The 288358-nt window shown below is 38.8% G+C and overlaps 1 protein-coding gene and 3 pseudogenes across 1 annotated transcript; 1 reads left to right on the top strand and 3 right to left on the bottom strand.

The window, feature by feature from the left end:
- Positions 1-58464: 58464 nt before the first annotated feature.
- Tacr1 (tachykinin receptor 1) lies at positions 58465-226373 on the top strand. The gene is made up of 5 exons (XM_074050070.1): positions 58465-59942; positions 143264-143458; positions 219800-219950; positions 221878-222074; positions 223357-226373. The coding sequence occupies exons 1-5, from the start codon at positions 59554-59556 to the stop codon at positions 223646-223648; spliced, it is 1224 nt and encodes a 407-aa protein (XP_073906171.1). The 5' UTR covers positions 58465-59553; the 3' UTR covers positions 223649-226373.
- LOC109674718 (large ribosomal subunit protein uL6 pseudogene) lies at positions 89177-100781 on the bottom strand (annotated as a pseudogene).
- Positions 226374-233797: 7424 nt separating the features above from the next.
- Positions 233798-241548, bottom strand: LOC141414727 (heat shock cognate 71 kDa protein pseudogene; annotated as a pseudogene).
- A 42679-nt stretch (positions 241549-284227) lies between these two features.
- LOC109697829 (HIG1 domain family member 1A, mitochondrial pseudogene) lies at positions 284228-284504 on the bottom strand (annotated as a pseudogene).
- Between the last annotated feature and the right edge of the window lie 3854 nt (positions 284505-288358).

Genomic DNA, 288358 nt, shown 5'->3' with positions numbered 1-288358 from the left:
ATGTTAATACAGTACCTGATACATAGTCAGTGCTCATTTGTTTAGTTAACACATGTTTATTGAACCTACTATGTATCAGGTACCGTTCTAGGTATTCAAGAAAACAGATTTTTAAAAAAATGTCATGGATTTCATTCTAGGAAGGGGGACAGATAGGTACCTGTGAATAACCTAAGTATATAAATGTTAGAGTGTTCCACAATGATGGGTGACAGAAACCAAAGGGGAAGTGATACAGGATGATAATGGGAGTGCTGAGCAGAGCGGGGGGAATGTTTCAGTATTGAAAAGGATTATTCAATTCCTGTGGTGGAATTTGGAGTAAAACTCTAGGGAGATGAGGGAGTTAGCTGAATGAATAGCCAAGGGAAGTCATTCCAAGTTCAAGCCATAGGCTGAAGGCAAGGGGCCAGGGGCATAGAGGAGCCGGGAGAGTGGGAGAAGATGAGGGCAAAGCAGCAACAGTCTGGTCACTTGGGACTTGGAGGCTACTCTTAGAGCTTCTTTTAGCTCTGAGTGATATGGAGGAACCCATCCCTACTCCTGAAGCCTGGAATTTCTAGCACAGGAATGACCTGATCTGACTTATATCTGAAAGGAGTCACTCCCGATCTCTGTTGAAAAGAGATAGTAGGGGAGAAAGTAAAGCCTGGGAACTTGCTGCAGAGACAAACTCAACTCTTTAGGGCACTAGGTCAGGGGTTAAACACTGTTGAGCATTATTAAATGGTGTTAAGCCCTGTAAAATACTGTGGAGAGTGTTGGTATTGTGTTTTCTTTAAGTCTTTATTGAGAGCACCCTGTAATGCTTTGTTTTCTTCCTTTAAATGAGTGAAACAACCAGAAGTGGGCCACTCCTGTCTTCGAATGACAGCAGATAGACCATTCTTATGCCTGATAGCCTGGAACTGTCATGTCAGTCAAGCAGCCCCTTCTCCTGCAACGGGCCACATTGATCTCATGGCAGCCCAGCTGTTTCAGACACTTCATGATCACTCAGAATACTCCAGCTTCAACAGCCACTGCAACTGAAATCATGATTCCTGTTCCAAGAGGCCTTGTCCTGGTCACAACCATTCTCAACAATCTGCAGTAGCCTTGGAAGGCAGCATCTCAGGCAAGACATGCTTCTGTGAAATTTGGATGCACCTGAAATGATTCTCACTCAGGACCAAGATGGGAGGAGGAGCACTTCCTCAGTAACTCAGCAAAAAGCCAGTAGCTGGTGGAAGTAGGAGCTGTGCTGCATTTGGTGTAAATGCAATCCTTCACTTACTTACCACACCCCATGCCACATCTTCCTTCCTGGCTATATAAGCAGGCTGTTCAGCTCACTTTTCCAATCAGTTGGGAGACACCCTCCTGTGGTGCCCTCTGTTGTTGCAACATTAGGCCCAGTAAGAGGCTTCTCCTAAATGGTCTTTTCTTTGCCTATTTATGATTTTTATGGTAAGTACGGTAGGCTGAGCTGATAACACGAAGAGGAGTGGCAGCAGAGGTCCAGCAATTGCAGAGGCAGTAGCAGCCATCACTTCAGCAGCAGTAGCAACAATAGCAATGTCAGCATAGAGTGACTAAAGAGTTTCAGTAATTTCTTTCCTTTTTTTTTTTTTTGGTTTGGCAGTACTAGGCTTTGAACTCAGGGCCTCACATTTGCTAGGCAGGTGCTCTACCACTTGAGCCACTCCATCAGCACTAAAGAGTTTCAGAAAGCAGCCAGAAACATAGGCAACAGGGAGCAAGGGGAGCAGAGATGACAAAAGACAGTAGAAGTTTAGAGAAAGCAAAGAGCCAAGACAGCAGAAGGCAGTGGATGAGAGATTACAGGCCCTGGTTACTGGAAGAGTCCCAACAAGCAAGGCTTAGAGTTGTAACAGTAGCTGTCTCTGACTGAAACTGACCGCTGCTGTCACTAGCTGCTGCTTTGAGTCAAGAATTTTGTTAGCTACAGGGTACTGGGCTGCTGGTAATCAGAACACAGAGCAGTAAGCCTATAACCTGGCTTCTAAGGCCTGGAGCCATAGTTGGTAGTTCTCAGGACTTGGAGCTATAAGCCTCTGAGCCTGTTTTCCCAGCCCATCATCTTTTGACACCTAAGGACTCAAGACTACCAAGACCAGAAGTGCTACTCCTCACCTACTTGAAATTTCCATCTGAGTAGAGCAAAAGAACCCCAGCCAGCTGTTGCTGTGCTTCTGGAGGGGAGGGGTGAGGTCAAAAGAAAAAGGATAGCCTTAGCGATGGTAAGAAGTGATTGAATTTTGGATGACTCTTAAAGAAACTAGATATGGAGTGTGAGAAAAAGAGCCAAGGCATCCAGCCTGAGTAACTGGCAATATGGACTTGCCATCTACTGGAAGAGGGAAGGTTGTGAACAGGAAAGAGCAACAGTTCAATCTTGTTACTGAAAAAAACCTTATCTACTTTTGTTATTATCTCCTGCTGCCTTGTTCTGTTATAAATGCATGTTTGTGTCATACCTTTATCCCCAGAAGGCAAACTACTTGAGATCAGGTACTATATCATGTTCTTCTTTTAAATTGACCACAGTACTACTGAAGTTCAGCTAAGATGGCTGTACTCCAAATTCACCACCCATACCACCTACATGCCTGGTACTTGCCAACTTAACAACTACTGTCTACCTTCAAAGTCATATGTGAAAATACAAAAAAACAAAAAAAAGAAAAATTTGAGGAGGATGCCCTGAATGGTAGAGATGACATTCTTCCTCAGATATACAAATATCACTCATAGGTTAAAACAGGGCATCTAGAGGTCAGGGCATCTAATTGCAACATATAAGACCCCTTAAAATACTTATATTAACTTTATTTTGAAGTGATATCCTTGAAGAAATGTTATAAGGAACAGCTTTGTGCTGTTCAACACTCAGCCTTATTCTTTCTGTATGGTGTAAGTGAAGATTCAGCTCCATACATAATAGTCTTTCGCTACAAGATAAATTTCTCTCCTAACTCCACTTTCTTTCCCTAACGCAGTCTAATTTCTGCTGCTTCTAAACATAAAACTAAAGATAATTGCTAAGGGTCAGCAAACATTTTTTATAGAGGGCCATAGAGTAAATATTTTGGAAATTATAGTTATGGGCTCAGTTGCAGTTTCTTGACTCTAATAAAAAGCAGTCATTTACAACATGCAAGCAAACAATTATGTTCTAATAAGACTTTATTCATAAAAACAGATTTGGCAAGTAGGTCATAGTTTGCTAAACCCTAATCAAAATTCAAAATCATTTCCTCTGATTCATCTTTCATTCTGCCTTAAAACTGTTCACCTCTCCATTCCCCTGAAACTGTTCTTTTCACCATTACCAATGGCCTCCACACTACTATATCCAATGACCAATTCTCGGTCCTATTTTAACTTGACCAATAGCAACATTTGACTTAGTTGCTCTCTTCCTTCTCCTTGAAATTCTTTCTCCCCTTGATCTTCACCATGTTCAACATGATGTCCTCCCACATCAGTGGTCCTCCAAAAGGTCTTTTTTGTCTTTCCTGGTTCCTCATCTTCTCCCTTATTCTCACAAGAGGGCCTTGGGGCTTGGGTACACATCTCTTTTGTACTTATGCTCATTCTTTGGTGATCTTATTGAGTTTCATGGCTTTAGAAATAATTTATAAGCTGGTGTTTCTCAAATTTATATTGACAATCCAAATCTCTCTCTCATCATGCTTCCAACGGTTTATCAAGCACCTCTAGCTGGAACCTAACAACCATCTGAAGCTCAGATTATCCAGAATCAAATGCCTGTCCTTTATCCACAAACCTGATCCCCCTGAAGTTGTATTCATCTTGGTTAATGGTTATTTTATCACTTCAATTTCTCCAAACCATGAAGTCTTTCTTGTCCCCTCTCTTTCTCTCACATCTTATGTGCATTCCACCAACAAATCCTGTTCAAGTCACCTCCAAAACTATATTGAAAAAATAGATTCTCATCAGCTCCATTGCTACATCCTGGGTTTAGGCCCACTCATCTCTCACTTAGATGATTGATGCAGCCTCCTATCTAATTTCCCTGATTCCATTTCACTCCTGCAGTCAGTTTTCAACACAGAAACTAGAAAGATCATTTTAAAAAACAGTCAGGTCTTACTACTCCTTTGTCAAAACCTCCACTTCACTCAGGGTAAGTGCCAAAGCCTATACAATGCCTGACATTTTCTCATGTTCTGCATCTCAAGACCTGACACTATTTTAGGTCCTTTCTGATATTCTCTCCTACTATTTGTCTCTGTACCAACTTTGTTCAGTGTGCTTGGATTTATCAAGCATCTCTCAATGCAGAACTTTTGCTTTTTCTGTTCCTTCCACCTAAAACTCTTCCCTTTGATAGCCACAGACTCTTTCTCACTTTAGCACTTTCCTCAAATACCATTTTCTCATTGAACTCTACTCTTATCACTCTATTTAAAGTTGTAGGACCTTCCCACTCCCTAGAAATTCCATCATCTTTATCCTGCTTCCTTCTTTCTATAACACCTATGTCCTTCTAGTGCATAACTCCCCTGACATCAGGTCCACCAGGACACACGGTCCATCTGCTTTGTTCACTACCGTATCCCCAGCACCTAGAACACTGCCTGTACAGAGCAAGCAGTTAGAAAATATTTGAATGGTTTTAAGGAAATCTGATCTTCTGAGAAAATGGTTTATTTTATGGACAAGGAAAATTTTGTAATTAATTGTTTTTCTCTTTAATTTGGCTACTAGGAATCATAGAATCAAATTAATAACACCTGTATAGGATCTCACATGCATTTAACAGCCTGTGGCAAAGAACCTCAGTTCTAGAGCTGGAGAGTCTTTTGAGTCCCAGCTCACCAATTTACTTGCTATATGACTTTGGGCAGGTTACTTAAACTCTTTGGGCTTCAGTCTTGTTTTATAAAATGATTAAAATAATAGTAACTTACCTGAAAGTGTTGTTGTGAGGACAACATGAGGTAGTGGACACCAGCTGCTTACCCTGGGGCTCTGTACACTGTAAGAGCCCAATAATGGCTTGCTGCTATTATTAAGAAGTTTACCCAGGACTGAGGAATTTCTCTGTATGTAAGACTTTGAGTGTTAAACCCAGGACAGTCACAGATATACCATTTTATTTTTCTATACTAATATTTCCCTTTGTCTCTTTTAATTTCTTATTTTTATTTATTTTATCTTCCTGAACAAATTTTTGAAAAAAACCTTTACATTCTTTTTGAAACAAAGTGCAGTATAAATAAAACATACATTCATATATTGTGTTGTGTACTTTATATGACCTTAACAAATATTAACAAGCCATATGCTTTATAAAGGAAAAATAAATGGCTGAGTGAAAGCATAAACATTTCTTCTCTAACAGAGTTTAAATTCACTTTCCTTAATCCTGTATGCAAAACAGAGGCAGAAAAAGATGAGGCAGCAATGACAAATTCTGAACAACTCCATCATGAATAAGTTCAGTATCATACAGCCACCATAAGATTATGTAAATGAAAAAACTAACACTGTTAAGTGTCACACAAATGTTGGTTGATGTTGTTATTACAACAATCTGCTCTTATGATGCCCTGAGGCCTCTTGAGTAACAGAGAAGTGCTAATGAAATGAGACCACATATTTTTAGAAATACAATATAAAGTTTGTGTCTACAGTTCTCCACAAATTCCCCATATAATTAGCTTTCCCTGTCTTTGTGGGCATTTTTCCCTATTCTATAACCTTTGTGGATATCTGAAAAATGAAACAGATATAAACATCTTTCTTAACAAAAAGATCCCATATTGCAATGTAAGGGAACTTTTCAGACTCCTCCTCAGCAAAGTGACCATAACTGTTGAAATCTATTTAAAAACTTCTAAGTCTCTGGAAATTGTCTTAGGTGCATATGGAAAATGGAGACATATTTATTCAAGAAAATCTAATATCTTGGTAAAGAAAGTGAAAGTCTGTGGCATTTCAGTCATGACCTGCTCCTTCCTTCAGTTCAGCATGATAGAAGCTCCACTATGGATAGGTAAAGATAAGAACATAGGCTGCCTTTTCCCCAGCTACAAATCTAGGACCAAGCAATAATCCCAGGAAGAGGAGGTTACCAACATTTTACCATCTCCATCCACACCCCAGGCGTCCTGTTGCAGTAGCTGGATTCCAGACAAGATCAGCTGAGAGATATAGGATTCCCTTCTTCCACATGGCCTCCATTCATAGGATAGAAGCTCTATCATACAGCAAGAAGAGAATACTAGACTTCCACTGCAACTTACAGTCCAAAGGACAAATTCAAAGGCATACAAAAACACTGAACCAAACTCAAGAAGAAATAAAATTATGAATAGATGGATAGCAAGCAAGGAGATTAAATTACTAATTCAAAACTTCACCCTAAGAAATGTCCCAATGGTGAATTCTATCAAATATTTTAAAAGAATTAATGCAAATTCTTCACAAGTCTTAACTACAATAGAAGAGAAAGGAAGGCATTCCAATTTATTTCATGAGACTAGTAATACTCTGACACTAAAATTAAACAAAGATTAAAAGAAAATATAAACATATTTCTCTTATGAATATATATGCAAAACTCATTATTAGCACCAAGTTCATCAACATATAAAAGTAATTATTAATTAAGTAGAATTTATCCCAGGAATGCAAGCTTGGCTTAATATACAAAAATCAAGTAGTGCAAAATACTGTAATCAACAGAATAAAGGACAAAACCCATCAGATTATACCAATAGACTCAGAAAAAGAATTTGATTAAAACCCACTACTATTTTATGATAAAACAAATAACAAATTAGGAATGAAGAGAATGTAATCAACCAGACAGAAAGCATCTATGAAAAACACATAGTTATTATCATTCTGAAAGTTAAAAAGCTGAATTCTTCTCTGCAAATACCAGGAACAAGACAAGGAAGCCTGCTCTCACCAATTTTATTTATTTTTGTACTATAGGTTCCAGACAGGGCAATTAGCCAAAAAAAATCTTAAATTCATTCATATTAGAAAGAAGGGAGTAAAATAATCTTTATTTGTAGATGACATGTTTCTCATATATGGAAAAATCATAATATAATGTAATACAATTAGAACTAGTTCACCAAGTTTTAGTATACAAGATATGTATATAAAAGTCAATTGTAATTCCATATATTACCAGTATAATAATCCAAAGATAAAAATAGAAACAAATTCCATTTATAATAGAATCAAAAAGAATAAAATTCTTAGGAATTTTTTAACAAAAGTAGTATAATACTTGTTCTCTGAAAGCTATAAAACGTTGTCAAAAGAAATTAAACACTAATAAGCAAAAAGACATTTATATGATCATGTATCAGAAGACTTAATTTTGTTTAGACAGAAATATTTTACAAACTGATTTACAGATTAGATGCAATCCCATCAAAATCCCAGCTTCCCTTTTTCTTTTCTCTTTTTTTTTTGAGAGATTGACAAACTGATCCTAAAATCCATATAAAAATGCAAGGATCCAACAAGCCAAAGCCATCTTGATAAAGAAGAATAAGGAGGATAATTTACATTTCCAATGCAAAGCAACAGTAATTAAAACAGTGTCAGGTGCAAGGACAGATATATAGATCAATAGAATAAAATTGAGACTGCAGAAAGAAGTAAACAAATTGATCTTTAAAAGTTCCAATGGAGTTATTTTCTTCTCAACAGGTAGTGCTAGGACAGCTGATATCCACATGTAAAAGAGTAAAGTTAGACCCTCTACCTCTCATCACATAAAACATGAATTAAAAATGGACCAAATATCTAAATACAAGCACTAAAACTAGAAAATCATCATGAACTAAGATCAATTATTTCTTAAATGTAGCACCTAAAGCCCACACACACACAAAAAAAGAAAAAGCAATTGGACTTCATCAAAATTAAAAATTTTGTACCCCCTTGAGCTCTCTTCAGGATACTCACAAGAAAATGAAAAAAATGACCTACAGAAAGGAGAAAACATTTGCAAACCATGTAGCTAATAAGAATCTATCCAGAATATATAAAGAACCTTTACAAGGTAACAATAAAAAGACAAGTAACAGTTTTAAAGGGGGAATGTGTTTATACACATTTCTTCAAAGAAAATATAAACATTGCCAATAGACACATTAAAATATGCTTAGTATTCTAAGTGATTAGGAAACTGCAAATCAAAACCATAATGAGATACGACTTTACACTCTGTGTGATGACTGTAATTGAAAAGACAGAAAGTAACAAGTATTCATGAGGATATAGAAATTTTGAAACCCTCCAGCCCACTGGCAGGATTGTAAAGTGGTGAAACTCTACTAGAAAATACTCTTTTTTAAAGAGTTAAACATGGAATTGCTATATGACCCATCATTTCTACTAGGTACAAACCCAAGAGAGTTGTAAGAATATAGCCAACAAAAACCTGTACATAAATATTCATAGTAGCATTAATTTTAATAGCCAAAAAAGGAAACAACATGTGATACTTCTATACATTGAGTTATTATTCAGCTATAATGGCAATGAAATAGTGACACATACTTCAGCATGGATTAATGGATGAGCCTTGAAAACATGACAGTAAATTAAAGAAGCCAGTAGCAAAATGCCACATATTATGTAATTTTATTTATATGAAATGTCGGAATAGGCAAATCCATAGTAAAAGAAGACAAATTAGAGAGTTACAAGGACTGGAAAAAAGAAAGAATGGGAGATTATTTGGGGAAGAGATGAAAATATCTAAAATTATGCAGAAGATTGAAATTTGACCCCCTATCCTCACCCTATGGAAAAACCAAATAAAAAATTAATCAAAGGCCTAAATATAAGACATGAAACTACCAAATAAAACGTAGGGGAAGAACTTCAAGACATTGTTATAGGCAAATTTTTGGTTTGGATAAGACAACAAAAGTGCAAGCAACAAAAGCAAAAACAGACAAATGGAATTATGCCAAAATAATAAGTATCTGCATAGCAAAGGAAATAACCAAGTGTGAAGAGATGACCTCCATAATATGGAGAAAAGTTCTCAAACTATTCATCTGACAAAGGATTAATATCCAGAGTATATAAGGAACTTGGAAAACTTAATACCCAAACTAGTCCAGTCTAAAAAGGAAAATTTGTATGAACAAACACATCTCAAAATAAGACATTCAAATGACCAACAAACTTATGAAAACATGCTCACTGAGAAATTATCTCACCCCAGTTGGAATGGTTATTATTAAAAATATTTAAAAAACCAATGCTGGCAACAATATGGAAAAAGGAAATTCTTATACACTGTTAAGGAATATAAATTAGTAATCCAATATGGAGAATGGTATGGAATTTTCTTCAGAAAACTAAAAATATATCTACCATATGATCCAGCTGTTCTACTTATGGGTATATATCCAGAGGAAATAACATCAGCATATCAAAGAGACACCTGCAAGCCAGTGTTTGTTGCTGCACCACAGCTAAGATACCTACAAACAGGTAAGTCAATAAAAACTACAACATTTATGCAAAACAAAATATTATTCAGAAAGGGTAATATCCTATCATTTGTAGCAAAATAGATGAAACCAGAGGACATTATGTTGTATAAAATAGGTCAGACTCAGAAAGACAAGTACTGCATGCTCTTTCATATACAGATATTTTAAAAAGTTGATCTGAATACTGAATAATGGTTATTAGAGGTGGAGAAGGATGGAAGAAAGGGAGGATGGAGGGAAGTTGTATGACAGGTACCAAAGCACAGTGAGGTAGAAGAAATTCCAGTGTTCTACAGCACGGTGGGGTGACCATAGACTTAGAGCTCGGCCCTCCTAGAGCAGACATCCCAGAGGAGTCAAATGCTATGCATACAGAAAAATATTTATTTTTATTGTGACCAAAGATTTGAGAGTGAATAAATCCCTACCTTTTTGAAGTTTGACATAATATATTTTTATCTTTGTATCTCTAGTGCCTAGAAGTCATTTTAAAAATGAGCTTTAATGAAAAAGCACATAGAACTTACACATATTGTTAATCCCTAAACTACTCAAACCATCCAATTTTAGAAGGTCTGAAGTATTCATCTCACATACATGGTGACGGAAAAGACAGATTATCTGTGTAGCAGCAGGCTCTCTTATATCTCTCTCACCTATTTTTGGTCTCAGAACTCAGACTCAGAATTTTCAACATAGGAATCCTTAACCTTGGACTTCTCTGAAATATCCTGTACATTTATCTTTCTGGGTTAAAGGGATAATATGCTAATCCTTTCCCTCTGAATTCCCATAATTTATCTAATACTAAAGTCTTGGCACAAGTCTGTAACTTCAGGTATAACCAACTTCCTATTGTATACATTTAATTCTCCTGATTTGGGCCAATTTTAAGTATTGAGAGGACCTCTCAGCAGAATAGATGCATTTTTGTCTTTGCATATCAATGGGAAGTCCTTTCATGGTGGATTTCCCAAAATTGAAGAATGATTCATCCAAAATTAAGTTTCAATCAATCCTAGGGCAAGTCAGAGAATTACTGTAAGTTTTGAAAACACATAAAAAATGAGTTACAGTCTCCTGGGTCACACATAGTCCTGACAGAAAACAGGATAAACTCAAACTAGATAAATTGTAGAATATTTAAGAATATTTTACTAAGAGTGTAAGGAAAACTTCTAACAATGAGGAGTTATTATTTGCCTTCTTCCTGAAGGGGAAAGGAGAAGAATTATTATCAGATTTTATTTACTCAGAGACACTTATTAAACACATACTGTGTGTCATGGGAGTCTATGTACTAAAAGTGAGATATGTAAATAAGCAGCAATTTCATGGTTATTTCCACCATTTATTTGATCAGTGCAGTGCTAAAGACACACATTATCTCCTTTAGTACTCCAAACCGCATGTGAGGAAAGTAGTACTAATACTTTTTGCATAATACAGATACAGAAATCAAGGTGATTCATAACTTGTCAGAGTTATAACGCATGTATTTGGCAAAGCTAAAATGTAAGCTCAAATATGCCTGACTGCAAAGATTTTAACCTCTATGTGTATTTCTTCTTCCATACGAACCACTGCTAAGAAAGCAAGAGTGTGGTGATCCCTACCTTTGAGGAATAAATGTAGCTCTGGAAAGGAAAGGTCTGCTTCAAATCTTTCTAGTGAAATCAGATTAGCTGTACCTTTACTTATCAGGTGTGAAATTGTTTTTTAATCCTCTTTTGGTAACACAAACACATTCCTAGTTGCAGCTGAATTTTCTTGATCTTCTCAACTTTCTGTATTAACTTCAAGAGGATTGACCCAAAACCAGCAAATGCAGCCGTCTCTGTACTTGTTTTTACCTTTTGCAAATGTGAAGATAGAATGGCCCCCGTGGTGGTTAATTTTATGTGCCAACTTGACTGGGTCATGGGATGCCCAGATATCTAATTAAACATTATTTCTCATTATGTCTGTGAGAATTTTATGGAAGAGATTAGCATTGGAATTGAATGATTGAGTAAAAGAGATATCCCCTGGCCAGGTACCAGCGGCTCATGCCTGTAATCCTAGCTATTCAGGAGGCAGAGATCAGGAGGATCCCAGTTTGAAGCCAGCCTGGGTTCAAATAGTTTGTGAGACCCTGGCTGGAAAAAACCCATCACAAGAAAGGGCCAGTGGAATGATTCAAGGTGTAGGCCCTGAGTTCAAACCCCAATACCACAAAAGAGAAAGAGAGAAAGAGATGGCCTTTTCCAGTGTGGGTGTACAAATTCCACTGAGGGCCTGAGTGGAACAAAAAGGCAAAGGAAGATTGATTCTGATCTCCCTAGAATATTATATTGTATATGGATGTGTGTGTGTGTATGTATTTGCTTTCACTAGAAAATATACACATGTACATGTATAAATACACAATAGAATATTATAGAGAAAGCTAATATATATGTTGAGTATATGTATTTTTTAACTTGTTCTGTTTCTCAATCCTAGTGAGATTCTGCTACTTATCAAATTTCAACATCCCTGAAACTAAGCCCAGCCATTAAATGGCATTTTCAGAGGTATCAGGGGTTACAAAACAAAAATCACGTAACTCCACAATTATAAATGCTAAAGAAGAGGAAATAAACTGGACCTGATGCCCTTAGTAGCCCTCAGTTTTGGCCTTAATCTCAAATAGAAAATCGTCCCTAGACAGTGATTCTCCTCAGATATCAACAAATTTTAAATAACTGCTACTGCAAACATTTACATAATTTCTTCACAAGTCAGCTAGGAATATTTATGTGATGTGATGGTATCTGAATAAACAAGGAAGTTGTTAATTTGCATTTTAGAAGGTTTTATGATTTTAAAACTACCATCTAATTTAATTTGCAATTTACAGCACCCTGTTATGATAGTTTTGACTGCACTTAGCAAAAGGAAAAAAGTAAGACTAGAAGATAAACAAATTACCCAGTCATATAGCTTAATATTAAAAGAACTGCTATAGAGCCTGTTGTCTCTGATGCTGAGATGTCATCCATTCTATACAAACCTAAATTGCAACTCAAACCCATTCTGTGTCTTATTCAATAAATCTGTTAGCAGAAAACCTTTGATGCCATATGAACTAATTAGGTGCTGATGTGGCTCCCTCCTGATATACTGTAGATATAATGACAGATATAGCAAGAAGACTGAGCAGTGGGTCAATGAATCTGCACATGGAAAATTTTAAAGGTTAAAGAATTATAGTGTGCAATCCATGTTGTTAGTAACTGGCTTTCTGGAATGATACTCTTGTAGACAGAATTTTTAAATGTTCAAACATCTCTTCATCTTAAATGCCTACATGAAGTTCTCCATCATAGAAACCTGAACTGTTTATTCTCCTGAAACAACTCATACTCAAAAACTGTCCAGCACTTCTTTGCATCTGATGTGCAGTGTTCTTTCACTGCTGTTGCTCTCTGTTAGGGATCACTGCTTCCTGGATACCATGTCTTCTTTTTTTTCTCATTTCATCCCTTGTTCTGATGAAGTACATCTTTTATTTGCTTATTAGGGGAGGAAAAGTAGGAAGTATTTTTTTAATCATTTGAATATCCAAAATTGGTTTAATTATACATACTTCATTGATAATGTGGTAGGTATAGAATTTTACCCTGAAAGTAATTTTACTGTATAATTGGAAAAACATTTGATCCATTGTATTTGAATATTTGAAATTCCTACTAAGAAGACATTTATATTAGGATCTTTGAAATAGTACAGGATGTCTTTTCTCTGAGGGTTTTTCTTTTCTCCAAGGAAAATTTTCTAATCTCCTGTTGGTGGACTGGAGTTTGTATATCCCTAGCTACTGTCGTTCTGGAACTAGGACTAGGACTTAAGAATCCCCAGTATAGGAGGCAAATTTTTATCTAATTCTCTCTTTTCAGCACTGTATCTTATTTCAGTGTACCAACAGCCATCAAAACACCTCTACTAAGTTTCCCCTAAAAATAAACTTTTTAGTGTCCCTGAAAGAGGTGATGATGGTTGAGTGTTAGTGATAGATATAACAGAAAGACAAGAGCTTCCTATACATGCACAGGAATGGAAGGAATCTATCATTCAACTGTTAAGAGACATTTAACTATTTTCATTGCTCTCTGAACAATGAAACCCTTTCTCTGAGCCCTGGATTCCATAGGTTCTTAGAAGCAAGTAGCAAATCTTTCAGGGTATTTCAGTGAGTTTTAGTGGTCTACTCCATAATAATGTACATACAGTTAACACTTTTGCATTGTACACTTTAAAAGGTTGAAATGGTAACTTTTAGGTTATACATTTCTGACCAAAATAAAAAGAGATATACTCTTCTTCACACACGCGCACACACACACACACACACACACACACTGCAAGTAACATAAAGCAACAAAGAAAAATTGAACTCTCAGAAGAAAATGAGTAAGTGACACAAACTAGCAATTGAATCCCTAAAATGATCAAAAATATGAAAAATATTTTACTCACAAATAAATGAAAAATAAAAACTATAAAAATCAGAAACCCTGGTGTATTCTTAGACTATATATTCTCATTATATATGTATATATACACACATATATGTGCAATTTTATCATATATATGGCATGTGTCTATATACTCATTATATATGCATTCATACATATTATATGTATACACATGTATCTATATCTATATCTATATAGATAGATATAGATAGATATAGAAATTGGAAATATTTTCTTCTAGAATTTTGCTGCATGTTTGATTTCCTTTACTATTGATATTAAAAATAATATCCACCTCTTCCTTAAATTTGTCAAATACAATCTGAGTATTTGTGAAATAATAGCAAAGAAGATAAATCCAACTATAAAGTAACAGTGTTGATGTCCAAATGTCCGTGGTGGCTTAGGTAAAGCAGTCTTACTGCCTTGTGCTGTGTGTGTGTGGCAGATGTTTACCTAAGCCTTTAATGCACTGTGTTTACACTCATATACATTTATAAATGTGTATATATTTTTATTTGTGACATATGCATAGCACAAAGTAATAAGACTACTGCATATCAAATAAATAATAAAAATTATATGAAAATGTCAAATATTTAGTAGAAACTGTTTATTTTCTATAAAATAATTAAGACTATCTTATATCAATAAATATGACTGCTAGAAAATCAAGTCAATTTTCCCAACAGGAAATGAGATCAATTTCAGACAACCTTTTTGTATATGAGTATGATATTAATTTTCCATCTGTCTTAGGTAAATAAGATATGCCTAAATTTAAACAAAATTTGACCCATCTGAATATGTTATTATAGGCTTCCATTTTAATGAGACCCCCTCATAGTATTTTTTATCTCAAGCTCATTAAAAAGTAATTCTACTGACATTCAAGTATTAGCAACAGATCAACAAAGCTCTCACTCAAGACCCAGTATCTGGGATTCAGACTCTAGTAATAGTGGACTGAGAATCACCAGACTCAACTCTGGGACTGTCTGCACTATTGATCTATTTGATTCAGGTCTGCTTTCCCCACCAAGTGTGAGGGGTTTTTTCTAACAACAAAACAAAGATCATATACCACAAATTCTTCCAGCAACAAAAAGGCAAAAGTTCCAAGACTAAGGGAACATCATTTCCACTTTATTTTATTTCAGTTTGATGAAATGACAAATGATGTGTTGTAGTCATTTGCCACAGAGCTTCGATCCAACGAAAAATTAGTTCAGAGGTCTGTCATGTCCCACCCCCCCAATCCTTTCCCTTTTCAACCACAACATTCAGTGAACCTATTTAAGAATCCTCATGCTTATTCCCTGGAGGAAATATTTTGTCAGTTATACCCAGTCTTTTTGCTTTCGTTCTGCCTACTAATTCAGCCTAGCATCATTTTAGAGTGAAAATCCTGATGTTTCTGAAACATTTAGCTTGATGAGCCTCATTATTTGCATGGCCAGGGCAGAAGAAACTTCCACAGGGAAAATCACACTGAAAGCTAATTCAGAAATATTCTCAGGGAGCAATTACAGCGAGAACGCTGTGTGATTTGAGCATTAATCAGGTCATGAGCACTTGTGTGTGTCTAAGTCAGTGCCCCCTGTGCTCTCTTGTACCATTCCAGAGTTTTCCTTCAAAGAAGTCATGATGATTCCTAATTACAAATCTACTTATGGAATCATATGCTTAATGTCTGTCTTTCTCATTAGCTTCCTTAAAGTCAGAATCATGATCATTTCGCTCACCATCATGTTTCTATTCCAGATGGGTGCCTGCAGCATAGTAGGTGTTTGGCAAATATCGGTTGAATAAATAAATAATATTCTGAAATCTGACAGTAATTTCTTTTCCTATTTCAAATTCTAAACCATTTGCTTCTCTTGGGTCAAAGGCCTGCTCAGACCTACACTTGCTTAATATAAGAATTTGGACTCTTTTAGGGGTCTCAGCAAAGAAAACTACAGTGCATCTTTCTTCCCAGATGAAGAACATGTATTAGAGGAAGAGCATCATAATTTATGGATAAGAATCAGAAAGCAGAGGCTCTTGGAAAGAACTTGGGACTCGGAGATGTGGAGTAGGGAGAGAGATTTGATGTTGTTCCCACCTGAGCATATTGGTTACTGGATTCATAAAAGACAAAGGGGATTTGAGTGGATTCAATCTTCTTGTCTCAGAGGCTTTAAGAATACACCAGTTCCAGGAAGTGGAGTAGCTACCTCAGGTTCTTCAGCATTGGGCTGAGCATCTGCCTCTATAGAATAGGTCTCCTACCAACTTCAGGCTTGATGTAGGTTATCTAATAATCAGCCCTGAGCCCTGGTTAGCCAATAAGTGACAAGCTACCTCATAAAACAAAGGAGCCCAAAAGAGGGAAAATGGGGGAGAAAAACAACAATAAATAAAAGAATATACCAAGTAGAATTTTCACATTCAGCCATGACAAAACCATGACAAGGTTCACCATCCTCCATTAAGGAGTATGAGAATAGTGTTTTACATCTTGAGAATCATACAGTTCCCACTTCTCAATTTTGCATTTTCAGTGTGAAAGCAACCATATCAAGCATAAAATAGGGCTTGTTCTAATAAATTTTCTTTATACAATATGTAATAAGTAGATTTTGGAATAGATCTTAGTTTGCTGACCAGCCCTAAGCCTTTCCTAAATACTCATAAAATCCACAGGGAAAATCAAAAGGAAAAACAAAGTTTGAAGGTTGAGTCTTACCTAGTAACATCAGATTGGAAAACAACTTAGATATTCCATAGATTTGCCCTAACAAAGCAAAGACCAAGTCTTTATACTCAGTAAACTGAAAACAAGAACACAAATACTCTTCATAAGAAAACACCAGCGCTCAGAGTCTCTACAATGTATTATCCATAATACTTGTATATAACAAAAAGTTACTGGACATGTTAAGAAACAAGAAAATATTACCCAGAGCCAAGAGTAAAAAGCCAATATAAATACCTCAAGTGCTACAATGTGGATTTAGCAAATACGTTCAAGTTTGTATTTGATACATCTTAGAGGACTTAGAGGAGCTATAGCATCAATGAGAGAACAGATGGAATCTCAGCAGAGAAACATGATCTATTAAAAAGAGCCAAATCAAATTTTGGAACTAATAGGTAAAATGAAAAATTCATTAGCTGAGCTTAACAGCATCAGATTAAGAGATCATAAGAAAGAATTAATGAACTTGAAGACCAACAGAAATGATCACATCAGAGAAAAAAAGACAAGCTGTTGTCTTGTCTTATCATCAAGACAACATAAAATTGTATAACTCAATTAAAATTGTAATCCCAGAAAGAGATAAACTGAGACTAGGGCATAAAAATACTTGAAGACATAATAGGCAAACATTTCCCAAACTTATTGTAAACCATTCACTTCAATACTGAAAGCTGAAAACACCAAGCAACATAAATGCAAGGAAAGCAACATGTAAGTATATTATAGTCAAATTGCTTACAGTCAATCAATCAATCAATCAGAGTAAACTTTGAATGGAATCAGTGATCATATACAAGGGATTATAACCAAAAATTATTGCAGAGAGATCAAATGACTAAGAAATACCTTTTTTAGAGTTCTTAAATAATTTATCTAATATTTGCATCCAGCGAACATATCTTTCAAAAGCTGGGGTAAAAATAAAAATAATTTTTCAAATAAGTAAAAGTGGAGAGAATTTGCCATCAGCTGATCCATACTACAAGAAATGCTAAAAAATATTTCTCAAACTAAAGGGAAATAATACCAGATAAAGCCCAGATCTTAAGAAAGGAATGAGGAACACCAGAAATGTTAAGTAAAATATAAATTAGACACAAGCAAATATGAATTATTTTCTTCTCATAACTTTCTTAAAGGATAGCTAGCTATTTAAAGCCAAAAATATAAATAAATAAATAAATAACAGCATTGTAAGGCAGGGTTTTAAGTTGATGTTGAAGAAATATACAACAATAGCACAAAGGAAGGGGGAATACAGATAAGTAAAATGATACTGTTGTTGCTTTGGAAAGTGAGCAGCACAGTTTGAAGTGTGATGTCACGTTCTACAAGGTTGACTTTATGTGGACCTTAATACATTAGGGATGCATGTCAGTAGTCCTAAAGCAACCACTAAAATAATAAAAAGCGTTATACCAAGAGGAAATAAGGTAGTATATTAAAAGTTTTTTCAATTAACCTAAAATAATGCAGAAAGGAGAAATTGAAGATGAAAGAAGCTATGCAAGTAAAATAAGAATAGCTGGAAGATACAGATAGAAACTTGAATTTAAAAATAGTAGTAAGAGTACTTAAGGAAACAAAGCACAAAAAAGGAATTTCTTGAGGTAGGAAATTTCAAACTAAATAATTCAGTGGATGAATTAAGGAGGAGCAGGTCTATTGAGACCTAAATCAATGGTGTGCAATAGCAGATGCAGAAAACAGCTTCAAATCAAATATGAAGACCAACAATATAAAGAAAAAATAATCATGAGAAAAATAGCTAATAGGTCTAAGAGCTTTAGCATACCAATAATAATAATCTCAAAAAATGAAAAGGAAACAAGTGGAAGAGAGAAATAATTAAAAAGTTGCCTGCAGAAAGTTCCCTTGTGATTAAGAACACCAGAGTCTGCAGACTGACGGCCCACTAAGTGCCAGGCACAAAGAGAGAAGAAGACTTGTGTCAGGCATATCCTGGTACAATTTCCAAACATTAAGGATTAGAAGAAAAGTTTATAAGCTTTCAGGCACAGAGCACAAGTGACTCTTTTAGGGAAAAAATGCTGTTGACTTTGAACTTACCTGCAATAGTAGCAGCTAGTGTGTTAATACTGTGGAGAAAAAAAAAAAAAACAAGTTTAATCTGATACTCTTTAATCAGCCATGCTATCATCAGTTTGAGTGGGGGACAAGGAAGCTCTTTAAGGGACATGTCATAGGAAATGAGAATATACAAGAATTTAAATAATAATATAGCTAAGTACTCATGTACCCCTAAGAAAAGGCTCCAACCAAATAGAAAATGAGCAATTACAAAGCCCTAAAGGTAGAGTAACTGGGGAAAAAACAATAAGGCCCTCTCTTTCCCTCCCTCTTTTCATGTCTCTGTAATATTTTAAACTACTTTAATCTATTAATGTGCTTCCAGAGCAAACACAATTTAAATTTTCTCATTGTGAAATAAAATACCTTAATTGATTAATAAATATGTATTCACTATAATTTTTTTTCAGTGGTCAGAAAATTATCTCAAAAAAAAAAGCTGCTGGACTAAGATACTTTTAAAGGTTAGTTCAAAAGTCTGAAGATCAGAAAATTGCTTTGTTACAAAAGCCACTGCAAGAAATAGAAAACTGGAGATAGTTTCCCAATTATTCTTATATAATATTGACCAAAATGTATCATTAAAATAGAACTTTAAAAATCTGTTCCAAATATAGATCACCAGGTACAAAATGAATAGTAGTAAATCAAATATAGAAAAAAAATTAAAGAGTATTTATTTCAGTAACACAAGGATAGCTTCAAAGTTTAAAATGTATTAATATTGTTTTATGAATAGCCCAAAAGAAGCTTATATTCAACACAAAATACTGGTAACAAGGGTTTGGTGAGCCAGGAATAATTTCCTTAGCATATGAAAAAAAGGCTGGCAGCGTGCCTTAAGGAGTAAGAACACCTGTCTAGCAAGCATGAGACACTGAGTTCAAACCCTAGTGCAGCAAAAACATAAATTAATAAAAGGCTTTCTGGCAGAGCAGCTCAAATGGTAGAATACCAGTCTAGTAAGCATGAGGTCCTGAGTTCAAGCCCCAGTACTGCCAAAAACAAAAAACAAAACAAAAAAACCTTAGCATGTGAAAAAAATTCATATAATCTCTGCTATGATGGAAGAAAAACATACCCCACTGAAAATGAGAATAGTCTCTAAAGTTATTTAACAGAATTGTGGATGTTCTGAAGGGTGCACTAAGACTTGACTGAACTAAGTACAATAATTAAGAATGTTATCATTAAATACTATTTAAACAGATACCCACAAAACACAAGAGCATCAAGTGAAAACCCCATGGAATTCATGATTATTCAGGAAGTCTATTATATACTCTACAGCAGAGGTCAGCACACCTGTTCCATAAAGGGCCACATGGCAAATATTTTAGGTTTACCAGCCTGACTATCTGTGCTGCAACTTCTCAAATTTGCCTTTGTAGTGCAAACCTGATCACAGACAACATGTAAACAAATAAACTTAGGCTGCACTCTATTACAACTTTATTTGTAAAAAAGAATTGTATTTATTCCAAGGCATTATTTGCTGATCTCTGGACTACAATGCACATATTTATTACTTTTTATTCAAAAGATTTCCTCAATATCTATTACTAGTTTTAAAATATGAGAAAATAATCCCAACTGAAACAATAAATATCACCTAAAATTACTTTATGTAGTGAGATCCACAAAGAAAATTACAAAAAGACTGAGATTATATAAAGAATAACTTAAACGGAGAATAGGACAATTACTTTTTAAAGGAAGAGGCAGTATTATAAAGATGCTAATTCTTCCTCAGTGAGTATTGTACTGAACAAAACTCTTAACTGAATCTCCCTGGGGTCTAGAATTTGACATAGTTATGCTAAATTTACCCACAGAGAATACTAGAGAATTTTTTAAATATAGGAGTAATAAAAGGAAAAGACCTTGCTCAGCAGCATGTTAAGACAGATTTTCAAAGTTTTGACACTAAAGATAGTGTACTTCTGGCAATAATAAAATAAAATCAGCTACCTGAATTCCTGAACTAAGTAGAATAGAAGTGAAAATGACTGCAACTAAACCTTGTAAATCAATTTTAATAGTCAATGGAAAATTGCAGTTATTCCATGAATTTTGAAAATTTTTTGTCAAAACACTAAAAACTCTGTTAGCTAGAAGTGTATAGGGAAATGAAAAAAATCTTCAAACTAATATTTATTTAGTACACTGACAAATTTAGCACCACTAGAAACATTGGGAACTAACGTGTTTTATTGCTCTATTAAAGACTTATCAAGAGTCATTTTAACATCTCCCTCTCATGGATAATAATATCATAATATCATAATATCATAAGATATTATGATACAGAGCAAGCATCTCTTCTAAGTTTGATCAGCTTTCATTATTTTATCTTGTGCACGTCAGTGCTGTGAAATACCTCTGAGAATTCATTTAATGTAGAGTTTTCGTTACCATCACTTCCTCCAGGACATCTAGATCTTTTGTCATCATGATCACTTTCCTGTCAATCTTAATAAATGGATTTTGCTAAGTTCTTCTGGCTACTATTCCAATGGCAGCAAGTTCAACATCCCCATGGTCATCTATTTCTTTTATAACTCTATTTATGCTCAGTTCAAATACCCCTTCCAGGGTCATCACTTTAGATTTCTTTGCTACACTTTTATCTTTGTTGACCAATTCCCTCTTTCAATTGTTCACTTTTGTAAAATGTCATGTGCATTAATCATTGTGAGACAAAGAGACAGTATAATATAATTTTCTGCCTGAGCATGAATGAATAACAAATGCAGTGACCAGTCCTCAACAGACTTTGAAAGAATGTGGCTGGTTATTGATCACTACACACACCTGTTTTTTATGTAGTACTATATGAACTGAAGAACTAGCTTCTACCTTATCTAATCACCCACATTAGAAACCACAATAACTGAAATTTAAATCATGTCAATTTACTAGTGCTATTTAACCAAACCATGGCAACTAAAATCCATGTATAACAGAACCAGATCAAGTGACAAGTTCCAGTGTGTGTAGTTGTATGAGTGTGTGTGCATGTGTGTGTGAGAGAGACAAAGAAAGAGAGACAGAGAGACAGAGATGGAGAAAGTAATAAAGAGACAGAGAGTAACATACACAGACAGTGTGAAAGAGAAAGACTATTATATTTCAGGATCAAAGAAAGGGAAGAAAATTATGTAAGATATGCTGGGACAATTGATGTTATGTTTATACCTGTCATACTACACTCCAAACTCAATTTCAAGTTGCTCAAGCATAAAAAAAATCAATCTATTGTAAAAGTAAGCTTTAAACATAGTTTAGAACTGACGTAAACTGGAGTCTATAAAGCCCAGAATAAAGTGGATTATAAAGGTCGAGCTCCTAACCAGTTAATTTTATTAAAAGTGGTTTTCAAGTATTATTTAATTTTATTCTTTCAACAATTCTGAAAACTAGCTAGTAGGCATAAGCATATGTGTGAGCACTATTCTTATAAGAAACAGGTTGAAGCATTTAGGCATGAAGTGTCTTAGTGTCTGCACCCAACTTTCAGTTTATTATAAACATTTAGATGATAGATAGATAGATAGATAGATAGATAGATAGATAGATAGATAGATAGATAGATAAATGCTGAAAGAGCCAGGCATGGTGGTTCTTGCCTATAATCCCAACATTCAGGAGACTAATGCAAGAGGGTCACAAGCTTGGGACAGCCTGAGTTAAACAGGAAAACCACGTTAAGAGAGAAAAGAAAACAAATGGCAAAATAGTAACAGCTGATAAATCACTGCAAAGTATATGGGTGTTTATTATACTATTTTCTATAGGTTTAAAACTTTTTAAAATGTAGAATACTGGAAAATAGTCTACAGTATATTTTAAAACAATACTTAGAAGTTGCTTTGCAAATTCTAGATTTTATTCATTGTTATTGTTAATGAGATTCAGAGGAAAAATGCATCAATTTGAACATTTGTTTATTTTGTGCTTTTAGCATTAAATATTTACTATAATCCAGTTGTCTACAATCCAAGGACAAATGCTTTTAAGGGTTTTAGTTGACAGCTCTTTCTCTTAGTTAAAGCTAATGAAAATAGCTCTGGTCCCAAGAAAGAGAAAGCTGAGTAAAGCAGTTTTAGTGGCTGGGTGGAAGATAAAGAATTATTTTTCAGTTAATAGTCTATTACAAACCAGAAAGTCAAATCTTGTTCTTATTGCTTCACATAAATTTTCCCAACTAGCTCACAGTTGACCACCACTGGCAACTGGTCTCCTTGACCATGTAGAACACAAGATGAGACTGACAGTTGTCTCTGCAGATCTCCCACAAGTATGGAGTGTGGTACCATGGGCAGAACACTGGTTCCAAATAGAAGTAAGAATGGGATTGCTTGAGAGTCAACTACACTGTAGCAACTCCTCCTATAGAGTCCCCATTCCTTCTATCCAACAAGGGATGTTCTCTACATGTTTTTTTTTTTTGAAGCATGACCAATTCTATAGGCCATTGCTTCCCCCTCACGAAAGACGTGATTTCCTCCCATCTCTCTGGTGATCATTGCTACTTTTACTGCAAGTTGAGGGCCCTATTCTCTTTTTTGCCAGTTCATTCTCTTCTTTTCCTTGCTTTATGCACAGGACAGTTGAACACTCTGGATTGTATCAGTTGGTCTACTTTTATCAACTGGTTTCCAGTTGGATTTGGTCATTGAAGATACTGGAAAGAGAATTAGAAAGAAGGAGGGGAAGAAAGCAAAGTGTTTCTTTCCCACTAGCTCCGTTTTGGAGCTGCATTTCCGGCAACTGAAGCATCCTTTTATAACTACAGTCCCTATTAGGCACCCCTCCCCCACCTCTATGATGTGACCTCTCATACTCTCCTCATAACCCTTCCAGCCTGAGGTGTAATGGCATATTTTAGCCTGTGTTCTAGGTGCCTTGACATTCTTTTTGGTCCCTATAGCCCTGCCCAGATCTTACTGTGTAGCCCTTCACTTAAGTCTCTTCAATTCATTGATCAAAATGAATCAGCTTGGGTTGTCTTCCAGCACCCTGATGGATACATGGTTATCTTCCTTTGCCTTATCATCAAGCTCTACCATGCTCAACTTCCTATACCTTGCATTTACCCCATTTATCTCATTCTTGACACTTTCCACTATCAACTCTAGAGAACCATTCAGTGACTAACAAACTTTCTCCATCTTCACTCTCACCACAGAGTGTAGCCCCCATCCCAACTTTAACTAAAAATTACATCTCCCCTGAGGGCACTTTTTTCCTTACAATCTTTCTAGAAACTATCTCATTACCTCACAGCCAAAATACTGAGTATGAAGGCAGGATTGCAAATTATTTCTGCTTCTCACAGTTGTTTGTAAACCAATATCCCACCATTCTCTTATAAAAACCATTTTTTACTTTGAGATCCACAGCACAGAACTGTGTAACTGTTCTTTTCTTGCTATTGTTTACCTACCCCTTCCATGTTGGAGGATATTGCCATTTAGATCAAAATCATCCTCTCCTGTCACTATCCTAGGTGACCTCAAACTAACTTGGTCCAATCAATGGCATTCAAGTTCATTTCCATTTCATGACAGCCAAATATACCTATGATGATTAAGAAATAGATTCAATTGCATAAACAGACTTATAGTAGTGGCTTAAACAAGATACACATGTCCTTCTCTGACTTGGACAGATGCAAGCTGTCGTATTGGCTATGTTCCATGAAATCTTTATGCTTCTCCTCCTTGTTTCTCTGTGCCATCTGTAGGTCACTGCTCTTACCTGCATAACCTCAGTAGCTCACTACTATGTGTGACTGTCAGGTAGCATTAAGGGCAAAAATGTCAAGAGAGAGCATGCCTCATCTTGTTAGGCATGACCAGGATTGCCTATATCACTTCTCATTTACTGTTGACTAGAACTTTGTTGTATAATCACACAAAGCTCTAAAGAAGGCTGGAAGCATATTCTTTATTTGGGCCATCCCTAAATATAGCTAAAAAGTTTATTGCTAAGGAAGAAAGGAGAGATTTTGTCTTGGGTTGCTACTAGCAATTTCTGCCACTTACCGTATTCTACACATTGCCATCACCCACAACTGTCCACTAGGAAAAATTTAGCCTTTTAACAACAACCCATTCACACATCCTTCTCACTCACTAAGTACAACTAAATTGATCTGTAGACAAAATCAGGCCTTTTATTCACTGATCCCTTTCATATGATTTCAAGTTTTCAGATAAATCCTATAGCTAACAGAAACTTCACAATGTATTTGTCCCTTGCATGTTAATTCCTGTACCACAACTTACCTGAAGAAAAATCCAATTCTGGATGAGCCCAATTTTCTGTCTTCCCTTTTTCTGCACCCCATAATCACACTGGTTGGTCCCACCTCACACTCAAGTTTGCCAGTATCTGTCCGGCTCTCAGAGTCACCTGGAAATCCTGCTTAGGCTCTTCACTAGCTCCTCCACAGTGAGTGTCTTACTTCCTTCCCTCAGGCATCTGACCCACTAGCTGTCCTCATGTTTAGGAACCAGTTGTTTTCATGTCCTTTTTCTGTTAGAACAAAGTACCACCAATTTAATGGCTTAAAGCAACACAGATTTATGCTTTTATAGTTCTGGGGTCTATAAGTCTAAAATCAAAGTGTCAGTCGGCCTTCATTCCTCTGGAAGCTTCAAGAAAGAATCTTTTCCCTTGCCTTTTATGGCTTGTGGAAGCCACCTGCATCCCTTGGTCCAACACCTTTCTCCCATCTGTACAACTTCTATTTTTCACTGTTACATCTCCTCTCTGACTTCACTCTTCCTGCCTTCCTCTTCTAGAAGGACCCTGTGATCATATTGGGCCCACCCAGATAATGCAGGATAATCTCCCCATCTGAAGATTCTTAGCTTTATCACATCTGCAAAGTCCTTTTGGCCACATAAGATAACATGTCCACAGGTGTCAGAGACTTGCATCTGGACACACTTGAAGGAAGGCATTCTTTAGTCCATCACTCTGAACTTTCCTCCTACTTCACATGTGGAAGACAGGCATCAGGCAGAGGCTCCATTAATCTCTATTCCCAGGAGTTCAGGGATTCATTTATTTATATTCAGAGTCATCCTGACTTCTCTCTTCAGGTTCAGTGGAGAAGGTCTTCTTCCCATCAAAGAATGAACTCTTGATCTTTTTTCTGTAACACAGACTTCTTTAATCAGTTAATTCTTTTCATCTTACATTCTTCCTTGTCTGCAATTACAGAAATGGACTGACACTGCTTGGCTCGTTTATTGAGATGATTCTCACTAACTTTTTGCCCATGCTGGCTTCAAACTACAATCCTCCTAATCTCTACTTCCTGAGTAGCTAGGATTAAAGGTGTGAGTCACCATACCAGGGCCTCCGTTTCTTTAATATTAATGTTTTCATGTCATTATACTGTAGTGGTTAATCCTATAAATATGTTTGATTAAAAATATAGTAAGTTCTGTTATAATATGAAATCATGCAGAGTTGGACACTTAAAACCACAGGGCTTATGAAAAATGCACTTAGAGGCATAAGATTCAAAACCTTCATCAGGTTTCACTCATTAAACATTAAAAGGAAAACAATGTTAACAGTTTTATACATTTTAGGCAGTTAAGAAATATGGGAAGTATTGCAATAGATATGACATTTTCATTGAAAATGACCTGAAATTTGTACATGGACATCAGAAGGGATGCAGCTTGCAAGTATTGTGAAGTGGTGGAAAGAGGGTTATCTGAAAACAGAAGGAAAGCTATAACACGAGATGCGATGAGTAAGGTTCAGTACCCATGGGGATTCCAGGAGCTGGCAGGCATCTGAGGTATGTGTGTTCTGTGGATTCCTATGCAGCTTGGCCCAGTTGTGTGAAGTTTCCAGTGTTCATCTAGTGTTGCTCATAGACAAAAATCTCACAAGAGCAAATTCAAAATTTGTATTATGGGTTAAGTGTCCCTAATAGTATCAATTGTGTTGAAATTAATTCCCATTTCTAAAGTAAGCATTATAGAAAAATTGGCTGCACATTCTGAATATCCCCATATTTTAAAGGGCAAATTTAAATTTACATTTATCATGATTATTCACACACTTAGGCTTATTTCCATGCTTTTGCTTTGTGTTTTCTGTTTTGTGCTTGTCTTACTTTTTATTTTACCTCCTTGTTATCTCTTTCTTTTTCATTCTTTCTAGTTTTTCCTTTTTTTTAAAATTATTTTGTTTTTATTCTTTGTGCTGCTACCCTAAATTTTAACATGCATAGCCAATCTACACCAAAGTTAGGCAAAATGCTTGTCATTCCACACAAGTACCTGAGAATACTTTAGCAACCACTAAAAAAAAAAATAATAACTCCAGCCTTCCATGTAATTGTTGAAAACACAATTTCACTTTCCTTCAAACACCTTGTTTTAAACATTTTAATTTCCTGGCCAACTGCTATCGGAGTTACCACCACGTTTTTACAAATGTCTTTGTTCAACTATTTTTGCCTTTTACTCCTTTTATCTGAGTTCAGTTTACTTCTTCCTGAAACACATCCTTCAGTAATTATTTCAGAATGGGCCTGAGGGCAATAAACTTTATTATAAAAATATTTCTATGTAACCCTTCCTCTTGAGTGATCATTTAACTTGACATAAGAGTTTTGAGTGTTCTTTTTCTCCTGAGCAATTTGGAGATGTTATTTTTTTGTCCCTGACATCTGTTCTTGATGAGGTATCTGCTGTCAGTCTGTCAATCCTTTATAAATTCTCTTTGGCTGTTTTAAAGTCTTCTCAATATCTATGATGTCTGAAATTTTATTTCAAAATGTCCATGCATTTCTTTTTACTAATCTTGCTGAGGATTTGGCATATCATTTCTCTCTGAAGACTCACATCCAATTTTTAATATTGCAGAAATGTTCAGCATTATTGCTTTCAGTGTTGTCTCTCCTGTATCCTCTTTATTTCCTCCTTGAACTCCTTTTAAATGTACACTGAATTTCCTCTTTAGATACTTCATATCCCTTAGTTTCTCTTTCAAACTTTCCCTCTTTTTTTCTCTGTGCTGTGTTCTGGGTAATTTATTCAGATTTTTCAATTTACTAATTCTTTTTTATCTTCCTAGGGTTGTTTAATCTATTTATTTAATTTGTTAAAAATGTCAGAGTTTTAAAGTTTTAAAATTCCTAATGTTTGTTTATTTACTTATTTATTTACTCACTCATAATATTCTACACTAGACTTAGATATTTCATTTCATCCCTTATTTCTTTAAATTTCTGAACAAGTTTATCTTAAAGTTTCCAACATAATACTTAATTATCTGCAAATTCTTTAATTTCTTGTACCTTATGACTCTCTCCCATAAGAAGGGTTGCCTATCTTTACTTGGTCTCATACTTTGCTTATTTGGCAACCTCTTCTCTGCAGGCATGTTTTCCACAGGGCATTCATCATAAGGAAACCCATGTCGCATTAGCTCCAGGTTCTGATGTCTCAAAACCTACTCTTCTTCCAGCTGTGATTCGGAGCAGGTAGTCTGCTTCATGCTTTTCAGAGATGTGGCAACCCCTTCCTGATGCCTCAACTTAATACAAGAAATTCTGTTCCTAGAACCTTGATTCTTCGATCTTGTAGTCAAAATTATCCTTGAGTGGTTTCTTGTTTCCTTCTTGTCCCTTTGACTCCAATACTAACTTAGCCCTGGGTTTTGAGGTTTCCTCTCCATTTCTAATCCACAAAGCTTTCCCTTTCTTGTTTTAAAGCTTGAGTATATGCTTACAATAAGATGATTCTAAATAACCTATGCCATGTGTATACACACAGAAGTTATCTTGTGTCTGCTTTGTTTGTTACATTGAAAAGAAGTCTTTCCAAATGATACTATCTGGGGATGACTCCCAAGTCTTATTTCTAACCTATATCTCAAAACTGAGCTATACAGACATGTCCAACTACCTTTGAATCTCCAAATGGAAATGCTCAAAACATTCACCTAAATCCAGCATGTCCAAAATTACTTTTTTATATTTCTCAGATTCTAAGTCTACAACTCTTCACTTCATGTCCCTGTTTTTAGAGCTGACACTTCTGTTGGCCAAGGTGCCCAATTCAAAACCCTAGAAATCAAGACACTCCCTTTCTTGAAGATATCAAGCCACTTATCACATTGTGCTGGAATTATTTATCTCTCTAGTACACTATAAAATTATTAAAGAGAGATGGTCTGATTTCTTCATTGTAACTCTCATGCTTAGGATATTCCTAGGATGTGTTGTTACATGAAACAAGGAATTGAGAAACAGTCCTTCCTCTCCTCTTATTAAGCCAGTACTTCTTTGGCTTGGATACTCTTCCTTGTTCTTTAGCCCACATGTCATTGGCTCTGAAGAACCTTACCTGATCACCCAAAGTCAAAATTAGGGTCCACTCTGATGGAATCCCATAAACACTCTACACTATCCTTGTCTACTTATCTATAATTCTCATCAGTGGATGAGTCAATTCTTTCTTATTCGCCTCTGTAACCCCAGCATCTCACATACTGCCTAGCACACAATGGAAAGTCAATAAGTAATGGTTGGATAAATAAACTATAAACTACAGGGCATCAAAATGAAGAAGATGACCTCTAAGAAACCTTCAGGCTCTAACCTTGTGTTAGGCAGATAATGCCCTTTATTTCTGCAGTGACCAAGGGCATTAAATCATAGGTGCTACCTTTGGAAAGTGCTCTAAATGTGATGGTATCAGTCCTTGTTGGGGCAAACACTCATTCAGTCAGGTGGTGGCCAAAATTAGGGACATCATCATACAGAAACTTGGATAAAAAGAAACGGTTGCCTAGTAGTGTACTAGAGGTAAAGGAAGCACTAACAGCAACTTTGTGTCCTTCATGAATACAATATACAATGCACCCTCACTGGAGAACCTACTGCCAACTCACAACAGGTCATCAGAGCATTCTAGCATCTCAGTCAGGGAGAGATTAAATTTCCCCTCATCTACTCTAGCTACCCCTGCCACAAGTGGCAGGACAAGCCCTCAAGTGAGTCCCAACAGATACAGCAAGGCCCGCTGTATGCTCTTGCCTGAACAGGAGCAAGGAATCTCTACCACCAACCTCAGCTAAGTCTCTCTGACCATCTAGACTTCAATTTTTTCACTTCTCACTTTTCAGAAGTCCCTTTTGCTTGTGCCTGTTTTTCCTCTAACAGCACACTCTGCAATGACAAGTACAGAGAGTATAGTTATAACCACTGTCAGTGCCATCTTGTTTCCCTGTTCCTATATTAATTTTCTCTTCCCTAGACAGTCATTTTCTGTGTCCACCAAATGCCATGAGGGCTTCCTGCCCCATTATCACCCAGAATACAATTCAGTATTATAGTAATTCTATATCTAAAGAAGATGTTTATTGAGTGGTTTCCTTAAATTATTCATCAAGAATCATTCTCAAGGTAGAACTCAAGCCTTTCAAATGGCCAGACAAGATTAATACATTTCTTTGGGGAGGATTACTTGGATCCTAGAGATTTCTGTATTTCTTTTTATTGTTGTCATAAGCTTTTAATTTCCTCTGCTTGTGAAGAATCATCTTATTGTTTGTAGAAAAAGTGAAGTAAAATATAAGTCTCGGGTCAAAAGACCTGACATTAGTACTTGGGGGAGCGGGTGGTGAATGATGGAAAAGAAGGCTTAAAGAAGAATTAAAACTGCTTCTGTGAAGGCTCATGTGAGCCCTAAGGAAACAACAGCACAGACAGAATGGAAAGAGATATTTTCACTGAAACACTGAGACACTGGGGTGCAGAGAAGGTTACATGAAGGAACCTTCTGCTTACTGCTGTGGTCAGTGTGGCATGTTGGAACTAGAGACTCTTGAGGATAGCTGTTCATTTATGGGCAGCCAGGACAGAGGACTGTGGCAGACCTCACTGAAGAAGGTTGGGGCAGGAATAAAGAAAATGGCAAGCAGTAGGGTTTGTCAATAAGAAGAACCCATGAGAGAGTCTCTATAGATTTCTAGAAATCAGTGGGATAGAGTTTCCAGTGTCTAGAGGCCTTTTTAATAATGGGTGAAGTCCAAAACCAGAGCAATGAAATTTATTAGAGTTAATATGACCCTGTAATCAAATGTGGCCTCTGTGAACAGAGGTTATAGTCAGGGGATCTAGTTCAAGATTATTTATAATTGCAACATGGTGTTAATACACGTAACAAAATAATTACTGTTCATGGAATAGAGCCAGCAGGGTACTTGCATCATGACTGCCCAGTCACTATTAGTCAAGCCTCAAAAAAAGCAAGTTTACAAGGTTGGACTGATCCCACTAAAAGAAGAAAAAAGTTGTTGAAGCTCATTGTTTAACTCTTTGGGGACCAGACACTGACAGAACTTTATATGGTAAACACGGAATGGGATCTTCCCAAATTTATGTGAATAGCACAGGATGGGAAAATTGTCAAATGAAGAGAAGTCCTAGAAGCCAGTATTGACAGAAACCAAATTTTGTAAATTATTATTTTTTGACCTTGAGTCTTTCCTGAAGCTGGATAAAGACATATCATATCAAATAAGTTTGAATCAATGCAAATCACCTTCCCTCTTCTATCTCTCTGGGATGTAAAATCCCTTCGTGACAGGTAAGAAGGAAAGCAGAAGATCCAGAGGGAGAATTGAATGGACACCAAACAGGCCTGTTTGGGGACTCTGACTCCTAGTTCATGCAGAGGAAGAATTGAAAATTGGGTAGAATGCACTAATGAGATAATGCCTGCTATGGTCTGAACGTTTGTGTTCCCTCAAAATTCATGTGTTAAAACACAGTCACCACTGTTAATAGGAGGTGGAACTTTGGGAGGAGATTAAGTCATGAAGGTTGAGTCTTCATGGGTCATAGAAATAGTGACTTTATAAAAGAAGACCCAGAGAGTTGCTTTGTTCATTCCACCATGTGAGGACACAGTAAGAGGATTCCATCTATGAACCAGGGAAAAAATGCTCTGCCAAAAACTTGACCTTGTACATTGCAGCCTCCAAAAGTAGGAAAGATAAATATCTGTTGTTTGAGGGCTATTCAGCCTATAGAATTCTATTGCAGCAGCTTGAATAGACTAAGACAGTGCCCTAGTGCCAGGGCCCTCAGATAAAAAGAGAACAAAAATCACAGAAAGTCAGTGTTTCCTGCATTAGAAGTCATACATAACCTCAAGGTTACTGCAGCCTTTATTGTAACTGACTACTAAAAAAGCACGGTCCAAAAGGCAGGCAAAACTACCACCAAATTAGATCTATATTAAAAGTACCAACCCCAAATCACAGTGAAGGAGGGCTAACAGATTTGGAGAACAGCGTTAAGTGACCCTGAATGTTTGTGTTCCCTCAAAATCCATGTGTTGAGTATGTGTTGACATAGTTTCTGTGACAACAGAAACTATAAACAATGGCATGTTACTGTGGACACTCAAACTGTATTAACGTCCCAAGGCTTTTTAAATCCTGACTGTCACTGTTAATCACAAGGAGCAAATGAACAAGACACAAAAACCTTGCTTCAGAATGTAGTGGTAAAAGTTAAAGTAAATATGGTCTAACAATTTGAGATTAGTTGGGGTCATTAATCTTCTTAGGAAGAAGGAGAGACAAGGCCCTGTTCCTGGTAGCAGAAAACCCTCTTCCTCCCACCACACACACACACACAAACACACACACACACATACACACACACACACACACACACACACACACACACAATGTCCTTCAGGAGAGAGAATTAGCACAATTTACCAGCTCCAATGATAAGGGGGAAATACCCTTTGATGGAAAAAAATAGTGGAGAAAATTTCAGAATAGAAACAAAGGTATGTTTCTTTTAATTTTTTTCTATATTGTGAAAGAAAACATGGAAATTCCTTAAAAACAAATGAATAGTATACTAAATAAAAATACGTGAAGGCTCAGCAAAACCAGCACCCACAAGAGGAACTAGATGTTGCAGCTCCCAGAAATCTCCTGTATGTTCCTTTTTATTTTTTATATCCCCTAAAATGAACTACTGTCCAATTCTTTTGGTAATTGCTGCATTTTTTCTTTATATTCTTACATCTTAAGTGTTCATCCTTAAAATTATGAATTTTTTTTTGAATTTATAAAGTGGAAATTTGTTATATATCAATCTTATGTTCATCAGATTCATTTGTGAGTTTGTATGTAACTGTAGTTCCCATTGCTGAATACCATTCTATTGTATGAGTACAGCAAAATTTGTCTGGATCTTCTACTGTTTGTGGATATTTGTATAGTTAAAGTTTGGGACAACCATAGACAATGCTGCAATTAGGATTCTTGTATGTATATTTGGTACTTGCTCACCTTTCACTGTGGTATGTAAGCAGGAGTAGAATTATTAGGTTGCACAGCTAATATGTATTAGTGAGGATTACCAAGAAAAACAGAACCAAAAGGATTTGTGGGGGGGTGGTGTATAATTAGAAAGAGATTAATTTTAAGAAATTGGCACACACGATAATGGAAGTTGGCAAGTTCAAAATCTGCAGGGTGTGCCATCAGACTGAAGACCCAGGAAACAGCCAGTGTTACAGTTCAAGTCTAAAGATGATCAGCTGCAAAGCCCTTGATTTAAATGTTAATCTCACTTATAAACACCGCAAAGAAACATCCAAAATAATATTTGACCACATATTTGAACACCATGATCCAGCTGAGGTGAGAATAAAGTTAACCATCACAGTATAGGTTCAGCTTTTACAAGTAATACTAGACTGTTTTCCAAAGTGAATGCATTATGAGTGGAGTGGAGGTCTTCAGCTACTCATTAGAATATCATTTATACTGATAAGCAGTTTACTTTTTTCTCTAGAGTACATAGCTTTCCAGTACCCCCAGAGACATGGAAACTAGAAAGAAGAAGGCCTTGCCTCCTGATAGCCACTGGCTAATGTAACTGTCAAATCTTTCTGAGGTCAAACATCAGGTCAGCTTTCTACTATAAACCCTGGCAGGAAGGGGTATCTGTGGGTGAGTTCTGGGCATTCCACCTCTGTTTTCCATCAGTTAATGAGGCCATAGTTCACACAGTTGTCCAGTCAGAAACTTGGGTTTTATCCTTGACTCTATCACCTATTCATAGATAATTAGCTATCAATTCCTATTGATTCTGCCTTCTACTCTCAACTTATCCATGCCACTCTGTCTTTTCTGAAACTACTTGAGTTCAGGCAATTTTTTGCCCAGACTCCTGCAAGAACCTCCTCACTGGATCCTTGCATCCAGTTTTGCCCACTCCAATCCATTCTGGACTTTGAGTAGCCACAATGATTTTTCATGTATATATGAATACACACACACATATATATATAAAATTATCACTCCCCTGCTTAAAACCCACACTTTGACGTGTAATAAAGTCCTTACTTCTTAATATGACTTCCAAAGCTTGGCAAAAGAGCTTCTAACTGACTTTTCTTTACTCCCTTTTCCTACTTCCTTCTTCCCATCCTACCCTCACAACTTTCCAACCACAGAACACTTCTGCCTCTTCCTCCAATGAACCATAGGCTTTCACAACTGTAATTCCTCCTTCTTGGAACACTACTGCCTTCCCATCCCCTTCATATCACTAATTAATTGTAATTCAGGTTCTCAGCTAAGCAAAGACAATACTTTGTGTCCATCAAATCTAGTTTCAGATTCCTCTTTCCTAAGTATTTGGGAAAGTGCATTTCTCAGCTGTTGGATGTCACGTGGAGCTACATCACTAGCTTTTACCACTGAAATAGTGTCAGAAGTGATGTGTGTCATTTCCAGCCTGAGGAAATGACAGTTTCTACCCAATTCTCATGTGTCTTGTTTCTCCTGCTATTGCAAACTCAGAGGAGAACCCTAAGATGGGAGCAAGATCTCTGAGGGACTGCAGAAAAGAGTCAACCAAAGCCCACAGCAGGCTTTGTGTGAGCAAAAACTAAAAGGTACTTTGTTAACTCACTTAGTTTTGGAAACATATACATAGCATGGCCTGTGTCTTCTAAAAGAAAAATTGTGTCAGGAGTTACTACCACAGTAAAAACTTAATGTATGCAGCATTGGCTTAGCACTGATGGTCAAGATGTAAGAAACTTGATACTCAAACCTGGAAAAATATTAATCCACATTATAAAGTGGTAAAATATTTAGTAAAAAAAAATCTGTAATTACTTGGAAACAACTTCCCTAATGAAGTTGTTCAGCTCAAATGGAAAGCATGAGAAAGAATAAACTTAGTAATATGCATTGCTTGTTATTCAGATGAATTGGCAAGGAATTACTAGAGGAGATGAATCAGGAAGTAATTAATCAGAAAGAGAAAAGGCAGATCAAAAATTTATGGTCTTGGATGACTGGAAAAGCAAATTTCTTTTATACCCTAAATATGAATAGATTATGTTAAGAATGTCTTTGAGTGGCAAAAGCCCATTAAAATTCAGTCCTGTGTCAGGGATCAGACAAGGTGTGAAGCTTCTTCACAGATGATCAACAACCTTTCCTAGACACTCATGATCTTCTCCATTAAGAGAGTTTAAGGGATGATAAAGCAGAGATAATGAATGAATATGAGAACCAGGTCCTGTAAAGAACTGTGGCCGTGGGAACAAACATTCTTATGTCTGTACTATTTACTTAATTAGACTGTCCATATCTACTTAATTAGAAATAAGTAGATATGTTTTAGAAAGAGCTGCACTGTCAAGAACCAACCCTTGACTATTAAAGACTAAATGACCCTTAGGTTCGTCTTTCTCACAGGAATAATATCGGTTCAGTACTCAGAGAGGACACACTCCTGAATCTCACTCAAGTCAGATGTAGCTTCAAAGGGAAACAGAAAAGGGTAGAAGCTCCAAGAAGGTAGGAACTAGGAGTTACAGGCCACCCTGAATAAGAGAGCAGGATCAGGGCTATATCAAAAAGTTCTTACTATCTATAGGTCAGGGTTTCTCAGCCTCATTACTCTTAACCTTCTGGGTCTGGTAATTTTTGTCATGGGATAGAAGATGCCTTGGATGCTATGGTTTGGATAAGAGTCCCCCAAAGGCCCATGTGTTAAAGGCTTGGTCAGCCTGTATTGCGAATTGGAGGTGGTACTACCCTTGGGAGGTGGGGTACAGTGGAAGGAAGTTAGGTTAGCAGGAATGTGTCCTTGCAGGAGATATTGGGGCCCCAGCCTCTGCTTTCTCTCTCTTTCACTTCTCAGCTGTCATGAGGTGAGCAGCTTTGCTCTTCCACATGCTCCCTGCCATGATATGCTGCCTCATCACAGGCCCAAAAGCAATTGTATCAACTGACTGCAGACTGAAACTTCTGGAATCATGAGCTAAAATAAACCTTTCCTTGTTTTAAGTTGATTTATCTCAAGTGTTTGTTGCAGTGACCGACAGCTGATTGACACACTGTGCACCATTAGATCTTCAGTAGCATCCCTGACCTCCACTCTCTAGATGCTAATAGCATCTTTTCCCCACTTGTGACAACCAAAACTGTCTCCTGACATCATTAAATGTCCCCTAAGGGGAAAAATTGCCCTTCATTGAGAAACACTTCCCTGGGTTGAGGGAAACTCAGAAGATTTGCCCAGCAGGATTTCAGAATGGCTATAGACTAGCAACTATTGCTTATTCTCTATTTTTCTTGTTTCCAAATGAGAAACTTCTCTCCCATCCTACTTTACAACCACATATGGATAGTGTAGATACTTCTCTATTTAGCTCAAATGTCTCCAGATCAAGGGAATTCACATTCATATCTGATTTACCCAGAGATCTTGGGCTTTGAGTTTAATGCTTTAACCAACTGGGATACTGAACTGACTCACATGAAGGATTCTTCTATGTGTAGAAGAAAGAAGGAAATGGACATCTGGTGACCAGAAGGATGGATTGTGGCAGAGACAATACTATGCATTCAAAAATTCTCATTCACATCCCTCCTTCCTGGGCACATGGTAATTACTCTTCCCAGCTTCCTGAAAGCTCCATTGGACCATGAGACTAGTTTTTGCCAAGGAAATGTGATTCAAATGTTTCCTACAGAAACAAGAAGGAAAACTTACTGATAAGCCAGTTGGATGTGGAAGTTATTTGCTACCATAGCATGGCCTGGCCAGCTCAGATGTCACTCCCATTGTGAATCCTATCCTGACTCTCTACCTCAAGGTCAGGTCTCCATTTTATGTGCTCCACACTTCCCCTAACTTCCCATACTATATTGTATTTGCCTTTTTTTATGTCTCTCTTATAGGGTATAGGGACCATACTTATATGCCATATACATAGCAGAGTCTAGTACTCAAATATTTGTTGAGTGAACAAATGTTGATTGTTAATTTTAAGTTGCTGAGGCTGAAACTCATTGGAAAGTAATACAGATGTAGATCCAGCTATTGTGAGTATTCATATCCCATGGAAATAGCAGGATGGAAATAGCAGCAGTGGTTGCCTTGATGAAGGCAACCACTAACCTCATTGAAGTTTGTAGCTGATGACAGATATTTAATTACATTCTACATTTATCATTTCAGCCTTTCTACTAGAACATGAATAAAAGCAAGAAATAAAATAACTTCCAAATCACTTTCATCCCAAGTATTGTTCTAGAAAATCCTATGAGCTAAGTTCAGATGGGTTTAACTTTAATGACCTTTCTGTTTCTGAGATGTGAGGGAGAGATTAAAAGAAAGTGCTTGGGGCTGGAGCAAGACAATTTTCTCCACAGGAATGTAATACGGGATATGTTCATGACAACCTGTACACCAGAAAGCTAAGTGACTCAATGTCTTCCTAGGAAAGATCTATTGATAATTAATGATCTGAGGAATCATATTAAAGAACTTATGTTTAACTGAATCATTACCAAAACCCACAGACCATATGCTTTCCCAATTGTGGTTGTGTGAAAAAAAGTATACGAGCATTTGAATGTGTGGTGTACCATATTCCTAATTATCTGATTAATAATGATGATTACATAGCACCCCATGGACAAGATGTATTGAATTATTTGATAGGAAGCCAGAAATTCACTGTGTTGCTATTTCAAAATAGACACACCAGATGCATAAGGCCTTAAAAATTAAGAAAAAATTGCCTTTATTTGCCTGGAAATTTTTATCCATTTTGAAAGATGCCTCAAAACATTTTCAGAGCCCTTTTTCATTTTAATGCTTAATGGCGGGAAAGGTAGCTGGGGAAAACACTACTCAAAGATGCTCACACATATAGAAAGACATTAGAGGAGCAAAAGTTCCAAATCACTTGATTGGAACTTCTTGGAAATAATCCTTAGCCAATGCTAGGCTTATCTAGACTTTATGAAATACATCGTGTATATAATATTCTGAGTGAAAGTGAACAACACTCCAGGAAAGATTTCTGCTATTACTCTCTGGCCACTAAGCAGTGACTATGAATTAAAGACCTGTGGGAATTTCTTTGGGAGAATTAAAGAACTTTGTGGAATTTTAATTATATCTGAATTTGTGAAGCAATACTTCCATATCACAATGTTCTTTAAAACCTGGCATGGGAGTATTAGGCCCAACCTGGGGAAATAGTTAGAAAATGAAGTCAGAATTTTTTTTCCTTTTGGAGGTTGGTAACAAAAGAGATCTGAGAGATTTTTCAATGCTTTGCTGGTGTGGTTGGCTCCAAACCAGTGAAGGCCTTGACTGATCCTCTCAAGTCTGTGTATATGAGCATGTGTGTCATGCATGTGCATGTATGCGTGTTACTACTGCAAGTAAAACTCTATTAGGTAAGTTAAAAGAGTAAAAAGCCCTTGGTTTTCCCTACAGTTGTCTGTCAGATAGCATGATTTGACACTTTGTCTGTAAGGATAGAGTTTTGGCTCTAATGCTGGTACTCAATTCCCTTCATAATAGTTGCTGACAAAGTATCCATCCTTTCTGTGCTTACTAGTGCCAGTTTGTCACTTCAGAAAGCCAGGCAGCAGCTAAAGTCATCAGGAAGGAAGCAGATCAAAACCATAAGACTTTATGCCTCTCTGGGCTCATCTTCCATGAGATGTGGAGACTGGCAGGGAATCAGAGCAGGTATACAGTTGGAATATACTGTGAAGTTTAATCTTTACTGAGGAAGGGGGGTGTTTAGGAATTTTCTGTATTGTCTGCTCATTTTCTTCTATAAACATAAGATTACTCTAAAAAAATTAAGCCAGCGGGTTTGGTGGAGTGGCTCAAGTAGTAGAGCCCCTGCCTAGCAAGTGTGAAGCCCTGAGTTCAAACACCACCACCACCAAAAAAGAAAAATAAATAAATAAAGCCAGATCCAGGCATGGTGATACATGCCTGTAATCCCAGAACTCAGGAGGTAAAGGCAGGAGGTTTGTAATTTCGAGGACAGCTAGTACTACATAGCAAATTCCAAAGCTATCTAGTGAGACCCTGTCTCACAAAAACAAAAAATTAAACTAAAATTAATGCATATTAATTTAAAAATATTAAAACGCTTCCATATTTATTAGTAAATAGAAAGGTCCTACTACGCATAGCTGCCTCCCTCTCGAGCCAATCACATTGTTCTCTCTCCTTTAAGACTTTTGCCTTTTCTTAAGCAGTGACTGGGGAGCTAAGAAGAGGATTCAGTAGTTTCATAGGGCTGAAGATACCAAAATACGGGATTCAGTGTCACGAAAGAAGGAATGTTCCTTACCAATGTCCAAGGAGTTGCTTGAGACTCCCTAAGAATATTACCCCAGGAGTGTTGTGAACTGAAAATAGACCAGGCCTCACACACACTAAACTGTCACTTCTAATCAGCTCAAATCCTGATTGGATTAAAGTCATTCTAACCACATGCTAGGAGCAGAAATAACTCCCCTCTGGGAGAACATAACATCATCCAGTGCCTCAAATTATTGAGTACATTTTTAGACATCTTTCTATCATACAATGACATACAAAAAGGTAAGAACTGAACAAAAATCAAAGAAAAATAGATAGCAGAAATAAACCTGCAAGATATTTATATATTAGAATTATTAAACAGGAACATTAAAGAAAATATGATTACTGTGTTTAAGAAATTAAATAATAAAATTAAAATTTGCAGCAGAGAATGAAAACTATATAAAAACAAGTGAAGATTCTGAAACAAGTGAAGATTTCAGAATGTACATGTATACACCATAAATTCTAACCAAGACGAAAGTAGAATAGTGATACCAATATTAGATGAAGTAAACTCGAAGGCAGGAAATCCAACTAGCGACAAAGAGGTACATTCTTTTTTTATTTTTGTAAAAATTTTTATTAGGATATATTCATTATACAGGGGGGGATTCATAGTGACAATTCTAATTAGGCTTATATTGTACACAGTTTAGATTACCCCCATCCTCTCTCCCCCTCAATCCCCTTCCCACACCACTTAAATCAATTGCAAGAGGTTTCTTTGTCTTATTTCATATAAGTATATTAAGCTCATAAACCCTCACCTTAATCTTAATCTCTATTTACCCTCTCCACTCCCTCCCACTAGTATCCCCCCAGACTCACACTGTACCTAATTTACAGTCCTGGCTTTCATTATTAATATTTAAGTTGACGTTCAAAGGGCTTTCTCTATGTATCCCTGCTGTGGGTATACTTTATTTTGATCCATTCAACCCTTTCCATTACTCTCCCTTACCCTCTTCCTCCCACCCATCCCCCTTTGTCAACACCTTTCAATACACATCCTTAAATCCTCTACCTTCACAGATGTTATGTTTTACAATATTACTATGCTCCATCATTCTCTTTTCCTTTCCATCTTTCCCTGAGTCCCATGGAGTAGTTCCACTATTACTGGCATGTTCTACATATGAGTTCATATATGCTTGTTTTTGTGTGTATATGTATATAGGATCTATCTTCCTCATATGGAGAAAACACGTGGACTTTGTGTTTCTGAGCCTGGCTTACTTCACTTAACATGATGTCCTCCAATTGTATGCCAGTCTGATGGTAGGTACTTTTTGGTAAAAATTGATCAGCTAGCACTAAAACTTATGTAAAAATGCAAAATACTAAGAATAGCTGAGGCTACATCAGAAGAAAAAATTGAAGGATTCATACTGCTAGATTATAATATAGGTTATTACAGAGCTATAATGAAATTGGGCAAAATACACAAATACTCTAATACAGCTCCAAATGCAGAGATACTCCATTAATGACAGATACGGCAATGAAAACAGAAAACAAGAGCAGTTTTCAAGTACTTTGTTCCAGGACAGTTGAATATCCATATGGTTGAGGATGAATCTTAAACCCTTATGTTATGGTTAATCCTTTTGTTGGTGGTAGTGGTGGATTTTTTGTTTTGTTTTGTTTTGTTTATTGTTGTGCTGGGTGTGGGTCTTGATTGTCAACTTGATTGTTGTCCTGAAAGATGCCTAGGAGATTAGTAAAGCACTCCTCTGGGTGTGTTCATAAGGGCATTTCCAGAGAAGATTAATCATGAAGGATCTGATACGATCAATGGATTAATCCACTGATGGATTCAGTGTTTGAATAGACTGTTGAGATGTGGTGGAACTGTGGAAGCTGAGGCCCATTGGGGGAGATAGGTCACTGTGGGTATGCCTTTGAAGAGAGTACCTTGCTTCTGGCCCCTTTCTATTGATATCTGGCTGCTATGAACTGAACAGCTTTCCTCTGCCATGCCCTTATTCCATCATGTTTCTGCCTTGCTTCAGGCCCGAAAGCAATGAAGTTTAACAACCATGTATTCAATCTTCAAAAAGTATAAGCCAAAATAAAATTTTCCTCCTTTAAATTGTTTCCCCAGGTATTTTGCCTCAGCAATGAAGTTTTACTAACAGAGAACTTGGCACCAAGAACTGAGCACATTGCTATGACTACCTGACCATACGTTTCAGAAACATTTGAACTTGGGAACTGGTTCATGGGGAGAATTTGGAGATGTTTGGAGAGGCAGAGTAGAAATAACCTAGGATGCTATGAACAGAGATTAATGGGTGATTATGATGAGAGCTCAGAATACCAAAATGCCATTCAAGTTACATTGTTGAAAAAAAAAACCACCTTGTCTTCATTTTTTCCATGCCCTAGGACTTTGTGGGGGGCTGAATTTGAAGGTGACACACAACATTAATCTGACAGAGGAAATATCAAGGTTTCTCAACATTCAGGCTGTGGCATTGCTACTGCTAGCTACTTTTATCCAGATTCATAGAAATGAGAGTCAAAAGAAGAATTAAAGACTTGGAAAATATGAGTTTGACCAGAAAACAAACATGTTGAAAGTGGTGGGCAAGGAGGATGTGGTTGTTAAAAATATTAATGCTATTTTTTAAAAATCAGGTACTTTCCATTGGGAATATACGAAAAATGCCTGGAGGCATTTTTGGACAGATCCTAAATTACAGGCTCCTGGAAATGAAAGTGCCAACTCATTTGAAAGCTCACCCCTTGAGAAGAGAGCACTGCTGAGGGCCCAATGCTCACACAGGACTATCTAGGAAGTCATTTCCCCAGAATTTATTTTGCCATACTCAACTGCCCAAACACTAAAAGGCAACTGTAGTCATAGTCCAAGGGGGCCTGGTTACTGCTTGAGGTGAGTGCAGACTTTGGTGTCATCCACACGATGCTGGTTTTACAGGCTTGCAGAATGTAAGACTTGCAGGTCATGGAGGCTTCCACCCAGATTTCAAAGGAAACCCTGGAGGAACAGGCAGTGTGTGATGGGGTTGGACTCCCTAAAGACATCCCTCCAAAAGGGAAATATGTGAAGCCATGAAAGTGAAACTGAAGATGACCTGGAGACTCCAGATTGTTGGAGATTCCAGGAATATAGAATGTCTGCCAAGGAAAGCCACAGGCAGCAAGCAAAGCCAGTCCAGGAGAGAGGCCATGTGGGCTGCACTGGCATGGATATAGGGGGAGGGCTGCCTGAGCCTTTGTAGCTCAATCACACCACCATGTGCTAGAATGCTAAATAAGAAGTTACAGGATTTAATGTTTACCCTGCTGGATTTTGGTCTTGCTTTGGTCTGATTTCTCCTTTCTATACTTCTATCTCTTTTAGAATGGGAATGTTTATTCTGTGATATTGTGTATTGAAAGCATGTAACTTGTTTTTTGATTTTTTAATGTAGTTTGCCTTGTGTCTCAGAGGAGAATTGAGACTTGAATTCTTGAGCAATACTGGAACTGTTGAGAGTTTGTCAAGGGAATTAGCACATTTTTGGTTGTATGTAGGATAGGATCTATTGTTATGCCAAATTATGATTGCCTTTATCCATATATTAAGGATATTAAAGAGATGTTTATATGTATTGTTGACAAGGAATGGATTTAGGATGGGTAATCTTGATCATCAACTTAATTGGATTGGGTTGAGAGATGCCTAGATTAGTAAACACACCTCTGACTGTGTTTTTGAGGGAATTTTCAGAGATGATTAAATCATGAGGGCTCTGAGCTAGTCAATGGATAGATTCAAATTTGAATAGGATATTGGGAGGTGGTAGAATTTTGGAATGTGCCACCCAGTTGGAGGAGGTGGCTCACTGGAACATGCTGTTGAAGATATGCCTTGGCCCTGTCTCTTTCCTGTTAATCCTCTTTTCTTCCTGGCTGCCACGGATTAAGCAGCTTTCCTCCACCATGCCCCACCTCCACGATGTTTCTGCCTTGTCAGAGGCCTGAAACCAAACAACCATGTTCTGAAACCTCTGGAACTGAGAGCCAAAATAAAATTTTCCTCTTTTCACTTATTTCTTTCAGATATTTGTCATAGCAATGAAGAGTCTGACTAACAAGAAAACCCTACTTTACACCATTTACATTAAGTTGTAAGGAGACTGTAGACAAATATAAAAGTAAGTGGAAGATAACATGAATGTATCCTCATGACCTTGGAGCAGACAAAGATTTCTCAAACAAAACACAAAAAGTGTTGGTCAAAGAGGGAAAAACGATAAATTAGAATATATTAAAATCAGGAATTTTAGACCATCAATAGATAAGGTCAAAGACAGGGTACAAAATTATTTACAATACATATATCTGACAAAAGGCCCATTTCTATAACCTATAGAATAAATTAACCAGCAAAAAAATTAGGCTAACAACTGAAACAGACACTATAAAATTTATATGAAAATATGTTCAACCACATTCTCTCATTCATCATGGAAATGAAAACTAAAACTAAACTAGGATCTCTCATTGATATCTTAAGCATTACAATGGCAGAAATTAAAGAGACTGACAATAGTATTCAGTGGCAAAAATGTGTGGCAGCCCTAAAGCTGTGTTTTTATTGTGGGGTATAATTAGCATCAGCAATTACATATTTACAGATAAGTGCTAAATTTGAGCATATGAAACCATATGACAAGCAATTGTATTCCCAGGATATATCCAGCCAAAATGCATGAATATGTAGTAAAAAGACACAGTAGCTTTATTCTTATTGCCAAGAACTAAAACATGTCAAGCATCTATCAATAGTATATGAATAAACTAGTATTTTCAAACAATGGAATGCTGCATAGAAATGAAAATGAACTCCTGTTACAAGAAACATAATCTATCTGGTTATCTGTCCATTTCTGAAAATTGACTGTTAAACTCTTTTTTGTTTATTTCTTTGTTTGTCTGAATATGACTGTAAAATTACTCTTACTAGCAGGTTTTATGTCTCCCAATGTTTTCTTATTCATTAATCTCTTTCTCTCTTTCAGTTTGAAGAATTTTTTAAGAATTTCTTATAAAACAGGTTCAGTGGAAATGTAGTCTCTCGGTTTTTATGTGGGAATGTCTTTTTCCTTCTTTTCTAAAGGGCAGCTTTTTTGACACAATATTCTTGATTGGCAGGGTTTTAATTCAGTACTGTGAAAATCTCATGTCACTCTCTTCTGGCCTGTAGGGTTTCTGCTGAGAAGTCTGTCAGGGAGGTTCTTTTGCTGCATTGAGAATCGTTACCTATAACCTTTGAGAATGTGATTATCAGGAATAGAAATGATTGTACAACTATGACTGGTGACCTTTTACCTTTCTGTCCATGGATATTTGTTTCCTTCTCTAAATTTGGGAAGTTTTCTATTATTATCTGTTTGAGTAAACTTTCTGCTTCTTTGGCATTCTCAAGTCCTTCCTGAACTCCAACAACCGGGATATTTGTTCTTTTAATGCTATCCTGTAAGCTTCCTTCATTCCTCTTCATTCTATTTCCTCCTCTGGCTGTGCACTTTCAAACAGCCTATCTTTGAACTCACTAATTCTTTGTCCTCCACTTAAGATAGAGGAGCTTAGAAACCCCCAGCCAGAAACTAACTAGAGAGTTATTAAAGGACAGAGTTGTTGGAAGAGTGGTTATTTTTCCTTTCATTTTCCTTTTCCTTATTAATAACTTTAAAATCACAAATTCCTTTGACAATGAAAGAAACGGATAAAACTTAAAAATTATATGTCCTTCTGGGTCATGTTATGGAGTCATATCTGAATTAAGTGGACATATATACCATTCTTCCTCCCAGAGTGAGTATGCGTATAAGCAGAGCCTTTCACAGTTGTGAAGCAAGAACTGATGCTATCAGATAGGTTTCAGTGTCTTCCCAAGTTCTAGCATGGTACCTCTTGTGCCAAGAAATGAATTTCATAACAACGTTCTATAAATAGGTGTGTTTGCAGAATTTGAGAAAGCAAATCCCACAAATGTCTAGCCATCCTGAGGAGTCTCTGTAAATGTGCAGGATCTGAGGCAGCACCTGTCTGGCAAAGGCAGAGGGGTCAGCTCCAAGTGAGGAGGTTTTAGTCACTTTCCTGAGCCAAGCAGCCAGAGTTGCCTAGCACTCAATGAACCCCAAAGAACTCAAAAAGCAGGAAGTCATGATGCTCAGATCTGCTAGCATGCCATATATGGAAGTCAAAACAAACAATTCAATAAGCAAACAATTATCAATAATAAAGCTAGTTATTATACAAAGGGATTTTGCAACATAATTTTGTCATCTTCTAGGAGAAACTAGTTTGCACAGGATATCATCAGCCCCAACATCCATTGCATAGTACATATTCCTGATTTTTCCAACTTTAGAAAGTCTTGATTTTACTTTTTTATTTCTATTAAAGGAAATATATTAATCATAAGAAATTTGGAAAATGCTGAGAAGTGGAGAAAAGGAAATCTTAAACAACTATAAAACTGTAACCCCTACTCATTTGGTGGGTGTCTTTCCATTCTTTTATTTAATGTGCATTATACAAACTAATTTTTATAGAGCTAGGATCAAATTATAGATATTGGTTAGTATCCTGCCACTTTAAAATATCTACTATAAGCACTTTCCCACATCAGAAATGGTGAAAGTATGATTTTTAATGACTGGATCATTTAATGACTGGATTATCCATTATTTAGACATGCCACAAATTATCTAACATCACGTTTATATTATTGAACATTTAATTTCTTTTCATTATTGGCATAGAAAGCTCCTACAAAAATCCCTATGCACATCTCTGAATTTTCTTTAGAATAAAAATCTATAGAAAAGTCACTGGATCAAAGAGATAAGTACTGTTTTAAGGTAAAGACCCAAAAAACCCTACCCAAAAACTCCTAGACACCATTAACAGCTACAGCAATGTGGAAGGATACAAAATCAACTTACAAAAAATCATTAGCTTTTCTATACACCAATAACGAACAAACTGAGAAAGAATATATGGAAACAATTCCATTTACAATAGCCTCAAAAGAAAAAAGAAGGTTTTTAATATTTAATGTCAAATTGTTCTCCAGAGAGTTTATATCAGTTTCCACCTCTGCTAGCAAGGATTTAATGCCAAAGTCTTAGAAATGAAGAATGTTCATTTGCCGTGGGACTATAATGTCAGCCTGTCACTCAGCAACATGGGAGGCAATAGATGACAGGTTCAACATTGAGGTTTTTGATCTCTAGCCACCTATCTCTTTGCATCAGAGGAGCAGACACAAAGAGACGAGAGCAACAATTCAGTGTTTAAAGTCAAGCATTTCTCTCATATTTTAAATCTCTGTGTTTGTTACTATATGTTATTTTAATTTTTAGCTACTCCATAAAGTTTTAATCAGAAGGTACATTTCTTACATATCCACTTATATTTTAAAACAGAACTATCTTTGGGATAATTTTTATTATCATATTATTGTTGTACTGGGGGCACATTGTGACCCAGTTCTTACAATTTATCATAGTTGAATGTACTCCCTTTATCATTCTACTTTATCATCCCTGCCCCCATTCCTAGAATAGTTTGAATAGGTCTCATTTTTCCTCTTTCATACATGAGAGCATAATATATCTACTACATTCATCCTTCTTCTACCCTTTCCTTATATCTTTCCCCTTTCCACTGGTACTAGTCCCCAGACAGGACTTGTTTTACCTTCCTGTTCCCTGTTTTTGAAAAAGGCATTTTTGTCTATTTAAGATAATTATACAGGGAGTTTTCTTGTGACATTTCTATGTTTTATAACTTGATTTGATTCATGCCCTCTATTTCTCTCTACCTTAGCTCCCTTCTTATGGTGATTTCAACAGGTTTAAAAATTCTATATTCATCCTTGTACAGAAAATATATCACCCATAATCAGCTTCTTATTGTTTTCAGGAAAGAATAACAATTATTGAGTTAATAAATTTTTATTTTAAAAGACCTCTTTCTAATTGAACCAATTTATTTACACCCTCTATTTCAGAAAAAGATGACATTGATTAAGCACGATTTTTTCTGTTAAATGTAGTATGTGAGAAACACACGTGTGTGTATGTACATGCACATACATACATATACATGTACATATACACATCTCTGATCTGGGAGGACATCATACTAGAGCTATAAATCCTGGGAAATAGTGAAAGTAAAACCATAATTGGCATATTTGTTAATTTTTCATTTCCCTGTACACATTGACTAGAATTTTAGTCCTTAAAGAGGAACATCTAGTTTATATTTTATTCTTCCTTTTTTCAAAGAAATATTCACTTTAATATTTGACATTTTTCTCAGCTCTTTTTTACACTTTCCTTTAAAAAAAATCTCCCATATTAGGCCTGAGGTATAACTGCCTGCTTAACAAGTGTGAGACCCCAAGTTCAAATTCTACTACCACAAAAAAAGAAAGAAAACAGAAAAAATTCCCACATAAATACAAAATCTGCCCAGCTCCACCCTGCTAAAATGAATTTCAACCACAGGAACTCACAGCACCCACAACCCAGTACTCCACATTCTAGTCCCATAAATGTCACTCAACTTACAATTCCCTCTCTCCTTCTCTCCTTCTTTCCCTCAATCTCTCTCTCTCTTTCTCTCACTCTCTCTCTCTCACCTATCTCTCTCACCAATCTCTCTCTTTTTCTCTCTTTCTCTCTCTCTCTTTCTCTCTCTCTCCCACTTCCAGTAACTTATTTTCTTGCGACTGTCATCCATATGGCAACTCTCAATCAGTTCAGTTAAAACAAAATAATTTGTTCACAGATTTTTGTGGCCAACTTCTTCCTCTAAAACTATTTCAGACAATCCCTACATCTACTCCCTAAAGGCACACTGATGTCCATTCTCCCTTGATAGGGGGAAAAAGGTGAGGAAGAGTGGGGCTAGACAGACTTAAACACAATATCTTTACAGGTAAAATACCAAGGCAAATCTCCCACTGAACAATGAACAGACACATAAACAATGAAGTACAGAAACATAAAACAGATCATGTTAAAGGAAGGGTAAATGAAGAAAGTAAAGAGGGTGAATATGGTTGATGTACTTTCTATACAAGTATGAATATGGAACATTGAAACTACTGAAGTCACCATAAGAAGGGAAATAGGGTAGAAGGGAGAATAGTGGAGGGGACAAACCAAATTGGGATATAATACATGTTTATATGGAAATGTCACAACGAAACCCACTGTATAGCTCTCATAAGCTAACAAAAATGTTCTTTTGTAATAAATGAAGGACAGAAAGGTAAAACAAGTCCTGTCTGGGGATGGGTACCAGTGGGAGAGGGAAGGGCATACGGAAAGGGTAAAGCAGACCAAATATGGTGGAAGTATTTTGTACTCATATATTAAAATACAACAATGAAGGGGTTGGAGGATGAAGGAAAAAGATGGAGAGGGTGAATCTAATTAAGATATATTGTAAGCCCTTATGTAAATGTTACCTGTGTGCCCCCTGTACAACTATAATATGCTAATAAAAAGGTCTTTGTGTAGGAGCTCTTCAGACAAATCACAGCCTCTGTCCCTCCTCTGGCTCTGCAAAACACACTGCCAACAGTTCACAGGGGTCTCATAGCTCAGTACATGAACACCATGTGAAACAAGAGCCTGCATGGAAAATGGTTGGAGTGAGATTCATATTGATTACTCCCAGAAAAGTGAGAGAGGAATAATGTCTACATAGCTATAATCACAGTACTCATGGGTTAGAAGTGCTGAAGAAAAGTCAAATAGAGTGACTGCACATAAAGCAGGTGCCTGGCACATAGTAAACACTATTTAAGTGCCTGCCACCCTCCCCTTCCTCTCCCTGCTTCTGCTTCTTGTTATTAATTTTTATTGTTGTTGGGGCAGAAAGACATACAGTTGACTTCTGTTTTGTTCCTGCCTCCTCCTCTCATGCCACCTTCACTAAAACTAACTGGTTTCATGAAACTCAGCCCAGATTAATTCATTTGTATTGATCATCCACTCTGAGTAATGTGCTGCATGGATGGTGGTGTAGGACAAGAATGAGTAAATAGCAGAGGTTCCTGCCCTCTGGGAACTACAACTTAATTTGAAAGAGACAGAATGCACACCAGACAGTTTTCCTTCAGGAAGTATGGCTAAGGAATGAAGCCAGTGACTAAAGATAACTCATCAACACTGCAAGGGGAGAAAGAGGATGCTTCTACACCAGTGGTTTAAGGGGACTTGAGTTTATGGGGACCTAAGCCCAGTTGCCTCCCCTTTGCCTGTCAACTCTAATAGGTTGTCCCTCTTCATCCAAGTGGCTTCACAATTGGAGGGTAATCATACATAAGTGAGCTGTGAGCTCTGTTGGAGGGTTGGACAACAGAACTATAGAATTGGGCAGGGATTCCTCTGGCAGGCTAGGCATTGCTGGAAGATCATTGTGGGGACCCAGATGGAGGCCTGAAGCAGAGGAGGTAGATGGAACATGGATTCAGTGATCTTAGAATAGAAGTGGCTACCTGACCCATGATGGAGAAACAGAACTAGAGAGAGCAGAAAGGATGAGCAAGGTCTCCCCATCCCTAGCACAGGGAAATGAAAGGCAGGGAGGTTTCCTGGAAGTATCGCAGCAGAACTCTGACCACCTGCCAGCCTCTGTGATATAGGTGTGCAGAGAGAAGGAGAAAGGACGAACCCTAACCTCCCCACTTCTTTTACAACCTGGAGAATCTCTAAATGCTCATTGCCTAAGATATTTTCTGTGGTTTGAATATGGTTTGTTCCCTCTGGAACTCACGCCTAGGGATTCTGTCAGTAGAATGTCACTAGCTATGACCCCTCAAACCTGGACAAGAACTAAAAGCCAAAATAAATCTCTTTTTAAAAATAACTTACCCAGTCTATGATATTGTGTTACCAGCAATAAAAAAAAAAGACAAAAACCATTATTCATCTACCAGATCTGTGCCCCTGTGACCTGAAAAAAGAACACAAAGACCTTCTCTAAGTAATCGTGAATAATCCCAGCTACTTGAGAGGTAAAAATCAGGAGGATCATGGTTCAAAGCCAGCCTAAGCCAAAAGTTAATGAAACCCTATCTCAACAAATATCCCTGGTGTGGTGCTCTCACCTGTGCCCCAACTGGGTGGGAAGCATAAGTAAGAGGATCATAAGTAGAAGGATTGCAGTCCAAAGTCAGTCCATACAAAAACACAAGACCCTATCTGAAAAATAACTAAAAACCCATAAAGGGCTAGGAGTGGCTCAAGTGATAGAGCTCTTGCTAGCAAGCATGAGGCCCTGAGTTCAAATCCTAGCCCAGCCAAAAAAATAAAAATAAAAAAATGTACAATGAACATAAAAGGCAGATAGATATCTCTTTAACATACTGATTTAATTTCCTTTGGATATATACCCAGTAGTGGAATTTCTGGGTCATGCAATAGTTCCCTCTTTTTTTAAAGAAAACTCCATACTATTTTCTATAATAGCCACTAATTTGGATTCTCAAAAACAATGCATAAGAATTCTCTCTCATTCATATTTGCCAAGATATGAAATTAATCTATGTGTCCATCAATGGATGAATGGAAAAAGGAAAGAGAATACTATTTTACCATGAAAAAGGACATTCTGTTATTTGCAACAGCAACCTGGTGGACACTGTATTAAGTGAAATAAACAAGGCACAGAAAGACAAATATTACATGATCTCACTTAGATACAAATTTGAAAGAGTCAAACTCATAGAAGTTGAGGATAGAATGGTGTTACCAGGGACTGCGGGGGGAGGTAGCAATGCTAGTCTAAGGGTACAAAGTTTCAGTTAGATGGGAATGATAAATTATGGAGATCTGTTGTACAATATGATATAGTCAACAATATATTCTACATATTAGAAAATTGCTAAAGGGAGACCTTAAATGTTCTTACCAGGGAAAAGTGATAAATATGTGAGGTGACCAATATATTAATTAGCTTTATTTAATCATTTCACAATGTATAAAAATATACTGTAGTCCATAAATATACATAGTGAGGAAGGAAGGAAGGAAAGAAGGAAGAGAGGGAGGAAGGAAGGTAGGGGAAGGAGGGAAGAGAGAGAAAAAGAAGAAAGAAAGGAAGGAAGAAAGAAAGAGAGAAAGAAAGAAAGAAAGAAAGAAAGAAAGAAAGAAAGAAAGAAAGAAAGAAAGAAAGAAAGAAAGAAAGAAAGAAAGGAAAAAGAAAATGGCAGCCTAGGCAAGAGTACCTAGTAACTGAGGAAGACAAAACTGGACAACCAGAAAACATGCTCACATAAGAGAATTGCTGAAAGAGCTAGATGGATGGATGGATGGATGCCTAAATAAAACATAACAATAATAATTAGTGTCCTTAAGGAGGCTCAAGTGCAGAAAAACATTATCTTCAGAAGCCAAACTAAAAACCAAACAAAAATATTGTGGCTAAAGTATTCAGTACTTGTATTAAAAGACCCAAAGGAAATGGCTTAGAAGATCAAGAACAAGAAATATTTCTCAGTAAAAAGTAGAAATATAAAAAAGATAGAAACCAAGGAAATTTTAAAGAAACTTATAGAACTACTTTCAAAACAATTTTTTAAACTGCAACTAATAGTTAAAAAGATTTTGCAATGACTCTTTGTCCATAGAGGGTTGTAGTGGAACTAAAATTTTCACAACTAACAAAACTTACCCTTACTTTGTTATGCACACTGACATTTTCTATTCTGTGCTATCATTTTATAAAAGCAAGCTATCAGCCAAGGGTCAGGAATAGTTTTCTTTTTAAATTTTCAGAGAAAGGATAAATCCAGAAGACCTTACTTGCTGACAATAAGAGTTCTAAGGGAAGTGGAAAAGACAGAGAAGAAAGAGGTAATAATTTCAAAAAATACTAGAGAAAAAATCCTTGAGATGAAGAAAGGACTCATCTAGTTTGCACTGGATTTAAAATAAAACATTCACATATTTCCAAAACTTGCTTAAAGTTAAGTCTTCTTAGAAATACAGATTACTGTACCCCAGACCAAACCTAATAAATCAGAACTTTCTAAGGGAATATGATAGTATGTTTATTTAACATGTACCCCAAGAGGTTTTAATCACTTGAGAAATATGGAAAAAATTGGACCGGTTTTATACTCTTCAAAATTTAACGTGCATATAAATCATTTAGTCTTCTTAAAATGCAGATTGAGTAGTTGTAAGTCTGGGAGTCTGTTCAAGAATTTACATTGGTGATGTCAATGCTGCTGGTTCTGGAATCAGGACTAAAATGATCTCTGGCTATGGTTAAAGACAAAATTGCTTCTCAGTTCATTTTTTATGTGTAACACAAATAAGAAAACCTGATCAGAAAGAAAAATAAAGGAAGGAAACACACACAACACACACACACACACACACACACACACACACACACACACATCCCAATCCCTCTTAGGAAAACAGATGAAAAGCTAACTCCTTGCAACTTAAATGTGTCAAGGAAATGACAGTCTCTAACCAAGCAGAATGTATGCCAAGAATACAAGGGTGGCCTGTATTTGGGTCAAGGTTGGAAAGTCTATCCAGTTAAAACATTATGTCAATAAATTAGAAAAATTACACAATCAATCCACAGATCCTGAAAAAGATATTTAAAAGTAAATGACAAAGAGGGAAAGGAAAAGAAAATGACAGAGCATCAGTAATATTGCATACCATAAGATGTAAAGGTAGAGGATATAAGGATGTGTACTGAAAACTTGAAAAACGGAGTGGTGGAAGGTAAAGGGGTAAGGGAGAGTATTTAAAGGGATTGAACAGCACACCACAGAGGGCATACACTGAGACGCCCCTTTGAATGTCAACTTAAATATTAATAACGAAAATCAGGACTGGAAAATAAGCACAGTGGGGGGGAGTACTAGTGGGCGGGTGAAGGAAGGAGATTAAGGTGACAGAATATGGTTGATGGACTTCAAATACCTATATGAAACAAAACTAATAACCTCTTGCAATTGCTTTAAGTGGGGTGGGGAGGGGGCTGAAGAGGAGAGATGATGTGGGCAATATAAATAATGTACAATATAAGTCTGATTGGAATTGTCACTATGGATCCCCCCCATATAATGAATATATCCTAATAAAAATTTGTAATAATAAAAAGTAAATCACAAGACATTCCTATTAACACTTCAAAGTAAATTAGAAAAAAAACCCTACTTAAACATAAAATATCATTTAGTAAATTTAGTAAGTGTTATCCTAAATGGTAATGAACTAAAACCATCTTAATTTAAAATTGGAAACCATACAGAAATGCCTGCTGTCACCACTTTAATTTAACTTGTCTTAGAGGGTAAAGGATATTCACTGAGACAAAAAAGGTTAATAATATGATTGAAAACTAAGGAAATTCAGATTAAAAAACACAAAAATGAATAAAAATTTAGTAGCATAGCTAGGATATATATATATGCATACATGTACAGACATACACAAAGAAGTCAATAGCTTTTCTTTGATCTGTCATTAAAAAGAAAAAAGATCTCATTTGCCTTCCAAACAAAAACTATAAAATACATTAAATAAATTTAAGCAAAAGACTAGACCTAATTTAACCAAAATTATAAAATCTTTTTGAAAGACAATAAACAAGACCTGAAGAAAAATAAAAGCACACTAAGTACTTGAACAAAAATCTTAACATCAAAAATGTCAAAATTAACAAATAAATTCCAAGCAGTTCTAGTTAGATTAGTAATTAGAATACTAATGCAACTTGTTTTGAGTTTTAAAAATTGAATAAAATATTTAAGTTTAAACATGAAATCCCTAAAGAAATCAGAAAAGCATGAAGTGAGCACTCACTTGCCTTATCATGTATCAGAATCCTTACTCTGTATTAGTCGGAATGAGCTACCACATCCGAGTAACAAGTTAATCCTGAATCCTGGTGCCTCAGCACAACAAAAGTTCATTTCTTTCTCATGCTACATGGCCTGACGATTTGGCAGGGGTCTGCTACAGTCACCTGAGAACTCATAGTGATAGAGATTTGTCTGTCCTTTTGTAGCTACACCATTGGAACATGGGGGATTGACAGGGAGGAAGAGAACACATGGAGAGATGTAATTCTTTCTCCCCCACCCCTTTCTATGCTTCAAGTTATAAGTGACATGCATCGTGTTTACTCACAATCTTTTGGCCTTTATTAGTCACATAGCTCTGCCTAAATACAAAGAGAGGGGTAGTTAGGAATATAGGGGATTAAATTAAATATATATAGGTATATATACATTTACATGTATATATGTCATTTGTTATCAGAATAGACAAATGGATCAGTAGGAAGAGCGAAGTATATGAATATTAACTCACATATTTAAAAATGTAATCTGTGACAAGGAAAAGGATCTAATTCACTCTCAAAAACTAGCTAACTATATGACAGAAAATAAAAGTAAACATCTTTCATTTGCTTTTAATAACATAAATTAATGAACTTCAGGTGAATCAAAAATAAAATTTAAAAGCTGGTAAAAGAATCTAGGAGACTGGGGAACTACATAGGATTTGGGGAGACTATTTTAAAATCAAAACTGCAAAACCTAAATGTTACTAAAACAAATATGATTGCATAAATTTTGTTCAAGTTTTTGTGGCACATGCATAAATTCAGAAGATAAATAATAACTTTAAAAAACTATTCGAAATATTCCTGACAGGCAATGTGTTTGTGTTTATAATACAATGAACATTTTTTTAAAAAAATGACTAGAAAGCAAACAAACAGAAGAAAAAGTAAAGGATATGAGTAGAGAATTTATAGAAAGGAAAATCCAAATAGAAAAAAAACTTAAAAAGAAGTCAAATTCTCTAATAGCTGAGAAAATGTACACTCCATGACAGCAATGTCTAATATTTTACAGCTGCTTGACCAGGTTGAAAAAACTAGAAAGACTTTTAATTCCTATTGCTGGAGTAGATGTGGAGAAAAGGATAATCTAATTATTAGTGAAATATGATAGTATTATATTCTTTTTGGAAGGCAATCTGGCAACATTAAACAGTAAATAGAAACATACAACACATCTTCATATGAATATAAAAATTATAATATCATAATATAATAATATATTGGTATTTATAATATAAATGTCATGGGTATTACAAATTGCCTAGAAATTCCACTTGAAATATACCCCATAGAAAGAAAGCATCAGAGAAGGGGGATACAGTTCAACAGTAGAGCACTTGCCTAACATGTGCAAGGCCCAGTGTTTGATTCCCAACATTATAAAAAGGGAAAGAAGGGAGGAAGGGAGAAAGAGAGGGAAGGAAGGAGGAGGAAAGAAGGAAGGAAGGAAGGAAGGAAGGGATAGAAGGAGGAGAAAGAGAGAGAGAGAAAGAAAGGCAAGCAACACCAGACCACCAGACTTTGAGACCTAGTTAAAGAATGTTTATTGTGGCATTGTCTGTAGTGGCAAGTGAAAACAAAGTCAATTTTCATGGATTAAAAAAATATATATAAATTATGGTGCATCGATACCATAATAATAAAATTTAGCTACTGAAAAGAATGAGTTAAATCTATATCTGTTGACTCAGAAATATTTAGACAAAGTTTTATGTGAGAAAAATAAGACAGGATAACAATGAAAGTTCTATATTTGCACTTACAGTATGGGTTTTGTGTGTGTTTGTATTTCTGTCTAGCTGGAGAGAGCCAGGACAAATAAGCAAGGATTTATACTACTTTGTCAACAGGATTTACTTTGAGATGGTGACAGTGTTGTGTGTCAAGAGGAAGTACAGTGGAAAGGGGAACCAAGGAACAAAGGGATACAGAAAAAATATATCAGCTCTTGGAAAGCAATGGCATGTGTAGGATCTTACCTACACATTTGTGCATCACTACTTCAGAGTAGGGCCCTAATCATAGTGTGTGTGTGTGTGTGTGTGTGTGTGTGTGTGTGTGTGTGTGTGTAGCAAAGATACTTTTAGCTACTATATGATTACCCACTTTAGGTTTCTTTTTGAGACAGAGTCTCAAAAGTTGCAGTCCAACCTGCAACCAACTCTTGCTATGTAGACCAGGCTGGCCTTCACTTAGAGATCCTCCTGCCTCCTTCTCCCGAATACTGGGAGTTTGGGAACTGGTAATGTTTATGCTTTGTTTTTCATGGGAAAGAAATTAACTATATCAAATCGTAAGTACCCCTGGTAAATGGCCACCAGCTATGAAGAACCTGGAGCAGGAAGGAGAGCAACCCAAGCCATCATCAACTCATCAGGCTGGAGAACGCAGAGCCCTAAAGGCCAGAGTGAGGACAATAGGTGTTATTGTAAGTGAGCCAGACAGTCTTTGTGGGACTTTAGACATGATTTGACTTAAAACACTTCTGCTTGGAATATTCTCCTCCCACTCACCTCAGCCTCTTTGCATCCTAATTCTCCTTTCAGGCTTCCCCATGGGCAACATTTTCTACCCTCTACTCTAACTCTCCTATGAGAGGAGGCCTCCCTCTTTGCTCACTGGGGACCTAGTATCTCTCTCATCATAATACTGCGCATTTTGTATAATTATTCGATTCTTTCTCCTTCACTAGACTGACAGTACTTGCTTCCTACATCCCCAGCCCCTCTTCCTTCATGCTTCTCTTGACTCCCCAGCTTTGCCATCTGGAAGTAACAATGAGAGATCCAAGGTGGAGAAGATGCGCCCTTGCACAAAAAAGGATATATCACTGCTCTAAATCAGGGGCGCTGTGCTATTCTCTGTAAGGCATCCTTGGAGTTTTCCCTGCAGGGCTTAGGGATGTTAGGGAGGCCTGGGAGGCACTAGCAAAGCGAGATGTGGTTCCTATAAACGCTGAAATCTCGGTGTCCAACATACTAGCAGATCCCCTGGCGAGGAGATCCTGTTTTAGCTTGGTGTGAATCAGTACAATAAATTTCCCAGCCTTGAAGCGCTTTGCGTGAGATACAGTGTGCGCTTGCCACACTAGTGCGTAAACGCCACACTCCAGAAAGTGCGGTCGAAAGCCAAAGGGAGTCAGTGCGCTGGCGGCTGTTACCCATCACGACTTGCGTCTGCAAATTCCGAGTCCCTGCAGTGAGACAAGGGAGCGGAGCAGAGGGGTAGGTGCGCCCCTAAAAGACTCCAAAGGTTCGTTCTTCCCAGGCCAAGGCAGTCCGCCATGTAACACACTCCTGAGCTCTGTCCATCTCAGTTTCTCCAAAACGGTGACACTGGCTAATGAGCCTTTTCCCTACGTCCCAGTGCCCCACCACAGCTTTGAGTTGGGGGCGAGGTCTCAAAGTCCGCCAGAGCCAAGGCGGGGTGGGAGTGGTGAGAGAAGGCAGGACGCCCTTGCCAGTCCCTGTGCAAACCTGAAAGTGAAACGGGGTGAAGAACCCCCTCTGTCATTCCCGCCCTGTCTGGCCAGCAGGCCCTACGGGTGCGGATGAGGCTGCCTGGTCCCCGAGGAATGAACAAGAGTCCGCAATGGGTGTTGGCCGAGAGCGGGAGCCATACATGTGGGAAGCACACTGGTTTACTGGTGGCTCTTGAACTCACCAAGCTTCGCAGCCCAGCTCAGTTCCCAGTGCCTGCGGGAAACCTGTTCCTAAGGGATCAGATGGAGGGCCCAAGTTTAAGCTTCTAGAGCTAGGCGCCAAAGTCACCAGGATGCCTGGAGAAGGTATCCAAACGCTTATAGCCTATCACTGCTTCCCAAGGGAATCAGTCCACCAAAAAAAGGAGCTAGGTATTTGGGGAGAACAGGGAGTTCCTGAACACGACGTCAGGAAAGTTGTTTTCCGGACACCTGAAGCCGGGGATTGTCAACTGTAGCACCGGGAAAGAGCCTGAGGTGCACTAAAGCTGGAGCACGGCCGGGAGCGCAGCGCTGGCACCTTGCCCCCCATTTCACCCTCCTCCGGCTGCCACAAGCAAGCACCTCTGCAGAGCTGTCGCAGGACTCGGGGATGCCTCTGTGGAAGTTTATTGTCCATTCCAGCTGTTTCCAAATCCTTCCTTTCCCCCAGAATCACAGGTGCAACTGTGGTTCCAGCTGTGGATCCCATCTGGCTCAGTTACTCCCAGGCCACTTACCGCCGCCTCGCGGAGTGCTGGGGCGTCTGGCTTGCAAACGCCCAAAGCAGGTAACAAGCAGCAAAAGGCGTGGTGGCTGCGGCGGTGGAATGAGACAGTTGCCAACAGCTGGCGCAGCTGCTGCGCTGCGCACGGGGACTGGTAAGTACGCATCCAGGTACTGCCCCCTTCCAAGTGACGTGTGTGCAGCGGCTTATAAAAGCCTCGTGCGCAGCCTGGCGAGGTACTGCTAACTCTGGAGCTGAGCAGGACTCAAGCCAAGAGGCGCCAGCAAAGCTGCAGGCAGAGGCGCCGGCGGCGGCGGCTTCAGCGCAGGCAAAGGAAAAACCTCCAGCTGGACACAAGGCTCCAGGATCCCGGCCATAGAATCAGAACTTTTACAGGTAGAGCTGTAGCGGGCCCTCCTACCTGTCTCCCCTTTCCCCCCCCCCCGTCCCCAATAGTCCTCACACAGCACAGGGCTCTGCCTTTCCCGCCGCAGAGAGGGAGAACAGGAGTTGCAAGCAGGTGCAGAAAGGCGGGGTTCTCTTGCTTGGTAGAACAGTGGCAGATGAATAGCTTTTCCCCTCTTTTCAGTTTAACGAAGAAAAGACTCTGTCTCCAGATTCTGAACTCAAATGCTTCTGAAGCTTGAAAGTGGAGGAATTCAGACCACGAGGGGCAGGCATGCAGCTCATCTAGAAGCATTTCTCCTCTGAGCACCAAGTCTCCTGCCTACAAAGACAGAAAACTTCCTCCCTCCTGTCTGGCTTAAGCAGGACTCTGAACCTCAAGCACCTGCCACAGGACCCTACTGCAAAGAGGGTGTTGTGTACAGAAGCGGGACCTTCCCGCCTAGCTGCAAAAATGGATAACGTCCTCCCGGTGGACTCAGACCTCTTCCCAAACATCTCCACCAACACCTCAGAACCCAACCAGTTCGTGCAGCCGGCCTGGCAAATTGTCCTTTGGGCAGCTGCCTACACGGTCATCGTGGTGACCTCTGTGGTGGGCAACGTGGTGGTGATGTGGATCATCTTGGCCCACAAGAGAATGAGGACAGTGACCAACTATTTCCTGGTGAACCTGGCCTTTGCGGAGGCCTCCATGGCTGCGTTCAATACAGTGGTGAACTTCACCTATGCTGTCCACAACGAGTGGTACTATGGCCTGTTCTACTGCAAGTTCCACAACTTCTTCCCCATTGCTGCTGTCTTTGCCAGTATCTACTCCATGACTGCTGTGGCCTTCGACAGGTGAGCTTGCCCTCTGTGGGAGTAAGAAAGCGTCCCAAGAGGCATCGCTATGGAGGTTTGGGGCTGAATCCTGTGTGGTCAGAGGGCAACACTGACCACCCGTGCCCTGGAGCTTTTACTGCCTGCCCACTGAGTTACTTTCCTATCTATTTCATCTCTCTTTTTCTCCATTTTTCCCACCCATCACCATTCTTCCCTTCTTCCAACACACTCTCCCATTTTCTTCATTTAATGTTCCTTTCTTCACACATCCACCCATCTCCCCAACACTTTCAACTTCTGCTTTGTTCTTTTCCATAATCCTTCTTTCCTTTACCCCAAAGCCTGAAGGTAAATGCCTAGAGCTTAGCCAAGGGGCTAGCCCCTGACTGGAGCTTTGTAAATTCCTCCAGGCCTGCTGTTCTGTTAGGCACCTTTTGTTGCTTGGTGTTTTAAGTATACCTAGTCAAAATTCCATTTTTTTTTCACTTTTTTCCTGAAAATTTGGGAGCTTTTAGTTCTCATTTCAACTCTCCAGTACTATTTGAATGAGACCATTTCCTCAGAATCATAAAATACTCCAGATTCTAATTCAGCTTTCTCTGTGCTGCCAGGAGCTTTCATTCAGGAAAGACAACCAGGATGTTCTTAAGGAACTCTACAGAGGGGAGATCCAGGAAGCTTACCCAGGGGCTAAATTTCTCTTGCTAGGGAAGGTCACTGTTTTTACCCTGTCTGTGTCCACAGGGAACTGTGCTTAGCAAAAACAATTGAGAGCTCTTCCTTTCCTACAATCAAAGGTTTAGGGTTTCGGAAGCTGATTGAAGGTGAAAAGGTTGGCATTTTCAAGCAGAAGGCTGGCATTCTGGACGGAATGGCTCTTCAGGTGGCATGAGGGAAGACTGATCATCAGAATATAGCTTTATTGGCATTGATTTGTGTGTGTGAGAGAGAGAGAAAGAGAGAGAGAGAGTGTGTGTGTGTGTGTACTTGGTCTCTAATGCCTAGTCTGCAGGAATTTGAGTGTTAGATGTTTATCTGGGATGTGAAGTCATGTTTAAAGCACCTGCCACTGTGATTTTAAATGTGGACATCTTTTGGTGTCCTTGTTGAAATAAGTGGGTGTGAGAAACCCAAAGAAGGAGCTAGGAGAAAACTTCAAAAAAAGAAGATTCTTTATCTTCAAAAACAGCAAGATTGTTTATGATTTACAGGTAATCTGAAGTCTTTTTTGGCTTCTGTGGCTGAGCAGTTTTAAAATCATGAAAATTTCTATTTCCATCCTTTGCAGTGGTGTCCCATGCTGATATGTGAGTTTCATGTGTACCTGCCTCTATGCAACTCTTATGTGCTTAGTATATTGTGCGCAAAACAAGTCCTGTGAATCCATTTATATTTCAGATGTAGAAGGTAAACCGATTACTCAAAGCAGTTGCAAAAGGAATTATTTCATTACCTTATCTTTTATGCTACTTTTGTTTTCAGATATTCATTTTGCTGAAAGTGAGTACACTTGTAAATCTTTCTGTGTTGACTTGCTCCTTTAACCTCATAGCAGCTTCCTTAAACTTAAAAAATAAAAAATCATACATTCTATTTAACCAAAAAGCAGGGCAAGAAAATGTGATGGCATTTCAGCTCTGCCCACACATTTTTATGTTCCCTAAATTAAAGCGTAAATTGGTGATTTTTAACTGCATTGGGGCATTGCCTGAGCTCTAGGGAGACCTATCAGTCAGCATGAGCTGGAGCACTGGCAGCTTGACAGAGCATCAGCAGACAGCTCTCTCCCTCTGTCCCACAACCCTGCTCTTTTCTCTAGAATTTAGAAGATGAAGGGTGGGACTCAGGGTCAGGATCTTCACAGTTGAATTGGTCAGAGGGCCAGTCTCAGCTCTACCATTGTTTTTCTCTTCAACTATGGCTGAGTCCTGACCCTCTGTGACACCGGCCCCAAAACATCAGAGGGTCTTAGATGCCATAGCTACAGGAAATGACAGCAACAAGAAATGTCCCCATGTCTCTAATGTGCAGATATGGCCCAGGGAGGTGAGGGATGGCAAGCCCAAGGGTGGACTTCAAGTGGGAGTTAGGATTGAGGCTTCAGTCTCTGTCACTATATCCCTCAAGTGCACTTTCTCATTTTCCTTGCTTACTCTGATAAGCACCCCATGAATTCATCCCCTCAGGCCCCTGATACATGTGTCTCTCTGCATGCTTGGCCATCTATTCTTTTCCCAAGAACCTTGTAGGAAGGGTTTAACCTCTTTCCATATGAATTATCTCTCTCCAAACTGGAAATGCCGAGTTGCAAAAAATGTTAAATTGTCTTTCTGTATATACTTTAATTTTTAATGACAACCTAGCTTTCTGGATTGTAAAATTCAACCTTATTTATCACAAAAGGCTTGGGAACTATGAAGAGCATAGACACAAAATTCAAATCAACTACGACTTCACCATCCAAAATCGCACCTGTTAACATTTCATTTTCTTTTATGAGTATTACAGTACATAATTTTAAAGTCAGAGTCTATATAATTTTATAACTTACATTTTTCCATGGAAAACATTAATAGCTTTTCCCTTGTTATTAAAAATCTTCAGAAACATAATCATAATGTTTCATAGCATTCCATTAATGAGTGTGCTATGACTGCTTCTCAACCCTCCCCCACTGTTGGGTGTGTAGGTGATTTCTAGATTTTTGCTATTATAATTAACGCTCTAATGGAGTTTCTATATGGTAACTTTGTTTTGCTTTTTTTGACTATTTCCTGAGGATAGATTCCCAGAAATGAAATTACTGAATCAAATGAAATAATTTTTTATTAAAACTATTTACCTTAATTTTAAAGGAGTATAAACTCTGAGCACAGCAAGAAATACAACTGTTCAGTCTTGTTTATTTTCATCTTCTCAGCACAAAGCAATATGTTTGACATCTAACAGTCACCTATACGTGTTTACCGAATATGTCAATGAATGAAAAATAGAACTTGTTCCTAGAAGAATATTTGGAAAATACATAAAATTATAAAGAAAATGTAACTATTACTTTAAAATTCTATTATCGATATTTGAGCAGTAAAAATTCTGAAATGCTGGCTTATACTTACTTTTATAATGGTGCTGTTTATGCCACATACAGTCATTCACAGTTTTAAGAGTAAATTTTAGATCAAAATTAAAAATGGTTTCAATAGTTGATTTTTTTACTTTGTTGGGTTGTTTGATTGATTGTTTTTTGGAAGTACTGGGGTTTGTACTCAGGGACTCACACCAGATGCTCTCCACTTAAGCCATACCTTCAGCCATTTTATGCTTTAGTTATTTTTCAGACAGGCTCTCCTATTTTTGTCTGGGCCAACCTTGGTCTGATATCTACCTACTTACACCTTTGGGATCACAGGTGCCTGCTACAATGGAAGCTGTGGTTGAGATGGGGGTCTCTCTAACTTTTTACCTGAACTGGCCTCAGACCTCCATCCTCTGGATCACTGATTGATGAGTAGCTGGAATTATAGGTATGAGCAACTGCACTCAGCTGCTATTGTTTTGGGTTTTGGGTTTTTTTTTTATATTATATCATGGGTATTTTCCATATCATAAAATGATTTTTAAAATAGGGTGTTTGTTGGATGTGTTATATTATGTGGCTATAACCATTTAATTACTTATCCCTCTATTTGTAAATGTAGATTTTTCTTACTGTTATTACAAGAAACTTTGAAATGAATATTCTGCACATAAATCTTTGAGAATATCTCTGTTTCTTTCCTTAGAATAAACTCCTTACAGTGTAATTTTGAGTCAAATAAGCTTGCTAAAATTATCCAAATTTCCTTCTAGAATCAAAATGTATGAAGAGATAAAAACAAATCCTCAGTTGTGGATTGTAGTACTGATTGAATGTTGTCTGTAATCTCTCTGTAAATGGAGGTGGGGTGGAAAGAAGACACCTCCCTCAGAAGTAATACCTAGTTTTGGAAGGCAGTGGTTACCTACAATTAAATAGTCAAAGACAAATCAGATCAGATCTACCTCCAGCTTAACTCCAGCAAACACCAAGAATTTTACTTGTGAAATGTAATTTTTCACAGTTGAAAGTTGAAAATTGTTTTCTACTGTAAAAACTAAAAGGTATGTGTGATGTTTTATGAAATTTGAATGTGGAGAACATAGAAAGGTGAATAAAACATGCATTTATCCAGTTGAGATGCCCATCAGATTCTTTGGTGAACAAGTCTTGTATTTTGTTGATGATAGAATTACTGTAATAAAAACAATAACCAAAAAAAAAGAAAGATGACACCTCAAGTTATAGGGACTGGTGGTGATAACAGTCTGTCCTTGGAGCAAAATCTAGGAGGGTGTTGGGGGTCCCATCCCTAAGCCCCACTGTGGGGGTTGACAGGTCAACAAACAGGCAACCTGACCTGCAACAGGAGGCTCCAGGAAGCAATGGCTTGCTGTCCTTGCTCCTCTACCTGGAAGGGTAATCTCAAAGTAATCTCAGGGAGATGAAAGGAAAAGGTTGCTCACTACTCAGACTGTTATATTTGAGTGAAAGGAAACAGCTAAACTAGATGGTCTCTGGACAATATAAGATATGCTCTGGATTAAAAATATAGCTGTCTTGGGCCTAGCATAGTAACATATGCCTATAATCCCAGCTACTTAGGAGGCAGAGATAGGAGGATATAGAATTCAAGGCCAGTCTGGGCAAAAAATTAGTGAAACCCTATCAAAAAACAAAAGTGTATGGTGGCATGTGCCTTTGGCTCCTAGCTGCTTGGGAGACAGGTATGGGGGACTGTGGTCCAAGTCCAAGGCCAGGATGTGAGGGCGATCTGGCTGTGACATCTGTCACCCCATTGATCGCCAGGGTTGTTTGGCTGATCTGGCTGGCTAGGCGGGTGTCCCCTTCCTCCCTCACAACTCCATGTGTGTCCCTCCCGAAGTTGCTCGCTGGGTGGAAGAGGACGACCATCCCCAATAGAGGAGGACTGTTCTTGGGTCAAGGGTATATGAGTAGCTGCGCTCCCCTGCTAGAACCTCCAAATAAGCTCTCAAGTCCAAGGCCAGCCCAGGCGGAAGTACAAGACCCTCTATGAAAAATAAGCTAAAAAAATAAAGCAAAAGGACTGGGGGATGTGGCTAAGTGCAAGAATTAGGGTTCATTTTCCAGGTAAATATCCAGATAGGGATAACAGTCGAAGGGATAAGACAAAATGCACTGTCTGAGAAAGCAGAAAAGGAACCTAGAACAAAGACATGCACAAATAACAAAAACTCTACCCCTGGTCTCTAGTGTTCATTCCACTCTGTCCCAGCCACATCAGCTTGCCAGGTCTCTACTAGACCTACAGTCTGTCCTTGAACCATACCCTTTTTGCTGGATAATGATCTCAGAGAAGTCCTTCCCTACCCTACCCACAGGCTGGACTTAGATTCCAGGATCCTTTGCATCAATTGAGATGGACCTGGAAACCCATGACCAAGCATTCTTGTGATGTTCTCTGAGAATGGCCATTCACTAGAAGCTCAACCAGGTCTTCAAATTAGGAACCTCAAATGCCAGTGTTGATGTAGATCACACTTGTTTGTTGCATTTCAAGTGGGCATTTAGTTTTCAGGACTGTCTCTTAAGAGGTTCAATGCCCACTTCCTTTCTGGAGCTGTCCCACTACACTTGCCTGGGAGTCCCTAGTGTCCTTAATGTTCAAGGCTGGGTTTTGTTTGTTTGTTTTTATTTTTTAAACTAGAAGGAATATGGGTTGCATTGGGAAAGATAGCAATTCTCAATGTAAAATCACATAGTAGGAGCATAAGACTTTGTTACTATTATTGTTGTTGAATTAGAAAATAGTAGGATGATGACCATGAGGGAGAAACACTCACTCAAACCTAAAAAAGATATTCAGTCCACTGAGGGATGCTGCCACCAAGGTAAGGCGATGCTTCCTAAATTGGTACATTGTGTTTTCCCTAAAGGACTTAGGCTACATATTGGGACAAATAAGATTGATTTAGAGGTAACTACAATGTAAGATGTTAAGTGATGATCTTCATATGTGTTGTACAGATAAATTCTGTAGAAGAAAAGATGAGGGAGGTCATGTTCAACATGTTCAAGGAAAACCATAAAAGGTGTCAACTGAATTGGGCTTTAAAGATTAGATAAGATTTTTAGAGAGAATTTTCTGATTTTTTATTTTTTTTATTTTTTTTTCATTTTACTTTTATTATTCATATGTGCATACAAGGCTTGGTTCATTTCTCCCCCCTGCCCCCACCCTCTCCTTTACCACCCACTCCGCCCCTTCCCTCTCCCCCCCCCTCAATACCCAGCAGAAACTATTTTGCCCTTATTTCTAATTTTGTTGTAGAGAGAGTATAAGCAATAATAGGAAGGAACAAGGGTTTTTGCTGGTTGAGATAAGGATAGCTATACAGGGCATTGACTCACATTGATTTCCTGTGCGTGGGTGTTACCTTCTAGGTTAATTCTTTTTGATCTAACCTTTTCTCTAGTACCTGTTCCCCTTTTCCTATTGGCCTCAGTTGCTTTAAGGTATCTGCTTTAGTTTCTCTGCGTTAAGGGCAACAAATGCTAGCTAGTTTTTTAGGTGTCTTTTTAAAAGGTAGCATTCTAGATAGAAAAAAACTGTATGACAAAAGCATGTAACCCAAAAGTCTCAAAGTGTTTGTAGAGAATGACAGATTGATTCAACTGAATGAATTCACATTTGAATTGGGGAGTTAATGGAGGAGTTAGTGGGGAGAAAATGAACAGTGTTTATGTTGGATTTGATGTGAAAATAGAATTAATTAGAAATGCCCAAGAAGCAACTTGAGAGGTGGAGTTAGAGAATGGGAAGCCATGGATCAAAATGCAGACTTAGGAGTTTTCCAAGCACAGGGGTTATTGCCATCCAATGGAATAGAAGTAGAGAACATCTCCTCTACATGTGTGTGCATTTCTATGATACAGCCTCAAGATTCACTGGGATGTCCTACCAGGCACTAGCATGGAAAAAAGGAAGCAGATAGACAGGTGGCAAGTTAGGATATGTGGAGAGACAAAGGTTAAGAAAGTAGACTTGAGGTTGGCTGTGTTCATTAGCATCATTGAATCCAAGGATGATGAGAACATTGGATTTGGCAATTAGAGAACATTGGTGACCTATAAAGAGACAGTGTTTGCAGAGTATACTGGGGTGGGGGGTGTAAAATTGGATGGCAATGAGAGGAACAGCCTCTTTCTCATCCATCCATCAAACCACTATTGAGCCTCTACTTACTCTGTGCCAGATGTTGAGGCAGTAAGATACAGTTTACCCTTGTGCTCTCAGTCTTTGAAGACTGACAGAGACATAAACACCATAAAACTCGAACAATCAAGGTTGTACTTAGGGAACTTGGAAACATAGCCTAACACTACCTTGAGAATATGGGAAAGACTTAATTGGTTAAAGGAAAAGGAAGAGAAGGAGGGGAAAGACAGCAGAAGGAAAAGAAGGGGCGTGAAGAAGAAGGAGGAAGAGGAGGAACAGTATGGTACAGAGAAAAATATGGAGTTTTGTTTTTTAATTAACTTTAAGAACACTAGATTGGAAATGCTCATAGTGATTTATTAATGTTTGTCAGTTGTGAGCTAGAAAGGAGATTTCATGCTAATTTAAAGGAAATGGCCAGAACAGAGCATCACCCTACTAGAATTGCCTTGTCCAGCACCATCTACTGTAGGACCAGCATCCTACAGTGGCCTTGCTGTCATCTTAAGCTTAGCTCAGGAACTGCTTCCACTTAGAAGCTAACTTGCACCTGAAAATCTAAATGAGGCATCCTTATTATGTATTCTCATAGCCTTTATCCAGTGGGGTTGTAACTGCTTTTGATTTGTTAGTCTCTACCCCATCTCCCTGCCCACTATACTGAAAGCTCCATGCCAACAAGGATGCTTTATCTGATTCTTGTTTCCAGCACCTACACAAGTGCCTGGCATGAAGTGGAAATTCATCAAAATATGTATATCATGGGCAAACTGACTGTGCCTCCCTCCTATACTCAACACAATCTGAAAACCAGGCCCAATGAAGTTTATGTGCGATACTACATGGTGATGCAAAAGGAAAAATATGACCAAAGTTCTAGTCACCACAGTCTGTGCTGCAACATAGAACACCTTTGATTAAAATACACTGCTCTAGAATAACTACACGTTCTAATTCACCCTGGCCTCTTTCCCACTCCACCAGACTGAACCCCTACAGCATTCCTGGTCCATACCCTGTTGTCTCCAACACCCACTGTGTCCCAGGAGAAAACCTCTAGTAGACAATACGTTGATCATATTCACCATACCTCCAGTCTCTCACAATCATACTGGGAATGCCTAGATATGTTATGAACACTTCTCTAGTCTAACTGTTGTCAACCCCTATTTTCCCCTAACTCTTTCCACTGACAACAAGAAGTGCTCCCTCTGATTTCTTTGACCTTAAGGCAATTCCAGTACAAATCCACCCTCCACCAGCCCTCTAAGACCTGTAACTATATTCGTTGTCTAAATGTGTGGTCCAGAGCTGGGACTGTGGTTCTATGGTAGAGTGTTTGCCTGAATGCCTAGTCTACGACACTAGTTTCTTAAATACTGCAAAATTCCAGCATACAGTGGCCATGGACTGGGGAACAAACTGAAGGACTAGCCTACATTGCCCCAAACTCTCTCATGCCACCTGGAAAGGCTGCAATGCCACTGGAGTGGGAGGGGAAACGGGAAGCTCTGTGGAGGAGGAGGAACCTTAGGGATGAAAAAGTGCTTTAACCATGACCCCATCGTGTGTTTCAATGCAGCATATGAACTGTTCTAGGAAATGTGTCTACACAGCCTTAGGCCTGATGCCTTGCCCTACTTCTCATTTTTTTAAACAATTCTTTTCTTGATCTGCTTTCCAATTCAACTGTATCATCACTATGTCTAATATGTGAGACTCCCCCAAGAGTGACTTTTCTGAGCATGCCTTTTAATAATCTTATCTCTAGCACTTGACAGTAGAGTGACCTGAAGGAAAGGGCACAGACGGTGGGTTCCAACACTGGTTCTCCCACATGCCAGCTGTGCAGAAATAGGCAAGATGCTTAACCTCCCGGACTTCACGACAAAATCACTTCATCGAGTATTGTGGCAAGAGGAGAGGGAAAGGTGTGCAAACCCCCAAGAAAGACCTCACTGAAAAGTAATTGACATGATTTCTAATTAATCCCGGCACCATTGTGTCTATTAGACATATTCCCGTTCCTGTCGCAGTCTCTTCCAAGATTCCTTCTACGTTAGATAAGATAGCAACAGAGTGAAACATTAATATCCCTCCCCACTAAAATTCTAACTTAAAATCTCTCAATTGCCCAGAAAATGTCTTGCTAAATGTTTTTCAGCATCCTTACCATTGTGGGGATGGACACCCACACTCCACCATAAGTCTTTTATAACACCCCCTAAACCATACACTCACCTCTTAATTCTTTTTCTTTCTCTCTTAAAAAAATAAAAACAGGGTCTCTCTATGCAGCCCAGGCTGGCCTCAAACTCTCAATCCTCCTTCCTCAGCCTCCTGAGTGCTGGGATTACAGGCATGGGCCACCACACCCAACTTTCACTTCCAATTCTTTATGTCCCAAAGTCACCTTCTTCAAATGAAGAGTGTCACTGGCATGTTTGACATCTGAGTAAGAACTTGTCCATTGCACAAAACTCTTTTAGCTGTGCAATTTTTAATTGATAATCTTATTAAGTTTGCAGTGTTTACTCAGACTTTAAACATATGTTGTAAATCCTGTAATCTTTTTTCTAAATCATGTTTGTGTGTCTTAAAGTGTTAACTATCCACTTTCTCTTGACCTTTGACTAAAGCTCAATTAGCCCTTAAGTGTGAGATGGGGTCCTTTCTTCTAAGTGTTTCAACATCATTTTCAAACTACTCAAGCAATCTTACATACTTTACTTAGTCACAAATTTTTATAAACTTAAATCAAATATTCTCAAAAGTGTAAGTAGCACTTTTAAACTTGATTAGCTAAATTCCCCTAAACACTTCAAACTATAAACAGAAATTTAATACATCTGGTTTTTTTAAAAACTTCAAATCCCCAACAGAACAACCTATAAATAAGAGAAACAAAATCCTTCTCAGAACTAACACAGCTCTTATAAATCTAATAAGTCAAAACTTCTAAATTTAGCATATCAAATTCTCTTAAAGCATTTCAGCTTCCTAAGGATTAAACTTATAAATACAGCAAATGAGGTTCTCCTGAGCATGTAAATATCAACTACAAAATGAATTCATTAAATCCTCCTAAGCATAACAATTAAAATTACATATCTGGTAAGCCAAATTCTCTGATATATTAGATTCTCATTTTCAACATACTAAAAGCAAGTCACACACAAAACAGCATAAACTGATCACAAGACTTACCAGTGCACACATACTACTTTCCTCATTGTCTAATTAGTTTTTTTAAATGCCTTCCTGGAATTACAAAGTTATACAAGCAGAGATGGCAAAATCACCTGTATAAAGGAAAGCTAAGGTTCTAAAACCAGGGGTTACTCAGTCATCTAAATCTGGGGGTGCCTCACAGGGGTCCTGCCCATACAGTCCTGGGCACCTTCTCACAGTGGAGCTTCACCAGCCCAGTGCCATTCGGGTTCATCCATACCTTTCCACTGGGACCAAGTTTTGAAGTCTCTGTAGAGTGTACACTTGGCTTCCTTCAAGTTTAGACTCTCCCAATTTTTATCTTAGCATTTTATGATCTGATTCACAAAGATGCAATCATGCAGAGCCTCACCCTACCCACATCTACTTTGCATTTATCTTCTTCCCACCTGATTAGAGTTAGCTACATTCTGTACCCGCTCACATTTTACCTTACTAACTTCCAATTCAGAATTGGTCATTGACAAGTGTATTAGCCTATTCTCTGTTGCTAATGACTTGCTAATGGCTACAGACTGGAAGTTATTCTGGCTCACAGTTCTGGAAGTCCAAGTTGAGCAGATGCATCTGGTGATTGACTTCTTGCTGGCAGAGTCCTGAGGTAATGAAGGGCACTCTTGCCACATAGCAAGGGACAGGAAACACACATTTATATCTGTCTGTCTTTTCTTGTCTCCTTCCCTCTTTATAAAAGCCACTCGTAACACCACAGTTTGATGAAGTTTCTACCTTCTTAATACGTCCAAATAGAGATTAAATTGCCATACATTGCATTGCCATATTCAACTTATATCCAGGCCATAGCAACATGGAAAATTGACCCCCTCAAGAAAAGTCACCACCTATCTTGTTTACTCTAGGTTCTTTTCTGAGACTTTCAGGTCATGAAAACTACGTGCCAGAGTTTGTCTGGTGTATCCTGTTTCTCTACATGAATAATCTAAAGCAGGGTGGTGTGTGTTGGTTTTATACAAACCTAGACTCTTGTATGTCTCAAGTCTGTGCTCCAGAGATGTCTCAGTTGTGTGCCTCAGATGTAGGAGGTTGGCACAGCAATCCTTTTTCCACTTGGCACCAAGTTGTCAGCAGCAGAGACCCCCTTCCTGGACCCTAAAAACCACCTTGCATCCTTGAATCCTCTAACTGGATCTTAAGATATTTTCTCTTCAGATCAACTGGGTTAGGGATTTTTCATAGCTCTGAGTATGCTGAGTTCCTTCCCATTCCCTCTGTCTTCATCACCATCAATTTCAAATAACAACAACAACAACAAAAAACCCTCTCAATTATTCTCTGTGCTCAACCCAGTGCCATAAGCCACAAATGGACTGGTAAGCAGTCTCCTTCACCATTTCATAGGTGCCTGAGTTCATGCCAAGCCACTGAGCAGTCAGGCCAGGCACCTCTCCATGTTCTCTTTTAAAGAACATAATTGAGATATTAATTTTTAAAGGTCTCATGTACAAATTAGTGGCATGTGAGGAGATTAACATAAGCTTAAATAAACACCTTGTGTGATTTATTAGTTTTTCTTTACTGTGGAGGAATGTCTTCTGGAATAATTAATATGTTTCCAAAAGAGGATTTGTCTGATGGGTGTGATTGTACACTCCTGTAATCCCAGCACTTGGGAGGATGAAGTAGGAGGAAGATCATGAGTTCCAGACCAGTCTGGGCTACTAGTGAGATCCTGTCTCAAAAAACAAAGCAACAATGAATAGAGGATTTTAGATAGAGGAAATTAGATAAACACAAGAAAAGCCTACAAAGAACTTTAAAAATCATTCCAAGAAGCCAGACAGGGCTTAAAATGCCCTAGAATTCATACTGGGATCCAAAATACAAACAGCCCTGAGTGGGAAACTTTATACGTAGTTAATTGGACAACTTAACTGGGCTCTTCAAATAGCAACTGGAAGACAGTAAACAAAACTGAATCTTTGCTGGAGCCATCGTTTAAATTTGTACCAAAGCTCTTTTCTGTTCCCAGCAGAAATGGTAAGGGGTCTGAAAGTTAGCGTGTCCAAAATTCAGGTGGAATATCAGTAAAACCAAAACCATCATGGGTTTTCAGTGACCCAGAGGAAGCACTGGTAGCCTAAAATGCTAGACAGAATGCAAAGAAGACAGAGATAGAATCCTTTCCCTTTCAGGAGGCTTCCCACCAATAATGCTATAACCAGCTTGAGTCTGCTTTAGGTGCTCCCCAGTCCTGCCTCATAAATACACAATCCCAAATTACTGCTCCAAGCTCCTCACAACTCAATCCAATTTCGTGAATTGAATTGAACTAAGAGAAGCATAGCTGATTAAAGTCACACCAAAGTGGGGGTGATAGAGACTTCTTTCTACCTCCAAGGTCTCGCTTGTATTTTAAAATGGGAATGTGTTCATTCTAGTTGCCTACTCTTTGAGTAGGAAAGATTGCAGAGAATCAAGACAAATTTAGTTCCAGAGACTGGGCTAGTATGAGACATAAGTGTCCAAAGTTGCTTTTATACAAAACAACATCATACACCTACCAAGGAGACTGATGAAGAGCACGTGGGGATCTGTCATCATGAGCTGAGATGGCTGATAGAAGACCTTCCCCTGTCCCTGTCACAATGGTCTTTCTGAGGAGCTCTGCATTTGTGGTTGAGTAGTGTAACGAGGTTGGCTTTGCTTCTGTTCTTCTTAATACTTCCATGTAAATCAGTAATTGTCTAACTTGGAATGATGTTATCAGGAAAGGCCTTTGGATCACAGTCCCAGCCAGTTTTAAGGACTGGGGATTAAGGACATAGTGCAGTGCTGCTCAGGGTGTGGGGGTAGAGAGTTGACAGTGCAGCTTTCCAGCATCTTCATCAGTGCAACTGTGCTGTTCACCAGTCCCAGGGAAAAGGCAAGTTTTCCAAGCCTGGGCTTTCTGCCAGGCTCTGTCTGGACCCACATGTCATCTGGAAACTTTCATCCTTTCTTCGTTGTCTGTCTTTCCTTTCTCCCTTTCCTTGTATACCTGGCTAGACATTTCCTTGCTCTATTTCCTCCTAGCCCATCCTCAGAATTTTGAAAACAGCACAAATTCAATAAATTTCAGTGTCTGAAAAAACAGACATGGAGCAGATGAAATAACAAAAGCTGTTTTGTATAAAACATTTACACAGCAATATAAAAAAATCAAATTACTAGTGTTCTGATTAAGCAAATGAGTCCAGAAGGATCCTAAAAAGATTCTTGGAGGCTGTTCATTATTTAGGTATGAATTTAAGCTATTTTTTCTAAGAAGAAAAATCCTTGGTTATTATCTGCAACAACTCCAAATTCCCTTCTGATCACATTTTATGTGCCTACTTTTTAAACCATAAAATATTATGTTTATTAAAGAGAATTAGCAACTCACAAAAAATATGTGAAGAAAAATGAAAGCCAAATCAACCCTTGTCTAACTGCTTAAATACCACTATCACCAATTCTTAGGAATGATATCATTCCAGGACATTTTCTCTATGCATAGAATCTTTTTCATAACTATAATCCTTGTCTTAGACAACTTTCCAATACTGTGACAAAATGTTTGAGACAATCTACTTAATAAGAGAAGAAGTTTATTTTGGCTCAGGTTTCAGAGGCTTCAGTCCATGGTCAGTTAGCACTCTTGTCTTGGGCCTGTGGTGACACAGTACATCACAACAGGAACACATGCAAAGGAGGCCTAGTCACTTCATGGCAGCTGGAAGCCACGAGAGAGGAATAGTACCCTCCATGGGCACACCCCCAGTGACCTGACCTCCTCCCACTATGCCCCTCTTCCTAAAGGCTCCTCCACGTCCCCAGCACACTCAGGCTGCTGACCACCACCTTCAATTCCTGGGCCTTTGGTGGACATGCAAGTTTCAAACTACAGCAGTCCTTTAGCATATGTAATTTTATTTTTTATTTAACACAGTAAAGTAAGAAACAGTTCATGTAATAAACTTCCTTCTATAAAACCATGCTGAATGTTATAAAGTATCATAATTTAAATAATCCCTCATCCTTAGATTGAATAGGTATTTCTAGTTTTTGCTACAATATGTAATTTTTGCCCAGTATGTTTTAACTAAACTTGCAAACATGTGTGACTATTAGGATAAATTCTTAGGAGAAAAGTTGTCTTTCAGAGTGTTAGACACTTTTAGGCTTTTGCTTCATTCTACCAAATTGGTCTTCAGAGACGTAAGCAATATAGCATCATGAGTCAGAGTGTATAGACCAGCTTATAGGAGTGTTGCTTTGCCTATATTCCTAACGATTTCAGAATCTTTTTGCCCAATTTGAAAGATTTAAAATGTTCTTTTTGTTTGCATTTCTTACTAGTAAGTATATTTTGTAAATTTATCATCCCTTTAATTTTTATTTTTGTAATTCAGCACACTTTTAAATCTTAATTGTTAAGGTACACATTTAATTGCATAAACTCAATATTGAGGTAAAGATTTACTCTATTAGCTGTCATATAATACAGTTATTTTTAGTGTCTCCAGTTAGTTACAATTTACTCTTCAGTGATTACCTTAAATTATTTTATATCTACCTTTCTAAAAATTCTCTCTTTGGTAGTATTTTAGAAAGGCCTTTGTCAATCCATAAGTAAATAAATATGAGCAATTTTAATTTTTACGGTTTAGAATTAAATTTTCCATCCTTCAATAATTTAGATTTAGATTATATCCTTTTTAAATGACATATATGTCTCTGGTTGTCCAAACACCATTTTTTGAATGCCTGTTTACCTACCAATTTAAGATATTACCTTTGTCCTACATTGAATTTTCTTAATTGTCTCTTTTTATTATGCAAATTATTATGTTTATGAACACATGTTAATTATACATATTAATGGGATACTGAGTGACATTTCCATGCATGTATATTACATGCATTGATCATACCCAGCCTCCCTTTCTTCCACTCTCCTTCCCTTTCCCCCAGCACCCTTCCAGTCCCTAGTGATTATTATTATACTTGCAAGTTCACTACTTTTTAAAAATTTCCTTCTATAAGAAAGAACACATGATATGGCTATTTATCTTAAGTGCATGTGGTATGCATTTATCCTTCCTGATAAACGCTGAATTCATTATTTAAAATACAACTACTGAAGTCCTTTTGGCATATTCACTGGAAATGCATTAGAGGAGTTACATTTAGAAATTACCACTGGAGAAAACTGTTAGCTTAACAAGTTTTTTTCAACGTATGAATGTGGTATGTCATAGACAGGCTTCACTCTGCTGTCCTCTGTGACTTTTTCATAGTTTTCTTCATTTAGAACTTGCACATTTCTTTAGAAGTTTTATATATGTTATATTACTATGCATGTCACATGTATAAATTATAAATATTATACATATAAATTTAACAGCTTGAGTTGCTAATGCAAATGCAATCATTTTTCCATTTTCTATTTATTTATTCATTTATTTTGTTGTTTGTTTTGTTTTGGGTTTTTGTTTTTCTTTTTTGGCAGGGGGAATTAAATTTAGGGCCTTGGGTTCACCAGGCAGGGACTTTACTACTTAAGATACTCCTCCAGGCCTTGGTTTTGTTTGTTTGGTGATGGTGGTGGTGGTTTTGTTTGGTTTTGCCCTTTGGTTTTTTGTTTTTGTTTTTGTTTTTGTTTTGAGGTGAGTCTCATTATGTATCCCAGGCTGGGCTTGAACTTGCCATCTAGTTCAGGTTGACATTGAATTGGAGATCCTCCTGCCTCAGCCTCCCAAGTGCTGGGATTACAGCCATGTTCCACCATGCTGGATTTCCCATTTGTTTTCCAATGGATTATTGTTGATGGATTAGAAAGATACTTGTTTTTTTACTAGTTATTTTGAAATTAGCTAAGCTAATGGCCCATATCTTAGCTCATTAGAAGTTCTAATGTTTTGGGTTCTATTTTTCTCAGATTTTCCTGAGATTATCATATTGTCTATAAATAATTATTTTTATCTTATATCTGTTATCTGTATCCTTTACTTCTTTTCTTACTAGATACCTCAGAAAAATGTCTCTGGTAATTATAAGCATCTTTTTCTTATCCATAACTGTAATTAGAATGTTTCTCCCCAAATACCTGCTAAATATATTGCATACGTGTTTTAAGACAGACATTTTAAATTTACACCATTCAATCCCCAGTTTGCTAAAGATTTAGTTTGCTAAAGATCTAGATATTTAATTTACCAATTTTTTTGGCATCTATTAAAACATTTTTGTTACCCAATTTCCTAAGTTTCAAGCATTTTAGAGCTATAACAAATACTATGTTGTCTTGTGTTTTATTCTTGTAGCATACTGCTAAATTTGCTTGCTAATTTTTTTTACATTTTTGCATCTTTACTATAAAATACAAATGATACAAACATTTTAATGCTATGTTCAAATTTAAGTTTCAGGGCTATGAATAAGCTAAATAAGTACTTTCTAAAGTTTATTCTGTTGGGTGAATTAAATGAATGTTGGTAAGAAACTTTTCAATTTCCTAAATAATATCATTTATTTTTTTACCCTTTATTCATCACACAGTAACACAGGGATTTTCCAGGTTCCTTCAGGTGAAGGAGAGGAAAAAATAAACCACACAATGAGTTATTGATTCAGAAAACCAGTGGGAGGGGGTTCTGTTCTGCACAGTAGTTTGAAGATTTTAGCCTCTCAGCTTAGGAGCCCCACCAGATAATGACATAAACACAAGGAAAGTACTCTAGCTGCACACTCACTGTCCAGCTGAATTCCTGCAAGAGATGACCCCACGTTGGGAAGAGCAGGAAGGGAGTCTGGTGTGGTTCTCAGAGAATTGAAGCTGCTCTGCTACAGAGGCAGGCTGAACTCTACACTTCATTTTTTCTTCCTGCCACTCTACCCAGAATCCCAGGAGAGACAGCCTCATGAGCAGACATAGACACTGACAAAACCCAGGGAAATGTAACAGATAAGCAAAGTACAGTAGTACAGGCTTTTGCAGCTTGAGTGTGCATTTTGCAAGAGCTTTAACAAGCCTGTGATTAATATAACTGCTTATTTCAAATCTTAATAACATTTAGAGAGGGAAAATAAACATTGCAATTTTTTTAAATTAAACTTTACCTTTAGCACATTGAGTTTCATTTTTTTCCAGACTCTCCTTTCTCATAAACAATATGAATATGGCAAGCAAGTAGATACTGTTGAAGAGGAAATATAAATAAACCTTATTTGTGGCTTAAAAATCATTGTTGCATGCAGGTTATTGGATTCTAATGTGTTAGTAATACAAATCAAGTCTGGCTTGTTTTATTTTCATCATCGCTTTGCTTTTGAAGTGGTAATTATGTTCTACTAACACCCAAACACCTGCATGCTGTGTAAATGCAAAGTTAAACAGTCATAGATAGCCTAATATCCTGGCTCCAAGAAAACAATATACAGCAAGAACCAAGCATTATTTCTGCCCTCAAGGAACTTATTCTCAAGTGGGAGATAGAGATTGATAAGATATTAATTCAATGATTATTCAAATCAATGTATAATTACTACTGTATTAAGAGCTAGTAAAGAATATTAATGTTATGAGAGTACACAAAAAATGCACATTGTCTAAATGGTTTGGGGTAAGATCTAAGGGAGAAGTAAGAATTATGGTGGGGTGGAAGATGTGGCCATTGTGGCAGACACTATAGACCGACTATGCAAAAGCCATTGACAGTCCTCTTCTCCTTTACCATCCCCTACTAATGATGCTGTCAAGGTCCCAGCCTTCCTTGCAGGGAGTAGAGACCACATGAGAATTTAGGGTAGTGGCATGCAAAAGAAAGACTCTAGGTCAAGCTTCTTTTCCTGAATAAAAACGCAGCAACTACAAGGAAAATTGGGTTTTTTACCTTTTGATTTTTCCCCTTCTTCTTTGAAACACAAGCGAGAGACCTAGAAGTCAGCAGCACCTTTTTAGTCTATGAGAACAACCTCTACCCACCAAATATTGTGGATGAGTGAGTTAGGAAAAGCCTAGGATTCCCTAGAGCACATCACTGATCCACATACAGCCCTACAGTGCCTAGCTTAGGGCTTCTCATTATGAAAAGAGGTGCAACTTCTATTTCTTTAAGCCCACGATTAACAGAATTGTAATCAAATACATTTGAACTAAACACAATCCTAAGTAATGAAGAGAAGTAAAGCCAGGCAGCAAGGAACAGGTTGTAGACAAATTAAGTGCATTTGTGAAAACCCTGGGCAGGAGGAAGCATGATGCACTGAAGAAACAAATACTTTTCATTTAGAATTTCCATCTCTTGCATTAAAAACTTATCCATGGATAAAATTAGAATAGGAAAAAACATAAAATCACAATTCATAAGCACTGTGGTAATTCATTACCCTCCCAACTGTTAATGGAGTCTCGGTAATGGAAACTCACTTCAGGCTGCTGGTAGACGTGATGGCTGAGTTATTGTGGTTGTCACATGAGTCCAATCATTAATTCATACTTAGAAGAGCAAGAGAATGATGGTGACATGACCATAGGGATGATGTTAGATCCATTTTAATTTCTTTTTAATAATCCTATCATTTTATATGCAGAACAATAAATTAATTTTAATATTAGACAGTTAAGAACCAATGGTCTGGAATATGTTTTCTTTTGTTGGTGTTTGTTTTTCTCCATTATTGAACTTACTCAAGTTCTAGTTCTCTCATTTTTTAAAAGATTATTTCCTAGGTGTTTTTCAAGGGAATTTGTGAAAGCAGTTTTTCAAAATGACTCTTGAATCTTTGATCTAACTATAAATTCATATTTGTTTTGAAACTAATAAAATTAATACAAGTGGAGAGAATGTTGGGAAGAAATCATTGGTAGAAATTTCAAAAAGGAAATAATTACATTAAGGAAAAGTATTATTAGATATATGGGTTGAAAAAAACAGATTCCATAGATTAGAAGTTGAATAATTTAATAAACTACTAGAGTAAGCTTAAACATGAGGAAAAGGAAAGAGTTAAGGCTTCTCCTAGGGGACGGGGGCTAAGGGAGGGGGTGTGGGAAGGAGGGAGAAACGACCCAAACATTGTATGCAAATATGAATAAAATTTTTTAAAAGGTTTCTCCTGGTTTACTAAGCTGGGGACTTAATGTACAGGTGGTCAAATCAGTAAGACAGGAAGCAGAGCAGGTTATGAAAGAACATCTCCATATCCACACTCATTAGGTATTTACTGAGCTCCAGTTGTATCAGTTATTTATTGCTGCAATAATGCCATGTAACAAGCAACCATAAGATCTCAGTGGTGTATAAGATAAATAATTGTTTATTTCATTAGACTATAGTACCCAGCTGATTTGGGCTTGTTTGATTCTTGACTGAACTCAGTCACATGTCCAGAGTCAACTAGCTGTCAAATAATCTAATTTGGCCTCAGCAGAGATGACTGGACTGCTCAGCTCTGGTCACATGTCTTTCATCCTTCCACAATTATCCAAGGTGTGTTCTAAGGGCAATAGCAAGGTACAAAAGGTAAACAGACACATACTAGCACTTTTTCAAGTCTATTCTTATGCCAAAGCAAGCCATGAAACGAGCACGTTCAAAGTTGGAAGACCACATTGTACCTCTTTGATAACAAGTCACTCATAGGAAAGAGCAAGAATATAGAGAATGATTAAATAATTAGGATCATTAGTGCAATTAACATACACATGAACTATGTACCAGGCATTTTCTAGATCCTAATACTACAACAGAGAACAACAACAAAAAGCCCTAGTCTCCATTTAGAGAGGTAGACAACAAGTAAAGTAAAAGTATATAATTTTGAATACCAGAAAGTGCTACAGTAAAAAGGGTAGGAGGATAGAGAGTGGAAGTGGAAAACAGAAGGGAGATATTTCGAATAAGGAGATCAGAGAAGGCATTGCTGCGGAGGTGGTGTTTGAACAAAGACTGAATAATATGATGAAGACTTCCATCACAGGAAAAGCCATTCCTGATAGAAGGCACAGCTAAAAGCAAAGACCCTGAAGCAGGAACAGGCTTGGCACTAAAGCTTGGGTGGTTGGACTGGGGTGAGTCATAGGAAGGGAGTTCAGTTAGGTCCCAGAAGAAGGCCATGTAGTCCACCTGTGTTAGTCAGGGTAGGTTACGACCTGCTGGGTAACAGGCACACCCCCATATCTCAGTGACTTAAAAACACAGTTCATTCATCATGTACACTAATTCTACTTCCTGTCCAATTTCTCTCCTGAGCAGCTTCCTGAAAACATTACTTGGCTGTTGGCTGTTTCTGTCTTGTGACAAAGCTGTCTCTACCTGAGCTGCTTGGTTGCCACATTAGAGAGAGAAAGAATTGAGGCTCAGATAAGAACCTTTAACTGGTCCACCAGTGATAGGTGGTGATACAAGTCCTTTGGGAAAACTCATGATCTTGGGAATAGAGGGCTTACCAGAACTATGGAGCATGTCATGGGGGGACTGCTTGATGACCATAGCAAAGGTATGTTCAGGCAAGTTTTGAAGGAAGTTGAAGGCTTGAAATCCAATGCATGGAAGATAGATTCTTTTCAACTAAGTCAAGTAGCAGGAATCTGAGACGCACACAGCCCACTCAATGCCCCACTTTTGTATAACAAATATCTTATAATTTCCCTTTATTATACTAAGACAAAATTTATAGATTTTATAATCTATAAGTCTGGCTATACATGCATTTTCAAGGGCAAAAATCAGTATAATGTCCTAACTATTTTATGACAAAGAAATAAGAGAAAAGCAATTATAATCAATTGTCTGTATCACTATGGAAATGCTTAGGCACACAGCATTCGGACAGAGGATGCATGTGCTAGGCTTACAACTTTATTCAGAATAAAGAGAATGTGAAAGCAACAGATGCAGGAGAAAGGTTTCATTTTCATTTTTTCCTTCCTTTTTTTCAATACTGGGAATCAAACCAGGGCCTTGCTCATGTCAGGCAAATGTTCTACCGTTTGAGCTATACCTCAGCCTTTTTGTTCATATTTTATTTTTGAGACAGGGTCTCCCTAACTTTGGCAGGGTTGGCCTTCAACTTGTGATCCTTCTCCTGTCTCCACCTCCTGAGAAGCTGAGATTACAGGCATGCACGTCAATGCCTGACTTAAAATCTTTCCTCATTCTATAGTTGTTAGGTTCCTAGAAAATCCAGGGCATATTAAAAACCATCCAAAATACTGTTTATGTGATAGGCACAATAATGGACTCCTAAAGATGTCTCCATCTTAATCCTGGGAATTTATGAACACAGCAGCTTGTCCTCATCCTCAATATCACTTTCCAGTTTTAGTGTTCCAAGAATTTTTGAAGAAAAATTCCAGAAATAAGCAATTTATGTTTGAAATTGTGCACCATTCTGAGTAGCATGAAGAAAGTTCATGCTCCCTTCTGCCTAGAATATGAATTATTCCTTCATGCAGAAGTATCCATACTATATACATTACCTTCCCATTAGTCACTTAATAGCTGTGTTGGTTATCAGATCCATTGTTATGATATTGCAATGTGTGTGATAAAGTAATCCTTATTTTACTTAATAATACCCCCAAGCACAAGAGTAGCAATGCTGGCAATTTTTTACAGTATATTGTAATTACTGTTCTATTTTATTACTAACTATTATTGTTAAATTCTTGCTGTGCTTAATTTATAAACAAAACTATATCATATCCACATGTAGGGAAAAAAAACAGTATACACAGGGCTCAGTATTATGCAAAGTTTCAGGCATCCCCAGGGGGTCTTGTATTAGCCACAGGAAGGGGCACTACTCAGTGTTACTTTACAGAGCACAAGGGACTTTGCAGATGTGACCACATTAACGATCTTGAGATAAGGAGATGATCCTGGACCATCTGTGTGAACTGAACAAAATCACAAAGATCCTTGTCAGTGAAAGTGGGGTCAAATTGAGGGACAGGTTTGAAGATGCTACACTGCCAGCCTTGAAAATGGAAGAAAGGGCCATGAACAAGGAATATAAGCAGACTCTGGAATCTGAAAAATCAAGGGAATGGCTATGTCCCTATAATGTCCAGAAGGATTTTAGGCCCGCAAACTCCATTTTGGACTGCTGGACTCTAGATCTGTAAAAATAGTAAGTCTGTGTCATTATAAGCAGAATAGGAAATAATTTGCTGTATTTATATAAAAATCAGAACTAGGTTCTAGGTTAGGGTAATTATAAGCATGTTTTTCACCTGTATGAATAGCTGGAGGGACATTCACAAAATTGTTTGGGATATGAGACATTTCCTTGTGTAGGACTGTACCACTCATTGCAGGGCATCCAGCATCCTTGGCTCCCACACATAAATGCCAGCAGCTCCCCTGAGTCATTTGTAGCAACCAAATGCACCCCTACAAGTATCTAACTTACCCTCCACCTAGAATTAAGAAAATTAGCAGACATTCATACCTGAGCACTGCCCTGAACTAGAAACCTGGTTTCAGATACTTTCATGGACCTTTAGTTATTTGGCACTCAATAGCTTCAAAGCAAACACGATTTTAGAGTCAAGATCAATAACCTATGGGAATTCTGATTAATCAATAAAGACTCCAGAACTGATTTCTTAAAATCCTGTGTTTAGCTCCTCCTCATCCCCTGCCCTGATAATGAGACTAAGAACAGACTCTGCATTTGATAATTGAAGCCATAGCAATCCATAGCCATCTAGTTTCCCAGGGAGACATCTTATGAAATCCCTAGCCATGAAAAAATTCACAAGTGGGAAGAATTAATGCAATTAGAATAGAAAAAGGAGTAATTCTCCATTGCTCTGCATTATGAGGGAGGGGTCTTTTATATAACACTGCCTCCTTCTGCAACCATTCCTTATCTGCAATGGTGGAGCATACTTAACTATTTTCCTAAAAGAAATGTTAGAAAACAACGCACAACAGTGCCATGCATTACAGTGGTTGCCTTAACATGGATGCAACCCAGGCGTCCAGCAAGGGATTCTGGGTATAAAACCCAGAAAAAGGACCCCAGAATGCACTGGGAGCCAAGACAAGAAAGTCCTTTGGTTTGAGAGCAAAGCACAGGAGTGGGTGAAGACTGAAGGCAAGAGAATGAATGTTTCCTTCCTGAGCCGCAGTGTTGTAATTAACCCTCACCAGGGAGACTAGGCACCAACGCATTGTTTAGCACATCAGGCTGACTGTCCGCAGGGAAGGCTGCGTGGCTCAGAAAAAAATGGAGCAGGATAAGACAGCTCATTACAGAACTCCTCTTTGCATAGGAACGGAAGCTCTAATTTCTGCCTTTCTCTATACTTAAGAATGTAGTTTGATCATTACCAAGTCAAAGGATGTTCTTTTCTGGTGGGGGGAAAGTATGATGAATAGTCTTTCAAGTTAAAAGAGTAGATAATTGTTGTATAATTAGACAACACTTCACCCTAGAGTTTGCTCCAGGCACAGGAGTCTGTGTGAAGGTTAGGAAATGAGTTGACTTCCTCCAGTTTGCTTGCTTCATTATGAAGAAGTCAGCTGCTAATTTCCTCCAGTCATTTCTATCCCTCCTTCATGTTTCATATTCCTTTAGTTTAACCACATTTATTTGTCAAGAAGCTCAAAAGCCAACTTCCTAGATGGAAAATGATCCCCAGTTATTATGCATGATTCAGTAAGTAACCCAAAAAGGGCATTAATCCAACTGGCCATGATAAGGTGCTGTAGAGGTAGAGTGACAAGGATTCTGAAGTCATTCATTTGTCAACAGATATTTCATGACTGGAACTGCAAGGTTAATCTAGCATCAGTTAGTAATACCTGACAAGGCCTCTCCAGGCTGTATACCTACAGGACAAAATGAAACATTTTTTAAACAATTTTCAATATTTTTTGTGGTTTGATACCACATTCATTTATTCACATGTGCATACATTGTTTGGGTCATTTCTCCACCTTGCCCTCCTCCCCTCCTTCCCCTCCCTCCCCCCCTCAGTTCCAGGCAGGTCCTGTTCTGCCCTTATCACTAATTTTGTTGAAGAAGAGACATAAGCATAATAAGGAAGACAAAGCATTTTGCTAGTTGAGTTAAGGGTAGCTATACAGAGAGATTCTTACTATTGCTTTCGTGTACACATGTGTTACAACCCATGTTGATTCAACTCTAACTGATCTTTACATTGATTCCTGATACCCTTCTCATATTAACCTCTGTCATTTTAAGGTTTCTGTATTAGTTTCTCTGGAGTGGGGACATCAAACGCTTTCATGTTTTGGGTTTCCTACCTATTCCTATATCTCCCATATGTGCTCTCCCCTTTTCTTGTAATCCAAGCCCAACAACATTGCTGCATTTGCCCTAGATCTAAAGTCCAATTTTTGGTCTTCTGAGCCTGGCTGACCTCACTCAGAATGATGTTCTCCAGTTCCATCCATTTACCTGCAAATGATAAGATTTCATTCTTCTTCATGGCTGAGTAAAATTCCATTGTGTATAAATACCACATTTTCTTAATCCATTCATCACTAGTGGGGCATCTTGGTTGTCTCCACAACTTGGCTATTGTGAATAGCACCTCAATAAACATGGGTGTGCAGGTGCCTCTGGAGTAACCTGTGTTGCATTCCTTTGGGTATATCCCCAAGAGTGGGATAAAATGCAACAGCATTGAATAAGAAGGCTAACAGCTAAATTTATGTCACTATTTGGGGCAATTTTCACTGGATTTCATACACTTTCTCTGCTCCCTTAGCCACAGTGGTAGCATGTCTAGGATAGCAGATGGAGAATTAACCCACCAACACTGTTGTGAGTTGAATTTTGTGTGCGCACACACACACAGACACACACACACATATTCATTCCTATGTGAAATCCCAAAGTCAGGTGTGGTGGTGTATAGCTGCAGTCCCAGCTACTCAGAAGACTAAGGCAGGAGATAACTTTAGCCCCGGAGTTCAGGGCCTATCTGGGCAACATAAGGAAACCCTGTCTCTCAAAATTACACACACACACACACACACACACACACACACACACCCCTAACCCCAGTGGCTTTGTTTATAAAGTCAGGTCTTTACAGACAAAACCTAGTTAAGGGACATCATTAGGATGGATACTCATTTAGTATGGTTGGTATCCTTAAGAGAAGTCTGGACACATAAAGGGGAGACAGTTTGAAGAGACACAGGTAGAAGATGACCAGATGACCACCTACAAGTCAAGGAAAGAAGTCTGTAGCAGACTCTTCTTCCTTTAACGCCTTCTGAAGGACAAATCTTGCCCATTCCTGGATCTTGGGCTTCTAGACTCCAGAACGATAAATAAATGTCTGGTATTTAAACCACCCAGTTTGGGATACTTGTTATGGCAGCTCTGGCAAACTAATCCAAGTATCTGCTGCAAACAAGAGAAAGCAGGACTGCAGCCTCTAAGTAAGTCGCTTCCAGCTGCCAGCTGCTTGTCCTGGGAGGTCTCAACTTTCAGTTGTAGCAAGACAGGGAGGAAACAGGAAAGGTACAGGTGTCAGCACCTGAGATGTGTGTTCAGGTCACTTAGAGAATACTTGGAAGGAAGCTGCTAAGACAGGAGAGAGCTCCAAAAGAAGTGCCCAAAGAGCTGTTGTTACTCGTACTCCTTCTTCAGATCAAAGGATTATGTGACGATTTCTTCTTATAGACAAATAGGCATTTGGGAAAAAAAGAAATCTCTACCTCAGTTCAGAAAAATCACACAAAATTACTTTCTAGATCCAAACACTTTGGCTCAGGCTATTCAATCTGCCTTCCAGCTATAGATACTAGAAGGAATTCTACCAGTTCTCAAATCCTCAATGGCCCCTGTTTGTGTCAAATCATGATTCAGTTACCTCTCCATTCAACAAACAAATTGGTAGCATATAAAAAAATTCTATCACGCAGGATGAGGAAAATATTCTTCTGAAGTAAAAGCATCCTTTTAATAATTTAGTACAATAAAGAAAACAATGAGAAAATATTCACACTGCATGTACAAAAATATTTCCTCTGTAAAATGGATATTTCAGATAAGGAGAAAATCAAAAAGGTCTAATCAAGAGAAGAGAAAAACCACAAGAAAACTAAAAATGCAACTTCAAAATTAAAATTGCAGTAAAGGTAATAATGGACACAGGAAAGCCAAAGTTTTCATGTAGAATAAAACTTCAAGTTGTTCTAGATTTGTTCTTTGTGAAGAAGAAAAATGAAAATTTGAGAGAAAAGTTATTAGTTATGAAAACTACAGGCCAGAAATTCACTTTCACATTCCTGGTATTCTTTAAATTGGACAGTAATCACAAAATTATAATAGTTTAAAACTTTTCTGTATAGAATCTACATAGAATGGGCTCACATATCCAAAGTAAAATTAAGAGGAAAAAGTCTGCATCCATTGATTTTTTAAATCTAAAATTAAATTTTTAAATTCCTTCAGATATCCAAGAAGGAAAAAATTAAAGGTACCTAACAGAAAACAAAAATTACTCTGAATTCACTCTTCTGATAGATGGCAATAAATGTCAGCGAGTAATTGAGCAAAATGTATACTCTAAAAAGTATTTTTAGAGAAAAGATTATAACCTTATATACTTAGCTTCATTGTTATTCATGTATGAAAAAGTTTCTCAGATATGAAAGGACTTTGAAAACAAAACAATCATATCTTTTTCCCGAGTAAAAACTAAATCAATGCAAAAACATGTAACCAATGAAGAAATAAATCAAAATTGATAACTATGACTAGATTCCATGGCTCCATGCCTGTAATCCCAGCTACTCGAGGTTGGGGAGGGTGGAGATTGGGAGGATGATGGCTTGAGCCCAGCCTGGACAAAGAGTTTGCAAGACCCCATCTTAGCCAATAAGAGCTATGTATGGTGGGTGGCACACGCCCATCATCCCAGTTATGCAGAGACATAAATAAGAGGATGGAGATCCAAGCCAGCTAAGACCTTATCTCAAAAATAATCAAAGCAAAAAAGGGTTAGGGGAATGGCTCAAATGGTAGAGCTCCTGCCTAGAAAGACTCTGAATTCAAACACCAGTACTGCCAATAAAACAAACCTTAAGCAAAAAAAAAAAGAAAAATTGAGGACTCAAAGGAAGAAGAACCAATGCAAAGTAAATGGTATCATTATCATTGCCTTTATAATCAATCAAGCATGATTTCTACCCAGTTTCTATATAGTAATTAAATTGGAAGCAAAATGTAAAAAAATTAAAAATAAATCTTGAAACAGTTTATATTGTATTTAGAACAGTAATACAATAATAATTTTCAGTGAACATTAGATGAAGATTTAGGTAGGGCTGGGGAGGTAAAAATAGGTGTTTGCTGCAAGTAGTAAAGTTATTGTAACTTAGGTTATTATTGATTGATTTAATAATTACAGATATGTAGATTTAAGTATATTTTGCTTAATATTTGTCTTTTTTCTGATTACAAAGAAGAGCTATGTTAATTTTGAAGCACAGAAAATCAAATAAGAAAAATATCTCTTGTAATTATAGCATTCAGAAACAATTGTTGGTAATGTATTTACACTTCATCCTTAGAACTAGGCTACCAAAGCAGTTTTGTAATCTGCTTTTTTAAAAAGTATTTTTATTGGTATATGATAGTTGCACAGGGAATTTCATTGTGACATTTCTATATATACATATATTGTATCCTGACTTGGTTTATCCCCTCCACTATTCTCCCTTCTACCACATTTCCCTTCTTAAAATAACGTCAATAGGTTTCAATGTTGTAATCTGCTTTTTACATGTAAAATTATTTTAAATGATTTTAATGACCAATAGCATGTCTCATTCATCTTAGTTTTCTATTGCTGCAGCAACAAATTAACCCAAGTTTAATGGCTTGAAACAACATTAATTTGTTACTTCACATTTCTGGAGAAGTCTGACCGGGGTCTTACCTCTCAGGGTTTGTTCTTCTCTGATGCTTTCTGAGATGGATACTTTCTTGCTTTTTGGAGCTTCTTCAGGCCACCTGCATTCCTCTGCTCACATCCCCTTCCTCCATCATCAAAGCCAGTACACCACATCTCTCTGACCATTTTTCTGCTGCCTTCCTGGGCCTCTAGGGAGCACAGCTGAGAAAGACTCTGCTTTAAGGACCTGTGTTAATTAGACCTGATACACTGGGATAATCTCCCTACCTCAAGGTCCTTAATTACATCTGCAAAGTCCCTTGTTAGGTAACACTGATCACAGACTCCTAGGATTATGACTTGCACCTTTAAGTGGAGGGGACATTATTCTGCTGACCAAAGTATTATATGATTGTAACTTATGGCATCTGTTTCAATATTTTTAAAATAATGACAAATACTCTATAGAAGCCTGTACAAACTGAGTATTTCCATAGGACAAATTTCTAAAATTGGAACTGTAAATCAGGATTATTTTTTTAAATGCCAAAGCTCTTGAGATATTGTTGAATTTATCTTCTGAAAGGTTTCAACTCATCTTTCTCCAATAGCACATGATAATGCCCGATTTTGTACATTGGCAACTGGGTATCATGTGTCTACTTTTTAAGTATCTGACAATTTGATGAGTAAGAAAATGGTGTCATATTATTATACTGACTACACAGCTTTGATAATTTAATGAACCCAAACATATTTTTCATATTTTTAAATCTTTTATTGTGTCATTAAAATGTCGCAAATTGCTCATGTAATCTAGGATGTTGTTTCTGAAGCTAAGAAACTCTTAGATCTTATTCATGAATCTGCTAAACTATTCCTCCTTCAGAAACATACATAACATCCAGACATAGATAAACAGTTTTTAACTGCTGTGGTTTGCTGGGTCAGAGCAGCCAAGTTTGAAACAAGTTCAATGTCATTTCCTTTAAGGATTAACTCATCTTTTTGGGCCCAAGACACAGAAAAGGCAACACATAGCCTCATTTGAAGCCTGAGCATGTATTTTTTATCCAAGAAATTTCAGAGTTCAACAAGAGACCCATTCTCCTGAATGATGACAGTGATGGGAAAATGAGTATATACAGCCCTTGTCTTGTAAAGGAAGTACAGTATGACATCCTATGTCAATGTTACCTGCATGACTGTAGATGGTATGAATAATAGCCAGATCCTTTCTATTTTAACACCATGTGTCAACTGGAGCCTCTTATCCTTTCCAAGGAGCCTGAGTTCTACTTTGATTTGACTGAAAACCCTCTACAGGAGCCCCCAGGACCCCTTCATAATACTTGTGCATCTCTTTAGAGTGATGGCAGTGTTTTCAGAAATGTCCAGTCTGGTTGCTGAGAATGGTCTACGTTCTCACAGTAGGTGTGACTTTTCACCGTATCTTTTTACTTGCCATACAGCTTTCTTATGTTTTGAAGTTGGTCTAACTCCTTTGCCCATTTTTATTTGGGATTTACTTGCCTATTTTTTAAATTGGTTTGCAAGGACATACATTATGTTAAGTGAAATAATTCTAGCACACAAAGACAAATACTACATGTTTTCACTTGCATATGGATGATAAACGTTGATCTCATTGAAGAAGAAAGTAAATAGCATTTCCTAGTGCCTAGGAAGGATGTGGGGGAGAAGTTAATGGGTACAATGGTAGAGATAGATAGTTCTATAGCACAGTGGAATAACTATGATTGACAGTAATTAATTGGACATTTTGAAACAGCTAGTAGAGAGAATTTTGAATGCTCCCGAAACAAAGAAGTGATAAATGTCTGAGGTGATGGATATTACCTTGATCTGATCATTACACATTGTATACATGTACTGAAATGTCACACTATACCCAGAAATATGTACAATTACAATGCATCAATTTATTAAGTGTAGTTTTAATTTTTTTATTTTATTTTATCGTTTTTATATTTACTTACATGTGTATATATTATTTAGCCCCCCCACCCTGCCCTGCTTCCAGACAGAACCTGTTCTACCCTCTTGTTCTCCGATGTTGTTGAAGAGAAAACATGAGAGATAATAAGGAAGACAAAGCGTTTTTGCTAGTTTGAGATAAGGATAGCTATAGAGAAAGATTCCTAGAGTTGCTTCCATGCACATGTGTGTTACAACCCACATTAATTCATCTCTACCAGACCTCTTTGCTACTTTCTGGTCCCCTTCCCATAGTGGCCTCTGCCAGTTTAAGATTATCATATTCTCCTCTATACAGTGAGCACATCAACCACATTCAAGTTTTAGGTTTCCTTCCTTTTCCCTGTTCCTCCCATGCATGGTCTCCCCTTAGTGTGTGACCCATGTCTAATAATATTAGTGCACTTGTATCAGGTCTATAGTCCACATATGAGGGAGAACATGAGATTTTTCGCCTTCTGAGCCTGGCTAACTTTGTTTAAGATGATGTTCTCCAGTTCCATCCATTTACTTGCAAATGATAAAATTTCATTCTTCTTTGTGGCTGAATAAAATTCCATTGTATATAAATACCTCATTTTTCTCAACCCATTCATTGGTAGTGGGGCATCTTGGCTGTTTTCATAGCTTGGCTATTGTGAATAATGCTGCAGGTGTCTTTGTAATAACCTGAGTCACATTCCTTCAAGTATATCCCTAGGAGTGGTATTGCTGGATTATATGGCAGATCTAGGTTTAGTTTTTTAAGAAGCCTCCATATTGTTTTCCATAGTGGTTCTACTAGCTTGCATTCCCACCAGCAGTGTACAAGGGTTCCTTTTTCCCTGCATCCTTGCCAACAGTTGTTGTTGGTGGTGTTCTTGATGATAGCTATTTTAACAGGGGTGAGGTGGAATCTTAGTGTGGTTTTTAATGTGCATTTCCTTTATGGCCAGAGATGGTGAGCATTTTTTCATGTGCTTTTTTGGCCATTTGGACTTCTTCCTTTGAAAAAGTTCTGTTTAGTTCACTTGCCCACTTCTTTATTAGTTCATTAATTTTGGGGAAGTTTAGTTTTTTGAGCTCCCTGTATATTCTGGTTATCAGTCCCTTGTCTGATGTATAGTTAGCAACGATTTTTCTCTCATTCTGTGGGTGTTCTCCTCGATTTAAAGACCATTTCTTTTGTTGTGCAGAAGCTTTTTAATTTCATGTAGTCCCATTTGTCAATCTTTTCTCTTAGTTGCTGAGCCACTTGAGTTCTACTGAGGAAGTCCTTGCCTATACCTATTGTTTCCAGGGTATTCCCTGCTTTTCCTGTACTAACCTCAAGGTTTTGTGTCTGATATTAAGGTCCTTTATCCTCTTTGAGTTGATACTAGTGCAGGAGGACAGGCATGGATCTAGTTTGTTTTTGGCTGGCATATAACCACTTTTCCCAGGAACGTTTGTTGAAGAAGCTGTCTTTTCTCCATTGTATGTTTTTGGCACCTTTGTCAAAAATAAGGTGGGCATAGCTGCATGGATTCACATCCAAGTCCTCTATTCTGTTCCACTGGTCTTCATATCTGTTTTTGTGCCAGTACCATATGCATCAATTTTTTAAATGCCATAAAATACTAACTTTTAAGGCAAAATATATTTCAAGTTTATTTGCTTCTTAAATTTTTCTGATCTATTTCTTAATTCAGAGTTTTATATAATCTATTAAGCACTTATTTTTGTCACTGCAAGATATTTACCACTATGTCCTTGTGGGTTTTTTATGGGATGAGATAATGAATTTTTCCAAATATTTCACTAATTGTACCAGAAGTATTTCTTGACAAATCTTTCCTCTTTCTATAAATTTATAATGTCATGGATAGTCTATACTGAATTGTTGGATGTAGTAGGGTCTATTTGGAGGCATTTGATTATAGTTCTTTGATCCGTCTTTCAATCCTTGCATTGATACCACAAGGTTTGCATTATTAGGACTTTATTTTAATGTTTGACTACGCAGGCAGATGCCTTCTCCCACCATCCTATACATACCACATGTTTTAATCTTTGGGAGTCTTTCATCAGTTCATTTTCCTATATGAACTTTGTAATCACTAAGTCATGGTCAAGAAAAATCTCACTGTATTTTAACTAGAATTTCATTAAAGTGTAAAAAGATTGAGAGATTATTCTCCTTACCATTATGAACCTATCACTTTAAGTTTTCCACTTTACCTCTGACAAACACTAAATGTATTTATCATACATTCCTTCACATTTTAGTTTGATTGTTCTTGTAGTTTATCTTTTTGTTGCTGTTATGGAAGAGACATGCAGTCTTATTTATTATTATTGTGAGGATATAAATGTCTACTGTTTGAAACATATTTTTAAGTTAGCTACAACAAGCAAATGCACATTTTATTAGAACACTGTGGCATCTATAACCTAAAAGCAGGAGCACAGCTATATATAGGAATGAACTAGAACAGGCTTTCCTCACTCTTAGCTCTGCATCTCTCTGTAGGTCTGCTACATACTTCTGTCTCTTTCCCAGCCAAGAGCTTTCCTCAGATAATTTGAACCAAATAAAAAAGCAAATAACTTCTCATAGCATCCAAATTTTATATTTTGCAACTCCAGCCACCCACAACCTCTAGCCTACACATTCACTGCATTGTCATTCTCTCACTCTTATTCTCTCTCTTCTAAAATGTCTTGAGAAGAGATTATTGGCCAGCCTGACTGCAGGTTCTGCCTCTGGAAAAGCCAGTGACAGCACTGAGGCCAAATGCCTATGGGAGGCGATAGGGGGAGAGTAAGAGGGTGGAGGTGCTGATTGCTTGGCCAACAGTCAGGCCAGTGTCCATCACAATCCTGAATTTGCATTTAGATGAGCATGTTAATGCATAGAACTTCTTAAAGCAACTATAATATTAAAACACAGTATAAGCAATAGTGGACATCCTACATAGAATGAGAATGCTTTTAAAATTTCATCATTCCATATGTTGCTTGCTATTTGTGATGCTTTTTATCAGGGAAAGAAAGGATTTGCCCTAGTTTCTAACATTTTATCAAGAATGGATGTTGACTCCAGATGGCCACTTGTTTTTCTCCTATAACCTAATGATGTGATGTTTGATTATTAATGAATGTTCTAATATTAAGTCAGTCTTGTTTTAATAAAAGCAATATGCCTGTATGATTGCATGCTTTATATTGTCCTGGAATCTCATTCCTCTCCGGTCACAGTGAAGGGAAAAAAAATTTTAAGGAATCATTATTTGTATGAGTTTTTAATTAAAGGGTAAGGACTTAAAGAGTATTTGTGTGCTTTTTAATGAATATTAATTATTTGAGTTCATTAATTAAAGCATGGAGTTTTCTTCTTGCTAAAAATTCATTTCCAAAGTTGAAATCATGATGGGGAGTTGCTGCATAATGGAAGGAGGGAGAAACATGAGCTGGGAGCAGACCCTGATGGAATGTGAGCTCTCTTCCTGTCTCTGCCACTAGTCATTTGTGATATCAGAAGTGGAGGACAAAAGGACAGGGACCAGAAGTTAAAGGATTTGCCTTGGTGAACAGCAGAGTTAGCCTGGGCACATCATGTTTTATGAGAATTCACTCCTAGGGGCAGACCAGCCCAAGTCACTCCAGTGCCCAGTGTCTTGACCTGCAGAGTGGAAGGTAGGCACCAGCCTCAATGGGCATCATCCTATAAGGAGTCTGTACTGAACAGATAGATTCTCTTCCTCTCACTACTTCAAGATCTTGCACTTAAAAGAGGCTTAAGGCCATAAGGTGAATTGTAGCCAAATTATGCTAAAACAATTTTATAAAGTGTTGATGGAGATTAGGAATAGCATTGTAAGGGCCTCTGCAGGAGTCAAGTCAAGGTTTGAGATAGACCAATAGAAAGGGACACAGTGCACCAGAGTCACAACAAATAGGGGCTTCTTGCAAACATAAGAGACAGATTAACTATGGTCCAAGACAATTCTGCCATGTGATCTCTGCTATGCTACTCATGAATTTGTATTGCAAATCTTTTACTTATTGTTTTGGGGTTGAGGGAAAATTTGTGAGGATAGACTGAAACTGAATCATCAAGATTGTCATTCACAAAATCAATTTGGAGACTTTAGGGGTGTGTGTGTGTGTGTGTGTGTGTGTGTGTGTGTGTGTGTGTGTGTGTTATGTCATAGGAATCATATATCTCTCTTTATTTTTTTATGTTTACCTTTTAAACTGCCCAAAGTCATTCAACAGATGATCTTTTCATTTTTTCAGATTGTCAGTTTATGGTTCAGTTGATCTGGGTAATCTGTATTTTTCTAGAAAATTACCTATATATTTACTGCATTCAGTTTCATGATCGTTGTTATTTTTTAGATAATGTCCTTAGTCTTACAAAATAATTCCTTTTCAAAATCATTTTTCCATTGTTTTTAATATTGTACAATGTAAATGCTTTTTCTCCTGCATGCTTTAGTTTGTATTTATTTGCCTGATTGTCCTGGTATATCCATTGTTTATTTTTTAGGATATATGTTTTTATTTTAAGACTATGGTGACAGTGATTACACCACTTCATGAAACACTGAAAAGTATTTTTAAAAAGCAACCATTTTATACAAAATATAAGCTAGTTAACCTAAGTGGAGAAACTTAAGTAACTTATTTTCAGTTTCAATGAATAAAACTAAAGCCATAAAGAATATAATGTAATATTTGGATAAGTATTGATCTCAATACCTCCCCCTCTTTCCTCTCTCTTCCCTTCCTCTACTATAAATGCATTTACATTTTTATATTGACTAGACCATCTTCCTCAAAATAAATCATAAAACACTTCTAAAGGAAACAAAATTGAATGTCGCATTTTTAGCGCACCTGCACAACAATTTTCTAGAATAAGTCATTAGAAAGGCAGTCCAGAGTTCACCTTTCCTATCCCAAGTTCTGTTCCATTTATTTGCTAAGAACTTAACTTAAAAATAATCATAAGCCTGGCAACATTTGCCTTTGTCTTACTACAATCAATATAGCATTACATTCAACCATGAAACACTAAATTGGTTATGAGAGTTCATATAAATGCTCTTATTTTAAGGGCTATAAACTGATGCACATTTTCATTAAAAGCAAATAATATTCATGCCTTAAAGAATTTTAGCCCAAAAGGAAAGTGTGAAAAGAAATCATGATAGGGTAAGTGATTAACAACAGTTGCAACAGACAAACCCTGACTTCTCAGGAGATCAGCTCAACAGCTTGGTGCTTCTTCTCCCAAAGCCTGATGGGAATCAGTGGGTGCTCTCCTGTATCCATGATGACTCAGGGATCAAACTGCTCTATCTTGTGACACTGCCATTTAAGCCCATAACTTCCAAGGTTGTCATGACTGGGTAAGAGGGAGGTACAGGTGGCATATAAGTTTTTAACTGTATTAGCGTAAAACTGAGACACATTGCTTCCACTCACATTTTGCTGTCTAGACTTATTCACACATCCTTGCCTAGTTGCAAAGACACTAGGAACTGTCATCTCTCACAGGACCAAGACAGAGGAAATAACCATGTATGTGAAAGCACTAGTAATCTCTTCCACAAGTGATCTATGCATAATGCTATACTTAGTATAGTAGATCGTAAATGGAATTCTAGCATGGCATTTAACAACCTTGAAACATCAACAAAATTTCTCTGAGTCATCTATCTTTAAATGAAATGCCAATATATAATTAATGTGCAAAGGATTTTAAAGGAAAAAACAACATGTATCTTAATTGTCCCCTAGACATAAATAGTGCACAAAAATGCTAAAAATATAGTCATACTGACTTTCAATGACAGGGAAATGTATCCACAACCAAGAAAGTGGTGAAAGATAATTACATATGTCTAAGATAAAACAGAGTCCAAATAAACTTACTCCCTTTGATATATTTTTCACTAATAGCTTAAACTTCTCAGTTTCCACTGGCATATCTTATTGTTCTAGTCTCAAAGTTTTAGCTCCTAAAATAAAATAATAATATTTTAGACTTTCATATGAAGACACTGGGTCTCTTCTGGTATTATTTGGAGTTCCAGAACCATTTGTCATTGAATTGGTTAGGGTATGCTACAGTATATACCGCTACCACCTGTTTTTAGGATTCCATCATCTTTCTTAAGGATATATCTAGATGGAATCATGAAGCATGCATTAGTTTAGGATGACGTTGACCTTCATAAATCTTATTCTATAAACTTTGTATTGTGCGGCTGTCTTCTTTTGAATTCATAGATGTCACAAAGAAATAACATTTCATTCTAAAATGCAATGGCATTTTCAGAACATTCTTTGACTTAACATTTTGCAAATAGATTTCCACTATCCCCTAAGTGATATTAGTGGGAAGGTTTCTAGCATTTCTCTTTTGTTGTTGTTTGTTTGCTTTATCATCTGTGTTTGTTAGAATCTTGATTGGGCCCCCTCCCCAGTTTTGACAAATCCATCCAACATTCACTCTGGATAAGCAACATTTTGATTCACCTACTTGCTCCAGACCCAACTCTGTCCATGTTTTCCTCTACTGTTGATGAGGAGATATGGCTCAATTCTTTAAGCCATATTTGCACATAGGTCATCCATCATTTCATTTGTGACTTTTCCTGAGTAGTAGGATTCTTCTGGTATTTTTTTAAGGAAGTCTATATTGGTTTTTACATGCTCCTAATCTTTTAAAGTCACTTTCTTTTAATAAAAGTATTTTAGTTATTAATGTTTCTTGTGATAATAAATATACCTAGTCTATGATCTATGAGCCTTTCTCTTATGGGTGATTTGCTATTGTCGTTTTACCTCCTTTACCACATGGTTCTCATTTTTTTTGTTTGTTTGTTTCCTCTGGTATAGTTATATATGCTGTCATTATTTTTCTAATGGTTAGTTTTACATTTAAAAGACACTTGCTTGAAACTATTTTATATTCCTATAATGATAAAAATAAAACTATTTATTGGCTATCTCTGTGATATTAATATTTTAGCATATGTTTTTAATTCCCCTTTCCTTTCTTTCACTCTCCCAGTATTTTAGTGGTATGTATAATTTTAGCTCATAGTTTTCCCATTAAATTTTATGCTGTATATTCTCTTTTTCAAAAGCTGTTCTTAACATTAATATGAAGCCTTATAACAGTATTCAACTTTCATTGTCTTAATTTTCTGTTTGAATGTTTGCAGTGTTTGGTATAATCCTTTTAGTCAACAGCTCTACTTCTCTGGTACTATTCTGATCTGTTTCTCTCCAACTGAATAAATGTCTTTGAGTAGTTTTTGTTTGGATTTTTCTTCAGAAATCCAAATTTCTTATTTTTTATTTTCTCATTCTTTCCTTTTCATTGTAGAACAACTTCTAAAGCTGATTCTTCCATTACTAATTTGCTTTTCTGAAAGTTTCTTATTCTAATGATGAATATAATTCTGCAACTACATCTTTAATTCCATCAGAATTCTCATGTCAATCATTTTTCATCTCTGTCTTATTTTTGCTAGCTAGTCCTTTTATTTTAACTTTTATTCCTTTGATTGTTAATTAGACTGTTTTGAGAGTTTGTTATTCTGGTTCTATTTTAAAATCCAAAACTTTCTAATTAATTTAATTTAATCTTCAATTTAAATGCTAATGCAATCAAATTTTAATTTAAATTTACTTTTATATAATTTATTTCAGAAAACTGCTATAAATCTTCCTTCAAAAAAGTTGTTCTTTCTCTGCATTTTGAGCATTATGTCTTTCTTTTATAATACATACTCCTTGTCACCAAGTTCAGTTTTCTCTGTATATTCATCCTTTCATGTGATGAGGTCTGGTTAAGCTGTGTTTTACTGTAAATACCCAAAGCTTTTCTTTTTTAAAACTTGGTTCAGCTCACTATCCACAAAATTTCTGATAGACTTCTCTTCTCAGATCTTAAGATTAATTGCTGTTTGATATTCATTCCTTCCAACTTAGTTTTCAATGTTTTGAAGTCTTTTATGTAGTGTGAAAGTACTGCCAGAAGCAGACATCTCACCCTACTTCTGTTTATCTTTCATGAACGGTGTCGATTCCTGTATCGTCAAACATTCTTTCCAGTTCTTATGTGCCTGGCCCAGTGAATGTGCTCATAAATGGTTTCTCCAGGATTCAATATTACTCCCATAATTCACCACAATTTTGTTGGGCTCAGCCCCTTCTAGCTACCAACCAGACCCTCCAGATATAAGCTTTCTTATTTACATAGCTTTATGGGTAGTTGTAGTCCCAGAACCAATGTAAGAAAATGGTAATTAACATGAGGGAAGAAATGATGAAAATGTCTGATTATTTTATTTATTTATTTACTTATTTACTTATTTATTTATTGGTGATACTGGGGTTTGAATTCAGGCCCTCATGCTTGCTAGGCAAGCACTGTATCACTTGAACCTCTCCGCCAGCCCTGTTTTTGTGCTGTGTTTTTGCAAGATTGGATTTCATGAACTTTTAGCCCAGGCTGGCTTCAAACTATGATCCTCCTGATCTCTGCTTCCCCAGCAGTTAGTATTATACACATGAGCCATCAGTGTCTGGTGGAAATGTCTGAGATTATTTTAGATGCTAGATATATGCTAGTTTGCCTTTTTTTTTTCTTGGAAAAGCATCTGTAGCATGTAGAGTGATCAAATGAAAGATTATGATCTTTTTTTTCTCCTGTCTATAAGCTTCCTGAGAACTTTAACCAAGGGAAATTCTTTCTGTTTCTTGGCATGTCATTGAGGAATACTTAAAGACATGGGGAAGTGTGTTTATCACATGCTTTCTGAAATCTTACAGCTCTAGAATAAATTCACAGCAAACCTAGACTAAAAATAAGCTCTCCCATTCCTTGGTTTTTCCTACAAAATTAACTGATTGACCCTCCCCCCCAAAAAAAATACCCAAAAAGAAGTTGTTTTATCAGTTAATGACTATTATAAGAATTAAATGAGATAACACATGTCAACCACGTAACACATCAACCGTCTGAATTTGGTGCAGTTACCAGTTCTGTCCACAGATAAGGGATCAGATTCTCAGAAACAGTAATTTGCTAGTCAGTGGCAAAGCCTGGGCTGGAACAGAGAACCACCTGAGGTCAGAGCAGAGACTCAGTTCTATCTGAATTGCCTCACAGCAAACATCAGATCTGGCCACAGGTTCCACCCTTTTCTACTCTCCTGTCCTGGGAATGTTGATTTGGGGAATACTCAGCTCTTAGGGCCCAGCTGCCAAATTAGATTATGTTGAAAATATTCAGCTGTCTCTCTGCGCGACACCACATACTCAGCAAGCATTTCAACAAAAATTAATTGATGAAAATATATGGCAATCACCCAAAACTGATAAAAGCAACTTTTAACACTGTAGCTAAAAGCTAACAGATTCTAAGGTTAGAACTTCATCTGAGGCCTGAGATAGAGACCCTTCTCTTAGGACCATTTTCAGTTTTGCTATTTATCTAATTAAATGCATATTTTTTATCTTGGAAAACAGCAGTCCTGTTGCTGCCTTTTATTGTAATTCCTTTTATTAAGTCAGGCCCTGGGAATACATGATATGCATATTGTGCCCAGGAAAAAGACAGTCTGCTAATAAGGAGAGCTAATAAGCCTTGGGACTCACTCCATGTCCAGTGGTCTAACAGAAATTACACTGATTAGGGAGCTACCTAGATTAATGATTTCCCAGACCTTCACCAATCTGAAGCTCTTAGAGACATTTACCTGAAGTAAATTAGGTCTGAACATACTATCCTTAGTATGTTCAAGTTGGAAGACCAACTTGGGTCACAGCTAGTTTCATATTCTCTCTGCCCTCAACTATCTCTATGGTATTAGCTAAACTCTTTACATAGCTAAGCTTTCATTTTTTCAATGGTAAAATAAGATTTAGATCTAACCCATGAGGTTATAATAAAAATCACACAAACTCATGTGTGCATATGCAAATTTTGGAGAAACAAGCTCCAAACTAAAGCTCATTCCCACAGGAACTTGGGCTCAGATGCTCTTCCCTCCCTGTCTCTAGGTAGAAACACTATAAATTGCTTTGCCATTTTAGATTCCCTCTCCATAATCAGAAGATTTTCTTTCAGATTTCGTTCCAAATTTTCCTGAAAATGGGTTGTACCCAGACCTGAAAGAACAGAATGAAATATTAAAATTGCTTAATACCCACCTCTTCCTAAGTAAGATAAATACATGTATCAGTTTTCCTTTTCTTATTTTTTAAGGGACTGCCCTACCTAGGTGTGAGGATAGGGCATTCCTGAGTCTGGCCTTGGCTCTGGGTTCCTCATTTGTCGTAGCCCCTGCCCTAAGGCATTACAGGACCTGCCTCTTCCTTGGCACATTGTACACAAGTAGCTGAGGGAAGTAGACGGGTGCCATCCTCCTTTTCAGCTTTTAACCATCTCTGATGCCATTTAGTCAAAACTTTGTAGGTCTTCACCATGCCTACGAAGGGCTTATTTGTCAGAACCTGAGTTATCTCTTTGGGGAGAGTAAGAAAGGAGAGTGTGAGTAACTCCAAAGTTCCCAGGTAGCTCCTGTTTCCATGGCTGGGTAGGGGAGAACTATATCAGGAACATGATAGAAAAAGAAATGGAAAAAAGGTGATTTATTCAGACATGGTGCAGTGAAGTCTGGTTTTCTGCCAAGTCTCAGTTACCAGTTTGATCCAAGGTGATACCTTTTCTTCCTTTACTCTCTTCCTTATTGATCCCCCAACACCTGCTCCACCATTACCACATACCTGAATAAAAGTTGAGGACACAATCCATTCCAGGCTCTGTTTCTAAACGTTGGTCCCATCAGAAGCTGGAATGCACTGGAGACATCAGTACTTTGTAGAAATGGATGGAGCACCCAGCCCCTGCTCCTACCCTATCACATGAGGGAGAGGTGTTCGATTCACAGTGAGGTCAGGGTTTCACATTTCCTTATTCATCTTAATAGAAATGTAACAGATCCTTATGTTTCACTACCAGTCTATCTCCTTTAGGCCAAAACTGATTTTTTTTTATTCATATGTGCATACAATGTTTGGGTCATTTCTCCCCCCTTCCCCAGCCCCCTCCCTTACCTCTCTGGCTCCCTCCCTTACCTCCCCACCCCCTCGGGCGTGGGGAGAAACTATTCTGCCCTTATCTCTAATTTTGTTGAAGAGAGAGTATAAGCAATAATAGGAAGGAACAAGGGTTTTTGCTGGTTGAGATAAGGATAGCTATACAGGGCATTGACTCACATTGATTTCCTGTGCGTGTGTGTTACCTTCTAAGTTAATTCTTCTCGAACTAACCTTTTCTCTAGTTCCTGGTCACCTTCTCCTATTGGCCTCTGTCGCTTTAAAGTATCTGCATTAGTTTCTCTGCATTGAGGGCAACAAATGCTATCTAGTTTTTTGGGCGTCTTACCTATCCTTATACTCCCTTGTGTGCTCTTGTTTTATCATGTGATCAAAGTCCAATCACCTTGTTGTGTTTACCCTTGATCTAATGTCCACATATGAGGGAGAACATACGATTTTTGGTCTTTTGGGCCAGGCTAACCTCACTCAGAGTGATGTTCTCCAATTCCATCCATTTACTTGCGAATGATAAGATTTCGTTCTTCTTCATGGCAGCGTAAAATTCCATTGTGTATAAACACCACATTTTCTTAATCCATTCGTCAGTAGTGGGGCATCTTGGCTGTTTCCATAACTTGGCTATTGTGAATAGTGCTGCAATAAACATGGGTGTTTAAGTACCTCTGGAGTAACCTGCGTCACATTCTTTTGGGTATAGCCCCAAGAGTGGTATTATTGGATCATATGGTAGATCTATGTTTAGATTTTTAAGAAGCCTCCAAATTTTTTTCCAGAGTGGTTGTACTACTTTGCATTCCCACCAGCAGTGTAAGAGGGTTCCTTTTTCCCCGCATCCTCACCAACACCTGTTGTTGATGGTGTTGCTAACGATGGCTATTCTAACAGGGGTGAGGTGGAATCTTAGTGTGGTTTTAATTTGCATTTCCTTTATGACTAGAGATGGTGAGCATTTTTTCATGTGTTTTTTTGGCCATTTGAATTTCTTCTTTTGAGAAAGTTCAGTTTAGTTCACTTGCCAATTTCTTTATTGGTTCATTAATTTTGGGAGAATTTAGTTTTTTGAGTTCCCTATATATTCTGGTTATCAGTCCTTTGTCTGATGTGTATCTGGCAAATATTTTCTCCCACTCTGTGAGTGGTCTCTTCAGTTTAGAGACCATTTCTTTTGTTGAGCAGAAGCTTTTTAGTTTTATGAAGTCCCATTTATCTATGCTATCTCTTAGTTGCTGAGCTGCTGGGATTCCATTGAGAAAGTCCTTGCCTATACCTATTAGTTCCAAAGTATTTCCTATGCTTTCCTGTACCAACTTTAGAGATTGGGGTCTGATATTAAGATCCTTGATCCATTTTGAGTTAATATTGGTTTGGGGTGATAAACATGGATCTAGTTTCAATTTTTTGCAGACTGCTAACCAGTTTTGCCAGCAGTTTTTGTTGAAGAGGCTGTCTTTTCTCCATTGTATATTTTTAGCACCTTTGTCAAAGACAAGTTGGTTATTTGTGTGGCTTCACATCTGGGTGCTCTATTCTTTCCGCTGGTCTTCATACCTGTTTTTGTGCCAGTACCATGCTGTTTTTATTGCTATTGATTTGTAATATGTTTGAAGTCGGGTATTGTGATACCTCCAGCATTGTTCTTTTGACTGAGTATTGCCTTGGCTATTCATGGCCTCTTGTGTTTCCAAATAAATTTAACAGTAGATTTATCAATCTCTTCAATGAATGTCATTGGAATTTTGATGGGAACTGCATTAAACATGTAGATTACTTTTGGGAGTATAGATATTTTTACTATGTTGATTCTACCAATCCATGAGCGTGGGAGATCTCTCTACTTTCTATAGTCTTCCTCAATCTCTTTCTTCAGAAGTTTATAGTTTTCCTTGTAAATGTCATTTACATCCTTTTTTTAAGTTTATACCTAGATATTTGATTTTTTTTGAGGCTATTGTAAATGGAATTATTTTCATATATTCTTTCTCAGTTTGTTCATTATTAGTGTATAGAAATGCTAATGATTTTTCTATGTTGATTTTATATCCTGCTACCTTGCTATAGCTGTTGATGGTGTCTAGGAGCTTTTGAGTAGAGGTTTTTGGGTCTTTAAGGTATAGGATCATGTCATCTGCAAATAGGGATATTTTGACAGTTACTTTACCTATTTGTACTCCTTTTATTCCTTCTTCTTGCCTAATTGCTCTGGCTAGGAATTCCAGTACTATGTTGAATATGAGTGGAGATAGTGGGCATCCTTGTCTTGTTCCTGGTTTTAGAGGGAATGGTTTCAGTTTTTCACCATTAAGTATGATGCTGGCTATAGGTTTGTCATATACAGCTTTTATAATGTTGAGGTACTTCCTTCTATTCCTAAATTTCTTAGAGTTTTTAATCATGAAGTGGTGTTGGATCTTATCAAAGGCTTTTTCTGCATCTATTGAGATGATCAAGTGGTTTTTGTCTTTGCTGTTAATGTGGTGTATTACATTTGTTGATTTGTTTATGTTGAACCACCCCAGCATTCCTGGGATGAAGACTACTTGGTCATGGTGAATGATCTTTTTGATATGTTGTTAAATTTGGTTTGCCATTATTTTATTGAGGATTTTTGCAGCAATGTTCATTAAGGAGATTGACCTATAGTTCTCCAGTTCTCCTTTTTTGGAGGTGTCTTTGCCTAGTTTTGGGATAAGTGTAATACCGGCTTCATACAATGTGTTAGGCAGTTTTCCTTCCCTTTTTATTTCATGCAACAGTTTAAGGAGGGTTGGTATCAGTTCTTCTTTAAAGGTCTGATAGAATTCAGCACAGAATCCATCAGGTCCTGGACTTTTCTTTTTTGGGAGACTCTTGATTGGTGTTTATACAGTACTTCTATAGTTTCTTTTATTTGTTCTTATGCTTCCTTAAATTCTCTATTTTTGTTGTCTTGGAATTTCTTGAGTGTCTCCTGTACATTTTGGTTGACCATATCCAGTGTCATCTCTATAAAATTCTCATTGACTACTTGCAGGATTTCTTCTTTCAGGTTGTTCTTGTGGGCTTCATTGGGTTCCTTGGCATAGTTTATCTTTGTTTTGTTGGGGTCTAGATCTGAGTGTCTGTTTTTTTCATTTCCCTCTGGTTCCCATACTAATTTATTATTGGGGAGAAAATGGTTTCCCTCTTTTTTCCATCTTCCTTCATTGCCCTTGCTATTGTTACTGTCCCTGTACTGTGTGTAATTCAGTATTGTCTAGCTTGTAATAATAACAGTGGTGATATCTAGAGTGGAAGGGTGAGAGGAAAGGGAAAGCAAAGAAGGTAAAGAAAAAGGGGAAAAAACAAAACAAACAAACACACACACACACAAAAAAAACAGAGCCAAAGAAATAAACAGGGAGAGATAGTGTACTAATCAATGGTGACCTAAACAGGCATTAGAGAGACAGAGAGAGGATTATAAAAAAAAAATCCCCAACTTCAAATGCAATAAAGTTTCAGTCTTAATAATTTTTGTGTTAGTCCTTCAGCCTCCAGTCCTGGTGTTGGTATCTGAGAAGTAGTTCTGTCGTTGTCTCATCAAAGGGGAAAAAACAAACAAAGAAAAAAACAAAACAAAGCAAAACAAAAAAACCCAAGTTCAAATGCAATACAGTTTCTGTTAGTCCTTCAGCATCCACACCTAGTTCTGTCTTTGTCTCATCAAAGGAAGAGAAAAAAAAAGGGGGGAGTCTGGAGACAGCTTTGTGAATGTCTATCTGAGGCTGCAGCTCACCTGCCTCCTACTCTCAGCCATCTGCTGCTGCAGGCTGTGTTTATTTAGAGTTCTTCTGGACGCACGCTCCCTTTGTTTTCTCCAGTATACAGCCCTACCTGTCTTTTGCAATTGCAGTCTTTTTTTATTATTTAGAGTTCACTTGGGGAGGTTCCCCTACCCCACTCTCCTGTGGAGCATCCCACACTTGAAGCCTTCCCCTCTCCAAGTACACTGGGGGAGGTGGCACCACTCCTGCCTTCTCCGGCCAACTTGTTAATTTATAGTTCATGTGGGGAGTGCCCCTTCCCACTCTCCAGTGGAGGGTGCCACACTTTAGCCACTGTTACAAGCTTTCCCTTCTCCAAGCACACTGGGGGAGGTGGCCCCACACCCACCTTCTCCGGCCAGCTTGTTTATTTACCCTTCACCTGAAGGAGTGCCCTTCACCCACTCTCCAGGGGAGCATGCCACACTTTTGCTGCTGTTACACGCTTTCCCCTCTCCAAGATTGCTGGGCGAGTGCTGCCACTCCTGCCTTCTCCCACCGGCTTGTTTATTTACAGTTTGAGTGGGGAGTGCCGCTCCCTCACTCTTCAGGTCTCAGGGTACCTCGCCCTCTTTGCCTCATGTCTTTTTTTTTTCAGCTTCTTGTTTATTTTTTTCTCTTTTTTCCCTGAGTGGGGGTCAGTCTGTCCAGAGGCCTATGCTGATGTGGCCCTGGATTGTATGTGGGAGTACCGCATGCCACTTAGCTCACCTGGTGGTCTGCTTCTCCCAAGCAGGTTAGGTGCTGGCATCTGGCAGCACAGGAGCCCTCCTGGTTTCTGTGTTTAACGTGGAGTGGAGATGCTATGTGCAGACTGGGGTGTGGAGTTGTTGGAGTTTTGCCTCTTCTTGGTGGTTTTTCCTGCAAGGCATATCTCCAGTGTCTCTCCAAGATTTTACTTTAGGAAGCACACTTTCTGCTTCCTCCTTCTAGTCGCCATCTTGGAATCACTCCATACAAAAATGATTTTTAATGAGCCTACTAAAATGCAATGCAGAAAGACAGATTGGAACAGAGGCTGGCAAACCTTATATAAAAGGTCAGTATTTTCATTTTCCAGAGCTTCTGTAACAAATTACTACAAATTGGTGGCTTAAGACAACAGAAAAGTATTTTTCATAGTTACGGAGGCCAAAAATGCAAAAATCTAAGTGTTGACACCGCTGTGCTCCCTTGGAAGGCTCACAGGGAAAATCTTACTTGTCTTTTTAGCTTTGGGTGGTTCTAGGCACCCCTTGCTTGTGGCTTCAAAATTCTAGTCTCTGCCTCTGCTGTCATATGATGTTCTCCCATGTTTGTCTTTTCCTCCTCTGTATCTTACAAGAACAGTTGCCTTTGTATTTAGATAATCCAAGATTATCTCTCAAGATCCTTAATTACATCTGCAAACACCCTTTTTCCAAATAAGGAAACATCACAGGAGCCAGGTGTTAGGGCATGGACAGATCTTTTGGGGGTCCATCATTCAACACACTACAGTCAGATGGTAAACATTTTAGGCTTTATAGGCCTTATGGTCTCTATCACAACTGCTCAGCTCTGTTGCTGCAGAGCTGCCATAGACAGTAAGTAAACAAGTGAGCATGGCTGTGTTCCAGGAAAGCCTCATTAATGGACACTGAAATCTGAATTTCATAGGATTTTCACACATTATGAAATGTCCTTTTTATTATTTTCAACCATTAAAAGATGTAAAGATTATTCTTCACCTATAGACCATGTGAAAAAAACAGGTAAAGGCCAGATTTGACAATCCTGGGTTAGAATAATAAAATATATATTTAAATCATCTTGATTTTTTAAAAATCTTTAATAATCTTCTAATAAATCCAGCTATCTATTTCCTGTCTTTGTTATCCAAAATGTTTCCTTGGTTTTTTGACACATAGTGTGACCACTCTCCTTTTTAAAATCTCCCTCCAGCAATGCAAATATGACAAAATGTAAATGTGGCTTCACAAAAATAGATAGGGAAAAGTAATTAGTGATTTCCCAAAAGTGATTGTCTTGACCTCATTTGCATGTATATGAGTTATGTGACCCTAAGAACAAGATATGGCAGCATCTCTAGAAGGAATAGAACCTTTCATAGGTGAGTTGGACCAGATGAGCTGGTGGTGCGGGAATGGGAAATAGCAGTTTTGATGAGCTAGTGGACATTTGAACAAGAGATAGAGACAGTAAGAGGGAAAAAAAGGAGGATGGGAAGGGAAGCAAAGAGAAAGGGAAACAGAAAAAGGGAGAGACAGGGATTTGTCATGACAAGAGAAGAAATTAAGCCCAGAGGATGCTATGTGAGCTTGATGCTTGATAGGTATCAGTACCAGGAAAGGTGGTAGCTAGAGATGTCTTAGAGAAGAAGAAAATCAAGGCAGGTTAAAAGCCATAATCCCAAGAATCAAGAGAAGATTCCTGAAGGCCAGAGGGAAGATTGACAAAGATGCTGGGCCTGGGAACAGTTCCTGAATGGTTTTAAGTTTTTTATCTGTTTGTTTTGAAATGGAGGTCAAGGTGTAACAACCTTGAAAAGTAAAGGAAGTTGTGGTTTCTAAGCCCTTTCCTTTGGCATGGAAAGGCAAGGTCACAGATGTCCCTGCTGTTTGAATTTGGACAAGTAAAGGAGTGAGGAGAACACAGAAATGCAGAAAAAAGAGCAGCTTCCTAAGCCTGCTGCCATGACTGAGGGAAGGATGGAGGGCATAGGGCATAGCCAGATATTATATGGGAGCCAGCAGCAGAGACTACAGAAAGGACAGAAGGGGTGTAGGAAGAGCAGAGGCCCAGCAGCACTGTGAGCAGGAGGGCCTATCAGGGACTCCACACAGTTGCAGGGATGCTGGTGGACAGGAGATGCCTGGGGCAAAAAGACCAGAGGAAACCACAGGACAGTTAGCCACAATCCAAACAACTTGCACCTGGGGGCCTCGCTTACAAAGAGGATAAAGGAAAGCTAAGACACCCTCCTCAGAAAGCCCCCTTGGCTGACAGGCTCACATTTGCCACTTGGCTGTGCTGGGTTTCGTGTTGAACTCTCAGTATTTTCTTTTTAAGGGTTTTCCCCTTTCTTTTGCTATCCAACTTTTCTTCCTTTCTTCCTTCCTTCCTTTCTTCCTACCTTCCTTCCTTTACTCCCTCCTTCCTTTCTTTTCCTGGCCAATTATCTCCCTGGGCCCAACTTCTACCTACAAATCTTACAGGGTGAGCAACCTCAGCAATGTGATCCTCCCTTAGTACATGCTCAGTCTGGAAGGTCTAACTCCTACCTGCCCTGTGAGTTCCTCGGTGGTGTTGTTTGGGATCTTCAGGAACAGGATGCCATGCTTCAGAAGCAATAACAGGACTCCAGTCTTTCAGTTCAAGGGAAACTGGAGCCTGGAGGAAGTGACACCAGATCAGTCTTCCTGTGGGCCATGCACAGCTTTGGGCTTTGAGCAGTGTATCACAAGCAGGAGCTTTTGTTCAACACAGCAAGCCCCCTACCTGCACTCTCCATTTAACCAGTTAGGCAGCAGGCTCAGCCGTTACTGAAATTCTACAGCAAGGGCAGCCTCCTCACCAAGGCGATGTACTTGAAGAGCAGAGGCCACCTCAGTCCCTTTATTTGCACAGCACCCTGAATAAAGCTGAATCAGGCTGTTCACAATAGGTGACCCCAGTAAAACATTTAATGAATCTGATTTAGAATATTGAGTATATGCTTATGGCCTGGAATTAGCTTCACTAAGAAGAGAGGACATCTTGGGGAGGAAAATTCCTGCAACCGGGATTTGAAATGTCTCTTCCCTTTTGTTCCCCTCATGGGACTCTCTGCATCCTGTACCTACAAACAAGTTCAAAGGCTAGCAGTCATGTGGAAGGAACTAGGAAATATGCCAGATGAATTTCAAGAATCCTTACCGTTGCTTCTCCCCAAGTCTGGAGAGACCCCAGAGCACAGCCAATCAATTTTGGCAGTTCACAAATGAGGCCAGTGACCCTCAAAGCGACAATTTGCTTGTCCTGACTCAGTTACCCCATTTTGGTGTCAATACTATCTCCTGAGCAGCAATCTTTCATAAAGGTATAGGTGACTTCAGAAAAGATTTCTAACAAGTTCATGGCATGGATGTGTTGCTAGAGACAATAGAGTGATTGTGACCATGGTCCCATTCCTGGACCACCTTCTTTTTAGCTTTTGCCTAAAACAACTCTCATAAGAGTTCTTGGCTACATCTTTCTTCAGTTTAATAGTCTCTGATTCACCTACTGATGGTGATAGAAGGCAGAGTTTATCTTCCCAAGGAGATTGTCTTAGAAGTGAATGGGAGGAGGTACAATTGGCGTGATTAGGAAAGCTATGATCTATATGCCTTTTTATTGATATTCATCAATTGTTTGTTAAGCAATAGTTGAACTTCATCTACCTACAACTTCTAAGTTTGCTACTTTCAGAATTAAAAGGAATATGATCTCTGATATTTCAACTCTCAGCCTTTTGGCTGAACTGATATTCTAGATGTCCCTTTTTCCAGATTCCTGTAGAACTAAAAGTTTTTACCTAGTCATGTTATAATTATTTGCTAGCATGCTTCTCTCTTTTCACTAAACTCTGAGCTCTTTAATAGCAACTCAATATCCCTCATCTTTGCAAACCTTATCTCTTGCCTAGTGCCAGGCACTTCATAGATGCTTAACAAATACACTCTGTAAGGATGAATAAAGGAAAGGAGTAATGTACAGTTAAGACCATTATTACATTATGATCATTTGATACCTGTCACTGGAATGTTCCCATTGAGGGTCTAGAGAAATATCAGCCCTGAGGACATCTGAAATCTTTACAATAAAAGTAAAGGACAATGGAAATGTCAACTTGTTTTGGCCATGAGCCAAGCATCTAAGGGTTATTTTTGGAGAGGCTGCTTTCCAGCTAAGTTCTGGGAAGGAACATGATTGTATTAAGTGCTGGCACCTGGTTAAACAAACAGGAAAACATTCTGCCACCTCACTTGACTGGAACTGGAATTCTGCTCCCCATCAGATGGCTGAAACAATACACTGCATTGCAACACACTTCAGATCTGTTGGCTTCCCCAACAGATTAGTTTGCGTCAGTGCTAAAGTATATTGTGTTTCTGTGTTAACAAGTTTCCAGAATGCATCTTGAGATGTAGAACTGGCACTGTGGAGGAGGTGATGAGGAAATTTTTCAGGACAATTTTCTGGGTGCCATCATCTGTAGCATATTTTATGTTACAATGTCTCCTGGAAGATCACCAGAACCCAAATTAACTCCTTCTGTTTGTGTAGGGGTTTATGGTTTAAAAAAATATTTCATAGTCATTATCACACTTTTTTCTGCAACTACAACTCTACTTTATAGATAAGGAAATCAAGACTTATTAAAATTTAGTCACTTCACATAGTAAGTAGTAGATTCCATGTATATAGGCTCCTCCCTGGTTATTACCATCGTAAGAAATTCAATAACCTGAGCTCAACTCTGGAACCCCTAGGACTGTACTAAAGTGCTTCTTCCTGATGTGGCCAATAATTTTGTTGGAGCCAGATATAATGGACTGTCCTGAATCAATCTTGCCTGACACGTCTTCCACATGGACTACTCCATACTTCCTGAAGCTGTCTTCTTTGATTTCTAGGAACTACTCTCAGTGAGTTTTCCTCCTGTCTTAGACTACTCAATTTTGTCTCATTTACCCTCTTTATACTCTATGAGTGTTGGATTTCACCAAGATCTGGTCTTGGGCCCTTTTCTCTTTGCATTCTATACACTCTTATACAGCTTTCATCCCAGTTCATGGCCTTGTCATTCACACTACAGCAGTAAGACCCAAATCTCTATAAACAACCTGTATTTTATTTATGTTATTATTTTATTATTTATTATTTGTCTACTGAATTTTATGACATAAAGTATATATTTTTTTTCAGATATAGAATGCATACCTAAGAGTGAATTTCACACATCTAAGACTGAAATTATTATATTCTAGCATTGCAGTAGTAGGTCTGCCTATTCTGCAGCATATAATGTTGTTTTATTCCAGGTTTCCATGATTTCACTCAGCAAGAGAATATTTGGCAGTTTTCTTCGTGTAGGTCCTACATATTTCAACGTGTGTTTATGTATGTCTGGGCACTGTCTACTCTCATGACCATTGGGATATGATCCTATTTATATTATATTTTATAAATGGCTATGCTAAAGCCTATTCATTTTCAGAACATTTGTTTTGAAATCAGCTATCTTCTTAAAATCTAATTTGTTTACTTCATTTTAATTAGTTTTTAATTAGCTTTTCAGTTGCTTACCTTTACTTTTATAGATAGGCTATCATCTATACACAATGACACTTTTCTCCTACTTTACACTATTTATATCTCTTCTTTTTCTTGTCCTAATTACATTGACTAGCATGCCTAGAACGATATTAATACATTCCTGTGGTCCTTGACTTTAATAAGAATAGACCACTTCTATTTTAATCATTATGTTCAAAATACTTTAATCATTAAGTTAGATATATACATACTTTATTTTATTAATGATATATTGTTCCATTTTTATCTTGCATTAGTAAATGATGTTAAATTTTTACTAAATGTCTTTTGGTCATCCAGAGAAATTATTACAAATAGCTTCCCCTTTGATCTGGGCATATGATGAATGATATTAAAGGAGTTCTTTTTTTTTTTTTCTTATAGTCAAATTTATTTTTATTCATCTTTTTTTTTCTTTTATTATTCATATGTGCATACAAGGCTTGGTTCATTTCTCCCCCCTGCCCCCACCCCCTCCCTTACCACCCACTCCACCCCTCCCTCTCCCCCCACCCCCTCAATACCCAGCAGAAACTATTTTGCCCTTATTTCTAATTTTGTTGTAGAGAGAGTATAAGCAATAACAGGAAGGGACAAGGGTTTTTGCTGGTTGAGATAAGGATAGCTATACAGCATATTGACTCACATTGATTTCCTGTGCGTGGGTGTTACCTTCTAGGTTAATTCTTTTTGATCTAACCTTTTCTCTAGTACCTGTTCCCCTTTTCCTATTGGCCTCAGTTGCATTTAAGGTATCTGCTTTAGTTTCTCTGCATTAAGGGCAACAAATGCTAGCTAATTTTTTAGGTGTCTTACCTATCCTCACCCCTCCCTTGTGTGCTCTTGCTTTTATCATGTGCTCATAGTCTAATCCCATTGTTGTGTTTGCCCTTGATCTAATGTCCACTTATGAGGGAGAACATACGATTTTTGGTCTTTTGGGCCAGGATAACCTCACCCAGAATGATGTTCTCCAATTCCATACATTTACCAGTGAATGATAACATTTTGTTCTTCTTCATGGCTGCATAAAATTCCATTGTGTATAGATACCACATTTTCTTAATCCATTCGTCAGTGGTGGGGCATCTTGGCTGTTTCCATAACTTGGCTATTGTGAATAGTGCTGCAATAAACATGGGTGTGCAGGTGCCTCTGAATTAACCTGTGTCACAGTCTTTTGGGTATATCCCCAAGAGTGGTATTGCTGGTTCAAATGGTAGATCAATGTCTAGCTTTTTAAGTAGCCTCCAAATTTTTTTCCAGAGTGGTTGTACTAGTCTACATTCCCACCAACAGTGTAAAAGGGTTCCTTTTTGCCTGAATCCTCGCCAACACCTGTTGTTGGTGGTGTTGCTGATGATGACTATTCTAACAGGGGTGAGGTGGAATCTTAGCGTGGTTTTAATTTGCATTTCCTTTATTGCTAGAGATGGTGAGCATTTTTTCATGTGTTTTTGGCCATTTGAATTTCTTCTTTTGAGAAAGTTCTGTTTAGTTCACTTGCCCATTTCTTTATTGGTTCATTAGTTTTGGGAGAATTTAGTTTTTTAAGTTCCCTATATGTTCTGGTTATCAGTCCTTTGTCTGATGTATAGTTGGCAAATATTTTCTCCCACTCTGTGGGTGTTCTCTTCAGTTTAGAGACCATTTCTTTTGATGAACAGAAGCTTTTTAGCTTTATGAGGTCCCATTTATCTATGCTATCTCTTAGTTGCTGTGCTGCTGGGGTTTCATTGAGAAAGTTCTTGCCTATACCTACTAACTCCAGAGTATTTCCTACTCTTTCCTGTATCAACTTTAGAGTTTGGGATCTGATATTAAGGTCCTTGATCCATTTTGAGTTAATCTTGGTATAGGGTGATATACATGGATCTAGTTTCAGTTTTTTGCAGACTGCTAACCAGTTTTGCCAGCAGTTTTTGTTGAAGAGGCTGCTATTTCTCCATCGTATATTTTTAGCTCTTTTGTCAAAGACAAGTTGGTTATAGTTGTGTGGCTTCATATCTGGGTCCTCTATTCTGTTCCACTGGTCTTCATGTCTGTTTTTGTGCCAGTACCATGCTGTTTTTATTGTTATTGCTTTGTAATATAGTTTGAAGTCAGGTATTGTGATACCTCCTGCATTGTTCTTTTGACTGAGTAGTGCCTTGGCTATTCGTGGCCTCTTGTGTTTCCATATAAATTTAACAGTAGATTTTTCAATCTCTTTAATGAATGTCATTGGAATTTTGATGGAAATTGCATTAAACATGTAGATTACTTGACCCTATCCAGTATCATCTCTATAAGATTCTCATTGAGTACTTGTAGTATGTCTTCTTTTAAATTATTCTTGTGGTCTTCATTGGGTCCTTTGGCATAGTTTATCTTCATTTTGTTGGAGTCTAGATCTGAGTTTCTGTTCTCTTCATTCCCCTCTGGTTCCTGTACTAATTTTTTGCTGTGGGGAAACTGGTTTCCCTGTTTTTTCTGTCTTCCCATCATTGTCTTTGGTGTTGTTACTGTCCCTGTACTGTGTGCAATTAAGTATTTTCTAGCTTGTAATAATAACAATGGCAATATTTAGAATGAAAGGGTGAGCTGAGATGGAAAGCAAGAAGTTAAAGAAAAGGGGAAAACAAATATACAGACAAGAGGGAGAAAACAGAACAAGGTTTCAGACAAGAAAGTTTCAAAGGTATAAACAGGGAGCGTTAGTGTACTAATCGACAGTAAGCTGAACAGACATTAGAGAGACAGAGAGAGGATTGAAAATCAAAGATAAAAAAATAAAAAATAAGTAAATGAAAGAAATATCTATATATAAAAATGAATTAAAATAAAATGGAAAATAGAAAATTAAAAAAAAAACCCAAAAAACTTCCAAGTTTATATGCAATGCAGTTTCAGTCTTAATAATTTGGGTGTCTGTCTCAGTCTCCAGTCCGGTGATGGTGCCTCAGATGTTGTTCTGTCGTTGTCTCATCAAAGGGAATGCATAAGGTAGAACAAAACTGCACACACACACACACAACCAAAAAAAAAAAAAAGCCCCACCAAGTGTCCCAAGTTCAAATGCAATACAGTTTCAGTAAGTTTTTCGGCTTGCAGGTGTAATTCGGTTGTTCTCTCATCAAAGGTAGGGAGAAAAAGAAAAAAAAGCGTCTGGAGACAGTTCTGAGAGAGGTATCTGCAACTGTGGCTTGCCTGCCTGCTGCTCTCAGCCTGTAGCTGGCGGCGTTATTTATGCAGATCTCTGGGGTGAGCTTAACACTCACCTGGTCCCACAGGCTTTGTTTGTTCAGAGTTCTCCTGTGCGGGAGCCTCTGCTACAGGCTTTCCCCTTTCCAAGCACTGGGAAAAGTGACACTGCCCCCACGTTGTCAGGCCTGCGTGTTTATTTACAGGTCATGTGGGAGGTGGGTCTTCCCCCCTCTCCTGTGCAGTTTCCCTCCCACTGCCACTTTCACAAGCTTTCCTGCTCCTGATTACTGGGCGGTGCTGCTGCTCCTGCCGGCCACCATGTTTGTTTACAGTTCACGTGGGAAGTGGGTCTTCCCTCCTCTCCTGTGGAGTTTTCCTCCCTCCGCCACTCTCACAAGCTTTCCCGCTCCTGGTTGCTGGGTGCACGCCCTGCTCCTGCCAGAGGCTCTTCAGCCCACCTGGCTTGTTTATTTACAGTCCGGGGAAGAATTCCCTTCCCCCAATCTTCAGCGCTCAGGGCGCCCCACCCTCTTTCCAGGGTGTCTTAATTGTTCTTATTGCTTATTACTCAGTTTCTCTTTTTTCCCCAGGCGGAGGTCAGTCTGTCCAGGGGACTATGCTGCTCTGGCCCAGGCTTGTCTGTGGAAGTGCTGTGGTACCGCAAAGCTCACCTGGTCTGCGTCTTCCCAAGCCGTATGGGCGCCGGCCACTGGCGGCCCCAGGGGCCCTCTTCGTTTCTCTGTTTAACGTGAGGTGGAGATTCTCTGCACCGGCAGGAGGTGTGGAGGGGTCAAAGTTATGCTTTTTCTCAGTGATTATGCCTGCAAAGTGTGTCTCCAGCGTCTCTCCAAGATTTCACTATAGGAGGCTCGCTTTCTGCTTCCTACCTCTAGCCGCCATCTTGGAAAATCTGGAGTTCTTAATATTAAATCATCATAGTAGTAATGTTTTTTTCCAGAAATGTCCCATTTAGTTTAAGAACTTAAAATCTTACTCAGCTCAGGGGATTACATTCCAAATGTATTTGTTATTATATTTCTTTCTATATTTCCTGTTTTATCTCCTGAACTTACCCTTCCTATCTCATATCTTTACATATTATATTCATGTCTGTCTTTTGTTTCTGGATTTTAGGGAAAACTTCTCAAACTAGACTTTTAAGTCATTGATGTGATTTTATACATCATCGTATCTGTTATTCATAGCTCTCAAAAACAAGATTTTGAAATTTAAATTTTGAATTTATAAATTTATAAAATAAATTTACATTTAAAAGTTTTTAAATGTCTAGAAGTAATATCTTCTAATGTCAGATTGCTGCTTTTGCATGGGGTGGGTACTCAAATCTTAAGCTTCATTGAGATGTGAATCCAGTTTGCAGGTTTTCTCATTTGTTATGTCTCACTTTTTGGAGGGAGCTTCCATCAGAGGAGAGCATTTGCTCTGCTTCTTCAGATAAGGTTTTTCAAATTGCAGAATCATTTCATAAAGCTGACCATTTTTCTGGGTTAATCCATCTTTCCTGAGAAAGTATTGTTTGTTTCAGGGTTTTAAGTTATGCTGGCCTCTGTGGGAGGGTATAAGAGTGCTTGCTCAAATCTTATATCCAAGAAAATAAGAAAGAGCTGCATCTTCAGTCTATCAGGCTACAGTTGACTGTGAGGAGCAGAAAGAGGCTGAAGCCAGAAGCCATCAGCACCAAAGAGACCCTGGTATTGTGCTAAAGGATTGCCTCCAGTCTGTAGCGAAGTCAGTGGTTCCTAGAACCCCATAGTCTATGCCTGCACTCGATTATCATACCTCTCTGGGTTGGAGGGGTAATTCACATGGTAATTGTGAATAGTGTCCCATGAGGTCCTGGTTCTGCTGCTCAAAGTTAGGGACATTTGTGCCAAGTTAGAATTCTTCTTGATTGCGGAAACCGGGAAACTACTGCTAAGGCATGGCTGTGGCTAAGAGCTTCACTGCCAAGCAAATAGAGACTTGCGTCTCCTGGTACTGACATTACAGCTCTGCCTCTACACTCTGCCACTGTGCTTCTCTGTTTGAAGAAACCCCAAGCTTGGAAGTTAAGGAAATTGAACTATGTAGTCCATCTGCCCACTGTCTGGATCAACTTTTCCTTCATCTTATAATGCAAAATACATACAATCCATCTCCAAGCGTCCCCTAGCCTTCACAACTCCAACATTGTTCAAAAGTTTAAGCTCAAAGTCTCCTCTAAGACTTGAAAATTCTTAGCTGTGAGCCTCTGTAAAATCAAAAAGAAAGTTATATACTTCCAATATACAATGGCACAGTATAAAATTTGCATCCCAAAAAGGGAGGAATAGGAAAATAATAAAGAAGGGTGAGACCAAAGCAAGACCAAAACCTAAGAGGGAAAGCATTAAACCCTGCAGCTCCATGTCTGACATCTGAGGCACAGGGTAGTATGGATGGGAGCTTCCAAGGACTTGGGCAGCCCACTTGACATCTCTCCAGGGCTGGCTGTGCTCACTGTTACATGTTCCTGGCATTTCCAACTAACTTCCTGGGTTCTCTATTGTGCCATCAGTTTCAAACAGTTTTGCAGCTTCAAACATTGCCCTCTCAGGGACTGTCTTCAGGGAACCTGCCACACATTGCCTGACCTCCCAGGCTTTCCTTTGAAATCTGGGTGGAAGCCTCCCACAACTCTTACATTCTGCAAGCCTGCAAAACCAGCATCATATGGATGACTAGAAGGTCTCTCACCTCAAGCAGTAGCCGGGCCTCCTTGGACCATGACTGCAGTGGTCTCTGAGTGCATGGATGACTGAACACAGGGAAACATCTCCTAGGTTGGCCCTGTGTGATCAGGGCACCCCAGCATCAATCTTATCAAGAGAAAGTCTATTAAATGCATTTATATCTTTATACCCTTGAGGCTGTGATGGGTAGGGTCTGGAAAATTCCTGAGATATTCTTAGGGTATCTTTCATATTTTCCTGATGCAAAGTACTTGACTTTTTAATGGTCCTCATTTCTTCAGGAGCCTCATTTTCTGTGGCCCCAGCTTTGTGTCTCTTTTCTATGTACACTATAAGTTTTTCAAGCCTTTTCACTTTGGTTTCTGTTCACAGTTCTCCCTGTAAATTTACTATTCAGTAATAACCATATCACAGCCTGAATGCTGGACTGCCTTGAAATTTCTTCCATCAGATTAATTTGCCTGACTTCTTTACACTCTGCCTCCCAGGAAGTCTTATAGCATGGACCAAATGTAGATAAACTCTTTGCCACAATGTAACATGAATGGCCTCTAGTCAAAGTCCTTATAAAATCCTCATTTCCATTTGAAATCGCATAGTCTTTCCTGTCCATATTCCTGTTGGCATTCTGTTCTTGTGAGCTCACACCACAGTCACTAAGTTATGCTTACAGCATTCTAGGGCTTCTGTAGCCCACACTTCCAAACACTTCCAAATTCCTCTCTCAAACCAGTTTCAAAGGCTTCTGAACTACAGCATCAGTTAAGCACAGTAATGATCCCACTTCCAATTTTCTGTGTTAGATTTTCATCACTGTGACCAAATACCTGCGAGAAACAATTTAAATGAGGAAGAATCAATTTTGCTCATGGTTCAGGGGTTTTAGTCTATCGTGGTAGGGAGGGAATGGCAGAGCAGAGAAGTTCACATCATGGTGGCCAGGAAGCAGAGGGAGAATGTTTGCACTAGCTGACTTTCTCCTTTTTTCTCTTTAATTCTCACTGGGCCCTCAGCCTATGGGATGTTATCAGCCACATTCAGGGAATATCTTCTTCCCTTGGTTGTTCCTCTCTGTAAATGATCTTGCAGACATACCCAGAGTGTGCTTTTGCTTGGACTTCTCAATCTAATCAAGTTGACAATCAAGATTCACCACCACAGGCAGTAAAATGCCATGAATAAGTGCATGGTCTCGGGAGCCAGATTCCTTGGATTCAAATACTAACTCTACCTTTGGATTTAGTGATTTCTGCATCTCTACCAGGGTGTAAATAGCCCATTGATGAGGATAATGACAGTTCCTCTCACAGAGAACCAAGAAAACTCAATGAGCTAACAGATGCTACACATCAGGCAGGTAATGCCTACCACAGTAATTCCCAATCAGGGTTCACTACAGAAAAAAAATGTGTCCATACTTTTACTTCAAGAAAGGTGTCCTTCCCTGATTTTACTCCTTTTTAGACTCTTTGGATATTTTAATGGAATTTTAGAAAGAAAGGAGTCATGTATAGGTTCATATTTCTTTGTTGTTTCCGAAGTTTTTTTTTTTGTCTTTGTTTTTGGTTTTTTGGAGGGGGGGGCTAAATGGGGAAGGATGAGGGGACCCTGTTCCAGAAGTTTTAAAGTAATTTTTCTGAAATGTGAGCTGATCATTTAACTCTACTGATTTAAACCTATGAATGGCCATCCATGTCAATACAGGGAAAATTCAAACTTGTGGAATTAACAATGACTGTGGACCACTTCTAGCCTTTCTCTAACCTGGTCCTCTCTCACACTTGAGGCTATAGCCCAGCCAAACCTCCCAGGCTCATCGTGGTATTTCACACCAGAAGGCCTGCTAAGATGGGACTTTCCACCTAGAAAGTAGCCCATGTACCTAACTTGCCTGTACCTAACTAACCAAAGGCACCCAGTGCAAGGTTCTCTATGGTGTGCCTATGGGGCCTTATTTGCCAGCTGCTGTGATTGTCAAAATCAGCTAGGGAGTTTATTAAAAGTACAAGTGGGGAAAATTTCAGCTCATTAGGTCAGAGGTGGGTCAGACATTTATAAATTAAGTGAGGTATTCTGAAAATCAGCTGGGTTTAAGCTAATAATTCATCTTCTCTGGTTAACATGCCTTCCCCTCTAGTTAACTTGCCCTCCACTCTGGTTAGTGTGCTCTCCCTCTGGAAACCTGGCCTCCCTCTGATAACCTCCCTCCCCTCTAGGAACCTTCCTTTCCCTCTCCTTAGCATGGGCTTCTCTAACAGGCAATTAATTCCTACGGGGCAGGTACTAAATTCTATCTGTCTTATGTTCCAAGCACCTTGCATAATCCCTGGCATTCAAAAATGTGTTGCATAAACAAATGAACAACTGAGGCCCCTCTCTCCACCAATCTAGCAGGCATTTCTCTTCTTTGTTGTTCATTGAATTTGCTCATCCCCATTTGATTTTCAGACTTAATTGAGGAGCTTATCAGAGAGGCAGGGACCGTTGTTTCTAGTTTGGCGACATACACTAGACTTGTTTGCCAAACTTACCATGAAGCTTCTAACTCCTTTCCCCCCTTGTATTCTTAAGAAAAGAGCCTAGAGGATCAGAGGGGATACTTTGAAACAACCTTCACCTAAGACCTAAATATTTGGCAACTTCAAGCTTGGCATGAGGATTGGCATAAGGAATTAGAAAGCTGAATGCTCAGAAGGCGTGATCCAGCACCTTAAATGGACTTAGTGGTGAAGCAGACAGCTTGTGGAAGCAACAGCTAGAGGTGCTGGGATACAGACCTATCTCCTCTCCACTGACCTCCACTGCTGGCCCACTTCAGGCAAGTCATTACCCACTCTGACCCCTGAAAACAGGTTATCACAGAGTTGTTAGGAGAATCAGATGAAATAGTCTATGTGAACGCACCACGTATAGTGTAAGAAATGTTTCTTCTTTCCTTGCTGGTGTATCTCAGGCTGTGACAAACTGCAGTAGAAAAAGGTGCAGCTGGAGGCCTGGGCTTGGACTCCCAAGGTAGACTGGGCAGATATGGACTCTGCAGCTTTAGGAAACCAGAGCATATCCTCTCCAGCAAGCAGACTGCAGGTCCAGGAGTATGAAAGACACAGAATTAAGAGAGACCAAGTAAGACATCTGCTCGGAATATCCAAGGGTCCTCCTGCTATTGCTATAAGGGGAAATGGTGCAGTTCATTTCCAGCAGATGTACTATTTGGAGAAAAAAAATACATGCCTCTATGTATTCCTAGTGCCCAATCAAGGGCCTGATAGAGTACCAGTGACTATTTGTAAATTGGATTATGTGTGGACCAAGACACAGATTGGTGCTGTTTCTCCCTAGTTTCCCTGCTCTTTCCTAGTTCCCTCCTCCAAATTGTTGGCTCTCGTATTGTGTGTCTCCTCTACGTGTGATGGGAGTAAGTTGGTGCTTACTGAGCATAATACTTTTGGTGCATCCCCAAACTTCAGGCTGGTCCACTGTCCCAGGTGAGCTTGGTCTCCTCTGCTGTTCCCCAAGGCTCCCAGAGTCCACACTGCTCCTCCCACCTCACAACTTTGAGCTCATGTGCTCAGACAAAGTCCTGAGTGTCAAAGCACCTTTATGAGGATGGGCTTCATGTTGGAGGCAATGCTGACTCTATTTATGTTGCAGGGGTAAGTTACCAGGTAAAGTTTTTGCTGTTTCTAAGGATGGTGTGTCCTGTGATGAGGGGACTTTGTTCTGCTGAGATTATATACATAGGAATCTGCAAAGTAGGAAAGCTGGAAGATCACAGTAACTAAAGAAATAATGATTTCTGGCTTCTGGGGCAATCCTAAAGGAAATGAGAGAGGAAGAGAGAGCCAACCAGATGATGTGGGTTGCCCAATGAGACCCTCCTGAGACATCTAAATTGCCAGTTCTTGCTTGACTCAGTAACTTATGAAAATCAGTAAAAAAGTAAGTCATGCATCTATATTAATGACAGAAGAAAAAACACACAGTACATGCGTTTAGAAAGTAGTCACAATGGTAACCATAAAAAGAAAGATCGCAAGAATCCTGCCATATGTGGATCAGGATTTGGACTTTTTCAAGACTATAAAAAGTCAGAGTTTAAGACAAGTTAATCTGGACCACTGGAGCAGTCAGGAAGGTACATCTCTGATACCTGAGTATCAAGTGTGATTTTTCTATTCTCAAAACAAGTCATGATGGTTACAAGGTGCCTGTATTAGGGATGGACTCTTGGAGAGGCAGCAAGTTCTGTTTCAGGTCTCTGTACTTGGCATCATTCTAGACACCCCAAGGAACTTGTAATTAACGTACAACCTGGTCTTTGTCCTCAAGAAGCTTTCGGCTCATTGTGCAGACAGGATGCAAAGCCACTAGATAGCATGCTTTGGGCTGCATTTTTCATTTCAGTAGAGAGCAGTAGAAGCCTTTAGAGAAAGGCCTGGAGGAAAAATTTTTGAGGGGCAGCCCTGAATTGAGTCTTAAAAGGAAAGTGACAGGGGCTAGTAAGTGGTAAAGCCCCTGCCTAGCAAGCACAGGGCCCAAAAAAAGAAAAGAAAAGTGACAGGATTTGGCCTGGTAGAATTTAGGGAACAGCCTTTCTAAGAACTCCCTGTCAGAACTTCCTGATAGATCAGCCAGGAAATGCCCAAGACCAAAGCAACTTCAGTCACCATTCACTTTAAACCCAATCCTCACCTGTGACCTTTGTAGGCACACTTGACTTCCTTATTCCTTATAATGACTTTTAAAGTCACTTCTCCAGAGATGTGGACATTTATCTGCCTTTGCTCTTCTTCCAAAAATGCAAGGGAACAAACAAATGAATAAGACATCCTTTTCTGCCACTTCCAGCATCTCACCTTCATTTCCATTTGCCCTTTGCTTTTCAAATTACTTTGAGAAAGATGAAGGTAAGCAATTACCACCACACCTCTCTAAAAATAGAGTATCTGCATACAGCACTAAGGATAGTGGGCTACTTTGAAAAGTTCTGAGTTGAAACTTCCAAAAGCTAATGAGTGAATTTGAGTACTTGAATTTTCATTGTGATCAGAAAAGATAGAGAAAATCATGCAGTGCCCAGAAAATGACTGCTCCATAGGATGGGACTTCGATTTCCATTTTAATGGAAATATTTTGATTTAAGAGAACAAATGCTGATTTCTGAATATGATGTTTTCACTCTCCATTAATAGCCTTGATGTACATCTGAAGTTAACATACTACACTTCCACTCCCATTTTACTGATGGGGGTTGACCAGGGCTCTTGCATTGCCTTTTGTCTAATCCTTCTAGTGCTTTCCTCTCTGTCACACTCTGTTTTCCCCATTCTCAAGGAGATGTGAGTATTTTGGCTGTGTCTCAAATAAACTTACAATTCAGGCTTTTATGTCTTCCCCAGTGTAGCCTCTTGCATCCCTTATCTTCAGCTCGACAGGAAGGAGATTGCTTTGTTACCAGAATATTGAACACTGATGATTTACTTGTTTATAATGTGAAGGAAAGAAAGCTCTGGAAGATTCCATGTCCTGTACAGCAGTTTCTGACTCTCTACAGAGGGGCCTGAAAACATGTTGCCTTACAGGACCAGGGAGAAAGGACACCTGAGCCCCGGGTCACACTGAGCTCCCAGATGCACAAGATACATTTATAGCCACAGCAGGAAAACCTGCAATGTGCATTCTCCTTTGCTGGTCTTGTTTAAGTAGAAAAATTACAGGTGCTAATGTTAGATAGACTGGATTACAATTTTACACCTCTTCTACCTCAGTTCCTCCTCACTTGCAGTGTGGCTTTGGGCAAATGACTTAATTGCTCTGTGCCTCAGTTTCCCTAGGTATAAAATATGAATGATAATACTTGAGCGATGGCAGCAATTTATAGCAAATAAAAGCTATGAAGTGTATGATACCCACACACAGTCCTATTTATTAACCATCCCATATTGGCTAATTAAACAATTGTTAATTTTATCTCCCTTTCCTTTAGAAGGCTAAATTATTTACTTTGACTGTTTAGTGCAGGGATCAGCTAACCTCAACCAATGACCCCAGTCTCTCCAGGCACCTGTTCATAAAGCACTATTGCAGCACTCATTCATTTATGTGCTTCACTGTACAATGATAGAGTAGAGTAGTTACAACCAAATTTAAAAGTCAAGTTATAAAATCAAAAATATTTACTGGTTGGCCCTTAAGAAAAAGTTTGTCCATCCCTGGCTTATCAGAGGGAGCTAGATCTTGGGAAAATGGATTCAAATCCTAGCTCCAGTCTTTATAAAGTATGAGGCATTGCATCATCTAAGTAAACCTCTTGAGATTCAGTTTCCTCATCTGTGAAATGAGAATAATATTACCAACCTCAAGGGTTGAGAATTAAGCAATAGAAACTATAGAAAGTATCTTAGCATTCTGTCTGGCTCCTCCTCCTCCTCCCCTAGTTGATATCTGAAAGGAAAACCAAGTCATCATTTGGTAGCAAGAAGAGACCATAGATGTGATCTGCTTCAGTCTGAGAGCACCTCAAAAATACTGATTTCTGGATCTTGCCCCACAAATTCTGGTTTAGTAGGCTTAGAGAGGGGTAGGAGCATTTTCCTTGGTTTGTGGTTCCTTAGATAGCTGTGTGAACAGCCTGAAGGTTATTGCAAGCCTCTGAGGCCCCCATCCTAGGTCAGAAGCAGTCCCAGTGGCCTGGAGGATTCACAGCCTCACCTTTGCTCATTGCCCCTGTCAGAGCAAGGAGATTTGGTGAAGGGACAGTGATGCCCTCGGGGGTGCTGTCCAGACCCTTCACATCCTTTCTTTTCTGCAATTCCTCTTGAGGCCTTGAGCACCAGAATGCTAAGAACTACAGTTTATGATCAAGTATCCTTTTTTTGTGCCTGTGATACTGGGGTTTGAACCCAAGCTTCACCCTTGCTAGGCAGGAACTTGCACTCTGCCATTTCAGCCACATCTCCAGCCTCTTTTGCTCTAGTTATTTTTCAAATAGGTCTCCAATTTTTTCATTTTTTGTTTTTATTCTTTCCCAGGCCAGTCTGGACCACAGTCCTCCTATTTACACCTCCCACATAGCTGGTATTACAGAGACCTGCTGCTACACTGACCTTATTGGTTGAAACAGGGTCTTGCTAGCTTTTGCCCTGGCTGGCCTTGAACAGACATCCTCTGGATATCCTCCTCCAGAGTAACTGGGATTACAGTTGTGAGCCACTATGCCCAGCTCAAGTATAATTCTTACTCGTCTCTAGCCACATGAGTACATGTGACCAAGTGTTCTTGAAGATTGGAGGCAGAAGGTCTAAGATGAGCCCAAGCCTTATGTGCCCAGCAGAGTTGTTGGTTTTGGTTTTGGTTGGTTTGTTTGTTTGGGGTGATTTGATCTCAGTGCTTCATACTTGGAAGGCAATTACTCTACCACTGGAAGGAACCATGCTCAAAAGAGTTGTTAGTCAAAACAGGCTCTTCAACATGTGAACCTGTCCCCCACTCTTTGCTTTATAACTGTGCAATGGTTTCTCATTCCCATCCCATTCTTCCCTGCTCACTGCTCTGGAACCAAGCTACCTAGAGAGTCACATAGCTCAGTAGCCACGTAACTTTGGCTGCATTACGTAGGCTCTCTGCAGCTGAGTGTCCTCACCTGTGGAAGATGGGTCATAATAGTACCTACCGCCTCAGAACATTGTGAAGGTTTACATGCAGAAACCCACTGAAACAGTACCTGGAATAGAGGAAGTCTCCAGTGGTATAAGCTACTATCATTATCTCACGCCATTTTCTCTCACATTTCCTTGTTCGACTTTCTCAAATGTGCCAGTCTTTCTCCTACCACAAGACCTTTGAACGTGCTGTTCCCACTGCATCTCTCAATGACTCCACCCCCAGGTTACCTTTTGTCTAAAGATACAACTCACTTTGTAGTCACTTCCTCAGAATCTTTTCCTAACCTCCAAGGATGTCCCCTTGTACATGCTCTTATGCCCTTCTTCCTACCTCTTACCACAGATAAGATGTGTCATTTATTTGTAGGTTTCATTTAGTACTATCCACCACCCTCATAAGACTAGAGTTCCTGAGATAAGAGGCAGTACTTATGATCTCTTCCTATCTGTTCCCAGACCCTATCGTAGGCACTCAGTAATCATTTGATTGAATGGATGACTTAGGGTGAGTCTTCAGGCTAATATCCAGTGATGGATCAAGACCATGGAGATGACCACTGAGGACAGAGCCCAGGAGACAAGAGGTCCCCCATCTCTTGACATAAATATAGGACAGCAGAAGTTTGTTTAGCACTGGTAACCATATAGTGCAGCCCAGGGCTCCATCAGAGCACAGTCATGCCAACTAGGTGACACCTCACTTTGCTGAGCTGGATCTGTTCAAATAGTCCCTCAAATTTTAGTCAAGAAAATAGATCACCACTTTATAGGCAAAAGACCATCCTTATCCTATGGTCCATTCCTACTTGAGTAGCCATATCTTTCTTGGGAAAAAGGCAAGGAGTCAAGTTAGGTAATGCAGTCGTGGGAAGAAAGCAAAGATTTCAATGAGTTTTTTCAATCATCAATCTTAATAAAGTGGAGTTTGGACAAGAACACAGTAACCAGCACATAGGAAGTAGTTAAAATAAATAACTGCCAGAAATGGCATCAACATCTGTGACAGAGTCATTCCCAGTCTTCTGTCTTTCTGCTGGATCTCTGAACTGTGGAGGACTCAGCACACATCTTTCAAAGCGTGGAATTTGGGATCAGAACTGGTAGGTGGTGGTCTTGTCTCTACTATTTAACTTCTGTGTGTCCGTGGGTCCACTCCTGTTGTCAAGAGATAATGTGATGTTGAACATATGCATCTTTCCTGATACACCCCACTGCTGGTGTTCAGAGTCAGTGCCGTTTTCTTAATTGAAGCTCTCAAGTTGTCTTAGATGAAAATAGGTCCTGAGTTGCGCTTGTACTGGTGAAGCCCGCTACTATATATTCAGTTCTTTGGAATGTCTATGCCAAAGTTCCCATCACGAATAAATGCACTAAAGGTCTAGGACAGTGGAAACAGTGAATGGGGATAATGATAAAGACATTCCTAACCAAGGAAATGTTAAAGGATCCAATGGCCAAAGATCCTCTCTATACAGATGAATCTCTGAGGACGGTTCGTCTCTTCAGCCTAGAAGAAGAAAGGAATTGAGGGGTTACCATATACGATTGCTCTACCTAAATGGCTCAGATTCTGTTCATAGAAATTCCATTTTACAAATGCTAATTTTAAATAATATATAGGAATGGACTAAAACAAGCTATTCTTCCTCTTGGAAATTTTGGTCTTTCTATTAAGCTCTTTAATGACCTGATATGTGTTGTTTGAAATCCTAAAGATGTCAGAGATGTGCAAATACTGGATTTGACTGAAATCCAGTGGCCATAGAGACACCCAGAGTCCCCAAAAACACTAGGGTGGTACAAGGGAATGATGTCCAAGCCCAGACATGAGCTTACCACCTTGATGGGGCAGAGCCAGTCTTAACCTTCTATAGGTACAGCCATCACTTTTCTACATTTTGCTACAAGAGCATTTCACTCAACCCAGAGGTGCTCCCAATTACAATTTCTCCATCCTGCCTCTGTGTGTAGCCTGTCTACTTCTAGCATGAGTTCCTTACTCTTTTAGGACTTTACAAAACAGCAAGCAATAACCCTATAAATTCCACCAGCATGAGCAGCTTGAGATCTGGCTTCTAGGATACAATAGGCCATGTCTGACTACATAAGGGGAGTCATCTTGCAATAGCCAAATCCTGAACATTTGTCTCCCCTCCCCACAATAAGTTAAGGCCATAGTGTAGTGTCTTGTTCTTACCATACCCACTTACAAGTTCCAAATTCTGTTGTCAGTTGGGATTCAGATCAGCTGAGGGAAACTCAGACCTGACAATTAAGACCTGATGATTAAGACCTGACTAATTAAGGCCTGATGATCTTAAATACACAAAGATTTATTCTATCACATAAAATAATCTGAGAGAGAAAGAGAGAATTAGCATCCTAAGTATGCTATAGACATGAAAATGCTAGACTTACCTGAAAGCAAGTGGACATCAAAGGGCAGAGGTATCCTTTCCACTTACTATTCCCTGACAAGTGGCTTCCATTCTGTTATCACTTGACGATACAAAGTGACTATTGAGATTCCAGTCTTTACATCTATATCCTAGGCAACAAAACAGATGAAGGAAGAGAGTGATGCTTTGTCTTAAACTCATACACAATCTTCCGTTTATATCTTTGATCAGAACTTACCTGGCTCAAATCAGGATTTTGTTACTCCGAAAAATGGGGAGAAAAAAAGCTTGGAGTGGGCTCCCAGCTGGCTATGCTCTAGTAGTTAGATATCATATATCAGAAAATGGTGAATTGGAAAACTCATATACAAATGCCATGCTTAGAAGGTGGCAACTGCTTTTTCAGAGGGGGAATGAGAGGTTGCTCAACCCATTGGATATTCAGGAGTAAATGATTGCATATGGATGAGACTGACAGAAAAGGCAGGCTGATGCAGGTAGAACTCAGACCATTACACCTCCAGAGAATTTACTGGACTCTTAAGTCCCCTTCCTGGGCCCCACACCCCACATCCTGCTCAGTCTAGCAATAAAAGATAGACTCTTAATAGAGGCAGGGGGAACACAAGGATTAATTTTCTTTTTTGAATTACTAGCATCTTATAGCTGTACAAGGGGTTCATTGTGACATTTACATAAGTGCTTACAATATATCTTAATTAGATATAATTATTCCCCATCATTCTCCTTTATTCCCCTCCCCCTTCTTAGAACAGTATCAACAGGTTTCATTGTTCTATTTTCATACATGAATATAAAATACTTGAAGAAACAATTTTCTGCATATTACTCATATCATGAAAGCATTGCTACATGTTGACCCTGTTGTGTTAAAGAGGCCATATCATTTCCATTCAGTGACAGGGCCACAGCAAGATTCCAGGAGTCATGAGGAATTGTGAGCTATCCAACCTCTAATAAGAGGCTCTCTGTCAGTTGGCTCCATCACCCAGGGAACTTGCAACCAGTCAGAGTAAATAGTCAAAAGAAAAAGAAAGAGAGAAAACATTGAAAGAAGAAGCTCCAAAGCTTGCTGGGCAGCCATGAAACAAACAAAGCCCATGGGAGCTGTTCAAACAAATGTCTTTAATCTGTTTGTGACATCTGTCACCAAGGCACAAAAAAGGACCCTGGAAGGTCAGAGCCCCTGTAAACACAATGGGAGAGAGACTGCTTTCACAAGTCCCCTGGGAAGACATTTACCTGGCTCAAATCAGGATTTTGGGTGTAAATCATTATCTTTTCTACGTACAGCTATTACTATAAGTAAAATCTCATTTTAATGAATGTTGTTGACCTTCCAGTTGTTTTGTAGTAATAGAGGTGGTGCTAATGAGTTTGTTGATAGAAATTATTTTCCTGGTCTTCTAAATCCAGACAGGAGATAGGAGAGACAGCATCTTTGTGAAATGGATATGCATAGGCCATGCAGACCCCCCTCTGCCCCTTCTGTCTGCCTCCATGGATCCCTGGCAGGAGCAGAAGGAGAGCTCATGGCTGTGGGACCCAGGAGGACTTGCTTTTTCCTTTGCCAGAAAAGGCCCAGATGGCCACAGCTAGTGGGAAAGTGCATGAGAGTCCTGTGACATCAGGGATATTGTCACCAAAGGAAGGCCATTGTTGTCTCCATCTACATCTGCTTTTCCCTCCTATTTTCTGGTATACAGAGCTGACACATTCTCAGGCCTATGTAAAGTGTTATACCAAAGCAGCTTGAAGAAATCCTCCCCCTACTCTCAGCCTGATTTCTTCCCCCAGCCCTTCCAGTAAAATAGTTCTGAAGCAAACCCTGGCTTTAAGCACACCTTGGCCTCAGACAGGACCTTGAATGTCCATGCCACCCCTCTGGACCTCACAGTCCTCCTGTGTCCAGTGAAGGAGCTAAGTAAGCTAAAAAATCCCAACTCCCCCTTCCCATCTTAATGACTCATCTTGTCACCCAGGTCTCTCGTGCCTCAGCATACAAAGAAAGCAGACACTCTAACCTCATCCATGGTTCAAGTTGCCTCAGTATAGTACATTGCCATAGATCTAATGTCTTCTCCTTGAACTTCAGGCTAAGGGACCTCAAAGACCAATGGTTAGAACATCCTCCTCTGATTGAGGTCTGGCCCTCAGCTAGGTGTGGACACCAGTGACTTCCTAAGGAGCCTGTCAGATTTTCTGCTCTGCATTGTCCACCCCAGTGGCTGGTAATCTTTCGAAAGCACTGCGTGTGGCTTAACACAGCATTATGAGTTGTTTTTCTTCTCTTTCCTGCACCTGGAAGTCTGTTTGGTGAGACTCTTAAAAATGCCCCACAAAACAATTACAAGTCCTTACTTTTGATCTTCAAGATAACCACAGGAGGTGGGAGAGCTAAAATGCCTGTCATGAATCTGCCTCCTTCTGGTGGGAGTGAGGGGACTTTGAAGGTCACTGGCTGAAAAGTGCTCTAAGAGGGGTGGGGATCAGGGAGGGGATAGCCTCACTGGAGCAATGAGAAGAGGCTCAGCTGCACCACCGGGTCCTAGATTTGTTCCACAACTCACACGTGGATCTCCCAGAACCTCTGAAGAAACTGTTCACCAAGAACTGTTCATTGAGAAGAAACTAGATGACTTGCCAGAAGCTTACAGTGGCAGGGGCAGAAAAATAAGAGTGGAACTCAGTTCTTTCCAACTCAGATGAGTTTTGTGTTTGTTCTTACATGACACTAGTCAGCACACAGTCAGTCTGTCCTCTGCTGAGCTGATAAGAATGAAGCAGTGAGGGCCAGACCCACTTCTCCAGAGGGAACACCCAGGGCACAGGACAGGAAAAAAGGCAGAGAGAGCTGTGCAGAGGACCCTGGGAGCTCCAGGTGGCTGGACTGTACCCTGCAAATTGATGATGCACCTTGGCCCCTGTCCACAAGACAACCCCTGTCCTTCTCATGCTTCTTTCTTGCTTGGGAAGATGCTTTCTTCTCCTAAGTGATCCTGACACAACCCACGTGCTTCATCCTCTGACAATGTCCCAATGGTTCCCAGTGTCACAATAGCTCTCTGTGAGCCTCTCCAACCACACTCCCAAAATGAGATTTCCAGAAGTGCAGTGAAACGGGATGCAGAGGGGGAAAGGAGAGTTACAGAGGGTGCATCAGGCTTTTCTTCCTCAGAGAAGCTGAGTCTTGGGGTCCCCTTGCTTACAAGGAGTACATTCTAGAGTGTGGCAGGCCAGGTGCCAATGCCCCCTTCACCACCTGTGACACCAGGTTTCAGCAATTACCATGTTTAAATGTCTCACTGGATTTGGTACATGGGGACTGTGGAGATGAATAATGGTGCTCTAATTTATTTTTTTTTCCATGAAATACTATTTAAGTTGTAAATTGAATACTTCCATCCTTGACAGCAGCTATTAAGCTGACGCCACTGCCTCCCTGACCGTTTGCTGTTTTGAGTATCTTTGGGCGCCTGGCCCTGGATCCAGTCAGTCGTCCTGATGGTTTAAGCGTCTGGTGCCCTGGGCACCTTGGGTTTGAGCTGGGCACTGAAGCTCTGAAAAAAGAACCACATGGCCTCTGCAGAGATGAGCTGCAAAGATACAATGAGGAACGTGATTGCATGTTGTGTGTCCAGTATGCACCAGACATGGTCTATTCCCTTTATGTGGGTTATCTCATTCAGCCATCTCCGTCCAGTAAATACTATCAATCCTCATTTCAGAAGGAGAAAATTGAGGTCCTGAGTCACCATTTTTAAGAGAGATTAAGTAGCTGAAAAAGCAATAAGTAAGAGCAATGGGAGAGGGAAAGAGGAGTATCCTGTGTGGGGAGCCTCACCGGAGGAGGAAAGTTATAACATAAGTCAGGCAGCATGGGGCCCTGCTGCCTAAGAATCTAGACCAGGGAAGCCCTTCATCATGAGAAGGACAGACCAGAGAGTGGTCTGTGTAAACACAGGTCTGGGGAATGCTTACTTTCTGAAAGTGTATGGGGCTCTTATTTGGCAATCCTGGCCCCATCCAGCATCTTTCCTATTACCTTTGAAAGCTAGTATTCTCCCTGGCCACTTCACCAACAGAGGCCCACAAACCCCTGTTCTTCCTCACCAGCCCTCTACCTAATCTTGTTTTGCCATCATCATTTGGAAAAAGCCAATCTCTCTGCCTGCTGCATGCTTAATTGAAGGAAGGGGGTTGTTAAGACCATCAGCCAGTGGTTTCTAAGTAGCTTAGTATCCTTATACCTGGTCAGGTGTCATGGAGAATCACAGGAACAGAAGATACAGTCCTGACTCCTGATAATCTTCCAATAAAATATCAGAGGTGACTATAAGCAAGCCATTCCTTTTCAGGCCTTTGTATATGCTGTTGCCTTCTACAAGATATGTTGAACAGAGCTTTCTATAGATGTACATCCCCACTCAACCTCCCAGGTCAAATTCAAATGTCACTTCCACTGAGAAATGTCCCTCACTTCCCTGTTCCTTAACTGCCACCTCTCTGCTTCTGGCTTCATGCACATTGCAATTCCTGCAGCAGGCAACATGCCATGCCCTCATTGCCATGTGTGTGCCTCTCTAGGAGACAGTCACTTCCACTAAACATGAGCATTCTGAGCTATACTCTGATGCAGAAAAAGAGCTTAAGTAAGGCTTGATGAATGAATAGATGAATGAAAAAGTAATACAAGGGAAAGCATGGATGTATAGGTTTGTGTGTGCAAAGAGAGGAAGGCTGCACCCACTGTTGACAGCAGGAGTGAGAGTCCTGGATTTTGCCTTGATCAAAACCCAAACAAAGGTTCTGGAGCTAGCCAGACTGCCAACTTCAACCTCAAACCACTTGGTGGAGAGTTAGTCAACTTATTTGAGCCTCAATTTTCTTATCTGGTAAATAAGAGTTATAGCATTAGCCTTCCTCAAAGAGTTAGTGAGGGATAAAATGAGTCAATTCTAAGAATGCACATAGGATGGAGGCCAGCACTTACCAAGTGCTCCAAATGTTAGCTGTACATTACTCCTAAGAACTGAGATGGGGAGGGGCTTTCCCTTTATATCCTCCTTTATTTGAATTTCAGAATAATTAGACAATAAGAAGAAAATTTAAAAATAAGACAGCAGAATTTCTCCATGCAAAATGGCACAATTTAACTAAAAATGCATAATTAGATATGACACAAAAATGTCACCTTGAATTCATTTATTACTATGAAGAAAGTAAGCAATATTCTGATTAAAATTTAAATAAGAGTATTCAATAAATAAATAACTTTAGACAGAGAAGTTAATAACATTTTCCTTAAGGGCATTTGATCTTGACTTTGACCTTATACCAGGGTGTGGAGACAAAGGACAAATCCAAGGGCTTTCCTGATAGGTTGTCTAGTAAAATACATTCTCTTAAAGTTGAACTAAAGAGCTATACTTTCAGTGTAAAATTAACTAGAAATAAATGCTTATCCAGCCAAAGACTACAAGGAAAATTATCTATCTTCAAGCTTAGTGTACAGATCAACAGGAAAAAATAATTCTTTCTGAGAGTTTGTGATGGAAAGAGAGTCTTCACATGACTATGCAGACCAAGGCTGTTGAAAAATAAGCAAATCAAAATTATAAAAATGAAACATAACAACAGTTGAAATATAAAACTCAATGAACAAGTCTTCCGTATATGCTGAAGAGACAATCTGTGAACTAGAAGATTAATCCAAAAAAATTATCCAGAATGTAGCACAGAGATACAGAAGGGTAGAATTAAGAGACAAAACTAGGTTATCTTAGTAGATGGGTTGTCTCTGTGTTTCTTTTTAACATTTTCCAAATTTAAACTATAAAACAGTGGGTTTTCTCAATTTTGTATCACTCTATTCTGTTACAGAACATAAATTATTTACAAAGTAATAAGGAATTCATTGAAAAATTCTTCTTACTAGTCAATGTATTTCCAAAAGCAATTCAAGATTTTCAAAATTAAATTGTGCACACCATAGTGGTTTTTATTGTTTACCTTGTGTAGTTCCTGCTTGCCTTTATAGGAACAACTTTCAATGTCATTTTGCTTGCCATATTTTTATTAGAAAATCATAATTGGCTAAAGGCTTCCAAAGTCAAATTTTTGACCTACTTCATCGAAAATATTTTCATTAAAGATTTTCAATTAATTTTAAACAAATGCACCCCAAGTCAGCCTTAATAATTGAGTTAATTCACAAAACAGTTTGTCAAATGCTCAAACACATCTAAAATCTTTTTGAAGCAGAATTTTGTATTTATCAAATAAAAATAATTTCCCAAACTAAATTAATTCAGTTACTCTATACCTACAATTTTTTGTATATTTCAACAGTTAATCTTCTATTTCAACTGATAAAAAAAATCACAGTCTGTTTTGACACATTAGAAAATTATGTGTCATCTATTCCAAGTACATTTCTGATCATGTTTTCTTAATTTAGTAAAAGCACTATTTATAACACATTGTATTCTTATTAGTGGCAAAGCAAAACAAATCAATTCATCTTCATTGTTGAAGTTTGAAATAAATATATAACAACATTTGCAACAATGGCCTCTATTTCACCTTCCAAAAACTTTGAATCTGTGAATTAATTGAATTAAAAGGAAACTGAATCATTACTGAATTGATTTTCTATTTGAAAAATATAGTGACACTGATATAAAATTAGAATCATTTAGCTATTTGCTAAGTTCTGCTAACTAAGCCAACATATTAATAACTGTCATTTGAACTTTTCTACATATACGAGAAAATTAGAATTGATTTAAATTAATTATTTAATAAAAATGAGAAGTCATGTTTCCCAGGTTGATGGTCCAAATACTCCATTTTCACTAGAGTATTTGTCTTTAGACAAAACTATTTTTGGTTTGGGGTTTGTTTTGTTTTGTTTGTTTATTTATTTTGTTTACTATGAAGCCCAGGCTAGCCTCAAACTTTAGATACTCCTGCCTCAGCCTCCTCAGTGCTGGGATTAAAAGTGTGAAGCACCACACTCAGCTGCACAACTGTCTTAAAAATCACTGCAAAGGTTTTTCTTCCTTAGCAGATTATTCTCTTGTTCTTCTCATGTTTAGTGGTAATTCTTTGGACCACAGGAGGTAGATGTCTAACATCCCTTTGTGCAAGTTACACATTTATTGGAAACTTTCATGAAAAGCAGAAAAACAGTAGTTAATTTTTCACTAAACATGCACATTTTTCTACTTATAACTTACTGATGTCAAAAGACTGCTTTTTAACTCAGAATGCACTACCAATCAATCAGATTGTTGTAGACTTATACAAGGTTTTTTATGACAGAATAACAAGTCCCACAGTAGGATTATTCAATCTCTGTCTTACTCGTGTGACTGATTATTTCCCAGGCCAACCATGTACCCTACCACCCTGTGATTGGGGGACCTGGGGCAATTCAGGCTATAGGAACAGGACAGGGCACAACTGAGTGGTACATTGGGTGGCCAGCATGGGCAGCAGCATAGAATAATAGTCTCACCACTACATGAGTCTGAGTTCACCCTACTTGATTAGTGATTGCCCTCCCTGATGGGCTTGAGTGAGATATCATGAGGGTTGAGATTAGGGTGAGGCACTTGCCTTGGAGACAAAATTTAAGGAATCACAAAGAAATCAGCCATCAAGGCAAATAATATTTTCATGTAGTAATTTAAAATATCAAAATTGGTGAACAAAACATCAAAAATTTAAGTAAAGATAGGATCCAATTCTGCACTTGCACACTGCTCAAATTATGAGTGCTTGACCTCACTCACCTCACCTTAATCCCAGCCCTCAGATTCCCTCTTTCTGGGTGAAAACAGGGAGAGCAGTGGGAGAAGACCTACCCTGCATGAGGAGGAGATGCCATTCTCTGAAACCCCCTTCTAGACCACTTCTTTGTCCAGCTGTCCTTGTTTTAAATTTCCTGCTGCCAGGATTAAAGGTCAAGCCTATAACCATCCAAACACCATGCCTCTTACTCTGGGGAAGGGGATGGCAGAGAATCAGGGAAATTCTAAATACTCCTTTATGTGATGGAAGTAGTTTCTTATGTACCTTGTCAGACCCAATGAAATGGATGTTTTTGTCTCATGGGAAAGGCATCTTTCATGTTGCTCACAAAAACTTCCAAACTGATCAGAACAGAACATTGATTAAATTAATGTCAATGTCACCTTGCATAAGATGAATACCTAACCCTATTTTAAATTATGGCCAATTATATTTTCCTACCTATCTGACCAGGGACATTGTTCGATGCTCCAATGACCACAAGGTCCAAAAAGCACAGTGCCAGAAAGGGTAAAAATGACCTAAATATGATCTTTCCATTATCAAGTTTCTCCTAAAACCATGCCATTCAATCCATGCAATTCCCCTTTCCCTCACAGTAATTAAAATCTTAAAGACATTGTGTTTCAAACTTCTCTCTTCTCTTTTTCACTCTTATCACTGGAGTGTGTCTATCAGAACTTCCCACATCAAAATCCTGTATGCTCCCCAAACCCCTTCTATCCAGGTATTGACTCCAAATTCAAAAATGTGAATGTCACCAATGACCAGAGTTGTCCCAGTGGCATCATCCTGTGGCCCAGGGGATGGCTACTGCTGTGTGTCTGCACTCTCATGAGCAAAGTCCCAGATGGAAGCATGAAGATACCCTAGAGGAAGAAAGCAGTAGTTAGAGATGTAACAGTCCAGCAAATAGCTCTGTCAATCTTCCACAAGAGCCTTCAAATGGAGGATGAAATTCTGTTACTTAATTCACTTTCCATCACTTTTCAAAATTGCTGTCATTTCTCTTTTCAGGTGTATGTGGAGTGGGGAAGAAAACACTCTCTATCTTCCTGCTCCACCTCAGCCACTGTCACTTACAATTCAACCCTGAGAGGTGGAATTTCCATTGTGAATTTCAGAAGTCCATTTATTAGCTAACTGACATGCCTGATGTTGCTCAGTACCAATGCCAGTTGTCTGGCCCACCTCCTGCTGGCAGAAATGCTCAGGAGGTTATATTTGGTTAGGATCCTCGCTGTCTTTTCCCCACAGTTCACATCAGGCCTTAGTCTTATGCTCTTGTATATTTCTTTTTGTCTAAAAGACAAAAAGAAGGATCTGCTGAAGGATCATGTTCTAAGTGTTCCCAACCAGAGCATTTTATCAATCCTGATTTGCACCTTACATTCCAAAATACCTTTCAGGAGTTCAATGTGTAAATAATACTCCAGAGTTCACTTTATCTATCCCTTTGTAATCTGGCCCTATAAGACTGGGTGGCATGCTCCAACTGCATGCTTCATTCAGCAGCCAGTTTGCAGCTGCTGAATGAAGATGGAGATCTTTGGGCAAAAATCAACTAGCACAACCAGGCAAACTTTTATCCATGGATTACATAGTAGTCTTTGGTAAGTTCTCCAGAAGATGAAGAGACAGGTGAGCACAGTCCTACTCCTCAGGAAGCTGATCAGAGTGGAACAAGAACCCAAATGACCTTACTATAAGATAGAATGTGAGGCTGTGTAAAGGAGCATGGCTAACAGGACTATGGGAGGGGATTCAACTGAACATGGGGTGTAATTATCTCCATGGAGTTTTAAGGCAATCAAGAAAATTTTCCTAAAAGAGATTTTTTTTGGATTCACGTTTAAAGGATTGTTAAAATTTCTACAGATGGTAGATCTAAGGAGGAAATGGGCTTGCAGGGTCTGGAATCACCTCCTCTCATCAATTCCTACAGAAGGTAGTGTATTTCCTAACATCCTGGGGGCTCTATATCTGAATATTCTTTGTAACACATGGGCCCTTCTTTGATGGCACATAAGATAGAACAGCCCAACAACAGTCAGCTGCATCCCCTCTTTCCCTTCAGCTCAACTCTCAGGTTCTCAGTTCCATCTGTTCTTTACATCAATTTCTTAAGATCTTGTTGATACCACCCTTCCTATCAAATGGCAACTTTTAACATGAGTCCATGAACAGTGCCATGAATCTGAATCAGGTGTGGAGGTTAAAAAAAATGTGTGCCTTTTAGAACTGTGCATAATATATAGTGAGGACACAAGGGGTGCTTTTATAGCATGTGAATTTGTGTCATCTCTGTCAGTTGTTCAAAGGCCTCTTCAGTTAAAACTATGAGCTCTCAGGCTAAATTGAATACATAAGGTTTGTTAGTCAAGCAATCTGGCTAACTAAGGTCCCTGGATTTGAGAACAAAATCCTAATTGATGAAATGAGATGGAGGTAGGAGAGCACCTTGTTCAGAGCAAGACCTAGAAAGTGTACTGTGTACAAGACTGAGCCTATACATTTCCCAACAGATGGCCAACACAGAAATTAGCCAAAAAGTATACTGAGAATTTACTTAAGGGTTTAATGTCAAAAGATAGAAAATTCTGAAGACTAGGGACCAGTGCGGTCACTCCTGCAGGATGATACTAAATATTTATATGACAGAAAACACTGTGAACAATTATTATTCTCACATAAGCTGGGCACCAGTGGCTCATGCCTGTAATCCTAGCTGTCTGGAAGCTTGGGAGGCTGAGATCAGGAGGATCAGGGTTCAAGGCTAGCCCAAGCAAGTAGTTTGTGAGACCCTCCACCTCCAAAATTACCAGAAAAAAATGGATTGTAGATGTGGCTCAGGTAGTAGAGCACCTGCTTTGCATGCTTGAAGCCCTTAGTTCAAACTCTAGTCACACCAAATATACATATATATATATATACAGTTTCACATGTGTTCTGACTGGGAAGAATAAGGGTAAAATGTGTATGTCTTGCTCCTGATGCACTTACTTTCATTCAACAATCACTGCTTTGTGCAAAGAAATTTGCATAATATTTAATTTCACCAAACTTCTACTTAATATTTACTACCTCTTAGGCACTTCGGTTCAACAGAGGATAAAGAGAGAGCATAAGCAGATAGAAAAATAAAGACCAGGCAAGATGGATGTATGAGGATTGCAATCTGAGGCTGACCCTGAACAAAAGCATGAGGCTCTTTCTGAAAAATAAGCTAAAGCAAAAAGGGCCTGGGCTATGACTCAAGTGGCAGAGCACTTGTCTAACAAGTATAAAGCCGAGAGCTCAAATGACAGTACCGCCAAAATGAAAGAAAAAAACAAGTGAAGTGTTGTAGCACAAGATCAGAGACCTTCATAGCAATAAACGTGAGCATCTAACTCAGCCACAGGACACGATGACTGAGCCAAATTGTGAACCTAAGCAGGAACCAGCCAGGATGAGACCACCTGTATCTTCCTATACTGCTAGACCACTGTGCTCAGATGGGAAACCAAACTGGGTCATGGCTGGCAGCTGATCACCTTCCTGACTGCTGGTGGGCTATAAGTTTATCTACCCAATGAGCTTCAGTCTTGGCATGCTCAGTCTGCTAAAGATGAAGAGTGTTTCCAGAGATGACACCATGTTGCCCTATGGTTCTAATTCCTTCTGCTCTTTACTCCCCAAAAACTAGACTAGAGGACAGCAAACTATGGCCCAGGGACCAAATCTAGGCCAACACCTGTTATTGTAAATAAAGTTTTATTGGCACACAGTCATGTCCAATAGTTTCCTTACTGTCTGTGGATGCTTTGACACTACAAAAGTGGAGTTGAGTAGCTATCACAGAGACTATATGGGCCTTGAAACATAAAATATTTACTCTTGAACTTTATAGAAATTTGCTAACCCTTGATCTAAAGTCATACTCTCAGCTGTCATTTGAACTCAAGAAAGTTTAGTGCTTTAAAGGAAACTCATACTGTTTCAGGAAAGAGTAAGGAGGAGGGGGAGGGACCAAGAAAGATGGAAACTGGAATTGGAGAAAAGGACTGTGGAAGCAGGGTCTTTCCTAGCCAAAGAAGGATTTCTTTCTGCCCAGTGATTTAAGGCTAGAATAGGAGGCAGTTATGAGGACACTGCTGCTTGTCAGAAAATGGATTCTTTTTCACAATACAATTGTTTCACTCTGTCTATTTAAAAAATGTGCAGCATTATACTTTGCCAGATTAAGGGGACATACAGTGAGAACTCTTTTTATAAAGCATAATGATGCAAGAGAAGACTATGCCTTAGGTTTTCAGCTGGGAGGCCACATATAATTCAAATCAGAGCTGATGACCCTCTGTGGGATGGAAACAATGTGAAGTGGAGAATACAATCCACATCCCACACAGCCAATGGACCCCTGACTCTGGCAGCCTGATGATTCATGTGTAAGCCACAAAGACATTTCATTGACTGCCTTAGAGTCCTGTGAGCACAGTGCAGTCAATAAATATTTATTAAATGTATTTTCCTAAGGCCTGCAGCACTTTCTCAGTGATACCTCATAATCAAATACAAAAGAATTGCTCAGGATGGATCATAATAAATATATAAATGTATGTTAATGGATGCAAGCTAGGAATGGGGAGTAGGAAGGAAAATATTCATTCATCTATGTACAAATCATCCAAATGGCACTAGTCTTTGAGTAAATAAGAAAAAAGCATATTACACAAGCCCCAGAATTAAGAATTGCGAGAGAATGAAGAAAGGAAGAAAGGGGAGGTGGGAGGGAGATTTATAAATGGTTGTTTTGGACAAACTAAAATAGCCACATTTTTTAAAGCCAATCTCTTTTGCTCTCTCTGGCTTCACATGAGTAATACTTCATATGTCACTGAAATGGCTGCTACACTTAAGGAACATCAGAGAGTTAACTGAAATGAGCTCCCAAATTGCAATTTTTGCAGTAAAGATAAAATATGGCTTTCTGCCACCCATTTGGAACTATGGCGCCAATATGCTGGTGCAACCCCCCCTTAAGTACAGTCACATGAGGTTCTAAGTGCTGTATCACCAGTTTGGGCATGGGTATTAGGATTTGTTTATTTAAGATCAAGCATTTATCCCAAGCTAGAAACAAATTAAAATCTTGCATTTGAGATAATATTAAAAGAGGGCAATGAAATTACCACTTTCTCCTGTGCATTTTCCTCTTTCACAGCGTGAGAATGAACAGCTGTCAGTGAGCACAGAAGCCTGCGTGGTACAGGAGGTGAGATAAGGCACTTGTATGGCTGCCTGTCCTCTTTGAAGGGAAAACAAATCTTGCCTTTGGGAAATGATCCAGTCCTACAATTTTAATTAAAACACTCTAAGAGATTCTAGCCATGACCACCCAGGTCCAGCCCTGTACCAAATTGGGAAGAAGGCAAAGAAAGTGGTTGCTCAGGTCTGCCTCCACCAACTTTGATCCTGGGTTCCCCTAATTCACCACCATCCCATGACTAAAGAGCAAAGTGAGGCTCCATCACTATCACGCAGCAAGAATGGCACAGGCCCAGGAGGGAAATCAAGACTTCTTAGGGTCCTTTTCTGGACAGCGCTCCAGATATGGAAGGTCATTTAGTTTATGGTGTGCTGAGCATCCCTTGATAATAACTCTGGCCCTTTACGGTGGCCTAAAGAAGTCAGGTGATACTTGATTTGAAGCAATTTGAAAATTGTCTTTGCCCTCTTGATGTCATTCAGACAGCATTTGTGTGACAGGCTTCTTGGCCACCAACTCAACCAGCAAACATACTTAATGATTTATAGCTTGTTACTCACCCCCACCATAATATCTCTTTCAAATCTCTTCCTAATTCCACTGTCTCCTGACTTTAAGACCACCTATCCACTTTGCAAAATACACAGAGGAAAAGTTTCTAGGCCGTTCCTTCCCAGGAGTTGCATTGACTTTTTGTTGTTTGTAGAGGCAGCCCTGAAGCATCCTCTTAATATCTGGCCTTCCTACCCCAAGCACCTTCAATGTCATTGCCCTTACAGATGAGAGGAGGAAAGCCCAGGTCTCTAGCACAAAAATGCAGAGAAAGTTACCCTAAAATTTAAAGCTTTTGCCAAAAGAAAGCTATCAAGCTTTTCAGGAAGTCAGATCTAATCCTAACACAGAGAAGTGTGAGGGCTTCAAATGCTTCTTACCCTTGGAGCAGGATGCTCAGCAGGTCACCCCAAATCCAACTGAGTATACCTTTTAAAGAGGTGTGCTCCAATAGACCACCTGCCAGTCCAAGGCTTGATTACCTCTTCAGCTTCCCTAAGGCTCTGAGGTATTGATCAGATTACCACTTCAGGTCACTTATCCTGCCATCACATTTTGTGGCTGTTGATGCACCTTGTTTCCCTGAAGAAATTAGACACTCATAGCCCAAAAGAAACACTGTGCTCTGCAGGCACCAGGTTCCCAGCAAGAATTTGTTGAGTGCATACTGAATGAGATTGCTTTTCTTCTAACCCTGTTCCTAGTTAAGACCAGAGATCTTAGGAGTCCAAAGTATATAGGGAAAGAGTTATGATGTGTTAAATGGAGCCAGATGACAGCTGGCTGCTATTTATCTGTGCATTTCTGAAGTCTCCATTGAGCATTCTGTCCCATGGAGGCCAGAAATACCTGCATGTCAGGGAATCTAATGTGTGATTCTGAGGTTTTTCAGATACTATTTAAATTGCACTGGCTGTATATAAGAACATCATTCCTACTCTGGAAAAAATTGCGTATTTGGAGAGATAAATCCATAAACTTTGCAAGAAAAAATACACACAGGGAGTTGACTTTTAAAAAAGAAGAGGCCAATTGATTTGCTTATAACTCATATGAAATGCTGATTATAATATCTATTGTTCTTCAAATCTCTGTGGCATCTCAGAAGCTATGCACAGATTCAAACATGAGGGCTGCTCATTTTGATGACGCTATTTAGTCCAGATTCCAGGCATGAGGTGAGGCAGAAATGGCTCCAGTCTTGAAGTTGTCGTTCACTGTGTTCACCCATGTCCTGTAATAAGGCTTCATCTACCCTGGCCTTTCATGTTCTTTAGTTTGTTCGCCTCAGCAGGTGGAGACTGTTTCTCTTTATGAAACCCTATATTGACTCTTTCATACTTGAAAATTTGAAGGAGATTTCTCCAGGAACCATGGGGTTTTGTTGCCTTCAAGCCACTGCTTTCTGACACATACACAATTCATGTCTGCTCAGATTGTGTGGACTGATACTGGATTACTAACCTTTTATAATGCCACATAAGAACTTTAAAACTCCTGCAGTCATGCACTGCTTAACAACAGAGACACGGTTTGTAAAATGCATTGGGCAATTTCATCATTGTGCAAGCATCATATAGTGTACTCACACAAACTGAGACAGCTACAACATCATCAGGCAATGCAACTTCTGGCACCACACTCATATGCGCAGTCTGTCATTAATCAAAACCTTTTTGTGGCATATGACTGTATTTCCATCAGTATTAACCTTAATCCAAAAGGGACAAAAAAGAGTCTTTATATTGAATAAATTTATAATGTTGTCCTTATTTTTCTATTTTTACTAGAAGCCCATGACCATACTTGGCTATCCTGTCCCCAATGTAGGCATTTCAATGATGAAAATTTTTCTTCCAGAATGTTGCTAGACTGGTTCTCAAACATTAAAAAACACATATGGCAGGCTTTTCTCTTGGATATTTTGAGAGATAAACCCATAAACTTGGAATATTTTGTCATAATCAGAAAGCTTAAGGATAGACAATGGAAAAGGGTTCAGAAAATAGTTGTAAAACTCATCAGGAATCAAAGAGTTTCTGGGAATTTTTTGTTTGCGGGAAAAGCATACTCAGATTTGGTTGACGCAGTCAGAACTTTGTCCTTCTTCTCTGTTCCAGGTACATGGCCATCATCCATCCCCTCCAGCCCCGGCTGTCAGCCACAGCCACCAAAGTGGTCATCTGCGTCATCTGGGTCCTAGCCCTCCTGCTGGCCTTCCCCCAGGGCTACTACTCCACCACGGAGACCATGCCCAGCCGAGTCGTGTGCATGATCGAGTGGCCAGAGCATCCGGACAAGGTGTATGAGAAAGTGTGAGTTGAGGCTTGCCCTTCTCTGAAGTTGCTGTGGTGCATGCAGGGGGCCTTGTTCTTTCTTGTTCTTTCTTTCTTTCCATATTCTATTGTGAGTTAAGAATTAATGTGTAATTGGACTTTGAGCACATGATAAAAGCAAGAGCACACAAGGGAGGGGTGAGGATAGGTAAGACACCTAAAAAATTAGCTAGCATTTGTTGCCCTTAATGCAGAGAAACTAAAGCAGATACCTTAAAGCAACTGAGGCCAATAGGAAAAGGGGACCAGGAACTAGAGAAAAGGTGAGATCAAAAAGAATTAACCTAGAAGGTAACACCCATGCACAGGAAATCAATGTGAGTCAATGCCCTGTATAGCTATCCTTATCTCAACCAGCAAAAACCCTTGTTCCTTCCTATTATTGCTTATACTCTCTCTACAACAAAATTAGAAATAAGGGCAAAATAGTTTCTGCTGGGTATTGAGGGGGTAGGGGGGAGAGGGAGGAGGGAGTGGGTGGTAAGGGAGGGGGTGGGGGCAGGGAGGAGAAATGAACCAAGCCTTGTATGCACATATGAATAATAAAAAAAAAAAAGAAAGAATTAATGTGTATCTGTAATCCATAGGCATTTCTCATGTCCACCCTGATATCGGGTTGATGTATACATAGCTGTCAGGGAATTATAGCATCCCAAATACTATTCTGGGCTTTGAAAGAGAATGCAAAAAATGGAAAACTAGCTCCTATTACAGCAGGCCATTTGGGTGTCTACCATGCCCCTTGGGCCTTTTACCTGAGAAGCTTTCCTTCAACTATCTGCATTTCATTGTCTGGGAACTTCTTTTTCCTAAGCTACAGGTTGCCACACTGCCCTCCTGCACAGCATTTTGGGAGATAGGAAAGTTCTCCCCACTCTCAGCAGCTCTGAAGAGTGGCTGATGGCAGTGGCATATGAACTCTCAGCTTCTTCCCTCAAGGGGGGCAATGTCTCTGAGTTTGTTGAACACTGTGTCCAGGGTGAGATCAAGCTCCAGGGACCCAGGTGGTAACTGGTTCCATAATACTGTACTGGCCACCATTACTCCCCCACCCCACTCCCTATAGTGTTTCCTTCTCCTCCCAAATAAGGTACTTACACACGAATCTTTTATCTCAGATTCTGCCTCTGAGAAAAAAACAAACCAAAACACCTTCCTTCCAGGATTTTACTATGTGAGAAGTAAGATGACACATGTGAGGTGCATGGGAATGCAAGGACAGCATTTTGGGATCTTAGGAGTTACAGGGCACTTATAGAGCAGGCCTGATTATCTTCCATGTGGAGGGCTGCTCACGTTTACAGTTTTTCAAAGTATCTTGGCAATTTCTTCTAAGACTTCTTATCCTAGAGGCAACATTGAACTAGTTTATTCTTTGTTTTGTTCTGCTCAAATGAGCAATGATGTGACACTTATATAGCCACTAGCTTTCTGGACTGACAGCACATGGATAAAAGTGGGACTTTTGAAAGCCCTCCATAATTCCCCAATCTTGGGTTTATAATGTGAATCATAAAACAACACTGGTGATAGAATCAGAAGATCAGGGTTTTGGTGATGAGATTGCCACTAGCCATATGATCACAAAGAAGGATCATAGCTTCTCTTCATTACTAAAATGGAAATAATAAGGCTCTGCTTCCCATAAACAATTGTTATGAAGATCAAATGAGATAATGTATTCACACCTCATAAGCTATTAAATGTCATACAAGAGTTATGAACCAAATTCATTGGATAGCAGTATAATTGTGTGGCCTTTAAATTTACTAAATGTTAAAATGAAACACTATACCTGTCATACCCCCAAGATTTGAGAGTTAGAAAGCCTGTTGCACACATTGTGAAACTGCCACATCTACTCCATGGAGCATGGAAATGTGACTTGCCAGGAAGCAATACATAAAGCTCAGACATCGCCTTCCAGACACAGACAGTGGGACTTAATCAATCAAGCAGTGGGGGAATGAATGCTTAGCTTAGAAAGAAACATTGAAAATTATTCTTTCAAATGAAACCACAAGCCTGAGCGAGGTCTCTGAGGGAGAAAGAACAGAGCTTGGCAAGTCGTGTAGGACCCACGAAATGAGCAAGCTTCAAGCCAAAAGGTTTCCTCAAAAGGGGGAAGGAAACTCCTCGGAGTGAAAACTCCTCACATAAACTGCATCAGAAACCTCCACTGACAACACGGGCTGTGGCTGTGTTCTTAATTTTCATGATCTTTTCCAAGTCTGATCTGCTTTCGACAGCTCTCATTTCAAAATACTCACAATTCTTTTTTCTTGCAACAACTTCAAAGTTTAACTTGGAAATAGATTTATTTTCCCACAGATCTCTGGAGTTGTACCCAAGAAACAGTAATTTTCTGAGTCTTATGTTTGAACATTTTGGTGTTTTATGCTTATTAATGACTAGATAATTCCTTTGGGGCTGAAAACAATGCATTGAATTGTTTCATTTTCTTGCTTTGAGAGTTTAGAGTGGCTGTTCCTGGTTTCATGTTTAGGTTTACAGTCACTGTTTATTTCATCATCTTACCCAAAAAACTGAGTCTAACTCATGAGCATCTGCTTTTATCTATTCAAGATGAGCCCACACTTGCTATTCACATATTAACTGTGATTCAAACATAACTCAACTGCACAACGAAGCTTTCTTTATTCAACCCTGTGTTCTTATTGTCACTATTCTTTATGACACATTATGATACTGTTTTCAGGAATTTAAACTTTACCACGTCTAAACTAAGTACTTAATTATATTCTCTTTTTTTAGAACTAATGATTATAATTTCCACAGTATACAATAATCTTAAATTTGAAACCAAATGGAAATTTTGTTTTGAGGCAGCATCATAATTAGGATAGCGTGGGCTCTGAAGTTAGGTAAACTCCAGTCCCAACACTAGTTGACTCATAATGGTCAAATAATTTAAGGCTTTAAGCCTGATTCCAAATAGAGGTGTTGAGAGAAGTAAGTAAAATAATTCACGTGCAGTGCTAAGCCCAGTGCCCTGGTCAGCACATGTGGTAAGGGTCTAGTGAACATTACCAATGTCAGCATCATTCATTGACCAGTCCCACTGGCACATGACTGGCAGCAGACAGTGTGGTGAGCAGATGCTTAGGCTCAATTTGTCTAAAAGACAATTTGTGCCAACTAATTACACAAAAGCATTTTGCAAAAAATCATAGATTGCTGCAAATCCCTTCTGGCTACTTGGTGAACCTCCAACCCTAGTCATTTATCATTCAGGTTCTTTATTAATGCATGGATTATTAATGCATGAAGTACTGTGAGAGACAGGCAATCCAATAAAAAAATAGGAAAAAACTTTTGAACAAGTGCATCACACAAAAAAAGTCCAAAATGGCTAATAAGAGGCATTCAATCTAACTCATCGCCAGTGAGACGCAGATGAAAACCATAATGAGATGATTCTACACACCATCACACTAGCAAAGTGTTAAGAAGTCTGACGCACACCTGTAATCCCAGTAATTCGGTAGGTGGAGGCAAGAGGATCACAGATCCTTGGCAAAGTTAGTGAAACCCTATCTCAGAAGCAAACTAAAAGAACTGGTGACAAGGCTAAAGTGGTAGAGCACTTGCCCACACACTAGGCCCTAGGTTCAATCCTTAGTACCTAACTGTTCAGAACTTTTGGTAAGAATATGAAGCAATGAGAACTTTTGTTGAGTGATAAATTGTTAAAACCATGTTGGAAAGTACTTTTACAGAATCTAGAAAAGAAGAAGCCATGCATAATCTAAAACTCAGAAGTTTCACTCAGAGCTCATTACCCTAGAAAAATTCATGCACAGGGCCAAGTGTGTTGATGCTACTTGTAATACCAGCTACTTAAGAGGCAAAGATTGGGAGGATTGTGATACAAGGCTGGTCTGGGCAAAAGGTTAGTGAGACCCCTGTCTCAACAAACAAGCTAGGCATGGTATTGCACAGCTATAATTCCAGTTACTCAGAAAGCAAAGGTGGGAGGATCACAGTCTGAGGTTGGAGCACTCAGAAAGCATGCCTCTGAAAGAGTAACTAAAGCAAACAGGGCTGAGATCTGGCTCAAGTGGTAGAGCAATGCCCTGATTCCTAACCCAGTATGGTCAAGAACACATCATGAACATATGCACTCAAAGGCATCTAACGTGTTGCTTATGTCACTATTGTTCTTAATGTCCTAAACTGGAGATAATTCCGATGTCCACATCAGTGGGACAGATGCAACATTGTGGTATACTAGATAAGATGAAGCATAGCTCCACACACCATGGATGGACGTTATAAACAAAGTTCTAGAGCAAGCATAATGAAATGACTTTTTTGAATATATCAATAGATGGCAAAGCTATAAATGCCACAAGGAAGTGGCCACCATGTTAGCACAGACTGTGGTTCCCACCCACAGAGGGCAAATGGAGTGACTGAAAAGAGACACTTGGTATACACTGGGGAGCTGGCAATTATATTTCTTGAGCTCAGGGCTTGTAGCATGAATACTTGCTTAAAAACTACTTATAAGAGCAGATGATTTGATTTACATACTTTCTGGGATGTATATTTCATATTTTTCAATGTAAAAATTAAACACAATGAAAAGATTTTGTGTATTTCACAAGCTCCCAAGAAACTGCCTCCATTGAGCTCAACCAAAAAATTCCCCAGGAAGAAATTGTCTTCTGAGATGTGGGGATTTGCCTGGGATGGCACGGCACAAGGTCTTACCTCTAGATACACAACTTGTGCTCAGCTCCCACCCCATTCCCACATGTACTCTACGTCTTGCATTTTGCCTTGCTGACTCCTGAGTCAGTTCAATTGGAATTTTCCAAATGGTTGAAGGACAAGCCAAGTACTTGTCCCTAGCAGGATTTGCCAAATGTTAAACCCAAGAAAGGCCCAGCCAGCATCCACACCCTTGGCTGCTGCTGCTATGTTCATAGGTAAGCACCTCTGGACAACACAAATCTGCAGACTCTCTAGATTCCAGAAAGTCACTGACAACTTTATATTGCATTTGAAAACATGAATATGTTCTTCAGTATAAGAAAGTTTCCTCAATGTCTTTAATCATTCCGATTCCCATTATTTAGTAATGTTTTGATGAATAGTCTTCCAGATAAGTTCTGTTCTTAGTTTCTTTTAGAAGCATGTACGTACAAGTCAACACAGATATAAATTATTTCCCTTGTTGTAATATAAAACATAGCTTATTATGCACACTGTTCTGCATCCTGTTTTTTTAAACCTAACAGTATGTCTTGAAGGTCATTCTGTATCAATTCATTTTTTTATCTTTTTTATTATTGTTGTACTGGGGATACATTGTGACATTTGCCCAAGTTATTACAACAGAATTCACCCTCTCCATCATTCTCTTTTAACCCCCTCCCCCATTCCTGGAAGAGTTTCAACAGACCTCATTTTTCCATTTGCATACATGAGTACATTGTATTTCCACCATATTCACCTCCTACACCTTTCCTACATCTGTGTCAATTCATAGTTTATTCTTATTTCAGCTACACATTACTCCATTTAATTCATATTCCAAATTTTATTTCATATTATGCATAATTTTGTCAGTCACCTATTAGTGGACTTTCGATTGTTTCCAACCTTTTGCCATGTCGCCAGGAATAACTTTTGCATCTAGTATGCAATAGAGTTATAGCATAAAATCTCAAAAGGGGAATATGTCATTTTAATTTTGACATTTGCCTTCCATACAGAATTATACTAATTCTATACTAATTTAAACTATTTTACATTCCCACCAGCAACGTGTGAGAGTCCCTGTTTCTCCAGAACTTCACCAACCAAGTCTATTATCATGGTTTTAGGATTTTACCATTTGATAGAGAAAAATGATAAAACATTTCAGCTAAAATTTATATTTCCTTATTAGGAGTAAGGTTGAATATCTTTTCATCATTTATTAGCCATTTATACATACATTTTATAATCTGTTTATTTTGTGCCACATCACCATTTCCTATATCATTAAACATATTTGTACAGCATGATGTGAGTATATATATGTACACATAGATGTATATTATTAATGAATCCCTTCCCTTGAAAACTGACTACTCTAATGGTTTCTCAAGTAGCTAGTCAGACAAAACACCAGACTTGGAAGTAGGCTGCTTCTAAAAGCTACATCCCCACATTCCTGGGAGGACTGGCCCAGCTTCCTCTGCCGTTCTCTACTTATGTTTACAATCTGCAGTAATGGAAAATTATGCTAATCTTATGACACTCATGAAAATGGGAACTTGGACTTATCATTAATTATCTTAATCTTAAGATATATATTATCTTAATCGGCAATGGAGTGCTGTCGTAATTAGCAAACTGGTAACCTAGCCATGACTACTGTAGGGAGACAGTGACACAACCCAGAAAGTCCTACAGAGATGGATTTGACTGACAGGTGATAAAAATTTCATGTATGGCAAAAGTGACTCTGCTGATGCAAAAAGCACAGAGAAAGGAAGATAAAAGAATAAAAAGAAAAAATTCAGCTTTTCCAAATGCATTCTCTCTCTCCCCCTTGTTAAAATTATGAGATCTGTACTGTACCTTTCAAAGCTAATTAGAGCTAAGGCCACTCTTACAAATGCTGTATGGGCCACAAGGTGGCAGTGGCCCCAGAGGTACCAGGGTAGTGCACTTGAAGGCAAGGGAGATGAATGAGCCGATTGTTCTTCATCAGAGGGCCCATGACTATGTCCAAGAAAAAGTCTGAAATTAGGAAGAAAAATGAGAAAGATAGTCAAAAGATTGAGCTCTAGAAAGCTTGGGGAATCTCAACATCCCTGAATCATTTATTAATATTGGTCATATGTCATTTTCTGTTAATTAACCTTCTATGTATGTAAGTTTGTGGCAGTTTTAGCAAGAAGTAAAATGTACCTATTCTGAATTCCAAATACTCCCAACAGTAGCGCGAAAGGATATTGTGTTAGAAAACAATGTCATTCATGACTTTAATGACCTGGAATTTTTTTGGACATGTACGTGAAGGTGGATATATTGACTCTAATATAATTCCTTATAAGTACTAAATGAAACACAAAACTATAAAAGCATGTCATTGTCAATATTTACAGAATTTTAACTTCTGTATATTAGACTCATCAGAAACTATCTAATGTTTATAATTTTACTTTCATTAATAATAATTATTATAATAATTGAAAATCAACTCATTGACAGGGAGTGAGAGTACAAAAGAAAATATTAGAAGATATGCCTGCAGCATAACTTCTTGAGTTTTCCACCTTCTTGATCATTTCACAAATTAGAATAGAGAAAAGAGGTAGGGAAGGAAAGAGGGAGAGAGGGAAGGAAGGAAGAAAGAAGAAAGGAAGGAAGGAACTCAAGGCCCCAATGGGATGCCAGCATATTTGTGTTTCCAGAATTGATTGTTTTTGTTAGCTATTGTGAACATCTCTTCCCTTGACACCCACGGCCTGTATAAATACAGTCCAGGCCCCCTAGCACTGTCACTGCTTTTGATGAAAAGCAGTTAAGCCAACAATGAAGAGTGCATTGACACTACAGGGAAGATGGTAATATAAAAAATAAACCCTGAACCTTGACTCCAGAAAGAAATTGAAGTGAACAAAGAAAAGCAAAAAAATAGGTAGAAAGGTAAGCTGACATTATTGCAGAAACTAGGAAGATTGCTATACAAATGCCAGAAACCTCACTACATTTCTGGGAGATATGGTACAATTAGAGCTGCACAGGAGGCAGCCACCAGGCACTGTAACAGGTGATACATACTAGCAGCCTCTAATTGAAAGGTCAAAGTGTGAACCTGGAAGCCCTAGGATGGGACCCCTGGTCTGGGAATCCTTTGGCAGCTGCAATCAACTGAGAAAGCAAAGGCTCAAGCGGACCAGAGAGCATAATGGACAATAAGATAAAATAGATGGTTTTCTACAAAACCACAAATCAAATTTCTACAAAACCACAAGTACACCTTGGGGAGTGGGGAGAATGAAAATATTGATCAAGAATTACATTTACAAAAGGCACCAGGATCAAAATTTATGCAGGGAAATTCTTTCAAACCTCCTAAATCTTCTAGAGTCCGGAATATGGAGATCTCATTTACTATACAGATTCAACAGAACTGAAATATGAACTGCTAACAAAGAAATCTCTAAACACAAACCTTCAGGCCAATTTCATTTACAAATATAGACACAAACATCCCAATTAAAATATTCACCAAAAAATATACAGCTATATTAGAATAGCAATGCCTTGTTTTTAAGCATGACTTTTTCCAGCAAATAAGATTAGTAAATTATCAGGAAATCTGTTATTATATTTCATCAAATTAATTGGTCAAAGAGAAGCATCATAAATTCATCTCAATAAGTGCCAAAAATAATTCATTCAAATGTAATATCTGTTAAAGAAAAAAACAGCTTGTATCAGCAATAATCCTGGACAAAATAGAATGAATAGTAGATATCCTTTCCAACAGAATAGAATAAGAACACTTAGAATAATTAAGTAATCCCCAGGATTTATGTGAAAAAATGAAAAATATCATGCTATTTTACACTTTACTGGATGATGTAAGAGAATATTTGAACAATATATTCTTCCAGGTATCAAAATGCTCAGTGCTGGGTATAGAAAAAACGGACTAGAAAACACACACACACACACAAGAATATAAAATTTTATTTCTAGTATATGCTAAAGATAACAGTCAAATTCATAAGACTCATTCCATAGTTTTTTAAAACCTGGAAAACCCAAAATACTATGGGACTCTGCACTCAAATGAGTTTGTAGGTAACTGCATAATCTCCTACCACCTCCTACTTGGAGAACAACAGTACATATTTGTAGATAGAAACCCCAGAGTGTATTTACACTTCTTTCCTAAAAAAACAACTTCATATGTAATGCAATTGAATTGCTTAAAACCCTGAAAGTATAGAGGGATGGACAGGAAAGGTTTCTCTTGCTCATCTCATCCCCTCCTACTCTTACTCTTTTGTGTACAGTCACTGTTCTTAATTTCTTATGAGGCTTCCAATGTTTCTTTAAGATATTATGGACATACATTCTTATTTTATTCTTTCTTTACACAAAATGTAATATATAATATACCTTATTATTGCTTTTATCTGTTATTTTACCTTGGAAATCCTTTCCCATAAGTACATAGCAAGCCTTCCTATTTTTTCTTTACAACTACATAGCTTTCCTCTGTATGAAAAAAAAATGTACTTTTCCAATATGACATTGATTTATATTTGGATTGTTTCTAGTGGTTTGCCACTTTGTATTGCAATGAATAGTCTCCATTATGATAAGTTTTGCAATAAGAAATCAGATAAGATTTTGCTTAAATCTTATTTCCCAAGTTTATTTGATCATGGAATCTTTCTTCTGATTAACCTTGTTAACATGCCACAGAAATATTGTTCATAAGACACATTCTGAAGAAATTCTGGGTTAACCATAAAGCTGGGTTTCCTTCCTGCAAAGTTAAACCAATTTATCTTCCAAATAAGTTGAGATAGAATAGAGGCTTCAGGGGATGACATCCAAGGCAGAAGACAAAATGAAAAAGAAGGCTAGCTTGAATATAGATATAATTATAGATACAGGTACAAATACATATAAATACAGGTATAAATAAATATAAATATAGAAGCAGATGGATTTATTAAATTCTGTATATCAGGAAACTTCTGTGACAAACTGAGAAAAATGCAAAGTATGAGACCAACTATTAGTATAATTAATATAAATGATCACTAACTAATCAAAAACAATAAAGCAAGACTCAAAACACCAACAGTTCATGAAAGAATATGAAAAATTAGGTTCTATACATGGGTACAATTTTCTCTTGATTTTACTAGCCCACACTGAACTTAATGAAATTTTTAAGTATTGACAAGGTTAGGCAGTAGGTGGGTGCTGTTTTCATAAAGATAATTTGACAATATCTACCAAAGTTTTAAATGCCTACTGGATTTGCATTAGCAATTGGACTCTTAGAAATTCTTAAAAGTAGGCAGGGCCTGGTGAATCGAGACTATAATCCCAGCTACTTGGGAGGTAGAGGCAGGAGAAGTGAGAGTTCCAGACCAGCTTGGACAAAGGTAGTAATGAGACTCTCAAAAAGCAAAATAAAAACAAAACAGCTGAATGTGTGGCTCAAGTAGTAACCCCTGCTTAGCATGCACAAGTTCTAGGTTCAATCTCCAGCATGGGGTGAGAAGGGGGAGGGAGAAATTCTTAAAAGCAATCATGTATATGCAAGATATTGATGTCACTGTAGTTTATTATAATGTAGAATTTGAAATAAATGCCACTCATATATGATGGATTAAGTAAATGATGGATGATCCATCCATCCAAAGGAAAACTATGCAATTATTTTAAATGGCATTGTACAAGCATATTAACATGAAAATGTATTCAAGATGTTCTTGTCAGTAAATAATATATAGTTAGAACTATTTGTGTGTTTTATGAAGTCTACACATGTACTTATAAATTATAGAGGGAAAATCTGAAAAGATATGCAGCAGTTCAATGGCTTAATATTTTTGTCCTAACTATTGGATGTTTGTTTCAGCTTATTTGCAGTTTAGGTTTCTCTACACTAACTGTAAATTATTGCCTCCCTAGCATTTTCTAATTCAATAGTGTAAAAGGCATTCGATTCTAGAATAAAATATTATCACTTGAAAAAAAGCACTAGGGAATAAAAAGATGAGATAAAACAAATATTTTAGCACCTGAAAAATAGATCATGGTCATTTCTCTCTAAATTCTTCAGACATTTTTCCATGGTCTTTTGGCATTTAGTTTCATGAAGAAATCTGATATGTTTGGTTTTAGAAAAATTGTGATTTCTTCCTGCATATACTTAAGACTTTTCTTTTTATTCTTTATATATTGTTTTGAAAGAGGCTTCTATTGTATATAATTTTTGTCATGGCTGAGAACTTCCATTCTGACTAGAGTCACAGCTCTAGTTCAGAGAAATTTTCCTTTTAAATTTTTTGTTTTTTTAACATCAGTTGTAGTGCTTTATTTTCATTCTTTTTTATTTAACACTTTTATTAGCATATATTAATTGTTCAGGGGGTTTCATTGTGACATTTCCATCTATGTTAACAATGTATTTCACTGGGTTCACCCTTGCCATCTCTCTCATCCCCTCCCCTCCTACTTAAAACAATATCAACAGGTTTCGTTGTTCTATTTTCCTCTTTGGGAAAAGGAATTTGGTGTCTAAGGCTCTCACTTCTGGGTAGAAAGAAGTGGAACAGGAGGAAAGGGAAAGGTCAGAGAGTCTGCTCAGTTCAAAACATGCTGGGCACAGTGGTTCACATGTGTAGTCCTAGCTACTGGAGAGGCAGAGATCAAGAAGTTCACAGTTCCAAGTGAGTGTGGTGGGGTGGAGGTGATCCAACTAATGTATACACATGTAAGTAAATGCAAAAAAGATAAAATAAAAAGTGCATCAACCATATTCACCTTCCTTTACCCCCTCCATTCACTAGTACCCACCTCCAAACAAGACCTTTTTTACAATCCTGTCCTTCATTTCTAATTATATATTCATTGTTCAAATGGTTTTCACCATGGTATTTCACCTGTGAATATACTGCACTCTAATCAGATTAACCATCTTTATTGCTCTTCCTTACAGTTCCTCCCTACCCGGCTATTCAACAGCTTTCCGTGCACTTCCTTATGCCATCTTCTTAAACAGATGCAGTATATTTCAGTATTGTTTACTCTCTGTCATCTTCTTTTGTTTGTTTAATTGCCTGCCCTCTGTTCTACTCTCCTTTTGAGTTAGTGTTGAGCACAAATTGTTTCCCTCAATTTTGTCCCTTACTATTTTACTTACTGTTTCATGATCAATTTCTTTCATCATCTTTCTGGTTTCCAGGTGAATTGTCAAGCATTTCTGATGAAACTGTGTGACCAAGAGATTATCTGCTCTCTATTGCTTCTATGCATTTTGAATTCTACAGCCATGTTTTCATCTGAAAGCAGTATTTCCTGCCCTTTTCAGAGGTGCAACAGCCTCTCAAATCTTGTTTGAAAAGCAAATAAGGGATTATCTTAAATTTCCACCTGTTTCATGAAATAAGATCTGTCACAAAGAGACAATGAATTTTCCCCTAGATCAGATCCTACATCAGTACTGCCAAACATCCATTCATTTGCTTTTTTTCTCATCTTTGTCAAGTGTAGTCCTGCATAAGGAGTGAAAAGGATTTGAAACTGGAGGAGTCCCTACTCAGATCTTCCAATCCCGGATGAAGAGAAGAGGAATAAGCAGGGTTTTGCCATGACTCTACTCTTACCAGCTGCTCCTGAGGTCCAAGAACAGTCTGGAGATATTCAGAGCCTTGTCCTTGTTCAGTCACTAGAGATCAGGTGTCCATTTGCTTCAGCCAATGGGAACTGTAAACCGTCAATTTCTCACCCTCCTGACTCCTACTGCACATCCCACAGCTGATACTAGACTGGAGGTTTGGCCTCAGCCATCCCTTTAAGCTCTTCTGCTCCATCCCACAGACTTCTGTGTTGGAGCTGGTTCCCTTCACTTGTTTTCTCCTGTGGTTGCTCTTTTTCCACCCAGCTGCCTGGACCCCTCCTCATTTGGGTCATAATCTGAAGACATTCGCTTTGGCCAGTGGGTGATATCCTGTACTCATTTCCAGGGCTGAAATGGATTTTTGACATTTCTATGGTAATTCCAGGGACTATTTCAAAGAGAGAAGGAATTAACTATATCAGGCTTAAACTACAGCATTATCTAAAATTTTTTTAATGATTCCATTTATATATCCAACTGATAGTATAGCAAAATAATTTATTTGTATGAACTTCTCTTTTATCTAGCCAACTTATTGATTCTAATAGTGTTTAAGATTTTTTTTTAAATTAGGAATACAGTCACGTATATAAGTAGTGATTTCACCTCCAACTTATTAGTTTTACCTCTTGCTTCTATTTCGTGCTATATTGCAGTGACCAAAACTTTCACAGTATTGAATAATAATGACTTTTAAAACTTTCTTGCTTTCTCCACTCCTTTACTGTTAAGGAGGTTTGAGTTTACTGGTTTCACCATTAAATTCAAGTTGGAAACTTTGAGAAGATTGCTTCTCAAATTCATACATTTTATTATTTTAAGATGAATCCTTCTGTTCCTGATCTTATAAAAAGTTTTATCAATGTATCAACACCTTGTATTGAGAAAAGTATTTTTAATGTATCCCATCACTGAAAATTGTTGTAATTCTATCCCTGTATCCCTTGGGTAAATATGAGTTGGTCCTGCTACATTATGCATTTAATATATTAACTAGATAGTTCTATTAAGTAAAAAGTTTATATTGATATTAAAAAGGAAATATTTGGGGGCTTTGTGCTCTTTTTGTCAGGTGTTGGCATCAAGTCTAAGGATACTTTTTTAAACTGTCCTAGTTTTCTGAAATAGCAATGGAATTAGCAAAGGAACTCACCCATAAAACCAGCTGGCCTAAGCGGCCGTCATGGAAGGAATTCCGTAATATAGTTTTTATTCCATTACAGCTACCCTGCCTTTTCAATTTGCTAATTTATACTTCTCAGAAGAAAACATGTATTTCACAGTGACTTTTTAATTTAAAAATATACAATTATACATCATCTGTCCAATTTTTTACTACTACTTCCTTTATTTTTATTCCAAAATACTTGCCAAGATTTTCTTTATATATTTTATTGCATTTCATTCATTAATCTCTCTTCTCCTTCTTGCTTTTCTTAAGTGTATTAAATGTGCTTAAATGCACTGGATTTCTGAGTTTAATGCTTAGTTCATTTATTATCATTTTTCAAATGGTGAAAAGAACTCCTAATAAAATCCACTTTGTCTCCATTCTATAGGCACTGGTAGAGTGTGCTCTCTGAGTCTTTACTTACTACCATATTTATTCTTTTCTTGACTGAAGGTATTTAGAAAAGTTGTATTTTTAAAAGTCCAACTTTAAATATTTGAAGTCCTTTCTTTCTTTTCTTCCTTCCTTCCCTTCTTCCTTATTTTTTCTGTTCTCCCTCATGAAAAACAGATACTTTTTAGAACTTATCAAAATGTTTTCTTAATGACCCAAAATAGAGGCACATGAAAAGATAATACATTCTGTATATGCAGGACTCAAAGTGTGATAGTGAATTATCTTCGAATTGTTTTCTTCAAATTGTTGTTCTCATGAGTTTTTGATAACTTATCCAATCATAGAACAACGGTAACGTCTTAAAAATCTTCCATTGTAATTGTTTTTGCTGAATTTTCCTTACATTTTAAAAAAGTTTTGCTTTACCTAAGATGAAGCTATGGAGCTTGTATTTGTCAGGGACTGTAGATTCAGCAATAGAAAGTCTCTTTCTTTCTCTATTTAGTGCTTTGTGTCATCGGTTGATTATAGCAAGTGGTGTTCACTTCCTGTAGAATGGGTAGCTGCACCACTGTTCTGTTTGTTTAGTTTGTTTTCCATCATTTGTAGTTGTAGTTTTTCCAAATTCTTTAGTTTTTCTCCATCATTTTGTTGTGAGAATTCTTCTTCTACACAGGATACTTTTGATACTGGTTTATAATATAACTCTAGAGTCTTTTTCTTTTAATGGGCAACTTTAGTATCTGCACACTCATTGCCATTTATCCACATATATTGTCGTATTTAATCTTGCTTTGTCATTTGTTTTCACACTTTATGGTTTTTATTGTTTCCTCTTTATTCTGCCTTTGCTTTATAGATGGTGTTGTTGACTATTTTCTTTGGTAACTAAGAAGATAAATGTCTTTTTACTTCATTCTATAAATAGTTATCTTAACATTTTTACGAAACCATTCCTAAGTATTTGAGCTACTGACATTTAGTGTTGGCATTATGTTGACAGTTGTTGACATATGATGATGGCAAAATTTGTTCTTTCCTCCCATTTATAAAAACAAGAGACTTGGCCCTTTCTATCCTGATCTTCCCATTCCCATTTTCTGATTAATAATCTGGGGTTTATAACCTACGCTTCTTAATAATGTAGTGCAGCCATTCTCAAGATGTGTCAGGGAACTCCTGAGATACTCTCCAGAGACCCATAAGGTAAAAATTATTTACTTTTTCCATTCTCATTCTTTCATGAGTGTACAGTGGAGTTTTCTAGAGCCTCCATGATATGTAACATCACAACAGGTTGAATACAGAAACAGATATGAGAATCCACTCTCTTCTCTGCAACAGACAATAAAATGATTTTAAATTGTTTTCGAAGATGTGAAACAATGTTCTTCTATATTTTGGTATATGGGTATTTTTCATAAATACATTGTGTTAAGTTGCAGTAAGTCTATTGTTGCTTTTTTAATTATGTTACATTTTAAAACATTTTCAGATTTATAGATATGATAGTATAGAGTTCTCAAATACCCTACACCCAGTTTCCTTATTACTAACATCTTAGTATGGAACATTTATCACAATTAATAAACTCAATATTGGTACATCATTATTAACTAAAGTCCATTCTTAATTCAGATTTTCCTCAGTTTTTCCTAAATATTCTTTTTATGTTCCAGGATCCCATCTAAGATGCCATATTACATTTATTTATCATATTTCTTTAGGCTTCCATTGGTTGTAACAGTTTCCTTGACTTTCTTTGTTTTTGATGATCTTGACAGTTTTGAAACATACTCATCAGCAAATTTGTAGAAGATCTCTTAATTGAGATTTGTTTGATGTTTTTCTCATGATTATATGTTTCTTAGGTGAGGGGGAGAGGCAACCCATGCAAGTAGAGTGTCAGTCTTATCATATCATATCAAGGGTCTATGCTATCAGTATGGTTTATTATTACTGATGTTAATTTTTCCATTTTATTGCATTATATTTGACAAATAAAAGTGGTATATATTTATGGTATGAAATGATGTTTTGATACACTGGGCAGTGATTACATCAACTAATTAGCATATCCATCCTCTCACATATTTTTTTGTGGTGAGAACATTTAAGATATACTTGCTTAGCAATTTTTAAGTATATAATGAATTATTGTTAACTACATTCACCATGTTGTACAATAAATCTCTAGAACTTAGCACTCTGTCTAGTTGAAACTTTGTACCCTCTTACCAACATTTCCCCATTCTCTTCTACCTCTGTCCCTTTGCACCATTCTACTCCCTGCTTCTACAAATTCAACTTTTTTAGATTTCACACATATGTGATATTATTCAGTGTTCATCTTTCTGTGCCAAGCTTATTTGACTTAGCAAAAGTCCTTCAGGATCTTTCAAGTTATCACAAATAGCAGGATTCCTTTCTTTTTACAGCTGAGATAATCTTCCATTGTGTTTCTATACCACGATTTCTGTATTCATTCATCTACTGATTCTATAACTTGACTATTTAGCATCCAGATCTTGACTACTGTGAATAGTGGTTCAATGAACATGGGACTGCAGATGTCTTGTTGACATTCTGACTTCATTTCCTTTAGGTATGTATTCAGAAGTGAAATTGCTAGATCTTATAATAGTTCTATTTTTAGTTCTTCATGAGAACTCCTTGCTGCTTTCTCTAATGGCTGTACTAATTTACATTCCCATCAACAGTGTAAAAAGCTTTTTTCTCTTCATCCTCACCAAAGCTCATCTTCTGTCTTTTTTATAATGGTCATTCTGTTTAGTAGGTGTGAGGTAATACCTCATTGTGGTTTTTATGCAACATTTCTCTGGGCATTTTTCCACATGCCCAATAGCCATTTGTAAGTCATCTTTTGTGAATTTTTCCTCCTGTTATTGATTTATAATTTCATACTCTTGTGGTCAGAAAAGATACTTGGTATGAATTTCATTTTCTTAAATTTGCTAAGACTTATTCTGTGGCTGAATGTTTGATTTATCCAGAGTGTTTTGAACAAGCTTGAAAAGAATGTGCATTCAACTGTTGTTGAATATAATGTTCTATAAATGTCTGTTAGGTTCATTTGGTCTAAAATATGGTTCAAATCCAATTTTTCCTTATTGACTTTCTGTCTGGATGACCCATTGTTGAAAGAGAGTTATTGAAGTCCCCAACTATTTCTGTATTGCTATTTCGTCCTTCAAATTTATTTATATTTGCTTTATATATTTGGGAGCATATATATTTATCAGTCTTATATTCTTTTGCTAAATCAACCCTTTTATCAATATAACAATGACCTTCTTTGTCCCCTTATTTGTTTATTGCAATGCTGAGGAATGAACACAGGGCTTGCACATGCTAGACAAGCATTCTACCACTGAATTACATCCTTTGTCCCTGTTCCCTCTTTACAGATTGTGACGTAAAGTATATTTTGTGTGATACAAGTATATCTACCCCGGCTTTCTATAGTTTCCATTTCATGGAATATCTTTTTTCTGTCTTTTTGTTTTCAATCTTCATGTCCTTAAAGCTGAAGTGAATCTCTTGCAGACAGCATATAGTTGGATCTTTTTTATAATCCATTCACACACTCCTTTGTTTTGTTTTGTTTCTTCTTTTATTATTTTTGTATGGGGAACTCTGTCTTTTGATAGGAGAATTTAGCCCATTTACATTAAAGGTAATTATCAATAGGTAAAGACTTACTACTGCCATTTTGCCAATTGTTTTCTGGTTCTTTTGAGGATACTTTGCTTCTTCTCTTTTGCTGTTTTTCCTTGTGATTTAACTATTTTCTGTAGTGTATGCTTTGATTCTTTTTTCTTTCTCTTTTGTACATCTAGTATACATTTTGTGGTTACTATGAGTCTTATATAAAATGTCTTATAATTATAAAAGTCTATTTTAAGATGATAACAATTTAAGCTTATATCTTCTACTACACCATCTTGCTGATATCACTCTCTTTGATCTTGATCACCTAGCTTGAGTTAGTATTGTCAGATTTCTCTACTGCAAAATTATTCTTTTTATCTCTCTTTTCCATGCCATAATCTTTGAAAGAAGTTACTCTGTGCAGCCCACACTTAAGGAGTAAGGAGTTAGGCTCCCTTCCTTGAAGGCATAGTGGCTACCTATGTTATTTAGAATTATCCTGAACTGATGCTCTGTCTCTTTCACTATTTATTTATTCATTCAATCAATCACTTATTTATATTATTATGGGATCATAGATATTTATTTTTGATTGAGGGCATATTTTCTTTAGGTTATTTATTTTCTTGCTCAAATTGTCCCAGCATTGGCCATTGAGATCTCCTTCAGATGGTTCCTATCTTTTTGATCCTGTTATGACATACCACATACATTGTGATTTGGGTTGTTTTGCTTTTTGTTGCTATTCTTATCGTGTTATTTTGAATACTTTCTTACATTATGCTATTATAAAATATACCAGGCTCATCTTGTATATTTTTTCCTTGTCCTACAATCAGTCATTTCTGCACTGGTTTCTTTTATTGGAGAATTAGAAATCAATATGTGGGCTTTAACTATATTATTATTATTTTATAATCAGTTAGTACTTTGAAAGGTTCTCAGCTTTCATTGCTAATGTGTGAGCATTGATAGGCATAAACCACATGAACAAAAGTTCTGTAGGGTCCTCAATAGTTTTTATTAGTGGAAAAAAGATTCTGAGACAAAACATGTTGAGATCAACTGATAAAGATCTGCTCTCTTAAAATATTTTCTATTCCAGCTGGGTATGGCTCACCTGTAATCCCAGCTACTCAGGAGGCAGACATGGGAGGATCATGGTCAGAAGCCAGACAACATTAGTGAGAAACCCTATACAAAAACAAACTTGGAAAGCAAAAGAACTGTGCACATGGCTCTAGTGGTGGAGTACTTGCCTAGGGAAAAATAGTCTATTGCATTTTATTATTATGGCTCAAAGTTTTAGTGTCATGATTTTGTGAGTTGGTTGACTCTTCTGATTTGTACCAGCTCAACTGAATTCTCTGAGACTTTCTCATATGTCTACAGTCAGCTGTGAGTCATATGATTGCTGGATAACCTAGGAAATCTTTCTCACATATGTAGCAGTTAGAAGATTGCCAGCCAGGGCACAGTGGTGACTGGATCATGTGATTCTTATCATCCAGCACATGGTGGCTGGATTCCAAAAGGGCAGGAGAGAACAAACCCCATGGCACTGGTGCTTTCCAAGCCTTTGCTTGTCTTACATATGCTAGCATGCCATTGGCCAAATAAACCATATGGGAGAAAATGTGTACATGTCTTTTCTTTCAATTGCCAAAGACAGCCTGGCATTTACAACTCAAGTACAGTTTCAGAATTATGATGATGATTTTTCCAACATGGGGCAAGAGCTTATTTCCAAACAAATCTATAGTAGGGCCACCACTCATGAGCTTTGTGACTTTGGGCAAGTCATGTTATCATTCTGTTGAGCCTCAGTTTTCTCAGCTGAAAACTGTCAATAATAGTAGTACCTAAACCATGAGTATGCAGAATGTCAGATACATAATAATCATTCATCTAATTTTCAATTTATTTTATTTATTATTATGATTAATATAGAAGGTCATATCATAAAATTATTTTAAAAGATACTTATAAAAAAGATACTCATACTGGGTATAGTGGCATGCACTTGTAATTCCAGCACTCAGGAGACCAAAGTAGAAGGATCATGAGTTCCAGACCAGCCTGGCCTACACAGTGAGACCCTGTCTCAAAAAAAAAGATGTTTTTGACATGTTTGTTTACTGCTTCATCTCTGTCATCCTGATCTTTTTCAGAACATCTTTTCATTAGTAGATAGGATCTCTTGAGAATATCATTTCTATCTCTATTAGAGTTCTTAACTTCACTTTCATCTTGTTTCTCTCTTCTACAATAGTCCCAGAGAATAATCAAGTGATTGTCATCTGACTAATCCAATTTTCTACTTTTTCCAATATGTTATTCATTTTTTTTTTAATTTAGTGACCACATTTATCACCATGGTTGTCTAGGTATAGATGTTGGAATTCATTTAATGGAAGTTTCTTTTTGTTTCTTAAAGACAGAATATTAATGAGCATTTCTAAGCACATAAATGAGATATTTCAACAATAAGCTTTTTTATAATCATTCCAGGGAATATTCATGTCATCAAGGATATTCAGCAAATTTGGAGTTGCATTTTTCTAAAGCATAAAATATTTCCATAGTTCCTATGAGATTTTCTCTTTTTTTGATACATTCTTTAAAAGAGAGAGCTGTGGTTACTCAGTGTGATTTATCAATTCATGCACTCACTTAACAGATATTTATGAACCCTAACTTTAGAGCAAGTACTAAAAAGGACATGAACCAGTGGCCAACATGTACTCCTCAACCTCAAAACTCTTAAGATCTACTGGGCAACTAAAGAGGTAAAACAAGCCTGTAACACAGTAGGTGCTACAATAAGAGTAAGTCTACAGTGCCCAAGAGCACAAAGATGGGATGCTCATTACCACAAGGTCATGAATGTTCAACAGACCAAGTAAGTAATCAGCCAAGTCCTGAAGTTACTCAGACAGGATCTGGGTGAGGGAGACCAAGAAGTAGGCAGGGTTTAGTAGAAGAAGGAATTTCAGGTGGAAGCAAAAACATGCACAAAAGCCTGAGATAATAGGTTATGTTAAAGAAACTAAATTGTAAAATAATAACTAACATTCATTAAGTACCTAGGGAGTTCCAGGCACTCTGCCAAGAACTGTTCCTGAATTGTCTCTTTTCATATTCTCAGCAACTCAATAAGGTAGGGAAATTGTCCACAATTCCCCAGGGATGAAACCAGATTTTGAGCCAGATTTTGGAGCTCATTCATTATCTACTATATAATCCTGCATCTCTGAAGAAACTCAACAAGGCTTGGTGGAGTATGTATCTGTGCATGCAGTGTGTGTGTGTGTGTGTGTGTGTGGTGTTAGGTGATGCAAGATAGGAATAAGTAAAGAAATAGCAGGCTGGAGATCATGAAGAGTATTTTAGGCCAATTAAGATTAGGCTTTGCCTTGACAACATGTGGAATAATTGCTGGAACAGGGCAGCATGAAACAAGAGCACATGGTCATGAGAGGTCCATAAGGCACATCCAGTGAACATGTGGATACAGCTGATGACTGAGGTCTGAGGTTGAGAAAAAAAACCTGAGTCATCAGTTCATAGGTAGATTTACAACCTTGAGAACAGAGAAGTTAACTGGAGAGAAGGAGTCAGTAAGACAGTAGGACTCAGGTAAGTGAGCTGTAAGTCAGTGGGTCAGCAGGGGAAGAGGGAAGCTGGGGTGTGGAGGTGTGAAGCATGGAAGAAAAGGAACCCCAGAATCTAAAGTCAGATCAGTCAAATTGTCTGTACGAGTCTCTATCAGTGTGCAGCCCCTGAAGCAGCAGTAGACAAGACCATGAGTGGTTACATTCATTCTCACCTGATTTTTAGCAAGTGAGTATCATAGAGGGAGGAATGAGTAAGGGAATTGGATGTGTCTTCCTAATAGTAATTATGTCAAAGGACAAGGAAGGAAGTACAGGTTGAGTTGATCACTTATTGAGGATGCTTGGGACCAAGAATATTTCAAATTTCAGACTTCTGAGGCGGGGAGTGATTTTGGAATATTTGCATATACATAATAAGATACTTGGAAATGGAAATAGCAGGCTGGATATCATGTTTCATATAGACATTATACCTATAGCTTAAAGGTAATTTTATGTATTTTCATAATTTTATTCATGAAACAAAAGTTAATGATATTGAATTTTCTACTTATGGATGCTCAAAAACTTTCAGATTTTGGAGCATTTCAGATGTCAGAGTTTTGGATTAAGGATACTTAATCCTTTGGATTAAGGATATAAAACTTGAAGAAGCTGAGGAATGGAAAGAAAGTAGAAGGTTCAATCAATATGAGTTCTCACAGAGAATTGTGGGGGCACATGAGTTGGGAGGATGGACTAGCTATTTATGGAGGATGTATTAGTCTGCTTTTTATTACTACAATGACATACCTGAGGTTGGATACATATATAAAGAAAAAAGGTTTATGTGGCTTGCAGTTTTGGAGGCTGAAAAATCCAAACAGTGCATCACCAGCCTTGGTGACAGCACCTTTGGCTCTATCACCACATGGTGGGCAGCTCCATAAACATCCCCTGAGGGATCCCCTGAGCACCACAGTGGCAAAAGTACATGTGGGGGAAAGATGTCACACCTTCAGACAGGAAAGCAGAATGTGATTCCACAGTCAGGTTTGCTCTTATCACAATCTGTTCTCACAAGAACTAACTCCCCCAAGAATTACCTTAATGCCTTCTGAGTGCAGCACCCCTACTGACTTACAGACTTCCAACTAAAGTCCACCTTCCTCTCATATCACCACACTGAAGATCAAATTTCTAACACATTACCCTTGGGAGACACACTTAAACCATATCCAAACCAGAGCAGAGGAGATGTTTGCAATCGGCATCTCCAAAGTGGTAAACACTCCAGGTGTGGTCAGAGACCAAGTAACTGAGGAAGAGGGAGAGAAAGGTCACTGGAGTTGATGAGGACTCTAAGCACCAAAATGGCAAAGTGCTGGGCCGTCTTCTTTGGAAAGATGACGTCTCTGGGATGAGACAGAGACTGGGATGCAAAGATAGGCTTTGAGTCAGAACTAATGTCCTCAGTGGCTAGGAAAGAGTGCCTAGGGGGCTGGAAAGTGAAAGCAAAGAGAGAAAGAGATGTTATGGTCTGATGTGTGCTCTTCAAATGGATGGTATTTGACAGGGCAAAACAGGGAAGTAGCCTAGAAGTGGCATTGCAGAGCAGAACCCTTGCCCAGCTGCTGGTCTGAAGGAAATGAATGTGAGAGTCTTTGTTTGCCAATACAGAGAATAAAAATTCTAAGGAGCAATCAGCACTTTATTGAGACTAAAAGTGAAACCTTTCTAAAACTCTGAGCATAGGAGGGAATTTACTTGAACAAGGCAGGATTTCAATGCAGAGCATGGGAGTTTGACAGGAATGTGGGAGAGACTGGGTTAGCCAGTGGAACTTACCCAGAAGTGGGGAGATCAGAGTCATCTACTACAACAACCTGGGCATGGTGGTGAGTAAGGTTAATGAAGATGTGGGTTTCAGGGAATGAAGCCTTGGAAGTCTCTTAGCAGATGAGAGTCACTCAGTTCAGCTCTGTGGATCCCAAGGATTGGCCAAAAGTGAGGCAACCATTCCCAAACAGTTCCCTTCATCTTCCTCATGGAAAAACTATTCCCTCAGGCCTCCTCAGAAGTCATCTAGGAGTCTTGAAGATGTTTATTAAGCTAAACAAGATCATTTTTTTTTATCAAGAATTGGAAACAATCTCAAGGTACCATGATATGGTCTGGTTTGATTATGCAATAGAATGCAATACAGCTGCTAAAATATTTAGGACAAATTTGTAATAACATTGGGAAATGCTTAAGTTTTGTTAGGGTTAAAAGGAAACAGGACTGCAGTGTGGTGGTGACAACTACATGATACTATACATCAGAGGCAATCTGAGCACATAATTTTCTCTGTTTTGAAAATGGAATATGATGACTTATTAAGTCCTTTTGGAGGGTTGGTGAAGCTCCTAGTACATTTTTCTGACTTCATTCTTACTACATTTCTATGACTTTCAAATGTTCTAGTGTATATGTATTATCTTTTAGCAGAAGGTGCAATGTGTTCACCAGTGTGCTGGCAGCAGCTTGCAAAAGCCAATTGTGCACATCTTTCCCCAACTCCACATTCAGTGATGCTGTATTGTAGTCTGAAATTGAAATTGGCAGAAGTGTTTACAACACAGCATGCTATGAGTTAGGGATTTTTTTCTTTTTAAAGAGCCAGGTGTTCCCAGTATTCCACTGGCTGTGTACCACCACCAGGATTAGGAAACACCGTGTTTCTCTTTACTCTGATGCAGATCCCTAGAGAGGAGAGAAACAACTTGTTCCTGTCTCAGCTGAGCCTTAGAAATAAAAAAATTTTTTTAAATCCTATCTCTTGGGTTTACATAGTAAGCAATAGTTGCCTCAACATCAGGTGCCTGTCAGGCATGGACAATGTGCAGATGTTTGTCCCAAGACTGGGAGTAAGAGGATGTCTGAGACTGAGTTAGCCCTCTGCTCCCTTAGTCCTGACTCATGTATGATGGTCTGGCCTTGTCATCATTTTTAACATGTTGAGCTATATGGTTTTTATCCTTTATTTTAAAAGATCTAGACTGGCCCTAATCCTGAATGTACTATCTGCTAAATGAGAGTATGTTTAGGTCATCTCCAAATATATACTTCACAGAACAGAAATAGTTTCATCATCTATAGTAGGAAGAAAAAAATCAATGAAACAATGGTATTGCTGAAAACCCAGAGTGCGAAAGAACCAAAAACAGTTCCTGAGTTATTTCATATAGCTCCCTAGCTCTAAAAAAGAAAAAAAAAAAAACACTGTATTCCTCCTCAAAATAAAAAGCTGAAAAATCACCTCTATATATTTGCCCATATTCATCACACTTATAAAAAATTAACACCCCTGCAGACCCACTGGGCCGCCACCTGCCAGCTTGCCAGGCCACCGCCCACCTGCCACCCAGCAGACCCACCAGGCCCTCTGACCTGCCAGGCTACCACCCACTGATGACCACAGGAGGGCTCAGCACCACCAGATGCGGGCTCCAAACCTGCCTAGAAGACACAGACAAACAGGACTGGATACTAAAGAGTAACACCAGAACTACTAAGACTGAAATTCTACTATTCCTGAACTGGAGTTTTTTTTTCTTTTTTTTTCTTTTTCTTTCTTTTCTTTAAGTGTTTGTTTGTCTTGTTTGCTGTTTGATTGTCCACCATCTCTCCCTGTTGATTTCTTTGGTTCTCCTTTTTTTCTCTCTCTTTCTTTTTCTTTTTCTTTTTCCTCCTTCTTTCTTGGTTTTGTTAGTTTTACTATTGTAAGTTAACTAATACTAAATTACACATAGACCAGGGACTGAAACAGTACCAAGTGGAATAATGGGAAGACAAAAAAAGGATGGAAACCATTCTCCCCCCCAAAATAAATTAGTACAAGATTCAGAGGGAAATGAAGAAAACAGATGCCCAGATACAGATTCCAACAAAACAAAGATAAACTATACCAAGGAACCCAACAAAGCCCACAAGAACACTCTGAAAGAAGAAATTCTGCAAGTAATCAATGAGAATTTCATAGAGATGTTACTAGACATGGTCAACCAAAACATACAGGAGGCACCCAAGGAATTCCAAGAAAACAAAAATAAAGAATATGAGAAAACACAAAAACAAATAAATGAACTCATAAGAGCCCTAAATAAACACCAAAGTGAAACAGAAAACACCATAAATAGAGAGATAAATGATTTAAGGACAAAAATTGACAATATTAAAGTGGAAGTGACCCATGATATGGAAAACTTCAGAAAAAAGAATGAAACAGAAATACAAAGCAAAATGGAAGACCACTAGACTAGAACAAGCAGAAGACAGAATCTCAGAACTTGAAGAAGAAATGGTATTAAAGGAAAAACTGAAAAACTATTAGACAACTCAAGTCCTGTGAAAGGAATATGCAAGAACTCACCAACTCCATCAAAAGACCAAGCCTAAGAATCATGGGTATTGAAGAAGGAGAAGAGGTACAAGCAAAAGGAATGAGTAATATATTCAATAATATAATAACAGAAAATTTCCCAAATCCAGAGAAAACTGTACCCATTCAGATACAGGAAGCCTCAGGACACCAAACAGACTTGACCAAAATAGAACTACCCCATGACATATTATCATTAAAACAACAAGCACAGAGAAGAGAAAAAGAATATTGAAGTCTCAAAGAGAGAAAAAACAAATAATATACAAAGGTAAACCCATCAAAATCACAGCAGATTTCTCAAAGGAAACCTTAAAAGCAAGAAGAGCATGGTGTGAGGTCTTCCAGGCACTGAATGAAAATAACTTCAACCCTAGGATACTCTACCCAGCAAAACTATCATTCAAAATAAATGGAGCAATAAAAGTCTTCTATGATAAGCAGAAATGAAAACAACATATGACCACCAAGCCATGACTACAAAAGATTCTCCAAGGAATTCTGCACACAGAAAGTGAAAGCAAACAAAACCATGAAAGGGCAGGCAGTACCAAGCCACAGGAGAAGAAAAGGCAAGAAAGTACAGAGTAGCATTGATTGAGCTGCACACAATCAAACCCTTAAACAACAAAAATAACTAAATGACAATAATCACCACATACCTATCAATACTAACACTTAATGTTAACAGACTTAATTCCCCCATCAAAAGACACTGCTTGGTAAACTGGATTAAAGAAAGATCCAACAATCTGCTGCCTACAGGAGACCCATCTCATCTAAAGAAACAAGCACTGGCCAAGGGTGAAAGGCTAGAAGACTTACCAAGCCAATGGCCCCAGAAAATAGGCAGAGGTAGCAATACTTATCTCAGACAAAATAAACTTCAAACTTACATTGATCAAATGAGATAAAAAAGGACACTCCATACTAATAAAAGGGGAAATACACCAAAAAGAAATAACAATTTTCAACCTATATGCACCCAATGTCAATGCACCCAATTTCATCAATCATACTCTGAAGGACCTAAAATCATATATAAACTCCAACACAGTGGTAGTGGAAGACTTTAATACCACCCATGACCAATAGATAGGTCATCCAAACAAAAAACCAATAAAGAAATTCTAGAACTAAATCACACCATAAATCAAATGGACCTAGCTGATATCTACAGAATATTTTATCCAAATTCTGCACAATATACATTCTTCTCAGGGGCTTATGGAACCTCTCCAAAATTGATTGTATCTTAGGGCACAAAGCAAACCACAGGAAATATAAGAAAATAGAAATAATCCCATGCATTCTATCTGATCACAATGCATTAAAAATAGAAATCAACAACAAAAACAACAGTAAAAAGCATGCAAACAATTGGAAGCTGAACAACACATTTCTCAATGATCAATGGGTCATTGATGAAATAAAAAAAGAAATTAAAAGTTTCCTGGAAGTTAATGAAAATGAAAACATGACCTACCAGAATCTATGGGACACAGCAAAGGCAGTCCTGAGAGGAAAGTTGATATCATGAGTGCATATATTAAAAGGTCAGAAAGATCTCAAATCAATGACCTTATACTACATCTCAAAATCCTAGAAAAACAAGAACAAGCAAATCCCAAAACAGGCAGAAGGAGAGAGATAATAAAAATAAGGGCTGAAATCAATGAAATAGAAATAAACAAAAAAAAATCAATGAAACAAAAAGCTGGTTCTTTAAAAAATAAATAAGATTGACAGACCCCTGGCAAACCTGACAAAAATGAGGAGAGAAAAAACCCAAATCAATAAAATCAGAAATGCAAAAGGGAAAATAACAACAAATACCATGGAAATCCAGGAAATCATCAGAGACTACTTTGAGAACCTATATTCTAATAAATCTGAAAATCTTGAAGAAACGGACAGATTTCTAGATACTTATGACCATCCAAAACTGAACCAAGGGGATATTAATCACCTGAATAGATCTATAACATGAAATGAAATTGAAGCAGCAATAAAAATTCTCCCAAAAAAGAAAAGTCCAGGACCTGATGTATTCTCTGCTGAATTCTATCAGACATTTAAAGAACTAATACCAACCCTCTTTGAACTGTTCCACAAACTAGAAAGGGAAGGAACACTACCTAACTCATTTTATGAAGCCGATATTACTCTCATCCCAAAACCAAAGACACTTCCAAAAAAGGAGACCTAAAGGCCAATTTTCTTAATGAAAATCAATGCGAAAATCTTCAATAAAATAATGGCAAACTGAATCCAACAACACATCAGAAAGATCATTCACCATGACCAAGACGGCTTCATCCCAGGGATACAGGGGTGGTTCAACATATGCAAATCTATGAATGTAATACAGCACATTAATAGAAGCAAAGACAAAAACCACTTGATCATCTCAATAGACACAGAAAAAGCCTTTCACAAGATCTAACAACACTTCATGATGAAAGCTAGGAATAGAAGGAATGTAAAGGGTATATTGTACATTGTAAAAGGTGTATATGACAAACCTACAGCCAGCATCATACTTAATGGTGAAAAACTGAAACCATTCCCCCTAAAATCAGGAATGAGACAAGGGTGATCCCCACTCCTATTCAACATAGTACTGGAATTCCTAGCCAGAGCAATTAGTCAAAAAGAAGAAATAAAAGGAATACAAATAGGTAAGAAACTGTCAAAATATCCCTATTTGCAGATGACATGATCCTATACCTTAAAAACTCTACCTAAAAGCTCCTAGACAACATAAACAGCTACAGTAAGGTAGCAGGATACAAAATCAACTTACAAAATCATTAGCTTTTCTATACACCAACAATAAAACAAACTGAGAAGGCATATATGGAAAAAATTCCATTCACAATAGCCTCAAAAAAAAAAATCAAATACCTAGGAGTAAACTTAACAAAGGATGTGAATAACCTGTACAAGGAGAACTACAAATCCCTGAAGAAAGAGATCGAGGAAGACTATAGAAGATGGAAAGATCTACATGTTTAATGCAATTCCCATCAAAATCCCAATGGCTTTCATCACAGGGATTGAAAAATCTACCCTAAAATTCATTTGGAAACACAAGAGACTGCGAATAGCCAAGGCAATACTCAGCAAAAAGAGGAATGCTAGAGGCATCACAATACCTGACTTCAAACTATATTACAAACCAATAAAAACAGCATGGTACTGGCACAAAAACAGACATGAAGACCAGTGGAACAGAATAGAGGACCCTGATATGAATCCACACAACTGTACCCACCTCATTTTTGACAAAGGTGCCAAAAATATACAATGGAGAAAAGACAGCCTCTTCAACAAATGTTGCTTGGAAAAGTGGTTATCCGTTTGCAAGAAACGGAAACTAGATCCATGTTTATCACTTTGTATTAGTATCAACTCAAAATGGATCAAGGACCTTAATGTCAGACCTGAAACTCTGAAGTTAGTACAGGAAGGAGAAGGAAACACTCTGGAAGTAATAGGTATAGGCAAGGACTTCCTCAGTAGAACCCCAGTAGCCCAGCAACTAAGAGAAAGGATGGACAAGTGAGACTTCATAAAATTAAAAAGCTTCTGCACAACAAAAGAAATGGTCTCTATACTGAAGAGACCACCCACAGAGTGGGAGAAAATATTTGCCAGCTACACATCAGACAAAGAACTGATAACCAGAATATACAGGGAACTTAAGAAACTAAACTCTCCCAAAATCAATGAACCAATAAAGAAATGGGCAACTGAACTAAACAGAACTTTCTCAAAAGAAGAAATTCAAATGGCCAAAAAACACATGAAAAAATTTTCACCACCCCTAGCAATAAAGGAAATGCAAATCAAAACCACACTAAGATTACACCTCACCCTTGTTAGAATAGCTATCATCAAAAACACCACCAGCAACAGTTGTGGGCAAGGATGTGGAGAAAAAGGAACCCTCGTACACTGCTGGTAGGAATGCAAGCTAGTGCAACCACTCTGAAAAAAATTTGGAGGCTTCTTAAAAATCTAAACATAGATTTGCCATATGATCCAGCAATCCCACCTCTGGGGATATACCCAAAGGAATGCAACACAGGTTACTCCAGAGGCACCTGCACACCCATGTTTATTGCAGTGTTATTCACAATAGCCAAGTTATGGAAACAACCAAGATGCCCCACTACTGATGAATGGATCAAGAAAATGTGGTATTTATACACAGTGGAATTTTACTCAGCCATGAAAAAGAATGAAATCTTATCATTCATAAGTAAATGGATGGAACTGGAGAACATCATTCTGAGCGAGGTTAGCCAGGCTCAGAAGACCAAAAATCATATGTTCTTCCTCATGTGCTGACTTTAGATCTAGGGCAAATACAGCAATGTGGTTGGACTTGGGTCACATGACAAGGGGAGAGCACATATGGGAGTATAGGGATAGGTAGTAAACCCAAAACATGAAAGCGTTTGATGTCCCCACTCCAGAGGAATTAATATAGAAACCTTAAAGCAACAGAGGTCAACATGAAAAGGGGATCAGGAACCAGTGTAAAGATCAGTTAGCGATTAATCAACTTGGATTGTAACACATATGTACATGGAAGCAATGTTAGGAATCTCTCTGTATAGCTATCCTTAACTCAACTTGCAAAAATGTTTTGTCTTTCTTATTATGCTTATGTCTTCTCTTCAACAAAATTAGAGATAAAGGCAGAACATGTTCTGCCTGGAACTGCGGGGTGGTGGGGGAGATAGGATGGGGGCAGGGGGCAGGGGGGAGAAGGGACCCAAACAATGTATGCACATGTGAATAAATGAATAAAAAAAGTAATTGGTTGCTGAATTATGGCCAGAAAGCACCTACTTCCATCCTTCTGATCCAAAGGACCATGAAAGGGGAAGCGGAGAAAGGAGCTATTGAGCTATTCTTGAGCTATTCTTACAATAAGCACAAAATTCAAGGCAGAGACAGACTTTACAGGATGCTGCAGGTAGATGAGCCCAGGGGCTGTGAACTTTTGTGTACTTCACAAACACCCTTAGTCCCCAACACTCACCCCTAACTTTTCTTCATTGTCTCTAAACAGCACAGTCTCAAGTTGGCTGGGAATTCCACGGGGGGTGGGGTGCTTAACAGCAAATCCATTCTGATTCACATTTACTGATGGAGAAAATCTAGCATACACAGCAAAGTGTATACACCCGTCTCTGGCGAGACCCTGGTTGGTTTCATTACCCAACTCCTAATTCCTGAGATCTGAGAGCTCTTCCAAGGGTGTGAACTTAAAATTATTAGTGTTCAGGGGAATCCATTGCCTGCTCTGTGAAAAGTCAAACAGGAGGATTAATTTGTGAGGAAGGAAATCAGGATTACACATCCTCAGGCTATGGTAAATTGTAAAAATGAAATGGCAATGTGTCTTTACTCCCTCATCTGTCTCCTTCTTTGCTCTCACCTCAGATTACAGTCTGTGTTCCCTGTTGTATGACTCACCTGGGTGGGTGACTTATAATTCACAAACACATTGGAAATGAATTCAGTTTGCCACACATAAAGTAACTTTGCCTGTAGATGACAAGGAGCAGTTGAAGATTCTTGGCCATGAATTTTCTTGTTTTGATAGCTTTAATTCCACTTCTCCTTTCCTTTATAACTCCAGATTGTTTACATGTATCTTTTCCAGATAAATTCGATTTCCACTGAATTCTCTCAAAGAAACTTTCAGAAAAAAGATAATCACACTGGCACAGTAGGTTCAGGCAGAAGGTCAGGCTCTTCTAAGTAGAGCCCCTCAACCCTCCCAGGGTCTGTCACAGATGGGATTTCTGAGAATTCAGTGGGTCTCTGGGTCTCCAGTCTGCACTCAAACAGTGTCGAGTGGTAGGTGTGTTTTGGGAGCTAAAAGCAATTGGTTCCATTATTCTGAGCATAGGAGGCTTATTTCCTGAACTACCTTACCCAGTACATAACTCTCTTGATCTACCTAGAGCTGGAATAAAACTGGAATAAAATGACCCCATCTCCCATCTTCTAGTATCCCTCTGTTTCTGTATTATTTTCCCATGTCACCACAGAAAGTTTTGATGATGAAATAAATGATGATAATACATAAGTAAAATAATGTTTATTATTTATAACCCAATAATTGCCCAAAGACTGTAAGTCTCGTTAACTGACTGTAAGTCTTTGTTTTCTGCACATGATAATGAGTTAGGAACAAGGGTTTGGGAGTTTAAGCTGGTAGCATTGCATTCTGCATAATTAAATAGGGAGGAACTTGGAGTTGGGAAAGGGATGGAAGGTAGAAACTGGTGAGGCTAAGTATCACATAGAACAAGGAAACCTGGAATGTGGAACCTACGTTATTTGCTACAGTATGTGTGATGTAAGCCCTCCCTTTTACAACCTTGTAACATCATCAGGGTGGTATGTTGCTCTTTAGTGTGTGTGTGTGTGTGTGTGTGTGTGTGTGTGTGTGTGTGTGTGTTCTACAAGGTATTCTGAGTTCTATATTCAAGTCAAGTGGGAACAAAAACACCATCCACTGATGGTGCTTAAATTTCTCCTAACAATCCTTAGGAGGTAGGTATTATTATTTCTATTTAATAAATGAAAATAATTTGTAAATTGAGGCTTACAGACTATATAACCTGTACACAATCATACGTTAGTTAGTAGAAGAACTACTTCTTCCTGGGTGGACTGCTGCCTGTCCAGCTGACAACATTAAGAAACCTCAGCCCACACATCAAAGTCTCAAAGCCAAGCAAGAGAATGTGAATGGATCCCTCATGGCCAAACATGGTGTAAGAAATATAAGATCCAAGTCATTTCAAAAGGAGAAATGGACACAGGTTTGCGGTGAGATAGGCTTGAGGCAGAATTCCTACCCTGTCTCACTAACAGAGTAACAAAAGCAAGTTGTAATTTTTAAACAATTCCAAGCATTAGATTTATTCATCTGTAAAATGGGCACAATAGTACCTTCCTTACAGAATTATTGAGAGGTCTGAAAATGCCAAAGTTGAAAGGTCTAGTAGGCTCTTGTAAATGGGAATTGTAGTGCTATCAAATTGGGTATCATCTCTTAGAATATTAACTCTAGACATGGATTGAATATTGTCTACTTCAACTCCTTATCATTAAAATGAAATGAATGAGCTCCAAAATGCTTGAGCAATTTCCCAAAATTGCCATGAATTATGACAGAGTTAGGAGTAGAGGTTCAGAGAGAAAATTTTTTCTGCACATTAGAAATGGAAGATTATAAGAAATAACTCTATCAATCACTAAAGTGTGTGGGATAAAACAATTTAAACCATGAGTAATCAGGATACAAGCCAGAACCTATAAAGAATATTAGGACTTGACTAGAAACTAAAGGTGGAGTAGATTCTTAACAGACAGAGGAAATGGTAACAAACTCTTTCAGACAAGGTGAGCAGTGCCGGAGGCTTAGCTAAGTAACCTCATTTCCGTAGTGTGACTAAGAACAGACCAGTCAGAGAGATACCAGTTAGAAAAAACACAAGTTATTTGTCACACTTTTGAACCTGGATCAAACACTCCACTATTTGGGGAGAGTGGCTTTAGGATCATGGAGGACACATTCTTGAGGAGGATGACCACTCTTTCTTGGAAAACTTTTATCCTTACTTTCAAAAGTTGTAAGATAGTGTAATGATTGAGTGGAAATTGGGGATGTAATAACTACTAGCTAATTTCTTGCTTGGTTAGTATGTGAGAGATGAAATGCTTAATATATATTATAACTTTTAATCCTTACATCAACACTTGAGATAGGTAATGTTATTATTCCTATTTTACACATAACGGGACTGAGACCAGCATGATTAAGTAATTTGTCCATAGTCACATAGCCAGTTAGTGATGGAGTCTGGTCCTGGAGGCTACTTTCTGAAATAGCAGAAGCTTTAGAGCCCAGGTCTGGGTTTCATTTTGTAAGATCCTTCTGCACTTTTTGCCTAGCAATATGTTCTATGGTTGTATGTTTTTCTCCCCCCACCCCAAGGCTTACAAAAATAAGTTCTTTTATATCCTTTTTTTAAAAAGAATTCCCCCCAAAATTTTTAAATATTATATTACAGAACCTTCCTCTATCCATAGACCCTATCCCTTAAGCACTGAGAATAGGTTAAGCACTAGAGTGGCATATCTGGTTTGCATGCTTAAGATTTCTTTCTGGCTGCAGAGTAACAAGTGGATGGAATGAAGGGAGATGAGAAAGAGAAGCCAAATTGAAAAAACACTACAACCATGCAAGTGAGAGATTCTGAAGGACCATGAGAAGAAGGTGTCCTGGAGGGAGATAGGAGGAACAGAAATAAGCCATGGCATCATCCATAGTATCTAGGCACCCATGAGTAGGTGGGTGAGAGAAGTAGACCAGGCTTGGAGACTCTGGAGTTTGGAGCTTAAATAAAGAATTGGCTGGTAAGTGCATGATTACAGAAATGTAATGATAGTTACTTTTTGGGTTGTTTGCTTATTTTGAGCTTGACACTATTCTAGGTCAACATCAATGAACATAACATAATCTGCCCATGCTAAGTTCATACTCTAGCCAAAGGAGACCAAAAAAATTAATAAATAAATATTTAAACTACATCATGTGTTAGAAAGTCAGAAGTGGCCTGGGAAAAAAGAAAACACAGAGCAGGATACACATAGGCATTCAGGGGATGGCAATGAGTTACTACATCTGGTGTATTCATTTTTCATCTGTGTGGTGCTATCTAGAAATTTATTTCTTAGAACATTCATAAAACCTGCCACACACCAGGATTTGGGTCCAGAACAGCATAGGAGATGGTGGTGGTGATGAAGCTAAGACTTTTAGGCCCAGGACCCTTTTCACAAATTTGAGTTTCTATGTTAAAAATATAACCTCTCTTAGCCTCACTGTCCTCATCTGTCACCAAAGTCTGTGACACTCTCATCCACCAGCACACCATATGCCCCAGCAATGTGACCACATGGTCATACATTTCATTTCTCTAAAATTTGCAAAGGTGTTAGGGCTGGCAGAATGGCTTAAGTGGTAGAGCTCCTGCCTAGCAAGTGTGAAACCCTGAATTCAAACCCCAGTACCACCAAATAAAATAAAATTTGCAAAATTGAGATCTTCTACATATGAAAACATATGTAGAAGATACCTTACTCTTTAAGGTCCCTTATACATCATCAGAAGCCCTCATGTAAAAGTGGTGATTCTCTAAAGGGAACTTTTAACCTGCCCACATTTAATAATGATCTGAATAGTGGGCTTTCCATTTTCAGAGAGTAAAACCAGAAGGAGCCAAATAAAAGGTGAGGGGAAAGAAGCAGCATCAGCACCTTGTCAGATCAGATTTGAGCAGAGTCCAAAAGGAGATGAGGGCAAGCCACGTGCATGGCTGAAGGAATAGCAGGCAGGGCAGAGGACACAGCAGGTGTGAACAGCAGAGACAAAACACTCTTGGCACAATCAAGGAACCAGAGGAAGTCAGAGGTACCAGAGTGGAATAAGCAAAGGGATTGTAGCAGGAAACAATGTTGAAGAGGCCAGTTAAATGGACTTCGAGCTTCACTCTGAGTGAGTATTCCTTGGAGGATCCTAAGCAGAAGAAAGAAATTACATTTCAAAGAGATCAAGCTGAGTGCAGTGTTGAAATTGGGAAGCAAAGGCAGAAGCAGAGAGACTATGGCAAGAATTCTGGAGAAAGCCAGCAGTGGTTTGAGCAAGGGGCTGCCAATGGAGGTGATGAGAGCATGCAAATTTTGATATGTCTTTGAGAACTAGCAGGTTTTGCTGATGAAAAAAAGCCTTCCTTTATACAAAAGGCAAGTCATGCTACACCTGCCAGTAAAATCATGAGGGCTATGATCTCTAGGAGGTAAAGAACTACCCAACCAGTGATCTCTACTGGAACCCTGTACCGGTGATGTGCCCTGTGCTCCAAGCCAGAGGGAGGAGCATGTGATGGGGCTCCATGATCACTGATTGAATCTGTGCTGTCTTCCATGGTTATGTTAAAGCTAGGAACCACAGTAATTAGATGGGCTAGGGCCTCTGCTCACCCCTAGAGAGCTTGATACTCCTCATGGGAAACTGGCAGAACAGCAGGAGAGGAGTGGGGGCAGTGTGCAGGAAGGGAGGAAAAGGAGCCACCAGTAGCTAAAGCAGAGAAGAGGAAAAAAGATTTGAAATCCAGAGAGAAGGAAATGTCAGGAAATGAGGATGAGCACAATGAGGGAGGGAGGAGCTATTTGAGGTTCAGGCCTGAGGGAATGCATCTTGTGCACTCCTTGAGCTGGCTGGACTTGTAACTGAGTAATGTCACATAGATAACTATACCCTAAAGCACCAGGCTGTCATCCCCCTGATGGGGGGAGGAATGGATAAGGAGTGTCCTCTCTGCTACATAGACAGCTCTCCCACTAGCGCAGCTGGGACAGTCTGCAGGAGTTGCAGAATGAACACATTTATTCCTTCATTCAACAAATGTTTATTGAGTCTCTAACCCTCAGGATGAAAAGTGAACCAAACAAACACTACCCTCACTTTTTAGCTTCTTAAAATTAGTGGAAAAGAGAAACCACAAATAATCTTACAACCATATAAGCTATACATCGTCATCTATGACAAGCACTTTAAAAGAAAAGCCCAGACCTCCATAGGAGCCAATTTTTATTGGGTGGAGGTTTCAGGGAAAATGTCCTGAGGTACTTTAAGAAGGTTAGCCATGTGAATGGGGAAAACAGGGGGACACAATCTAGGTATAGAGTACAGCTAGAAAGGTCATGAGGCTGGAGGCTACAGGACCAATCAGGCCATGATCCAAACAAGAGAGGGTGACTGATGCATTGCAGGGCAGAATGATCTGAGATAAGACTGCAGAAAGGGATGGGGACAGGTCAGGCAAAACGGTGCCCTACGTTGAGGGTTTGGGGGTTTATCCATCCATACATCACGAGAAGTAAGATGAAGGTTGCTGCTGTAGGACCAAACTGCAGTGCATAGAGCAGCTAGAGAAATGACAACTCAGGCATGGCTGGACTACAGCTGCAGAAAGTTCATTCCAGCATACAGAAGAACTTCCCTTAGAAGGATTCCAAAGTAATTCCTGAATGCCTGTGCCTGGCCAGAGCTCCTAATCTCTGAATATTTCTCTATACCACAAACAGCAAGTAGGCAATTAGAATACCGAATCTGCCAGAACCCTGTCATATATTAAAGTAACTGTATCAAAAATGTTTCCATTCATCCAAGTGGATAGACTGGTTATGTTCAAAGGGTCAGACCTCCAAGGAAGAGAAGTGATTAGAACTAGAAAGAAAGTGAACAGAAGTCCAATTATTTGCTGTTCAAAATGAAAGGAGTAGAGAGAGTCAGTGACAACCTGGAGATATAACTAAGGAAGTGTTGCCTAGCAAAAAGGAGTTTAATCACAGATTTCTCCTTGAAGTTGTTTGGGACTAATGGTGCTTCTTTAGGCAAGGGTTTTAATTAGTTTTGATTTAAATTTACACTTCCTCAGCTTTTCTCAACTGTTAGCCCTGTCAGCAGTGTGGTGAATGATAATTGTTCTTTGCACCCATCTATTAATGGTATCTTCCAAATACCCCAGAGAGATAAACACTGTTTTACAGAGAAAGGTTTGCAAAGCCTTGTTTCTGATAGTCCTTAGAGAAGAGCTATTAAGATCTCTTTTCCTGGATCTGTGACCAAGTCTTCTTACTTCATCAGTCAAGGCCAGCACTGCCCAATGGAAATATAATGCAAACAATAAATGCAAGATGAATATGGAATTTTAAACGTTGTGGTAGTCACATTTTTAAAGTAAAATATATTTTATTTTTAATTATTATTGAACCATAGTATTATCATATAATTGAAACAAAAATATGAATGAAATATTTTGTATTCCTTGCATATGGGCATGTGCCGTCTTCCAAACTCAGCATGTTTTTTATTTACACAGCTTAGTTTGGACAGTCTTTTTTTCCTTTTTTTTTTTGGCAGCACTGGTATTTGAACTCAGGGCCTCAGTCTTGCTAGGCAGGTGCTCTTCCACTGCAGCCACTCCATCAGCTCAACACAGCTCAACTTGGATTGACTACATGTCTGTACAGTGGTTCACGAAGCCCCCTCTGCATGGGAGAGATGACCCAAGAGTACCTGAATCTATTACTATGATCACAAACTCAAAGGCCAAAGTTGAATTAAACATCCCTTCCCTTTTGAAACATCCTTATTTCTGATCATTCCTCATTAGGGCCTCCATCTTAAGTAGATACTTTTGTCCCATTTATTCTTCATTTGAAGTGTCTTTCATGCCCATCCTTCCCATGGACTGTCAGCAGCCTGACAAGCCTTTTCACTCACATAAGAACCATTGAATTAGCATCCCAGTCTCCTACTACTCACACTACTCAGGCATGCTTCCTCCTGGGAATACAGTACAGCAGTCAGTGTTGTTCATTCACTTATTCATTCAGCAAATATGAACTGCATGTCCTCTCTGTGCCAAGGCTATGCTTGACCCAGAGAATTATTCACACTTTATAAAACTGGCATGATTAATCTTCCAAAACACTGGATCTTATACAGAGATAAATAATTTAAAACTTTATTTTGACAGACACAAAAATGTATCATGAAGTAGAATTTAAAATCTGCATGAAGTTTTAAGATAAAACGATAGACTTCACACAAATGTCTAAGCTTGACATAGCTTAGGGCTATGCCTTCAGGTCCCCACAGGACACACATTTTCAATTCCTCTGCTACAAGAAGCAACTTTGATGAATAAGTCCAACAATTGCTTCCCATCCTCCATTTTCTTTCTTTTAAACCCAAACAATACAGTGCTGTCAGAATGTCTTTGCCATTGCCCGGTTTCATAATCACTGTCTGTTTATTTAAAGGGTTCTTGGTCTCCAAGAGCTTTTATTTTTAAGGAAACCAAACTAACATTCTTAAAACTATTAGTTTCACAATTAAATTCTAAACTGACTAGTGCTCAAATCAGTAGTTTCTCTGAACATGCTTGCACATGCTGATAGTGTAGGTAAAGAATTGCTGGGGTGATCAGAAAAGAGAAGTTAGTTTATGGAATGAAGAAATCAAAGAAGTTTCCATGGAGGAAATGAAGTTTCAGTAATATGTGAAGGCAGGGTAGGAATTTAGCCACTGTGGGGAGCAGAGAGAGTGGCTGAGGTTGGAAGGAATCAAAAATGACTGGCTTCAACCAGGTCACCCTTATTGCCACCATTACCTCCAGGACTTTTCCCAGTCATTCATATTTCTCAGAATTATTTCCCAACCATAACAGATAGATATTTCAAGGCAAAAGTCAAAGCCCACCTCCCAGAGAGGAAGTCTTCCCTGATACTTGCAGTTCATTTCAGCAAGAATTAACTTCCTCCCAATCTTAATATCCTGGAGTGTAAGTAATGGTCAAGTAACAAACCTTTTGCGTAATTGGAAAGTAACTACTTCCTCCAGTGCTATGATCTGTGAGTAGATCAGTTTAATTACTTCAAAACCAGCTTCCCACAAACTTCTCTGCACCTTGTGGCACATCAACCTGCCTCAGGTGTTACAGCTGCTCAGGAAACATTGGTCTCTCCCTACTCCAAACAACTGTAGCATTCAGGCCTTCTGCTGACACTTGCAGGTCAGAACAAAGGCACATCCTGAATATCATGTGTGGTGAGCACATATAAGATTGTTGTTGTATTGATGGATTGTGTTGTGTTAAAGTAGGAAAAATTGTTGAAATAAGAATTATTAGCCAGTGTGTGTTAGGACTTAGAAACCAAGCCAGAGAGTGACAGGCAATATGCAAATAAGCCAAACCTAAAGTGGCTGGCCCAGTACACAAATAAGCCACCCCTAAGATGGTGAGGCCAATAACACCAACTATGAGGTCACCACCAAGCATAAAAACCCAAGCCTTGCTACCACTCATGCTTGCTGCCTGAACGCCAGAGACCGCACGCTGTCAGGGACTGTCCAGAGGCTCTGACGTAGAGGCAGCCACCTCTTGAGAGAGTGCCCCTTCTCCCGAGGACCACTGGGTGTCGCTAGTGAACCGCAAGACTGGACCTGCACCGCAAGTGGCCGTGAGGAATTCCCTGGGGCTCGGCTGGACCCCCTCATCAACTGAGAACCATTGCACCATGAGCAAGGCTTGGGGAAGGCCTGAGTAAACTCCTGACTGGCTAGGGTAGCAGAGACAGGCATTAGGATCCGTGGGAGAGTGCCATGTAGATTTGTTTGAATAAAATCCTGTTTTCTGAAATAAGAGTCTCCTGAGTACTGTTTATCTGTACTCGAGTGAACTATAAGCACTCGTGACATCATGTCTATGTCTAAATATATAAAAAGTTATGAATCAAGCTGATATGCCATTAATCTCTATTCTCCTACCTTGAAAAATACACCTTAACACTGGCCTGAATGCCAGATTTGAACACCTGGACTTGCACAGCTCTTTGTGGGGCAGTGCAATCCCTAGCTCTCAGCCTTCCCATGCTATTTTGCCTCTGCCCTCTACCCAGAGAGAGAGGGCTCCCATGTGTGGCACCCCAACATCTATATTCAAGTTCTTTCCACATCTGTTCCTCACCTCAGAAGCCCCTTTGCTACCCCTCAGGCAATGTTATTAGTCTTCCCCTGGGGAGGCTGATGGAGAGGCTCAGACAGGCCCTAGAAGTGTCACCTGTGGGCATGTCTTCTAGGCTCCACAGACTTCTCACCCTATGGGTTTGAAGCCTAGGGGTGTGGGCCTTGGTTGTGAAAGGGCCTAAGTGGAGCGCCTAAACCACCAGACCCAGGACACCTCTTGCCTGAACAATGTGTCTAAGTATTATTGTTGTTGATGTAATGAAGTATTACATCAACATGTAATATAAATAATAAAATGATTTAATATTTATATAAATATATATATATATATATTTAATAATATAATATAAAAAAATGAAGTAGAGAATGTATATTATGCTGTCCTTATACAGTGTGGTATCTATTATTATAAAGTCTTCTTCTGTTTCTTGGTTTACATCATGTTTCTGCTCAATTGTAATTTCTCTCCAGGGCAGAGCTGGTTCTTCTATTGTGTTTCTCCTAGCACTGGAGGTATGATGGATTGAGGGATTGACGCATTGACTGACATGCCCGTTATTCTGTCAAGCAATCTGCTATATAGCCTTCAATTATGGCAATTTCCCAGTTGACTATGTGAAGATGATCCTTCTCTGACTCCTCCTGACAAATTCATCCATTCTTATACCATCTCTCACACTTCCTTCTCTGGCCCTAGCCAATGGTTTCCTTCCTCCCAACATTCCCCATCCTAGGCACTATAGTTTAGGAAGCTTTTCTTCTCTTTATGATAATCCATCTGCTAATAGGGTACTGATTAAGTAATAATTACATTTTAACTTTCCTAAATTCTTTTACACTAGTTCCTTATATATATATCCTCATAATAGCCCTAGGAAGTAGAGAATGCATATCTGTTAGCACTGTCTGGAAGTTTGAAAAAATAAAACTCTCATATAAATGGGGATAGAAGCTCAAAAAAGACAACAATTGCATGTGAGAGTGTGAGTGTGTTTTCATTCACATCCTCTGCAGGTTCGGCCTTTGGAATCCTGTTTCACAGCATGGAGTACATCTTTCTTCCTCTGTGTATTTTTAAGAGACATTCAGTGTTCTAGCCATTTGAAATGTAAATCATGCTCATATAAATATTTATGCCAACTTAATTAGATTCCTAATTTCTGTAAGAATTAGCTTCATCCCAATGTTAATATCCTGAAGTATAATAGATAGGTAACAACCTTTTGCAATTGGAGAGTGACTGCTTCCTCCGGTATTATGGTCTGTGTATTAAGCAACTCAATTACTTAAAATCAACTTCCAGTCATCTTCTCTGTACTTTGTGATGTGGCAGTCTAACCAAGCTGACACACTGCTTAGGAAGTATGGCTTCTCCACTTGGAGTGTTTCTTCCTTCCAGATAACATCAAAGACCATCGTGGGTTGCTACATTGGCTTATCTCCTTGAAGAATAATCTGTCAGAAGACGGATGGAAATGACTCACTCCATAGGCAGACAATAAGGCCTTGAGTCTAATACACATTTTGCACTTTTCCTGAAATACAAATTAATCATATTTGACACAGAATGTAAAATAGAGAACCTTCCAGAGAAAGAAAAAATATGGAACAGTGAGATAAAGAAAGCAGAAAATTATAAGCAATTTTTGGCAACAAGTTGTCCACAGCAGTTGAAGATACTGTCAGAAACCAATTTGCTAGTTTAGGGTGCACTGAGAGGGGAGACAGAAGGACAAGTTAGACAAGTTAGGTCAGAAGTGCAAAGCAGGAAGGATACAATGGATGATGGCACTGACTCAAGGGCAAAATTTAACACTTGAACTTCAACCAGCAGAAGGTAACCCAGTTTTTTGGAGAAGAGAAATCTGGCAAGAATAGGGAGAATGGGCAGTAATCTCTTACTCAAATATGATGACACTACAGCAATGACCATATGTTGAGATGCGAAGGGATGTATATGAGAGAAGCTGTCACACGGGATAGGTGTGTGACTGACATTTAGTTGTTCCAAAGAACAGAATTTATACAAATGAATGAAAGTGGCTTCCTTGTAAAGACAACTTCAAGACTAAGACCTCCTAGGAAGTGAGAGCATGGGCTGCTTTGTGAGGTAGTGTGCTCCCTGACACTGGTGGGACCTCAGCCACAGATAGGATTGTTACGTTTTCATGTACTTGCCAAAGAGCTAGTGGCTGTGTGATTCAATGTCACTGTTCACTTTTTGTTTAAAATTATTTCGCCACATTTCCCCCTTATGTTTCTCAGAATCTCCAAGATTTGTGATTAAGTATATGGTGGGCAGTGGAAGGAGAACGAAAGGGACTAAGAACGTTCTTTACCCAGAACATACAAAAGCATATCATGATGCTAAGCATTTTGCACATGATTATCAGAAAAGAAACAAATGAAACCAAGAATATTTATGGTTTGAAAACCATTTTGAATTACTATTTATTTTCTGATACCCAGCAAAGATCCTCAGTTCTTGTGGATACACACACATCATGGCCATGGTTTCATCTGTATGGTACTTCCATGGTGTTAGAAATGACATATGATGTCATGGAAGCGAATTGGGGTAGAACATAGGAAAGCAAACCAACATGCCATTGTTCATCTTGCCCAGAAGAATATCTTAATAGAAAAGAGAAATAATAAAATGGAGATGGGAGTAAATAACAAAAGTTAAATTCCTCTTTTGAATAATTTAAAGTTTTCATTAATCTCTTACCATGAGATAACTACTATACTAGGCACTTTAAGTGAATAATCTCATTTGATTCTCCATTCCTCTTATGCAGAGAGCTATAACATAATCTCTGCTTTACATAAACTGAGATTGTGAGAATTTAGCAAATCACTCAAAGTCATACAACTTAAAAAATCTTGCAAAGTCTATCACTCTAAGCTAAAATGAGACAACAACCCCAAAAAATAATGCACAGGGACACCAAATTTAGCATTAGGCTCATAATTCAGTTACTGAATATTGTACTTAATCTCTGTGCCTCAGTTCTTCCTTCTGTGATGGGTTAGAGGTCTTATTAGAGGTCTTACTTGGGCAATCTGGGGGGTCATCTTTCACCCCTGATCTGGAGCATTGTTCTGCTCCACAGCAGTCACACCAGTAGAGAGGCTGTTCATTTGGTATCAGTAATACTAGGTTAAAATAAGGATTCTCCAGAAGGGTCATGCAATGGATTTGAGGGAGCTCTACAACTTGAGTTAGCTAATGCCAGTTTGGTTATAAAAAGAGATGAGCCCAGAGCTGGGACTGAGAAAAAAGGAGGACTTGGAAAAGAATTAGGATCCTTCCCCAATACTTTTTTTATTAGGGGAGGGATCCAGTCCATGCTCCCAATGATTACTCTGAATTCTCAGTAGACTTGAGCTCTAAGGGATGAGAGACCAACTCTGTGTTGCTAATTTCTATAGTCCCAGTATCTCAGTGAACACTTAGGAAGTACTTGATAAACGGATGCAGAAATGAATGAATGTAGACCTTGACCTGTCAGCTGCCAGGCTTTGCCTTTGAATGGCCTGCTAAGCATCCCTTCCCAGGATTCTTGTATATTTGTGTTGTTTCCACATCACTCATCAGATATTTGTGGGGTGTTGTAATACTGGTGTCAACCATTTACCAAGAGCTTCTCCTTCCTTTCAGCCCCTTTTAGAAGCATTACACCTTATAGGAACAAAGATTCACAGCTGATCAAGCTGACCTCTTAATGGAGGTGTCTTAGCCACTGGAGTATGTTGGTTGCCATAAAAAAGCTCAAGATTTAGTGTCAAAAGCCTCAAGTTTGCATACTATCAATACCCACTATTCTAAGTATTTCGTCTCTGACCCTCTGTTCTCATCAATCAAATTAAAATAATAATAATAGATGCATGGTGAGAATTCTATGAAATTACTTGTGTAAAGCATGAGGAACTGTAGTGGGGAGGAGAGGATGGCATGGTAGGAAACTGAAACTTTAGGACCTGAAAAGAGTCACATAACACTGAGGATAAAGTAGTCAATAAAAATTGCAGACAACTGTATATGGATTAAGCTTTGTTTCTCACTTCTGTACTCTGCTTAAAAGGGTATATAAGGCAAAGCCCCTTTGTTCTTGGGGCTCAGCCTTTGGACACAGTCTACCGAGTCTGTGCCAGCACAATAAAATGTTGCTTCCTATGGAAGTGCTTCCTTGTCCCATCTCTCTGTTCAAGAATCCCATAACAGAACCTAGTAGGCACTGAGTGAGTGTTAGTTCACTTTCCTGTTCTTAGGTAATTAAAAGTCAAAGAATTATCTCACCAAGACTTAGAGTTCTTGGGCTCTACTACATCTAGGAAGGGCTCCCAGGTTAGAAACCAGCCTCATCATTTTAAAGATGAGGAAGACATGCAGAGGAAAGCAGCAGTTTGTTCAGGACTGCACCAGTGATTGTCAAGGCCAGAAAGACATCCCCAGCCTCCCGTGTCCTGGTCCCAGGGCTGTATTACCACACTGCACTGCCCAATCAGTCCTTTTAGGCTGCATTGGAATTGCCACTTAGGGAAGCTATACTCTCAGCTGGCCCTTTCCATGTTCCAGGGATATGTGTCCAGTATTAATGCCAGCCTCCCAGTGGAGTTAGCCTAGACTGCATTTCTCACTCTGTCACCTCCTAATTGACTGCTAGAGGCAAATAGCTTCTGGACCCAAGCAGCTGGGTCTCTGAGCTATGTTTTCACTCTGTCAGCTCTTCAGCTGACAGGTGTGTATACACTTCTGCATGTGTAGAGCTGCCTGGAATAGGAAGAGGAGATCCTAGAGGTGGCATTGTTAGGAAAACAACAGGTGATGGATTCCCCAGGGACATGCTGAGAAAGAGCACCAGCTGTCACTGGGAGCAGAGCATCCATCATGTGACAAGGCCTTTTTCCAGACTCTACCTGGCATGGGAGTGTGGGTATTTCAGGGATTCCTCACCCATCTGGTACAGTCCCTTATTTCAGGTATGAGAAACTAAGATCTAACCAAAGGAAGAGATGTACTCCAGGCCACAAAGGAAATTAGGAGGGTTAAAATAGCAACGTCAAATCCTAGCACAACTGACATCTGTCACTCACTTCCTATGTTAAAATCTCCCGTCATGGTTGTCAATCTGGCAATCTATCTTAGTAATTCTTTTCTTAGTTTTGGTTTATCAGACATTGACAATTATGAGTAGATTTCATCACGATAATTCCACACTACATACATACAGTATAACTTGAACAAGTTTACCCCCTTCTCTGCCACTAATTTTTTGGATTTTGTTTTATACAGCGAAGCTATGTTATGTAGATTTAAGTACATTACACTTTTATGGATATTTTGTAGAGACTCTCTTGATTCCTAGTGTTGGACATTAGAATACTAGATGTTCCTAATTTTTGTCTTAATATCTATTTGATACTAACATAGTTACCTCTAGCTTGGAATATCTTTTCTGCCCATTTACTTTCAATCATTCTATGTCCTTCAGTTTTATTTGTCTCTTATAAAGAGCTTTAACCTGGATTTCTTATTGTTATTTAAATGTGATCTTCTATCCCTGCCTTTTAACCACTTAATTTTGTCTCTTTACATTTATCATGATTCCTAACACATTTTGATTAATTTACATTTTCTAAAATATTTATTATGCATCTTTTTTAGAAATGAATATATGTAACATATAGCTAAGTAATGAAGCATAGTAAAAATTGAAAAATGTGATCTTTACACACATCATGTGAACTACAGCATAATTAGGCCAGAGAAACCCTCTCTGTCTACCTCCAAAATAATTGTTTAGTTTTTTTTTGGTTTTGACCTTTGTAGATGTGGTATCATACTGCATGTAGTTTTCCACGATTTGTTTAAATATTTTGCTTCTACGATTAATCCATGTCATCACATGTAACTGTGGTTCATTACTTTTAACTGCTTTATATTATTCCAGGTATAAATGTTTCATAATTTACTCATCCACTCTCTCACTTATTGTCACTTTGGTGACTTCCAACTTTTTGATGCTATAAGCATCATTGAATATGTTTCCTGGACCCTCGGTACAAAAGTTTCTCTAGGACACAAATCTCAAAGGAGATTAACTTGGATTTGCACATGGTCAACTTTATAACTATTTTCCAAAGTAGGTGTACCAATTTACCTACCTGACTGCACTTCCTACTGTCCCATGTCCTTGCCAACTCTTGGCATTGCCAGACTTCTTTATTTTTTCCCTAGCTAATAAACGTAGAGTGCATCTTATGGTCCTGATGTGTATTTCCTGAGGAAGGACACGTTTGTTTTAAGCAGGAGGGAATAGTCAACTGTGTAGTATACTACTTTTTAGCTATTATGGTTTAATGAGCCACCCTCCTTAAAAATATCTGCCTTTTAATATGAGACAATTCCTTGACTCAGAGAATAGCTCTTAAGTGAAGGACAATCATCTCTATAACTTACCAGTAAGACAAGCCTGGAAAGAAGAGCAGACTGCACTGAACAACAAACAGAAACCTAAACAATGAAAGATAAGAATGTAAAACGGGTCCCACTAAGGAGAGGGCATTAGCGGGAAGGGAAGGGTAAATGAGGAAAGTAAAGAAGGAAAAAAAAAAAGAGTAGACTGTCAACATTCCCACCTCTAGGGTAGGCAACCATCCTGGCTTGCCTGGTACTCAGGGATTTCCCTGGGTGGGAGACTTACACTTTTGAAACCAGGAAAATTTCAGTTAAGCCAACACTAATTAGCTACTAGCCACACTGCACACACATGCTTCTTGATACTGTTAGTCTTAAAATGTCTATTCCAGCCAAGGAGCCTAATATTCACACACACACACACACACACACACACACACACACATACACACACACACCCCAAAACTGGCCTGTGTATCGCAGGTGGCAGCCTATCAACTGTAAGTCTGAAGCTACCTTCTGACCTGAAAAAAAAACTATCTTCAGGAAGAGCCATCCCTGAATGCCCAAGATGAGTGAAATAATTTTCTCACCTTGAAAGAAAAAAAAATCTAGATCACATTGCATTTTATTTCAGTACATTCCTCAGAAACTGTTATTCAAAAATTCCTTATTTCCCCAGACTGTAGATATGTGACATCTCAACAGGACGTCTCAAAAATGACAAACTCCAGGGCCAGTCTGCCTGGGAGAATCAGCCAAATTTTGTAGAGCCACTCTGGGCAGACTGCCTCCCCCACAGGCCCCGGCACACCCAGCAGCTCCTGACGGATGCCTGAGTCTAATAGAAGATTTAATAGGCCTCTTGCTAAAGGCTGGAGTTTCAGAGAATGAAGATGACAGGAGCCTGGTTGTCAATTTCTCTTCTTTGAAACAAGTTAGGACAGCACCAGCCATAATTCCTGTGGGTGGTTTCTCATCCTGCAAATAAGTTTGGTGCTCCTTGGACATTCAACAGCAGCACATGGGTACAGATGTCCAGGTTGTGAAAATATTTTAATACTTTCTCTCTGTTTTGTAAAGGTATCATATAATAAGTGGCAAAAGAAAAACAAAAACTGATTAGTAATAAAATTCTAGCATGCATATTTAATCTCAGTCACTGTGCATGCCATATAATTCCAAGACTTGGTTTTGGTTTGAGCAGAGCACAGAATGGAAGGACGGGGAGCACAAGTGATGTCTTGCTATTTATTTCAGGGGCTGAGAAGTTGCCTTCAGGTTTCAAATCCTTATGTAGGGAAGGGCCTTGCAACTGAGCCAAGGAGAACAGATTCTGTAAATACCCAAAAGAAATGTCTCTACTGGGAGCAGTGGATCACACATGTAGTCCCAGCTACTTGGAAGGCTGAGATCGAGATCAGGAGGATCATGGATTGAGGCCAACCCATGCAAAAAGGTAGCAAGAGTCCATCTCAACCAACAAGCCAGATGTGGTGGTACATGCTTGTCATCCCAGCTATGTGGAGGTATATGTAGGAGGATCTCCATCTAAGTCTAGCCCAGGCAAAAAGTGCAAGACCCTATCTGAAAAATAATTAAAGCACAAAAGAGTTGAAGAAGCAACTGAAGTGGAAGAACACTTGCTTAGCAAGCATAAGTTCAAACCCCACAACAGTGGGGAGTGGCAGGAGGGAGAGACAGAGATGGAGAGATAGAAAGAGACAAAGAAGAAAAATGTCTCATCCTGCCCAGAAGAAATGGTCCTGTGGGTGAGTTTGGGGAGCTTGATGAGAAGTGGCCAATCCTATGTGAGGCTGTAGAAAAGGAATCTTCCCAGGGCCCCATCATTTAGGCAGAAGAGTGAGTGAGTGTCTCACAAATGGCAGGAAGATTCCCCTCTATGTGGCAAAAGGATCCCCTTCTCCAGACAGAAGAGCCTCCTGTCAGTTCCATCTTCTCTCAGGTCTATAGCTCCCTCTTCCCAGAACAGCTTCCGTGTGTGCAAACCTGGTGAGGCAGGGAAAGCCCTGTGGCACACCCTCACTTATGAGCAAACATCATGTCCTCCTCCTTTATTCCCTCTTGTCCTCTTTCCCTCTTTGCTCTTAGTCCCACTTAATAACAGAGTTCAAACCAGTAACCATTGCTGTCTTACCTTACCAGCTGTATTAGTCAGGGTTCCCTCAAAGAACAGAATCAATAGAATGTATAATTTATACAATTATAAGAGGGGGGATTTTAGATTGACCTACACAGAGTTTGTATAGCTCCACAATGGCTGTCTTCAGGCTAGAATGTCAGGGAATCCAGTAACTTCTCACTCTGAAAGCTGAAGATTCAGAACAAGAGGGACAAATAGTGAGCCTTTGTCCAAGACTGGAGGCCTAGACACTTCCTGGAGAGTCACTGATACAACGCTATGTTGAAAGGCTAAAGAATCTCAGATCTGATATCCTTGGGTGATAACAGCAGCAATGAAAAACACACCTACTCAAAAAGAATTAAGCTACGTGCATGTGGGAGCTTTTCCCTTCATCCATTTTTTGGTCCCATCTGGGCCCTGGCCTATTAGATGATTCCAGCCACCTGCAGGCAAGGTCTTCCCCTCTCACTCTACTAACCTATGTGCTAATCATCTATACAAACATCTTCAAAGACACATGCAGAGTATGCTTTATGAATTTTCTACAAATTTCTCAATTAGTCAAGTTGACAACCAAAATTAACCCTCGCACTAGACAATATCAGCATGGTACATAGTCCTCTTGTCACAGACATGCATTCCCTAGAAGAGAGGGTCAGCTAAAAGATGCTGGCTCCAATTTCTGGAGACCAGACCAGCCAATTGCCACTTCTACCCTTCACTTCTCCTCTTCTTGAAAATCAAGCTGCCCTCTGGGAATTCTGCTAGAAGCATCCACATATACAGAACATGAGAGGACTAACTTTGACAACACTGAAGTTAAATCAGGATGATCTGGCAAGTGGGGCTGGACAGTGGTTGTAAGTAAGCAGGCAGATGTGAAATCAGTCTTGTGTAGCTCATCTGGAAGATGAGCATAGATTCTCACAGGTTTCCAAACACCCAGTCTATACACCTGTGAATAGTGATGTCCTTCCCTGTTAATGTAAGAAGGCTTTTTTTTTTCATTTAATGATCTGTCTTTTTATGCTAAGGTTATGCCCTCTTTTCTGGTGTTAAAATATTCTTTACTGGATGTAGTGATGTTGACAAGAGTTTGTTACTTAGTTTAGTTTAATTTAGCTTCGTTTTTTAATGTTCTTCCTTGGCAGAATAAGAGACTGAAAAAAAAAAACCTGTATCATTTTTTTCATGAAATTCAGAAGTCTGGGAACTATAGACCCTGTGGATCTGGGTTTAAAAATTCCTGAAGTTGATTTCATCTCACTAAGTCATCTCCAGTACCCCAGTTGTGTGCCAGGCATTATGCAAGGGCAGTGTGTACCCTTGGAGACAGACATGTTCCTCCTAAACATAGATCCTCCTGTGGAGTGGGTGTATCTGCCCTTCAAGATCTCAGAGTCTGATGTCAGGAAGCCCTGGAATCAGCCACTCAACTTGCTGGTGCTCCATCTGATTATATGACCCCCAGCTGGTTGATCTGGCCAACACCTATACCCCATTTGCTTAGTAATCATAGTACCCCTTAAAATGACTTTAAACCAGATTCTTGAGAGCATAGCTAAGGCGCTCATTCCTCAGAAACTATGCATAATGACAAATAAGGCTTTTGGAAAGAAAATTGGTGCCAGCCTCTTTATTAGAGAGACCAAGGTAAATGTCCTCTGGGGAGATGTCTAGGCAATCAACCCACCAGCCTTCCCTGGAGACACCTCTGTATACCACAGATGCTCATTTTCTTTCCAATTCCCACAAAGGTCCAAAGGTCACTAGTGAATCTGTCTCTAAGGAAGAGTTTGGATGACTGCCCTAAAACAAACACCATTAGAAGGACTTAAACTATTTTACATCTGTGAATTTAGGTTTCTTCTTAGAGCACTACTTTTCTCATATGTGAGTGGGGTCCACCCTCCCTGGCCTTGCCTCACAATGGGATGGGGCCCAGAAAAGGTATTTTAAGTGCACATATGTAGTGGGTTTTTTTACATTTTCAGTTTGAGAACAACTTCTGTGGAGATGGAAGACAATAAATAAGGTAACATACAATGGGAAAAATCCTTTCTCCTTCCAAACTCAAGAGGCTACCTTCTTTTATATTCCCCACCCCCTTTTTTGTGGTGCTAGGGTTTGAATTCAGGGCTTTGCACTGCCAGGCATTCTTTCTTATTTTTAAAAACTTTTTTGTTGTTATTGTCAAGATGATGAGTAAACAGTTTTCACCACAGGATTATCCACTGGTGTCTGGAATGAATTGGGATGGTCTTGATTGAGCTAGGGACAGCAATGAGACTTCTGTAACAAAATACCATAAACTGGGCAGCTTGAACAACAGATATTTATTTCTTACAGTTCTGAAGCCTAGGGAGTTCAAGATCAAAGTGCCAGACAATCTGGTTCGCAGTGAGGCCCTCTTACTGGTATGCAGAGAAATGATGCCTCCTTTCCATGTTCTTGCATGGCAGAAAGCAAAGAGAAAACAAGCTTTCTAGGGTCTCTTCTTACAAGGACACTAATTCCATCATGATGGACCCACCCTCACAACCTGATTAACTCCCAAAGGTCCCATTTCCTAATGCCATATCACTGTGGTTTAGGGTTTAAGCATATGAATTTGGAAAGAGAGAAACACGTAGTTCATATCAGGGGTCTTCCAGAGAGTCATAATAATGAGCAGAGGGGTCTTGAGGTTGAGCTGTCATTAGTCCACTTCCTACTCTTGATTTTCTGGGGTAAAAGAGAGGACATAGCAAGTTGTCACCTTCTCCATCCATCTGCCCATTGTTTTCCCAGGTGGTAACTGGTACCCTCAGGATTCTGCTTTACATAGACAAATTCAGCAGACCATGAGCACCACCCATGTGGTTTGGCAAGCCATGCGGGTTGGAGTAAATAGTGGTCACAGTGAGGAAGGATATATGATTTCATAGAAATGAGGGCACTGAAGAGTCTAACTCTTCAATGCTTAACTTTCTCCCCTGATCTGTGCTATTCTGGGGCCTCTTGGGTCACCATTTCCATAGCATGAAAGAATGATAGAATGGAAAAAGAAATAAAGATCTGGACAAAAATCCCAGCTCAAACCACATATCCCTGTGGCATCAGTCAAAGAATTTCTCTGTAAATCAAATTTAATTACAAAAAGTAGGTGATGAAACCCCATCTTAATACAATTAGTGTGAACATTAAAAAGGGTAACTCAGGATACGTTTTGACTGCACTTGGTGCTAAATCAAAGCTAACCCAATAAATGTGTTTCCCGAGGCTTTCCAGGCCCTCCTGTAGCCCAACCCCAACCTCACTTTCTTACCTTGTATTTCCCTTATATTTTCTTCCTTGTATTTTCTCCCCTCTTGCTCCTGGATCTCCAAGGAACACTAGGAAAGTCAGGAAACCATGCAAATTGTGGCCACATTAATTCATGCTACTTGGCAATCTTTCAGCATTTCTCTTTCTGGTGCCTTCAGCTGCCTCCCTGGGGCTGATCTCTGGTCTCTAACCCTGCCCTGCATCCCTTGACTCAGCAGATGACTCATTTCAGCCTCACTGAAAAAGAGACAAAGCCCGGAGACTTTGTTTCCTCCCTTCTCTTCTCCATTCCCCTCTGTCCTTAGTCCCTCTTTCTGTCCCTCCTGAGCTATCTCTAGCTAACCCCTTCTTCACCTTGCACCCAAATCCACTCTATACACCCCCCAAGTATACACACTGGCCTCCCAACTACTGCTTCACCCCCTCCTTCTCAGCACAAAGATGTGTGCTACACTTGCCACAGGTTTTTGTTTTTGTTTTGCATTGTTTTTCATGGCACACTTTAGTTCCTGCTGTCTGGCATTAGTTCCCCATCCAATACTGAAACTGATCATGAATAATCTCCCAATTGTGAAACTCAGTCCATTCTCTATTCTCTCTTCCAGTATGATCAAAGCATAAAGCAAGCAAGGGGAGAAAGGCAGCAGGAAACATTGATTGAACAGCCACTCTGTTCTAAGCATTAGTAATGTGGATACTAGTTAGAGTAAGAGTGAAGATTGAGGATTGTATTGTAGAGAGTATTAAGTACCGTGCTAAAGAGTTTGTGCTTAATTTGGTGGGTGACTGGAAGGCTGAGCAGGGAGGTTATATGTATCAGTTAGCAGAGATGGGCCTTGGAAAACTGAATCTGTGGTTGATAATGTAGGACATGGAGAGGAAGGAAATCTATAGTGCCTGCTTTCTAAGAATTTACAGACCACTGGGAAGATAAAGTGAAGGACTGTACAGGGTATTAAGTAATCAAAAGCTAAGTAGATGTTAAGTGCTCCGGGAGTTTGGAGGATTGGGAGGGATTAGGAGGACCAGCCTGGTCCAGAGCAGCTCCTAGCCACACACCGTGGACCTTGAAGGACAGGATTTGGATTGGTGCCAAAGAAGGAATTGCATCTCAGTGGCAGAAGTAAGGCCAGGGGAGCTCAGAGGTGGCAAGAGATGGACCAGGCCCCGGCTGCTTTCCTCAGTAATGGTCATAATTCAGCCTCTTCTCTTTGCAATTTTAAGCTGGTAAATTTAGGTTTTTTTAGAACAGATGTTCACAAAATCTTCTCAAAGAGGCCAGATAGTAATTATTTAGGCTTTGTGAGCCCAAAGTCTCTGTCACAACTTTTGGAACTCAAAAGTAACCAAAGATAATTCTTAAATGAAGGAGCGTGACTGTGTTCCAAGAAAATTTTATTTATGGCTATTGAAGTTTTAACTTTACATAAATTTTGCATGCCCTGAAATAATACTCTGATCATTTAAAAATATAAAAAGCATTCTTAACTCATGAATCATATTTAAAAAAAAAAACAAAACAGGTGGTGAACTGCTTTGGCCTATGGACTGTAGTTTGGTGGCCCCTCTGGAGGACTAAAACTCAGAGCCCACAGAATCAGAAGGCTCTGATCTTGACTGCTCACTAGATACACAGCTGAGCATAACCTCCTCACCTTTCTGTGTCTTGACTTCCTCAATGCAAAGTAGAGACAAGGATGTAGTAACCCCTGTCTTCTCTGATTATTGTGATGATCAAATGAGTAGGATGTCTTGAAACCATGACATCTACCCAGAGGCACAGGGGAGCAGCAGGGTGCAGAAAATGAAAGTGTGTTTGGAAGAAACCTTACATTTTTTGTGAGGCTCAAGATCTAGTTCAAAGCCTGCTACATGACCTTTGAAGGTCAGTTCTTTAGTTTCCACTTCTATAAAGTAGGAATTATTTTACTTACTCTCAAGTGTGCATGAGGGGGGAAATGGCAGAATATGATTGCTCTTGGAAAGATTAATGAGGCTGTATATCACATAGCATCTAGATAGTGGTTTCTCATACCATTCTCCATAAAAGGAGCCAGGCTTCCCACAGAACTGGCTGCTTTTAGAACTAATGCAATATACTTAAAACATGAGCCTGGAACACCTCTATTTCCAAAAAGGAAGAAAGAGCTCAAAATACACATACACACACACACACACACACACACACATACACACAAAGTTGGGGTTATGTCAAAGAGACATAGGAGGCCTTTGAAAGAGCTTCAAATGAGCAGGATTGGGACAATGAGAGCAGAACAATAAAGTAGTATTGGATGATAACCCAAAGTACATAACAAACATCCATGGGCCCATATTGATATAAAAGGTTAAATAAATAAGATATAATAGGCAAATCTCCCAGGCAAAATATCTTCAAATAACTTATGTAGACACTCTGTCTTCAAGGAGGAGAGCATAACTCTTACTCTTTAGTGAGGGCTGCACCTAGAGACTTCCTTCCAAAGAGTACAGTTTGGAAGGGGGCAGAGTATCTTTGCAGTTACAAAACCCCAATAACAATATCTCATCATAAAAATCAAGACCAACATACAGTGATGAGTCATGATGATGGAATGTACCCTTGATATGATCTGATGAGAGGACACTTTTCCTGTATAGTGTTCCTCCCAAAAACTTACTTCCCCATTAAAATCATGAGAAAAACATCAGCCAAATCCCAACTAAGGGATACTTTACAAAATACTTGACCAGTACTCCTCAGAACTGTCAAGATCATCAAAAGCAAGGAAAGTCTGAGAAATTATCAAAGCCTAGAAGAACCTAAGAAGACATGGCAAGTATGTGTAATGTGGGGTCTTGAAACACAGAAAAAGAACATCAGACAAAAACTAAGGACATCTGAATAAAGTATAGACTTGAGATAATAATGTGTCAGTATTAGTTCATTAATTGTGACAAATGTGTAATACTAATGACACATTGATAATAAGGGAATTGGCTTGTGATATATGGGAACTCTGTTATCTTTGTAATCTTTCCATAAATCTGAAACCATTCTAAAATAAGATGGTTATAGATTTTTTATTATAGGTATTATTTTTAATGACACATAATGATTATATGAATTTATGGGGTACAATATGATGTTTTAATACATGTATAGATTTTTAATGATAAAATCAGACTATTTACCATACTTACACTCCAGATTACCAGAAGTATATAAAGGTTCACTTTTTTCCACAACATACCAACACTTTTATCTTTTGTCTTTTTTGGTAATAGCCATTTTAACAGGTGTGAGGTGATATGACATTGATTTGCATTTCTCTAGTGATTAGTATGTTGAGCATGTTTTCGTATATCTGTTGGTCATTTATGTGTCTCCTTTTGAGAAATGTCTATTTGAGAAAGTCTTTTGTCCTTTGGTTTTTTTGCTATTGAGTTGTTTGAGTTCCTCATATATTCTAGATATAGCTACTACACTTTGATTCCATCCCTCTCACATACATTTTGAGTTTTTGAGTTCACCATTTATATTTTTATATTGCCTGTCTCTTAACAAATTATTTTCAATAGCGTTGTTATTTTAAAACTTACTATATTATTAAATACATATACATGTAGTAAAAAGTGTATTTATACCAGACACATGGCATATCTTCCCATAGAGTTTTATAATCCTTCCCAGTCTAGGCAATGCCTGCCTCACTAATGTAGAATTCTCAGGCCAGTTACTTAAGCTCTTTGTCAGGGTCAACTGCATTGACAGTTCCAGGGGATACTATTTACACAACAGTCTCTGAGTGTGCCCTGAAATTGTGCTCAGTGAAGTGGTGCAGAAGCCTTTGGCAATCTTTATGCCTGGATTTTATTATCTGTAAAACAGAAATTGCTGTTGGGAAAAGTGAATGAGATGAAACATGCAAAACATTGAAAACAAAGTCTGGCATATAGCAAGCACTATATCAGTGTTAGCTGTTAATATGGCAGTGGTGCTGGTGATGGTCATCATTACTGTTATTTATTGCTACAATGTCTCCAAATCATGCCCTGATTTTTTTTTTGTCCAAGGTTTGCCCATATGATGGTTAAGTTTGTGCCATGTTGGCCAAGTTGCTAGTTAAACGTTAGTCTAATGTTGCTATGAAGGCAGTAAAGACGTCATTAACCACTACAATGAGTTTGCTTTAAATGAAAGAGATTACCCTCTATAATGTGAGTTACCCTTATCTGTGTTATTCAGACTGTTCTGTCACTGTAACAAAATACCTGATAGAATGACATAAAAGGAGCAAAGATTTATTTTGGCTCATGATTTCAGCAGTCTCAGTCCTTGGTTGATTATCTTGGCAGCAGGAGCATGTGACAAAGGCTACTGACCTCACGGCAGACATGAAGTAGAGAGAGACGGAGAGAGGCCAGGAATAAGATACAACCCCCAAGGACACTCCTACTTCCTCCAGACAGGTCCCATTCCTGAAGTTTCCAGAACCTCCCAAACTAGCACCACCAGCTGGGAACCAAGACACTTCATATTCAAACCATAACACTATCCAACCAGTTTAAAGCTTTAAGAGCAGAAACTAATATTTTTCTGGAGAGGAAGGCAAACTCTTACCCAAATTTTCAGCATGACAACCTGCCCTACAGATTTCAAACTTGTCAATACCCACAATTGTATAAACCAGTTCCTTAAAATAAATGAATCTAAAGAGAGAGATAATATGAGAGAGAGAGAGAGAGAATTTCCTATGGATTCTGTTTCTTTGGAGAAGCTTGACCAATATCACCTTCCAGTCCCAGCCTCCATTTTGTCTTGCTCAGATGAAAGTGAAACCACATTAGAGACTGTACTCACATCTCATCGCCCTCATCCCTCAACCCCTAGACTCCAGACACAAGGGCTTTCTTTCGGCTTCTCCAATGTACCCAGCTCATTTGGACCTCAGAACATTGTGCCTTCTCACATCTCTGAATGGGCCACCCAACTCTGTACTCCTCATGTAGCTAGCTGTCAGGACCTTCAGATCTTCATTAAAACATCACTTCATCAAAGTCCTTTGAGAATGAACCTTAATATTTCCTGCTACTGCTCCCTGTTCATTTATGCACTTAACTCACTTATGATTTTATATTTATCTGTGATATATTTGTTTACTATCTGTCTTCCTTCTGTAATTTCAACTTCTTAAAGGCAGGGACCATGTCCTCCTCACCTAGTCCAAAGGAGAGGATTCATTAACAATTAGGTGGTGAAATACATGAGGCCCTGAGACAACTATTTAACATTTTCTTTCCATATTCCTTATCCATAGCTGAAGGTGCAAGTTAGGGTGTGCCTCAGTAGTTCCGAGCTTGCCTAGCAGGCTGGGTTCAATCTCCAGCATTTGGGGGATGGAAAATGCTAACTGAAGGTGCTACCTCCTCAACAGAGGGTTGTCCCAATCCTGAACAGATGACTTTGCTAATGATATGTGTGCAACCTTTATAAAGCCTAAATCTGAATGATGCAGCATCTATGCTGTCAAATTCAGGAAGCCTAGTTTAATAGGCATAAGTAATAAAAAGAAGAATTCCTTCACATAGTACATGAAACAATTATCCACAGCCATACCTACAAAAAAAGTCTCAGCTTACCTCCTACTCTCATATCAAACCTGGGTCCCTGCACACCTCCCCCGCCAATCCACATGGACTTTCCATCTTTATTTTGTAGATCAACTTAGCTTTTCTTCCAGTAAAAAGACTCCTTTTTTTTGTAAGATGAGGAGGTTGTATAAAAAATGGTCCAGAATTATTATATTTTCTTTGGCCAAATTAAGGAGGCAGAAAAATCTGTCAACACTCCCACATTAAAAATGTGTATCTTCTCACATACACGCATAGCAAACTTCAACTTGATTAATGTAATCTTTTTGATTATTTCTATGAGACATGTAAATTACATTGCTCAATTTTTAATGGAAATTATGCATTGGCAGCCTATTTGGTGCATGGTGTAATGGTCTATTCTGTGCTAGAAACTTCTGGCTAAGAAGCAGAAAGTAGGGTGTTTAACTTTCCCACATATTTCAGGTAACTGAAAGTCTCTGTGGGCTCAGGATTCAAGACAGGAAGGGGCTGTGGAAATTCTAGAAGGAATCCAGACTAAACTAGTATCAAGTTGGCTGCATCCTAAGTCATTCATCTAGATGGAATCCAGAATTTTTAAGCTGTGCTATTTTTAGTAAGTTATATGCCATTATTAAATGCAGAAGATAATTTTTGTCACTTATGTACTTGCTCATTCTTGAAAAACTAGTTTCTCTGATTTGAGTGACATCTATCCATTATTCTTAACACATCTGAAAAGAAAAACATGCAAAGGGTTGAAATGAGAAAAAGGGCTGATTCGTTTTCTATTCCCATTTCAACCTTGAGTGACTTGAACAAGGCAATTACCTCCCTGTCCCTTAATTTTTCAATTTACCACAGGGTTAGCAACATCTGTCTCTTACTGAAGTCTCAGAGGTGATGGAATGAAGTGGAATCCACTTCCCAAAAACACTTTTACAGTGAAACTGCAGTACATAAAAATGTGAAATTTCTGTATCTTCTACAAACCAGTGGCTATTTACATTGTACCACACTTGATACTGGATGTCTTCAGAAGAAAAGGTTTCTGGACATTTACTAGGGGTTGTTGTGCTAAGATTTCTCTTGTACAGAGAAACTATTTTCCCAAGGTGACAACTTTGCATGAGGGCCACGAGTCTGGGCACTGAGGCTATTGTGACAAAGACTATTTCAATAATTGTAAGTACTGTTCATACCCAGGGACTAGATGCAGTGTTAAATACCATACAATACCCACATTTATGAGAAAATGTTTATTCTTATCAGTTGGCACTGTTTGAAGCAGTTTCTAAACAATACCCCACCAAAAATAACCATATTTTCAATGGCTGACAGAATGATAAAGTACAAGCTTCGGTTTGGCTGCCTAAAATCCAACCCTTCCCGTTTCAGTGTTCATCACAAACTGCAGTAGCCAAGGCAGAAGCCCATCCCAGATTTGTCCCTGGTCACTCATCCAGCAAGAACACACTGCAGTAATGTCAGCCAACCCAACCTCAGGCAAAGCATAGCACAACTGTGCTCAGATCCATCTAGAGGGGTTGAAGATGGGTGAGTTATAGCAGCAAAACATTGATCAGTGCTCACTGATTATCAGCAAACATGTCACTGATAATTACAGCCATTTTTGATAGTGTTAGAATAGCCCAAGGTTACCAAAACTCATGCTACACAAGGCACATACCAGAAAATTGCACCATGACATGGTGAGGGGTGGAGGAGTGGGTGGTATTTAGTGTGCAATAAATGCAAGCACATATATAAAATGTATATCCTTTATTGCTCAGTTACTGAAATGTCAGTAACCTAAAGGAAGTGCTGATTGACCTAGGGCAAGCTGCAAGATGGTGCCACCTGGTGGTAGTTGTCTACTGCAGCTATCTGTATCTGAGCCCCGTGGCTGGCTGAGACTAGCAGAACATCCTTGAGGGTTTCAGAACTCTTCAGGTAATTTGGTATCATCTGCCAGACTTGGAAGGTTGACCAGGGAAGTTATGCTCCCTCTTTATCTCCTTACTTTGGGTCTCCTTCTCCATTACATCCCCAACCTCCACTTAAGGTAAGAACCTTAACTTACCATTGGCCACTCCATGGCTACCATCTCTGGGTCTCCCACTTGGCTCCAATCTGGAAAGCAGTTCCCCCACTAACATGAAATCATTGGATGACAAATATTTTACTGGAGATTTGAGGAGTAAAACCAGAGAATAACAGCATAAGATATGATTATACTGTTCTTGATTTACTCTAAAATACACTGTTCTTTGCAATGCATTGAACAGTTGTCACCATAGGAAATTTCTTTTTTTTTTTCTTTTTCTTTTCCTTTTTCTTTTATTATTCATATGTGCATACAAGGCTTGGTTCATTTCTCCCCCCCGCCCCCACCCCCTCCCTTACCACCCAGTCCGCTCCCTCCCTCTCCCCCCCCCAATACCCAGCAGAAACTATTTTGCCCTTATTTCTAATTTTGTTGTAGCGAGAGAATAAGAAATAATAGGAAGGAACAAGGGTTTTTGCTGGTTGAGATAAGGATAGCTATACAGGGCATTGACTCACACTGATTTCCTGTGCGTGGGTGTTACCTTCTAGGTTAATTCTTCTTGAACTAACCTTTTCTCTAGTACCTGTTCCCCTTTTCCTATTGGCCTCAGTTGCTTTTAAGGTATCTGCTTTAGTTTCTCTGCATTAAGGGCAACAAATGCTAGCTAATTTTTTAGGTGTCTTACCTATCCTCACCCCTCCCTTGTGTGCTCTCGCTTTTATCATGTGCTCATAGTCCAATCCCCTTGTTGTGTTTACCCTTGATCTAATGTCCACATATGAGGGAGAACATACGATTTTTGGTCTTTTGGGCCAGGCTAACCTCACTCAGAATGATGTTCTCCAATTCCATCCATTTACCAGCGAATGATAACATTTCGTTCTTCTTCATGGCTGCATAGAATTCCATTGTGTATAGATACCACATTTTCTTAATCCATTCGTCAGTGGTGGGGCATCTTGGCTGTTTCCATAACTTGGCTATTGTGAATAGTGCTGCAATAAACAAGGGTGTGCAGGTGCCTCTGGAGTAACCTGTGTCACAGTCTTTTGGGTATATCCCCAAGAGTGGTACTACTGGATCAAATGGTAGATCGATGTCCAGCTTTTTAAGTAGCCTCCAAATTTTTTTCATAGGAAATTTCTTGCTAGCCATATTCTTTTGGAAGACTGTTTCCCACCAGGGGGCTCAAATTTCCCCTGCACTCCACTCTCCCCATTACCTGTACTTTCAACTCTTGATGGTTTAATTTTCCCCACAGAGACCAATTCCATATTTTTTTTGACTCATCCTGAATTAGGCTTCTGGAGTCTTCTTCCAGTAAGATCCTCAAACCAAGAGCCATCTAATTTGTTCTCTCTCAGCAACATGAAGCCCATGGAAGCTTTCGATTCAGGGCTTGCATTTTCTTTACATACCCACTCAAAATTTCAGGTAGGACTATCCTCCACCCAGACATTACCAGCCTCTCAACCATGCACCCATCTCCCCCTCACCCTGCAGACAGAAGGGAGAAGGGTATGGATAAGGGAGCTTGGCTTCTCTCTGCTGGAGCCCTGTGTTAATATTTCCTTCATTGGAGCATTTCTCAACTCTGGAAGCAGGCAGGGAGATGTGTCAGAGAGGTATGGAGGTCTTCATTTTCTTGCTTCTTCAACCAAACACATGATGTCTTCCTTTGGTCATTGGCCTTTGTTTAACTACTGCTCTCTACCCTCCGTTTCATGGCCAAGTCTATGAAGAAGGAATTCTGTACTCACTGCCTCCGCTTACTCACTTCCCATGACTCAGCCCACCTGTTCCAGCCATCACTGGCCAGCTTTCCAGAATCAGGCAGTGTGTTCCCAACTTTACCCTCCCTCCCCTCACAGGCAGGATCCATCTGCCCCTAGAGCCTCCCTCCTGCCTACTTCTGGCCTCTCACCCTGGGCTTGGCCCTCCAGGTATGGCCTCCTCTCTCCTCATGACCATCTACATCCCCTCACCTTCTCATGGTTTTTGGACATGAGGGTTCCCAAATCTGATGCCAACCAAGACTTTTCTCTAGCTCTAAATTCAGACATCTACTACTCTTCCCATACAGTCAGCATGTCCAAAAGGTAACTCTCTCAAGCCTGCTCCTCCTTCTCAGGCCCCAGGCCAAGGACAATCAGCCCCACTCTCCTCACAACTCCAAGGCAAAATGCCAGGTCAGCTATCCCTTCAGCAGCCAAGTCCACAGCTCTTCCTCTCAGCCACCATACCTCCAGAATCCCTATTGCCCTACCCATCCATCTGTTCTACCTAGTCACTCATCCAGCAAGAACACAAGGTCAGCCAGCCCAACCTCAGGCAGAGCACAAAACTGAGATCAAATCCATCTAGAGAGGTTGGCCATAGGTGAGTTATAGCAGCAAAACACTAATCAGTGCCCACTGTTACTCAGAGCAAACATGTCACCAATAAATTACAGCCTTGTTCTCAACAGAATTGGAATAATCCAATGTTTGCAAAGCTCATGCTATACAAGGCACATACTGGAAAACTGTACTTTTCCTAAAGTCATTCCTAGCTCAGATCATTCTCACTTCACCAAATCACTGCACAACATCATAAAGGCTTGTTCCTCTAGCTTTGTCTCCCTCTATCCAAGCTCCAGCACTGCCAGAGCTCACACCATTTTATGGTTGCCCATCAACTTCAGAATCAATAAGGAACTCTCCAGCTTGTTACAAAATTCCCTTCCTTTCCATCCAAGTCTCCTGATACTACTATACACAGTAGCCAAGTTCCATTCAGTTCCAGTCACATCCTAGTACCTTCATCATAGAGTGATCATTTCTTGATGCGATGCCTTTGCACATGCTGTTTTCCCCACCTATAGTCATCTCACTGTTCTTGGCCTGCCTATGCTCTACTTCTATTACAGGTCCTCACTAAGCAGCCAATCCTCCAGGAAGGTTCCCGGAACCAGCCGGTTAGAGGATTCTGTATTCCCATTATCTTCTATGCACTTAGTAACAAAACACTGTGTCATTGTATTTAAGGTTTTTTTAATTATTATATATTAAACATAATATATTCAATGCTTACAAAAGACTCCAAATGTCTCTACTCTGCTTGAGAAGGTAACCACTCTCCCCATGTTATACCCTCTGTGATTCTCAGTCTCCCCTAAAGACTATTAGTGCCAGAGAAGAGACCTAAGACTAGGGCTCTCATCAGTACCCCCAACCCTCAGCACAAGACCAGGTATAAAATAGGTGTTCAATAAATTAATGTGGAATTTATCAATCCATAAGTTGCACTTTTTTCCTGCCTCCAAGAAAACTGCAAAGTGCTTTGGGATCTGGCTATAACATCTAAATGTAAAAAGGAACCAAAATTTTTTTGCTAAAAAGAAATCAGGGAGAAGCATTCCAAGATGGCAGCTAGAGGGAGGAAGCAGAAAGGGAGACTCCTATAGTGAAATCTTGGAGAGACGCTGGAGACACACTTTGCAGGCAAAATCACCAAGAAGAGGCAAAACTTTGAACCCTCCACACCTCCAGCCGGCACAGAGAATCTCCACTTCACGTTAAACGGAGAAACAAGGAGGGCCCCCGGGCTGCCAGTTGCCCACGCCCAGTCGGCTTGGGAAGACGTGGACAAGGTGAGCTTCCCGGTACCACAGTACTCCCACAGACAAGCCTGGGCCAGAGCAGCATAGCCCCCCAGACAGACTGACCTCCACCCAGGGAAAAAAAGAGAAACTGACTAATAAGCAATAGAACAATAAAGACATGCAGGAAAGAGGGTGGGGCACAATGAACACTGAAGATTGGGGGAAGGGAATCCTTCTCGGGACTATAAATAAACAAGCTGGGCCTGGCCGGAGAGGCTCTGGCGGGAGCCGGGGCACATGCCCAGCAACCAGGAGCAAGAAAGCTTGTGAGAGTAACAGAGGGAGGAAAACTCCACAGGAGAGGAGGGAAGACCCACTTCCCACGTGAACTGTAAACAAACATGGCAGCTGGCAGGAGCAGCAGCACCGCCCAGTAATCAGGAGAAGAAAAGCTTGTAAAAGTGACAGTGGGAGGAAAACTGCACAGGACAGGGGGGAAGACCCACCTCCCACATGAACTGTAAATAAACACACAGGCCTGAGAACGCGGGTGCAGTGTCACCTTTCCCAGTGCTTGGAAAGGGGAAAGCTTGTAGCAGAGGCTCTCACACAGGAGAACTCTGAGTAAACAAAGCGTGCAGGTCCAGGTGACAGCTAAGCTCACCCCAGAGATCTGCATAAATAACACCTCCAGCAACAGCAGACTGACAGCAGCGGGCAGACAAGCCACAGCCGCAGATACCATTCTCAGAACTGTCTCCAGATTCTTTTTTTTTATTTTTCTCTTTTTCTCCCTACCTTTGATGAGAGAACAACCAAATTACACCTGCATGCTGAAAAACTTACTGAAACTGTATTGTATTTGAACTTGGGACACTTGGTGGGGTTTTTGTGTGTGTGTGTGTGTGTGTGTGTGTGTGTGTGTGTGTGTGTGTGTAGTTTTGTTCTACTTTATGCATCCCCTTTGATGAGACAACTACAGAACAACATCTGAGGCACCATCTCCAGGATTGGAGACTGAGAAAGACACCCAAATTATTAAGACTGAAACTTCATTGCATTTGAACTTGGAGGTTTTTTGGTTTTTTGGTTTTTTTTTTAATTTTCTATTTTTCATTTCATTTTATTTTATTTATATATATATTTCTTTCATTTACTTATTTTTTATTTTTATTCTTATCTTTTTTTAATTTTTTATTTTCAATCCTCTCTCTGTCTCTCTAATGCCTGTTCAGCTTACTGTCAATTGGTACACCAATGCTCCCTGTTTATACCTTTGAAACTTTCTTGTCTGATTCCTTGTTCTGTTTTCTCCTTCTTGTCTGTTTACTTGTTTTTCCCATTTTTTTAACTTCTTGCTTTCCATCTCCGCTTACCCTTCCATTCTAAATATCACCAGTGTTATTATTACAAGCTAGAAAATTCTTAATTGCACACAGTACAGGGAAAGTAACAACACCAAAGACAATGATAGGAAGACAGAAAAAAACAGGGAAACCAGTTTCCCCACAGTAAAAAATTAGTACAGGAACCAGAGGGGAATGAAGAAAACAGATACTCAGATCCAGACTCCAACAAAATGAAGATAAACTATTCCAAAGGACCCAATGAAGCCCACAAGAATAATTTAAAAGAAAACATACTACAGGTACTCAATAAGAATTTTATAGAGATGATACTGGATAGGGTCAACCAAAATGTAGAGGAGACACTCAAGAAATTCCAAGACAACAAAAATAGAGAATTTGAAAAAGCAAAAAAGAAATAAAGGAAACTACAGAAGCACTGTATAAACACCAAAGTGAAAGAGAGAACACGATGAATAAACAGATAAATGAACTCAGGACAAAAATAGACAACATTAAAGAGGAAAGCACCAGGATATGTAAAACCTCAGAAAAAAGAATGAAACAGAACTGCAAAACAAAACAGAAGGCCAATCCAGCAGAACAGAGCAAACAGAAGACAGAATCTCAGAACTTGAAGATGAAATGGTAAATAAAGGAAAAACCAAAGAACTATTAATTAAACAACTCAAGATCTGTGAAAAGAAAATGCAAGAACTCACCGACTCCATCAAAAGACCAAACTTCAGAATCATGGGCATCGAAGAAGGAGAAGAGGTGCAAGCGAAGGGAATGCGTAATATATTCAACAAAATAATAACGGAAAATTTCCCAAATTTAGAGAAAGATATTCCCATACAGATGCAAGAGGCCTCCAGGACACCAAACAGACCAGATCAAAATAGAACTACCCCACAACATATCATCATTAAAACAACAAGTTCAGAAACTAGGGAAAGAATATTGAAGGCTGTAAGAGAGAAAAAACAAGTAACATACAAAGGTAAACCCATCAAAATCACAGCAGACTTCTCAACAGAAACATTAAAAGCAAGAAGAGCGTGGGGAGAGATCTTCTGGGCACTGAATGAAAATAACTTCAACCCCAGGATACTCTATCCAGCAAAACTGTCATTCAAAATAGATGGAGCAATAAAAGTCTTCCAAGATAAGCAGAAACTAAAACAATATGTGACGACAAAGCCACCACTACAAAAGATTCTTCAAGGGATTCTGCACGCAGAAAGTGAAACCCAACTTAACCATGAAAAGACAGGCAGCACCAAACCACAGGAAAAGAAAAAGCAAGACAGTAGAGAGTAACATCAAGTTAGGTACACACAATCAAACCTTCAAACGCTAAGACAACTAAATGACAGGAATCACCACATACCTATCAGTACTAACATTTAATGTTAATGGACTTAATTCACCCATCAAAAGGCACCGCTTGACGAAATGGATTAAAAAGGAATATCCAACAATTTCTTGCTTACAGGAGACCCATCTCACCAACAGAAATAAGCATAGGCTTAGGATGAAAGGCTGGAAGAAGATTTACCAAGCCAATGGCCCCCAAAAACAAGCAGGAGTAGCAATACTTATCTCTGACAAAGTAGACTTCAAACGTACATTGATCAAACGAGATAAAGAAGGACACTCCATACTAATAAAAGGGGAAATAGACCAAAAGGAAATAATAATCATCAACCTGTATGCACCCAATGTCAACACACCCAATTTCATCAAACATACCCTGAAACACCTAAAAGCATATATTAACACCAACACAGTGGTTGTGGGAGACTTTAACACCTCATTATCATCAATAGATAGGTCATCCAAACAAAAAATCAATAAAGAAATCCTAGATCTAAAATTATCAATAGATCAAATGGACCTAGTTGATGTCTATAGAACATTTCATCCAACTTCTACACAATATACATTCTTCTCAGCAGTCCATGGAACCTTCTCCAGGATAGATCATATCCTAGGGCACAAAGCAAGTCTCAGCAAATATAAGAAAATAGAAATTATACTGTGCATACTATCTGATCACAATGCAGTAAAAGTAGAACTCAACAACAAAAGTAAAGACAAAAACATGCAAACAGCTGGAAACTAAATAACTCATTACTTAATGAAAAATGGATCATCGATGAAATAAAAGAGGAAATTAAAAAGTTCCTGGAAGTCAATGAAAATGAAAACACAACCTATCGGAACCTATGGGACACAGCTAAGGAAAGTTTATAGCCATGAGTGCATATACTAAAAAGACTGAAAGATCCCAAATCAATAACCTAATGATACATCTCAAACTCCTAGAAAAACAAGAACTAGCAAATCCCAAAATAAATAGAAGGAGAGAAATAATAAAAATAAGAGCTGAAATCAAAGAAATAGTAACCAAAAAAACTATACAAAGAATTAATGAAACAAAAAGTTGTTCTTTGAAAAAATAAACAATATTGATAGACCCCTGGCAAACCTGACTAAAATGAGGAGAGAAAAAACCCAAATTAGTAGAATCAGAAATGCAAAAGGGGAGATAACAACAAACACCATGGAGGTCCAGGAAATCATCAGAGACTACTTTGAGAACCTATATTAAAATAAATTTGAAAATCTTGAAGTAATGGACAGATTTCTAGATACTTATGATCATCCAAACCTATCCAAGAGGATATTAATCACCTGAATAGATCTATAACACCAAATGAAATTGAAGCAGCAATCAAGAGTCTCCCCAAAAAGAAAAGTCCAGGACCTGATGGATTCTCTGCTGAATTCTATCAGACCTTTAAAGAAGAACTGATAACAACATTCCTTAAACTGTTCCACGAAATAGAAAGGGAAGGAAAACTGCCAAACACATTTTATGAAGCCAGTATTACACTTATCCCAAAACCAGGCAAAGACACCTCCAAAAAGGAGAACTATAGGTTAATGAACATTGACGCAAAAGTCCTCAACAAAATAATGGCAAACCGAATTCAACAACACATCAAAAAGATTATTCACCACGACCAAATAGGCTTCATCACAGGGATACAGGGGTGGTTCAACATATGAAAATCAATAAATGTAATAAAACACATTAACAGAAGCAAAGACAAAAACCACTTGATCATCTCAATAGATGCAGAAAAAGCCTTTGATAAGATCCAACACCATTTCATGATAAAAGCTCTAAGAAAACTAGGAATAGAAGGAAAGTACCTCAACATTATAAAAGCTATATATGACAAACCTACAGCCAGCATTATACTTAACGGAGAAAAACTGAAACCATTCCCTCTAAAATCAGGAACCAGAAAAGGATGCCCACTATCTCCACTCCTATTCAACATAGTACTGGAATTCCTAGACAGAGCAATTAGGCAAGAAGAAGGAATGAAAGGAATACAAATAGGTAAAGAACTGTCAAAATATCCCTATTTACAGATGACATGATCCTATACCTTAAAGACCCAAAAAACTCAACTCAGAAGCTCCTAGACATCATCAATAGCTACAGCAAGGTAGCAGGATATAAAATTAACATAGAAAAATCATTAACATTTCTATACACTAACAATGAGCAAACTGAAAAAGAATGTATGAAAACAATTCCATTTACAATAGCCTCAAACAAAATCAAATACCTAGGTGTAAACCTAACAAATGATGTGAATGACCTCTATAAGGAAAACTATAACTTCTGAAGAAAGAGATTAAGAAAGACTATAGAAAGTGGAGAGATCTCCCATGCTTATGGATTAGTAGAATCAACATAGTAAAAATGTCTATACTCCCAAAAGTAATCTACATGTTTAATGCAATTCCCATCAAAATTCCAATGACATTCATTAAAGAGATCAAAATGACCCAAGCCTTGTATGCACATATGAATAATAAAATTTAAAAAATTGAAAAAAAAGAGATCAAAAATCTACCATGAAATTTATATGGAAACACAAGAGGCCACGAATAGCCAAGGCAATACTCAGTCAAAAGAACAATGCTGGAGGTATCACGATACCTGACTTCAAACTATATTACAAAGCAATAACAATAAAAACAGCATGGTACTGGCACAAAAACAGACATGAAGACCAGTGGAACAGAATAGAGGACCCAGATATGAAGCCACACAACTATAACCAACTTGTCTTTGACAAAGGAGCTAAAAATACACAATGGAGAAATAGCAGCCTCTTCAACAAAAACTGCTGAGAAAACTGGTTAGCAGTCTGCAAAAAACTGAAACGAGATCCATGTATATCACCCTATACCAATATTAACTCAAAATGGATCAAGGACCTTAATATCAGATCCCAAACTCTAAAGTTGATACAGGAAAGAGTAGGAAATACTCTGGAGTTAGTAGGTATAGGCAAGAACTTTCTCAACGAAACCCCAGCAGCCCAGCAACTAAGAGATAGCATAGATAAATGGAACCTCATGAAACTAAAAAGCTTCTGTTCATCAAAAGAAGTGGTCTCTAAACTGAAGAGAACACCCACAGAGTGGGAGAAAATATTTGCCAGCTACACATCAAACAAAGGACTGATAACCAGAATATATAGGGAATTTAAAAAACTAAATTCTCCCAAAACTAATGAACCAATAAAGAAATGGGCATGTGAACTAAACAGAACTTTCTCAAAAGAAGAAATTCAAATGGCCAAAAAACACATGAAAAAATGCTCAGCATCTCTAGCAATAAAGGAAATGCAAATTAAAACCAACTAAGATTCCACCTCACCCCTGTTAGAACAGCCATCATTAGCAACACCACCAACAATAGGTGTTGGCGAGGATTCAGGGAAAAAGGAACCCTCTTACACTGTTGGTGGGAATGTAAACTAGTACAACCACTCTGAAAAAAAATTTGGAGGCTACTTAAAAAGCTAAACATTGATCTACCATTTGATCCAGCAATAGCACTCTTGGGGATATACCCAAAAGACTGTGACACAGGTTACTCCAGAGGCACCTGCACACCCATGTTTATTGCGGCACTATTCACAATAGCCAAGTTATGGAAACAGCCAAGATGCCCCACCACTGAAGAATGGATTAAGAAAATGTGGTATCTATACACAATGGAATTTTATGCAGCCATGAAGAAGAACGAAATGTTATCATTCGCTGGTAAATGGATGGAATTGGAGAACATCATTCTGAGTGAGGTTAGCCTGGCCCAAAAGACCAAAAATTGTATGTTCTCCCTCATATGTGGACATTAGATCAAGGGCAAACACAACAATGGGATTGGACTTTGAGCACATGACGAAAGCGAGAGCACACAAGAGAGGGGTGAGGATAGGTAAGACACCTAAAAAAATTAGCTAGCATTTGTTGCCCTTAACGCAGAGAAACTAAAGCAGATACCTTAAAAGCAACTGAGGCCAATAGGAAAAGGGGACCAGGAACTAGAGAAAAAGTGAGATGAAAAAGAATTAACCTAGAAGGTAACACACATGCACAGGAAATCAATGTGAGTCAATGCCCTGTATAGCTGTCCTTATCTCAACCAGCAAAAACCCTTGTTCCTTCCTATTGTGTCTTATACTCTCTCTACAACAAAATTAGAAATAAGGGCAAAATAGTTTCTGCTGGGTATTGAGGGGGTGGGGGGAGAGGAGGGGGCGGAGTGGTTGGTAAGGGAGGGGGTGGGGGCAGTGGGGAGAAATGACCCAAGCCTTGTATGCACATATGAATAATAAAACAAAAAAAATAAATAAAAAGAAAAAAGAAAAAGAAATCAGATTAATCTGCAACATTTCTTCCAGAAAGTAAAAATGTCAAGTGCCATCTAAGAAGAGTGAGTCTGAAGGACAGTTGAGGAAGGGCAGGCATATCAACACATATCAGATGAAACATGGCCCAGTGCTCTCTATGCAAAGGAGAATGTAAGGGGGGCAGTTTCATGGTCACCTCTTGTTTGCAGGACATTCCAAGGATGTGGGTTCAGCCTGTTGCTTGAGACTTGGAATGAAGTAGTAAACGCTACTCTGTTAAGAAGAAGCACCATCTGTTGCAACTGCCAGTGGCAGGACTCCCAGCACCAATGACTCTTAGCCATGGCTGCACAGGAAAAATGCCTAAAGAGCTTCTAATACTCTGATGCCCAGGATGCACTGTTGGCCAACTTAATCAGAAGCTCTAGGGTGGGATCCACACTCTGGAACTTCTCAAAGCTCCCCAGGTGATTCTCAATGTGCAGCCAAGAACGAGAGCTGTGTGTTTCAAACTTCAACTTGCATGTGAATACCTGGAAGTCTCTAAAGTGCACATTCTGATTTGGCTCATCTAGATTTGGGGCCTGGGCGTCTGCATCTTTAACAAACTCTCCAGAGTCTAATGTAGCTTACTTTAGAAGTAGTGAGCAGCATATCACAAGGGTATTTAAGAAGATGTTGGGTGTTTATGTGGTATGGATATTGCAGATACAGTTAATGTACTGGATGGGGCTGGGATTACATCAGTGCTCTTCAATCCTTCTGGAGTAGATGAAATTTTCTACCCACCACTTTCCAAACAAAATCATCCACAGAAAGCCAATACAGAGACACATACAACAGAGCTATCTCATGCCCACTTGGCCTCCTTCTTTCCTGACGCCAAGGTACCTAAATTCTCCAGCAAATGTATTATGAAGACACCTAGATACTATTTAATAAATATGTATGCACATATGAATAATAAAAGAAAAAGGAAAAATAAATAAATAAATATGTCAATCTTGATTTCAAGTGCTGAGGATTATCTCAGAAACCAAAACTGTTGATGTTTTCAACCAGGAGGTGACTCCTGCTTGTGAGATGAAAGTAAACCTGGATTAGTGAATATTAAGGTATTAGGGCATTAAGGACAATGTGGGATTTGGGGCTACATGGTCTGTGTTCATCAAGCTTAGCCTGATTCACTGCATAAATGAGTGAACTTGATGGAATAAGGCTACAACGCTGTTGCATGCACCTTCCTTCAGAAAATTCCAGTAAGCACATCAGGCAAGATTTAATGATCACAGTCAATGTGCTGAGCCCCCCAGCTTTACACAACCAAACACACATCTCACCCAGCAGACAAAGCAGTTCTTTCTGTCACCACCTTCTGCTTTCATGCTGGTTCTTTCTCTAGTTCACTTCTAGTGCATTGCTGACCCTAGATCTCTTCTCCCAAGGCAGATATTACTTCTGAGAGCTCATAAAACTCTGCCTGGCAGAAACCTAGGAAAGGGATCAGAAGCCAAAATAGATGTGGAGTCACACAAAATACTACTTCAGTGACCAACTTTCTAAAATAATAATTATGGAAAATATAAACACAACCATGGGTAATTCTAATTAACTATAAAATACAGTAAAATTTCTCCAAAAAAAGTGTCAGGATGAAAGAAATGTATTTGTTTTCATATTTTCTAATGAATGAATTTCATTCATTTGACTTACACTCATTTAGAGTTTTTGATAAGTTGGACAGAGCTTGTATTGAGCATTTCCGATTTCTATGTAGTAGGGATTTATCTAAGCAAGATGTAGGAGGATATGTTTAAACTTTGATCTTATCCAAGAATTAAATCTACCTTTTGGGATGGGAAGAAAGACTGCAAATATGGAGACCCTGGTTAAGATGAAGTCTTTTTATGTAATTATTTCATTATGATAAAATACATAATATAAAATTTACATTTTAACCATTTTAAAATGTACAATTCAGTGATTCACAATGTTGTACAACATCAGTATCTATTTCCAGAAATTTGTCATCATCTCAAACAGGAACTCTGTACCCATTAAATAATAACTCCTATCCTCTCTCCCCAGCACCCAATAACCTCTAATTTACTGTCTGTCTCTATGACATATATTTCATGTAAGTGGAATCCTACAGTGTTTGTCCTTCTATATCTAGTTTATTTACTTAACCTAATGTTTGAAAGACTTATCCATATGTCAGAACTCTACCCTGTTTTAAGGATGAATAATAATCCATTTATGGATATACCACATGTTGTTTATTCATTCATCTCTAGATGAACATTTGGGTTGTTTTCTACAGTTTAGCTGTTCTGAACAGTGTTGGTGTACAAGTGTTTGTTTAAGTCCAGCCTTTCTGTTCTTTTGGGTAGATACCTAGAAGGAGAATCAATATATCATATTCTTGTGCTATTCTTAACTATCCCTGTTAGAGCATGGAAAAGTTAATGCTGTACCTACTATAATACTTTTTGATGAAATTAAGTCATTTTTTTGTTTCTAAATAAGTAAGAAAATTACTTTCCTTCTTTGAAAAATGAAAGATCAAAAAATGCTGATAATTTATGTTTACTGATTCATCTTAGCGTTTTCCTAATGTTCTGATGTATGATTTTGCAAAGGTATGTTGTTCTGAAATATAAATTTTATTTTGTATTTAGGTAGGGTGAGGCCAATAGATCAAGACAGGATTACCATTGAAAAGATATTTTATTGCTCACAGCTCCCAAAATTAAGGGTCAATGTCTCCATACCACAGAGAAAGCCTTAACTGGAGTTTTCTCAGAAAAGAACTAGTAAGGTGGGGCAAGCAGGTTTAGGATCGGCTAGCATGAATAATTTCAGTGGACACCAGGACATAGGAGGCTGATGCCTGACCTTTAGGGTGGTCAGGGCAAGAGAATCATGTAAGAACCCAATAAACAGGCAGGTATGGAGTATGGGCTTTGGATTATTAGTTTGCACTCGGAAGACATGCTGGAAACAGAGTCCTTCTGGCATAAGCTCTTGGAATTAGCTAGACCTGGGAGGGGCAATCCCTCCCTGATCAGCAAGGTCACACTTGCCATCAGATATGAACACCAGAAAAGAAAATGTGGTTAATATACATTTTACTAAAGATCACAAACAACAATGAGGTCCCAACAGATCTATGGTCTGAAACAGTGGTTCTCCCTGCTTACATCTATTAAAATAACTAAAAGGAGTTTTCTAAAATATGGTTTTCTGCTCCCATGCCAGGCCAATTCAAAATACCTTCAGACACTAATTCTTTCTAAAATTCCCAGATGGCTCTTTTATCCAACTGGGGTTGAGGAACCACTGGTCTAGGACAGTGTTTCTCAGTCTAAACCAGAACAGCAGCAGCAACATCTTCTGGGAACTTTCTATAAATGCAGATTCTCAGGCCCCACTCTCTGTGGTTGCACAAGGCCTTCAGATGATTCTGAGAGCATGGCCAATCATGAGGACCTTTGGTTCAGGGAAAGGAGCATTGTCTTCCCATTGCATCCCTGACTCAACAGTGTGCTCAGCACTCCCAGGCAGTGGTGAAGCTCAGCCAGTGTGTTTTGGTCACCGACTAGGTATCAGTCTGCAGGAGATAGGGCTGATCTCATAGGGAGGAGATGTGGGGGCTTCTTGAAGGGTCTCAGGGTCTCTCTGCCCCTATTACCTAAATGCTTTGCTTACAAGCACTGTTGGTAAGCAACCTGAAGGAGGGACTCTGGAAACACAGCATGCTGTCACTGCTAAGGGTGGCTGGAGAACCCAGCAGCTCCTGGAGGAGCTGACAACCCAGGTGACCTTGAGAGCCTGCTGAGCCAGGAGTAGCCTGTCTGCACAGAACAAGCATGCTTGCACTCTGCTTCACTGAATCTGTGGTTCATTACTTAAGAAGTCCTTGAGTAACTTCAAATTGCCAGTTTTAATATTCAGAGGGGACTGAAGAAGTGGCAAAGCTGTGAGGCTTCGTGAAGAAGTGACTGAAAGCAAATGGAGTGTCCATAAAGAAGAAATTGAGTGCATAATTGAGTTTTCCCTCTTGAAAGGAAACCATTGCAGAGAATTAACATGGACTCTAAACAGAGTGGAAGGAAAGATCTGTGGGTGACTTTTCTCCAGTGACAAGAAAGTGGAACTGGGGTCACCAAACCTGTATCATTATCCCAACCCCTCCCATTTCCACTTATGAATTGTAGCAAATTAATTAGATTCTAAAGTTTGTTTTCCTCATCTACAAAATGGAATTATGATCGTACCTACTCAATTATTTTCTTTAAGGATTAAATAAGAGAATGCCACTAAAACGCTTGGCATTGTTCTTTTCATAGATATTCCAAATTTAACTATCATTTCTTCTACTAATACTATTGCTAATATTATTATCACAGTGACTTCTGTCTGTATTGTGATGCCATAACAAAATACTTGAGCTGGGTGCTTCATAGAGAAAAGAGAATTGTCTCAGCTTTGGCAAGAACCTCAGGGTGGATGGCAGCACAGTGCCAGGAGGACTTACAAGAATAGGAAGCAGTGTGAGCAGCAGAATGGTTTGTGAAAAGTGCTAATCTCCTGGATATCAGTCTATTCTCATGGGAACAAATCCATTATCACAAGACCTGACCACTCCCAGAAGACAGCACTAAGGCAGACACAAAGGTGGTGCCCCCATCATGTAGGAGATTTCTACTAGACTCCACCTCTTAAAATTTCCACCTCCTCTCCACCAGCACTGGGTACCAAGCTGCTGGCACATGAAGCTTTGAGGAACGACAAGCATCACCTAGAATAAGGCTCCCAATATATGAACTGTTCTTGTTACATTATTCATTATTATTACTGTAACTATTAGCAATGCTGAGCCTCTCTGTCACCCTCATGTCTGAGAAAATGGCTATAACTAGCCACAAAGGCAAGGGCTCCCTAAGGAAAAAATGTCATTTCTCAACATTCAATAACCTTATTTGAGTCTTCCACTTAGAGGGATCCTTGCCTTAAATAGAATAAAAGGAGTGGAGGAGTGGCTCAAGCAGTAGAGCACCTGCCTAGCATGCATAAGGCCCTGAGTTCAAACCTAAATACCACAGGAAGTAAAAACAGAATAAGTTATGCTGCTGTAACAAAACTCAAAATCTCAGTGGTTTAACATTGCAAAGGCTCATTTCTTGCTCATAGCTCAGTCAACCACAAGTCAGATGACACCTGTTCTCCAAGTGGTGACTCAGAGACCCACACAGCTTCCATATGGATATATATTCCAAAGGCCAAGGCTTACACCTTGTGACTATCACCCATGGGTCCTAGTGCTAGGATTAGTTTTATCTCTTTCTTCCAAATTAATTATCAGATATCTGTCAATCCATTTGTCACATGGCATGGATCATGGATCATCGATCCTGATGGTTCTCATTTAAATGCACTAGTTGGTCTATATCCCAAGTAAAATTGGTGTAGTCTGATAGGTGTGAATTAAGTGGTACAACATTCTCCATCACTCTAGAGAATATACTTCCTGATTTTGGTTAGGGAAAGAGGGGTGAGTGATGTTGAGAGCATCAAATAAAATTGCCATAGTACACAATGGATTAGGTTTCCTATCATCTAATTTTTTTCTCTTTTCAAATTTGAACAGAAATCTCCATCATGGAAAAAATCCATAAGAAAAATATAAACTGAACAGAGATTTGCTTTCTCTAGTTTATCACCCATTCACTCCATACAGGTGGCATCTGCAGCGTGCCTTTATCATCCTGCCTTATTATGGCAAAGGCTGAGAAGGGTGGCTGCCAAGTCTTGACTCCTCTCATCCATCTTCCTCCAGGTACCACATCTGTGTGACGGTGCTGATTTACTTCCTCCCCCTGCTGGTGATCGGCTATGCATACACCGTAGTGGGAATCACTCTGTGGGCCAGCGAGATCCCCGGGGACTCCTCCGACCGTTACCATGAGCAAGTCTCTGCCAAGCGCAAGGTGGGCAAGGGGCAGGCAGCACCTAACCCCCCTCCCCCCGGCACCGGTAACAACCTGGCAAGCAGGGCTTGCAAGCTCCTGAGCCCCACAGGCAGCAGGCACAAACCCTCCCTGGATCTAGGGAACAGAAGAGAGAGGGGGGTAGTGGACCGGCCCTTTTCATACATGCACATACACATGCATAGACACACACACACATTCACATACACACTTAAACACACATACGCAATCATGCACACATACACTTACCGCATGGTACACTCATTCAAATACATATTTATACACACATATTCACACTCTTTACACACATATACACTTGTACACACAACATATACTCATTCACATATGCACACTTATATACACACTCATAGACACATACATATACTCACTATACCCATAATACACTCATTCACATACACACTTATACACATATACTCACACTCCTTACATACACATTTACATACACTCATTCACATACACACATTCATATACACATACATACACTCAAACACACATTCATAAACATATATACACACTCATTGCACATATACATACTCATACAAATACATATGCACTCACACACAAATGTACATACACACTCACATACACACTTGTTAGACCCATACTAAAATTCACACATACACACTCATATACACATGTACATACACTCATTCAAATACACACAAATACACAAAGGTATATGCACACACACAGTGGTAACACCTTTAACTGTTTCTTGATAAGCCTTCTAGACATTGGCATTTATAAACCAAATAAATACATATATTTTTATTTATATATTTATATTACTTTCTCTTCTTTTTTACAAACAGCCAATGCACACTGTTCTCACATGTTTCACTTAAAAGTTCTGAGGAACTCTCAAATCAGTATATGAGGAGACTTCTCATTCTTTCTTCTCTTTTAGTACTTACTCCCTGGAATGGTATTTCATTGTATGAAGCTCTGTGCATCTTCACTGGAGATTTCTTGGGGAAAAGGAGATTACATTAACCCAGAATCTTTGTACTATAACAAAATAACTTTAACTGGAAACTTATAAACATCAGAAATATATTTCTCACAGCCCTAGAGGCTGTGAAGTCCAAGATCAAGGCACTAGGCAGATTGGGTGTCTAGTGAGGTCTGCTTCCTGGTTCAAGGATGGTGACTTCTTGCTGTCACCGTGCTCACATGGGAGCTGTCAGGCCATGAGGCTTTGTCCTCAAGACCTAATCACTTCCCAAAGGCTCCACCTTCTAATACCACCCCTTTGGGGATTAGGATTTCAATGTATGAATTGGGGGATGACCCAAATATTCAGTCCATAGTATCCAGTGTTCCTAAAAATCTTCCTTCAAATCCCCTTTAAACATAAGATGTGCCCTTGCTGCACCTCCAAATCTCTCCCTTCCCTTTTCCTCTCCTTCAACCTCCAGACCACGCAACTAAGCCCCAGCTCAAAATCCTCCTCTCAACCAGCCCTCTACTCCCCCTCTTAGAGTGCTCTATCCTGAGCACCCATTCACCTTTGCTCATTAATTAGTCTCCCATGGCTTCTCCAGTCTGTCCAGCAGGGTCACATACAACATCATCAGAACCATCAGAAGGATTTGTCCAGCACAGAATTCCGGGTCTCATCCTCAGAGTTTCTGATTCTGTAAGTCTGGAATGGGTCCAGGAACCTGCATCACTAACAAGTTCCTTAGTGTGGTAATGGTGCCAGCCCTGGACTACCCTCTGAAAAATGGCTGGCATAACCAAAGTCCTTTAATTCCAAATAGTAAAGGTCTTCCTCCTCCTTATAAGGAGAAATTATAAATACCTCCTATCTCACACCACACTGTGTGGCAGAGAGGGGGGAAGAGACAAATAGCCCTGAGAAAAGCATGTGCTGGTGGACTCATCTGCCTCATTCTCTCACCAGGTGGTCAAAATGATGATTGTCGTGGTATGCACTTTTGCCATCTGCTGGCTGCCCTTCCACATCTTTTTTCTCCTGCCCTACATCAACCCAGATCTCTACCTGAAGAAGTTTATCCAGCAGGTCTACCTGGCTATCATGTGGCTAGCCATGAGCTCCACCATGTACAACCCCATTATCTACTGCTGTCTCAATGACAGGTGAGACCCAACCCCCACACCCTCTCCAGGGCCACAAAAAGCCATTCTAAATGAGCACAGCTAGCAGAGACAAGAGGGAGCCAGGAGGACTGAAGCAAATTAACCACATGCTGCACAGCCCCTGCCAATTAGAGCTGTGCAGAAGTGTGAGCCCAGGGTGGATTTCTCTGTTCCTGTCCAAGAGGAACCAGAAATGCATATTTTTGTGTGGCAGCAATGTTGGGGGAAGGAGTAGGATTAAAAATCTCCATGACTGATGCATGTAAGGTAAGGCAAGCCTGCAAGCTGGATCCTCTTCCTTTTCCACCATACCATTGCAGTAACTTCTTGCATTTCCAAAAGGACTGGATAAGCAAAAAGAGGTCAGGGCCTGGATGACCAGATTCACACCCTTACTTTGTCAGAATAGCTTGGGCTTTCCCCAAGCAGAAGCCAACCTCAGACAAGACAGAGAAAGGACCCAATAGGAATGGTTGTCAATAATAAGGAACTCACAGTAGCAGGTAAAAGATACCCAGGAGAGGCTGTGACACTGGGCTCCAACACAGTGGTCATCCAGAGCAGTAGCCAACCTCCATGTGGGGCAGGAGATGGGGAGGAAGGTGAGTCACAAAATGCCTGTTGCACTCTTTCTATCCATCAGCCCAGCAGCTTGGGAAGAGTTTCCTGTGACTGAGACACTCGGATACTACCAGTGTGAGAAAGACATGCTCTTGAACTTGCCACAATGGCCTCTGTTAATCTAACTTACAAGATTCATACTTCTAAAAGCTTGACGACCTGCCTCAATTTTTTAAGCTAAATTTCCCACACATCTTTAAGAGCAGAAGCCCCCTGTTTAACAAACAAGGAAACTGAGGCACACTGAAGGAACATGACTCCCAGAAGGTCCACCTGCAATCAATGGGCTACTTGAGGGAAAGGGTGAATGTTGATATGTGTTTTTACTATGAGCCTGGTGACTAGCTTAGTGCCATGAGCACAATAAACACCTAGTGAGTGTTTTTGGCAACAATGAATTGACCCAAAATCTTCTGACCCCAAATCAGAGCAAGAAGCTCTCAGGAACGACATGCACTTCACACAAACATGGGTTTTAGTACAGACTTGCCCTTGATAACTGACCTTGAAATCAGTTTGGCCTCAGCACATCCAGCTGTGAATTTATTTAAAAAATAATGATGGAGTCAAGATTGAGTATGTCCTGTGTTGAAGACTTTTGCAATAGTGGGAACACTCTCAGAAAGCAGTCATCTCTACACTCTTGTCTGTCTCTCTCCAGATTTCGTCTAGGTTTCAAGCATGCCTTCCGGTGCTGCCCCTTCATCAACGCCAGTGACTACGAGGGGCTTGAGATGAAATCCACCCGGTACCTCCAGACCCAGGGCAGTGTGTACAAGGTCAGCCGCCTGGAGACCACCATCTCCACTGTGGTAGGGGCCCATGAGGAGGAGCCAGAGGAAGGCCCCAAGGCCATACCATCATCCCTGGACCTGACCTCCAATGGCTCCTCACGCAGCAACTCCAAGACCATGACAGAGAGCTTCAGCTTCTACTCTAACATGCTGTCCTAGGACATAGGCCTTGGGCAGATACAGCCACTCCCATCTTTAGCCAGCTTCATTCATGCATGGATAGTTCCTTGATCTGGAACCCCTGAGAAACATCTTACCATTGGAGTTTTTGGAGAGTCCCAGAATGGTTTAGTGAAAATGTTCCATCCTAAAGTCAATCTGGATTCTTTCCTGCCTTGCCACACACCCCCTCCATGCTGTGTGACCCTAGGCAAATCAATGATCTTCTCTAAGCCTATAAAAATGACAAAGTTGGAATAGACTTTCCCTACAGTTCATTCCATGATTCTAGTTGAATGACTTCAACTGCATGTGGGTGCACATTTCAGGATGAATTCTGCAGTGCAGTAACAGATCCAACGATCCCTGTCTTCCTTCAGTAAAGTCATTCTCAGCCATGCTTGGGCTACTCTTCAGCTGGTATCTCACATATCTCCAGCCCTCACTTGGCAGGATGAATAAAAGAAGGAGTCACATAGAATCCAAATGAAAGTTCTACCCCCATTTTCCAAGCACCCATGAAAAGAAGATACACTCCGCTTTTTGGCTCCAATATTTCAGTTCATGTAAACGTCATGGGATTGAAAGCCTCAGGTTCTTCTGCATTATCTCCCCAGTGGCTATTTTGAACAGTTGATGCAGTCACAATATGTCTGCTGATGCCAGCTAAGCTCTGGACTGATCAAGAGTCAGGAGACCCATGCCAGGCTTAATGTATCTGAGCTTTTCCTTATTTTTAAAGTTACAGGGCTGAAGTAAATAATCTAAGTGTCTCTTTGAATCTCAACGTCCCATGGATAAATAATTGTATAAGTTTTCTGGTGTCTCACTGAAAAAAATGGCAGTCTCAGAAAGAACAGGAGCAGTGATGCCCAGCTCCTGGAGAAGGACACATGTAAATATCCATCTCAAACATTTTCCTGTTTATCCTAAAACCCTCAGCACACTGTTTCTCTTAAGCCTTTGCCAGAGCAGAGGACTTCATACTTAAACCTATAGCTCTCAAGTAGGCTTTAACAGGCTGAAATCCAAAGCTGAGAACACCATTAGGGAAGACAAGCATGTGAACTTCCTGCCCTGACCTTTCAGTATCTTTGGACAGAAGTCCTAACCCAGATTCTTAACTTCTCTGTAGCATGAAGCATGTTCTCAGGTGACAATGGAGTGAAGAAGCCAATACTTGTAGCTGCACTTCTGGGAAGAGACCCCTTGTATCTTCTCTTCAGACTCTGAATCTTCCCCTCCTGTCTATAAAGCTTTGCTGGTCTCCTGTCTATAAAGGGTAGAATGGCGGTGAGCACCCAGTTTCTTTCTGTCTCCCAGATGTGTTCCTTGTCCAGATGTGACTGAAAGCAGAAGCTTCATGCAACATCTTTATGGTTTGAATAATGGATGCACATGGACCATATCCATAGTATTAAGGGGAGAACAATGCCACCAACAGGGCTTACAATCTCTGCCACCCATTCTGACTTTATCCCTATAAGAGCATCAGCACACCTGGAAAAAGGTGTGTAGCAATAGTATAAGCCAGAAAAACCTGAGAGCCATATCCTGCAAAGAAGCATGGAGAATACTAAACTAAGTAAGCCAGCTCAGTGAAGGTCTATGGAAAACAAAATTTAAGGGAAACCTGTCAGTGCCCAAAGAATTAGTCACACTTCCAATAGAGAATCTTGCCAATGCTATGATTATGGGAAGCACCTAAGAACCATCACAACTTGGGAACATTCCACCGACAGAAAAGAAGGTTAGAGTTTAACTCAACAGGATTTATTGAACACCTGCTCTGAATTTTGCCCTGAACTGGAGACACATGGCTCCCTCCACTCCAGAGGAGCTCACCATGCCTGCCATTCCTAACTCACCAGGTCTCATAAGGCCCAGCTGCCCAACAGGCCTGGAGGCAAATGAGAAGCAGATTCTTCATAGAATTAAAAAAAGAAAATACTCAACATGGGTAATCAAACAAAAGGCTGGGGCCTTCAGAGAGCCTTTGCAATGACAGTTCCCTGAGATAATTCCAAAGGGAGTTAGTTACCAGTCAGCCCGGGTTGCTTAAAGGGATGTGGCTGAACAGTATCATCCTGTGCATAATACGAGGGAATATAGGCTGGTCCTGGGAAGTTTTGAATACGGCAAAACATCCCTCAAAGAGCACCAACAAGTCTTCCACCACCCCACTCTCCAACACCCTTTTAACTTACAGAAATATGCGCTCCTATGTGTAAGGAACACCATGATTTGCACTGTGCATGGGTCTCATTCTTATTATACAAATGTGTAACCCTGTGTTATCTCCTAAGGGTGTTTTCTTGATGTACTGTCCAGTAGTAATAGAATAGGAGACATCATGGGGCCGTCTTCGTTATGTTACTTCTGAACTGTGGGATCTAGTGTCTGTCAGTGTGTATTTGTATTGTGCTGATCTCCTTCCCATCATCACTTTTTCTCAGGGAGGAGCTCTGATGTATTTCATGTATTCACAGTAACTAAGGGGTGAGGAGGGGACCTTTATGGGAGGAACTAGAGAGTAAGAGTCCTTATCTTCCTTAAGACAAAGAATTGAGTGGAATCCTGGGGAAAGGGGACTCAGGAGCTAGCCTTGTTGGCCTGATTTTAGGGAAGAAGAATTTCAGAGGAGAAGGGCCATTCCTGAGATTTCAATGTTTTCCAGAATTCTTAACAGAATCCTATTCAGAAATAAAGTATGGTTTTGACTGTCTCATGCCTTTGTCTCTTCTCTAGGGATCAGAGAACTTCTCTAGGGGACTAAATGGGATGGTGCTAGGAACTCTAATTACTTGCACAGCTAGAAGGATGGAACCCAACATCCAGTAAACTCCAGCTCTGTGATGACACAAGTGGGCAGGATCTGGGAAGTGTTTCCAGGCTGAGATCTGAAAAGATGAGATGGAATTGTGTGATGTAACCAATAACATCACCTGTGAGTAGAGCTGTGTCATGTCAGGCTTCCAAGAACCAGACAGCAAGGCATACTTAGAAGTACACAAAATGCACTCGGGCAGGACAAGGTGAAGAACATCTGGGCAAGAGAAGGAGATCAAGGTGAGAGGCATCAGGAGGAAGTAGGGAAAGCCTTCAGATATGACACCTGGGAGAGAGAGGATAGGAAGAGCCTAAGACAGGGATGGGCAGGGGTGGGGGTAGCATCTCAGCCAGCCCAACAATGTGCAGAGTCAGCCCAGAGAGGAGTCCCACATTGGTGGTAGTGGCCAGGCTGGCGTTCCACCATGCTGGGGCTCTCTGGGGAATGGTTGGCACTAGAACACTATGGAGGATCCTGACCTGCTGCAGCTGGAGGCCATCAGCTCCCCATCCATCTTCTCTTGAAGATTTATGCCATGTAGCCACACTATTGGCACCAGAGCTTTGGTCAAGTCTTCTATGTTTGCAAACACATCAGGAAACATCAATGGTGATCACTGTGAGTGGTGGCAACCTGCCTCCTACTCCTGGGCCACCCAAACCACCTGAGCTACCTTGCCCCACAGGCAGCACCATCAAGAGCAATGAGAAGCTGGTAACAGATTTTCAGTAACAAAGATTATAAAGGTTATGAGAGGGGGAGTTTGAAGAAAGCATAGGCACTATCTAATATAGTATACGAAACAAAACTAAAGATATTTATTCATATCTATTTAAATTAAAGCATCTTAAATGAGAATCCTGGGATAAGCTCCAAGGAGTTCACAAGTCCCCTTTGATATCCCCAAAAACCCTGTGTGTTGGGGGGGATGTAATAAGGAGTACAATTAAACCTGAATCTCCCCCAAAAGACTTCACTAACCCTCTGCTCTCCAGAAAGAGGAGGGACATCACATTATTCACAGGAGAAAAGTAAAGAGCCTTGGGATCTTCCAGGCACAGCAAGAGACAGATGAACCTTGGAAGGACCAGACTGGCTGCTGGGGAATGGGAAACAAAAAATAGCTTTGGAATAAAATCATAAATCACCACAGACAACCACATGAGTTAAAGCTATAGAATGTCATTAAAGATATCTGTGACAATAAAAACACCAAATTTATGATGAAAAGGTGTGATAACTCTTCTTCAAGCAAAGATTAGTATTCATTATCTGAAGACTACACTTTAGCTGTAGTTCAACATATAATACAGAATATAGGGTACAGACATTCCTATGGAAAGGCAAAGATGTTTTCATTTAGTCCTGGGTACATGTGACCTGAATACAATAGAAGATGCTTACCTTGGGAGTCATACCCTTGGGAGTAATGCTCTCATCTGGGCTCCCTCAATCCCTTTTGTAAATTAGAGTGAACATAAGTAAATGGACCTTCTCAGCTCTGAACCAGAGAGCAGTATTTCAGTCATGGCCCTGAGCAGAGGACACACAGAGAATGTTCCTCTCCTTCATCTTTAAAGGTGAAGGCAGCATCTGACATGCCTCCCATTCCACGAGTACTCTCCTCCCAGCTTTCTACCTATTGAAATCTCTAGATTTGTTTTCCTCATCTCTAGATTGCTTCCTGGTGCACTAATAAAGGACTTGGCATGTGTTATGGGCTGCATGCTTGTGTCTCACCAACTTCATATAGTGAAACTCCAACCCCTAGTGTGATGATAGTATTGGGAAATGGGACTCTGGGGAGGTAATTAGGCCATGAGTGAAGAACCCTCTTACAAGTGTCCTTATAAAAAGAGGCATGAGAAAGCTTGCTTCTGTATCTGCAAAGTAAGGAAGACCACTAGCTACAAACCAGGAAAAGGACCCTAAACAAAACTTGCCCACAATGGCACCCTAATCTTGGACTTCCATTCTCTAGAACTATGAGAAATAAATTTCTGTTGTTTAAGACATCCAATCTATGGCCTTCTCTTATAGCAGCCAAACTGACTAACACAGTATGGTAATAAAAATTCATTATTTCTCCTCACAAAGTCTTTGTACCCATTTCTCTAAACCCTTCCTTTCCCATCCCATTTATCCACCATTCTAAGTCACCTGTCTGTCACTGTGACAAAAATACATGAGAAAATAACTTAAAAGGTGAGATTTATTTTGTCTCACAGTATCAGAGATTTTAGTCCATGGTAGATTTTATTACTTTAGGCCTGAAGCAAGGCAGAACATCATGACAGGGAGGGTGTAGTAGAAGGCATAGTAGAGTAGAGCTGCTCACCTCATGGCAGCCAGGAAGCAGAGAGAGTGAGGAATGGGCTGGAGGCCAGATATAACCCTCAAGGGGATGCCCCCAATGACCTACTTCCTCCAACTAGACTCCATCTCTGAAAGTTTCCACCACCTCTCAATAATGCCATCAAATTGTTATTCCATCAATAAGTTAATCCATTGACAGAGCCCTATGATCTAATCACTTCCCAAAAGCCCTATCTCTGAATATGCTGCTTTGGGAGCCAAGCACATGAGCCTTTCATGAAGACACTTCATATCCAAACCATACCACCACCCACACTGTTACTTACCCCGAACCCCCACCTCACTCCCACATACTTTCCTAAATTGTGATGGCTCTCAGAACAGAGCTCCAAGTTTAGCCCCATCACCTAAAATAAGCAGCTGAGCAGATGACACTGAGGTCATGCATCAGCATGCAGTGAACTCAGAACCATTCCATCTCTCACTATGGGTGGACATACTTTGCCCTACCTTTTATGCTCCCCTCATGCTGGAGAGCCCTGCATGTTTATATTACCAGGACTTTGTCAATAAACCAAATGGGGTGGGAGAAGGGGCACAGTAAGACATCCACAAGTCTTTCTTTGTTTGAGGAAAAGGGAATGTTAATGAAAGTAGAGCACATGTTAGTGTGCTCCAGAAACGTTTGAAGCCTGAGAAAGTAAAACAGAATTTCTCCCTTCCCTCTCCCCTCTCAAATGTTATGATAATAGGCACAATGACAAAAATGATAACAAGTATTATGGTCTGGATTTCTGGTGACAAGAACTTTATGTACATTTGAAGTTCAATCCTCAGATGCCATGAAGTCACTATTATTATTATCCTTTCATTGAATATGAGAACAGTGGGACATAGCTGCAGAAACTTGTCTGAGATTCCATTGCCAGAACTGAATCTCAGCGATGCTCAATTCCAAAGCCCAAGGTGTTAAGCAGGACCTCCCTCCTTTTTTCGTCATATTTCTAGAACTCTATTCTTCTCTTCAAGGTGCCACAGCCCAAGCTGGCTTGACCTCCCCAAACCCATTCCCAGGAAGCTAGTTCATGAGGTAGCACCATTAGATCATCAGAAAAATATTCCAGTGGATAAAAGGTCCCTATAGACTCCTACAATTAGATAAGATGTGTAGCCAGGTTACAACTATGATTTGAAGAGTGACTAAATATTTCCAGCTTAAATTATTCTTGGCATATTTTGTCTTGGATTCATAAAAATTGCCTATATATGCACTTCTTTGGAATATAAAGTCCTCTTTTAGAAACACAAATGTCACTGGGAACCATAATGTTAATATTTTATTAGAGATCCATGTCCAGCCCCAAAGGCCAGACTTAACTAGGTATTACAGGCAGAAGGAGGTAGAGACAGGATTTCTTGACTACCTGTGAAAATAGAACACAATGAGAGGATGTTCTGGGGTCAGACTGCCCACAAGATTGCTAAGTAATGAAAGAAGGATGAGCTCAGAATTAAGCAAAGAAACTGGGAAGTTAAAACTGGAGGGATCAAGCCAATGGTTTTCTCAAACCCATAGGCATAGTCCAATTAAGGAGTTGCCAACCCTAAATTCATGGCCTTGTCTCCTTCAGAGAGCCTTTTTAGTAGATCATTGCCTAGGCCAAGGATCTAAGTGATAATAACCATGTCAGTATAACTGTGTTGATGGGGATGGGTCTGTCGGACTAGGTAAAACAAAATGGAAAACAGATTGGAAAGCCGATGAGAAGGGGCTTTGATAGGAAAGGATGAATAGTAAGCAGGTGAATAGAGGCGGTTCCTAATGCACAGGTTTGCCTCTCTTGGTAAAGGTACAATCCTGGGAATGAAAACTTCATTGGGAACAAGGTCCTAAATTCAATACCTCAAGAGGAGAGAGGGACGATAGGAAAAGTATGGTAGTGGGACTAAAACCCAATCCACTGCTTCATTTTGGACTTATTCCCTGTGTTTTCTTCCAACATTTCAATATTATCCCTCAAATGCAAAGAAACTCACTATTCCTACCTGCTCCCTGTCCTTTTTTGTCCTCCTTCATTAAAGTTTGCAAAAGAAAAACAAAAGCATAAAATTTTTACTTTCTTCATGCCCTGATAGATGTCATAGTTGCTGACTCTGGGAGACCCTAACCTTAAACTATGTGCAACTCAAGATGGAATAACTTGCTTTTCTTAAATTCTAAAACAATTCTCAGAGCATTTTACAGGAAGGTATTTTTATAAAATCTTAACACTCAATCCAATTTTATGACTATTTCAATTATTTACAACTTTCCCCTTGTGTTCAATTTAGATTCATACCCAAGCAAGGGAAGAAGTCTATACACCAGGGCAATTTTGTTTATGTGGGCAATAAGAAAGCAGGGGAAGAAGGTCAACAAATAACCAAGATAAAAACAGTAGAAGTGAAATATATTTTTTTTACAAGTAAAGGAAACAGACTATAAACTTCAACTCTCCCAGTTTTATCCCTCTCTTGATAATAGTACTGAGTTCCATGACGTATCATGACACAGACAACATCTGGGGTGTGGTTGAAAACTTGGTTATACAATGAGAGCAGAGCTAATTACAATAGTTCCCAAAAGTCACCTTTTAAGTAAACATTTACCAAATCTTTCATTTCCACTGAAGCAGGGCAATGTTGGTTCTTTGATACTCTAGAAATAATTGCCAGTGGTCCCTGTACCTAGAAAAATGATGCTCCCTTTAAGTCAGAGGACACCTGAATCTTCAGTCTTTCAGTGTTTGATCTCCAGTGCAGCAGATCTTGTGCTGGGTTTTGGGGATGTAACAGGAGCAAAGTTAATCATGGTTGCCCCCTGACAAGCTGTTCTCAGGCTAGTGGAAAGATATGTTTACCAAATAATCCCATGAACAAGAACATAACTAAAAACTGACATAAGAACTACTTAAAGAAAAAAAGACTCTTTATGAGACCTATAGCAAAGGAACTGGACCTAGGACATGAGTTCAGAGAAGTCTTCTCTACAAAAATAAGACTCTGAAGAAGAATAAGAGGTAATCAGAAAGAATATGCCAAGCATAGAGAATGCTGTGTGGAAAGGCCTATGATTAGAGAGATAATGGCATATTCAAGCTACTGAAAAAAAATAAGACCAATGTGCTTGAATGGAAGAGAGAGGATGGGGGAGGGAGGAAGTGAGGCTAGAAATCAGGGAAGAGAATGATGTTGATGACTTGTAGGCCATAATAAGAATTTTGCTCTTAGAGCAAAGGAAGTAAGTCATCCAAAGATTCAGAAGGTGATAAGAGCAACCTGCTTTTGGAAAAGATCACTCCAACTGCATGGAGACCAATTAGGAGGAAATTCCATGGTTCAAGTAAGAACTAAATTAGTGAGGATAAATAGGAAAAGAAGTAGATGGGTTTGAGAAGTGTTTAGTAACTACATGGGAAATACAAATTGGTGATGAATTTCTCTGGTTGTGAGGAAAGGAGAAGTTTCAAAGATGAATTTGACATTTCTTGTGTACCTAGTTGAATGACGGTACCATTCTTTGAAACAAGGAACACTGGGATACAAAGCTTAAGGGAAATGAAGAGAAGAAATATTGTGAGTTTGATCTTAAACATGCAGAATGTAAGACAACTTGGAGATGCCAAAAGAGATATCAAGGAAGTAGTTGGATATGCAAATGTGGAGCTCAGGGAGAATCTGGGCTGAGAATATCAATTTGCAAGTCAATTATAGATGGCAGTTGAGGCTCTGAGCATGAGTAAGTTTGTCAAGTATGATAGTATTGGGTAATCAACTGCCATTTTTAATTGTTGGGTAGAGAAAGTATCAGATTTGCCTAGAGAGATAGGAAGAAAACCAGGGGAATGTGGTCTCTTGGAAGTCAATGAAAAAGAATGTTTCAAGGAAAGAATCCTGAGAAGTGGAGTACTGAAAACTATTAGAGAAGGCAAGGAAGTGGAAAATGCCCCATAAGTTTAGTAATGAAAAGATCAGTGGTTGCCTTAGCAAGAGCTGTTTGAGTGGAGTCATGAGACAGAAGTAGAACACAGTGAGCTGACAATGAGTATCTAAAGAAATACAGACCCAAATCTACAGAACTCCTTCTTTAGGAGAGAACAAAGAATGTGGCAGTTAGGCAGGTGGGACCAAGGAAAGACTTTTAATTTGTACTTGTTATTCAATAGAAAAAACTTGAATATACTTTCCTGCCTACAGGAATGATCCTTTTTATAAGGAGCAGTTGGATATATATGAGGGAAAATAAAGAATTAATAGGAACAATTTCTGGGAAAGCAGGATGTTGGTAGGCAGAGCACAGCTGGAAGATAAAAGACAAAGGGTAAAGGTAGATTAGGAGATTTGACAGCTGATGGTTTCAATTTCCTCTGAGAAGCAGAAAGTAAGGCCTACTGTAGATGTGACCAGAGGTTATAGAACAGGGTTATCAGCACAGAGAAGAGTTCAAGTAATCACTGCACATTCCTTAGGAACTGTGATTCAGTGGTACCAGAGGGGTGAGTCAGAATCAATACACTTGATTCTGATAGGGAAACCAAGTTTTGAGGAACACAGGCTGAGTTTTAAGATGTATCTCCTCAGCATCCCCATGTGAAAACTACCATCAAGAATAGAAGAAATCAATGCTTCCAGGAATGTTGTACCAGTACACCTGATGATCTGTGATTCTATGACTCTAAATTTTTCCACTCTTCCAGGGAGCTGTTTGACAGGGTAGCTCTAGAGCCATTCTTGATCTTCTGGGAGATTTAATAAATATTTTTTCCAATTTGAAATAGAGTTTTGTTTAAAATATTGCATTTTCAATTTATAATACAGTGATTATAAAGTCCAATGTTATTTCCTTTCCCTGTGCACATTTACATTCCATACTTAAGTATTAAGAATGCACAGTAATTTACTGTAGAAGCTTACCCTAAAATTTTTTACTGTGTGTAAAAATGCTACATCTATTCTTTGGTTGTTTAATCAACCTGTTCAATGGTGGACCCTGAGGAAACACAACCAAAAGGAGGAGCTCCTCAACCAAAGAAATCCCCAAGCATCTTCCCATCCTCCCTACTGTACTCTGGTACAGTTTGGTAATGATGGAGTTGGAGTTTTTCCAGTTCTTTCTGCTAATATTCAAATTCCTTCTTCTGATTCTTATTCAGACCACTGATGATTTCATTACACTTGTCAAGAATAATCTGTTTATCCTCACCATTGATCTTGCCTTGAAGTTTCTCATCTTCAATAGTTGCTTTCACGTTGACTACATAGGACTTCAGAAAACGCTTAGAAGACATCTTGCCCCTCTGCTTCTCATCTTCAGCTTTATACTTTTCATATTCCTGGTTTATATGTTCAATATTTTGTAATTAGTAATGGTAATCTTGTTCCCTTTTCCTAAACTCTTATCCATAGCAGAAGACATTGAGGATGCCATTGATATCAATATCAAAAGTGACTTCAATCTGATAATCATGATAGAGTACAAGAGGTATACCTTTGAATTCAAACTTTCCAAAAATAGGTTATATCTTTGGTCATGGCACACTCACCTTCATATATCTGAAGGAGCACACCAGACAAGTGTTAGAGCAGGCAATGAAGGCCATTGTCTGCTTGGTGAGAATGGTAGTATTGTATTTGATAAGAACAGTACTCCACCAGCAATTTCAATACCAAAGAAAAGAGGAGTATTGTGGTTTGAAAATGAAATGTCCCCCACAGGTTCATGTGTTAAATGTCCAGCCCCCAAGCATGCTTAGTGCATTGGTGTTGCTATTTGGGGATGTTATAAAAACTTTAGAAGGTGGGGCCTAGCTGGAGGAAGTAGGTGACTGGGTGCAGGTCCTCACAGTTCTCTTGCCTCTGGCCCCTTCCTGTCTCACACTCTGCTTTCTATCTGAGGTAAGCTGGTTTTCTCCACCACATTCTCTTCACAATGATGTTCAGTCTCACTGCAAGCCAACAAAAATGGAACCAAATGACCATGAATTGAAACCTCTGAAACTATGAGACAAAATATTATTATTCCACTATTATCATAATGTTATTTTTCCATTGGAGAAGTCCTACAGAAGCTTCTGAATCTTGAGAATAAGGGTAGAATCACCCAGCGTGACTGTCACTGTCAGAGAAAAGCTATACCAATAGATAAGGACTCCACAAGGATAACCCTCTAAAACAAGCACATTTTGAGTGGATTGTACAGACATTAACTTTAGCAATACTGATGATACAAGTATACATAATAAGTCATTGAGGGGCTAACCAAACAACCTTCAGAAAAATAAAATTAGTGCCTTAAAAATCAAGAATAACTGCCATTGAATAACTCTGTAAATTCAGGGCATTGACAGTGATGTTCCAATAACAAGCTATCTCACTCTTTGCAGCATTATCAAACACTGTGGAATAGCCAGACTTCTTCTTGGCATAAAGCTGAATTAGGATCCTCAAGAAATTCTAGTATAGTAGTGTCTATGTGAGTTTTCTGAGTACCAAATGATAGCAACCCTCTGTAACTCACCTAGTAGTTACTAGTAAACAACATACTAAAAGCCTATGGAAACACACACCTGGATATTTTGATTGATTTCCTGTTCTTCTGATGGATCCTTTTGTCCAACTGGATAATCAAGAACCATATCTGGGATTTGTGGTCTCAGTATGCAATTCAGCCGTTCCTAGTTTCCCTCTGTTTTGTGCTGTGATCAAGTAAGGGATACCAGACAGCTCCACGCTGGATCACATTAACCATAGCTCCTGTTTTCCACCTTCACTGAGTTGTGTAACATTATGCTTTTGGCTAGAGCTTTTACAAAAAGCAAAACCTGAAATTCATTCTGCATTTGCTACAGTCACTATGGATACTGCATTATTTATTATTGCATGATTTGTATGTAATTATCATGATGATAGTTTATTTCAGTTGACTGTGTGCCAATCACAATTCTAAGGACCTAACATGTTTTGCTTCATTTCATCTTCACATATTGCTAAGGAGGAAGGGACTATTATTAATCCATTTATCTACAATGTCACATCATACTCCTTAAATAACCCTGCATGAGAATTTCTTTTGTAGTTTATTGCCAAGAAAATTGTGACTCTCTTGAGAAACTGGTAGACTTCCTTATTCCTGATTTTGAGTTTTGTAATGTTGATTGCTTGCCTTTCTTCCCTAAATTCTGGGAATTGCACAGTAGAATTTGGGTCTTATCCACTGCTAGGGCTATCTTATCATTACTATACTAGCTTCCACTTATTTGTCTTTGTTCTTACTTTCTATTTCCACTTTATTTGCTATGTTGCAGTTATCTTTGCTACTGATTGCCTCACAATTTTTTTGGAAAGAGGAAAAGAAGAAGAAAATGTAATTAAATAAAAATACAAACTTTGAGTTTATTCAAGAGCCCTATGCCTAAGGAATCAGTTAATGGAGATTAAGAACAACATTCCTACAACTTGAAACAAGTAGGAAACCATTCAGGAAGCAAATATCTTTTCCTAGAGCTTCCAAGATATGGTATTGTTTGTGTATTTTAAAGAGAATGGAGTTATTAGATCCCATCTGGGAGAGCCCTGAGATCTACAAAAAAAGCTTTTGGCTGGAACATTAGATGTTTTTAAAGGAAGTGGGATTATCCTCCTATTACAGAAATCATGCTGGAAGAAGCTATCTTTGTGTATATGCAACTATTATGTGCCTCTTACTGTAATATGAGTATATTATTTAGGGAAAACAGCTTACTTACTGAGTAATTTGAACCTAGACATGTATGTGTTCCCAAGAGTCCGGGTGACACAGAACTATGCAACTATCACACTCTGTTTCCTCAGGCAAATGCCCATATGCATCACTACATGAGAAAAAAATAAATGCATTCAGAATAAACAAGATGTACCACAACCCTTTTTACCTTGAAGGCATTTGGTATTGTCAGTTGCTTCAAGCCCTGCATCTAGAAATGCCAGGTGTTTCATTTCAACAGCAATGGTGGCCAGCAAAATATTGCCTTCTCTTTATCATTCTCAAAATGCTTTGATATTCCTTTAAATTTACGCAGGTGCTAAGGAATTTTTTTTCTTTTTTTTTTTTGACCATACTGAGATTTGAACTCAGAGCCTCTCCCTTGCTAGGCAGGCACACTACCCCTGGAGTCATGCTCTCAGCCCTTGCTGTTAACGTTTAATAAGACGAGAATTTACTATCCAAATTTCACCAGAAATAAAAATGTAAAACCACAAAATAATGACAGAAAAAGAAACAGAAACCTGCAGTACTCTTTCTGGGACTCCTGTTGAGTTTTCTCGGCTGATTCAAGCTGCAGTTCTGGGCAGACCTTCTAGAATTCTGGAAGACACCAACTCTTATCAATCTAATCATTACAGTCATTCTCAGTAATGATGCTTGCCATCTGAATTTTGATTGCTCAGAATCTCAAGCTTTATTGGAGTTTCAATTCTTTCCTTGAATGTTCATACCTCAAATGATCAGACTGATTTGTCCTACATTTGTTTTTTGGGTTTTTTTTTTTTTTTTGCACCTTCAATTGGCTAAATTTACTTCTTTTTAAACCTCTGTGCTCAGAATGCTTGATTAAGGTGTGGGAATGTATATTTTCTTATCAAAAAATTCTAGCTTTTTCTTTTTCTTTTCTTTTTTTCTTTCCTTTTCTTCCTTTTTCTTTTCTTTTCTTCCTAGTTTCCTCTCCCTTAAAGTGAAACACATACTTATAGCCTTTGAATAGATATATAATAAGTGTCTGCATCCAGAAAGAATTACCAAGGCTGTGTTCATCCTATCTTTCTTCTCTAGACTAGTGCTTCTTAATTTTAATATAAGTGAATCACCTGGGCATCTTGTTAAACTACAGTACCTGATTCAGCAAGTCCAAGGTGGAGTCTGAGATTTGCAGTTCTGACAGCTCCCAAGTGGTGCTGGTGCAGCTAGCTGCAGAGCACACTTGGAGGGACAATTTGCTCTGGGGTCTAGTGCAACACACTGCATATGTAACTGTATATTTTCTAGTAATTACATTAAAAAAATAAAAAGAAACAGGTGGAAATAATTTAGCAGCATATTTTGTATAATTTGATACATTGAAATATTACTTCAACATAAAATCAATATAAAAATTGTTAGTGAGATATTTTACATTTTTTTTCATTCCAGGTCCTTAAAATCTAGTGTACATTTTACATTCACAGCACATCTTGAATTACACTAGCTACATTTAGTGTGTTTGCTTGTTTGTTTGTTTGTTTTTGAGACAGGGCTCACTGTGTAAGTCAGGCTTGCCTCAAACTTGTGATCCTCCTGCCTCAACCTCCTAAGTACTGGGATTGCAGGCATGCACCACCACACTGGGCAACTAGTAACATTTCAAGTGTTCAGTGGCCACGTAAAACTAGTAGCTGCCATTTTGAATGGTGCTGGTCTAGAGGGTCTCACTGTTTTCTCAAATAAATTCTCTCCAGTATCTCTTGAGTGTCATAAAAATCTGTGGATATCAAGCTATGACATACCCCCAGATGACGGTCTTTAGGATGAGGGCTTCCTCTGAACTGAAAAATGGCAGTTCCAATTTGAAAAATGCTGTCACTCAAATCAAGACAGTCACTCCAAGTGGCAAGAACCTCTTGGGTGTAGAGCACAGACACTCCTTCGCACTGTCTCCTTTGTCTTGGCACTTCCTGATTGTAAGTTAGAGACCCACAGATGAGAGAAGGAACAGAAGGTTTGAGACCTGTAGGAAATTCAGGAAGCTGAGTTAAAATGAGAGAGAGAGAGAGAGAAGGGAGAAAGGAAGAAGGAGAGGAATAAACCATGATGTGAGCAGAGACCAGATGGTGCAGGACCTAGAAATCCTCACTTAGAAATTTGCACTTTATCCCAAGAGCAAAGGGGAACCATTCAAGGGTTTTAAACAGGGAAGCATAGTACAGTCAGGTTTCCATTTTAGAAAGATCCTTTAGCAACAGCAGAAACAATTTCTGGAAGACAATGGAATTAAAGGCAAGGAGACTAGTTAGAAAAGTTTCACAGAAATCCAACTGAAAGATGATAATGGTCTGAATTAGAATACTAGCTCTGTGATTGAAATACTATATATATATATATACATATGTATATATACATATTTATATATTTATACATATATATATTTATATATATACATATATATATATTTATACTTTGCTGACAGACTGTGGGCAGAGAAAGATGGAAGGGAAAGAATCAGGGATGATGCTTAGGCATATTAAGCAAGGCCCCAAGAGAAGCTCAAACTAGAAGAACTTGAGGATAATTAATAAAGATATCTCTTACAAAACTGTGGATGGAGTATAGGGAAGCTGTAAGGGACAATTCAGTTTCCCAAAAGGGAAGCTGTAAGGGACAATTCAGTTTCCCAAAAGGGAAGCTGATACTATCATCAAGCCTGATGGCATCAGAGAAGGGAACAGTTACTGGACCCAGCAAGAGAGAGTTATATGAGAAGGGCTGCCAGGAGAGGAGCAGAGACCTCTGGTTGAAGCACAGCCAGACAGAGGCAAACTAGCAGGTTTTGTGGGATGACATCAGTCCTCACTCTCTTCCCTCTGCTCCCTCTTTCCATGGCTCCCCATGGTCTGAGCCTTCTCTGAAACAAGCACAAGGGAGCCCTTTGGTGAACCACACATTCCTCTGCACACAAGAAAGGATGGTGTTATGATTTGATCTGAGATGTCCCCTTAAGGCTTCTGTGTTAAGGGTTTGGTTGCCAGCTGAAGGACTTTTGGAAAATGATTGAATCCTGAGGGCTCTGACCTAATCAATGGATTAATCCTTGATGGAGTCATAACATGATGGTATTATTGGGAGGTCATGAAAGTAGGAGGTGGGGCCTACTTGGATCAATGGAGATGTGTCTTGGAAAAATATACCTCGACCCCTTTCTCTCTCTCCCTCCTCTCTCTCCCTCCTCTCTCTCTCTCTCTCTCTCTCTCTCTCTCTCTCTCTCTCTCTCTCTCTCCATTTTCTGGCTGCCAAGAAGTAAGCAGCCTTTCCAACGTGCTCCTGCCATGATGGTGTTTCTGCTTTGCCTCTGGCCCACAGCAATGGATCCAGCTGGCCATGGACTGAAATCTCAAAATGTGAAATAAATTAAATCTTCCCTCCCTTAAGTTGTTTTTCTCAGGCATATTTGACTGCAAAAGAAAAAAAGAAAAAAGCGTGACTAGATGAAGAGAGAATGAATCAGGAGAGAATTTTCCAGAATGGGATCTGGCAAATCGGAGGCCTGGGTTAAGTGGCTATATAAAGCCATTTATTGGAGTGCAAAACAGTAGAATAAGCAGGTATGGAAGAAAGAGGGTCATGCTGTGTGTTCAGACACAGACCAGTCCCTGGAATCTCTTCCTACTTCATGTGAGCATTATAGCAGCTCTCCCCGACCCATCTGGAGGTCACCTTATTAAGACACAAAAAAAGAAAGCACAGTCACCATGAGCTTCCAATAATAGCTCCTCATGGCCTCCTGCTTCCTTCCTAGCTCTACAATCCATTTTCATCATAGATCAGAAAATACAGATTAGGCCATGTTCTTATTTCCCTGTGTGAAAGTCACCAGTGGTTTCCCACTGCACTCAGGATAAAAATCTAAACTCTCAGTGCAACCCACAAGATGCACATTGTAAATCCTGGCCCTGCCCCAACTCTGTCCAATCTAGCACCTACCCACTCCCTTACTCCCCTGTCTCTAGCTCCTCACCACGTGGGGTGCACTTTTCCCTGATCTCCACAAGTGAGCTGCTGGTTCCTTCTCAACTCCCCGTCAGCAATCTGAAAGGTCTTTGAAACCCTACTAAAGTAGGAGTTCCACCTGCCCAACATCTGCACTACTTATTACAATAAGAGTTATCTTACTTTTGACTGTCATCTTTCAGCAGGAAAAAGCTCCAGGGTACACATGGTTTAAATACTGCCTGTCTTTTATCACTGCTATCTTCCACCAAGCAAAGTGACTTGCTCATAGCTCAGTAAACCTGGCCCATAGCTGCTGCTCAATAAGTATATGACCACTGGCCACAACATGCCAGTCCTGTAATTGGATTGTTTCAGAAGAAGGGTAGGGTCCCCTCTCTCTGACTCTGTGAGTTGTGCAGCTAAGATCCGAGGTGGGGTGTACAACACCAATCTGCCTGGGCCACAAATATTCAGGCCATCTGTGAAAACTGCTCCCAAACAAAGGCATACATGTAATCTGTACATGAGGTCTTCATACACATGAACATGTATACATGAAAATATAAAGAAAGGGTCCAGGTACAGTGTCTCACATCTGTAATCCCAGCTACTACTAGGGAGCAAAGGTAGGAGGGCCATGGTTTAAAGCAAGCCTGGCAAAAAAGTTATAGAGACACCCATCTCAACAAATAAGCCAGAAATGGTGGTGTATGTCTGTAATTACAGTCACAGAGGAGGCATAAGTAGAAGGATCATGGTCTGAGGCTAGCCCAGCAATCCCCAGTACAATCAATCAATCAACCAACAAATATTAAATATTCCTTTCCCACATATCACCAGTGCCCTCACATGAGAAGTAACACATTAACAGTTCTCTGTGGAGTCCTCCTTACTCTGCACTTAAGCACATATGCATACATTACATATACTGTATATATATATATATGCACATATAAGCTATGTATATGTAGTGTTTGAATATGTATACTTACCCATTTCTGCATTTAAATACAGATTACATACTATATATGTGTGTGCATATATATATATGCATGTCTATAGACATATATAAAGTATTTAAATACATACATCTATGTATCTACTTCTACACTTAAATGGACAGGAGTAAGTATAGATTTTACACAAATAGAAATGGATTTATATTTTTGTCACTTAGTCCTTTCACTTAAAAATGTGTCTGAAGATTTTCTTTACATCTTTACATACAAATCTACCACTTTTTAATTGCTGCATAACATTGAGGGTTCATAAATTACTTAGTGTTTCCTTTATGGGTAACTATGTGGGTTATTTCTTTGTTGTGCATATGCATGATTATTTCTCAAAGAGAGACATGTAAAAGTTGAATTCCTGGACTAAAAATAATGCTTATTTTAATTGTTATCTCCTTTTGATGGATTGTTCCCCTTATTAATATGAAGTAATCTTCTTTGTCTCTTCTAATTTTAGTTGGAAGTTTGTTCTATCAGAAATGATAGAAACTATTCCAGCTTGTTTTTGTAGTCCATTTGCTTAAAAAGATCTTTCACTTTAAGTCTGTGTTTGTCTTTCTAGTGAGGTGTGTTTCTTATACAACATGGTCAGGTCTTGCTTTTTAATCCTGCCTGCCATTCTATGTCTTTTGAATGAAGAATTAAGATCCTTAATATTCATTGTTAATAACAAAAGGTATGTAGTAGTTCCTGCCATTTTTGCTTTTTTCTAATCCTCATTTGCTAATTTATTCATTTAGTGGTATTTCTTCTTTCCTATATTTTTCTGGTTTCATTTATCTTCCTCTTCTCTGTGTAATATTCCTTTAAATATCATCTGCAGTGCTGGTTTAGTGGTCACGAATTCCTTTAGTTTATTTCTTCTTCAATTATGAAAGATAGCTTTGAAGGAGACCTTAATCTAGGTTGACAGTTACTTTCTTTAAGGGCTTGAAATATATCATTCCATGCCTTCTTAGCTTTTAGTTTCTGCTGAAAAAATATGTTATTCTGCTGAGTTTGCCTTTATATGTGACTTATAGTTCTCTTGCAGCTTTCAACATTCTTTCGATTTCTTTTTTTTTTTTTTGATACAAGGTTTGAACTCAGGGCCTCATGCTTGCTAAGCAGGCACTGTACCACTTGAGTCACTCCACCAACCCTAAACATTTTTTCTTTGTTCTATATTTTTCATGTTTTAATTTTAATATATCTGGGAGTGTTTCTTTCCTGATTTTACCTGTTTGGTGTTCTGGAAGCTTCCTGTTCCTAGATGAACCTCTCTTTCTCAAGATTGGGACCATTTTCTGCTATTACTGTATTGAATATATTTTCTATGCCCTTAGCTTGTGTACCTTTATCTTCAAATCCTGATACTCTATTTTCAATTTGTTCCATTTTATTAGTAAGGCTTTTGACTGAGTTTTTTATTTGGGTGTTTGAGCTTCCCATTTTCAAATTTCTATTTGATTTTTTTCAGGATTACTGTATCTTTATTGAATCCCTCTTTCATATCTTGCATTGTCTTCCTTATTTCATTCAGCTATTTATTTCAATTCTCTTTGAATTTATTCAATTGCTTGTTTGTATACTCTTTGAATGCATTCAGGTACTTATACATGTCCTCTTTAATTTCATTTATCATTCAAGTAATTTATTGTGGAATTTTTGGCTTTTGAAGGAGATATTTTGCCTTGCTTTCCATCTTACTTGTGTTTCTACATTAGGATTTACTCATCTGAGGCCAAGCCATTGTTTGGAAGTTTTAATCACTTTTAGTCTTTCCTTTGATGTAGTCTCAATGTTCAGGCAAGATAGTGTAGCAGCCAGGTTAATGTGCTATTTCTCTCCACCAGATTGGGGGAAGGAGGACTCTCAGTAACCAAGCATTCACCTACATGCTCAGAGCATTGGGTCTGATCCCCATCACTACTCATATTGAGATAAACTAGCTGGAGCCTCTTGTAGAAGGTTTGGTTGCCTACTGCCAGACTCTTTTCACTATAGAAGCTTCTTTTCTTTGTATACTGGGAGACACTGTTGGCTGCAGGGAGCTTTATAGTCTATGTGCTAGGCAGGTTCCCACTTGCTACAAGTACACACACACACACACACACACACACACATCCTGGTTTGTGTCCCCAGAAAGTGAGCATCCAAGCCTCAAATGTGGCAGAGAGTGGAGAAAGCAAACAGAGCACTGAGTTAGGGGAGAAGTGAGGGATGAAGATACTCTGCTTGCTGGTCTCAATTCCTACAGCCCCCACATCCAGAAGTTCACCTCTTATGCAGAGGAAGAAGCTGTGAAAGTTTCATGATTCAGAGAGTCTTGACTCTATGCCTCCAGTCCTGTCAGTAAATCCATGCCATTGGTGGGTCTCAGTGTTTTCAGGCCCTGAACAACAAATCACCTCCCTTTTGATGGCATCTTCAGCTCTTCCTTCCCCTCCCAGGAAGTTGGGACTGTTTGCTGCTTTTCTCTGTTGTCTCAACTTCTCTGTGCTTTTCTGCCATCATGCCATCTCTTTCATGGTTCCCAATATTCTTCCTCTCTGTCTCTCTTTCAGAATACTAGATCTCCTGTGTTACCTGCCTCTTCTCATCCACATCTTCTAATCCACCATCTTGCTCTGCCTCCAGTGAAATTAGTAATTCAATGGAGTACACTTTGAAAAAAGCAGATGTGAGTGGTCCACAATGTGGGTGGTACATAATTATCTAATCAGTTGGCCACCTTAAGAGAAAAGACTGAGCTCCCCAAAGAAGGAATTTTGCCTCCAAACTGCCTCTGGGTTGAACTGCAACTTCCTGGGTGTCCAGTGTGTTAGCCTGCCCAGAAGATTTCAGACTTGTCAGCCTTCACACAATAGTGTGAATGGATTATTTTAAATAGATAAACACACACAAACATACAGAGAGAGAGAGAGAGAGAGAAACTATTGGTTCTATTTCTCTGGAGAATTCTAATGCACTAATTTAGTAAGAAACTATATCTTAGCTTAGAATCGTTGCAATTTTCTGATTACTAGTGAATTTCAAAGTTGTTGTTTAACCACTTGTCTTTTTTTCTGTGGTTTTCCTATTAATAATCTTTGCCTATTTTCTAGTGCGCATTTTGCCTCTTTTACTTTAAAGGGACTGATTCCATGTTTGTGTTTTGATTCTTCTGTAAGTTGTACATATTCCACATGATCTGCCCTCTGTCACTAATGCAGTGGACTTGTAGCCTCTGAGCTAGGAGGCCCTCCAGAGGCCATTAAGAAGGATGGCTCTGACCTCTATCCATCCACACCTGAGCCTCTGGGACTTGTGGTTTTCTCTGCCTTGGTTTCTCCATCACTCAATCAGATCTATTTTCTATTCTCCATGGACCTTCAAAATTTCTAATGTGTAGTGCTTTTTTAAAATGCTCACTTTTTTCTTATGTCTTATCTGTCATTTCAATGGGATTTTAGAAAGGGCAGAGAGTTAAGTGTGGGAGCTCAGCTGACCATGCTGAACCCAAAATTGAAACTCTCACTTAGCAATGAAAGCAGGCTGAGAATTTTCAAAGTCCCCAGGACTCAGCTGGTTATAATTTTTAATTCATTCAAATGTAATAATAGAATCTAAAACCATATAATTATCTTAACTTACCCATGAAGAACAATCAGAGCGGTAGCACAGTCTTTTAAAAGTGGCAACAAGTGCCTAATAAGTGGTACACTGTACAGATAGGACTGTAGGAATGTGCTTTTGAAAATCTAAGCATTTACCATAGAAGAGTGGTGATACGGTCACTATAGGAGTAAAAATAATATATAATTATGCATACAATTAAATCCATTTTTCTTTTTATAAGTTTTGTTTGATTTTCATGAAACAGAAAGAGCTGAATTTGATTGAGAAAAATGCTACTTTTTACATTATGTATAATTTACAAACAAGAATTAGACTTCCATTAAGCCAGAAATACTCCCACTTTACAACATCTTACATATGACAATTGGAAAACTATTCACTGATAAAAGGAACATGCAGCAGGTTTCCCTGGCATGGGGAAAACAGCATTTGTAAGAGTAGAAAGAGAGGAGAGACTGACCTCCCAAGCTAGAAACACATGGCCATTCCACTCCCTTCATTTCCTAACAAACTCAATGCTCAGAATTCTAGCATGACTGCTCTACTTGCCTGCCACACCCCAATTCAGCTAGCTCCTCCTCATTTTCCTTTGGAAAAATCTTGGGGAAACAATCAGTGACCCTTCCCTCTCCTGTCCAATGAGAAGGATAGGTACATGATCCAAGTTGGCCCCAGGACACAACTTTCAGTTCAAAGTGAAAATTCAACTATGGGTAAGAATTTCAAGTTTGTGACAATGGAGCATTCAACCAATCAGCAGCCCTGTGAAATGTATTTGCATGCCCATGAAGCCAGCCGTACTTGGCCTATTGACTTCTTGGCAAGAAAGCCACAGAGAGAGGCATAAAGAAGCTGAATCATGTCCTCAGAACTCTGTAGGGATGTATGTTCATGTCTTGTATCCCCAGGACTACTCTAGCTTCTGCCCTTTCCTTTCTATGTCCTAATTGGCCTATTTTCCAGCTTTGCCTATAATTCTATAGGCTCTCACCTCTTTCAAAAAAATCCTTTTTTGGTTTGGTCTTGTTTTCCTCATATTTTTCTGTGGTTTTCACTAAGAGATCTTAGTTAACAAGGGAAGTTAACAAGTGGTTCCCACTTATTGGACATATTTTTTATTCCAGGCTCAATTCTAAGCACAGGGAATAAAGCAGTAAACAATCAATAAGACCTCTGGTCTCACAGAGGCTCCTTAACATAACATAAACAGTAAGCCAATGAATAAGATTTCTAAGATTTAAAGGTACCACAAGAAAGATAAATGGAATCATATGATAGAAGATTTTTCAGGGCCTTTGCACTTGACATCCGCTCTATACAGAACACCATTTCTTCAACACTCCCTGTGCTTATTTTCTCACTTTATCCAGTTTCTTACCCAACTGTTACCTTATCAAAGCAGCCTCCCCTAACTACCCTACCTAAAATAGCACCACCTCCAATCCCTACTCTTATTTCCTCTCCCCTTATTCTGCCTTTATTTTCTTTATAATACCTAATACATCACCTTTGGTTACATATGAATTATCTGATTTTTCCCACCAGATTTATGCTCTAAAGAGAATAGGGTTTTGTCTGTTTGTTCATTGTACCTTTGCACTGAGAACAGTACATGGCACTAAGCAGGAGCTTAATAGTACATGTTGAATGAATAACTAAGAGTAGTCAAGGAAGGCCTTACTAGGGAAGCAACTTCAAAGCTGAAACATAAGAGAGGAGAAGGAGATGGCTGTGTGAAGAATGGTTCGGATAGCCAAAATGTCCCACTACCAATGAATGGATTAAGAAAATGTAGTATTTATACACAATAGAATTTAATTCAGCCACAAAGAATGAAATTTTGTCATTGGCAAGTAAATGGATGGAACTGGAAAGCATCATCTTAAGCAAAGTTAGTCAGGCTCAGAAGGCCAAAAATCGTATGTTCTCCCTCATATGGGGAATTTAGACAAAAAAAATGCAGTAATATTATTGGACATGGGTCACACACTAAGGGGAGAATGCACACAGGAGGAATAGGGAAAGGGACAGAAACCTAAAACTTGAATGTGGCTGATGTGCTCACTGTAGAAGAGTGAATAAAGTAATCTTAAACTGACAGAGGCCACTATGGGAAGGGGACCAGGAAGTAGTGAAGAGGTCAGGCAGAGATGAACCAATGATGCTAGAAATCTTGTATAGCTATCTTTATCTCAAACTTGCAAAAATGCTATGTCTTTCACATTATCTCTTATGTTTTCTCTTTAATAAAATCGGACAAGAGGGCAGAACAGGTTCTGCCCTGAAAAGGGGGTGGGGGGCGGGGAGAGGAGGTGGCCCAAACATGTAAGTAAATGTAAAAATGATAAAATAAAACAGCAAAAAAAGAATGTTTCAGGCAAAGGGAGCAACAAATACAAAAAGAGAGTTGGAAGCAAGTTTCTCATATTTGAAACACCACATAGGCACCCATTTCTCCCTGACTCAAGGTGAAGAGAGGCTTAAGGACATTTATGGTAGACCAGGCCACGTGGGCTCACACCAATATTAGACATTCTACTGCTGTCCTCTGGGCCACCACATACCCATCCACTACTGTTTCTGGTGACACTGCCAGAGGCTCCTGGCTGCCCCAGGCTCAGTGGCAGGTGAAGGCTTCTGGAAACAGGGACAATGAACTAGTGAACATCTGCCATTCCATGTGGTGCTGCCAGAAACTCCAGTGCTTACAGGGTGAGAATGCTGCTTGGAAGGGGAATGGAGAAGGCATAGAAAGTGATGGATAATTAAGGAGATCATAGAGAAGTGTGAGAGAGCATCGATGTCTCGTGGTAGAGCTTCTGAAATCTTGATCAGTTCTGTATTGACACAAGACACATTCTGTCTTATGTTTTTTTAAAAAAATAGAGTTTGGAGCCATGTGTAGGTGACTCATGCCTGTAATCACATAATCCCAGCTACTTGGGAGGCTGAGACCAGAAAGATGATTTGAGGCCAGACCAGGCAAAAATTCAAGAGACCCCCATCTCAACCAATAGCTGGAGTGGTATGTGCCTATCATCCCAAGCTATGTGGAAGGCCAAAATTGGGAGGATTGTAGTTCTAGACTAGCCTAGACAAAAAAAAAAGTTTTCAAGACCCCATCTCAATGGCAGGGGGAATAAGCTGGATGTGGATGTGGTAGTGTGCACCTGTCATCCAGCTTCAGTAAGAAGAGTAAAATAGGATTGTAACCCAGGCTGGTATGTCCAGAAGAAAAAGAGCTGGAGGTGGAGTTCAAGCACAAAAGCCACTAGAGATGGTTTTAAAGTCCCTGGTTAAGAATTTAGGAAAAGTGAAGCCTCTACCTATACATTTGCAAAACTTGATGCATTATTTTAAGCTTTTTGTTTTTTCTTGAAGCATAACAAACATAAAGCATGTAGACTGTTAAGGCTACCCATTGACTAGCCTCTCCCCATCCCTATCCCCCTATTGTAACCATTATTCGACTTTCAACTTCTATGAAATACACTTTTCTAGAATCCATGTACTGGTGGTTTTTTGTTTGTTTGTTTGTTGATCAGATACAGGCTTTTAAATGATCTTTCAGGCTGCAATGTGGAGAATGACCAGCAGGGGCACAATGGTAGAAGACAGGAGAGAGTGAAGAGGCTTCTATCCTGGTGAAAGTGATGCGCACTTGTAACAGCGTGGAGATGTAGGGGGTACAAAGAAGTGATGTATTTCAAGATCTATTTTAAAGATAGAACAAGGCAGGTTTGTTGGCATGTTGCAGGTCATTGTGAAGGAGACAAGGGGAATTTTAATGACTGCAAGGGTTTTGGCCTAAATAACTGCAGAATAGAGCTGCCATCCTCTGAGATGGGAAAGGTTGGACAGAAGCATATTTGGGTCAGGAAATCAAAGACACATCAAGTTTGAGATGTCCATGGTTATCCAAGTGGAAACAATACATAGGCAGTTGTTTATATGAATCTGAAGTTCAAGAGAGGCAGAATGAAGACATCAACTTGAAAAGTATCAGACTATGGGAGTTATTTTAAGTTATAGGACTATGTGAGATCACAAGAGAGAAAAGAAAAATTAGGAAACTTCAAAGCTGGCATTAGAATTGAACCTAAACAATGAATAGGATCCCAAAGAAGGACTTTTGAATAATACAGTAGTTGGCACTATTGAACACCTTCACTGCTTCTGGTACTACATTAAGCACTCAATGGTCATTGCATTTAGCCCCTGTGACAATTGTATGGGGAAAGAGCTAGCTGCCATCTTATATTACAAATGGGAATACTGAGAATTGGGAGAGTCAGACTTATGAAGGTTTTATAAGTGGTAGAGCCTGGCTCTATACATAGACAATCTGGTTCTAAAGTCATCATGCCTGAGTATTGCTCTGTATCACCTGTCCTTTGACAGTCCAGGTAAAAGACTAACAAGATAAACAAAAGGTATGGAAATGAGAGTGCAAACTCATATGTCTTCATAAAATACTAAAATAATATGATCAGTTCTCTATCCCAAATAAAGACAGGATCTTGCTCATCTTACTCAAAATTATTAGGACATTCACTTTTTCCTAGAATCATGTCTTTGGAAGAACTAGAGGTTCATCTCATGTCCACTATGTCCCGAACATGAACTGTCTATGCTGTCTTCTGAAAATGAACCTAGACCTCCAATTCTGTACTTTTAATCAGCATGCTTTGCTCCTGATCAAAATTCAGAACCCAATACCCACTACCCCACATCCTATGAGTGTCTGCCATACATATTATGATATTCCAAAACACTAACACAAAATGTAGCATGTAACACACTAAGCAGCAGTGTGATACCTGTTCTACTAAACTTAGGAGTAATGATGTGGATAAACTTACAGCACAGAGCTAGTAGACACTTAAAGTTGAACATTAGGTGTCATTGTCCTAGAGTTCCTACATCTTCCATGGTGAGGAATGTCTACTATCCACCCAGATCCTCAGGGCCAGCCCTCAGTACCTGCTCCAGTTCTACTCTTCTACCCGTCTGTCTCTTCAGTGCTCTCTACCAAGAATGTGGAACATTCCTGCTACATTTATTGTGCAGAGCAATGTCAAATGTAAAGTTTATCAGATCAAATATTTCCCATGAGGAGCAGGGCTTTTTCATAATAACTAAGGCCCCTTTAAGTGTTCTGGTTTGGTTTGGTTTTGGTTGTTTCTTTTTTTGTTTTTATTATTTTCTGTTTTAATATTTTTTATTATTTTTTCCCTTTAAGGGTTTTAAACCCCTCCAAAATACAGAGTTATTCATGACTATAATAACCCTTGCTTACCAAAAAAAAAAAAAAACAGTAATTGCTTAGAAATTGCAGAACATACAAGGAATTTTTCCCCTTCTGTGCCAGTGTAAAGTCTCAGGTGAAGCCTTCCCAACAACTATATAAGAAAAGAGTCAAGAAAACACCCTACTCTGTTATCCCAAGAAAAGTTACAGTAATCCAGTGGTGATGATGGTAGGGTAAGAAGTTTCATCCCTTTACACATAGAAAATGTAGTACTGATGTATTAATAGGCTCAGGAAAAGGACGTAATCAAATGTATGCAAAATAGAAGATCACTAATTTCTCTTCTCATTTGATGCTACATTTTTAAAAATATATTTAAGAACCATACCATATTGGTTTATATCTTTCTTTTTTCATTTAAATAAAGTAACATTCTTCTGTTGTCATTAACCATTCTGTATAATTCTTTCTCTGCCTCCTGGCTGCCATGATACAAGCTGCTCTGCTCTGCCATGCCCTCCTGGCCATGAGCCAAAGTAAATAATTCCTCTTTTAGGTTAAGTCAGGCATTCTGTCACAGTGATTGGCAAAACTAACTAGAGAAATGGGATCATTGCTGTGACTAGCCCTGATCATGTGGTTCTTAGGCCTCTGGAACTGATTTGTGGGAGAAATTTGGAAGAGTGGAAATGAAGGCTAGAGCATGCTATAAGCAGAGTTTAATAAGCCATTCTGTTGGGAACTCAGAGGAAATGCAAACAGTAAAGATTGTGCTCATAAAGTTTTAGATAGGAACAAGGACTCCATCAAGAATTAGAAGCCATTCATGTTACATTCTGATAAAGAATTCATCTACATATTGTCTGTGCCCTGCAACTTCGTGGGAGACTGAGTTTAAAGGTAATTAATTTGATGAAGATTTCAAGACAGTATGGCCTTCAAATTGTGGTGTGGTTATTTCTGGATGCTTTCAAACAGATTTACAGTAAGAATTGTGAGTAAAAAGCAGAACAGAGGGAAGGGAATAACCATTGAGTCTGGCCAAAAAAGAAGCAGTTGAAATTTGTGGACAAAGAGGATGCATTTGATAAAAAGATTAGCACTATTATAAAGAAGCCAGGCACTTTGCACTAGAATAATAGGAAGAATGCCTTGAGAGCATCTCAGGAATTGACCAGACCTCCACCCCATTACAGGCTCCAGAATATAAAGTTGTAAATTCACTTGAAAGACTTTACCTTAAGAAGAGACAGCCACTGGGATTCCCTGCTTACACAGGACCACTTAGGGAAGTGTTTTTCCAGGTTCAGCCACCCAGATCCTCAGATGCTGCTGCAGCTGTTATCTAAAGTTGCCCAGATTCTGCTTAAACTGGCAGCAGACCTTGGCATCATTCATGTGATGCTGATTTTACAGACATGCAGAATGCAAGAGTTATGGTATTATGGAAGCTTCCACCAAGATTTCAAAAGAAGGCCTGAAAAGCCAGGCAATGTGTGGCAGTTGGGATCCCTGCAGGCAGCCCCTGAGAGGTCAATGTATGAAACTTTGAGGTGAAGCATGCAACAAGAGGAGCCAGCCCTAAGGGCTACATGGGCTGGAGTGAGCAAGTTCATCAGGATAGGACTGCCCAAACCTTTCAGAACTCATATTACACCACCTTCAGATGCTGGACATGGAGCTACAGTATATAATGTTTGCCCTGCTGGGTTTTGGTCTTGCTTCAGTCTGATCCCTCCTTGCTATTCTCTGATTCCTCCCTTTTGGAATGGAAATGTTTATACTGTACCATTGTATCTTTTTTACTTTTATACAATCAAATCTATATGGTGTTTTTTCCTTTTTAATTCCTTGCACTGGTTCCTACTTCAGAATCTCTTTCTTATTCAGGGAATAAATACATATTCATTTGCTCACTATTTTCTATTTTTAAAGCTTTGTATCACATATAAATAAAAGAAAAAATTAAAAAAAGAAAAAACATAAATAAAGCTTTGCATATACTGTGAGGATCTATGTTTATTACTTTTGAAAACAATTTTTATTACCAGTTATTAAATTTATATCTTCCTAATTGATTTGTTATGTCTCGTTTACCACATCTTAAACTGTCTTGTTTCTAGAATGTGTTAGTATCTATTCTTGTCTTGACTCAATACTATGAGATTTTAATTGTCATATCCTTATAGTCTTTTTCTTTCCTGTATTACTTCTTTTCCATCTCATTTATTTTTATAGATGTATGTTTAGCTTATTATAAAAATAATAAATGTGCAATTTTATCTCAAAAATACTAAGTGAAAATAGAAAGATTTTTGTCTTGTTTTGTGGTACTATAACAGACTAACAAGTGCTGGATAATTTATAAAGACAGAGATTTATTTCTTACAGTTCTGGAAGCTAGGACATCTAAGACTGACAAGCTGCAACTGGTAAGATGCTGCATCATAGCGTCTCATGTCACATGGTGAGACAGCCATGAGGGTGGAGCCCTCATGACCTAAGTATCCTCCCAATACTGTTGGGAATAAGCTTCCAACTTATGAATTCTGGGGGACACATGAAACCATAGGAGTGTTTTAGTTAACTTTTGTAACTATCATATTACATTCCTTTCAAGTTTTTGTTAATAGTCTAATCAGGTCTGTATTATATCCACAAGTTAATTTGGGAAATTGACATCTTCACAACCTATACAATGCTCCTCATTTGTTTTCTTGTGTTCTTCAGCAACACTTAGTTGGTTTTCTTTATATAGATCCATTATGTTTCTTGTCAATTCTATTCATAAGTATTTTATATTTTAATGGTATTTAAATGTTTTTTCTTATTTCATTTTTAGCTAACTTTGCTGACATAAAGCTATTAATTTATAACTACATAGTGGCTGATTTTCTTAAATTTTATAGTAATTATTTAGTATTGATTTTCTAGGGAAGCAATCAAAAGATATGACAAACCAAAATACTGACTTTATCTTTATAAACATATAGCTCCTCTTGTTTATGTTGTTTTTTAGTTCTTGCATCACCACATCCCATAGAACAGTTAATCAATCCATGACTTACTGAACCCTAGATCCCATAAAGTTGAAAAATGCTGAGTTCTTGTCTTTCTTTCAAAGGATCATAATACTTGAGAATTGAAAGTTTTTTAAAAAATCATTCAATAAAGAGAAATCTAATTAACTTCATTTAACTGTTCATCCCTAGTACACAGCTGGGACCCCTAGTGGGATTTCCTTAGAATCCCAGTAAAACATACACTAATACATGTCTCAGGATCATAGCACTCCTGTCTGAAGTATCCTATCCCACAAGCTCCTATCCTCTCTTATCTAGAAGTTCTACAGCATCCACTGCTCAGAAGAATCTGTTCATGTGCTGAAATTAAGGTAATTCTGGACAACTTCTAAAACTATGTTGAAAAAGGCATTTAATCAATGATGTTGATTAAAAAGGCATTCCTGCTGGGTGTTAGTGGCTCACACTTACAATACTAGCTACTCAGGAGGCCCAGATCAGGAGGACCAACGTTCAAGGCCAGCTTGAAAATACCCAACACAAAAAAGGAGTAGTGGAGTGGCTCAAGTTGTAGAGTGCCTGCCTAGCAAACCCAGTACTGCCAAAGAAAAAGGATATTCCTTGCTCCAATAATGTGACATATAGTAATAGTTAACTGTGTTTCTGTTTTTTCTTTTCTTGAATAAACTTTCCAGAAGTTTGTATAATTTATTGTTTTATTAATAATCTACTCTTTGATTTATTGATTCTATAATTTTGTGGATCTAAATCCAATAATTGCCTGCTTATACACACAGACATGCACACACACACACACATGCACACACACACATGCACACACATACATGCACACTTTTCTTGACTGTACTTTGCCAACATCTTTTCTAATGTGGAAAGGTAAGTGTTTAGTCCACCTATTTTCCCATTTTCAACTACATATCAAAATATATAGCATTTAGCCAAATGCTAAAATGCTTCCATTATTAAAGGAAGAAAAGAGGGGTGGGGAAGAGTAACTCATTAAATTTCAGGCTCATCGCTTCTCTCATAGAATTCAGTATATTAATTACACTTTATCTCTAAAGGAGCTAATATAGATAAGAATAGAGAACTATTGACTTCTTGAAATGACTTCAAAAAACTAATGATGTAAGGAGGCCAGAACACCCAGATTCTCTTCAACTCTAAGCAAATCAGTCTTTTCTGAGCACAGAAAGAGCTCAGCTAGAACCAATATCATTGGGGGCTCTATTAGAAATTAATATTGGCTTCATATTCGGCTCAAATTTGTTAAAATTTTAGAGACTGTCTTGATTTGTGTTCTTCCAGAAGCTTTGCCAATCAAGTAGTTTATTTAGGACGCAATCCCAGAAAGTACCACTAGGGGAGTGAGGAAAGCCGGTGTAGAAGGAAGGACGCCAATTAAAGTACTAACAAGCAAGTTACCACTCCAATCAATAGGAGCTTGATTCTGCTGTGGAACCCTGGGGCCTGTGTGGAGCACCTGCTGCCTCAGACTTGTCCCACCCAGTGTGAGGAACCTGGGTATTTGTATCCAAATCCACTTCTACCACGTGATTGAGGCTGCTGACGGTAGGGGGCGCTTCTGGCCTTCTGCTTTGCGCAGGAAAAGCCCTCAGTTTAGGAAATACTGGCGTTGGCAGTCAGAAGTCAGATCAGCCTGCATTAAGCAATAACGGCAAGAGGGTATAATAGCAGTGGAGGGCAAGAGCTGGGACCCTGACAGCCGCCAGCGGGACATTCAATTTCCTTCCCTTCAACCAACCATAAATATCTTACCCAGGCCTGAGAAGTTACTTCCGCACTAATTTGCTTTCTGAGAGACATAGGATAAAAGGAATGTGTTTATAGAGTTGGCCCATGGTCAAAGAAGCATGCTCTGAAAATGCAGCAGAGGAGAATCCAAGGTTAATTCCATGAATGCTGTCCAGGGATGGTAAAAGCTGCGGAGGTGGAGTGAGGGGGAGTGAGGAAAGACCTCTTCAAAGAGAGGAGGCACCCAAGGTTCCTAGTGTTATTTCTAAAAGAACTCAGATTTCAAGAGTTAAGACTGACAAGGGAATAAAAAGGTCAGAGGGAATAAATTGTACCTTCAGGACAGTTTTACTGTCTTAATAATTGTTTTCCTCTTTTACCAATGTTACCATGTGACAAGGTCCTAAACCACAGTTAAGGAAAATTTCCTCTCTCCTATGCCTAGTTCTGTCTTGAAGACCTTGAGTCAGTTTCTCACCCTTTGAATCGGGAGGGAAATAGAAACTGCTTCATCCAGAGAGTGGTTCTAACAACTGATTAGATGTACAAAAAGCCTTTTGATTAATAACCGCTTGCTAATAAAAGCAAGCAGTTCTTGCAAGAATTTCTCAGCTTAATTAGTGTGGCAATTTATTCTCCAAAGCACAGTGCAAACACAATATAAATAAAGGGATGTGACCCTATTTTTCATTGCCAATTTCCCTACAGTTGAGAATAAAAAAATCTAGGTTCCAGTCAGCTCTTTTACACTGATGAATTTACTCACCAGAGTGATATTTTGAAAATTAAAATGGCTCCCATCAATATCAGGCCCTTTTAATAAATGCAATTTGTAGAGCGCTTTCTCAAGCTCCTGTCCTCCTGACCTAACTGGAGGCGACTAGAGATGCAGAAAGGACAAAAGATGGATAGATATGCATAAAGTTGGGGCCAGGTGTGCTGGGCACTCAGATGGAGACGCACAACAGCCTTGTTGCTTCTTTTCTCTAATAAATCTTTTTTTACTTAGCTTCTTTTCTCTGTTCTTTCAAACCTTACTTCTAAAGTCTCTTTCCTTAGTCTCGCACTGTCCCGTGTTTTCTTTAATCTCTCTTAAAGTCTTGGCCCTCAGACTTGCACTGTCGCATGTTCTCTCTTAAAGTCTCAGTGCTCAGACTTACAAACAGAAGACATGTCATTCTCACAAGCAGCCCACCAATCAAAAAAAACGTCAATCAATCCCCATCAAAAAACCAGTGTTGTCCCCCTTCGGCAAGCCTTTTATATCCAGTTGTAAACAAGGAGGTGGAGCAACAGTTCTCAGTAAGGGGCATGACATTGTAACAAGAGACACCTAGTCTCTACTTCTCTGAACATAAACAACTTACAAAGAGCAGCTGTGCTGCATTTTTGCCTCTCACTCTCTTCTGCAGCTGGGGCTTCCAAACTCAGCCTGTAGATCATTGAGCACAAATATGCTTATGTGAAGTTCTCATAGGTGTCTGGTAATCCACTCCTCACAGTAGTTGTGTTCCTTTCATGCACTGAATTTTATAAGCCATTTACTAAGTCCCCAGTGCAATAGTCACCATGAATACTAGCCTTTACTTTGCTACTTGGAATTCTGAGTAAATACTACCAAATGTTTTTCCTCTGTAGAAAACATTTTACCCAGGTCATTGTTACCTGTCACTGCTGCTGTCACCACTTCTACAAGACAACCTTAGAAAGATTGTTGCCCTTGCAAACCAGCCTGCTGTTTGGCAAGGCCAGGTGACACAGTCCAGAAGTATAGTGGAATTATACCCCATATGAGGACTTGACCAGCAGGAGATTGGGAATTGGAGCTGATGACAACTTCTTTTTTCATTTTTCTGAAAGATGGGCTATTTAGAGACTCATATTTTTTTATCTAAAGACATACAAATGGCAATAGACACATGAAAATATGTAGTGTTGATCATATCACTAATCATCAGAGAAATGTAAAGCAAAAGTATAGGGAGATATCACCTTACAAACCTGTTAGGCTATTATTGAAAAGATAACAAATATTGGTAAGGATGTGGAGAAAAGGGAACACTTGTACACTTTTGGTGATATCTCACTGTGGCCTGCTTGTGCTTTTGTACATTTTTTATTTGGGTAATGTGTTCCTTTGCTATTGAGTTGTGTGACTTCCTTATACATTTTGGTTATTAACCTCTCATCAGATACATGATTCACAAGTATATTCTCCATTCCATACGTTGTCTCTTCACTCTATGCCAAAGCTTTTTAGTTTAATGTTATCCCACTTGCCTATTTTTTTGTTTTGTTTTCAGGAAAACCGAGATATTTTATTATCCATTTGGTACAAATTGCCATAGCTAAAGACTTTTCAACACAAACTGAAATCAGTAAGCAATCTCATTTTAGTTTTCTGTTGTTTCCCACTCCTGATCAGTTCTTCTCTTATCTGTGGTCCCTTTGCTCTGCTAGAGATATATGTGAGCCCCATAACTCATATTCACAGAAGCTGGTCTGCAATATTCCACTCATAGGAACACCAGAAATGCACCAATGTAGCCTCTTCCCTATAGCAATTATTTTATGATTATTTATTTGAAGGGTTCAGATTAACAAGTTCTCCTCATGGCTATTGTCCAACTCACATTTTAGAAAATTCTTTTTTTTTGAAGGACTGGGATTTTAACTCAGGGTCTCCACCTTGAGCCACTCCACCACCCCTCTTTTTGTGTTGGTTTTTTTTTTTTTTTTTTGAAATAGGGTCTTGTGAACTATTTGCCCAGGCTGGCTTTGAACCACAATCCCCCTGAGTAGCTAGGATTACAGATATGAGCCACTGGCACACAGCAGAAAGTTCATTTTTGGGCTAAGTTAACAATGTAGTTTCCAGGAGGTGAATCGACTCATTTTAAACAATTGGCAATGGCTTTGCTTTTTATTTTTCATCTCTAACTAGTTGTATTTGGTTTTGTTTGGTTGGTTTTTGTTTGTTTTTTGTTGATTAGTTGATTGGTGTTTTTATTTGTTTGCAGTCCTGGGGATTGAAACCTGGGCCTCTTGCATGCTAGGTGAGAGCTCTACTGCAGAAGGGCTGAAGGTGTGACTCAGTGGCCCTGGGTTCAATTCCAGTAATACACAGAGAGAGAGAGAGAGAGCAATGGAGAGAGAGAGCACTCTACTACTGAACTGTACTCCCAACCTTTGTTTTTGTTTAGGGAGTCTTCTATAGTTTGGAACTTGAATGTCCCCCAAAACCATGTGTCAAAGACTTGGTTAACAAGTGAGACCTAGTGGAAAGAAGTTAGGTCATTGGAGGCATATTCTTGTAAGGAATGTTATTTCTCTCTCTCTCTCTCTCTCTCTCTCTCTCTCTCTCTCTCTCTTTCTCTGTCTCTCTATCTCTCTCTCTCTCTCTCCCCAGCCAGGTGAGTAGTTTGTCTACCACATGCTCCCTGACATGATGCCTTACTATAGTCCCAAAGGCAATGGGGTCAAAAAACTATGAACTGAAACCTCCAAAACATGAACCATTATAAATCTTCTTCCTTTTAAAGTTTCTTTTCTCAGGTATTTTTGTCACAGTGATGGAAAGATGACTAAGACAGGGTCATGTCCATAAGAAATTTCTAAGACAAATAACAGGAAGCATTTTCCCTATGTTATTTTCTTATCATTTTACAGTTTAAATCTTTAATCCATTTTGACTTGATTTTTGTGTATGGTGTGAGATAAAGGCCCAATTTCATTCTTCTATATATGAATATCCAGATTTCACAACACCATTTATTGAAGACACTATTCTTTCTCCATTGTGTATTCTTGGCACTTTTGTTGAAGTTCAATTAACCATAAATAGGTAGCTTTACTTCTAAGCCTTCTACTCCATTTTATTGGTCTGCATATCTATTTTTATGCCAGTGCCATGCTCTTATGACTGCTATAGTTTTGTAATGTGTTTTATAGCCTCTTTTCTCATGGTGCTTTGTGCATGCTGGACAAGATTTCTACCACTACAATCCTAGCCCCCTGTAATGTGTTTTAAAAGCAGGTATATTATGTTGTCTCCAGCTTTGATCTTTTTGCTCAAGATGGCTTTGGCTATTCTGGGTCCTTTCACAAGAATTTTAGGATTTTGTTTCTATTTTTGTGAAAAAGGTCATTAAAACATTAGGGGACTTCATTTAATCTGTAGATTATTCTGGGTAGTATGGACATTTTAACAATATCAATTCTTGCGATCCAGGTATACAATATATTTTTCCCTTCATGTCTTTTTCAAATTCTTTCATCAATGTTTTAGTTTTCAGTGTATAGATCTTTCACCTCCTTGATGAAAGTTCTGAAGTTCTTTTTATGCGCTTATAAACAAAGATTGTTTTCTTAATTTCTTTTTTGAATAGTTTATTGTTAGTGCATAGAAACTAACAAAGTTACTTTGTATACAGCTACTAGTCTTTGTATTTCAATTTTGTATCCTGCAGCTTTACTGAATTCTAACAATTTTTTGGTAGAGTCTTTAGAGTTTTCTATGCATAAAAATCATGCTATCTGCAAATGGGGACAATTTTACTTGTTCCTTTACAACTTGAATGTCTTTTATTCCTTTCTTGCCTGATTACTCTAGCCGGCACTTCCAGTTCCATATTGAGCAGAAGTGGCAAAACAGGCATCATAGTCTTGATCCTGAAAATGCTTTCAGTTTATCACTATGGAATATGACATTAGTTTGAGGTTATCATATATGGCCTTTGTTAAGGTAATTTCTTCTATCCCTGTTTTATTGAGAGTTTTTTTGTCATTAAAAGAGGTTGAAGTTTGTTTTGCAAACTGTTCTGCAGAAATATTTTCTTCATCTATTGACATGGTCATATGATTTTTCCATCATTTTGTTAATGTGTTGTGTCACATTTATCAATTTTCACATGATGAACCATTCTTGCATCCTAAGGATAAATCCCACTTGACTATGGTTTATGATCCTTTTAATGTGTTATTGACATCAGTTTCCCACTTACTCAATGAGCTTTTGCTTTAGACTCTACTTTCTATACAATATAGACTGAAAAACACTCCCAAAAGTGTTGTAAAGTGTTTTCCTGTTCCTTATTTGTTTAATTGTTTTCCCTTATTTATCTACCAATTAAATAAGGGAAGAAAGAAAGAAGGAGGGAGGGAGAGGAGAGAGAGAGACAGAGAGAGAGAGAGAAGAAAGAAAGAAAGAAAGAAATTAAGAAAGAAAGAAAGAAATTAAGAAAGAAAGAAAGAAAACAGCACTCACAAGTAGGCAAAAACCTTTACACTCTGGAGTAAAGAAGGGCTGAAGGAGAAAGCCCTAATATTGATGAAGTTAAATTTCCCTCCCAGCTGCCAGGATGGGTACTTAAAATTGGATTTACTTTTATATAAATTTATAGAATTGCAAATTTACAAAGCACAACCTTCTCCTAGACTATCCCTGCTTCCTCATGTAATCCCACAGCAAATGTTAAGAGCACTATCAGTAGAGCATAAAGGACAAATGTTAAAATTAGGATTTCTATGTTCCCTCCCATTCGGAAGTGTTGATTCTTAGAATTTGCTCTCAAATCTTCTCCATTGGGGGTTCTGTTGGCCCCTGGTGATGTGCAGCCCATTTGTGAGCAGTGAAAGATTACCTACTCTCACACTTTTATCACAAAACATCACCAGGATATCTATGTGAATTCCCCAGTGTCTACCCTCACAAAATGATAAGATGAGGAATGAATCCCATAAATCCCAATATTTTGTAGGGGAAAAGTAAAAAGTGAGCTTCTATTTCTACAAATGTTATAAGACACATGCCATTATTTCCTCCATAAATAAGGAAGTGCAGGATGTTAAGAACTGCTTAAGTCTATCCAGGAAGACATAGAGGAATCTTGGTCACATGAACTATCTATAAATCTTCATCCTTTATTTTGAGTTATTACAGGTTACACCAATTGTATTTGAGTGCCCCTCTAATGAAATTTTCCTAAACATATCCTTTACCCACTTTTCTGTTGGGCTGATCATCATCTGCTTCTCAAGAAATTAAGACTTGTTTTCTTACCTATATGTCATAAATATGTTCCTAATTTGTCACTTGCTTTCAATTCATTTCTAAAATCTTTTGAATCACAGAAATTGTTACATACATGTAGCCACATCTATCAATACAGATTTTTTTCTACTACTTTTTGGATGAGCCAATTTTTTTCCATCACTGACTTCAATTATGCTTCCTTCCCATTTTTTATTGGCATCCTGGCATGAGTGGAATAACCTGTCTGTTGGCTGTCATCCTTCTGGCTATCTATAGCCCTAGAAGTCCTCGAGTAGCAGATGCCCAAATGTCCAACATGGTGACATGCAAGTTCATCACACACTTGGTACCCTAATGAGGGAGGTCTGGCTCCAGTTGATTTCTTCTGTCCCATCATCTCTCAACATCAGTAGTATACCATGTGTCATTTGCTACTAAAATACCTGTTGTAAGTAGCATCTTATATACAGTACAGCTACACATTGTAAGACCAAATAACATTCATGAGATTGACTTGACTTGACCAAAATACACAATGTTTTGCTAAAGTGGTTTCAAAATATGTGCACCTATTCTTTGGCATTCCTTCAATGATGTGAGGCCTAATTCTACTCCTCTTGAATGTGGACTGGACTTAGTAACTCACTTCTAGCTAGTAGAATAAGATAGAAATGATGTGTAACTTTCAAGACCATGTCATAAAAGATATTATAGCTTCCATCTCCCTTGGGTTATTCCTTCTGGGAAAGTTGGTTGTGCCATTTAATGGAGACTCTCAATCAGCTTAGGAATAGGTCCATATAGCAAGAAAATAAGTCCTCCCAAGGCCAGTGAGGAAGTGAGGCCTCTTGCAACAGTAATGTGAGTGGATCCTGCAGCCATAGTCTAGCTTTCAAATGGCTACAGCTCCAGCTCCAACTCTATCCTGGCTATAACTACAGAAGAGGTCCTGAGCCAAAACCATTCAACTAAACTGCTCTTAAATTTCTGACTGTGTTAAATTTGTTGATTTTTTAACTAGAATATCTATCTTTATATTCAAGCAGCTGCCTTCTGCAACTCCCTGTACCCCACATTTTCTGAAGCCCTCCTGGCCCTGTCAGTGCTCACACTCCCACTGTTTGTGCTTGCTGCTAATGCTAATTGCCTGCTCCCACACCTGCCTTCCGGGGGTAGCCTATTGCTCAGACAGAAATTGCAGACCATTTTGGACTTGTAAAAACCAGCAAACATTTTTGTTAACAGCAGACAGAATCACATCTTCAATGACATCTTAACCTTTTCCAACTTTATTCTTTCTTGGTACTCTTCCTCAGCCCTAGGATACCATATAGTTTCATTATACCTCATTGAGACCCTTTTATTATAGCAAATAATTTTTATGTTAAACTTCCCTAGTGTATGGTTTATATCGCCTAATTTGACCCACACTTCTATAACAGAGAAGAACTTTACTAACATCTCTCTCTTCCTTGGATCTGGAGAGGGCTAGAGACTCAGGCTGTCCCTGAGAGGTGGGTCAGGAGGAAAATCTAGTCCTCATTGCTTCATTAGGATCTAGGAAGTGGCACCCTTCCCAGTCTGCTCCTGCTGGTGACTGGATGTTTCTGTCACATCACAAACTTCTCAGGCAGATGAGGCCTGGAAGGTGGTGTGATCATTAGCCAGTTCCCTATTCTTGATTTTTCAGTGTTTCTTTTGTAGCCTGATGAAAAATACGATATCCCTTTAAGCTCACACAATTGGTTTTCATCTCCCTGTGGATGAGAGGCAATGAGAGCTTCTCGTATCTGTCACCCACTGACCACCCAGATTTGCCCAGCTACTCTGGCTGATCAGTCTTTTACCTCCTTTTGGCCCCTGGTTCATAACATTCTTCATACCCCCATACAAAACTCTGTTTAAGAATGTGGGATCTATAGCTCAAGTGTGTGGTTCAAGCCCCACCCTTATGACTTTCTCTGTGACTATAGATATGCTTCTTTACCTCTCTGTGCCTCAATGCTTACAGGTATGATGAGAATGAAATCATAGCACTTCTATCATGGGACTGATAGAGGATGAATTAATGTTTATAAATAATTTAGATTTCCTACCCTACAACTGCCCAGTAAGTTTAGCTAACATTATGATTCATTTTATTACTACCTTCATGGTTTTTTTAAACCATCCACAGAGATGAACCATTCCACATGCTAACCTTACAGTTTGACAATCTTAGCCACATAGATCTCCCATCGTGTTCTGATCAGGCTGCCATAACAAAATGTCCCAGAATGTGATTTTTAAACAATACACACTTCTCAGTTTTGGAGGATAAATGTTCACAATCAAAGTCCCAAAGAATTTGGCTTCCTATGAGGGTTCTCGTCCTGTTGTACTCAGCTGCCTTCTCACCATCATCTTTGCACTGCACACATGTGGAGAGAGTAAAAGTGCTCTCTGGTGTTTCTTCCTCTCCTTATAAGAACTCTACATCTTCTTAGGAGAGCCCTATTGGATAAGGGCCACACCCTCATGACCTCAAATAACCTTAATTGTCTCTTCAAAGTCACCTCTCTCAAAATACAGTCATTGGCTGCTAAGGTTTCAATGTAAGTATTCATGAGTAGGGGGTACATAGTTCAGTGCATAACAGGCACACACTTCCAAAGTTGCAACCTGGAACATATTAATCTAGAAACTCTAATACCAGTCATAATTTCCTGTCCTTCAAGCTCTGCAGTGCCCTCACTCTCTACATCTGCCCTATGACTTTCCTGGATTCCTCCATTTCCATCGTCATATCCTCAACTCCCTACTTATCTTACTCTTTTTCCCTCTTATTTTGGACCCTGTAATTGTTACTCCATGTACTCCCAGGCATTTTAAAAAACTGTTACATCACCACTTCTGGACAATCCTTAAAAAAAATATTTGAGAATCACTGGTAAATTTCATGACCACTACTAAATTATGCTCAAAAAGATTGCAAGGTGGCTCACACTTGCAATCCTAGCTACTCAAGAGGTAGTGATCAGGAGGATTGTGGTTTGAAGCCAGTCCTGGACAAATAGTTCAAGAGACCTTATCTCAAAAAAATGCATCACAAAAAGGGCTGGCAGAAGGGCTCAAGTGCTAAGAGTACCTGCCTAGCAAGTATGAGGCCCTGAGTTTACATCTCAGTGCCACCAAAAAAAAAAAAAAGTCACCCACTCTGGAAGAAGGACCTCTATAGTATACCCAGATAAGTGCATTGATCCAGGAGTCCAGTGGGTCTAACAATTCATCCCCTCAAATCTGTGCCAGGGCACTAGCACAAAAAAATAAGCTGAGAAGAAAACACAAACTCATCATCTCGCAGCCAGTGAATAGAATGGACTCTAATTCCACATGCTCCTTAGTCATCCTGCTGCTGGGCAAATTCTGAATCACCCTAAATGTGTATCTACTCTCCTCCACCTCCTATTCATCTTCAATCAGCTTCTCTCATCCTCAACTCCCACATATGGAAAAATTAAGAGACACCACTTAGGAGACAAATGAAAAGCATATTAGATAACATATGTAAAATAGCATCTATCCACAGTAGCTTAAACATAATAGGCCCTAAATAAATGCTACTTCTTGCACCAATTATTAACCACCTCAGACTATTTCAATTTCATGTATTTATTTTATATATTATAAAGAATGTATGACATTGGGTAGATACAAAAAATCACCAATAAATTCTACCACCTTAACATTTTATGTATTCATTGACATTATTTGATTACATGAGTATATATTTTAGGGCAGTGCAACCAAGAATGTGCATAAATTTTGCATCATTACACTCCTATGTTTCCATCTTCTCCATAATTAAAATTTTCATGACTGCATAGTATTTTACCAAGGGAATGTAGTAGGAGTTAGTTAATCACCCTCATATTATTGAATATGTTTCCCTACTATAGAATAGTATTGCAATAAGCATTTTTATTACTTTTTTCCTTCTTCGGGTTTACTTTCTTCTGATTTATTCCCAGAAATGGAATCTCAGTGTCAAAAATGTAAATATTTTGAGAGCTGCCAGTACATTCCACCAGCTTTACTCCCAAAGCATTTCTAGTAGTTTCTTCTCCCACGGGTAGTGTCTGAGTGGAAATAATGCCATTTTGTGAAGAACACACATTAGTCTCCAGTTCTAGGTGCTCAATTATCTAAAGAATTTAGGCCAGAAGTGGCCAACTCCTCAGCTACTCGACTTGAAGGGAAAATAAGTGAGCATGTAGCTTTGCTTTCATGCAATATTTCCTCTAAAATCCTTGTTCTCCAGAGATATACCATCTTCTTTCCTCTCTTGATTGCTAGAGCCTTTTTTTTTCATGCCAATCATGAATTCTCACCATATCCAGGCACAGGCTGTCTTGTTAATTAAGTGAACATAATAGCTTTAGACTAATGTCCAAACTGAAGTAATCTTTAATTTTATGGATGCTTTGGTTACTCATAATTCAACCTCATTTTACTGGACCAAATTCCAGGGAAAGAAAGTCATCAGAAGGAGCAGGTGGTGAGGCCCTCTTACTCAATGACACTTGTGAGGGTCCTCGGAATCCAGGAACAGGTCTATATTTTCAGGTGCTAAAAGTCCATTTTGTCTGATTTTTCTACTCTAGGGAAAGGCCATAAAAATGGATTTTCCCCAACCAAATCCAGACAAAGTGGTAACTTTTTGATAATGATTAGATCCTGGAGATAATGCACAAATTTGAGAAATTATGTTCCAAAAAGGATCTTGGGGATGGGAGGCGGAGATCAGTTCACCATTGGTCCATTCCATCTGAAGGGCTGGAGAGAAAACAGAAACTACCCATTTGATATCTTGGTAAGATGGAGAAATCAGAGAGCTAAAGATGGGGAGTAGAAGCATGATTAGGTGAGGAAAGGAGGATAAAGGTGAGGAATTTTCATCATGGGTGACAGGCAGGCTGGAGCAATATTGACTCTGGTGGTAGGGGACATGGGAAAGTTGGGATGTCAGTGAAAAACACATCAGGCTGAAGACTCAGAGGGAATTTGTAGCAGCAGTGGTCTCCTTCTATTGCCCAGGCAGTATGTTTCCTCTGACTTCAGTCTGCAGACAGTGAGAGGTGGGTGCACAGGTGCAGAATTTGGACTCAGTCCCAACTGAGATTCAAACCAGAGGAAAACATGGAGGTCAAAGAGCTCTTGCTACTGCTGGTGTGGATGATGATAATGGAGTAAGGATGTGACAGTAGGGGAGTGAGACCTCTTCCAAAGTCATCACCTCAAGAAGATAGAGATGTGGCTACATGCCTGTATACCTGTGTAAAGACAAAAGGAGGATGCCCATGATGTTTTAGAAAGATGTTGTTCCTGGAGAATTCTAGAATATTCATGTATACAGTTTCTTGAGTTGTCTAGGCCTGGCCTGAAATTGGGGCAGAGGTCACAGCAGGCAGTGTCCTAAGAGTGTCAGAAGAGAGGTACCACACTAATAGCCTGAGGAGCTACACTTCTGTTGTGACCCAGGTGTGAGTGTTGATGACCAGCACAAGGAGCCACCCAACCCTGTCTCAGGCAGACCTCTGTACTTCCTGAAGCTTCCTGGGAAATCTGGGACCTCCTTGGTATCCTCCTGCATTCTCAGTTCTGTAATTATAGAAATTTAGGGTTGTGTTCCCAGAGACGAGTTGCTGCACTGTCTCTTTCTTAAGCAAAACATCTGCCTGTTGGTTCAGCAGGCTTGAAATTCAGCAGATGGTGCCCAGTTCCCAGCTGGTGGTCACTCCAGTGGGAATTGGGCACAAAAAACTAATCAACTGGGAAGAAGCAGTTAGCATTTAAATAGGATAATTTGCTTTGGTGCACTCAAGTCACTCATAATACAATCATTTCCCTCCTAATGGTGAAAGTCAAAACAACAGAGACTTTTTCTCAGCTATTCCCAGAAACCCAGGTGCTTCTTTCTAATATGTAGGGGTATAAGATGGATGTTTGTAAGGCAGAGCCTCTAAGATAAAATTATGGTAAGGGCATATCTGCCAACCAAAGGACTTATTCATTAGACATCTCCCCCATGTTACAGACAATGTGATATCACATCATCAATCCAAGTGCGTTTGACTGCAAGTAACAAAATCCCTGTGACTAATAGTAGCTTAAATGGCGAAGGCATTCAATTATCACACAGAACCACAGTCTGGATATAGACAGTCCAAGGTTAGTGCAGCCACTCAATTGTGCCAGCAAGAATACAGGTTCTTCCCACATCTTCCCTCGACTTCAGGTTGGCTGCCACAGCCCCAAGCTACAGAACTGCCTAAGAAGGAAGGAAAGGCTCAGAGGCAAAAGTTCTTGCCTCCCATGGATTTCTCTTTTCACTAAGGAGTAGATCTTTCCAGAAGACCAGACCTAGATTACAGGGCTATTTGTACAGCAATCACTAGCAAAAAGAGACTAGGATTACATCACTGGTTTAGACAGTCATGGTTCATCACTTAGGGGTGGGCACAATACCCTGAGAACAAAAATGAGACTTAGTTATTAAGGAAAAGCTGGAAGTAGCTACTGATGCTACTTCCATTGTTTGCCTCAGCCAGGCACAAGAGATATAGTGATGAACACGACAAACATGGTCTCTGTCCCCATGGAATTCACAGATCTGTAAAGAGAAAATATATCATCTCAAGTTGCACTGATCACTATGGATGAAAAGCTTGAATTTATGAGACAAAACCTTGTTGATATTAGAAGGTAAGTGTACTAGTCAACTTTTCATCACTATAATGAAATATCTGAGGCAGGCTACTTATTGAGCTCACAATTTTGGAGGCTCAAGGGCATGACACTTGTATTAGCCCATTTCTGGTAATGAGAGGAGCATATGTAGTAGCCAGCAGTAACATCACCAGATAGGAACTCAGAGAGAGGTTGGGTGGGGCCAGGCTCAGGCATTTATAACAATCCCCTAGCAAGAATTAAGCAGGGTCCTGCAATAAATTCAGTAATCATTTTTGCGGGTGTGCCCCCAATTGCCCTCCCACTAGGTCCCACCTCTTAGAAGTTCCACAAAACTTCTCAATACTGCTCCCATGTGGGCCAAACTTCATCACATGAACCTTGGAGAGACACTCAAACATTATCCAAACTGTAACAGTAAGATAACATCCATCCATTATATCCATCTTTCATTGTGTGGCAACAGGATGGTTTCCCAAGTCACCTGTTTCAGAACAAGTCGTCTGTTTCAATCTGGTATAGGGGTCAGTGTCTTGTTTGGTGTCTCCCTTATCCCCAAAGGGATTCCATTCTGTAGTCTCTAGCATTTGATAAATGTCACCTCTCATTGCAGAATAGATTTTGAGATGAGGTACTTAGCCTGGATTATCCAGGTGGGCCCAATATAACCATAAGGGTCCTTTAAGAGGAAGGCAGGAGGGCTGAATTAGACAAGCATATTATAATTAGACAAGCATATTATAATAGTACAGATCCAAGCCAAGGAATGTGGGCAGCATCTAGAAGCTATAAAAGGCCAAAACCAAATTCCTCCCTAAGCCTCTAGAAGGAACAGGGTTCTGCAGATGCACTTTGTTGCCCCACAAAGACCATTTCAGACATCTGACCTCCAGAACTGTTAGATAACAGATTGGCACTGTTTTGAGCCATTAGATTTGTGGTTATTTGTTGCAACAGGCTATGAGATTACACCCAGTGAGTCCCAGTTCAAACTCTTCACACCTGTGCCCACCTATAAATACCTGGCAGAAGAAAGCCAGAGGGGACATCTTGTCTGGGAATTTAGGGGATGGGGGCATGTCCACCATTTAGAACAACTTTATCTAAGGGTAGGTGATATAAAAAGAATTGCTGGTATTTTTTTTAATTATTCCTCTTCCATCCTTCAAAGAGGCATAAAGAAAAGTGCAGTATTTTCTGAGTGTTCTCTAAAATACACAAGTGGGGAGTGAACTTCCCAAGGCTCATCATCAACTATATATAACAGAAAGCACAATTTTAAGATTATAGGCATCCTCTTAGAGAAACATAGGAACCACTAACAATATTTTTCCAGAAATTCTCAGGAGCTGCTACAGGCACATGCCTTGCCTGTGGCTCACTGATGCAAGTCCATCTTGACTCTTTCCTTATGAGCGGACATGAAAATCAAGAAGTACTGAGAAGGTCTTTTATAGAACTCAACAAGAAAAGTCAATGAGAAAAAAAGCATCCAACCATCATCATTTGGGAAGAAAAACTGTTATAGCACATTAACTCCACAAAATGTAAAATAAGCTAAAAGGGAATATTCAAATAAAAAATTTTTAATTGCTGTTATGAGGTACATAGTTATGATGATCCAACACACCACTGAGGAGTCAACAAGGTCATTTTATGGGATTTAAATGGCCAGAAAAAGCCTTTCTTCTCCTCTCCACCTCTTCCTGCTCAGTCCGACTGCCACTACCTTGACAGAGGCTCTTAGCATCTCTTACTGGATACATAGTATACATAACTCTGGATGTGCTGGTCCAAGTCTAGTTGCATAATGCACTTTACCTTCAGCCTACAGGTCAAAAGCACTGAGCAACAGAGAATGCTGTGCTATTTTAACACTTTATGCATTCACCCATGCTCTTTGCCCTTTCTGGAATGCCCTTTTACACACTCTACCCTAAATCCCCCAAGCAGACTCCAACTCATTCTTTAAGATTGAAACCAAATATCTCTTTCTCAGCGGTCTCCTAGGCCCATTCCTAGTTGATTTTTACCTCTGCAACAGCTTTCATCATACTGTGTTACTCTTGTTTATCATGTCTGCCTCCTCAATCAGAATGAACTTTCTAAAGAAAAACTCTGACTAATACACCCTTATAACCCTGTCAGCCAACACAATCAGGTACTATAAGTGTTTATTGAAAGCACATTAATTAGAGGTTGTGTTTGGCTCCCTGTAACTGTGATACAAACATAAATTTGTGAGAATTAATTTTGCTCATATACTGAGAATTTCAGAGTTTGGAAGTTCCAGGCTGCTGCATTAATGTTATGGTAAGTGCAGTGCTCCAGGTGCCTTCTATCTTTCTGCTTCTCTTCTCATCTCAAGTTTGGTCATTTCTAGTCGCCTGAAGCCTTCTCTCCATTCCAGGAAGAAGGAAAAAGAAATATGTAGCAAGGACAAAGAAAATTCTATCTATATCATGCAAGCAAAACTTCCTAAAATAGCTGCACCATCTTGTATTTACAGCTCATTAGCCAGACCTATGTCACAGGGCCACCCTTAGTTGCAAGAAAAACTGGGAAATGTAGACTGCTCGCTGGGCACATTGGCCATCAAAATAGAGAATGAACATTGGGTATGCAATGAACACAGAATTTGTGCACGGGAGCATGCATGAGGTATAACTGAGACTTTAAAAAGCACTTAAGACAGTAATACCTTAGTCAAATACTCCAGAGAAAGTTTTCAAAGTTCAAGATACCCCATCCAGGATCAAGCACAGAGAACACTTGCTCTAGTATTTCTCCTCTCAATTGTGAAGCTTCTTTAAAATGCAGCCAGATACCCAGTTCTAATTCAAATGCCACAGAATCAAAATCTCAGAGGTTGGAAACCTAAAATGGAGGATCATAGCCTACAGCTTGTGCAACTGATGCAGCCAGAGGCTCTTGGCATGGTCCTGCAGACAGGTGTGACTTTGAAATACTTAAAACCTTTCTAATGCACAGGGGTCAGCCTTTGCCTGAACTCTTGGCTTTTGGTTTTAGCCATAAAATCAAACTCATATGAGAAGGTGGGCTTCTAAAGCAGTAGTAAAGTGCATGAACCTTGGGGTCAGGTTGTCTTAGCTCTTCCCCTTACTAGCACTGTAATCTTAAGTAAATTAGATGATGCCTTTGTGTATTTTCTCATTCTCCAAATTGGATAATCATAGAATGTGTCTCATAGGGTTATAAAGAGGATCAAGTGAGATGAAAACTTCTACAGAATTTGCATTATGGTCTGGCAACCAGTAAACATTCAATAGATGTTAAGTATTTATTAGTACTCTAGATCTGTGGAAAAATGGTGAAGACACTTCATTCAATTGGCTTGATGAAGATGCCTTTCATTGATTGAAGAAGTTACCTTCTATTTCTAGTTTTTTCCCTTATTCTGTTAATGTGGTTACTAAATTGATTTTTTTTTCAATGTTAAACCAAACTTGCCTCCCTGGAACTAAACTCTGCTTGTTCATGTTATAATTTACCCCTTTTTTAAGTTGTTGGATTTGATTTGCTAATCGTCAAAAATTTTTGTAGCTTTGGTCCAGATATTGATCTGTAGGGTTTTTTTTTTCAACATTTTTTTTATAAAAGTGAGCAAAGAAGAATTAAGATGGACTGCTCCAAATTGAGCTTCCTGGGTTAAATTCTGGGATCTACTATGGACAAACATATATTCATATATGTTATAAAAGTCTTGGTCCTCTATTGCTACATAATCCAAAGATTCAGTGATATTTGTTGGTGTTGGGAATTCTGCCAGGGCTCAGCAAGCATGTCTCCACTCCACCTGCATGGGCCCCTTCAGGCCAGCATCAGAAGCTGCCCCATCTCATTTCCTTGCATTCTCTTGTAAGTCAAAGCAAGTCACAGACAAGCAAAGGTGGAGGAGGGAAATAAGCTCCACTTCTTGACAGGAGAAGTGACAGTCACATCGAGAAAGCAAGAGGGACTGTTGCCAGTATCTTTGGAAACAATACACCACAGAGACTGAGCAATTTACTTGCAGCCTCTGTGCCTCATTTTCCCCTTCTGTTCAAGTGATATTAATAGTTCCTAGATTGGGAGATTTGTGAAAATTTAATAAGAAAAACAACATCTAGCAATTATGTGTGTCTAGTACAGTGAATCTCAAATTTGGTGTGTATCAAATCACTTGAAGGACTTGTTAAAAAGAAATTCCTAGGGTCTACCCCATAGAGTTTCTGACTAAGTTCTACTTTGATCCTGAGCAGATGTGGGGTAAGGCCCCAAAATCTGCATTTTTGATAAGTTCCCAGTCGATGCTGATGCTGCTGGTCTTCAGCCACACTTTTTTGGTTTTTTAAACTGGGGCTCACTATGTAGCCCAGGCTGGCTGAACTCAAAATTCTCCTGCCTCAACCTCCCAAATGCATGTCCAGCCCAATCATACTTTTTTTAAAAACTGGTGTAGAACCAAATAAGTACTCAGTAACTGTTAGCTATTTTTATTTTAAAAGAAAGGGGGAAGGAGAAGATTATGAACATCTTTACTATTTAGATCCTGAAGATACCAGGAAGTAAATGTTGCTGCCTTTTTCCACTTGAAGGAGATAGTTTATGTGTACAAAAAAAAAGTTGTGAAGTGGAACAGAACAAGCAGGGGAGCCTTTAAACACTGCAATTTGCCAAGAGGCAGTCAGTGAGGGATCTCTCCCTGAGGAAGTGGGTTTGGAGCAACGCAGCAAAGGATGCATAGAAACTACACAAGAGATTGGGAGTGCCTTCCAGGTAAGGGAAACACATGGACAGATGCCCATCAGTCATAGTCACCATGCATGCATTTAATTTAATGGGTTACTATTTTAAAATCAGACGCTGTGGCAGAGCAGTAATGGAATAAAAGAATATTTGTTTCTCCCCAATGCCCAGCCCTCAACAGCCCTGTTTTTCTCATATAGAATCAGGATGCCAAGTTTTTTCTGGCTGTACCGTATCATCAACCAGCTGGGGCCTCTCCAAGTTGTCATGGTAACAGAATACCCTCAGTCCCCTTGATTTTTCTCACAAGCTATTCAAAAGAATGAAATGCCATGACACTAGGATCTCTCCCATTTTTCACCTGAATTTCTTTGGAAACTGCACATGCTGACAAGGAAACTAGAAGTTCTAGAGATTGGACCCACTTTATGGATAACACACAGAAAGCCATCCCTTTGTGTTCTGAAGCAACATATGACTTTGTGTTTCAGCTATGGGAGAACTTGGCTTTTGCACACTGAGTCTCCTGTTCTTTAATGATTTTGGATGTTTCTGTATTTTCTTAATGAGGAAGAAGTATAGGCAATTTTTATACCACATCATTTATTTAAGTCTTATTACATGTCACCATGTTCAGTAAGTCCTCAGACAAGGAAAAGAAAAGCACAATTTACTATACATATAATATAAGGATTAATTGGGTTTTTTTTTTTAGAATCAATTCTCATGTTTTTGTCATTTATTGTAGTTTAAAAAAACCCTCAAAGTTGTGAAGTTGTGTCATTTAGGTTATCTATGCCAATGGTTCTCACACTTGCGCCTTTATCAGAATCCCTGCGGGACTTGTTAAACACAGAGGCGGGGTTCTCTACCCCAACACTTCTGATTCAGTATGCCTGGAATTGAGCCTGAGGATGTGTGTCCTGGGGGTCAAAGTCATGACCTTATACACACTACACAAGTGCCCTACCACTGAGCTACACCCCCAGTCCTTGGTTTTTTGAGATATGGTCTTAGTATGTAGCATAGAATGGCCTTGACCTTTTTCTGTAGCCCAGGCTGCCTGGACCTCTCCACTCTCCTGCCTCAGCCTCCCAAGTATGAGATTACAGGTTTGTGCCACCATGCCCAGCTGTGAGCGTTTATACTTCCAACAAGCTCCCAAGTGATGCTGATGCTGCTGGACTATAGAATCACAGAGAACCACTGATGACCACTGAGCCTAGTTAGTTTCCAATGCTTCTCTGATTACCTTGTTAAAAACAGGGGCTGGGAAAGGGTTGTCACAGAATCTGGAGACAGAAGATATTGGTCCCACACCTACATCTACACCCTTTCCCCTTCCTCAGGCAACCAAGTAACTGGGTCACCCTAGGCAAGTCACCAAAATTCTCTTAAGTTTTTGGGGAAGAGGGAATAGGAGTAACAGAAAGATGAATGTGACTAAAGTACAATATATGCATTATGGAAATATCACAATGAAACCCTCACTTTATATAATTGATACATGCTAATAAAATATAGATGATTTTCACCTGAATTTTATTAGGACCCCTATTTATTAAGTATGATGCTACTTGTTGGCTTGAGATAAATATTCTTTCATATTAATAATGTATTCTCTTGCTTTTACTTTTTAATAATAAGAAAATCAGGAATTGTTTTTTTTTAGGCTGCTTTTAGTAATATTTCATCTTTGATTTTTAGTAATTTTATTATGATATGTCTAGGTGTAGTTATTTTAGAATTATTTTCTGTTTTGACCTCACCTAAGTTAATTTGTAAATTTACTTCCATTAGTTTTGAGAAATTATGGACATTATTTCTTCAAATTTTATACAAAGAACTGTAAGTTTCCTTTGAGCCAGTACTTTATTGTGTGCTACAAATTTTGATAGAATGTGTTTTATCTTTCATTAACAGTGTTTAAAATTCTTTCTTGTGATTTCTTTCTTGAGCCATTTATTATTAAGAAATGTGTGTATAATTTCTTTTTCCCTAGATATCTTTCAATAATTTAATTCTTCTATTGATCATGTGTGCAGTATGATTTCATTCATTTTCATTCCTTTTAAATTTGAGATTTGTTTTAATTCTTACTATACTAGGTGATTTACTATGTGCACTTAAGAAAGTGTGTTCTTCAGTTGGTGGATATAGTGTTCTATAAATGTCATATCAAGTTGATTCATATATTGTTCTTTTTTTTTCATTTTTCTTTTATTATTCATATGTGCATACAAGGCTTGGTTCATTTCTCCCCCCTGCCCCCACCCCCTCCCTTACCACCCACTCCGCCCCCTCCCTCTCCCCCCCACCCCCTCAATACCCAGCAAAAACTATTTTGCCCTTATTTCTAATTTTGTTGTAGAGAGAGTATAAGCAATAATAGGTAGGAACAAGGGTTTTTGCTGGTTGAGATAAGGATAGCTATACAGGGCATTGACTCACATTGATTTCCTGTGCGTGGGTGTTACCTTCTAGGTTAATTCTTTTTGATCTAACCTTTTCTCTAGTACCTGTTCCCCTTTTCCTATTGGCCTCAGTTGCTTTAAGGTATCTGCTTTAGTTTCTCTGCGTTAAGGGCAACAAATGCTAGCTAGTTTTTTGGGTGTCTTACCTATCCTCACCCCTCCCTTGTGTGCTCTCGCTTTTATCATGTGCTCATAGTCCAATCCCCTTGTTGTGTTTGCCCTTGATCTAATGTCCACATATGAGGGAGAACATACAATTTTTGGTCTTTTGGGCCAGGCTAACCTCACTCAGAATGATGTTCTCCAATTCCATCCATTTACCAGCGAATGATAACATTTCGTTCTTCTTCATGGCTGCATAAAATTCCATTGTGTATAGATACCACATTTTCTTAATCCATTCGTCAGTGCTGTGGCATCTTGGCTGTTTCCATAACTTAGCTATTGTGAATAGTGCTGCAATAAACATGGATGTGCAAGTGCCTCTGGAGTAACAGTCTTTTGGGTATATCCCCAAGAGTGGTATTGCTGGATCAAATGGTAGATCGATGTCCAGCTTTTTAAGTAGCCTCCAAATTTTTTTCCAGAGTGGTTGTACTAGTCTACATTCCCACCAACAGTGTAAGAGGGTTCCTTTTTCCCCACATCCTCGCCAACACATGTTGTTGGTGGTGTTGCTGATGATGGGTATTCTAACAGGGGTGGGGTGGAATCTTAGCGTGGTTTTAATTTGCATTTCCTTTATTGCTCGAGATGGTGAGCATTTTTTCATGTGTTTTCTGGCCATTTGAATTTCTTCTTTTGAGAAAGTTCTGTTTAGTTCACATGCCCATTTCTTTATTGGTTCATTAGTTTTGGGAGAATTTAGTTTTTTAAGTTCCCTCTATATTCTGGTTATCAGTCCTTTGTCTGATGTGTAGCTGGCAAATATTTTCTCCCACTCTGTGGGTGTTTTCTTCAGTTTAGAGACCATTTCTTTTGATGAACAGAAGCTTTTTAGCTTTATGAGGTCCCATTTATCTATGCTATCTCTTATTTGCTGTGCTACTGGGGTTTCATTGAGAAAGTTCTTACCTATACCTACTAACTCCAGAGTATTTCCTACTCTTTCCTGTATCAACTTAAGAGTTTGGGGGTCTGATATTAAGATCCTTGATCCATTTTGAGTTAATCTTGGTGTAGGGTGATATACATGGATCTAGTTTCAGTTTTTTGCAGGCTGCTAACCAGTTTTCCCAGCAGTTTTTGTTGACGAGGCTGCTATTTCTCCATCGTATATTTTTAGCTCCTTTGTCAAAGATAAGTTGGTTATAGTTGTGTGGCTTCATATCTGGGTCCTCTATTCTGTTCCACTGGTCTTCATGTCTGTTTTTGTGCCAGTACCATGCTGTTTTTATTATTATTGCTTTGTAATATAGTTTGAGGTCAAGTATTGTGATACCTCCTGCATTGTTCTTTTGACTGAGTATTGCCTTGGCTATTCGTGGCCTCTTATGTTTCCATATAAATTTAACGGTAGATTTTTCAATCTCTTTAATGAATGTCATTGGAATTTTGATGGGAATTGCATTAAACATGTAGATGACTTTTGGGAGTATCGACATTTTTACTATGTTGATTCTACCAATCCATGAGCATGGGAGATCTCTCCACTTTCTATAGTCTTCCTCAATCTCTTTCTTCAGAAGTTTATAGTTTTCCTTGTAGAGGTCTTTCACATCTTTTGTTAGGTTTACACCTAGGTATTTGATTTTTTTTGAGGCTATGGTAAATGGAATTGTTTTCATACATTCTTTTTCCGTTTGCTCATTATTAGTGTATAGAAATGCTAATGATTATTCTATGTTGATTTTATATCCTGCTACCTTGCTATAGCTATTGATGATGTCTAGGAGCTTCTGAGTAGAGTTTTTTGGGTCTTTAAGGTTTAGGATCATGTCATCTGCAAATAGGGATATTTTGACAGTTTCTTTACCTATTTGTATTCCTTTTATTCCTTCTTCTTGCCTAATTGCTCTGGCTAGGAATTCCACTACTATGTTGAATAGGAGTGGAGATAGTGGGCATCCTTGTCTGGTTCCTGATTTTAGAGGGAATGGTTTTAGTTTTTCTCTGTTAAGTATAATGCTGGCTGTAGGTTTGTCATATATAGCTTTTATAATGTTGAGGAACTTTCCTTCTATTCCTAGTTTTCTTAGAGCTTTTATCATAAAATGATGTTGGATCTTGTCAAAGGCTTTTTCTGCATCTATTGAGATGATCAAGTGGTTTTTGTCTTTGCTTCTGTTAATGTGGTTTATTACGTTCATTGATTTTCATACATTGAACCACCCCTGCATCCCTGGGATGAAGCCTACTTGGTCGTGGTGAATAATCTTTTGATGTGTTGCTGAATTCGGTTTGCCATTATTTTATTGAGGATTTTTGCATCAATGTTCATTAAGGAGATTGGCCTATAGTTATCCTTTTTGGAGGTGTCTTTGCCTGGTTTTGGGATAAGTGTAATACTGGCTTCATAAAATGTGTTTGGCAGTTTTCCTTCCCTTTCTATTTCGTGGAACAGTTTAAGGAGGGTTGGTATCAGTTCTTCTTTAAAGGTCTGATAGAATTCAGCAGAGAATCCATCAGGTCCTGGACTTTTCTTTTTGGGGAGACTCTTGATTGCTGCTTCAATTTCATTTTGTGTTATAGGTCTATTCAGGTGATTAATTTCCTCTTGGTTCAGTTTTGGATGATCATATGTACCTAGAAATCTGTCCATTTCTTTTAGATTTTCAAATTTATTTGAATATAGGTTCTCAAAGTAGTCTCTGATGATTTCCTGGACTTCCATAGTGTTTGTTGTTATCTCCCCTTTTGCATTCCTAATTCTACTAATTTGGGTTTTTTCTCTCCTCATTTTAGTCAGGTTTGCCAGGGGTCTATCGATCTTGTTTATTTTTTCAAAGAACCAACTTTTTGTTTCATTAATTCTTTGTATGGTTTTTTTGGTTTCTATTTCGTTGACTTCAGCTCTTATTTTTATTATTTCTCTCCTTCTATTTGTTTTGGGATTTGCTTGTTCTTCTTTTTCTAGGAGTTTGAGATGTATCATTAGGTCATTGATTTGGGATCTTTCAATCTTTTTAATATATGCACTCATGGCTATAAACTTTCCTCTCAAGACTGCCTTAGCTGTGTCCCATAGGTTCCGGTAGGTTGTGTTTTCATTTTCATTGACTTCTAGGAACTTTTTAATTTCCTCTTTTATTGCATCGATGATCCATTTTTCATTAAGTAATGAGTTATTTAGTTTCCAGCTGTTTGCATGTTTTTTGTCTTTACTTTTGTTGTTGAGTTCTACTTTTACTGCATTGTGGTCAGATAGTATGCACGGTATTATTTCTATTTTCTTATATTTGCTGAGGCTTGCTTTGTGCCCTAGGATATGATCTATTTTGGAGACGGTTCCATGGGCTGCTGAGAAGAATGTATATTGTGTAGAGGTTGGATGAAATGTTCTGTAGACATCTACTAGGTCCACTTGATCTATTGCATATTTTAGATCTTGGATTTCTTTATTGAGTTTTTGTTTGGATGACCTATCTATTGATGATAATGGAGTGTTAAAGTCTCCCACAACCACTGTGTTGGCGTTTATATATGCTTTTAGGTCTTTCAGGGTATGTTTGATGAAATTGGGTGCGTTGACATTGGGTGCATACAGATTGATGATTATTATTTCCTTTTGGTCTATTTCCCCTTTTATTAGTATGGAATGTCCTTCTTTATCTCATTTGATCAATGTAGGTTTGAAGTCTACTTTGTCAGAGATAAGTATTGCTACTCCTGCCTGTTTTCAGGGACCATTGGCTTGGTAAATCTTCTTCCAGCCTTTCATCCTAAGCATATGCTTATTTCTGTCGGTGAGATGAGTCTCCTGTAAGCAACAAATTGTTGGATCTTCTTTTTTAATCCATTTTGTCAAACGGTGTCTTTTGATGGGTGAATTAAGTCCATTAACATTAAGTGTTAGTACTGATAGGTATGTGGTGATTCTTGCCATTTAGTTGTCTTAGTTGTTTGAAGGTTTGATTGTGTGTACCTAACTTGATGTTACTCTCTACTGTCTTGCTTTTTCTTATCCTGTGGTTTGGTGCTGCCTGCCTTTTCATGGTTAAGTTGGGTGTCACTTTCTGTGTGCAGGATCCCTTGCAGAATCTTTTGTAATTGTGGCTTTGTGGTCACATATTGTTTTAGTTTCTGCTTATCATGGAAGACTTTTATTGCTCCATCTATTTTGAATGATAGCTTTGCTGGGTAGAGTATCCTGGGGTTGAAGTTATTTTCATTCAGTGCCCGGAAGATCTCACCCCACGCTCTTCTTCCTTTTAATGTTTCTGTTGAAAAGTCTGCTGTGATTTTGATGGGTTTACCTTTGTATGTTACTTGTTTTTTCGCTCTTACAGCCTTCAATATTCTTTCCCTAGTTTCTGAACTTGTTGTTTTAATGATGATATGTCGTGGAGTAGTTCTATTTTGATCTGGTCTGTTTGGTGTCCTGGAGGCCTCTTGCATTTGTATGGGAATATCTTTCTCTAGATTTGGGAAATTTTCCGTTATTATTTTGTTGAATATATTACGCATTCCCTTCACTTGCACCTCTTCTCCTTCTTTGATGCCCATGATTCTCAAGTTTGGTCTTTTGATGGAGTCAGTGAGTTCTTGCATTTTCTTTTCACAGTTCTTGAGTTGTTTAATTAATAGTTCTTCAGTTTTTCCTTTAATTACCATTTCATCTTCAAGTTCTGAGATTCTGTCTTCTGTTTGTTCTATTCTGCTAGATTGGCCTTCCGTTTTGCTTTGCAGTTCTGTTTCGTTCTTTTTTCTGAGGTTTTCCATATCCTGGCAGTTGTCTTCTTTAATGTTGTCTATTTTTGTCCTGAGTTCATTTATCCATTTATTCATTGTGTTCTCTTTCACTTTGGTGTTTATACAGTGCTTCTATGGTTTCCTTTATTTCTTCTTTTGCTTTTTCAAATTCTCTATTTTTATTGTCTTGGAATTTCTTGAGTGTCTCCTGTACATTTTGGTTGACCCTATCCAGTATCATCTCTATAAAATTCTCATTGAGTACTTGTAGTATGTCTTCTTTTAAATTATTCTTGTGGGCTTCATTGGGTCCTTTGGCATAGTTTATCTTCATTTTGTTGGAGTCTGGATCTGAGTTTCTGTTCTCTTCATTCCCCTCTGGTTCCTGTACTAATTTTTTGCTGTGGGGAAACTGGCTTCCTTGTTTTTTCTGTCTTCCTGTCATTGTCCTTGGTGTTGTTAATGTCACTGTACTGTGTGCAATTAAGTATTTTCTAGCTTGTAATAATAACAATGGTAATATTTAGAATGGAAGGGTGAGCTGAGATGGAAAGCAAGAAGTTAAAGAAAAGGGGAAAACAAATATACAGACAAGAGGGAGAAAGCAGAACAAGGTATCAGACAAGAGAGTTTCAAAGGTATAAACAGGGAGTGTTAGTATACTAATCAACAGTAAGCTGAACAGACATTAGAGAGACAGAGAGAGGATTGAAAATCAAAGATAAAAAAATAAAAAATAAGTAAATGAAAGTAATATCTATATATAAAAATGAATTAAAATAAAATGGAAAATAGAAAATTAAAAAAAAAAAAAACCAAAAAACTTCCAAGTTTATATGCAATGCAGTTTCAGTCTTAATAATTTGGGTGTCCGTCTCACTCTCCAGTCCTGGAGTTGGTGCCTCAGATGTTGTTCTGTCGTTGTCTCATCAAACGGGATGCATAAAGTAGAACAAAACTACACACTCACACACACACACACACACACACAAAGCCCCACCAAGTGTCCCAAGTTCAAATGCAATACGGTTTCAGTAAGTTTTTCAGCTTGCAGGTGTAATTCGGTTGTTCTCTCATCAAAGGTAGGGAGAAAAAGAAAAAAAAGGGTCTGGAGACAGTTCTGAGAGAGGTATCTGCAACTGTGGCTTGCCTGCCTGCTGCTCTCAGCCTGTAGCTGGCGGCGTTATTTATGCAGATCTCTGGGGTGAGCTAGCACTCACCTGGTCCCACAGGCTTTGTTTGCTCAGAGTTCTCCTGTGCGGGAGCCTCTGCTACAGGCTTTCTCCTTTCCAAGCACTGGGAAAGGTGACACTGTACCCGCGTTGTCAGGCCTGCGTGTTTATTTACAGTTCATGTGGGAAGTGGGTCTTCCCCCCTCTCCTGTGGAGTTTTCCTCCCACTGCCACTTTCAGAAGCTTTCCTGCTCCTGCTTACTGGGCAGTGCTGCTGGTCCTGCCGGCCGCCATGTTTATTTACAGTTCACGTGGGAAGTGGGTCTTCCCTCCTATCCTGTGGAGTTTTCCTCCCTCCTCCACTCTCACAAGCTTCCCCGCTCCTGGTTGCTGGGCGTGCCCCGCTCCCTCCAGAGGCTCTCCAGCCCGCCCGGCTTGTTTATTTACAGTCCCAGGAAGGATTCCCTTCCCCCAATCTTCAGCGCTCAGGGCACCCCACCCTCTTTCCAGCGTGTCTTAATTGTTCTTATTGCTTATTACTCAGTTTCTCTTTTTTTCCCCGGGTGGAGGTCAGTCTGTCCAGGGGGCTATGCTGCTCTGGCCCAGGCTTGTCTGTGGGGCTACCGCGGTACCGCAAAGCTCACCTGGTCCGTGTCTTCCCAAGCCATGTGGGCGCCAGCCACTGGCGGCCCCGGGTTGAAGCCCAAGTTAAAAATGTTTTGATGAAGGGCTGGTGGAGTGGCTCAGTGGTAAAGGGCTTGCTTAGAGAGCACAAGGCCCTGGGTATAAGTCCCAATACCACCAAAAATTTTTTTGAAGTACAGTTTACCTTTTTTTTTCCTCTTATTACTCATAGCTAAGAAGTCTTTGCTGATTTCAATGTCATAAATATTTACATCCTATGTTTTCTTCTGAGAGTTTTATAGTTTTGTTCTTGCCTTTAGATCTTTGACCCATTTTGAGTTAACTTTTGTATATGGGGATGAGATAGGGATTCAACTTTATTCTTTTGCACGTGGCTATTCAGTTGCCCTAGCACAACTTGTTGAAAAGACTTTTCCTGTTGAATTGTGTTGTTGTCCTTGTTGAAAGTCAATGTACCATAAATGTATAAGTTTATGTATGGACTTTCAGTTCTATTGACTTGATCTTACATGTCTATCCTGAAGCCAGTACTTGAAGCAGTCTTGATTACTGCAGCTTTGTTGTAAGTTATAAAACTGGTGAGTGAGTCCTCTTTGTTCTTCCTTTTCAAAATTGTTTTGGCTTTTCTAGGTCCTTTGCACTTCCATACGAATTATAGGACCAGTTTTTAATTTCTGCAAAAAATGAAAAAGGTGGGATTTCGATAGAGATTGTATTGAATTTTAGATCAGAGAGTATGGCCATCTTATTGCCTTCCAATCCATGAACTTGGCTCTCTTCCTACTTATTTAGGTTTTCTTGAATTTTCTTCAATGATCTTTTATAGTTTTTTATCATAAACTTTGCACTTCTTTTGTGAAATTTATTTCTAAGATTTTTATTCTTTTGGAATAAACAGAATTATCCTCTAACTTAATTTTTGGACTGTTCATTGCTATTGTATAGAGATACAATTGATTTTTTGTCTGTTCACTTACTTTAATAACAATACACACACTATGATGGTGATACTATGTTATCACCATCGAATGTGACATAAGAGAAATTTATAAGTGTGCTAAAGCATTCTGTAGTGTATCAAAGTTTGCATACAATGTCTGTCAGTTTGCTCATAACCATGAATCACTTCCATTTAGGTAATCTGTTAAACATTTACTATTATTTCAGAAAAAATATATACTGCTCACATTTAAAAACTGTTCTTCATTTACTTTGTGTTAGAAAATACCTATTTCTGGGCTGGGCATGTAGTTCAGTGGTAGAAAACCTTGTGGTAGGAGATCTTGGGTTTGAGCCCCAACACTGCAAATAAAACAAAACAAAGAAAAATATCTAGTTCAAGATGACTTTAAAAATTATTATAATAACAACACAAATATTCAGCAATTATGAAAGAGCCAAACTGGAACCCATAATTAAGTTATTCTCATGTTTACAAATGTGAGTCTAAAATAAATACTGTTTCTATGCGGCTCTCTTATAAGCTTTCCAGGTTTGGCTTACACACACACACACACCACACCACACACACAGGTTGTGGGATAAGTTACATTTCATGCAATTTTTTTGGAAAGAGTTCTTCAGGAGGCAACAATCCTAAGTACAGAAGTTTGCAAACCAGTCTATGAGTTTCAGTTAAATTAACTGGGCAAAGAGGATTCCCACATGATAAGCTAAGTATGTGATAGTTTGCAGCAAACTGGGAGGACTTCAGGATTGGCCTGTTGTCTTCTTTTTTGGGGACTGGGGGTACTGGAGTTTGAACTCAGGTTCTTGTATTTGCTGGGCAGGCACTTTGCCACTTGAATCATGTCCTCAGCCCTTTTTTTTTCTACTTTGTTTTCTGAATAAAGTCTTTTATTTATGTCTGAGTTGGCCTGGACAGTGATACTTCTATCTACACTTCCTGAGTAGCTGGGATGACAGGCACATGCTACCACATGCAGGTTTTTATTGGTAGAGATGGAAGCTTAGGAAATTTTTGCCCAGAGTGGCCTTGAACCTCTATCTTCTTGATCTCTGCCTCTAGAACATGTAAGATTACAGGTGTGAGCCACTATGCCCAGCTGCTGTCATCTTTAGAATTAATTTAGTCATAAGGGTTTAAGAAGGAGGACATTTTAACATAATCAAGTGCATTTAGATGGAAAGTTTCTTTTGTGTTAACTTGACTTTGGAGTGACCTAGTTACTGAACTAGTCACTGATGATTTGGTCACTAGGCAAATCAAGCTTGCAAGAAAAAAGCCATTATTCAAAATTCTGACTGAATCCATTTCAATTGTTTATGTATATACCTCAATATGAGACGTCTAACTAGAGCAGGCACTTCCAACAGGACCAAGATAGCATCTCTTCTTCAAGGTTTAGGTTTTGTCCAAAATCTCTAATGCATGGAATAGACCATACCCAGAGTCACTGCTCCTGCAACAAAGCCTTGGGCTGCCACGTGCATGTACAACAGGTGAAGTGACACTTTCGTATTTTATCTGTTCTTCAATTTGTACAGTTGGTATGCAACAATTGCTGCAAAGCCTGTCATTCCAACATGGGCAAATGGTGCTTTTAAACTTTCGGATAAATTTAGATCCCTGATCTTCATCATATGAATTAGAAACATCTACATTGCTTGACATAGTGATTAAATAATCTTCTGAAAGTGACAATCTCTACTGATTCAACTGGCTTCTGACTACAGCCTGTGTGCCTGGTCCAGCCAGATTCTCCCTGTACAACCCACAACAATTGACTTTTGTGTATTAACTTTGTACTCTGAAATATTGCTGAACTCTTATAGAGCTCTCATAGTCTTTTTGTGCAATGTCTTTTGTCATATAATCTTGAAAGTTGTACAGTGTCACTTCTGCCATACTCTATTCATCAGAAATTAGTCACTGAATCTAACCAACACTTAAGGGGAGGTGATTTAGGGTCCACTTCTTGAAGAAGTGTTAAAAGAATTTATGGACACATTTTAAAAACTATTGCAATATGCTATAGTTGTTGGTTGCTTGATATCAAATTGCTATTTTAGCCCTTACTTCTACTTGAGTTTCTTCTCAGTCCTAGTCCTCTACTCCAGAGGTAGGAGTTGAAAAAGGCACGAATCTCAATGTTCTCTTTAAAACAATACTGCATCCTTATTTGAGAAAGATGGAATGGCTTCTTCCTACTAGCTTGAATTGGGACAAAGACTGATTTGAACCAGGTTTCCTGCTCCTATAAAAAGTTACTGAGTTGTATCAACATAACCAACAAATTCAACCTTTAAAAGTAATGCAAGTGGGAAGTCAAACCTTACTCATAATAGAAATGGACGTGCTGCTTAGTTACAGTTTCTCTCGCTCATTCCCTCCTTCCTTCTTCCCTCCATACCTCTTTTCCTGTCTTCTCTCTTTCAGAAAGGCATGTATAATGGTTAATAATCTTACTCCTGTTTGATCACTAGGACATAGGCTGCTGCTCCACATCTTTAATTCCTCCTTAGATTTTCTGGTAAAGTACTTGGCTTTCATGATTACTGGATGCCTCATGAACTTCTTCTCCCCAGAACTTTATAATAGTCTGGCTGCATTCATTAAAGATGGTAGCTAATATTGTTTCAACAGCAATGACCCTTTTCTGCTTCATCAAAGATCTACGTTATGTTGACTTCTTCAAGTGGCAATACTTCATACTGCCCTCCCCAAAATATCCAGAGTGATATTTATGACAACTGATCTTATGCTGATGCACGCCACCAGCTATCTCAGACTCTTGGGGCTTCCAGTGCTGGTCAAGGTGGTGATGCGTGTGGCTCACATGGCTCGCAATTTCATATCCTCTCTGTTTAGAGGGCAGGCTCAAGATGGGTGAAAAAGCTTATATAAATGTTCTACAAGAATAATTTAAAAATTAAACTTGATGAAAAATAATCACAATCTACAATATTCTCTTGGAATTTGGTTCAACATAAAAATGCTTCTGCTTATAAGCAGTGATGGGATAATAAATCATATTTAACTATATGTTTATTGGGTAAATCATTCTATGTATCTGTTTAGTTCAAAACTGAAATGTAATGGGAACTTACATTTATACATTACAAGGGCTTAATTCTTAGGCTCTCCTGTCTTTTGAGCATTTCTTACAGACTACTCATAGCTCACAATCATTCCATTACTTATTGAAAATAAGAAAATCCAATACTCTAGACCACTGAACTATTCAAAATGATTAAGTATGGCATTGACCCTTCATGTTCCTACTTCTGCTGGCTCATAAACCATTCCAAGAACAAACAGATTCTACAGATGAGAGTGTAGGACAAGTTGAGTGCTGACTTCTGATGAGTGCAACTGTGTCTGTTGTTCACATAGAGAAGGAAGCTACACAAATGAAGGAAATGATCTAAAGTGTCACTACAAGTATTATCTTATTTTCAGGTTTTTTAAAGTTATAAAATATATTTGTCATTCTTTCTTAATGTTAACTTAATCCTCCACAAAATAAAACACGAAATCGTTGTTCAAAGCAGTGATTCTAAAGATTGAAAGAATGACAGAACCTGTTACAGGAATTACCAGAAACCCTTGGTAGGCACTTTCTTCCTTTTTTGGGGGGTGGGGAGCAGTCCTGGGGTTTGTGCTTGTTGGACAGGTGCTCTATTGCTTGAGCCCCCAGTCCTGGTAGGCATTTTCAAATAACATTCCTCTTTTCCCCTTCACTGAGTCTTTGACATGAGTTCTTAGGAGCTTTCAATTCCAGCTGAGCCATGTAATGATATATTTGCTAAGTATTTATTGAGCATCTACTAAATGCTGGATACCATACCATAGACCGGAGACTCAGTGAATCGGACAGGGACACCTTCCTAATGCACTATGCAATCTGGAGTTGGGGCAGGAGACAAACATTGATCAGATAATCACACAGGGAAGTGCAGGATTATGTGTGATCAGCATTATGAAGGACAGGTGCTCAGTGGTGTGAGCAATTTTATCTTAACTGTGAAAGGGTGAATTGGTGAGGGAAAGCGTCCAACAAGAAAGAGGCTGGGATTTGAAGGAAAGTGAGATGAGCTTTCCTGACAAAACTGTGGACCTGAAGACAAAACCTGTGCAGTTCAGGTGCAAAGGGAACAGGGAGGAGGTAAGAAATGGAGCTCGAGAAGTTGGAAGGAGCCCAATTGTGGAAAGCCTGTAGATTACATTGTTTATATCATTTTAATGAAAGTTAGGTGAAATCACTGCCTAATCGATTTCTATAAATAGGGAATTAAGAGTAAACCTTTCCTTTGTATGTTTCTCTTTTCTTTTTCTTAAATGTAAACGGAAGAGGACTGAGGACTGAAGTCACAACTACAGTTCTCCTTAAATGTTCAGCTACTCACATTCCTCTCTGAAGATTTTAATTCTCCACTAAGACTCATTCTTTTCTAGTGGAGCCTCTGTGCTGATCCACTCACACAATGTTACTACGTAATTTTGGAACTGATTTCTGATGTCATTTAATTCAGTTTTATCTTGGCCTCACACATTCTGCTGTAATTATTAACCAGCCTGTGCCTCAATTTCTTAACCTAAAACAAAGTTAAAATACTACTTACCTCACGTTAATTTATAGGTAAAGCAGTTTCAACAACGCATATGATAAGTGCTAAAAAAAAGTAAGCTTTTATAACAAGTGTCTTAGGTTGAAAATTTATTACAAGTATTACCGGTTCTGTGCTAGCAGATCTCAAAGTGTGGTGTGGGAACCCATGGGAGACGGGGAAGAGTTTCTCAGGGTCCTTCGCAGCGGTGCATGAGGTCAAAACTCTTTTCTTAACACTGTACTGTTACTTGCCTTTTTCCCCTCATTCTCTCAAGATGCAGTGTTCTTCAGAGCTATGCAAAAAGGGTAACATTCATATACAGCAAATCCAGCTGTCTTCTGTTAAGATGGACAAAGACTTTTCTCACTAAATGTTTTAGTTTTGAAGTTACTTGTCACAAAAATGTTATTAAAAACATTTTTTTTTGCACCTGAATTTTCACCTGAATTTTATTAGGACCCCTATTTATTAAGTATGATGCTACTTGTTGGCTTGAGATAAATATTCTTTCATATTAATAATGTATTCTCTTGCTTTTACTTTTTAATAATAAGAAAATCAGGAATTGTTGTTTAATACCTTCAAATGTTTTTTTTTTTGGCACAAACTATATTGAGCCAATGCTTTACATTTTTGATCTGTTGATCAGTAGATATAAATGCACTGTGATTATACCTCTAGTCCTGCTGAATTTGTTAGTATTTTATTTAAAACTGTACTTAGGATAGATCTATAGGTTTCTCTTTTGGAACTACCTTTATGAAGTTATGCTTCTTTTATAGTAACTTGACTCAATTTCCTATTTTAATTTTATATTATATAATGGTTTTGAAAACATAAGAATTTTCCATCCCTTGAAAGTTTGGGAAGAAATTCACCATTAAAACAATCTGCATGAAGAAAAAAATTCTCTAA

This window comes from Castor canadensis, chromosome 12 (genome assembly GCF_047511655.1).
Source record: "Castor canadensis chromosome 12, mCasCan1.hap1v2, whole genome shotgun sequence".
In the NCBI taxonomy this organism is placed as follows: Eukaryota; Metazoa; Chordata; class Mammalia; order Rodentia; family Castoridae; genus Castor; species Castor canadensis.
This window is presented reverse-complemented; position numbering and strand designations above follow the sequence as displayed.

Coding starts and splice junctions, on each gene's coding strand:
- Tacr1 (XM_074050070.1), top strand. CDS start 59,554: ATGGATAACGTCCTCCCGGTGGACTCAGACCTCTTCCCAAACATCTCC. Junction 59,943..143,263: donor ACTGCTGTGGCCTTCGACAG/GTGAGCTTGCCC, acceptor TCTCTGTTCCAG/GTACATGGCCATCATCCATC. Junction 143,459..219,799: donor GACAAGGTGTATGAGAAAGT/GTGAGTTGAGGC, acceptor ATCTTCCTCCAG/GTACCACATCTGTGTGACGG.